The sequence below is a fragment of the Macrosteles quadrilineatus genome, unplaced genomic scaffold (genome assembly GCF_028750875.1).
Source record: "Macrosteles quadrilineatus isolate MER2022 unplaced genomic scaffold, UCM_ALF_1.0 Scaffold_1__1_contigs__length_201487025, whole genome shotgun sequence".
Taxonomy (NCBI): Eukaryota; Metazoa; Arthropoda; class Insecta; order Hemiptera; family Cicadellidae; genus Macrosteles; species Macrosteles quadrilineatus.
The window spans coordinates 149302503-149590032 of NW_026542594.1; the positions used below are offsets into that span (position 1 = coordinate 149302503).

At 34.9% G+C, this 287530-nt stretch overlaps 4 protein-coding genes and 1 long non-coding RNA gene across 11 annotated transcripts; 2 read left to right on the top strand and 3 right to left on the bottom strand.

Moving 5' to 3' along the window:
- Positions 1-14679: 14679 nt before the first annotated feature.
- LOC129001515 (uncharacterized) lies at positions 14680-15507 on the bottom strand. Its single transcript, XM_054428838.1, has one exon. The coding sequence runs from the start codon at positions 15505-15507 to the stop codon at positions 14680-14682; it is 828 nt and encodes a 275-aa protein (XP_054284813.1).
- Positions 15508-21005: 5498 nt separating this feature from the next.
- On the top strand, positions 21006-26968 carry LOC128983001 (transmembrane protein 230). The gene is made up of 3 exons (XM_054402119.1): positions 21006-21235; positions 24815-24931; positions 26762-26968. The coding sequence occupies exons 1-3, from the start codon at positions 21143-21145 to the stop codon at positions 26897-26899; spliced, it is 348 nt and encodes a 115-aa protein (XP_054258094.1). The 5' UTR covers positions 21006-21142; the 3' UTR covers positions 26900-26968.
- A 1043-nt stretch (positions 26969-28011) lies between these two features.
- On the bottom strand, positions 28012-196244 carry LOC128987315 (uncharacterized). 7 transcript variants are annotated; one of them, XM_054408111.1, is made up of 30 exons: positions 196225-196244; positions 190354-190663; positions 189382-189486; positions 179270-179386; positions 177716-177793; positions 164803-164889; positions 163202-163288; positions 160153-160215; positions 157627-157809; positions 154189-154248; positions 151335-151394; positions 151180-151239; positions 142480-142545; positions 137777-137926; positions 135569-135670; positions 130753-130932; positions 129951-130082; positions 108783-108977; positions 99215-100034; positions 89025-89340; positions 87340-87409; positions 79988-80091; positions 64538-64900; positions 54965-55640; positions 54513-54640; positions 48067-48169; positions 40973-41155; positions 32504-32766; positions 31006-31134; positions 28012-28573 (listed from the first exon to the last, which is right to left on the bottom strand). In XM_054408111.1, the coding sequence occupies exons 2-30, from the start codon at positions 190613-190615 to the stop codon at positions 28364-28366; spliced, it is 5352 nt and encodes a 1783-aa protein (XP_054264086.1). In that variant the 5' UTR covers positions 190616-190663; positions 196225-196244; the 3' UTR covers positions 28012-28363. The 7 variants fall into 7 exon arrangements, with proteins under 7 accessions (XP_054264086.1, XP_054264095.1, XP_054264068.1 ...); XM_054408120.1 differs by lacking the exon at positions 196225-196244 and adding an exon at positions 195891-196155 and having other exon boundaries at positions 157627-157800; XM_054408093.1 differs by lacking the exon at positions 196225-196244 and adding an exon at positions 195891-196155.
- Positions 196245-206134: 9890 nt separating this feature from the next.
- On the bottom strand, positions 206135-211339 carry LOC128982991 (uncharacterized). Its single transcript, XR_008489771.1, has 3 exons — positions 210227-211339; positions 209394-209657; positions 206135-206327 (listed from the first exon to the last, which is right to left on the bottom strand). It is a non-coding gene; the product is annotated as an uncharacterized LOC128982991 (long non-coding RNA).
- Positions 211340-213774: 2435 nt separating this feature from the next.
- LOC128987352 (telomerase reverse transcriptase-like) lies at positions 213775-273694 on the top strand. The gene is made up of 13 exons (XM_054408156.1): positions 213775-213894; positions 221061-221136; positions 226922-227079; positions 230849-231087; positions 232983-233273; positions 239994-240183; positions 243925-243981; positions 245054-245159; positions 258945-259092; positions 262030-262236; positions 267258-267505; positions 271437-271472; positions 273455-273694. Exons 2-13 carry the CDS (start codon positions 221061-221063, stop codon positions 273673-273675), a joined length of 1977 nt encoding a protein of 658 aa, XP_054264131.1. The 5' UTR covers positions 213775-213894; the 3' UTR covers positions 273676-273694.
- Positions 273695-287530: the final 13836 nt, after the last annotated feature.

The following is a 287530-nucleotide window of genomic DNA, read 5'->3' on the forward strand; positions in this document are numbered from 1 at the left end:
TCCGATATAATTTAGGTATGCATTATTAAAATGTATTTACTTATACTCAAATATACAAGTGTACCTGTTGCTCGAATTCGAGTAATTGCGAAGTATTACAGGCGTTATTTTAAAACTAATAACAGTTACTCCACTCAAAGATTATGAGAATACTTATAATATGGACGTACTCATGGATGTACATAACAGTCGATATAATCATTATTTCTTGTAAATATCTTATCATTTTTCAAAAGCAGTTCTTGTTTTTTAGCGTTTTGTACAAATGTTTCACTCTCATAGCCGCTTATGTTGCCCGAAACGTTGTGTATTGTTTTTTACATTCATGATGGAAAACGTCCGCAATAAACCTTTGCACAACATAAACTCACCATCACCAACAATGAACTTCAAACAAAGAATTGATGATAGTTATTTTGTTATTGCTATGTTTTTGTTTCAACAAGTTCACCTCTATTAACATTTTGTTCTTAAATAAAATGAATATTATTTAATCTATCCATCTATCTTCTATATTATTAATACGCTACATGAAACTTTGTGAACAATAAGGTTTTTTTTTAGTTTTAACCCCACACATTATATACCAAAATGTTCGTCTAGGTGTATAGATTTGCAAACTGACCTTACATTTTTGTAAAAAGTCTCTTGGGCTCTGCCCCAGTGGCCTTTAAAGTTCCCACGTTATCCTTATGAAGAACATATTTGTTTACATTATGATCAGCTGGATAATTTAATTGCTGTTAATATTTTAGTTACAATTTAAGGAAACGTGTGCTATAAACATTTTGAGATTTTGGTTGAAATTGAATTTTTACTTTCTCCCACCATAGTATATGGAGAAAGTATTGTTTTCGTCAAAATTTTCGAGTTTGAGTTTTGAGTGGATATATTCGTTTTGGGTCCCCCTGGACCCAAAAAAGTGGTTTTCGAAGTGATGTCTGTGTGTGTGTGTGTGTGTGTCTGTGTGTCTGGATGTGTACAGATCTAGAGACTACATCCATGGTATCTCGAGGCGTTTTTTCATTTTTTTTTAAATTTTAGCGAATTTCCCTATAGGGAAGTAGCTATTACCGTAGGTGGCACGGTAAGACCTAGACCCGGGACCGATTTACTTTTTCATTTTGATGTCCCCAGAGGCCAAAAACACTATTCGTTCAAATTTTTATATATGTATATACATATATATAGACATATATATATATATATATATATATATATATATATATACGTCCGTGAACGCGATAACTTGAGTAATTTTTTTCCGATTTTGATGAAATTTGGTTTAAAGGTGTAAAGCGGGATAAACTTGAATGAGTTCGCGAACCAGCACGATCGGACCATGGGAACGGGGCTTTACGGGGGGTTTTATGGGGTAAAAATTGGTTTTTCTCACTTTTGACCCTCAAAACACAAAATTTCCCAATTTCTCTTTAGACCTTTTTAAAGAGCTTAAAAAAACAAATAATTTAGTATATAAAAGTATTTTTGTTCGAATATTAGTAACGGAGAAAATTAAAAAAATTGTAAATTTAAAATTCCCATGTTATTCTTATGGACAAAATTGTCAAATGTTGTAGTTTGCTTGTTTATGAATATATTTTGATCAAACTTGGCAAATTTATTTATTTTGTACTAAGCTATCAATATTTTACTCAAAAACACACTTTATTAGTTTCCTTGTAGCAGCAAACCTAGGTACTCGTTAAACCTAATGTTATTAAAATATATTTAACTGAAAATCAATTCAGACAAATGGAAATTCGCTTAGTCGGCAGGTTTGCTGCGGCGGGGGTATTGATTTTTAATGGGGATTTTCCCATAAAAACCCATAAAAAACCGGAAAAATCGGATCTTCTCAAAAATGGCCCGAACGATTTTGATAAAAATTTAGTATGTTGTAGCCCTTTAAATTCTGAACAAAATGGTACAAACCCCATTTCTGTAAAAATTACGGTTCAAAAGTTATGGTAAGTTATGTTATTTTCCCATAAAAACCCCATAAAATAACAAAAAATAGGGTTTTTGACAAAAATCCGGTTTTAATTTAACATAGTATGTTATGGTCCTTACAATTTTGATAGTTTTTTTCATTTTTTAGAAATTTTTTATTTTTAATGGGGATTTGCCCATAAAACCCCATAAAATAACGGAAAAACAGGATTTTCCCAAAAATGGCACGAACGATTTTGATAAAAATTGTGTATGTTATAGTCCTTTATATTCTGAACAAAATGGTACCAATCCCATTTCTGTAAAAATTACGGTTCAAAAGTTACTGTAAATTATGTTATTTTTCCCATAAAAACCCCAAAAAATAACGGAAAAATCGGATTTTCCCAAAATTGGCTCGAACAATTTTGATAGAAATTAAGTATGTTAGTCCTTGAAATTCTGAACAAAATTTTTCAAATCCCATTTCCGTATATTTACTCTCACCTTACACATGATGAAGGTTGTTGACAAACTTATGGGAGAAAGTATGTGTCAGAATGCTGATACCGTTTATTACTATTTATTACAGTGGAAAAAAGCGAGAAAGCCTGGACAATTTGATATACTAAAAAGAAAACTGAATTAACACTTTGCTGCGTTTCTTGAGTACCGTAATCATTGGAAGAGTTGATTTTCAAACCATGGAAACATAGAAAATCCATAGAACACCACTAAGTAACAAGTAGAAGAAATATAAATAATAGTGCACCTGTTGCTCGAATTCGAGCAATTGCTAAGTATTATAGGCGTTATTTCAAAACTAATAACAGCCATAATTTCGGATGACTTAAAAAAAGTCTACTCAAAGATTATCAATCACTCCACTCTAGTTATCGAAACTGCAAACTAACGCACTCTGAATACAAATGCTCACTCCTCTACAGTTATTGAAACTAAAAATTAACTCACTCTGAAAACGAACTCTCTTGTGTGTATTATAAACAGCTGCAATAATTAATATAAATTATTCGTCTGTTTAAGCAAACAAAATCTATTTGATGGCCTGTGGGGCAAAGCCCGAGGACTTTTATTGCAGGAATTGTTGAAAGGGGGGGTCTACTGGGTATACACAACAAATACTTAATTGTGACACCTCGTTTGGAAAAATCCGTCCATTATTAACGGAGGAGTAGTTTTTAGTAGAAATCGCCTTCACGTATTGTATATAAGGATGTTTTGTTTTTTTAGAATTTATAATCGTTAGTTTGGGCAACATAATGACTCCACCAAGCAGGTTTCATTGCAGTATCCACTGCGAACGGTGCTATTAGTGTTCCATTGTGTGAGCTTTTTACGTTTCACCTTTTATAGATTATAGTGTTTTGTGATATGTTATTATTTGCATGTTGTATCATGACTTGACTGCCATACAGTGCATATTTTTTACTGCTACCCTCTGTTGTAGTATATTCCAACTTAGGTTGGGCGTTTGTGTATTATTAGTTGTAATGTGTTAGTTAAGTTTTTTCACCTGAGGACGGGATCAGATTCCAGGTCCCGAAACGTTGTGTATTGTTTTTTTACATCCGTGATGGAAAATGTCCGCAATAAACCTTTGAACAACATAAACTATTATCATATGGGTAAATTAAAACAGTAACATAATGACAGTCTTCCTTCCTTATAAATTCAACTTCACTGGGTTTCTCCTTGGTCTCCTTACAAACGTTTGTGACCTTACTGGCGTCCAACTCTTGGTGTTTTCAAGCACTGTTGAGGGAAAGGGACAGTAGGTGTTTGGGGAAACTGATTAAAACGAACTGGCGTATCAACTCTTGGCGTTTACTAATTAAAACTAACAGTTTGTTTTTGCAACGTTGCTGGGGTTTCTTTCTGTACGGGTTCACTGTCATCATGGCTTCCATTTAACCATCCTTCCATATTGATACAGTCATCCCTAAATGTTTTTATTGGGGAGTTTTCTCGATCGGATTGTTCTTGCGTGGAAGATAATAGTATAGTTTATTCATCACATCTTTGTGATATCGAGCAGCTTCTTATTTGATCTATGTGTCTTCTCCTTCTCTGACCTTCAATCACAATCCAATAATGAAGTAATCCATCCAATTCAACAATCTTACTCAAACTCCACTGTTCCCCCCTGGATGAGAAGAACGAACATGGACAGAATCATTAACCTTAAATTCTCTGATTGGTTTTTGAAATATTGATGTGCTTTCAAACTGTCTATAATATCCTCTGTTCTGTTTTAAAATCTCTCTTGATCAAATCTATTTTTGTTCGTAGTGATCCTTTTAACATTAATTTGGCAGGGCTCTTGTTAGTGGAAGAATTTTTGACCTTCCGTCACAAAAATCCTGCTTGCGTATTAAATAAGTATAGACAGAGATGTGATAAACTTGACAAAATTGCACAACATTGGGTTTTTAAACGTCCGTATCATTATTCACAAAGTAGTGAGACCATATTTAAATAGCTAAAGACATGCTCGCCAATCCAGTGAATGCATTAAAACGATTTGGATCTTGATAAGTACTCTCGTTTTTCAGGAGAAGGCCACGTAAAATGGCTCTTGGGCCACGATAGACGGACAGACAGACAGACAGAAATTGAGATGAGACTTGTTTCCGCTTCTTTAATGTATAAAACGTAAAAATAACCCAACAATTTATGATTCTGAGCAATGTACAGACAAAGCTCTAATTGTATTTATATAAATTAATTTTAATGAGTACCTAGGTTTGCTGCTACAGGGAAGGTATTGAGGTGTGGTTTTTATTGAAATGTTGATAGCAAAATTTGATTAAAATATATCTATAAACAAACAAACTACAACCACAGACAATATAATACTCCATTGTCTGTGCTACAACAGTTTATTTATTCTCCATAAGAATAACATGGGGATTTTAAATTTATAAAGTAATTTTGTATATTGAAGCGTTGTTGTATGCCTAATGGTTACCGGTACGGAGATAATTAAAAAAAATCTATACTATTATAAAAAAGAGGTGATTGCTGTATGTGTGTATGGGAAAAGTAAACTCGAAAAATACTGGTCGGATTGGGCTGAAATTTGGCATGATGATAGCTCACATTCCCGATTAACATATAGGCATATTCTTATTTCAAAAATCCTTTCGGGCTCCGCCCCAGTGGCTCTTCCGATCATGCTGGTTCGTGAACTCGTTTGAATAAATGTAGGTTTACACGTTTCTACAAAATTTCATCAAAATCGGATCATTGATCTGTCTAAACCATATTGTTTCCTAAATTTCACAAACAAATTAATAGGTTATGTTTCTCTAGAACCAATAAACAATCCAATTGCCTCCGTTTTTGAAATTTTGCTTGAAATGTTCAAATGTATAGATTCATATTTTTTTATTTTCCTCATTTACTTCATTAGATTGATTTATGTTAATTTAAAATCGAATTGTTAGATCGAGAATTATCCCTTTGTTTGTTTCTCTTTTGATCAATAAAATATATATATTACTTTTCTGGTGCTTCTGTTAGAAGAAAGACAGTGTACTTCTTCATGCACTTCCCATGTATTATACCTTTTTCGGAAGGCATTTGATATAATACTTCTTATTTTGTGATGCCTTGTGTTTCTTAGAAGTTCGCCAAACTGACAGAAGCCAAGAACATGTGCAAGGGTTTAAATCTCACCACGCAGGCATGCCTGCAGCGGTTATTACCCTGACTTCTGCCGTGTGGAGGACACAAACTGGCATCACATTTGCAATCATTTTTATACTGTCTTTACACTCAGATTCTGACAAGCCTTCTTTATTAATAATACTTTTATTTACAGGAGTATAATCATTGAAAAGTTCAACACCTTTACCCTTCTGTTTTAGGCTTTTCCAGTTTTCAAATTCTTTTTCTCTCAAGTTATTTCTTAATTTGTGGGTATATTAATTGTTTGATTACAATCAATTTCTTCTAGGCGTATTTTTTTTTATTGGGCTAGGCTTAAAACCCAAGCTTATAACAAGCTGAAAAGTGTAAACGTCGCAGCTTAAAACAAGCCTAGTGTAAGCTTATAAGCTATGGTTTACCCAAGCTTGGGTTAGGCTTAAAAACCAAGCTTATAACAATTTGATAAAGTGTGAATCCAAGCTTATAACAAGCCTAGTTTAAGCTTATAAGCAGGTTTTCCCAAGCTTGTTATTAACTTGGTATTGCTAGTCAGCTTTAAGCTTGTAACCCTAAGCTTGGGTTAGGCTTAAAACCCAAGCTTATAACTAGTTTGAAAAGTGTAAACTTCGAGGCTTAAAACAAGCCTATTTTAAGCTTAAAAGCTGGTTTACCCAAGCTAAAAATAAGCTTGTAAGTTTGGTGCTAGGGTAAGAGCTACATAAATGCCTCGTACACCTAAATGCAAAAGTCGGTGGAAGAGGGGAGTTAGTTGCTGAGATGCCCACATGAGCTCTCTGTACTTCAGTGTGTGTTTGGTTATTTCAGAGGCCTGCACAAAAAAATTGTGTTCAAAAGCATAGCCGATTTTTATTTATTCTTCACATTCCCTTAAAAATCTAACAAACACTTAAATACCTGTTTATTATTTCCTATTAAAACTGAACGTTAAAAATTAATTTCATTATTTCATTAGTATTAGGAAGAACTGATTTGTCCATTCCCACCACCTATTTACCCATATACTTAAAATTTACTATAATATGAGGGTGCCAACAACTTTGTCTAAAATATGTAGTGATTTAGTTATTGGCACTTCCTTGGCACTGCCAATAACTACACTAATGCCGATTGGCACTGTTAATTATTGTGGTTGGCATGCCAATTACTGTAGTCATTATACTGGTAACAGGTGACACTGCCAGTAACAGCATTTGCTGTCATGGAAGTCTCTAAGTTATCGTAATATGTTTACACGAGTATATGCTGTATAAAAAAAATATTTAGGCCAATATACTTGTAATATACCGTATATATATGTCTAAAGATACAAAGCTTCACATAACTATTTTTACCATATAAAAAAGGGTACCTAAACCAAAAACCGATCCATCATATTATGTTAAAATCATTGAAATTCCTTCGAAAAGCCCTCAGGATCAAATACGTAACAAAGAGAATAAAAAATAGCCCTACAAAAGGTGGAATGCGATCGTTGTAATAAAACATTTCACAGGAAATATTTTGATGGGATTGATTATGACGAACCAATACCAATTTATGTGTATAAAGACGGAATTAAGTTGGGAAAAGGTGTTGCCAAAGAACTGAAACTAGGCCTGGCCTACCATGAGCAATTTGAAGGATTTTAATTTAATTTAGTGAATAATTTTTCTTTTTGGCGAATTTCCCATATAGGGAATAAGCTATTACCGTAGTACTCATGGTAAGACCTGGACCCGGGACCGATTTACTTTTTCGTTTTGAGGTCCCTAGAGGCCAAAAACACCATCCGTTCAAATTCATATATATTCATGTGTCTGTTAGCGCGATAACTCGAGCAAAACTCATCCGATTTTGATGAAATTTTGTACAAACGTGTAAACCTACGTTTATTCTAACGAGTATGCGAACCAGCATGATCGGACTATGGGAACAGGTGTTTATAGGGGGTTTTATGGGGTAAAATTGGGTTTACCCATTTTTAACCCCAAAAAACTTAAAATTTAAAATTTTTTCCAAACCATTTTGTAGAGCTTAAAAAACAAATAATTTTATAAAAACAAATAATATAACAAATAATATAAAAACAAATAATAATATTGAAGCGTTGTTATGCGCCTAATGGTTACGGAGAAAATTCCAAAAAAACTGTAAATTAAAAATTCCCATGTTATTCTTATGGAGAATAAGTAAACTGTTGTAGTTTGCTTGTTTATGAACTTATTTTGATCAAATTTGGAAAATGCATTCATTTCATTCTAAACTATTAACATTTTACAAAAAAAAAAACACATTTTTACCCTCCCTGTTGCAGCAAACCTAAGTACTCGTTAAATTAATGTTATTTAAATAGGGAATAAATGTGATATTTTTAAGGAGATTAAAAATATCTTATATTGTAAAAATATCTTTAAAATATCTTTCTAGATAATAAAATGAAGTTGTCAGCCAGCCAGGCAAAAGTTGTTTACAAATATAAGAACTTGAAATTAAAAGTTTTGAAGACCATACAGAACATTAAGTTTAACACTAAATGTGTACAAAACAACGTCACTCCTAAGTACATCTCTGTGAAAAAAAAACAATTCATTAGCAGCGAAAAAGGCAAAATTAATCGCAGAACAGTCTTGGTTAAAACATGAAATAAAACAGCAGTACTACAAAAAGTCTATGTTAAATAAACTGCTGCTTAACTCTCATGTCGAGATGCTTAACATTATCCATCCCGTACAACTCAACAAAATCTTGTTTACAATAGAATCACAAATTAGTAGAGACATCCTAAGAAAAAAGAAAATTTTTAACAAAAAACTAGAAGCCCTTTTAAATAAAAAAACATGACTTTGATCTTAATAAGGTTAGCCATAAGTTTTACCCAAGGACAATCATTCAGCTTTTGTGTCAGAAATTCAGCATTTGGATAAAAATGTAAAGACATACTTAGGGTTGACTTATTTATACTATGTGTAATGCTAATCATTGATAAGTTCAATTCTTCTGTAAGAGGATGACAGATTAATTAAATATACATAGTAAAATACTAGTATGTTCAAATTATTTTTAAAGCAATCTTTGTAATCTTCGATTCGTTTTAGAGTAATATAATTTGTTTTAACTAGCAGCTGGTTAAATATAAACTATGGAACTATGAGGTTATTTTATTTATGCCTACTCTTATTTTGTCATTGATTATAGGAAATAAGTAAGATTAGTAGAGATAATTAGACCACAGTTTAAACCACAGTTTTAACCAAAATTAATTAAACCACAGTACAAATTGAGGCTCTGTACACGAGTCTTAATAAAAAAGGATAAATGCAAATTATTTTACTGCTCCACTTTTCAAGGAAAGATTAGAAAAATAACAATGTTTACATGTTTTAATTCTTAATGGTAGCTTTTTGTTTACAATTAACGTTTGTCTGCTTTAACTTTGTTTGGATTAGGCCCGAAAATATTGATGTCATAAAAAGAAGATCAAGAATAGTCAGGAATCACGATTTTAAATTACCACCACAACCTCAGCCGGGTTTTATACAAAGATAAACAGATGGATGACATAGATTGAACACAACGTCAACATTGACCTAGGATACTGCAATTAGACAAACCATCCTTTTATGAAATCGTGTTCAGTTGTGGTTACGTTTAGGGGCGCCTATATCAGCGCCCCCGAACGTGAAAATATAACTTTTATTTCAACTATGAATATATTGTAGTTTAAATTAACTAATATGGGAGATGTACGATGTATTTATTCAATGAGGCGAGGATGAGTAATTATCAAGGATAGAACTGATAACGGTATGGATAATAAACATTGACAATTACGTCATTAGCTTTACTAGCGTGTTTACTTTTTATATTCCTGCTACATGTGACCAGTTCTTTTTTTTCAAATGAATGTTATTTGAACCAAAAAGCTGTTTCAAAACAAACTGTTATTGTTTTTACTTTTCTTTGTTTACATTTATTTATTAAGCAATTAATGCAATGAAATTGATATAAAGTGTCGATTAGTTTTGATGTTAGGACACCAAAGTTAAATTATATATGTACTGTGAATTTTATTGGATACTGTCGTTTTATTTAAGGTCTTTTCTATTCAGACCTACTGGAAATTGTGTATAGTAGTTGTATTTTGGTGATCCTACTAATATTATAAATGAGAAAGTTTGGATGTATGGATGTATGGATGTATGTTTGTGACAAGTGAACGCGAAAAATACTGGTCGGATTGGGCTGAAATTTGGCATGATGATAGCTCACATTCCCGATTAACATATAGGCATATTCTTATTTCAAAAATCCTTTTGGGCTCCGCCCCAGTGGCTCTGGAGTTTCCCATGTTAACCTTATGAGAAATGGAATTATTGAATCCTAACAGCTGTTTCAATTAAACAAGTTGGTTCTGTTCTATGATGTTCAATAGCATTAAAGTTACAAGGATTACCAACAGGGTGCAGCACTATTATTTCTTTTACATTTATGACAACAGCTAATTTGCAACCAAAAGGTGAGTAAGCGTAGCGAACGAACTTCAACCTGGAGGCGAGTTAGCGTAGCGAACGAGCTAACCTGAAGGCAAGTGAGCGCAGCGAACGAGCTCCAACCTAAAGGTGAGTGAGCATATCGAATGAGCTCCAACCTAAAGGTGAGTGAGCGTAGCGAACAAACTTCAACCAGGACGTGATTGAGCCATGCGAACGAGATAATCTTGAAAATTAAGAAGTTAAACGGGGCAAAGCCCGCGGGTTACAGCTAGTAATAATTATGGAAGAGGCAGGTATGCTAAGGTGGCACGACCGTAGGCTACTTATAATCAATGTGCGTCTGTGCGAATCGGCTGCAAATCTCACTTCAACACTTTTCACGTCGTAAAAATTGCAGAATCGCTGTTTTATTGTAAAATTATCGGATTTAAAATGCATATCGTATAGGCCTATCATGATAGAATAAAAACAGATTTGGTCACACAACATTTGTTTACAAGATGATTTTTCACAATAAAACTGCAAGAAACTTTGTCTTTATATGTGTAAACTAGCTGATCTGAATTGTACACGGTTTTAACTGACTTCTGAATTCCCGTACGTAGGACGGGCTAACACCTCAAAGATAATATTGCTTAATGTTTTGAAATTTCTGCATGAGAAAGAGTTTCGATAAAGGCCTAAGCAAGCATGCCAGCTGTTTTGTTCGAAAACCATTCAAAATTTCACAACTTAAAACATTATTATCTTTGAAACGGTTAGGTTTATGAAAAAAATCACAAGAATAAAATCGTCTTAAAATTACTTTTTCTATCAGAATACATCATAAAATACAGGGTGCTCCATAAGAAAAATCAAAGTTGGTGGCCATATTGGAAAAATGGTGGCTAAAATAATTTTTTTGACTTGACTACAATTTTTTAAATAAAAAATCCAAGGCACTTACCTTTTAACTTTTTTTGATATCTCTTATAGTTTTTGAATAAAACGGCTGGCACACTTATATCAATCACCCTGTATATAGATTTTTCAAAAATTTCGAAATTTTTTAAATTTTATAAATTTAAATTAGAAATTAAGAATTATTTCAACAGGAGCTTTCCCACCTAGGACTAGACCATTAGAGACGAGAAGCCCAAACATGAGTCGGGAGCAAGAAGCAGGAGCTTGCCCATGACCACGGCAGAGCCTATAGGCTGGGAGCACGCCGTGAGCCGGGAGCGCGCCCAATTTCGCGTACAAACCTCGCACTGTCAAGTTGATGATTTTGAGAATATACATGTGAATGGATGTGGATTTGAAATAGTAATAAAGTTGTACAATAGTATTGAACATTTATATAGGAGTATAGGCCGTGGGCAGGATTTTTATGATTGGTGGCCAAAAAACGCCCACCATGTTATTCTTATGGGGGAAACGTGCCTAAAGTGAGGTCATATTCTGGGTTCGCCACTACTTTACATTTACACTTGTAAGGGTCAATAAATATAAGAAATAGCTTTTTTAGCTTAATATCGAATATATTTATGGGGAATAAGTAAGAAATAAGGTTTGACAGTTATATAGGGATTGAAGTTGTGAACTCACAAATGCTAGACAAGAGTAAAAATACGTGTATTTAGTAAAAAGTTAAAGTGAACAAAAACAATTGAATGAATTAGTAAACAAATAAATATCATCTGTTAAAATAAAGATTTATATACAGGTAAGTAGTCGTCAGGCAAGGGGGGATCGAGTGCACCCTTAGAAATGTCGGTACGTACGAAGACATGAGTGCATGTGTTGAGATCCTTGAACACGAATGGCGTCCTACCTCCATGTCTTGTTCCATCAACTGGTCTTAAGTTGTTGAAATGTTGACGCAGATTTTTGGCAAAACTTTGTGGTTCAAGTTCATGGTTTGAATCGCTAAGTGTAAGGAACTCTCCAGGTAGGCGAAGTGGTTGACCATACAGGAGTTCAGCTGAAGAAGCGTGTAGATCATCACGCCATGCTGTCCGTATTCCCAAAAGTATGACGGGCAATACCTCAGTCCATCGTGCTGTTGCGTGGCATCTGATGGCTGCCTTCAGTTGACGGTGAAAACGTTCAACTAGTCCATTTGACGATGGGTGATAGGAAGTTGTTCTGAGACGAGTCGAACCTAACAAATCTCCTAGGTGTTTAAACAGGCTTGACTCAAATTGCCGACCTTGATCTGTTGTAATTCGTAGTGGTGTTCCGTATCTAGAAATCCAAGTGGTAAAAAGTGCTCGTGCTACAGTTTCTGCTTCTATGTTTTCGATTGGTACTGCTTCTGGCCACCTTGAGAAACGATCAACACAGGTCAAACAGTACCTGTAACCTTCGGAGACAGGTAGTGGACCAACAAGGTCAATGTGTATGTGCTCAAACCTGGAAGATGGAGGAGCAAACATACCTACAGGAGTCCAGTTGTGACGTGATATCTTGGACTTTTGGCATGTCATACAAGAACGGGCCCATCGACGGCAGTCAGAGTTCATTGAAGGCCAGACAAAACGTTGACTGACAAGTTTCAATGAAGCTTTAATACCTGGGTGGGAGAGATTATGTAAACTGTTAAAAACGGTTTGTCGAAATGGCCTTGTGATGAAGGGACGAGGGATGGGAGTAGATATGTCACAGTAAAGCAAAACCTGTGTTCGTGGTATTGGGATCTGTCGAAGTTTCAGGCTGGAATCAGACTGCATGTGACGTATTAACTCTTCATCTTTGCTCTGTGAGTCTGCTAATGCCTGATAGTCCAATGGAACGGCAATCGTCTCAATTCTGGAGAGGGTGTCAGCTACCACATTACCTTGTCCAGAGATGTGACGGATGTCCGTTGAATACTGCCCAATGTATTCCAAGTGACGAAATTGGCGGGGAGAGCATTTGTCAGCTTTTTGCTTAAATGCAAAAGTGAGTGGCTTGTGATCTGTGAAAATGGTAAACTGCCTACCTTCTAACATATGTTTGAAGTACTTTACTGATAAATATATTGCTGTCAACTCTCTGTCGTAGGCACTGTAATTTTGTTCAGCAGAGGTTAATTTTTTTGAGAAAAAGGCCAACGGCTGCCAGCTATCACCTATCTTTTGCTGCAACGCACACCCCACAGTATGGGCGGAAGAATCGCAGAAAATGGCCAATTGAGCATCTGGTACAGGGTGAGATAGCATCACAGCTTTACTAAGGCGTTGCTTGCAAGCCTCAAATGCTTCATTACTTGCCGTGGTCCAGTTGACAGGTGAATTTCCCTTCACATTAGCCTTCAGGAGTTCGTTTAGTAAGCTTTGATGCTCCGCCGTGTTAGGCAAAAACCTTCGATAAAAATTTATCATGCCAATAAACCTCCTTAGTTCCTTAACTGTTTTAGGTTTAGGATATGAGTTGATGACTCTAACCTTTTCTGGCAAAGGTTTGATACCTTCTCCAGATACTTCATACCCTAGAAAGTTAACGACTGATGTTCCTAGAACACACTTACTTGGGTTAATGAGGATCCCATAAGTAGAAAAACGGTCAAAGAGCTGTTTTAAGTGTAATACGTGTTGTTCTTCTGACTCTGAAGCTACTAGGATATCGTCGATGTAAGCGTAGCAGAAGTCTAAGCCCCTAAGTACGCCATCTATAAAGCGTTGAAACGTTTGAGCAGCATTGCATAGTCCAAATGACATGTAAGGGAATTCGAACAGGCCAAAAGGTGTGGTAATTGCTGTCTTGTGGACATCCTCAGCAGCAACCGGAATCTGGTGATAAGCCTTAACAAGATCTAAGGTGGTGAATATTGTCTTACCATGAAGTTGGTGAGAGAAATCTTGAATATGGGGAACAGGGTACCGATCAGGGATAGTTCTAGCATTCAAAGCCCTGTAATCTCCACATGGCCTCCACTCATCGCCTTTTTTGGGAACCATGTGAAGGGGAGAAGACCAGCAACTAGAAGAGGGTCTAGCTATACCTAGTTGAACCATGGATTCAAATTCTTTTTTGGCGAGTTTAAATTTATCCGGTGCCAGGCGGCGGGGTTTACTGAACACCGGAGGCCCTGGTGTTGTCTCAATATGATGTTCTGTGTCATGTTTGGAAGTACAATCAGGTTTACCTGAAGGTCTGGTGAGGTTTGGGTATTCATGAAGTAATTGAGAGAAAACTGTCTGTTGACAAGACTTAATAGTTTTAACACTACTCACTAAATGAACTGAAGGAGGTTGACCTTTGGAAAAAAACGAAGTTGACTGGTCAACTAAACATTGACGTCGTACATCAACAAGCAGATCATAATAGTGTAGAAAGTCTACCCCTATTATTGGTTTGGATACATCGGCTACGATGAAACGCCAAACAAATGAGCGGCGTAGACCAAAGTCCAAAGGCAAAGATACAAGACCATACGTCGTAATCTCAGTATTATTAGCTGCATATAGAGTATAGTCAGTCTTAGGTCTTTTTTTATCTAACATATTACGAGGGTAGACGCATACATCAGCTCCCGTGTCAACTAGAAATTGTTGTTTGGTTACCTTATCGGTGACAAATAGGCGACGGGAACATGTGAGGTCGGAGTCACTTGTCGCCATTAGAGACTCCCTGGGTCGTTTCCCGATCTGCTTCCTTTGAATCTGCAAGGGTCGGTGCACTTTGTTGCTGCGTCGCCGAACCGCCAGTGATACCAACAGACGTCATGGCGATCAAATCGATTCTTGGAGCATTGCCATGATCGTCTACGAGGATATGTGTCTGATGTCTTGTGGAATTTTGGACGTCTCATGTCTTCTTTGATTCCTGCTATTTCTTGTTGAAATTTTTCTGTTACTTCTCTAATATTTGATGTCAACGTGGTTGTAAAGCGTTCCATCATTTCTTCCACCGAGGGAGCTGATAAGGACGCCTCCGATACTTGATGGTGAGGACTGACTTCATGGACAGCATCCGCAAGCTCCGCCAGTGTATCGAGGTCCGCAGCCTTTTGTGTTACCAAGATGGCTTGTGTTGCTGAAGGAAGACGGCTAAGCCATTGAAACTTCAGTAGTGGATCAGGTATCATGGTTCCGGCTAGAGTACGCATGTGCCTCAGGAACTGTGATGGTTTCCGATCACCTAACTCTTCTCGTTTCAAAAGTTGTTTCGTCTTCTGTTCCTGGGTCAAGGTAAACCGTTTTATAAGTTCTTTTTTTAATTTGTTGTACTTTTCTTCTGCTGGAGGGTTGGTGAGGATATCCCTCACTTCCGCTGCGTATTTCGCATCTAGGTTACCGCAGACGTAATAGAACTTAGTTTCGTCGACCGTGATCCCCGCTAGAGAAAACTGGGTTTCGATTTGTGCAAACCACAATTCTGGATCTGAGTGCCAGAAAGGAGGGATCTTGACTTGAATTCTGTGTACTGATTGTTCTCCGTTTGACATTTCGGATCACGTCGGGGTCACCAATTGAAGTTGTGAACTCACAAATGCTAGACAAGAGTAAAAATACGTGTATTTAGTAAAAAGTTAAAGTGAACAAAAACAATTGAATGAATTAGTAAACAAATAAATATCATCTGTTAAAATAAAGATTTATATAAGTTACAGGTAAGTAGTCGTCAGGCACTACAGGGATATTTAGGCAAAGATCGGGATTTTTGGTTTTGGTGGCCAAAAAATGATCCCCATGTTATTCTTATGGGAAAAAACGCCCCAAGTGCCGTTAAACCGGTAGTTCGCCACTACTTACATGAACAGCTTTCATCCTAAACTAAGTTTCACCACTGAGTTTAGAAGCTGGCAGAAAACTTAATTTCTTAGATTTAACTTTAATAAAGAACGATATATTTCATTTAACATATACAGGAAGCCCACAGCAACAGACACAACCATCCACGAAACCTCCCACCACCCTATAGCTCATAAATTGGCAGCTTACAATAGCTTTGTTTATAGATTGCTATCAGTACCACTTAGCCCCATAAACTTTGAGAACGAGAGAAATATCAATAAATATATAGCTATCAAAAATGGGTTTAATCCTAACATAATCGACACATTAATTAGCAAATATCGAAAGAAAATTAGTACAGATACTGCAGATCCAAGGCCTAAAATAAAAACAGAATTTGTCTCAGTTGAATATGGAGAAAAGATCCCCCACACCCTAAAAAGTGAAATCAAAAAACATGGCAAAACTGTAGCATTTAGAACATCCAATAACGTCCAAAATCTCCTCAAACCTAGAGCCCAACAAAGTGATAAAAACCTGAGTGAAAAGTCGGGAGTGTACAAGATAACATGCAATGGCTGTAATAAGTTCTATATTGGACAGACTGGCAGACCATTTATTAAGAGATTTAAAGAACACCTTCCCAAAAATAGTCTAACACAACAATCCAATTTTGCCGAGCACCTAGTCAATAGTAATCACAGTTATTCCAGCTTGAAAGAAAATTTAAAATCTTTACACGTTTGTAGAAAAAGTCGAGTAGGCCTAATGACATCATTAGAGCAATACGAAATTTACAAAGCCTCAAAAACTACCCCCACAATCTTCTGAATGATAAAAGTACACTACAATCCAACATATCCTATTCGAAGTATTGTTAAAGTTGAATTAAACACCACCGGTAGCTACAAAGGACAGAGACACGACAAAGGTCAACTCTGCAAAGTGCAAGTAAAGTCTGACTCCAGTCGAGACTCGACACACGACCGACGCGCGTCTATATGTCCACAGTAAAAGTAAATACCCCCGCCGCAGCAAACATGCCGTCTAAGCGAATTTCCATTTGGCTGAGTTTATTTTCAATTGATCTATTTAAGTAACACTAGGTTTCGAGTACCTAGGTTTGCTGCTACAAGGAAACAAATAAAGTGTGTGTTTTAAGTAAAATAATTATTGCTTAGTATAAAATTAATATATTTGCCAAGTTTGACCAAAAGATATCCATAAACAAGCAAACTACCACATTTTTCAATATTCTCCATAAGAATAACATGGGAATTTTAAATTAACCATTTTTTTAGTTTTCTCCGTAACCAATAACCGTACAAAAACGCTTTGATATACTGAATTGTTTGTTTTTCAAAGCTCTTAAAGAAGGTTTAGAGAAAAATTGGGAAATTTTGTGTTTTAAGGGTCAAAAGTGAGAAAACCCAATTTTTACCCCATAAAACCCTGTTCCCATGGTCCGATCATGCTGGATCGCGAACTCATTCAAGTTTATCCCGCCTTACACCTTCAAACCAAATTTCATCAAAATCGGATAAAAATTACTCAAGTTATCGTGTTCACGGACACACACACACACACACATATATAAATCTATATATATACATATATAAAAATTTGAACGAATGGTGTTCTTGGCCTCTGGGGACACTAAAATGAAAAAGTAAATCGGTCCCGGGCCTAAGTCTTACCATGAGACCTACGGTAATAGCTACTTCCCTAAAGGGAAATTCGCTAAAAGTAGGCCTACCATGTATTTATGTGTTTCGTCATATGTAAAATTCGTGTACGTGTTTTCAAAACTTTAAGACGCACCTAATAGGGAAGTTCAAGCTCTTATATTAAGGACTGATGATGGCGATTTAACGTCGCCGAAATGCATATCCTGCAATAGGATTCTACAGGATCGACCGGCGGACACAGGTAATTTAACCTTTTATTGATTGTCAACCGACCCGGAACAACAACAAACAACATAATACCCCCGCCGCAGCATACCTGCAGACTAAGCGAATTTCCATTTGACTGATTGGATTTACACTGAAATGTCTACTTAAAAATATAACATTTATTCTTGATTTAAATAGAATAAGTTTAACAAGTACTTAGGTTTGCTGCATCAGGGAGGGTAAAACTGTTTTTTTTGTAAAACGTTAATAGTTAGTAAAAAATAAAAACATTTTCCAAATTTGATAAAAATATGTTCATAAACAAGCAAACTACAACAGTTTACTTATTCTCCATAAGAATAACATGGGAATTTTAAATTTACAATTTTTTGGTATTTTCTCCGTAATCATTAGGCGCATAATAACGCTTCAATATACTAAATTATTTGTTTTTTTAAATGGTTTGGAAAGAAATTGCTAAATTTTATGTTTTTTGGGTCAAAAATGGGAAAAACCCATTTTTACCCCATAAAACCCCTCGTAAACCCCCGTTGCCATGGTCCGATCATGCTGGATCGCGAACTCGTTCGAATAAACGTACGTTTACACGTTTGTACCAAATTTCATCAAAATCGGATCATTTTTGCTCGAGTTATCGTGCTGACGGACACACACACATATATATATATATATATATATATATATATATGAATTTGAACGGATGGTGTTTTTGGCCTCTAGGGACCTCAAAACGAAAAAAAAAAATTGGTCCCGCGTCCAGGTCTTACCATGAGTACTACGGTAATAGCTTATTCCCTATATGGGAAATTCGCTAAAATGAAGTTTTAAAGAGACATTTGTGTGTAAATCCAATCAAGCAAATGGAAATTCACTTAGTCTGCAGGTTTGCTGCGGCGGGGGTATTTCTTTTATATACTATAATATGATTAGGCATACATCACGTAAGACAACAAAGTGCATCACTTGGGACGCTAAAATTGTAATATTTGTAGACTTCTTTATAGGTGGCAATAACCGTGCCAAGATGTGACAATAGCTATGGTTGATGGTGCCAATAACTATGGGTTTTGTATTTTTAACATTTTCATTTTTTAATAACTTAAGAAATGATATTTATATTTTCTAAATACATCCCTGTATTCTCAGTACATTCTGCTACATGTTTAAAAAAAGTAGATATTAAAAAAGTATTGCAAAGGAGCTGTGGTAGATTACTCCGAAGCTTACCGTTAAGGTGCCAATAACTGTAGAATTTACCGCATAAGCTTGGAACAAGGTTGGAATAGGTTTGTTGTGCTGTGTGGGACCTGCACCTCCACCACTCCTGTTGCGCTCGCTGGCAACAAGATGCCACGTCAACAATGTGCCGCCACAACAAAGAGAATACTGGCAAGTTGATGTTCATGCACACTCCCAAAAAGGTGCCACCACGACAACCCGCCACAAAAAAAACCGTAGAAGTGGGTTGTCGTGCACGTTAACGGCTCAACACTAGTTGAGGTGGCTTGTTGACCGCGGTCACCTCAACTTCTCCTTCTTGTGGTGCTTTTGACGCACCCCGTATTGCCAAAGTATCATTTTTTTGTATGCTCAGGAATTATGATGGAAGTTGATGCTCTGGAAATTTGACTCTACGAGACAGCGACTCTCTCGCCCCAGGATGGAGATAGTTTCACAATAATTAATATAATCTGCAAATTTATCTGCTATCTATCTATATACATTAAAGAAGCAATTTTCTCCATGAAAACGAGATTGCCTATCAAGATCCAAGTCATTTTAATGTATTTACTGGATTGGCGAGAGTGTCTTTAGCCATTAAAATATGGCCTCACTACTTTGTAAATAAAATTACGGACGTTCAAAAATGCAGTTTTGTGCGATTTTTGTCAAATTTTCGTTCAATTTTTATTACATAATCATCTATGAAATAACGAACAGCTGTTCGAATCAAGATTATTTGTTCTAGCTGTCACACTGATATGTTTACACATGTTGTTTACAAATACCGCAACAATCGCTGGACCATACAGCCAATAAGCCCATAGCCCATGTCTTGGGTACGTACGCCTAGCTATTTATTATTCATAATAACAACATTTTTGACGACGATCCTTGATACAGGTACTTTTCCAAATACATGGCCTACCTACTTAAGAAATAAAATTACAAATGTCCAAAAACCCAACATTGTGTGATTTTTGTCACATTCAACTGACTACTATAAGATCCCCGTGCGTAGAACGGGCACACAGCTAGTTATAAATAATAATGACGGGACCTATTTTTATAACACTAAGTATGTAGTCAAAATTGAAAAGTCAATAATTTAAGTCTTCAAATTTCACATTACCAGCCTTTATTACTGTCACGATGATTCATGTTATTTTGTAGTCCTAAGTAGGCTACAGGTTTTAACAACCAATTAGTGTCTCCTAGTCTTCATCAGGCCAAAAGTATTTCTTTATGAACCTGGACCCAAAACAGTGGTTTTCGAAGTGATGTCTGTGTGTGTGTGCGTGCGTGTGTGTGTGTGTCTGTGTCTGGATGTATACAGAGCTAGGGACTACACCTGTGTTCCGATTTCGATGAAATTTGGTATGTAGGTTCTAATCCATGGTATCTCCAGGTGTTTTTTTTTAATTTTTTTTTAAAATTTTGATTTTTAATGGGGATTTTCCCATAAAAACCCCTAAAACCGGAAAAATCGAATTTTCTCAAAAATGGTCCATTTCTGTAAAAATTACGGTTCAAAAGTTATTGTAAATTATGTTATTTTTCCATAAAACCCCATTATATAACGGAAAAATCGGATTTTCCCAAAAATGGCCCGAAAGATTTTGATAAAAATTTAGAATGTTATAGTCCTTTAATTTCTGAACAAAATTGTACAAATCCCATCTCCATATATTTACTCTCACCGCTTACACTTGATAAAGGCTGTTGACAAACTTATGGGAGAAAGTATGTGTCAGAATGCTGATACCGTTTATTAGTTTTAGTACGATTCTCATGTGGTGAGTGCTTGTCAATATTACCAAATATTACTCTTTAATCTTAAATTCCAATTAAATTGTTTCAGTCAGTATTCCTCCGGTTAGCTTAAGCATTGACAGTAGATACTGTACTACATAATCAAAGGTTTAGGTCTGGTTAGCGATCGAACCATGGATCGAACCGATACTTTTTTCTTGATAATCCAATGGAGTCATTGGGATTGGATTGGAGTCGGTTGTCAAAGTTTTGCAGACGACATTTTCTTAACTAACTTTACTGTTTAGTGTTTGCAGTTTAGTTTGTTTTGTTTACATTTACAAAATACAGTCGGTCGAAAGTCATGCGATGAAGCTGAAGACTTTTTGTGATTCTGCGCTAAGAGTAGCATTTTATCAATATAAATAACGAGCTAAGTTGCCAATTAATAATTGGGATGTTTCAAAGAAAATCAAAGGATTACGTTGGTGTACAGTATCACAGTTTAAAAAAGAGTAAATTCAGTGATTCGAGTTATGTAGAAACGCAGGTTTGTTTCTGTATCCTCTACCTATAAATTTATTTACCTAAGGCCCGATTAATAAAAATGTTAATCGGCTGACAGAAAATTCCTTTCCAAAGACTGATTGTAAATAAAACTGAAAATAGTAAATTAATTGTCTTGGTAGCTAAGGCTGCTACCGGTATGCAACATGTGTTGTAGGTACAAGTTGTAACTTATGCACCAACAAGAATTAGGCCTATCACACATGTTTAAAAAGAGCTTGCTCAAAAACCTTCTGTCACCATGAATGCTTCAAGTGACTAGGATCTGTTGTTGGTGGGGGTACACTTCCATATCTGTTGGCACTAACAACTGAATGGAAATATCGATCGATATATTGATTATTCGATACGTTTGGTTAGTTAGGTAAGGTTAACCTAACCTAACTAACCAAACAATATATCAAATTAAACAATCGAATAATCAATATTACTCATTCGGTTGTTTGTGCCAACAGATATGGAAGTGTACCCGTTGGTGGCTGCTGTTTGTGATTGCCTGCGGTAAAAGGAAAAGAGCAAAGCGTCGCTTTTGGTTTTACGTCCTTGACCGCAGGCTGTGATTAAGTACAGTGGCAGTGAAATGTTAAAAGATTTTGAAAGAGATGATGATGAAGATCTGTTGGCTTGGGATTAAAGGACTGATGGTAGTCATAAACTTTTTACAAATGACAAGTGCAGACTTAAAGCAAGTTGGTCCTACTTGATTTTGCTGATATAAGTTAGGAGAAAGAATTGAGAAGAAAACACCTCGTTCAGGGATGCAATTCTAGTCAAAGAAAGACTTGCTGAAACCCTACTTCATTAGCTACTGGCGACGCCTATAAAAGTTTGCTGTATTTTTTATTTTGTTGCTGCTAACATAACCTTTGTCACATGTTGTCTTGGCTACTCTAGGCCTATGAAGCGGACTGATCTAGACTAAGAGCCCATATAGTGGGACCGATGTTAGGTAAAGAAGTTGGACGTTTCTTGTGGACAACATGTATTTCTCTTATTTGTACAACTAATGTTTATAAAACATAAATTTCATTTGATCTTTCCGACACGGGCCAGGAACGCTACTACTTGTTTTAAACACGATTTTTTGTTGTACAATTTGTTGCATAGCGTAAACGGCTTAAAGGTTACCCATACAACTCCCCCTAATGCTCTTATTTACCCTCTAGTGCTCGCCTAAAAATTTTAAGGTTAGGCTCTGGTATAGTTCTAAATGAGATTGTTTCTGTACTCAGATACTGTAAACAGTTATCCTTTGGTTATCAATTAATTGTGCTAGCACCCTTGAGACAGAGCTTTGCTCAGTTAAAATGTTAAAATGATTAGTACGGTATACCTAAGTTAGCCTACTCTGAGGGCAGTCTTTGGTATTATATTTTTAACCTAACATAACCGCCGCATCATGCTGTATAAGGGGGGACTGTGTGTAATACCAAAGTACCCACAACTTTTTCCCAGTTTTGCGATAGACTACAACAATGCTTTGCTGTTGACGAAGCTACCTCCCCCTACTCTTGCCCGTTTAGGTGTTCACTGCAACAATGAAAATATTGCGTTAAGTCGTTAAGTGTAAATCACATTGATTGAGGAGCGCCAGTGTGATGAGTGTTGTGATCATTTATTGCCTAACCTATATTAGATCAGAAGATGCATTAGCCTACAATTAATTATTGAATGTTGTGAAATTCCACATGAAATAATAGTTTATTAAAAATAAATTAGCTCAAATCTGCTGTTTGTTAAATCTAAACCGGTATGAGTTAGGTTAGAGCATAGATTAAACATACTCCCTTAGGGAGTATGTTTAATCTATGGTTAGAGTTAGAGTATTCTGTTTTATTGTCTCACTATAGTTTCATTACTTGACACTGGTAGCCTAGGCCTAATCTAATTGTTCTTTTCTTGCTCTGCGTAAACATATGTTACAAATATTTTATTTACAATCAAGAAATAACCGTAATGGCATTCCATAAGGCCCATGTAAAATTTTCCAAAGTTAGTATGCATATTTATGGCAATAATAAGTAGATTTTCTTGGATATATCACTGGGTCTAGAATTTATTTTTGAAGCAGAACTTAGTTACACCGTCAGTATTAGTATTAGGTGTTCCACGATGCCGATTCCGAGATCAAAGTGACAAGTATTCAAACTTAACTCATATAGAGGATTTAACAAAAGATCGACATCAGATAGGCTAGGTCCATTAGTAACAGGACATCCAGGTCTTTGACAGTCCCGTTTACAAAAAAATGCCAATGGTGTAGAGAAAAATATAAAAGCCTATATCAGCAGTTCCAAAACTACTAATCGACCCACTGGTGGGTTGCAGGAGCAGTTTTGTTGTGTCACAAGAACCGATCTAACATTTAGGCTAAAGGGTTTTTAAAAGCCAGACTTGTAATTTTCCACTATTGTTCACTGTTTATCCGTAAAATTTGTACATAATACATAATAAATGTATAATTATTAGTCTAATATTATTCAGTAGCCTACACACAGTGCCGGATTTACCATTTAACAAAAGGAGGCTGCAGAGGATTGACAAACATATTTTTTCAGTACAAACAAATTTTAATTTTTTGGCCATCAGTTTGCTGCGACCCGATGATTTCGGCCGGAGGGATATGTTCCTGATTTTCCATGGGCAGCGGGTATCGATAATGATGTCCTTGTGATTGCGGACCGTGGAAGATGTTTATGACTTTGCCGCAGCCGCAGGTGTCAATGTTCCCGTGATTACGGTCCGCGGGAGATGTTCACGATTTTGCTGTGGCTGGGGTTGTTGATAATGGTGTCCCAGAGCTTAAAAAAACCAATAATTTAGTTTATCAAAGTGTTTTTGTAAGGTTATTGGTAAGGGAGAAAATTAAAAAAATTTTAAATTTTAAATCCCCATGTTATTCTTATGTAGAATATTGAAAATGTTGTATTTTGCTTGTTTATGGATATATTTTGATCAAACTTGGCAAATTTATTTATTTAATCCTAAGCTATTAACATTTTACTAAAAGACACTTTTACTATTTTCAGTTGTTTTGTGGCAGCAAATCTAAGTAGCCTACTCGTTAAACCTAATGTTATTTAAATAGATTTAATTGAAAATCATTCAGACAAAAGGAAATTCGCTTAGTCAGCAGGTTTACTGCGGCCGGGGGTATTTTTATATTATGGCCATACAAAAAATATTTTACGGTTATGTTTGATATCATGTTTTACTTGTGTACAATTTTATTCTGAATAAGAATCAAGCCCTAAAGTACAACAAGTAATTTAGTTTACTCAGTATGAACACAAAACAAAAAAACACGTTTTTTTGCATGACAATAAATGCAAGGGTTAAAGGCAGCCTCAGCTGCTAAATTTATGGCATACCATAAATTTAAAGAACTAAATTTTACCAAACTGTGTCCTCTCCCATTGCAAACCCGAAGCTTTAGTATAACTGCAGTAAGCTTTTTATACTCACATGCCAACCCCGTAGGAAGGACAGGTACTCTGCTAGTAAGGCTCTAAAGTGAAATTTAATTAAAGGATTTGTTTAATTTTGTTGTTTCATGTTCCAGTATTCATTCAAACCAATACCATGGAAAGCTCTATTCCTGGCATTCCTCCTGTGTGTAGTTGGCACTTGTTTGCTTATTACTGGCTCTTTAATTGTTTCTGGTCATATAGATGAAAAGGTAAGCTTCTAATTTATTTACACAAAGCCTATCGTATACACTTAATAATATATACGAATTTGACACTTCTTATCCTATTTAACATGACCTTACATCTGCAAACAAAACCAATAGAAGAATAATGCCTCTGAGAAAAAATTAATAAACACATGGCCTATATGTAACACACTTTTATCAAACGTGTAAAGTGTGCTAAACTTTTAGCAAGTTGATTTTAAAACTAGGCCTACTGATGTAATTGCAAAGAAAGTTTTGATCAAAATATGAGTAAAACCTCTCATATTCAGCCACTATGGGATCGAGCCCCTGGCCAGATAACGATTTGGCCGAATAAACCCCCCTATTATAAAAACAATTATTTATACATAAAAGTACGATGTAGGCATGGCATAATGATAATTTTTTTCCAAAAGAAGTATTAAATTCTTCATACTGAGACAACATTCTGCACGATTTGATAATCAATTCCTTCCTACTTGTTTTCTGAACCATCATCACCTGGTAAGTTAGTTTATGCATTCCATATAGTCCTTACTCATAGTTTTAATAGTTTTCATTGTAATTGCAACCATAGGTATTTTAAGCCAAGTATGAATGGAGATGAGTGTAGGATGAGTGGCGCGATGAGTGGTAGTCTTGTTAGTGACTAAGGCCGATATATTCCTTAGACACAGCTGTTAATTTTAATAGCCCATACAGCTAATGGTAACTAAGGTACCTACAGTTTATAGTGGAAACGGAACCACATTTTTGCCTTGGTATTTAACGAATTGGTCTTGGTCTAATTATCAGGATAGTACTGCGGACAGTCGGAAGTACTCATAGTAAGGACGTTAATCCACACCAGGGAGTATGACATCCACAGTGCATGCCTATTAATATCCACAATTCGTGACCTCCTAGTACTGTAGCTGGATTACAGGACGAAGCCACCGTCCCAGTCATTATATTCTTAACTGAATTTTCTACAGTTTAATTTTAAATCTTGATTGTTAAAATAAATGAATTCAGAGTAAAAATGTTGAGTGTTAAGAGTATTAACTATTTGTATCTGTATGTGTATGTGTATGTGTATTGTAACTATGTTGTATTTGGTTGCATTCTTGCCTTATAAGGACGAATGGAACCATCTTAAACTCTTCATTATTTAAACTATGAATAATTTCTAGCAATTTCTTATTTGAAACAAAGCTAAGCGCATTTGAAAAATTAAGAACAAATCCTACAGTAGACTCCCTCTTATCCGGACATCGGTTTAACCAGACTACACTCGGCAGAAATAAAATCTCTTTAACCGGACAATTTTTATTAGCACATCGGTTTAACCGGACTAGATCGCAGGAAGTGGGCGGTACTGAAATGACTGTTCTCGAGGGAAAGGAGACCAGTGATCACATGTCTAAATTCAATGCTCTCCTAAATATAAGTCAAATACTGTACACAGTATGCATTTAAACTGTCCGTTTTTATGAGTTTTTGGGGACGTCAGTCATCGGTTTAACCGGAAAACCCGTTATCCAGACTGGCCTTGGTCCCGAGGAGTCTGGATAACAGGGAGTCTACTGTATTACCTTTTCATTCCTGTCAATTATTTATTAATAAAAAAAAAACAGTATCAGCAGTAATTGTAGATTTTCTCCGTCAGAAGCCATGTTGGTCTGGAGCCAACAATAGGTTTGATTGAAGGAAAATTAAAAGCTGGTTGTAGGCTACTTTCTCATAAATTATTGAATCTGTAGAGTTAAGGACTTGTTTGTTTTTCTCAGTCTCTGATTTTGTGTGGCAGGGGTGTTGAATGTATTGGTAATTCAGAATTATTTATTGTTTCAGTATGCAGACAGAATGTGGCCTCTTTTCATCATAGGATTATTGATGTTTCCTCCAGGAGCTTATCATATGCATATTGCTTTTTGTGCCTATAAGAAATATCCTGGTTATTCCTTCAGTGATATTCCAGAGTTTGATTGATTATTGTTAGGCCTAATAGAATATTAATTATACCTGATTAAAATAAATAAATACAGCAACTGGACCAAATGTATACAAACCTACCATTTTATATCCTTACCCAGACCCAAAGACATGTTTATACCGGAACAAAAACTGTTTGACACAAGTCTTAAGGTCGATTCACACACATCAGTTACGGCACGTCACAGTAAAGTCACTTCAGGCACGTCACAGTTAACAAAAATATTCTTTGATGGATTTTCTATTGCGCTATCTACACTCATCCGTTGCAGTCCCGTCAGTCACTCTGCTGGCATCCGTCAGTCAATTTCAGATTTCTTTCCAACGATACTTTTTGATTGTTCGGACGCCTGACGGAACTGTTTGAGGTTAGAAAATAGTGTTATTGTTATTTAAATGGTTGCGTTTGTACTTTGAGTACTGTTTGTAACAATCAACAAGATGGACAATGATAATTTGATAGAATATAGGTTTATAACTTTAAAATTTTGACTATAAATTACTGTGAATTTTAGAGACGGAAGACTGACTGAAACCAACTGACAGACAATTGACTGAGAAATTGCGGATGCAACTGTGACTGGACTGTAACTGGACTGCAACTGGACTGTAACGGAACTGTGACTGGACTGATGTGTGTGAATCGACCTTTAATCATTTTTGTGTGGACGAGCACATGGAAGTAAAAAAAAAAACAGAAGATACATTCAATGGTACACTTAAGTGGTACCTACAGCAAATTCTATTCATCGTCCTCTTGCTCTTCATTCCCCACACGCCGTCACATACTACAGCTCTCTCACTTTAGGATGACCCTGTGCGCTACAACAATGTTATGTGGCTATCTCTGTTCGGAATCTTCCCTACTTCGTACAAGTAGGTCCCAAAATACCAGAGGTGCATGGTTGTCCCATAAGCTTCTATCCCATGTATCTTACATCTCTGTGGGACGTGCTTAAAAAATTCTACAAAACATATGTTTACAAATTCTTGTGGAAATGAAGTTTCACTGGAAAACATTTTGGCAAATATAATATCCTTATAAATAATTCAACAGCTTCTAAATAAATATTTGGTTGGAATCAATAATGCACTAAAGACATGTGCTTTATTAATTTATTTTATGTCATAAAATAAACAAAACAATTACCTTGCTTACATACTATAATTACAGCAATAGTAGCTTTACAAATGTACAATTCATAGTGTATACAATTCACACATAAAAATACTTATCATCAAAATATGACAACAATTTACATGTAAACATAAGTAACTTGTGATGTTAACAAGTGATGGCTCAAACTGAAACAATTACAGAAAAGATTACAGAGCAAGGAACTTTATTTGAAAGTTATAAGTTGTTAAGAGTAATAATATGAGAACGGTAAACCTTAACATATACTTGTATACTCTTTAAAAGGCATGATTTGGACATTTGGTTTCTTAACAATTAATCAGTCAATTATTACCACTAGGGGCTGTCTTGAGCAGTTCATTCCCGACCACCTTGTCCATTATTATCAAACTGTCCTTGATAATCAAGCACGAAGGCTTAAATCCCTCATCAATGGTTTGACAAGCCTTCTTAAATCTCTGTATCGCAGCCCTGACAGAGCATTCAACGTTTTGGAGGTAAGGGTGCTTAAATTCTTCCTTTACCTCGGGTTCCTAAAAATTATAAGAGAAAGTTAAAGGCAAAATAGACAACAAATACATAAACATGGCATGATTATGTTAGCACCACACTACACAGTAAGAAGCTGGTATTTGGTCTATTTGTAGGCCTAGAGAAAAAAATCTTTGAAAGGAAGGGTTCAAATTCAGCTGGAGCTCAATAAATTGAATAAGGTGAGCTCTTTTTTGAGGCCAGGACCTATCTGTGGACTGAGCAGTGTCAGTAAGTGTGACAACCTCATAGTTGTCGTCAACCAACCCTTGTACTGATTTAATTTGTGCGTTTGTGGGCATAAGCCCTACACCAGCTAACCGTACAATAGCCATATTATTAAATTCTGTGCAAGTCGAAGTGGTGTCAAACAGTTTCAGTTGTTAGTTTCTAGGTTCAAGGGCATGTCGCATCCTCAACCTGAAGTTGAGATACTTGGATGGGTAGCCTACCTAGTAGTTGAATAATAGGTTTTTTACATACCTCCGTCAAATAGTCAAAACGAATGATATTGCTCATCAGCTTATATGTTTCTTTGCAAAGACAACATTTTCAAAGCTTGCAACTCGTCAAAAACACATTTAAGTGTTTTAAATGTGTTTTTGACGAGTTGCAAGCTTTGAAAATGTTGTCTTCGCAATGAAACATGTAAGCTGATGAGCAATATAATTCATTTTGACTATTTGACAGAGGTATGTAAAATACCCCCGCCGCAGCAAACCTGCAGACTAAGCGAATTTCCATTAGCCTGATAGGATTTCACATTAAAATGCCTCCTTAAAAATATCATATTTATTCCCTATTTAAATAGAATTAGTTTAACGAGTACTTAGGTTTGCTGCAACAGGGAGGGTAAAAAGGTGGTTTTGTATGTTAATAGTTTAGTAAGAAACTAATGTATTTTCCAAATTCGATCAAAATATGTTCATAAACAAGTAAACTACAACAGTTGACTTATTCTCCATAAGAATAACATAGGGATTTTAAATTTACAATTTTTTGGAATTTTCTCTGTAACCATTAGGCACACAATAACGCTTCAATATAGTAAATTATTTGTTTTTTTAAGCTCTACAAAATGGTTTGGAAATAAATTGTAAAATTTTGTGTTTTTAGGGTCAAAAATGGGAAAAACCTATTTTTACCCCATAAAACCCCCCATAAACCCCCGTTCCCATAGTCCGATCATGCTGGTTCGCGAACTCGTTCGAATAAATGTAGGTTTACACGTTTGTACCAAATTTCATCAAAATCAGACTATTTTTGCTCGAGTTATATCGTGCTGACGGACACATATATATAAATATATATACATATATATTTATATACATATTTATATGTATATATATATACATATATATATGAATTTGAACGGATGGTGTTTTTGGCCTCTAGGGACCTCAAAACGAAAAAATAAATAGGTCCCGGGTCCAGGTCTTACCATGAGTACTACGGTAATAGCTTATTCCCTATATGGGAAATTCGCTAAAACCTATTATTGTCATAACAATATAGTCCAGGGGCCGAAAACATGAATTTTGACAGTGTAGTTATTGCCTTTGTTAAAAACTATTCCTTTTTTTACTGAATTTATTTAGAACATTTGAATGGAAATAACTTAGTTGATTATACTGTATTTCTTCTTTTCAGACAAAATTTATCAATGGAACTGTATAATATAAATATTAAATAGATAATATATTCCACAATAAAGTTATGAAATACCATAGTCATTTAACCCTTAACCAGTGGCGCAGGGTGTTCTTAAACCCCCGAAGTGGTAAATTTTGTTCTGGTAGCTGAAATGAGTTAGCAGCAGTGCTGTGCACCCTAGTACGTTCAAGCTCCATACATCCCACTCCTGCCAAACAATTTTTTGTCATATTATCGCGTTTCCATGTGGGTGGAACTACCCAAGGGTGCGGATTGGCCCCCGCGCCAGTAATTTTTACATTGATTTAATTATCATTGGAAAGTAAAGTTTAGTTTTTTTTTAATTTGTATTGGTGTTTTAATAGTAGTAAATCCTATAAATAACTTCTTGATCATTCTTGATAGCTTTTATTCATTCGCCTATTGGGTCTGATGATGATTGGAGTGTCCAATCGAAATCGATCACCACTTACCATCTTTTTTGTATATTTACCGTCTTGTGAGTAACAGTATAAGCGTAAATATATGTTTTAAGTGTTATATGACGTTTCTTTTATTTACTTTCGTAAATCCTATACTCAAATATGAGCTATGTCTGTTTGTCGGTCTGTCTGTCTGTAATATATATCTTGAATTCCAGTAAGTCAAAGTTAAGTTCTTTAAAGTCATATGACAAAGTAAAATAGTTTTATACACATTTTATTACAAGAACAAGTAAGAATATCTACATGAAAATTGAAAGCTTAACCCCTTATATATATGTTATATATATAAATATTACCTCAATTGAAAAGTATAGGGATTTCGTCTCAAAAGTTTTCTTGAATGTTAGAAGCTTAAAAAGAATGTATGCTTGAAGTTCCTCAACTGTAAAACAACAGTTTACAGTAACCTTGTCACAATCTTTATTCTGAAACAAAAAGCATAACATTTATTTACCAAGTTACACGGTAACATATTATGACAATATTCAAAGAATTATAAATTTATAAAAATAATCAAATCAAGTGTTACCAAAGGAAAACAACACATATCAATATATACAATAATAAATCCAATTGGCAATATTATCAATGACTTCTACAACGATCCTACAACTATAAGTGACGTGATGCACGGTAACCTCATTAGTACCTCGTTACTTAGATCTCTCTTTCTTGAGTACAGTGGAGCCCTGACTAACCGAGCTACTGTTGCGAGTCACAAACAATTTTAAGTTGTGTTTTTGGTATACAAAATACATATTGTTTTTCTAAACAGTAAAAACCAATCTTTAATTATAAATAAATAAAGTATAATTTACAGATTTTTTCAAACACAACTCAGCAAGATAAAATGTGCACAGCATATTAGAAGCTGAAAAATGATAACGATGCTTGTGTGTGATGTATCGACTGATGGGCACAACTGTGGGGCGTGCTGGGCGGCAACATAGCTAAACAAAACAGTGTAGCATCCCATACGAAAAAGTGTTGGAGAATGCAGAAAGAGAGAAGAAGAGGAAATATTTAACAATAACAGAAACCAGAAATGCATCATTTACCCCACTAGTCACGTCTGTGGACGGAATGCCGGGCAAAGAGTTTCAGACCTTGCTCAGAGCAATGGCAGAACGCCTAACAGAAAAATGGAATAAACCTTACAGTTTAGTGATGAACTGGATAAGGGTAAAAACCATCTGTGCGATGTTAAGGGCCAGCAGCATGTGTCTAAGGAGGACAAGGAAGAAGTGGAGGACCTTTAGAGAGTTTGAAGATGGGGCTGGAGTACCAGTTATTTATTAATTTAAATAACAAATGTTTTATTATTTTTCCATGTCAAAATTGATTATATTAAAGTGTTTTGCTTTGGTTCTCTTTCAAAAAAAGTGTAGCTAGTGTGAAAGGTGTTGTGTGCAGTATTGGGTATTACAACATGTCCCTCAAAATCAACATTAATCTTGTTGAAAAGTGATACAATAACCTTGATGCAGAATTTTATAAACAATTATATAAAACAATAAAACCTAAACTAACTTAATGAAGAGGGCGAGGCCATTTCGGATAACCTATTTCTTTGGCTAATCGATTCCAAGTTAAAGCTTTTTGCCAAAGCTGCAGTTGGGGTTTGGCTCTCAAGCATGATCAGCAATGCCAATATATAAAATCTTGTTTTCAATTGTGAAAGATTTAGACAAGTGTGTATGTTATCTGATGCTAAACATCCAGCTAATCACCTCAACAAGATTTTTTTATGTGACTGAAATTTAAGAGTAACAATAATTGCATGGAAATACTTACCCAATTCTGAGGATAAAAACGGGATAGAGTTTGAGACCTCTTCATGATCCTAGCACATATTGGACCAACTTCCAATAGAGGCACATTTGATCTACACATAGCTACGACGAGAATTCTATAATAATCTATTCCAAGTTGTAGTTCCTTCACTAGATTAGCTTGTGAAATGGCCATAACTACTTTAGTTATAAGATTGCAAATAATCGTACAATCCAATTCAATTGCTGCATTTTCAAAGAATTTCTCCAGTACATCTAGAATCCCTAAAAAGAAAAAAAATACAACCGTAATAAGATATCATTTTAATGTATATTACTAAAAAAAGTATATAATATTAATAGTAATTTGGCAAATAGTTTTTTATGTCCAGCTTAGTTCCAGGAATTGTTGTGTTATCTTTATTAATATTAAAAATATTCATCTGTCCTGGAAAGTTTTTCCACTCTATTATTACAATCAATAATGGGGTACAGTAGACTCTCTCTTATCTGACTCCTCTGGACCAAGGCCAGTCCGGATTACGTTTTTTTCGGTTAAACCGACGTCCCCAAAAACTAGTTAAAACAGACCGTTTTAATGCATACTGTACAGTATTTGATTTAAATTTAGGAGAGCGTTGTATTTAGACACGTGATCACTGATCTCAAATCTTTCCCTTGAGAACAGTCGTTTCAGTGCCGCCCACTTCCTGCCGATCTAGTCCGGTTAAACCTATATGCTGATAAAAATCGTCCGGATGAGAGGGAGTCTACTGTACTAAGTTTTCCAGTGTGGAATATTCACCATCGTCTAAGAATTGACCTAATACCAGAAAATGTCAATGATTTGGTCAAAATCGGGGATAATGATGATGATTCATGCGTGAACGTGGAAGATGTACACGATTTCGTCACAATGGCAGAAGGAATTTTGTCCCAATCGTAGGGGAGTAATAACTGAATTGTAAGAACACATACAGCAATTATTTGTTGAGTTACAATTTATAAGGTCACAGATGCTTTTAGCAAATTTCCCATATAGGGAATAAGCTATTACCGTAATACTCATGGTAAGACCTGGACGCGGGACCGATTTTTTTTTTCGTTTTGAGGTCCCTAGAGGTCAAAAACACCATCCGTTCAAATTCATATATATATATATTTATATATTTATCTAATATATAAAATTCTCGTGTCACAGTGTTTGTCTGCAAACTCCTCCGGAACGACTTCACCGATCGTTATGAAATTTGGTGTGTAAATTCTGTAGGTATGCGAATCGGACGTAAACTATTTCCCGTTTCGAAATTCTTAAAAGGGCTCCGCCCCAGTGGCTCTGGAGTTTCCCATGTTAACCTTATGAGAAATGGAATTAATGAATCTTAACAGCTGTTTCAATTAAACAAGTTGGTTCTGTTCTATGATGTTCAATAGCATTAAAGTTACAAGCATTACCAACAGGGTGCAGCACTATTATTTTTTTTACATTTATGACAACAGCTAATTTGCAACCAAAAGGTGAGTGAGCGTAGCGAACGAGCTCCAACCCAAAGGTGAGTGAGCGTAGCGAACGAGATCATCTTGAAAATTAAACGTAACGGTACTTTCTTTCCATCGGTCCGTCTTAGGGGAAACCTATAACTTAGGCGATACGAAGTTCGCCGGGTCAGCTAGTATATTTATATATTTATATATATATGTGTCCGTCAGCACGATAACTCGAGCAAAAATGATCCGATTTTGATGAAATTTGGTACAAACGTGTAAACGTACGTTTATTCGAAGGAGTTCGCGATCCAGCATGATCGGACCATGGGAACGGGGGTTTACGGGGGGTTTTATGGGGTAAAAATAGGTTTTTCCCATTTTTGACCCAAAAAACATAAAATTTAGCAATTTCTTTCCAAACCATTTTGTAGAGCTTAAAAAAAAACAAATAACTTAGTATATTGAAGCGTTATTATGCGCCTAATTGTTACGGAGAAAATTCCAAAAAATTGTAAATTTAAAATTCCCATGTTATTCTTATGGAGAATAAGTAAACTGTTATAGTTTGCTTGTTTGTGAACATATTTTGATCAAATTTGGAAAATGTTTTTATTTCTTACGAAACTATTCACATTTAAAAAAAAACAGTTTTACCCTCCCTGATGCAGCAAACCTAAGTACTTGTTAAACTAATTCTATTTAAATAAAGAATAAATGTTATATTTTTAAGTAGACATTTCAGTGTAAATCCAATCAGTCAAATGGAAATTCGCTTAGTCTGCAGGTTTGCTGCGGCGGGGGTATTTAATTTACTTACAAGATTCTTGGGAAAGCAGAAGACAAGCTCTTCTACGAATTCCCAACCTGTGTAGGACTAAAAAACTCTACTTTTCCTGACAGAATATTCAATATCTATCTACCTATATCTTTAAAAGAGGAAGTATGTATGTATGTACCCTATGGACTCTGAAATCACTTGACAGATTGTAATGCAACTTTCAGGCATTATTAAGCATTACTCAAAAATGGTTTGTGTGAACAGGGTGTCTACTACATTCTGGATAAAAAATTCATGGACAATTCCCGTACATTTAAGGACACTTTGCCGTAACCTTTGTCGGTGTCATTAGGCCTACCGAATAATTTTCCTGATTTGTCAAACTGTATTAATCTTGTTATTCACTGTAGTTGTACCAGAGAGAAAAGTAAATAATAATAGAAGAGTAAAAAATTACAAAATAGAAATTTATTGAAAGTAAACAAACATAGGCCTACCTATACTTTAGGTAAAGCTTTTATAGTGTAACAGAGAAACGCAATCATTGTCTCCTGCGATAGCGACAAATATCTCCATCAGTCACGTAAACTTCATAACATAGCTTATCCGATCCAGGCCGATAAATTTGGCATGATTCGCCCTGGCACAACGTTAGGTTCTCGACTACTTTTGAAAAAAAAATCTTTAATGCATATTGTTACTCAATTCTTAGTACAAAATCAAGGTATGGTAAGCGGCTATTAATAAGCAATAAGCACAGAGTAAGATTATTGTATTTTCATTTGCAAAGTTAATATCGACACATAACAATCATTAGGTAGTTGTTTATCTTAGGCTCAATTACATTTTCTTAATATATTTTACAGCTCTTTCAAGAATCAAAATACCCAGGCCTAGACCTAATTATTTAGGAGGGCCTATATAAACTGAGTAACAAACAATCAGGTTATAATAGCAGCAAAGTCACTATCATCATTCTAGTTCATAAGATTTTGATTGCTTAAAGCATACAACTCATTAAATAAATATATGGGAAACAAAAAACATTGAAACCTGAATAGCCAACAATTAAGACAAAGATACAGAAAATGCAATGACATAATTTGAAACCAAGCAGGCCTACATAGTGATAAAACATTAATGCAAACAACAATGCTTGTGGTTTTGTCAATTGAAAGATAAAATGTCCATAAAAAAGGGGTTAACTTACAAAATAAGACTGTAGATTATTTACATGTTTAATATGAAACCATAAACAGTTTTATGGCACTAGGCACTGCCCGCGGCAAATTGAATCTTCAAGCCGAAAGTACAAGTAAGAAGTGAAATTTAACAGCCATTATAAAGCTATTATTTTCACGATAAAATAGGTTTGAGATCTAATAATAATTACCCTAGTAATAAAAAAAGAAGTTGTAAAGGAATAAAAGTGATACAACTTTTATGAGCTAGCTGCTAAATCAACAGTTCTTGGAAGTACTCGACTTGACACTTGATTGTTGTGATAAAATATTAATGGGTTTGAGATTGTTAATGGGATTTTTATTGCATAATTACTCTAGTAATAAATTATGAAAATGTAAACAAACATCTGATAAACCTTTTTATGTGCACCTAACCAACTAGCGATCAATAAAATTATGGCCCATTAAAAATTTAAGGACATAGTCTGGCATTTAAGGACAATTCCCGTACATTTCATGGCCAGTAAAAATTTAAGTACGATTCCCGGATTTCCCGGTTGGTAGACACCCTGTGTGAAGTTTGCTACAGATCCCTCAAAATGGCTGCGCCCCAGAGGGTTTTAAGGAGTCAAATGACAGACTTTTGGAACTACAATGACAATGTTTACAAATAAATATAATTTAAAAGCAGATGTTTACTTTCACCTACTGTTTTGTAGGTTCGAATAATCACAACATTGTGTATCAGTCATGATTTGAAATAGTGCCACACTGTTTCCACAGAATGCAACACCGACACAGAAAACTATTTTACTTATGGATGAGTCCAAATCAGAGAGCACAGAATAGAAATAGAGAGGGCATCGGGCGAGTGTAGTGAAGCCACCTGGAAATCAGCGTTGCCCGTATAAGTGGTGGGGAGAGCGATGAGTCATCCTAGTTCCGCGTGTCTCTGCGAATTGCTACTATGCAACATTATAGACTGATGCATGTAACTGGAGTCAGGAACGGTACAAAACAACATTTTTATAATATTAACAAGTGTTGGAAACCAAGCATGTAGTTAATTTTCCAAATTATTTATGTGAACGTGTTTATGTTGTAAAAATACTTGTAAAATATCCAATTTACCGTGGTTAATGGGTTTTCTTAATGTGTAATTGTTTCATTGGCATCTTAACAAGATTTTTAATAGATATAGATTGAGTATTGTACAGAAAAAAAAACATTCAAAAGCTTGCAGTTTATTTATATTCGTACATGTGTTATATTTGAAATATAACAAAATAATGTAAAAAAAACCATTATCGTAGTTGTTTATTTTATAAACTAATACTATATGGGACCAAGCTTTAGGGGAATTGCGATATCATAGAAAGTTTATTAATGGTTATATCTTATCTTACTAATATTATAAATGTGAAAGTTTGTGTGTTTGTTTGTTTGTTTGAAGTTCAATCACGCATAAACCACTGGACGGATTAGGCTGAAATTTGGCATGATGATAGCTCACATTCCCGATTAACATATAGGCATATTCTTATCTCAAAAATCCTTTCGGGCTCCGCCCCAGTGGCTCTGTAGTTCCCCATGTTAACCTTATGAGTATTCATATTTAAAGGGAATTAAAGAATTTAGTCAGCTGTTTCAACTAAAAAAGTTGGTTCTATGATATACAAAAGCATTAAAAAGTTATAAGATTTACCAACAGGGTGCGGCACTATAATTTTTTTTTTCATTTATGTTAACAGCTAATTTGAACTAAGCAGCAACAAAAAACTGTGATACGCAATGAGATCTGTAAAAGTAGGATTATTTACAGTTATGTTTATGTCTTTAATGTCATGAATAATTTGTGTTTTTTTGTGAATTCGTGATGATTTATTTTTCTTTATTGTTTGGGTGAAGTGGTAAAACATTATGGCTATGGTAGATGTGTAATGCTATTAGTATACCGTCAATTTAAAGAAGCAAATGTTATCAAACTTTGTCCTCCCCCATTGCAAACGCAAAGCTTGAGTATAACTGCAATAAGCATTTTAAACTTATATGACAACCCCGTACGAAGGACACGTACTCTGCTAGTTTTAAAATATATAGAACTAAGCTCATACAGTTACGCAACAATGATGATTTAGTCAACTTTCTGGTTTGGATTTTGTGGTTGATAGTCATTAAGTACGCGAAACAATAGTAACACGGATAAAATAGCTATTTTATGAAATAAATATATTATTTAAAATTATGTATTATTGTTATGTGTAATTGGTTTATTGCCATTTATACATGATTTGTAGTTGTTTGAGCAAAGTTAAACTTACCAAAAAAAATAAATTTGTTTTAATATCCTTATTCAGTTTGTAAACAGGCTTCAATGTATTGTTCAATATAGGACTGATTTAGTCATAATTTATTTAGTTATTAATTACATAAAATAATAATTAAATTATTGTGAATAGCAATTGTATGTATACAAATGTTACCGTGCTTATATGATAAATGTATAAATTAGAATGAATATTGAATGCATCAATCGCTGTGTGCGTAGTAGGGTAGTAGTGAGAGACGTGTAGTTGCAAGGCAGCGCCCGAGCGTCGGAGGGTCCCAAATTTTGCTTTCTCTTCTACCTGATTTATTTCCAAAACTATTCATCATTAATTTTTCCAAAAAATGAAAAAATATATGTTATGATTCAACTCAAGCTCTCAAACTTTGCCGCTGACGAACGTTCCTGACCAAAAAATAAAAAAAATCCTAGATCACTTACTTTTTCATGTTCTAATTCATAATTTAATAATTTCTTTGGGTTTTAACGGCAGTTAAAATTACAATAAAATTATTTTTTATATTCCAACCTTACTGTCAGTGGGAAGCCTGACCTCGGTTCTCGGTACAAAATCGGAACGGTACGCGGCCCGTATTTTTGCAGTTTTCTTCTCAGAACTGTATTTAAACCATTATTTTTAATTTTAATATTTTAATACATTGACATTACTATGACAATGGATAGTATCCTACATTCATGGTTTAACTAACAACAATTACTGTACCACATATTATTAAAACCTTTTACTCCTACGAGGATTGTGTCAAGAAAAATCACAGTTAAGATAAAGGTTTAACGTGTAGATATAAAGTCAATGGTTTAACCTATTTTACTCAGAGATACTTTGAATAGCCATGATAAAGTGGTTTTAAAATCAGGATAAGAATGTTGAGGAATAAACATGTTCGAAGCATTAACTGACAAGATAATTTCACACAGCTGGTAAATTATTTCCAACCAACACAATGTCTAGTTGTTTTTAAAACTTTTAAAACACATAAAAGCATTCAGTACGAATACAGTGTAGTTGCCAGCTGTTCACATTCAATAGATGACAATGAAAAACAGGATGTTATGATGAAGTAATGGCAAAGAGCATCTTTTTTATCAGCTTGAAAACTAAAATTATAAGATGGATACATCTCTTGCAAAGTTTTTTTCTGAAACTAAAATTTGGATTACCATAGAGTAATATTATTGTCTTTTCATTTACAAAGTTAACATCCACACATATCAATCATTAGTTTATTCAATTTTCTTAGTATATTTTAAAGCTCTTCCAAAGAGTCAGAAGACCCAGGCCTAGACCTAATTATTTAGGATGGCCTATATAAATTGAGCAGGCTTCAATGAGGGTAGCAAAATCACTATCATAATTCTAGTTCATAAGATTTAGATTGCATAAAGTACCTTCAACACAATAAAAAAATATAGGAAACAAAAAACATTCAAACCTTAACGGCCACATCCAACAATATAAGACAAGATACAGAACATGCAATGACATAATTTAAGACCGAGTAGGCTTGCATAAAGGGAAAAACATTATGCAAACAACAACTACTACCTTGTGGTTTCATGAATAGAAAGATAAAATATCCATACCAAATATCTTAACTTATAAAATAATATTGTAGATTAGTTACAAGTTTAATATAAAGCCATAAACAGTTTTATGGCAGTAGGCAATGGCCAGCGGCAAATTGAATATTCACGAAAATACTGACTGAATTAAAGATAAAACTTACAGTCATCATAAAACTATTATTTTTATGATAAAATAGATTTGGGGAAAGTCGTAAAGGAATTAAAAGTGATAAAACTCAACAGTTCTTTGAAGTACTTGAATACAACAATTATTGTCGTGATAAAATGTTAATGGATTTGGGACTGCTAATGGGTTTTTTATTGCATCATCACCCTAGTAATAAATTATGAAGATCGTAAACAAACCATTTATAAGACTTTTATGTGCTCAGAACCAACTAAGATAGTAAATGATAAGTAATTTATTATTATAATAGGCTGTACCGCATGAAATGCTGTACCGATGACGGTAATTAAGCTTGTACCGTACCGACTCTTTCGGTGCACCGCAGACCTCTAGATATATATATATATATATACATATATAAAAATGTGAATGAATGGCGTTTTTAGCCTCTGGGGACATGACAAAGAAAAAATAAATCGGTCTCGGGCCTAGGTCTTACCGTACGTTGTGCCACCTACAGTAATAACTACTTCCCTACAGGGAAATTCAGTAAAACCAAAATTAGTTGTAAAAGACGCAAGTTTCCTTTACATTGCTTTTTACAATCAAAATAAACTATAAACCGAGCCATAGCCGAGCCGGTTTCCCGGTACTTATTTCTAATATTATTGAATCCGGATGAGAAGAGTGTTTGAGGCTAATCTACGAGGCAAAAACTCTACTGAGATTTGTGACGCCCCATCAGTAAGTAAGTAAGTAAGTAAGTTAGTAATATTGAATGGACGTATTACATTTATTTGTAGCTTGGATACTGTATTCATTGTAATCAATATTTCCTTTAACTCTTAAAATTGTAATACAGTAATAACATAGATTTAATTTTGAGTTTTTATTCTGTCTAAAAACGATTACTTTATAGGTTTTTAATTGTGTGGGGGTTGTTAGTATGCAATAAAACATAGAGATGAAAAAACAGCAGAAGGAAAAACTAAGCAACTTACGAATTGGCACACACAAGGATTCTTGTTGTTTCATAATGTTTATATACAAATCAGCGACATGTTCATTTATTTCTGAGAGCTCATCAAGGGCATTTAGAATACTTTGACATAGGTGTTTCCATTTTTCTTTGTCTTTGTTGTTTTGTAGCCACTGTGAATGACGCTCTCTAAACAAACCATATTCTGTAAACAAAAAGGTTCAAATGAAACACGTGTAAATGTTGAATTCAAGATGCACTTTGTTAATCAACGTTACTGAAAAAATCTGACTATAAAAAAACATCATTTCCAGCAAAAGAAAATTCAGAGATATTGCACAATAGACAATTCAAGGTAAGGCGATCGGCAAGTGTCTTACCGGGAAAAAAATATAGTATTTAAACCACTTAGAATTGCATTGATTCAGTTTTACAATTACACTTCATATATTCAACTACACAACAACTACATACAGGGTGTTTTGAAACTCTCTCCCGGCAGGTTCTTTAGGTCAAAACAAACAAATAATTTCATAGAAATGAAAACACGCTTCGTTTTCCGTCTGTCAGTGTGTAATGATTTTTTAAATAGCTTCACATAACTTTGGAACTACTTGAGGTACCAACTTTAAACTTGGTACGTGTATGATGACTAATAGGAACAATTTTTTTTCAACAAATCAAGTTTCTACTTTGTATTATTTCAAAATAGCTGCCATTTTTATTTTTCAATGCTTAACTAAAAACCCACGGGATTTGTAAAAAAGTTACAGGTTGCAAATATGATAAGAAATTTAATTTAATTTGCAAAAATATAAAATTGTAGGTAATTTGGTATTATACGGACCACACTGATAAATCGACTTACACAAGAATTTAATTAGTTTAAATAACAAAATCTTCCTAAACCTAAAACATAGTCCAGCCTTAGGTTAGGTTATAATTATTAGGTGGGGTCGGTAAAATACCAAAGTACCCAATTTTAACGGGTAATAACACAAATAATGGAGAAAAATAATTGTTTCTGAAGTTAAAATTACCTACAGCTTCAACAACCGTGAATTTGGGCAAATTCAAAAAATTAGTAGGTAGTACCTTTATATAAATAACACTTTGTCTGTAATTTACGATTTGTTACAATCCTATAAAAATTGTACATTTCTGTAAAGTAAATTTCATTTTCCACCCTTTTTGTTTCTTCTTTCTTGTACATTTTTTATAAATCATCAATTATATCAATTATTTTAAGATGGGGACGCCACAGTGTGTGTTTTTTAACCCAAATATGAGTGAAGGATGAGTGACGCGATCTTGTAGTCTTTTAAGTGACTAAGGCCGACATATTCCTTAGACACAGCTGTTAATTAATAGCCCAAACAGCTAATGGCAACTAAGGGACCTACAGTTTATAGTGGAATCCAAACCACATTCTTGCCTTGGTATTAATGAATTGGTCTAATTATCAGGATAGTACTGCGGATAGTCGTAGTACTCACTAGTGCGGACGTTAATCTACACCAGGGAGTATAGCATCCACAGTGCATCTCCATAAACATAGACAATTTGTGACCTCCTAGTAGCTGGATTACAGGACGACACCACCTATTGTTCCTATTGGTCCTATTGTTTTGAGTTATTAAGGTAAGAAAAAAAAACATGACCGCCATTTTGAAATGGTACATAGTAATTTTTTAATACTATGCCATAAAATGGATCTTATTATTCATCATACAATTGCCAACTTTGGAGTTGGTACCTCAAGTGGTTCTAAAGTTATTGGAAGTTATATAAAAATACATACACTGATACACGGAAAACAAAGCGAGATAGGACATATGTTTATATGGTATTTTTGTTTGTTTTGGCCTTAGGAACATGCCCACATAGTTTTGGGAGAGATTTTAGCAACACCCTGTATATTTGAAAAATAAAGTCAAGTCAATCCACCATCTAAAAAAGACAACTAAGACACAGAGGTCATCAAACAAGAGGTTGCCAGTTTATGTTTTAATTGTTACAGTTTAATGTGTGGAACCAATGCCAGCCAACTGTTCTGTCATAGGACAGATTTACAAGGAGCTATGCCTACCAGAGCTTGCCAAGACACAGAGATGTTTGAGTGGGTCTTTACTTTCTTACTGCCCCTCTAATACATACTCTCTCAAGGATGGTGTTATATAGTCCAAAAATCTATCTTTTACTTTAATATTGATCATATGACTGGAATAATTTCATATTGTAAATAATTCAATGTTTACATTTATTATTAAGAAATAAACATGTATCAAGAGTTGTGTTCATATATTTTGTATTAATTTATATTTAACTAGCTGTAACCCGCGGGCTTTGCCCCGTTTGACTTCTTAATTTTCAAGATTATCTCGTTCGCATGGCTCAATCACGTCCTGGTTGAAGTTTGTTCGCTACGCTCACTCACCTTTAGGTTGGAGCTCGTTCGCTACGCTCACTCACCTTTAGGTTGGAGCTCGTTCGCTGCGCTCACTTGCCTTCAGGTTAGCTCGTTCGCTACGCTAACTCGCCTCCAGGTTGAAGTTCGTTCACTACGCTCACTCACCTTTTGGTTGCAAATTAGCTGTTGTCATAAATGTAAAAGAAATAATAGTGCTGCACCCTGTTGGTAATTTTTGTAACTTTAATGCTATTGAACATCACAGAACAGAACCAACTTGTTTAATTGAAACAGCTGTTAAGATTCAAATAATTTCATTTCTCATAAGGTTAACATGGGAAACTCCAGAGCCACTGGGGCGGAGCCCGAAAGGATTTTTGAAATAAGAATATGCCTATATGTTAATCGGGAATGTGAGCTATCATCATGCCAAATTTCAGCCCAATCCGACCAGTATTTTTCGCGTTCACTTGTCACAAACATACATCCATACATCCATCCATCCAAACTTTCTCATTTATAATATTAGTAGGATAGATGGGTTGAGAGAAGCCCGAACCTTGACCATGGAAGTGTGCATGTTTGTACTAAGACCTGGAACATTGGGGAATAGTGTAGTCATTTTAAATCAAAATTTCCCCATTACCTAAAAAAACTCTAATAAGTGTAAAACTTTGGTACGTATATTGACATTTACTTCCGGAATAACATACCAAAAGTCCTCGAAAAAAAAATTTTGTGCTATGGCCGCCATCTTGGAAAATGGCATCCAAAAACCAGTCTTTCCCCGATAACTCAAAAACTATTCATCCTATAAAAAAAACATTAAATGTACAAAATGTTCGCCAAAGAAAGAGCTACAACTTTTGTATTTAAAATATTTTGATATAATTAACCCTTTAGCCATAAAATGCAATATTTAGAAAATAAATTTGAAAATTCGTAAAAAACATAAATTGCGATTAAAAAAAGTTTTAAATAAACTAATATTAAATTTATTTTATTATTTGCATTTAAAAATTGGAATTTTATGAACAGTTTCATACCATTAACAATACTTTTCCTTTACATTTATATTTGCTGTGACATTTTAAATTGTATACTGCTGGTGCTTTCGTTGATAGACTACCATAATAATCCCATACTGAGTTCATTGGTACAAGGATGGGATATGGTATGTATATTTATTTACCTAGTGGAATAACATAACAAAAGCCCTAGCAAAAACACCTATGCATTGGCAATTATCTTAGAAATGTATATTGAAATTTACAAAAGGATTAAGACATTAAGGTGTTTTTCAAAGAATGCCGGGATTTCAAACGGTCGTTGCTCGGGGACTATTCAAGATAATTAAATTATTTAAACGTCAAATTGGAGGGAAAAGAATAAGTTTTTTTCTCATTATTTGATACTATTCGGAATGATTTAATCTAATCTTTTATTGGCATATAACTGGCAAAGTCTGTACGCTTTAAGGCGATCGGCGGGTTTATCTGATGCCTTAACTCAATATTTTTTGGCACAACGACTCCATCTTTTATAGATAACATCATAAAGTTCAACTGAAGACTTCGTCGAGCAATCGATTTTTTCGAGCTTCAGATGCAGAATTGTCGGATTTCTTCGACTATATCATCGCTTGTTTTTAGCCAGGTGTATGTCTTTTCAAAACACTTCGGTGCCACGAAACTCATTAAACCAACTTCAAGTTTCTTTATCATCAAGTAGATTTAAATTTAGTTTAATTTAGCAATATATATAAACTATGCGAACCACAGATTGCAATCTGTGTCTTCTGTTGTGCCGTAAAAGCTATGGTTCCACAGACTGCGGAATCTCCGCCAAGCGGTGCGATTTTTTCCACTGCGGAATTACAACGACACTGGTTTAATGGAGTTCCCTTGTGTGCGGTTCCACTGACGTGCGTTTCCGCATCCCGAATTTTCGGTTCCGCATTGCGGACAAATCATACTGGTCTGGTTTGCTTGAGAGCAGTGGCAGTGCGGATTCCGCCAGCGGAGAAGAGCCATCAATTATTGTAAGGTTACAATAACGGTTCCGTTCAATTTAGTTTCCTAACATCATTTCAATAACCTTATTCTTTTCGAGGCTTGTATTTTTTTATTCCTGTATCAATAAAACTACTATTTAAGTTCATATTGATATTTTATTAATGTTTACTATCACCATCGTCATAAAAAACTAATAACGTGATTTTTAAGAACTAGGTCTAACATCATTTTACAATAAAAGCAACCACAGTTAAAAATAATTAATTTGCAGCTCTCGATCGTTTTAAGTTCTCGACTTCGTCTCGAACTTAAAAACTCTCTCGAGCAGGCTAAACCTCATTTTCGGTCCTAGGTATGAAATATACTATTTTGGTATTTATGGTATTATATTTGTGTTCCATGCTCGCCGCTAGTTTGGACAGAACCGAATCTCCGCAACGTTATTTCCGCTGTCAGTGGAACCACCCATCCAGACTTACGCTGGAATAATAATATATTTATTTCCGCACGGCGGAAGTTCCGCAGTCTGTGGAACTATAGCTTAACTGTCGTACTGGAGACTGGCGTCAAGCGCATGAGTCACAATAAAGGCCTACCACCGCGCACCTGTTTTGCGCATGCCAAGTCCAAAGTTTCCTCCCTTGCTACAAGGGAAATAAAACTTAGTTATTTTAGCTTCAATTTGACTTATAAAACACTTAGTTACCTTAAAAAGAACACAAACAATTATAATTTAAAATCCCGACATCCTTTTAAAAACACCCTTTAAATCAGTGTACGACGTTACCAAAGTTAACTGCCGTAATAATAATATAATAGGCCTACTCAATTAACCAAACTTAGATTACTATCAAGCTTTCTAATAGGCTCGAACAATAACCAATGAAAGACTTAATTTCAAATAGCCTAGGTTGTTGTACAGTTGCAATGAACACCGATCCTCTTGATGCTTTGCAATTTCAAAGTAATAATAATTAAAATTCCAATAAATACCTCTCTAATTAATAGCAGAGTTAGTTAAATTTCATTAATGAATAAGTTGAGATAACCTACAATACGTACACTTACCGTTTCGATATTTTAACGTCTGCCGATACTTTCATCAAAGGCCGTAATTAAATTATCATTTACTAGACCATTCTTTTATTTAAATTATCCTATAGCTATGATTTGTTTTAATTACTGTAAGATTACTTAAATTCATATTAAGAATAACTTTATACCGTACGGATGTCTATTATTTACAATCATCACTAACATAACCTCCAGGACATGACATTTGACAGACATCGGTACCCGGCCCGGTTTGAGAATTGAGTGGGAGGAAGTAAAACAATCACATTACGTCATATAGTTTTTTCTGCGTGGTACGTACTCCGGTATCATGGCAGGGCGGTATTTTTGAAAAAGGAGACTTCTCTCTTGCTAACTCGGCTTTTTAGCTGGAAGAGTAGAGTCCTCAAAGCTACATTCGGTAAACACTACACTCGGCTTTGTGCTGGAGTTGGTAAGAGCTGAAAGTTGGCAAATTAAACTACGTATTAGGTTTTTCTTTATTAGCAATATTTAAATTCTTTCTCAGGGATTACATTATTGCGAGTTAGGGAATTGTTGAGTCATTAATATTTTTGTGATATAATTTAAAGTAGATTTTTTTCAATTTCAAGTTAAATATTTATGAATTGTTAATATTTGTGAATTGTTAGTGAGAAGGATCACTGTGATAATTACTGAATAAGACTGAATGTTATATTTAATAAAATTGTTGAATAAATATTTAATTGTTGCATCATAAACTCTTGACTTATTATTGTAGGGACACACCCTCATCTCTCTAGATATAAATAAAGGGAATACAATATCATAATAAGCTTTGTTAAGAAACAACCCCACTCATTAAATCGGCTGGCAAAGAACCTCTCCCTGAAGATAGCTCATTGCTCTACAAAAAATAGCTAGGGTAACAAAAATAACAAAAATTTTGAGTTGGAGTGTTGTAAGTGGAAATAGTTTAATTTTGTATGTAGTAAAAAACAAACCCCTTTAATACAATTAATTATGTTTTTATTCAAACAATTATCATTGTATCCTGTTATGTAATTGTCTCAATCTTATTCATCATCAGACCGAAGTTCTACTGCTTGCCAAGAGTTTCCGCGTTATTATTATTATGCTAGTTTATTATGGTAGTCTGGCAACGGCATTTAAAATTTCACAGAAAATATAAATTGAAAGAAGTTATGTTACTGGTATGAAAATGTTCAGAACAGTCTAATTTTTAAATTAAAATAATAAAATAGTTTTTTTAAATAATTTATTTAAAACTTTTTTAAAGGCAATTAATGTTTTTTTAAGAATTTTCAAATGTATTTTCTGAATATTGCATTTTATGGCTAAGGGGTTAATTATATCGAAATATTCTAAATACAAAAGTTGTAGCTCTTTATGTGGCGAACATTTTTTACATTTAATGTTTTTTTATAGGATGAATAGTTTTTGAGTAATAGGGGAAAAACTGGTTTTTGGACGCCATTTTCCAAGATGGCGGCCGTAGCACAAGAATTTTTTTGAGGACTTTTAGTATGTTATTCCGGAAGTAAAACTCAATATACGTACCAAGTTTTACACTTTAGGTAATTTCTCTAATATGACTAGACTAGAATAATAAACTTAAGAACCTAACAAACTTACTTGTACACATTTGTATTGCTTCCTCTAAATGATGTGATTCCAAACAGCATTGTACTATTGTCAATAATCTCTTCAATGGGTTGTTTTCCTCATTTACAAAATCCTGAAATAAAGTATTTAGTTGTAAACATTTAAATTGGCCAATAGAACTATTAATGTTTGCTTATATTTTCTACAGTTACCACAAAACGTTGATTTACGTGTAATAATTGTTGGTACTTAACTTATGCACCAACAAATATGTCGCTACCATAGCAAACCTGTAGACTAAGCGAATTTCCATTTGCTTGATTTGGTTTTTATTTGTAATATTTAAGGCAAATGTCAAAGTGTACCATAAACTGAGTGATTTCCAAACTAAAATACTTTTAAAATAATGAAGACACCTAAAGTTGAAGGAAATAGCAAAGAAACAAATTTCATAAAAGATTCCTTGAACTTACTAACTAGTAGATTACAGGGGCCAAACATAAATCATATATCAAATGTATCTTTAGATTTCCATTTTCCATTTGTATCTTATGATACTTATATTATTATAATATGTATCTTATAAGTCAATATTGCAGTTTTTTAGTCAGAATCTTGATAAACATTAACAACAAGTATAAACTTTAGAGATAGATGGGTCTCGAAATTTAGAGAAATTTTAATGTTTTTTAATAAAAGATTTTAAATATTCTTGTCTATTATTATTATTTTTGTATTTAACCAATCATCTGTCATAAATCAGTAGGTATTTAAAAATTTTACAAAATCAGGTTAAAATGTCAGGTTAAAATGCATAAGTGCATTTCCCGTTATGTATGAGAAGGGAAATCCTGTCTCAAAATTTTATGAGAAATAAAAAATCCCCTCTCGTCTCGTCTCGAACTAAAAATCCAATATTGTCCATCCCTAATAAACTTTTTTTCTTATTTGTGTATCCTATACTTAGGGATGGTCAAGTCTCGAAATTTCGGGAAATTTTCGGGAAATTTTAAATCTCGTTACACGAGACGAGATTTCTTTTTGGCCGAGATTTTTATCGAGACGAGAATAAAAAAAAATTTAAATTTAAAAACGCCTGCAGAAAGTCAATGCAATACCCGCAATACAGGAGCGTGTTGTAGTTGCGTTTCCTTTGCGAAGGCGTTCTTATTTAATTAATTCTTTAAATGTAAATATTACTTTAATTATTTAAATAATATTACTTTAATAACATTTGAGAAGTTTTGTTAAGTGTAAGCAGTGTGAGGAATGTTTTATTACTATAAAAAGTCAAATCAAGTAACTATTTTATAAAAATTAATATTGCTTTTATTTTATGATTTATTTTATTTTAGGATAAGTTGAAATCTATCCTAACTGATATCACTATGTTTTCTAATCGTAGGCATTTTTAATAAGTTAGGCGTGATTAATAAAAAAATGTTATGCTGATGTTTTTTAACAAAATATTGTAAATATTCTTGCCTATTATCATTATTTTTGTATTTAAACAGTCATCTAACAATGTTACAAAATCAGGTAAAAATTTTTAACGTGTATTTCCCGTTGTGTATGAGAAGGGAAATCCCGTCTCGATCTCGTCTCGAAGTTTTATGAGAAATAAAAATTCTCGTCTCGTCTCGTCTCAAACTAAAAATCCAATCTCGTCCATCCCTACCTATACTATAATACCAGCTATGTTTTAGATCGAAACAATAACTACCTTCAGGCAACAAACAACAACAAAAACAAAAACACATGGCAGTTTGGTTGAGTATAGAAGAAGCTTTAGAAAAGGCACTATCTTGTAGTTCTCGACTTATCTGATAGAATTCTGAAGAGGCATATAAATCAACTACACCCAACGCTGGTACCAAGGCCAAACTTGAAAACTGTTACATTCGGACCAACGCAGTTGTTTGAACCAATGCAACCATAAGTACAGGGTTATTACAAATAATGTTCCTGATTTTGATTATAAATATTACTGGGTTAATTTGTTTCAAGACTATTTTAGTTGGTGCCATTGGAAAGAAAAACTCATAAAGTTTCATTTCTATTGGTTTGGGTGCATATCAGCTGTTTGTCAAGTCAATTGTTGTAAGTGTTGTGTAATGGCTGAATTTGAAGGCAGGAAAGCTTTTTGCCAGTTGGAATATTACATTAACCAATCTGTTATTAGTGTGCAACGACACATTAGAACCAGGTTTAACGATTATCCTCCAAGTAACCACTATATTGGCAAGTGACACTTGAAATTTAAGAGAAATGGATGCATTTGAATGTTACTTGTAGGAGGGCTGAACTTAACAATGTGCTGCCTGAGATATGGAACAAGCTCGGTGGTCCGAATAATGACACCCCCTGAACTGGCCTACAAGATCTCCGGACATCAGCCCCTGATTTTTTTCTTGTGGGGATACATCAAAGATAAGGCGTACACACCACCATTATCAGATAGCAAACTTGATATCCAGCAACGGATTACCAATGCTATCGAAACAATAGACCTAGACACACTTTTCAAAGTCTAGCAAGAGCTTGAATACATTATTGACATCTGTCGTACCATAAGGGGTTCCCGTATCGAGCATTTACAGTTCTGTGTATCTGTGTCAAAACTTTTTGAGTTTTTCAAAAGTTGTAACCATTTTATTTCTTTGTATAACAAATAAAACTATATTTTATGTATGTATGAAATCATGAACATCATTTGTAATAACCCCGTACAATCTTCAGAAAGAGCTCAAGCTGAGAATACCAACGCCAGACCACTGTGTGAGCATCACATGCCCTCAAGATTAATAGACAACTTTTGAGAGAAGCGTGTATTGTGTGAATGAGTAGTTTTTTCAAAAATATTATTAAAATTGTTGTACATGTGTACTAAAATAAATTTAAAAAACAACTGCCTAACTGTCAAAACTCCTAATTCTGCAGGTCGTCAGTTGAATATCTAAAGTGTTTTTTAAAAGCAACTTTTAAAATTGTTTTCTGCATTACAAAAAGAGGCTGCAAGATAGTTTTGTAAGCACCACCAAAAGCAATCCAAATGATAACAATAATTGAACGTATGCGTAGTAAGCTATTTTAATTTCTCGCTCTTCGAGAACATCACTAAGTTGTCTGAATGCATAAATGTATTTACGTAGTTTATTTTTTAGATATTCAACATGTTCCGACCACTTCATCCTCGAGTTGAAAACAATACCAAGGTATTTATATGAATCAACTCTTTCAATTTCGCTACAAAAACACAAGTTGTTGAAATGACTTCCACAGACATGAATTGTTAGGTTTTCAAGTTTGTATTCGGTAGTCTTACGTAATGAAATCGGCATGAATTTAGTTTTTGATATGTTGAGAGATAATATATTTTGGTCAAGCCATTTTTTAAGTAAAAATAGGTCTGATTCTGCCTTGCTTTTCACCTCCTCCCAGGATGTTCCAGTTACGAATAATAAAGTATCATCAGAAAAAAAAATTAATTTTCCATTTGTCTGAATTTTAGAAATATTATTGATGTAAATGAGGAATAGAACAGGGCCAAGATTCGATCCCTGGACGACACCATACTCCACTGGTAGCACATCACTTGACACTTCACCAAGTGAGACAGTCTGTAGCCTATCAGAGAGGTAGCTGCTGAACCAAGCGAGCGAGGTGCCGCGCACCCCGACAAGCTCAAGTTTTTGCAACAAACGCTTTCTGTCCACTGAGTCAAATGCTTTTTTTAAGTCTAAGAATATTAACATACTTCGTTTATTGCTGAATACTGCTTAGTTTATGCTTTTATTGATAAAAAATAAAGCGTCAGAGATATTTTTGTCACTCCTAAACCCATATTGATTTTCACTTAAAATGTTGCACTGGTGGAGGTAAGAAATAAGTTGGTCTTTAACAATTTTCTCTAAAATCTTAGCGATTACACTTAATAAAGATATCGGACGATAATTATTCATGTCTGTGAAATCATTAGATTTATGTAATGGAATAATTTTTGCTTACTTTAGCATGTTTGGGAATATACCAGATGTCAGGTTAAGATTGACAGTGTGCAGGAGAGGAGCACATAGAGCTTGGATGTTTTCCTTAAGAACAAAGGCCGAGATGCCATCATGGCCAGGCGCAGACCCTGGACGTAATGTAATATGTCGGTGTGTGTAATAGTGTTGAACGCAAAGTGTGTGTCGTGTGAGTAGTCAACGTCGTTTACGACTGGAGCCCCCCCTGAATCGATTGCGTTTGCCAATTTTGAACCCACAGAAGTAAAGAAATGATTAAACTCGTTTGCTATATTTATCTTTAAATCCCTATTAGTCGACGAACCAGGTACAAATTTTTCAAAAGGGAAAGGTTCTTTCAGGCTGTCTACTACATTCTGGATAAAAAATTCATGGACAATTCCCGTACATTTAAGGACCTTTGTCGGTGTGATTACAGAATAATATTCCTGATTTCTCAAACTGTATTAATCTTGTTCTTCATTGTAGTTGTTCCAGAGAGAAAAGTAAATAATAATAGACAAGAATTAAATTTCAAAATAGAAACTTATTGAAAGTAAACAAACATATACTTTAGGTACAGCTTTTATAGTGTAACAGAAAAACGCAATCATTGTCTCCTGCTATAGCGACAAAATCCTAAATATCCCCATCGGTCACGGAAACATCATAACATAGCTTATCCGATCCAGGCGGATTAATTTGGCATTATTCGCCCTGGCACAACGTTAGGTTCTCGACTACTTTTGAGAAAAAAATCTTTAATGCATAATGAATATATTGTAACTCGGTTCTAGGTACAAAATCGGTATGGTAAGCGGCTACCAGTAAGCACAGAGTAAGATTATTGTCTTTTCATCTGCAAAGTTAATATCGACACATAGCAATCATTAGTTTATCTTAGGCTCAATTACATTTTCTTAGTATATTTTACAGCAATTTCAAAGAATCAAAATACCCAGGCCTATGCCTAATTATTTAGGAGGGCCTATATAAACTGAGTAACAAACAATGAGGTTATAATATCAGCAATGTCACTACAATATCATCATTCTAGTTCATAAGATTTTGATTGCTTAAAGCATACAACGCAATAAATAAATATGGGAAATAAAAAAAATTTAAACCTGACCGCCAACAATGTACAAAGATACAGAAAATGCAATGACATCATTTGAAACCAAGTAGGCCTACGTAGTGATAAAAATTTAATGCAAACAACAATGCTTTTGGTTTTGTCAATTGAAAGATAAAATATCCATAAAAAAGGTTTAACTTACAAAATAAGACTGTAGATTAGTTACATGTTTTATATAAAACCATAAACGGTTTTATGGCACTAGGCAATGGCCAGCGGCAAATTGAAGTACAAGTAAGAAGTGAAATTTAACAGCCATAATGGCTGTTATGGCTTATAAAACTATTATTTCCATGATAAAATATGTTTGGGATCTAATAATGATTACCCTAGTAATAAATAAATACGTTGTAAAGGAATAAAAGTGATTCAACTTTTATGAGCTAAACTACTACTGAGTCAACAATTCTTGGAAGTACTTGACTTGACACTTGATTGTCGTGATAAAATATTAATGGGTTTGAGACTGCTAATCGGGTTTTTATTGCATAATTACTCTAGTAATAAATTATGAAAATGTAAAGAAACATCTGATAAACCTTTTATGTGCTCCTAACCAACTAGCGATCGATAAAATTATGACCCATTAAAAATTTAAGGACATAGTCTGGCATTTAAGGACAATTCCCGTACATTTCATGGCCAGTAAAAGATTAAGTACAATTCCTGGTTTTCCCGGTTGGTAGACACCCTGTTCTTTGGAGCTAATTCTGCCCGAAAGATCATCAACGATTCCCCAAAATAGTTCCGGACCCCTGTCTGATTCAGAAATTTTCCCCCTATAATAATTTTTATTGCAGTTTTTATGTTTTCATTTAAAGAAAGTCGCAAGGCTCTAAATATGTTTAGCAATAATAAATTAAAAGGTTGAGTTTTAAGCTTTTTACTTAATTTTATATGTATTCCTATGCAGTAATAGTTTTGCCAGCATATCTGGAAAAATGCACACTAAATATGCAAACCAACTCCTGTTCTGAATATAAGGTTTCAACTTTCTACATTACATTAGTTTTAGAGTTTTAGATATTTTAGTTGCCAGAGCCATCTTGATTGTTTTGTTTTTATTTTGACGATTGTCATGAACTTTGTACATAGTTTTAACGACAATAATAAATCATTTCATTTCATCATTTCATTTCATTTTACAAGATTCCCGTACGTAGAAGGGGCAAACAACTAGTATATAATACAGATGGATATTATACGTATTTGCATTATATTACGGAGTGTTTCAGACCCAATATTTGAGAACTTAATGAACAAATTTAAATGCAACCAACTAAACAATGAGCAACAACAGTACAATAGTTGCACAACAAATCCAAAACCTTTACCTGAACATCATCAGGGTTAAATTCAATCATCTGTTGATATAACCTGTAGCAATTATCCCAATAGCCTCGCTCACTTTCCAGGAGAATAAAGCTCATTGTAATGTTGTTGCATTTCTTTTTGATAGTACCTGAAAAGGGTTTAAGAAAGTTTAGTGATAGTTTTAAAAATTATATAAAAACATTATCAATGTACTATTTTTATGCAGAATAAGCTGAAAGTGAGGTCTGTTCCTCTAAAGGGTGTATTAACTAAAATAGTTTTTTTTTTATTAAGTTTAATAGTTTAGTGATACGAAAATAATTCAAATTAAAACCTGTTTAACTTGATACACAAGAGCTGAGTTACCAAATTTAAAAGCACAACCTATACCTACAAATTTGCATGCATCTAATGAATAGGCTTGTTTTCGTTTGTAATATACAATTAAAATTCAGAGATTATAAACACTTACCTCCAAAACTCTGCAGCTCGTTTAGATAATGTAAACTTCCCATAGGCCTGATAATGTGGAATATATTTCTTGGATTACTTGTTTGTAGTAATTCAGTTAGCCCAGGAGTACGATTTACTATCATAGTATTGGCTAATTGCTGTTCTAAAGCTAATTTTTGGTCATTTGAAGTCGGTTGTCGTGTGGAGATCTCTCTAAGCCTTAAGTCGACATTATTCATATTGGTAGATTGCTGATCTAAAGCACATTTGTTGTCATTTGAAGTCGGTTGTCGTGTTAAGATGTCTCTACGACTTAAGTCGCCATTATTCATTTTCTGCCTATAGCTACTATGATTCTGATCCTCTCTGCGGTTTATAAGACAATCCAATTTATCTAATACAACGTTCTTGTAGTTTGTGATTAGTGGGGCCGCCAATTTCAAAAATTCTTCAGTCAATGCCTCGGTTTTGTTGTGCAAATTTATACAGTCTTCATAAGTGTCAAAAAATGTTTTGTAAACTTTGAACACAAAGTTTTTTGTAGGAAATCTTTTAACTTGGTGTATCACTGCTTCTATAAAACTTGTTGGATACAAGTCTAACTTACACCTTCTTTTATTTAAAAATTCAACACAACTTAACAGTTTCAATGACGAGCTCAAACTTGTTATTAAATCGAGAGCAGAAGTCAGTATCTAAAACAAACCAATTAGGTAAAATGTTAGTATCTAAAAAGTATATTTAAAAAATTGTCTTATTTAGGACTACAGTAGAAGCCCTGATATCCAGCCGCTTCTGGGAAGCCGATATCAAAATGTGCTGCCCATGTCTTACAGATGAGTAAATGCAAGCACTAGTCTCCCTGAAACGAGCACTATCATGGTTTAACTACTCAGTTAAACTAGTGAGCTACCTGTAAATCATTTATCTCCAATGTGGTTAGTGCGGTACATACATTTTTTGAACAAAAAAAAAGGTATTGGACAAGGGAGTTCAAATGGAAATTATGGACTATTTTAGGGCCTAATAATCTTTATGGCAAATTTATTGTTAGTGATGTTTACCTACATCTTTATTCAAGGCAATTTAACATCATGTTATCTGAATTCATCATAATACTTTATCTAAATTCTCATAATACTTATGTTAATTACCTAACCACTTTTTCCACACAAATAGGTAAAATGATAGTATCTAAAAAGTATATTTAAATAATTGTCTTATTTAGGACTACAGTAGAAGCCCTGATATCCAGCCGCTTCTGGGAAGCCGATATCAAAATGTGCTGCCCATGTCTTACAGATGAGTAAATGCAAGCACTAGTCTCCCTGAAACGAGCACTATCATGGTTTAACTACTCAGTTAAACTAGTGAGCTACCTGTAAATCATTTATCTCCAATGTGGTTAGTGCGGTACATACATTTTTTGAACAAAAAAAAAAAAAAAGATATTGGACAAGGGAGTTCAAATAGAAATTATGGACTATTTTAAGGCCTAATAATCTTGATGGCAAATTTATTGTTAGTGATGTTTACCTACATCTTTATTCAAGGCAATTTAACATCATGTTATCTGAATTCATCATAATACTTTATCTAAATTCTCATAATACTTATGTTAATTACCTAACCACTTTTTCCACACTTTTTTCATTTAACCACATTATCTTTAAGGCTTAGTGTTAAAATGGATGTGTATTGTCTTTGTATTCAATTCAATTAAAAACATCCTTACGCCACACTACACTATTTTGACTTCCCACGCAAGGATTTAGTCCAGAAAACAGCTGTTTGCTGCCAGCATAATCAAATGAGGTTTCATTGCGTACTACTGTACTGTAATGAGTTTTACCGGACACTAATCAGCTGATTATACTGTATTTGGGTGGCAATTAGTAGTAAGAAACAAAAACATAACCTCTCTTAGACCTTAACATCTCGTTTTTTTTTTGTCTAATGTGTTGAAATTTGTTGTACATTTAACCATGTCTGCCCATTATTAATTTTAAGTAGGCTCCCACATTATTGTTTTTGGCATTTGACAAAAATAAAATGGAAGCAAACAAAGAAATGCCTATCAAAGCTTCAAGGTCAAGCTATCAGTTTAATCCTTCTAGGTCTACACTGACAATCGTCTGCTCCTTAGGCCTACACATGACACATCTGTCTGCTGTGCGCTTGCTATGTCACAACATTTTGTTATTGGGTATTTTATAATCATGACAACCAGGGGTGCCCAGAGGGGGGGTACTGTGGCGCGTTTGCGCCACAGGAATTTTTGGGGGGGACTTATTTTGAGATTTTTGGGGGGGGGATATTTTTTTGCTAGCTGTCATAATGAATGTATAATTTTGTATAAGCAGCCCGAAAAAGTGTTTCTAAGTAGCTCACTATCACCACCAACAACATTTTGCCGTTCGTAATTAAGATAGCTTCTAAGAATGGTAAAAACGGACCTTGCCAGACAATCCTTAATATACCAGTGTCGAATTTTACTTGCTATATATGTTTTGGTGGTTCTTTAACTCCACCATCGTCAGGATTTAAAAAAGATCCACTTCTGGAGGTGTCGTCAGAATACGACAAACATCTAATACAAAACACGAAACTATTACAGATAAGCCTGTCAATTCGTACATTGCCGTCGGCAGGACTGGAAGTAAGTAAAGTAAACTGAATCAGGTTCAGGCATAGATAAAAGGTTCAGGTTATGGCGGACCGACGTGGTCTCTGGATTGTCGTCTGCGTTTTCAACAGCTGATATTGGACTATTGTAGTGAGTGACTGAGAAGAGTATTGAAAATATAATGGGATTCAGTGTTTTCACTAAAAAGTTTTGTGCTGTCAATAGTTTTTATGTATATTTCAAACTACTCAAAGTATTTAATAAATTTCCTTTTTTGCAGTAATGTAGAATGTCGAGACCATCCAGCATATAAATTGGTTATTATTGTCAATAATTTTGAATGGAAAAATCAATTATGAATCCCATTATATTTTCAACACTCTCCTCCGTCACTAGAATTAGTCCAATTTCAGCTTTTGATAACATAAACACCATGTCTTTCTGTCATTACCTGATTCAGTTTACTTCCAGTCCTGCCCGCGGAAATATATACACGCGTGAATTGATAGGCCTATCTGCTATCGTTTCGTGTTTTGTGTACAAACGGATTGTCTGACAAGATGCGTTTCTACCATTATTAGTCATAAAAGGCAATCCTGGGGCTATCAAAATGAATTATAAGATTACTTCGCCACAAAAACCTTTTGTACTGGTGGTAATTATTGAGAGATACTGTGGGTATTTTGCCCGACGATTTTTGTAGAAGGCAGCCTGGGAGTGGCGAGCAATAAGTCTGTCTTATTTCGTGACTCTGCCTATAATTTTGAAACAATATACTTTTTGCCAAAGTATTATTAAGGCACTTAAAGCTGTTTGAATTCTTAAGCCCTGTAAAAATTAACGCCACCTAATATATTGTAAGTTACAGTACTGTGTTGGAGTAGATTAATTCACCGAGTAGGCCTATATTGTTGTACGTTTTGAAGACGTTGTCTTATCTTATCTTATCTAACAGGGGCAGGTCGAGACCTTAAAGCACTTCATCCGAAATCGAATTATTGCGCACCCCAGATACTTAAATGCTTTCTTGTTGACCTACAAGTTGAGGCGCCCAATGAATGCCTGTAGCTTCCCAATTAGTTCATCCTCAGGAAGAAATCTACCTCTAGCCATATTTCCAAGAGTTATCGATCTAGCGTCAGAGAGCTCATTACAATCAAAGAGTAAGTGATCAGCTGTCTCTTCTGACCTATCACAGTACCTACAGATCGGTTCACCATCATATAAGCCCATCCGTTGTAGATGTTTCCTGAATCTTCCATGACCAGTTATCAGTTCAACAATTAATTTAATTCTTCGTCTGTCTAGTCTCAAGAGGTCACAGGCAACCTTTTTGGAAGGCCTAAACAGAGTAAGCTTGCTGACCCTAAGAAGGGGAACATCGACCCAGCGTTTGCGATGCTTTTCCTTGGCCCATGACGCAATCGCAGAACATACACTGTTTCGTGAGATGCCACAGAAGGGTTGCGGGCCTAACAATGATGTCGCAGAGGCAGTATTTGCCAATCTGTCTGCAGCTTCATTTCCTTTAATGCCTGAGTGTCCTGGTACCCAGCAAAGCGTAAGGTCATTTCTCCTACCCAACTCAGACACAGAAGCAAGACAATCCCACACGAGCCTGGAGTTGAATTCGTAAGAGTTTAATGCTTTTAAGGTCGCTTGACTATCAGTAAAGATATTGATTGTTTTGTCTCTGATATCTTTGTTAAGATGTTCTTGAGCACAAACTAGAATGGCAGTGACCTCCGCTTGAAAGACAGTTGGGTACACCCCCATTGGAAGACAAATACCAGTGCCTCCATTCATCCAATGCACACCTGCTCCAGTGCCCCCATTTTTGATCTTAGAACCATCAGTATAGCATTCTAAGTCACCTGTGGGTATGGGTCCTTTTCCCCCAGACCAATCCTTCCTATCTGGTATTAGTACTTTGAAAGGCTTTCCAAAGGAGTATTTTTTGGACATGTGATCTGAAGGTAAGTCCAATTCATCATTATGTACCACCTGAACAATTTTAGAGTGCCCTTTATTGTTCCCTGAGGCTATCCATAAGTTTCCGCATCTAAGGCGTTGGGCTGTTTTACTTGCTACCACCTTAATATAAATGTCAATAGGTAGCATGTCAAGCAGACAGTCAAGTGCCGCTCCAGGACAGCTACTTACTGCCCCAGTTATCATAATAAGAGCAAGCCTCTGAACTCCTGCTAAAGCTTTAACAGCTATAGTTGATTCCATCTTTGGCCACCACACAAGCGAACCATATGTAAGGGCGGGTCGAACAACAGATACATACAGCCAGTGCATAAGTTTAGGCTGTAACCCCCATGTGCCACTTACCATCCGCCTGCATGCCATAAGGGACCATTTGCCACGCTTAATGACTTTTTGAAGGTGTGGTCCCCAGTGAAGTGATCTGTCCAAAATTACACCAAGATACTTCACCTGATTCTGCAGCTCTATTACAGTACCCTGCAGTCTTAGTGGGCCGATCCCATCCAGTTTCCTCCTTCTTGTGAAGGGTACCATTACAACTTTCCTGGGATTTATAGAGAGCCCAACTTCCTGGTGTTCCTAGACGTTGTCTATTGCAATACTGACTGAGCACACATATTGGCTGACAATACAGATTCTGAATTGTAAATGGAAAAACATCTAATTCGTCCATTAGTTAGATTTATATTGATGTATTGTTAAATGACGTTTCATATTAAACATTTAATTTTGATTATCAGCAAGTTTGTTTTTCGTACCTCAAGTTTACTAAATACTTTAAATGCTTGTTTTATGAGGTAAAGGGATTAGGGAAAATTGTCAGGTAAATTGGTGAGGGGAGGGTAGGTTTAAATAGACGGCAGCATAAATTGGGGGGGACTACTCCTTTGGCTTGGGGGGGGATTGCGCCTCTGGGTTTGGGGGGGGATGGGCACCTCTGATGACAACTTTAGTAGCCTGTGATTGGGTGTTTAGTAACCATGGCAACTTGTTGAATGATAGGATTGAAGAGAAATTTAAGAAAGAATAGAAGAACAAAGAGAAAGAATAAGCGATGTTTTTATGACATTGTTATCTTTATCGGTGTATTTTACGACTGTTGTTATGCTATAAGAAGCCTACTATTATTCTATACTTTTTTATGCGTTATCTAATGTTTTTATCAACATTCTTCTGTCCTGAAACAGCGTATCAGTAGCATATGACTAGCAGTAGCTTACTAGACTTTCTGTTGTTCTGTTCTTTATTTTGCTGTACAATGTTTGGCAATTTGTTTGTTTGAGTAAAAGTTTGAAAAAGCTTTTATTTTAAACGTTACACTTTTTATTACTGAACCAAGGGTAATGACATAACATAATTATCATGATTGCGCAATAGCCTACTAATTGTATTTTTATGATGTAATATGCAAATTATTACATTATTTATTTTATGAGTTGGAATTAACTGTTTTATGCCATGTTGGATTAAACATGGTTATCAGTTATCCATGGTCTGTCCAAATACAGTTTTACTATGTTTTTATGTCAATAGACGCGTTCCTCTGATAATCCGACCTTTTTGCTGTTCTGACCATGCTCCCGGTCCCGTAGGTGACGGATTAGCGAGGTTCTACTGTATGGCGTAAACTATAGTACGTCACTCGTCCAAAATGTGTTAACCGGACTCATATGGTAATCCCGTACTCGACTTTGTCTCGCACGGGAACGACCACACTCGTCTGGCAAACACTTATTTTCAGGACAAGTAATGTAATATACTATTGTTTGTTTCATGTACAGCAATACAATAAATAACGTCACAGTTCCTTAATCTAACTCAGTACATTGCATTGAATTGTTCAGTTATGAAGTTGACAGATACGTAGCATTAGAATTTACATTAGTCAAATCGTACAACTCTTCAAGAGAGTAAAATGCATTTCTGATAAAAAAAACTATTTTCAATATTTCTTTTGGAATATGTTTTAAAAATACAGAACCGGCATATGATGGTTTCTTTTTATATAGCTCAGAATTGTGAAAAGACTATGTTTTTTTTTCTGGTGTTGTGGTTATGTATATTTTCATGTGTTGTAAAATTGGCTTTATTTTTCCTGACATGCATAATACACTCAAGGATATACAAACTATAGACAGTTAATATATTTTGGTTAGCCTAATAAAATGCTCCCTTACGGATTCATCAAACTCGAGCTATTTAACATGGCTCTTATAGCTCTTTTTTGACTAATTAAAATTTCACAAAGGTTTTGTTTGGTTGTACCTCCATACACACAAACTCCATAAGATATATGGGATTGCACATGGGCATGGAAAACATTTTTTAGAACTTTCGAATTACAAAGATAATATAATCTTTTTAAGGCATAAATTCCTGACTTTATTTTTGCTAAAAGATTGTCTATATGCTGGTCCCAACTAAGATGGTTATCGATATAAACTCCCAAAAATTTTGATTTATCTACCCTTTCTATTATATTATTATCAATAAAACCACTAATCCTGAATGTACCTGAATGTTAAAATCATTCTTGTTTTGGTTTTGTTTTGTAGTGAAATGAATGTAATTAGTCTTCTGCGAGTTTAATATTAGATTATTGGAAGGAAAAAAATCCTGAAGTTTACCTAATTCTATGAATAAATTTATTTCCATTTCCAAGCCAGTAATTGCAGACATAATAAGATTAGAGTAAAATCTGCATATAGTATAAGTTGATTTTTTTATGTCCTTAAGTTTACTTAGATAGTTTGGCATATACCTGATGTAAATAATAAATGATAAAGGTCCAAGTATTGGCCCTTGTGGTACCCCGTGTTTGATTGGTTGCAAAATTGATTGATATTTTTAACCGACTTCCCCACTACCAACAAAAGGAGGAGGTTCTCAATTTGTCTGTGGCGATGTTTTTTTTTTTTTTTTTCTATGTATGTCCACCAATTTTTCTATGATTCTTTTACCGATTAGCGTGGTTCCACCACCAAAATAACCAGGAGAGTTTCTATTTGGTACCATATATAGCATTATGTTTAAGAAAAATACTTGTTTGGTGAAAAATGCTGAAAACCTCAAATATTCACAATAAATAATAATAACATTCCTACAGCTGTTAGTTAAAACCATTTAAATGAAGCTACAGACAGTTTCTTCATGAAACAGTTGCTTCATATTGATTAATAAACTATTTCTTGCCACGGAGCCTAAATAAGTAACATTGAAAAAAAGCATTTTGTTTTGGTTACTATAAAAAAGGTATTTCAACGTTTGACCTGATATGTGTATGATTCTGTTTTGAGTATTGAATGTTCTGACTTATAAAACATAGTGAATAGCTGTATGATATTGACAATTTAAGGTGTATTGTGAAAACCAAAGCATTCGTAAAAGAGGTCCAAATATAAATTAGATGCAATTATTCCTTAAACGACATAAGAGGTGTAAGATTGCATAATCGTCAATCGTCTTAAAAGTGTTACATATTTTAATTACTAAACATGCATTTGAAGATGTCAAGATGTGGAATGAATGTTTATTAATATTCTTCACTGTCAATCATATTATGCCTGCTTCGGAAATGGGAAGCTGATTTGCAATTTCTGTGACACTTTTGATTGTTTCAAACAGTTTTGCTTATCAAAAAACTTCAAGTAATTAATATATAACAAATTATACAGTCACTAAAAATCATGAAATAATTTATTTTTGTAAAAAAATACAACCGACTTCCAGAGCTCAAAAAAGAATGAAATAATTTCAATAAACTTTTGTATTAGTCAAGCTCAGGTATTTCAAGTCGGCCGGCTTATAACCGGCTCTAACTGCAAAAATATGAATAAAATAAAAGATATTGAGAGTGTATTTTGAAAATCAATAAATTGTAGCTGGATAACATAAATATATAAAAAAAACATACTGAACTGTTTTGTTTATATATATCAAAGGAAGTATTTTCTTGTATTTTATGTTTACTTCAGAATGATTGCATTATGAAAATAACACACACAAATGTTCTATATGAATAGGAAAATAATTTATTTTGATATTATGATAGGGAAAAGAAGCTAGTTTGAAATTAAAACGTTACTTTTCCAAGTTAGAAATATGTAAATACATTATAATCTTTTTGAAGATACTCGTTAATACCACTATAAGATTATAATCACCTTTAGTTATAGATAGTCACTTGCAATGTGGACATCCTCTTTAAATTTTGTATCAAAAATCATCATAGAGCCGCGCCGACTTAAAATACGTGAGTTTGACTAATACAAAAGTTTACTTTATTGAAATTATTTCATTCTTTTTAGAGCATTTGAAGTCGGTTGTATTTTTTTACAAAAATAAATTATTTTATCACTTGATTTCCTTCTGTTTTTGATACTTCTACATATTGACTCCTATTTTGAAAGTAACTTTCAAACCAATTTAAATATGAGTTTTAAAGCCTGTACTACTAAATTTTTCAACAATTTTGCTATGGAATAGTATGCTGTCAAAGTCTTTAGATAAATCCATAAAAATTCCAGCTTCTATGTTTTTCTCATCCATTGATTCAATTTCTGACTCAATGAAAGTGATTAGAGCGGTATTGACAGATTTGTTGACTCCACAGTATACTCGATATTTAAATTATAATCACTTTGGTGTAGCAGCTGTTTGAAATCATCCAAGATGGCCACTAGCCTCCACTGACTAAGTTAAATGTTTTTTTTTAACACTAATAAAAAATATAAAAAAAACAAGAAATGACATAACCCCAAAAGTTATCTAATAATTAAAATTTTACCTTTGCACTTATGTAACAATTACAATATTATCAAATGATGAGTCCTACTTTTACTCATAACAAATTACACTTTCTCTCTGAAAACTCTTGAAATATACACATATGCCTAAAAATCAAGTATGTAATCATAAGAAAAGTAAGACAATAAACTTCTGTTATTTTTTTAAAAAGGTAGGATTTTTACTTACTTTCTGATCCAAGTCTGTCATCTGGTTATGGTTTGGTATTGCAGTGGAGAGTAAATCATTGATGACATCGGCTGGGTCTTTTACAAATTTCACTACATTTCCAAACAGCGATTTCATAAATTCATTCCAAATGTCAAGATACCTCTCATTAGTTATGTCATCAGATGACATACAGTTTTTCATTCCAATAAGAACTTGTTTTACTAAATTAATGTCTTGTTCTTTTTGTGTAATGGAAAATGAAACAATCCCTTTTAAAAATCCCAACGGAGGGTTATTGAAGTTTCGACAGCTGACTTGCAGGATTCCTCTTGAAATTTCTTTTGTACTCCATTTTGAGGGCCGGAAAAGAAATTTTGGAACCTGGGACATAAAAATACCTGTGTTAATTTTCACACATACAGTGCCCCTCATCCCCGCAGTACATGTGGATGATTCAATTCAATTCAATTCAATTCAATTATTTAAGATGGGGACGCCACTATGTGCGTATTTTAACCCAAATATGAGTGAAGGATGAGTGTAGGATGAGTGGCGCGATCTTGTAGTCTTGTTAGTGACTAAGGCCGACATGTTCCTTAGACACAGCTGTTAATTAATAGCCCATACAGCTAATGGCAACTAAGGGACCTACAGTTTATAGTGGAATCCGAACCACATTTTTCCTTGTAATTTACGAATTGGTCTAATTATCAGGATAATACTGCGGATAGTCGTAGTACTCACTAGTGCGGACGTTAATCCACACCAGGGAGCATCGCATCCACAGTGCATCCCTATAAATATCCACAATTCGTGACCTCCCAGTAGCTGGATTACAGGACGACGCCACCCGTCCCAGTCATCCCCTCATCCCCACAGTACATGCAGAAGATGCCCTCCCCCTAACAAAACAACATCACTTATGTTTTATTCCTTTAATAGCAACAGAGCCTATTGTGGTTAAATACAACGGTCTCTAGTTGTGAAATCCATACACCACTTTACTCATTAATATTAATGGTACAGATTAAGCACCTAACATTGGAATTGCATACTTAACATAAGGAACACACTTTAAACCCAAATTCAAATTGTGAACAACAACATTTAATCAAAGAAAAATCAATTATACTAGAAGACCCATGCTGCTCCGCAGCTTTAAAATAAATATGATATCCGAGGAAAACCAAATTTATGATTTTTGATTGAGTAATAAGTATCTGAATCGCTTAAATAAAAACCGATATTTCATTGAAAGTTCTTAGACCAAAATATATAGGATTACAGTCTAACCTTGATATAATGAACCTCAATATAACGAATTCCTTGATATAACGAATTTTTTTTAATCCCCTAGAACTCTCCATAAGACATAATGTATATTTTACCTCTACATAACGAACAAACCATAACAACGACCTTGATTTAACGAATTTTTCGTGATTTCGGCTAAAATAAGACACCTCAATATAACGAATTTATCATTGTCAGAACCTCTACATTGCGAATTTAACCTCTGCATAACGAATTGTCTACGTCTTTCCCTCGATATAACAAATCCCCCACCCAATTATTGTTTTGGGAAAATCTGTTTCTTTATCAAATGAAATGGAAAGGTCACGTCATCGCTTGCGCTAACATTCGTCTGCTCCGTTTTACGTCTTTGTCTGCTGTCGCTGCGCGCGCTATGTTGCAACACTGAAAACTGAACTGATTTCATTCACTGAGGACTGATGACGACGTAATGTTTAGTAAGCTGTGATTGGGCGATATGGGATAACTATGGTGAATTGTACTATTTTTGGATAAAAAGAAAACTAAGAAAGAATATAAAAACAAAACCAAAGAGAAAGAATAGCAACATCGTTATCTTAACATTCCTTTTACGAGTGTTTTTATTATTCTAAAGTTGGCTATGATTATACACTTTTATAATGACTTATCTAATAATTTATTGTTTTCAATACGATTTGTTTCAACTAGCAACACCAATGCTATAGTTAATCATTATTATTGACATTCCTCTGTTGTGATAAATCAGTACTGTACTGTAAGTAGCCTACCGGCCTATCACGAGCAGTAGCTTACAAAACTTTCTACTGTTTTGTTTTGTTCTTTACATGGTTTATGACTACGCAATACAGTGTTTGGGTAGGTTTTAGGAGGGTTAGAACAAGCTGTGATTTTAAACTTACAGTTTTTAACCTGTACCAAGGTCAATGCCATTGTCATGATTGCGCAATATTCAAGATCCCTCCCCTTTATTTTTCCGGATAATTTAGGTTCTACTGTACAATGTAAACACTGTACTGTAAAGTATTGTAATGTAGTCTATGCTACTTTAATTGTATTTTAATGAGGTCAAATCCCGACCTATATTGACCGACGCTGGTTCTGAACCTTGACTTAGCGAAATTCTTGCAAACCTAACCTCTATATAACGAACCTCGTTTTAACAAAATCCTTGATATAACGAATATTCAGTTCGGTCCCTTCAGATTCGTTATACTGAGGTTGGACTGTATATAATTATAACTGGTAAAATACATCTTAAATTGATGTATGAATTCGAAAATTATTTTTTTAGTCAATAAAATATGGTAAACCAATCCAAAACCAAAACATGGTTTCATCATTACTGTTGTAATAATGTAATAGGCAACAGTAGGTAAGTAAGTATATGCCGATGCTTGATGTGAAATTTTTGCGTGCATGACTTCAATTTGCTACCTCAATCATGAAAATCGATCAGGTAGAAGGGATGGTCTTCAAATGGTCCAAAATCGTTTGGTCCAATCTTTATATTGCCGTTCGTTTGGTCCAACAGTTAAAAACTCGTTCGTTTGGTCCAAAAGTACAGGCCAAACTAGAAGTAAAATTTTGCATTGTAGAGTAAACTTGTGAAATATACTGTACGTTTATATTGCCGTTCATTTGGTCCAACAGTTGTAAAACAGTTCGTTTGGTCCAACACATTAATACGAGTTCATTTGGTCCAACACATTAATACGAGTTCATATGGTCCAACACATTAAAACGAGTTCATTTGGTCCAACAGTATAAACTATTGCGTCCCTCACGTTGAAGGCGTTCAAATATCCGCCGTCGTATACAATAATATTAATACAATCTTTGATTAAACATGTCGACTTTCTATGTTTTTAACGTTAAAGTCACCACATTTTGTAGTATTCAAACTAGGGCCTACTAAAGGGTACATAAGCAAACTTAAAGCTCAATTTAAGCTCTATTTAAATTCATTAATATCCGTAAAGTGGTTCAAAATATCAAAATAAAAAACGTGTTCATATATATATATATACAGTATCAGACTAGTATCTATCCGGCACGCGTTGCAGTACTAAAAACTATTAAATGTATACAACAAAATTATAATTTTTATAAAGGCACAACAAATACAAACTCTTTTCTTTTCAATAATTTATTCACGGTTCTCATGGGGAGTAAACATAACATTTTGGGAAGTTTTACAAATAGGATATATCTTCAATGAGAAATTCACTTTATATATTTGTATTATTAACTACATGGTTGCTACAAATACCATGACAAACACACAACAAACACAGATTGAATTTAATATATAGATAAATTAAATAAACCATCTGTTTAACATTAAATGCAAACTCAAAGCAAAGTCAACGTTTATCCACAAATCTAGGGAATTAAAACGCGTTGTTTTAAGATTGACTGGGGATGAAAAGTAAACAGGACACAAACACATTATATAAAAATAAATATATGTATGTGTACATGTATATCAATGCAAACATATCAATTATTTAGAAACATAACAACAACAAATAGGCCACGGAAGGCAGGCGGTTGGGTTGACGACGTGAAGGCGATTATTTGAACGCATTCAATGTGAGGGACGCAATGGTTTATACTTTTGGACCAAACGAACTCGTATTAGAGTGTTGGATAAAACGACCCGATCGAATGGTCCAATGTGAAACGTACAGTATATTTCATAAGTTTACTCCACAATGCAAAATTGTAATTCTGGTTTTGCCTGTACTTTTGGACCAAACGATTTTGGACCAAACGAACTGTTTTACAACTGTTGGACCAAACGATTTTGGACCAAATGAAATACTCCCGGTAGAAGAGCCAAACGAACTCGGGAAAGCGAAACCAAATTTCACTCCCATAAGAAATACATGAGGATCAAATTTTGTTTACGTAAAAGCCGAATGGGATTATAGATAAATAGATGCTGATGCTTGATGGCAAATTTGTGCTTGCATACCTTCAATTTGAGACCTCAATCATGGAAATCGGTCGGGTAGAAGAGCCAAACGAACTCGACAAAGAAAATCCAAATTTAACTCCCATAAGGAATACATGGGGAGCAAATTTAATTTACCTTTAAGCAGAGTGGGATTATCAATAAATATATGCCCATGCTTGCTGGCAAATCTGTGCGTGCATACTTTTAATTTAAGACCTCAATCATGAAAATCGGTCGGGTAGAAGAGCCAAACAAACTCGGAAAAGAGAAACAAAATTTAACTTCCATAAGAAATACCTTGAGAGCAAATTTTGTTTACGTGTAACCTGAGTGGGATTTTAGATAAATACATGCCGATGCTTGATGGAAAATCTGTGCATGCATACTTTCAATTTGAGACCTCAATCATGTTAATCGGTCGGGTAGAAGAGCCAAACGAACTCGGCAAAGAGAAATCAAATTTAACTCCAATAAGAAATACGTGGGGAGCAAATTTCGTTTACATATAAGCCGATTGGGATTATAGATAAATATATGCCGATGCTTGATGGCTAATCTGTGTGTGCATACCATCAATTTGAGACCTCAATCTTAAAAAATCGGTCCGGTAGAAGAGCCAAACGAACTTGGCAAATAGAAACAAAATTTAACTCACATAAGAAATACATGGGGAGCAAATTTCGTTTATATATAAACCGGGTGATACTATAGATAATTATATGCCGATGCTTCATGGCAAATCTGTGCGTGCATACCTTCAATTTGAGACTTCAATTATGAAAATCGGTCGGGTAGAAGAGCCAAACCAACTTGGAATAGAAAAACCAAATTTTTTAAATATATAACACTAGCTTGCCCGACAGACGTCGTCCTGTCCTAATGTGGTTTTATCTCAAATTCTCGTTCATTTTCAAGATGAGCACGTTCGCATGGCTCAATCACGTCCTGGTTAAATTTTGTTCGCTACGCTCACTCACAGGGCCGGTTTAACCCATACGCGAACTACGCGGCCGCATATGGCGCCACGAAAAAGTGGCGCCAAGGTGGCCAACGGAACAATTTTTTTTTTTTACGGGAACAACGTAATTTTGTTTATTTTCGCTCAGAGTCCAAGTATACCACAATAAAGGCATTTATTCTGTTTGTACCAACAGCACTTGAAAAATGTGTATATTTGTACAGCACTACAACTCAAGGACTCAATGCCATTTGCAGTTTCGATTTGTAGTGAGCTGACGCTTGGCAGCGCACGGCACGGCGCCGGTGGGTTTCATTTCACGACTCACTCATACTAACTAGAGATAAGCAAGCGCGCAGCGCCACTTGTCACAACAAGAAACATTCCCCTCCCTTCCTAAGTGGCGCTGATTCGGGTGTTCGCTTAACTCTGAAAAATTCCTAGAACCGGCCCTGCTCACTCACCTTATGGTTGAAGCTCATTCGCTGCGCTCACTTGCCTTCAGGTTAGCTCGTTCGCTACGCTCACTTGCCTTCAGGTTAGATCGTTCGCTACGCTCACTCACCTTCTGGTTGCAAATTAGCTGTTGTCATACATTTGAGCAAATAATAATGCTGCACCCTGTTGGTAAACCTATAAAATTTTTAATGCTACTGAACATCACAGAATCAAATTCTTTAGTTGAACCAGCTGTTAAGATTCTTTAATAACATTTAAATATGAATACTCATGAGGTTAACATGGGAAACTCCAGAGCCACTGGGACGGAGCTCTTTTGACAGATCTGCACCAAACTTCACACAAACCATCCTTGAATAATCTTCTACTAGTGTACACGTTGCTCGAATTCGAGCAATTGCAAAGTATTACAGGAGTTATTTTGAAACGAATAACAGTCATATTTACAATGAGTTCAAAAGAGTCAACTCAAACATTTCCGGTTGGTGTGTAACACAGACCATGTTTATCTTCGTTATTGATAAACCTAAAGCATTCCGGCCGGTTTTCTCCTTCTCAAAATGCCTCGCTGTACAGGCAACACAGGTCATTGATAGAGGGCCAATTGAGAACAAAAAGTCGTTTTGGGGTAGTGTTAGTGTGCATTTATAACTTAATAGTTGAGATTGTCCAGGGTCAGGTGCTGACTTGATGAGTTAAGCCTATTACGCGCCACTGTTCTGTAGCTACGGTCGTTATCACGATTACGCCTCCTGTCTATGTTTCGTTGTCTTCACGTCGTAGGCATTTAAAAGAAAAAAACAACAATTAAACACATTATAGCTACACAAAACAACGATAAATGCACAAATTTGAGATACAACCATACTAACACGATCCGTCTTGGGGGTTATGTTTACACAAACTCAAATACTGTAGTAAATAAATGTACTCAATGCGTTTCATTGGATTGAAAAATAAAATAAATAACAGCAATTAAATTATACAGCTGATCAAAATGTAAACAATTGTGTTCTCCATAAGGATAACATGGGAACTTTCAGAGCCAATGGGGCAGAGGCCAAGGGACCTTTTCAAAAATGTAAGGCCAGTTTGCAAATCTACGCGACACGCTCTTTCCAATGAGACGTCAATGGATAAAATCGGTTGAGAAATGGCGGAGGAGTTCAACCGACAAAGTTTCATGTAGCATATTAATTATATAGATATATATAAATTATAAAATCCAATGTATGTTTGTTTGTATGTTTGTCCTTTATGGACTCCGAAACCGCTCGACAGAATGTAATGAAACTTTCAGGTATTATTAAGCATTATTCAAGGATGGTTTGTGTGAAGTTTGGTGCAGATCCGTCAAAAGGGCTCCGCCCCAGTGGCTATGGAGTTTCCCATGTTAACCTTATGAGTATTCATATTTAAATGGAATTAAAGAATCATAACAGCTGGTTCAACAAAAGAATTTGATCCTGTGATGTAGCATTAAAAATTTAATAGGTTTACCAACAGGGTGCAGCACTATTATTTTTTTAAATTTATGACAACAGCTAATTTGCAACCAAAAGGTGAGTGAGCGTAGCGGACGAGCCAACCTGAAGGCAAGTGAGCGCAGCGAACGAGCTCCAACCTAAAGGTGAGTGAGCTTAGCGAACGAACTTCAACCAGGACATGATTGAGCCATGGGAACGAGCTCATCTTGAAAATGAACGAGCATGTGACATAAAACCACAATAGGACAGGACGACGTCTGTCGGGCCAGCTAGTGCTTAATACAAGATACAAGATACAAGAACTTTATTGTTAGTAAAATACATATGGTACATTAGTATCTCCTAACTCGTCAATTAATCCTAAACATAAACATAATTTAACACAATTTAACTTCTTCACCTTATAACTAGGGGTGTGCGAGTACTCGAATCTTCAAGCTTTTTGGTCGAGCTTTTCATAATTTGGCTCGGCTCGAGGCATTTTGAAAAAGCTCGAAGTTTGAGCCGAGCTTTTAATACTAAGTCAAAACTAAAAAACACTTAATTTGGGTCGTAATTGAAAACAATGTTATCACAATTCTACGTTGTTCATGCATTCGAGGTTTGATAAGCACGAACCTCAGCTCAGTCAAGACGCAATGATTATCGATCGTAATTTTGAGGAGATAGGAAAGAGACAAACTACCACCTATTGCGTTGTCTTTCTAATACAGCTATTCGTATCGTAATATACAACGCAGTGTGAGTGCGTGATTGGCTAGTCGCTATGACAACACATGGTTGCCGTGACAACCTACAGTGCGCACTGAGCACTGCGCCTTGTGTGGGAGGGGAGATTATACCAACAAACTATTTCAGGAATTCTATTTTGGGACGGATGAAAGATAAGGAAAAAACAAAAAGTGGTCACGTGTGCAAATGTAGTGGGCGACACAATAAGGCTGTAAACGAGTATCGTCATGCCGTTGTTCCTTGCCTTGTTTGTTTACTTTTTCAGATTCCTTATCAAACGCCGCTATCTGCTATCTCTCTTTCTCTCTCTCTCTCTCTCTCTCTAACAATGTACTGATTAAACATAGTGTGGTTGACGACTTTTCTACTTTTAAGTTTCCCTGCGGTTATTTTAGTTCAATCAAACCCATAACTAGGGATGGACGAGATTGGATTTTTAGTTCGAGACGAGACGAGACGAGATTTTTTATTTCTCATAAAATTTCGAGACGAGATCGAGACGGGATTTCCCTTTTCATACATAACGGGAAATGCACGTTCAAAATTTTTACCTGATTTTGTAACATTGTTAGATGACTGTTTAAATACAAAAATAATGATAATAGGCAAGAATATTTACAATATTTTATTAAAAAACATCAGCATAATATTTTTTTATTAATCACGCCTAACTTATTAAAAATGCCTACGATTAGGAAACATAGTGATATCAGTTAGGATAGAGTTCAACTTATCCTAAAATAAAATAAATCATAAAATAAAAGCAATATTAATTTTTATAAAATAGTTACTTGTTTTGACTTTTTATAGTAATAAAACATTCCTCACACTGCTTACACTTAACAAAACTTCTCAAATGTTATTAAAGTAATATTATTAAAATAATTAAAGTAATATTTACATTTAAAGAATTAATTAAATAAGAACGCCTTCGCAAAAGAAACGCAACTACAACACGCTCCTGTATTGCGGGTATTGCATTGACTTTCTGCAGGCGTTTTTAATTTTTTTTTTTTTTTTTTTCTCGTCTCAATAAAAATCTCGGCTAAAAAGAAATCTTGTCTCGGGTAACAAGATTTAAAATTTCCCGAAAATTTCCCGAAATTTCGAGACTTGACCATCCCTACCCATAACCTTTCTAATGTTTATCAAAATAATGAATTAATCTGTTTTGTATTTTATTCCCTTTAAACCAACCCCTATTTACCATCTATATTTTATAGAATAAAATGTTTGTTTATAAAGTTTGACTGGCCACACAATTTTGTACCTATTTTATTTTGTTTAAAAGTAACAGTCACTTTGATGGTTATATATATATATATCAATAGGTGGTGCGGGCTGTAATGAATGCTTTTTATTTTCAAAATAAGTAATGAATTATTAATTTTTGATAATACATGGATCATTGAATACCATAATGTGATGTAGTTTCCTATTTGTAACTTGCAAATAATAATAATTGATAGTTAATTCTGGAAAATGAATAATAGTGGTCGCATTCATAAACCTGTTGTCAAAACAGCAACGCAGGTGTAAGGGTTTATTGTTTCAGATGCAAGGGTGTTTCAAGGACAAAGTGTAGGGCCTCCCGGCTTAGGGGGGGAGGGGGGCGGTGAGACTGTGTGAAGGGGAGGAAACTGGTTTTGGCTATTTATTGATTAGTTCCCCGACCCTTCTAGATAACAAAATTGAGTGGCAGTATTAAATCATCGTGTTCTTTATTTCATTGCTTGTTTACTTTGTGTGTTATTCTATTAATTTTAGTGTTTTGGTCTATTTCCTCTATATGTCAATTATATCTTTTTTAATATATAAGTTTACTTTTTACTTGTCTCTCCACCTTTTTGGATCCAAACCAACCATGTTCTTTTTTTGATTAATACGATTCATAAAAATTAAAATATTTTGTGCATGGAAAACAAAAAGAATAATCACGTGTTTTAAAATTTATTTTGTATTTATTTATACAAAAATAGAATTAAATATTCATAGTAGTTACAATATACATCTTGTAATCGACTTGCTAGTTGTTTTGTCGTCATTCAATGTCGCGTTGCTGTTCTGTTATGAAAGACAATCTGATTGTCTCAGTCTGCACTGCATATCTCGTCAGGCCTTCAATCGATATCCTTTTATTTCTTGCATCTTAATTTAGTTCAGTTCAGTTCTTATCGTGATTATCTACTATTTGATGTCTTGACAATTCTCAATGTTTTTAAACATATTAAAATAACATTGTGTTTATTTAAAAATTGACTGAACATTATTATTATTATGCACTTTTTTAAGAAAAAAAGTTTAATAACTTAGATAAGGTGACGCTAGGAAAAGCTCGGCTCGAAAAAGCTCGAGCTCGAAAATTTTTTAAAAAGCTCGGCTCGGCTCGAGGTTGAAAATCACTATTCGCACACCCCTACTTATAACATATTTTAACATTCTATAATTAGTAAATTAAATTCATCTTCAGTCACTAGCCAAAATTCATCTATTGTGAACAAACAGAGCTTGATTAAAACTTTAAGTCATATTAGTTAAGTCATATAAGGCTCTTATTAGACGAGGCAGCCAAGTTGCGCAACCAGCCGGGCAGCCAGTCACCTGTCTGGCTGCCTAGCGTAGCAACCAGTAGAGCAACCACAGGGCAGCCACAAAATTACCAACTAGGCCAGTCTCTTGTTGACAGTGGAACAGTGTTGGTGGAACAGTTCTGTTGGGTAGAGAGGCTGTCAGAATGCGAGATGAATATTTGCTTCTTCTGCTACTCATGAAAAAGAGAAGACGAAGGAAGAGGAGAATGCATATACATCCTATTCTTTCATCAAGAACAAAAAAAGGATTATATTACACCCTTTTTGACGAACTTTGCGCAGATGATAAAAGTTTTTCAATTATTTCCGCATGTCCCAATCAAGTTTTTTGAGTTGTTAGGCCTAATAATAGGCGACTGGCTGCCCAGTGTAATAAGATCCGTAAGCTACACAGGAGCGCGACCAGAACGAGCAGCCAGTGGTTGCCTGTGCGGTCGCCGGGCTCGGCAACCAGCCGGCAGCCAAACAGTGGCTGCGCAACTGGCTGCCCTCTTGTAATAAGCTCCATAAGAACCAATGCCCAGTGACTGGCTGGCTGTGCAACTTGGCTGCCTCGTCTAATAAGGCCCTAAGTTATTAGTCTTGATCAGTTAATACCTGAAAGTTTCGTTACAATCTGTCGAGCGGTTTCTTAGTCCATAAAGGACAAACAAACAAACATACATACATTGGATTATATATATATATATATATACAGGGTGAGTTTTAATTGTCCCCCCCCCCCAACCTTTTTCTACATTTTTTCAAATATCAATCCCAGACCACTTCCAAACATTGTTTGGTAGTAAGTACTTCATTTTGACAAGGTGGTCATTTCCGGCCGCCATCTTGGATGCAAAATATTTTTTTCAAATGTAAAGGTGGGGTTGTGACCCATTATTTCAAACTAGATTTTTACCTTAATTACAATGCCGCAAACGGTTTTTAAAAATCTTGATTCATTCTGAAGTTATGAGGCCTTTTTAAAACTTTATTTTTAGCCCATTTTAACATTGTGCATTTACAAACTAAGACTATAATCTCAAAATAGTGCTAGATAAAGATAAGTATACACTACCAGTTATTGTAAACCTATTTTCACCTGGTTATGACTGAAATATTTTTTTCGGCCGCCATCTTGGATCCGCCATTTTGAAATGGAATAAATTATTTTAAATATGAAGGGTGTGTTGTGACCCATCATTTTGAACTACTTTTTTAAGCTGAACTCAATGCCGCAATCCATTTTTTGTTATCAAGTTTTATTTATGAAACATTGCAATATTTTAGTTAAACATGTTAATATTTCAAAATCAAAATATGAAAATAAAAAATGGACCATGGAATTGAGTTCAGCTTAAAAAAGTAATCCGAAATGATGGGTCACAACACCCCTTTTATATTTAAAATGATTTATCACATTTCAAAATGGCGGATCCAAGATGACGGCCGAAAAAAATACATCATTCATAACCAAGTGGAAATAGGTTGGCAATGACTGGTAGTGTATACTTATCTTTATCTAGCACTATTTTGAGATTATGGTCTTAGTTTGTACAAGCACAATGTTAAAATGGGCTAAAAATAAAGTTTTAAAAAGGCCTCATAACTTCAGAATGAATCAAGATTTTTAAAAACGGTTTGCGGCATTGTAATCAAGGTAAAAATCTAGTTCGAAATAATGGGTCACAACCCCACCTTTACATTTGAAAAAAATATTTTGCATCCAATATGGCAGATCCAAGATGGCGGCCGGAAATGACCACCTTGTCAAAATGAAGTACTTACTACCCAACAATGTTTGGAAGTGGTCTGGGATTGATATTTGAAAAAATGTAGAAAAAAGTTGGGGGGGGGGGACAATTAAAACTCACCCTGTATATAGATATCAATAAAACAATAAGCTGTTTAATTATTAACACATGTTTCGTATGTTTAGATTATGCTTACTGGTAAACCAATTATTGCCATCTATAAAAGTTATTGGTTTTTCTTTTCCGAGTCGGATTATAGGTCTTCTACCCGACCAATTTTCATAATTTTGGCCTTAAACTAAAGGTATGCAAGCACATATTTGTCATCAACCATCATTGTTAATTTATCTGATGTATTACTCAACAAAAAAATATAAATTGGATTTTTTTGATTTTTTTATTTCAATTAAAGATGTAGGCCTATTCCAACAGTTATTACATTACCCTATATGTTTTGGTCTAAAAGCCTTTAGTGAAATACCAGCTTTCATTGATAGCTTCATTGATACCATACACTTCTTGGAAACAATCAAAAAAGGTCACAAAAAGACTCACCCAAGTAAAAACGGCGAAAAACACCGTTTTCAATGTATTTCTTATGGAAAACATGATTTTTTTTTCACCATAAATCATAACAAACACAAACTTTCATAATTATTTGCAAATCTACACAAATTAAGCTTTCCAATGACCCATTAATTAATAAAATCGGTCCAGTAGAACTCTAAATTTAGTTGTACAAAGATTTTTAAAAATGAATTATATATAGAAGTAGATTTCAGCAAAAGCCGTGATTGCGGTAAAGTCCAAAAACTCTCGCTGTAGTTTTTTATCACTTCCATTTGTCATTGAAACTCGTCATCATAAGTGCCTTGACTAATAATAAATACTACTAAGAAAATCGGCGAATTACCTGTATAGGGATAAAAAATAAAAAATATATATATAATGTACAACTTGAGTGGAAAGTGCAATTGCCTCAATCGAGAAACCATTCCAGTCGAGTAAGTATTTCTCTCGAGTGCGTCAATCACTCACTTTGCTCACTAGTTGCACAAATAACTATTGTCAGCTGCTTCAACTGCACAAGTTAGTTCTATGATATTAAATAGCATTAACATGTTTTAAGGTTTACCTACAGGGTGCAGCACTTTTATTTTTTTGCAATTATGACAACAGCTAAATTGAACAAACTAGCAACAAAAAGCTGTGGTACACAATGAGACCTTTACTTTTTTCTATGGTTCAGTGGTGGGTTCTATGGCAGTGGTAGAACAAAAGAACCAAACTATCTTAAACCATGTCCTCACCCATAACTGCAATAAGCATTTTATACTTGTATGCCAACCCCGTACGAAGGACGGGTACTCTGCTAGTAAACAATAAAACGGATGACAATGCCTTAACATTTTTATCTTTCCACACAATATAAAAGGCAAAGCCCTCACTGTTCACTCACTCACTCATCACTAATTCTCCCACTTTCCATTTAGCTAGGAGGCTGAAATTCGGAGACCAATTCTTTGGGCATTAATTAGGAAGTTTTTTTTAACTAAGAAGTTTTTATTCTGATCGGGCTTTCGGGCTCCGCCCCAGTGGCTCTGGAGTTTCACATGTTAACTTCATGATTTTCCATATTTAAAAGGAATGAATGAATCTTAACAGCTGTTTCAATTAAACAAGTTGGTTCTGTTCTATGATGTTAAAAAACATTAAAGTTAAAAGGATTGCCAACAGGGTGCATCACTTTTATTTTTATTTTTTTATTAATGACAACAGCTAATTTGCAACTAAAAGGTGAGTGGGCGTAGCGAACGAATATCAACCTGGAGGTGAGTTAGCATAGCGAACGAGCTAACCTAAAGGCAAGTGAGCGCAGCGAAAGAGCTCCAACCTAAAGGTGAGTGAGCGTAGCGAACGAACTTCAACCAGGACGTGATTGAGCCATGCGAATACTTATGAAGTTAAACGGGGCAAAGCCTGCGGGTACAGCTCGTTAAATAATAAATATAAAATCTTGACCCCTCTATAATTTTGACCCATTACATATTATTCGTAATTACGTTTATTTATAATGGAAAAAAGCTAGGCTCGGTAAAAGCTCGAGGCTCAAGGTCTTTTTCAAAAGCTCGGCTTGATTGAAAATCTGAGGCTCGCACACCTCTATTAAAAATATAAAAAGAAGATAGAGATGAAAATGACAAAAACATTGTTTTTCTTTTTCTTAGTCCTTCGTTTCTTGTTTTTCTTCTTCTATATATTCAACCAATTGGCATGGTTACTTATCACCTAATCATAAGCTACTAGTTCTGTTTTCATGAGTTTTGAGCTAATGAAATCTATTGTGACAGCGCACAGCAGACAGATGTGTAGGAGTAGACGATTGTCAGCGGAAGCGTTGATCGAGCTATCAATCGATGTTTCTCTGTTCTGCTTCCACTGTGATGTCTCAAAAATAATAAAATACAAGCCTACTGTGTATCAATATTTGGTGGAAACATTTGAATATACAACGAACTTAAACATACTAGGATAAAGGCCTTTTCACACCGGCATACTAGACGTCCCAAGCTTTTCGGACGTCCAGTATGTGGTCCTTCCACTCCGCACAGAAACTTCCAAAGCATCCACTTGTTCATTAGTAGTCAGAACAGTAACACCCTCACTACTACTACTAGTGTATTAATATTAGTGTTAATAGTGCATATTGTTAACTGTGCAAAAATGTCTCATCCTCAAGTTCCTTGGAGTGTTTTCCGTCCCATGGATTAACATGGATGGAACTGAGTGATAGTGATAGTGATGACGACCTAGTATCGTTATACTCAAAAAGGAGTAGGTGGATTCATCCCATTAATAAAAAATTCAGAGTTTTGGAAAGAACCATCAGTTGATACATGACTGCAAATGATGCCGCGGGAGTGGAGCACGTGGTTTTGAAGTGTTCACTGCGCATGCGCTAGGCCATTTACACAATGGTCATTTCAGAAAAATCGCTCTCCGAGCAATTCACAGGGGACAGTCGCTGACGTAATGGAGGTGCAGTGTGAACGGTCTCATATGATAGCATGGGCCGCAATTTGTTGAAACAAAAACTTACCGGACGTCCAGGACGCTGGTGTGAAAAGGGCTTTTCTTACTTGGATTTAAGTCTGTTTTCTTTTATCTTTTTTTTTGTTGACCTGTATTGAAAAAGAAATGAATAATAGGAAACCTTTTATTCTAAAATTATGTTTAAGCTAAATCACTTTACCTCATGTTTCAAGTTACATTTATGATTGTCACTTTTTGGGACGGAACTCCTCAGGAAATTGAGACAGAAACCATGAAATGGTTCACCAAGCTTCACAATTTCATCTAAAACAACACATTGAAATAAACATAGAAGCAGAAGCCATAACTAACAAACATAAATTAAATTACCTTACATTTTTTTAAGTCCCTTGGGCTCTGCCCTAGTGGCTTTTAAAGTTCCCATGTTATCCTTATGGAGAACATATTTGTTTACATTATGATCAGCTGGATAATTTAATTGCTGTTAATATTTTAGTTTCAATTTAAGGAGAAACATGTCCTACAAACATTTACTGACTTGGTTGAAATTAAATATTTACCATTTGAATTTGGGTTGGCGTAAATATTACAATGGAATACTAAAAAGAAAACTGAATCAACACTGTGCTGCATAATCATTTAAAGAACCGATTTGCAAACTATGGAAACATGGGAAAGTCATAAAACACTACAAAGTAGAAGAAATAGAAATAATGTTTTTTTTTTATTAATAATCATTAATATGGACAACCTTATGTGGCTATGAGTGGGAAACATTTGTAAAAGACACTAAAAAACAAGATCAGCTTTAGAAAAATTATAAGATATTTACAAGAAATTTTGATTGTATCGAACTGTTATGTACATCATGAGTATTTCCATAATCTTTGAGTCGATTTTTTTAACGTCATCGGAAATTATGACTTTTTAAAATAACGCCTGTAATACTTTGCAATTGCTCTAATTCGAGCAAAAGGTACATTAGTTATATTTAAAAAGGGAATAAATGTGATATTTTAAAGAAGACATTTTAGTGTAAATTCAATCAGGGAAATGGAAATTCGCTTAGTCTGCAGGTTTGCTGCAGTGGGGGTATTTTACTATAAATTTTTTTGCTTGCTGTCTTGTCCGTTAAAAATTTTTCAATCGATATTAAACCAACTTCCCAATGAGCTAGAGACTTGAAACTTGAAACATAGCTCAAAAATGGATGACAATGCAATATTAAATTACTAGCAGAGTACCCTTCCTTCGTACGGGGTTGGCATATAAGTTTAAATTGCTTATTGCAGTTATACTCAAGCTTTGCGTTTGCAATGGGGGAGGACAAAGTTTGATAAAATTTGCTTCTTTAAATTGACGGTATAGGTACTATGGTATTACACATCTACCATAGCCATAATGTTCCTCTTGACCTTAACAATAAAGAAAAATAAAGTATTACAAACATAAAAAATCACAAATTATTCATGACATTAAACATATAAACATAACTGTAAACAATCCTACTTTGACAGTTCTCATTGCATATCACAGTTGTTTGTTGCTGCTTAGTTCAAATTAGCTGTTTACATAAATGCAAAAAAAATATAGTGCTGCACCCTGTTGGTAAATCTTATAACTTTTTAATGCTTTTGTATATCATAGAACCAACTTTTTTAGTTGAAACAGCTGACTAAATTCTTTAATTCTCTTTAAATATGAACGAGCTGTTGGCCCGTCCTACGTACGGGAATCGAGTAGTCAATTAAAACGGAATAGTTCAGAACATCTAGTTTACACGCACAGTGACAAATTCTGGCAGTTTTAATGGAGGCCAACTGCCCCCAAAACAACCTAATTAACAATTAATTGTTATTTTTAATTGTTGACCTTATTAACAAATGTCACGTGACTACCTATTTCTTCCATCCGATTATATACCTAAAATATAGCGATATGCATTTTAAATTCGATAATTTTACTTTAAAATAGCAGTTGCGTCGATTTGAAAAGACTTGAAGTGAGATTGGAGACCGATTCACACACACTGGTATTGAGTAGAGTTGCTACAATTGCATATACCACTTATATATATACTTACCGCACCTTTACCTCCGTGACCACAGACTGACACCTTATGAGGATTCTGGCCACCCATTTCTCTTCCATCCCCTGTCTCTTCTAATTTAGATCCCGGTCTGAGGATTTATTTCATAACTTGGTCTTTCCACTTAATTCTTGGTCTTCCAAGTGGTCTTTTATCTTGTGGTACTATGGAATATACTTTTAAAAGTTGATTTATCTCCTATCCACCACGCATAGCCTGCCCATCCGCGCCTTTTACTTCTGGAAAGCACCCCTATATCTGGGTGTTTACACATTTCTCTTAGCTCTCTGTTTGTTTTTATCTCGACCTCCGTTATCTTGAACTGGTTAGTATATTTTGTTTGCACTTTTCAATACTACGGGGAGAGTTATGGTATGGTATGAGTCGACTTTGGTTTCTACTGCACCTTGCAGCTCATTAGACAGTTTTATAGAGACCTACACCACATGACGCTCTCATTACTAACCAAAATTATAGTATGACTCACATACATTCGGACATACAGAAAAAGAAGTATCAACACGTAAACCACTTAACTATATCTTAAACGATTAAGCAATAAATTAAAAAAAAAAGATTTCCCAAATACGAGATGAAATTTCCATGGCATAAACTAAGTAACTTACTTACACAGTTTGCATTTACGACAAAACTTGATTAAACTGTTTGAAATGTATAGATCAAAATAACACATTTCCTGATAAAGCAGATCCTTCACGGTAGAAAAAAAACTAAATTTTAAAGTGAAATAGTATGCAGGCCAACACCGAAGAACAATATTTTTGTATACAAACAACTTGTAACATAAACATTTCAATGACAGTTTATAACCAGCTGTTAGTTTAACCAGCACTGAAAATACTTTGAATTGCTAGCGTCGGCTGCTAGACTTTTTAAAAATTGAAACTTAATTTCTAAAAAACTGAAACCCTAAATTAAAATTATGGCTTCGACATTCCCTAGTTCTCAAAATTATCTTTCTTTCAACACAAAAATCATGAAAATCGGTCAAGTGGTTGATTCAGAATCTTGAAATAAAAAAACCCTGTTTCGTTTTAATATTATAGATACTCATAAGGTTAACATGGGGAACTACAGAGCCACTGGGGCGGAGCCCGAAGGGATTTTTGAGATAAGAATATGCCTTATGTTAATCGGGAATGTGAGCTATCATCATGCCAAATTTCAGCCCAATCCATCCAGTGGTTTATGCGTGATTGACCTTCAAACACACAAACAAACAAACAAACAAACAAACAAACAAACTTTCACATTTATAATATTAGTAAGATTTTATTTTCATATTTCTATTGGGATACGCCCCATGGGCTTATTTTTGTTAGCTTGCTTTCTTGTCCAATACAAATTTTGCAATTGATTTTACACTAACTTCCTGATGAGCTAGAGACTTATAACTTACTTCCTGATGAGCTGGGGACTTTAAACTTGAAACATAGCTCAAAAATGGATGACAATGCAATATTAAATCATTTTATTTCCATATTTCCCTTGGGATACACCCCATGAGCCTTCCATAGTTTCAATGTTTGTTTACATTTTAGAAGCATGTAAATAGTCAAGTATATCACTTTATTGATAGTCCTGGACCTGACTAGGGTTCTGTGTGCATGTCGTGATAGAGAATTTTGCTTTTGCATTTCAATATAGGTGTATTAGGAAGTGTTTTCCACTCGGGTGTCAAGTTCGCACCTGGTACGTTTTCGGGCTATGACATCATCAAGATGGTGGCTCGGCAATTTTTAAATGTGTATATTTCGCAAACCGTTTAACGGATCGAGATGATTCTAAGATATTTTTACAAGCTATCTTTTTTGTATTTACACATTTGTTGTAAACTTAATATTTACCGCACAATATTGAAAAACGTTGTTTTTATTGTTATTATATTTATTGTTTTGCTTATAACTTCTTAACCGCTGATAAAATCAAATACCACCCGTTGCAAAAGTTGCAGATAATTCTATACCCTTTCCAATGATACCAAACAATATGTGATTAGACCTAAAAATAAAGCAAAGAGATTGAATAAACCGTAAAAAACACTGAAAGTGGTGTACGGTCCGGGAAAGATTTAGTCCTGGACATGACTAGGGTTCTGTGTGCATGTCGTGTATAGAGAATTTTGCTTTTGCATTTCAATATAGGTGTCTTAGGAAGTGTTTTCCACTCGGGCGTCAAGTCCGCGCCTGTTACGTTTTCCAGCTATGACGTCATCAAAATGGCGGCTAGGGCAATTTTTAAATGCGTATATTTCGCATACCGTTTAACGGATCGGGATGATTCTTTTTTGGTTTGAAAGATAATTTTACAGGAAATGTTTTTTGTATTTACACTTTTGTTGTCAACTTAATATTTATCTCACTATATTAAAAAACGTGGTTTTTAATATCATTGTTTTTGAATTTTTCCTCATAACTTGTTAAACGCTTATAGAATAATATAACTACCCATTACAAAAGTTGTAGATAATTTTATGCCCTTACCAACGATACCATACGATTAATGTTTGAAACTAAAATAAAAGCCAAGAGATTAAATAAACCGTTAACTAACACTTGACATGGTAGAATGTCCGGAAAATATTGCGGCTGGAACAATTCTTCAAATGCGTATATTCCGCATACTGGTTAACGGACCGGGACGATTCTATTTTTGTTTGTAAGATATTTTTTAAGTCTATCTTTTTTCTATTTACACTTTTGTTGTTAACCTACTATTTATCCCACAATATTAATAAATGTACATTTAATTGTTGTTTTTATTTTACTTTTGCTTATAACTTTTTGACAAATAGTAGGTTAACAACAAAGGTGTAAATACAAAAAAGATAGGCTTAAAAAATATCTTACAAACAAAAAAAGAATCATCCCGGTTCGTTAACCAGTATGCAAAATATACGCATTTGAAGAATTGTTCCAGCCTCAATATTTTCTGGACTTTCTACCATGTTAAGTGTTAGTTAACGGTTTATTTAATCTCTTGGCTTTTATTTTAGTTTCAAACATTAATTGTTTGGTATCGTTGGAAAGGGCATAAAATTATCTACAACTTTTGTAATGGGTAGTTATTTCATTCTATAAGCGTTTAACAAGTTATGAGGAAAAATTCAAAAACAATGATTTTAAAAACCACGTTTTATAATATAGTAAGATAAATATTAAGTTGACAACAAAAGTGTAAATACAAAAACATTTCCTGTAAAATTATCTTTCAAACAAAAAAAGAATCATCCCTATCCGTTAAACGGTATGCGAAATATACGCATTTAAAAATTGCCCTAGCCGCCATTTTGATGAAGTCATAGCTGGAAAACGTAACAGGCGCGGACTTGACGCCCGAGTGGAAAACACTTCCTAAGACACCTATATTGAAATGCAAAAGCAAAATTCTCTATACACGACATGCACACAGAACCCTAGTCATGACCAGGACTAAATCTTTCCCGGAACGTACACCACTTTCAGTGTTTTTTACGGTTTATTCAATCTCTTTGCTTTATTTTTAGGTCTAATCACATATTGTTTGGTATCATTGGAAAGGGTATAGAATTATCTGCAACTTTTGCAACGGGTGGTATTTGATTTTATCAGCGGTTAAGAAGTTATAAGCAAAACAATAAATATAATAACAATAAAAACGTTTTTCAATATTGTGCGGTAAATATTAAGTTTACAACAAATGTGTAAATACAAAAAAGATAGCTTGTAAAAATATCTTTTAAACAAAAAAAGAATCATCCCGATCTGTTATACGGTTTGAGAAATATACGCATTTAAAAATTGCCGAGCCGCCATCTTGATGACGTCATAGCTCGAAAACGTACCAGGTGCGAACTTGACACCCGAGTGGAAAACACTTCCTAATACACTGTTATTGAAATGCAAAAGCAAAATTCTCTATACACGACAAGCACACAGAACCCTAGTCAGGTCCTTGACTATGAAGTCAGCTGTAAATACTTCAATTTGACAGTTCTAAGAGCAGAGGTTAAGAGGTACAGGTTTTGCTACAAATTTTCTAAATGAGACAGTCGAACCCCAACGGTTAAAGACGAAATTTCAAGGTTAAGTGCCAAATACTTAAAGAAATTAGAGTACCATACCAACTACCTTGCTTTGAATTTGTTGGACAACAGCAACTGCATATATAGATTGAAAAGATGCCATGTTTTGGACCTGAGTAGTCGTTTTTAGAAATTTATGGACTTTAAACTTTGTACCAATATGCAAAGTTTGTGTGTTAGCTTTATTGTTGGATAAAGACTAACTACTGACAGTGTTTAAATTTTATCATATTTGCTTATTGTTCTATTTTTGTTGAACAGATTGTAAATTAAATAACACTAGTGTCCCTGTTGCTCGAATTCGAGCAATTGCTAAGTATTACAGGCGTCATTTTAAAAGGAATAGCATTCATAATTTCTGATGACTTTAAAAGATTCGACTCAAAGATAATAAAATACTCAAGATGTACATAACAGATCGATAGGCTATAATCAAAATATCTTATCGTTTTTCAAAAGTTGATCTTGTTTTTTAGTTTATTCTACAAATAGCCTTACACACAGCGGCATTAGGTTGTCCATAATAACGATTACAAATAAAAGAAAATAAAAAAAACATTATTTCTATTTTTTCTCCTTGTTCTATGACTTTCTATGTTTCCATAGTTTTCAAATCGGCTCTTTCAATGATTACTAAGAAATGCAGTAGTGTTAATTCAGTTTTCTTTTTAGTATATCAATTTATCTAGGCTCTCTTGCTTTTTCAGAGTAATATTTTCGCCAACCAAAATTCAAATATTTCATTTCAACCAAGTCAGTACATGTTTGTAAACGGTGTAGCAAACTGATTAGCAAACTTATTTCCTGTTTAAAATTAACATATGTTCTTCTTCTCACTTTTAATTTCTGACAACAGCTGGAGTTTCATAACAATTTTGGTTATAACCTAGAAAATAATTAAAAATAAAAATACTTTTTTTAAATACCACGTTTAAACGCACTAGAAAATGGAAAATAATTTATAAATATGTCAACAGAATAAATACTTGTAAGATTTAAAACAAATAACTTGGGGTGCATGCAATGGATAATAATAGTTCAATAGGTGAAGGTTGTAAATTGGTGTTTTTTCGTATTAAATCTTAAAAGTAGGCTGTTTATTCTCTCGACATATTTATAAATTATTTTGTACTTGTTGGTGCGTTTAAAAATGTAGTATTTTTATTTTAAAATTATATAACTTTAACCCATAGTGCAAGCTGAAGATTTTTAAAATTGTGTTTTGGGTATCATTATTGGAAACAACTTTTGACGATCGATTCTCGATACTGATAACTATGTATAGGTGGTATCGAGAATCAACGCATCCACAGTTTTATGCTGTAAACAAACCAATAAGTTATGTTAGGAATATAAAGATTAACTTAGGAATACTTACTTGGGTTTAAGCTCTCGTGGGCACTATTTTTATAAGATCTTGATTTTGTCTCTGCTTCATTGATTAAAATCTAAAACAAAATTAATACAAATTGGCCTGTTTCTTAAATTTAAGAATTTGTCTAGATGTTTGTGGTAATTTGTTGTGTTTGTGGTAATTCAGCTGTGTGACATTGAGAAATATAGTCTGGCTGGGGTGCTTTGGACACAAAAACAATATTTCCTCCATATACTATGTATACAGTAGTAGGAGAAAGTAAAATGTCGGAATAAACATCATCACCTGAGTAGTCAGATCAAAATTTTAGAATGGTAGAACTAGTCAGCAATAATTGATGGAAGGTAATTATTTTATTTGAAACAAGGGGAGTAATCTGAGATGAACTAAGGGAAGGGAATAGGCCTATGACATTCCTATATATGTGTGGACCATCTTTGTGCTTAATTTTGGCTGTATCAGTTTAGAATTTAGTCGTGACAGCTGCCCAGACAGACACACAGAGAGTATTTCGGCCATTATTTATGCCACATACTTGGTGTTGGGCTTAAACTGTCACAAATGTATCGTCCTTTAATTTATTTAAGTAAGATTTTCAGTAAAACTAAAATAGGGATAGATATAAGGATAGAGTGAAAAGCTATTGGAATAGCCTAAATTATTGATATTTTGTTGGCACGCCATGGCACCTTGAGTTGAAAAACTTCGATTTTAAGTTATGGGCCCAACAAAAAGACTACGGCCACACTTGGCAACTTTTTTTCGCACGACTTTGTTGCAGTGACAAAGTTGCTTAGGGAGAGTTTTATTGTGACAATTAAAGGAGGATCCTGTTTATTCGATCTATCAGCAGATTATTCCAAAAGAGGGATGAAGAAAGAAGCTTAGGAGGAGATCACACTGATGTTTAGTGGACGTAAGAACGTTACTCATTTAGCCACTTCTTCAACATCCATCTTGACACTGAAGTTTACAGATTACTGTTTAACATTCGTTGCCTTGGTCGGGTCATGCTCTGTTCGCAAGGTGAACGACAACGACCGGTCAGGAGTTTAGTTGTGGTCATGGTCGGGATAGTGCGCGCCGGCCTGTAGGCCTAGTAACGCAAGGTAGCAAGGTCTGAGCAGTAGGCAAGGTGGTAATATGATGCCTACCACTCAATAACATTCCTATAATCTTTACCCATGTTTATTTATAACCAATGTTAAACAAAGTTGATGTGTAATGTTGAAAAGAGTTTTATCTAACCAACAATTATTTCTTCTAATGAACTTTAAAATTAGAATGACTTATAAGCCAGATAAAAAAGTCAATTCGTTAAATATATTTAAAGCTTTATTTATTTTTATTTCTGGATATTATAAAAGAATATCTCCCCCTCAGGCGTGAGCCCCCTGGAAGCTTGCGCCCCTTATGGGCCTCAGGTCTATTGGGAAATCAGGCCCTGGAAATGACCGATTGGAAGTTCTTTGGTTAACTTAAACCAACCACTTATTGTAAAAGCACTGCATCATGCAGGGCTCAATACATAGACAACACTCATATTTCATGCAACTAATCACAATTCCAAGAAAAATAATTATATAGTTCTTTTTGTCCAAAATTTACTTAAGTTAAAATAATTTATTTACATTTGATAAGTCTCAATATTAAGTACCTACATTAGATTATTGGGAAAATCCACTTACCGATACTTTCTTTTGTTCTTTCACAGTTTTTCTTCTTTTAAATGCAAGTGCATCATCATCATCATCTTCCTCTTCTTCATCATCATCTTCTTTATTCTCCCAGAAGCTACTAGTATTAAAAACACTGGATGACGGCTCCTCTCTGGTTGTAGTTATAATAGGTGGATATGATGTTGAATCTATCTTGGAACAAGTTGGCTCATTGGATCTTAAGGAATAAAATTGATTTTTAGAGGGATTAGACTGGGTCACATTTCCTTTCTTCATACGAAATCTAGTATTTTCTGGCTCTTCTTCTACTTCTCTATCAAAAAAGCTGAAATAATTATAAACTATAAGTTACTGGGATAAAAATAGTAATATTAATAATAATAAATCTTCATTCGCCATAAGTAATATAAGCCTACATTAAATATCTTAAATAACTTTTATGTCCCAGAAAATTTTGAATTAGGCACAAATTATTGTGGTCAATTTCCACTGATTCATGGAGGTACTGCAATTTATGTTAAACGTTGTGTAAATTATGAAAAAATAGATTTGTCTGATTTTAGCTTTAACTTTTTACTTGAGGTATGTGCTGTTAGATTGTTAGATTATGACTTATTAGTTTTATCTATTTATCGTACCCCTGATTCAAGCTTTACAGAGTTCTGTACAAAATTGGAAGATCTTCTATTGTTTGTTTCATCTAAACCTAAACTTTTCAAGTACATCGCCCTGGCTGGTGATTTCAATATAAACATCTTAAACGTTAATGATAAAGAGGGAAAGTATTTTTTGAATTTACTTAGGTCATTTGATTTGTTCCCAACCAATGTCAAACCAACCAGACAAACTGCTTGTTTAGACAATATTTTCACTAATGTCAACAATCAAGCCTTGCTTCACTGTTTTATTACTGGGGAGGGAATAATATCGGATCATGCTGGAGTGGTTTCAAAATTCTTGATTGGTAAAAATAAGAATAACAGTTGCTTAGTTAACAAAGAGGATTCTTACTATAGGAAACGCCTTGTATCATCAACAAGACTTGAACATTTTGTCAATAGGATAAGTAATATCGATTGGTCTACCTTGTATTCTAAACCTTGACATAAACTTAGCTTTTACATATTTTCTTAGGGTTTTAATTTCAGATTTTAATTTATGCTGTCCTGTTGTAAATGTGAAAAGTAATATTAAGATGAATAATAGATGTAATAGTTGGTTTACTACAGAATTGGAGTCAATGCGTAAATATTTATTGTTATAGTATGACAAATGGAAATATAGCAAGAATGTAAATGATAGGAACAATTTTAAAAGGTACAAAAGCATGTATACAAACAAGATAAGAGAAGCCAAAATCACAGCTAATGACAAACTAATTGCCCAATCCAAAAATACATGTAAAAAAGCTTGGGAAAAAATCAGAAAAGAATCAGGACAGATTAAAACATTTTCCAAAACAACTTTAACACCTAACACTCTAAAGAATTTCTTTACTTCTGTTTCAAACAACACACAAAATAAACTCTATAATGATGATAATGTAATTACTCATCTTGAATTGTTGAGTAACTGCCCTAAGCCATATTCTAATACTCCTGACATCCAGATATTTAAATGGACCCTTGTTGATAAACATAAAGTGCATTCTTTGGTCTGTAAACTCAGTGGTTCCCGTAGTGAAGATTTGTTTGGACTCTCCAATTTTACTCTTAAATACATAGTTAATTTTATCCTGGAACCTTTAACACATCTTATAAATTTTGCTTTAATTGAAGGAAAGTTTCCTGATTGTTTAAAAACCTCCAGAGTAACGCCAATTCACAAGAAAGGCGACAAGAATGTCCCATCAAACTATCGTCCAATAGCTTTGGTTCCAATTTTAGGAAAAATAATTGAATCATGTATGCTTGAGCAGCTTCAACACTTTTTTACTGTTAATAACCTTTTATATAAAGGTCAATACGGCTTTAGAGCCAACTGTTCAACCACAATGGCTGTAGAAGAATTAATTAACCAAGTTTTGCAAGGGTTTGAAGACAAGTTGGTGACAGGTACATGCCTTATTGATTTGACTAAGGCCTTCGACACAATCTCCCATCCCATTCTTCTTGATAAACTATATTACTATGGCGTTAGGAACCGTGAACTCAACATCATTCAATCCTACCTGGAAAACCGTAAACAGCAGGTCGTGATAGGAGATGATTATTCTGATATTTTGGAATTGAATGCTGGTGTTCCGCAGGGGTCCATTTTAGGACCTTTCCTGTTTTTGATTTTTATTAACGACTTTAGTTTTAATATCCCTACTCAATCAATACTTTATGCTGATGATACTACCCTGTTCTGTAAAGATGATAATGTTTTAACAGTTGAGTACGATCTTAATCATGCCCTAAACTGTGCTAAATTCTGGTATAAAATCAATAATTTGGCTATCAATGAGGAAAAAACAGAATACATTTACTTTTCACTAAAAAAAGATCAACCCACTGATGCTTATAAAACAGTCAAACTCTTAGGCATCCATCTTGACAACAGACTAAGCTGGGATAACCACATTACACAACTTTGTAAAAGATTGGCTAGAATAACCTGTCTCTTGAGAAAACTTAGATCATGTGTGAGTTTTAACACTCTAAAAATGACTTACTACGGTTTGTTTCACTCACAGCTGCTTTATGGTTTGCGTCTCTGGGGTGGTTCACACTTAGCTCAGAAAGCATTTGTTTGGCAAAAGAAAGCTCTTAGAGCCATGCTAGGATTGCAAGATCATGAATCCTGTAGGGATCACTTTTCCAATTTAAATTTGCTTACACTGCCATCCATGTACATTCTTTGTAATTTAATCCATATAAAAAACAACCCCTTAAAATTTTCTAGTTATTCTCATCCATACAACACGAGGCACAAAAACAACCTGGTCACACCTCAAATCAGACTTTCAAAAACTTTAAATAGCCATTTTTACATACAACATATTTTCTTCAACAAGCTACCCACTTGTTTTCGTGAACTACCTTTAAACCAATTTGAAAGAAAAATTACAGAGTTTTTAAAATCAAAAGCATTCTACACGCTGGAAGAATTTTTAAATAGTGACATATCATGTTTAGATTCTATAGGATATTGTATGTATTGAAATTTATAATTGATGTATGATCTATTTTTAAGTACTATTGTAACAATGCCTATTACAAAATTAATGGCTGCAATAAATCTTATTGAATCTTATTATCATTGACAAAGTCAAATTACAAAACATATAACTAAATAAATCACTTTATACATTACAAATAATCGGTATCAGCTATCTGACACATAATTTCTCCCATTCGCTTATCAATAACCATTATCATGGGTTCATGGTGGGAATACCTAAGATATTTTTATAGGGGAATCACATAAGCTGCAATAACTTTTGAACCGTAGTTTTTACAGCAATGGGGGGGGGGTTCCACTATTTTTTTTAGAATTATAAAGATTAAAGAAAGATCATAACATACTAATCTACTTATATACAATTCAGTTTTAAAAATATTAGTACAACTAAATCTAGAGTTCTACTGGGCCGATTTTATTAATTAATGGGTCGTTGGAAAGCTTAATTTGTGTAGATTTGTAAATAATTATGAAAGTTTGTTGTTGTTATAATTTTTGGTGAAAAATTTTTAAAAAAGCATGTTTTCCATAAGAAATACATTGAACACGGTGTTTTTCACTCTTTTTATTTGGGTGCGACTTTTGGCTGCCTTTTTTGAGTATTTCCGAGAAGTGCATTGTATCAATTTATAGGAAATTGTATTCTATTTCAGAATATCACCTTCCACTTTGGTCGATTTCCTCACCATTTAAGTGTTATTTGCAAAAAAGATAAACGACCTCCAAATTTATAGTAATGAGAAAATACTGAGTTAGGGATGATTCTGTTTAACTTTGTACATCTAAATCTTGACTTTACTGGACCGATTTCAGGGTTGCCACCATATTTTGGATCGACTTTGTTAATTAATGGGTCATTGGAAAGCCCATTAGAATTATAAAGAAGAAATTATAGAAATTATAATTCATGTAGATTTGCGAATAATGATGAAAGTGTGATTTTATTAAATATTTGTGGTGAAAAAGTAAAAATAACAAAAATACATTAAAAACTACTTTTATCAAGTTACTGTTTTCAAGTTTCTATTTGTAGCAAGCTTTTGGCTGCCTCTCTATTAAGTATTTTCAAGAAATGCATACTAGTTATTTGTAGTAAATTTTATTTTCTTTCAGAATATCACATCCACTTTGGTCGATTTCCCCTCCATTTAAAAGTTATTAGCAATAAGCTAAGTGATCTCCAGATTTATAGTGTTGAGAAAATACTGAATTAGATATCTATCTATAATATTAAAATGAAACAGTGTTTTTTTATTTCACGATTCTGAATCAACTACTCGACGGATTTTCATGATTTTTGTGTTGAAAGAAAGATAATTTTGAGAACTAGGGAATGTCGAAGCCATAAGTTTAGGGTCCCAGTTTTTTAGAAATTAAGTTTTAATTTTTTTAAAGCCTAGCAGGCGTCGCTAAGATTCTAAACTAGCTTTTGGCATAAAATAATTTGCTTAACATAACAGCTGTAAACATTCAGCTTTTGTGTCACAAATTCAGCATTTGGATAAAAATGTAAAGACATACTTAGGGTTGACTTATTTATACTACGTGTAATGCTAATCATTGATATGTTCATATACATAGTAAAATACTAGGATGTTCAAATTATTTTTTAAATCAATCTTTGTATTCTTCGATTTGTTTTAGAGCAATATAATTTGTTTTAACTAAGCTGGTTAAATATAAACTATAGAACTATGAGGTTATTTTATTTACTCTAATTTTGTCATTGGTTATAGGAAATAAGTAAGATTAGTAGAGATAATTAGACCACAGTTTAAACCACAGTTTTAACCAAAATTAATTAAACCACAGTACGAATCGAGGCTCTGTACACGAGTCTTAATAAAAAGGATAAATGCAAATTATTTTACTGCTACACTTTTCAAGAAAAATTAGGAAAATAACAATGTTTACATTTTTTAATTCTTCATGGTAGATTTTTGTTTACAATTAATGTTTGTCTGATTTAACTTTGTTTGGATTAGTCCCGGAAATATTGATGTCATAAAAAGAAGATCAAGAATAATCAGGAATCTTGATTTTAAATTACCACCACAACCTCAGCCGGGTTTTATACAAAGATAAACAGATGGATGACATAGATTTAACAAAGCATCAACATTGACCTAGGATACTGCAATTAGACAAACCATCCTTTTATGAAATCGTGTTCAGTTGTGGTTACGTTAAACGTGAAAATATCACTTTTATTTTAACTATGAATATGTTGTAGTTTAAATTAACTAATATGGAAATTACGATGTACATTTATTCAATGAGGGTGGGTAATTATCAAGGATAGAACTGATAACGATATGGATAATAAACATTGACAATCACGTCATTAGCTTTACTAGCGTGTTTACTTTTTATATTCCTGCTACATGTGACCAGTTCTTTTTTTCAAATGAATGTTATTTAAACCAAACAGCTGTTTCAAAACAAACTGTTATTGTTCTTACTTTTCTTTGTTTACACTTATTTTTATTTAGTAATTAATTCAGTGAAATTTATATAAAGGATAGGCGTGACGATTAGTTTTGATGTTAGGACACCAAAGTTAAATTATGTGTACTGTACTGTGAATTTTATTGGATATTATCGTTTTATTTTAGGTCGTTTCTATTCAGACCTACTGGAAATTGTGTATATTAGTTGTATTGTGGTGATAATAATTATGGAAGAGGCAGGTATGCTATGGAAGGTAGTATCGTTGACTAGGTCTATACACTTCTCAATTGACTATTACTCTCTCTACTGGAGGCTACTTTATAATCAGTGTGTGTCTGTGCGAATCGGCTGCAAATCTCACTTCAACGCTTTTCACATCGTAAAAATTGCAGAAATGCTGTTGCAGAAATTATCGGATTTAAAATGCATAGGCCTATGATGGAATAAAAACATATTTGGTAACACAACATTAGTTTACAAGATGATTTTTCACATTAAAACTGCAAGAAACTTTGTCTTTATCTGTGTAAACTAGCTGATCTGAATTGTACACGGTTTTAACTGACTACTGAATCCCCGTACGTAGGACGGGCTAACACCTCGTACTGTATTATTGTTAAACTTTGTACAACTAAATCTAGACTTATACCAGACCGAATTTCAGTGTTGCCACCATAGTGGGATCAAAAAATTCATGCAGAATTCATGGTTTTCAATGTTTTCATTGGTAGTTTAAAAAAGTTCATGGCCAATGCCCTCATATGATTCCAACACAATTTAGTTTTGCTGGTTTCATAATTTAACGTTAAGGAGACAGTTTCTTTGTGTGTCACTATTAAATAACATTTCATACAAAAAGTACAACTTATTTACAGTGATTTAAAAATTCCACTCCAAACAAAGTTGAAACAAAACAGGTCCAGCTATTCCAAATAAAAAATATTAGAGGATAAATTTAAAATATATTAAGACTAGGTCTAAATCAGTATTTCCAAAGGAATAAAACAAATATCCCGCTCACCTGGCCCAAACAATTCCTGTATAATCCACCCACACGAATGCCATGGAATATCCTGTATTCTGGTTTATCTTAATAGTCAACATACTAACATATGATTGGTTTAAACTACAAAGCTAAAAAGAAATCATGCACAGAATCGGAAATTGCGTTTTATTTTTATTTTGCATCTTGTTTCAATTCCATGCATGGTCTAAGTCTAAAACTTTTGTTTTTACGACTTAAGTCCCCACATCACCTTTATCCACACACAGGTAGGACTACTACTGTAATGATTTTTTAAACCATACTGTCCTCTGGAAGACTCAGCTGACATCAGTTAGCTAACCTCCTTGAAACGAAAAAGTAAATCGGTCCCAGGTCTAGGTCTTACCATGAGACCTGTAGTAATAGCTTATTCCTTATATGGGAAATTCACTAAAAAATGGAACTGATAATGTAGCACGTAAGCAGCATGGTATATTGATTCAGTACCTGAAATGTATCGTACCAGAAGGGTTGTCTTGTATCCAATTGTAAAACAGGGACTTAACACTAATACCGAAACCCCACCTAGGCTGACGTTAACCAAAACCCCCAGTCTGTGAGACCCCATTTGAAAAATAATGGACCCCGCTTAGAAACACACAAACCGAAACCCTCGGTCTGTGAGACCCCGCTTTAAAATACACTAACGCTGGGCTTCTGAGACGGACATGTTATGAACAGACGACCTGTCAAGGTCACGGCACCCATGCAAAATGAACAAATAATATATCAATAGGTAGGGGAGGAAAAGGGGGGAAGGTATTGGGGGAATGGAATCTACCAAGTAAACAGTGTTGCCAACATGTGTTTTTGAAAATTCCCGTGGGCCTGTCAGACCGGGGTTTCGGTATTAGTGTTTATGTTCAGTTCACGGTATGCACTGATCGCGGGAGATAATTGTGTTATTGAAGTGATTGCAGAAGATATTCACGGTTTTGCCATGATCACAGTAAACATAGCTTTCACAATTTAGCTGTGACCACAGAAGATGGTCTCTGTTTTGCCATGACTGCAGAAGACATTAACAATTTTGCCGCGATATGGTGGAGATCATGTGTACAATATATGTATAAACCAATAGTAGTATTATAATTAGTTCTTTAAAAAACCAATACCAATAATTAATTTTTGCCCAACCCCATTTCAAAATTTGTAGCCTGGCCTGATCTTAGGTAAAAAAGTCGGTCATACTTATCCGGCCTTAAGAGGCGGTACATAAGTGTCACAAGACGATACAAGATAAATTAACCTCTTACTTAGGTCTTACTTAGACAATGTGATTATAACAATTTATTCTAGTGATCAATATTCATTCACGAACAATTTGGTTAACACAAATACGCAGTCTGCTGGACTGGTATCAGCTGGTCGGCTGGTTAGTATCTAAGATCACATTGCATTTTAATACAGCAGCGTGTTTCCCAAAATTTGGTTCAAGTTAACCGGATGTTTTGATTAGCGGGATTTGAGATGTCTTAAGTCTGTATATATATATATAGGTAGTCCAAAAAGGATGCTTTTAAAATTAATATAACGCAAATGATTTTACACATAAATTTTACTGACACGTTTCTGGACACTTTCAAATTCCCCATTACAAAAAAATAACCTTTTAAGTTACAAAGTTGCTAGTAGGCTATATCAAATCAAACCATAAAAATGTAAAAATAAAAATAAACACATAAAAACTAAGAATGTAGCAGACTTTGAAGCACTGATGCTCTTACGGTCTCTATGTTTTTGGAGTAACTGCCGTTCGTGGAAGTCCAGTTTATTTACCGTTCATGACGGACCCTGCTGTCTGAAATGCAGTCGCCCAACGTGATATTGATCTTCTACAGTAGAGTCCCACAAACTCTGCGTAATGTGGACTGGAAGGTTGCCGAGTCTGTGATATGCAGGGTTATCGGAAACTAGGGTTAAAAATAATAACAATACAATTTTTAAGCTTTTTATCCGCCTTTTTTATTTATCTATCTATATATTAATAGGCAAGCATGTTTCTTTAAAACCTTTTTTCTCAGCTTGTGTGCATCGTGGGGTAAATCTGCGCATACCGTTAGAAAGCAATTCTCCTGTAGGTGTGCAGAATCCCTTTATAAATTTAAATAGGCTCAAAGATAAGCACAAAAAATGAGATTGAAAATTTGAAAAAATTAACATGGATTTTATGCGTTGCCATGCTGGTGACGAAATAACAACGAAATATAAACAGAAAATCAAAACAAATGGAAGAAACTCCAATCACATGTTTTATTTACAGTGTGGGGTGAAAATAGAGAAGTGAGTACATTACATATTTTTGGTCGAGTTTCGACCACTGGACGACCTCTCGTATTTATATTACTAGTCAGTATTAAGTCATCAGAAATAGTACAACAAATCCTTGGTATGAGTTGCGATTGATTTGACTTGAGCTGGCTTCAGTCCATATTTAACTTGGACTCAAAAATCACAAATTTTCTGAGCCAGGTGATGGCCGAGTTATCCAGACTGCCGGGTTATCGAGTGCCGAGTTTGCGGGACTCTACTGTAATTAGAAACCAGTCCATTAGTTGTCGAAACATGTACCGTTGCACTGTTTCTGAAAAAGAAACTGTTCCGCAGCAAAAACGTGGTGCTCGACCGTCCACTGAGCCATCTTGTGACAAATTGGATACTATGGTCGACTTACCAACAGGTAGGTGGTTTTATGGGCGGCAGTGGACCCGACCCTCTCCCCCTATTAGTACTACGCTGTTCAAATCCGACCATCCTTTTGCGTCACCATGTAGATTACAAATTGAAATAAATGAAATAATGAATTTATTTCCTCCAAGCATTCAATTTAACCTTGACACGCAAATATATCTTTCAAACAATATACAAAGTTATTCAAATACTTAAATGTTTACAAAACTACTCAACTAGGAATAAATTACAAGTAAATATGGATCCTATTTTTTTTTTCAGTGCAAGATAAGTAAGGAATTTTAATCAATCCAAAAATCTAAAATTATAGATGGTTTGACCTACTTTAGATATGGCTTGACAGTGTGGGGAGGAACTTCAACAAAAAATATGAATCGCCAACCTTGTCCCACCACAGACTTGCAGACTAGCATTCACAAACCTAGGAATCCTCACAGTGGTGTCTCTCTACATACTTGAAGCCATAAAGTATGTGGATGAAATAAACCCCCCAAGAAACCAAGACCTGCACCACTACAACACCCGTCATGGCTCCAAATTTGCCCTACCAGTTCACCGAACAACTCTTTGGGAAAAAAACCTTCCTACACCGGCTGCAAACTGAGGAACCATCTACCTGACTACCTGAGAGACCTGACTGGCAACAAGCTACACCAGGAGTTGAAGAAGTGGCTAATCGCAAGACCCTTCTACACAATAAAGGAATTTTACAAAAATTATTGAAATTAAAACATACAATTAGTGAATTGTATTGACACTATTGTAATTCTTAACGAATGAACAATAAATAATATTGTATTGTAATGTATTGTATTTAAAAAATAAAAATCGATAAGTATTGACTTACTTTATCAGATGTGTGGCGGCTGCTAACGAAATGCAAGACTGATTATCATCATTGTCATCTTCCTGGTTGTTTGACTGACACAATGGGTCTGGATCACTAACTGCTGCGGTTTCCCCAAAATCCCTTGTAACATCAATAAGAGTTTTGCTTGTCCTGCTAAATGGCTTTCTGAAGATCTCAGGCTTATCAACAGGGGGTTTTCTTTTTTCAGGACAGGCCGGGGGTAATTTGAAAGTTGGATTAATTGGTAATTTTGGTTCCACAATGTTGACAACTTTGACATCAAAGTTGTAAAGCAGCGCATTTGCCCTTTTAGAACTTTGGTTATTCTTAGCATTGTCATCATTTCTTGATTGAATGACAGGTTGAAGAAACAAACTGCTTTCAGTGATATGTGATTCGTTACTACATGGTTCTTTTATCAGTGTAGTTTTCTTCTTGTCGGAATCGGAATACAAATTTAAGACCTTTGGTTTTTTTCCTGGGGATATGCTTTTTGGTCCATCTTTTTTTATTGTAATGTTTTTTGACATCTTTTGTGGGCTATATTTTATAGCAATGTCATCTGACATTTTTTTGGAGCTGCTTAAAGATGAATTTGAAGTAGAATCTTTTTTTATGGTAATGTGTTCTGACTTCCTTGGTGAACTGCTTGATGAATTTGAAGTAGGATCTTTTTTTATGGGAATGAATTCTGGCATCTTTGGTGAGCTGCTTAAAGATAAATTTAAAGTCGGCTGCTTTTTTTCTTTTGATGGAGATAAAGATGCATCAAATTTTTGGAGTTCTTGTTCTAATTTTTGAACTTTTATTGAGCAGTCTGAAAAACACCATCAATTTATGTCCACAAACAATTTATACTTAACAAATTATAATATGGGCAATGATAATCATATGAACCAATCTGAATACCAAATATATTTAAGACAATTTTTAACATTAAAAACTTTATGTATTTTGTATTTGAAACTTGAACAAATAAATGATGTTTTGTTGTTTATATTAAGTTGATGAGAAATATATAATTTTTTGTTGTTGTATCATAGATGAAGTAATATAATGAGATAGGCAAACATATGGAGTTTAGCGTAGGCGTTTTTTAGCCTAGTAGTGTGCTTCTCCTAGCGGCAATATCGAGCCCTGAAAATCTGCGTTACCAACGGAAGCGCAAACAATGGCATTGTTTCCCATTGTACATGCCCAACACAACTTCGAGAGCCCGGTTGCCGGTTCATGGATAATGTTTACTGTGTCTGTTGCTTGATTTTTATAACCTCGCAGAGGCGCAGTGTGTGTGTTAGAGTTAATTGTATTACTTCATTTATTTTATTAAATAAACATTTAATACCTATACTAGTGGATATTATGTAAAAGAAGTATTATTTTCATATTAGGCCTAATTTAAACTGATTTAGCATGCTATATTTGTAGTACACACAAATATAGCAAATATAGCCTTTATGTACATTTATTTAGCTGATATAAAATGTTAACAGTATATACAATTTATTTGATTTACTGTTATAATTATTTTAACCTTTAATTATTTACTTGGTTGAGAAGCAACAGAACTCTCTTTACCTTTGTTTGTTTACTTTTCTAGTTAAAAATTCAGAGTTTCCATCTGTTTTATTTTTATTTCCACCTCACCAAGTTGTTTTAGCGAATTTCCCTATAAGAAGTAGTCCCTAATATGGAAGTAGCTATTAACCAGTGTTGGGGAAGCTACTTTTAAAATGTAGCTAGCTACAACTACTGCTAAATTTCCAAAAAAGTAGCTTAGCTACAGCTACAGCTACAGTTCCGAAAAAGTAGCTAGCTACAACTACAGCTACAATGAAATGTAGCTATAGCTACAATTTTAGCTACTTTTCCAAAGACGTTACTTTTTATTCCACGCACATTAGGTAAATGTAAAATTAATTGCAACTATATAAACCTAACATTACAACAACAGAACCAAAATAAGTTTGTTGGGTGTTCCATCATATTATTACTTATTTTGAAATATTGCATTATTTGTAAGCATCTTATATGTAAATTTCATTAAGTTCAAAGGACATACAACCAAACTATATTTTAAAAGCTCATTTTATTTCTTTAATATATAGATTCATTTATAGATGTCTTATATCAACAATTAAGACCAATAAAACTGTAAAACGATTATTTAAAAATACTTTTTTGTGTTACAGAGCCTAGCCTACTGAAATTGGAGTTTATTGCCTTTTTTACTTTTAATGTTAAACACGACATTGCTATAACTTTTAACCATAATGATAAGTAACTTTTGTTCTATGAATAACACTTTTCAATGTCAAGAAATCATCCTTTATTGTAATTATGCATAGGGCCAATTGTGCTTCAACCTAGTTGGTACAGAAAACAGTATTCAGCAACCTATTCTGAAATCGGCTTTTGATTTAAACATGTTGAAATTTGTAAATTAAAAATAACATGTATGTCTACTTGGCTATGTAACAAGTTGGCTATAGTAGGCTTGTTCTTTCAAGGACTAAACAGATATATTCCTAATAATTGAACTTGGAACTTGGTATTCGTCTTAAATCATAGCATAGCCTAGGAATAGTCCTATACAAGAGCTGTTAGCAGGAGTAAACTATGCTATTTTTTCAATCTAAGTTTCATGTTATATGGGGATTTTTTCGTTACAATTATCATGTAGTCTAGGCATATCTTAAATCTCATCAGGTAATTTCCTCTTTGTTAATTTAGTAAGCCTTTGAAAAATCTTCGTAATCTAACCAAGGAAGGGCTTGTGATGATGAACCACAAATCAACAGCTGAAGCTAGACCAGCTTTCTCATTATTTTAAGGTTTAGTGTTGGTTTCCATTAAAACCCAAGTTGAAACACTATCAATATAACAAAGAAACTAAATTGATAACTAATTTCCCTGTTAATCACTTGCAAGCATTCAATAGCTTCTCTTGTCACCGGTAACGTTTGAACGTCGTCTGCAACTAGCGATTTTATTTTATCTGACAGTAATCATAGAGTAGTAAATTAAGGAAATGAGAGCCAAAAATGTGGATAACACTAATTTAATAGCCTCCATGTCCACACAACGTTGTACTTGTAATAGGGAATGAAACGGCTGCAACCAGCTGTGATTATAAATTAAAAGTCATAGTTTGGTATTAACTATCTTTATAAAACCAAAAGTAAATATTTACAAACACAACATAAACAAATGAATATTAAACATATGTTATTTGTCATCTTCCCCTTGAGCTTGGAGTCCTAATCTTTTTTTTATAAATCTATTATTTCTTCTCTTTATACCCTTGTCTTTAATAGAAACTAAATAAGATCTGGGTTGTTGAAGTTTCTTCTCTATTACTCCTTCATCCCATGTTTTATTGAATACATCTTGAACCCATACTTCCTGCCCTTCAGTAAAGCTATCTTCACGGTTTAAAGACTTTCTATCATAATGTGACTTTTGTGCTTTCTGAGTTTCTATCATTTTTTTCTTTAGATCTGCTTGCTATGCAAAGATCGTCGAAATAAACTGACACTCCTGGTATATCACCAAAGTATTTACTTACAAGCCTTTGAAACATTTCAGGCATACAAGACAGACCAAAAGGAGCTCTCAGAAATTTATATGTTCCAAATACAGTTGCAAAAGAACAAAGGTTACTTGATTCCTCGTCTAAGCGTACATGATAAAACCCATCCTTTAAATCTAAGATGGAGAAATGAGTTTTGTTGTTTAGCATAGGAGAAATTTCATTCAAAGTTGGAATTGTGAACTTCTCTTGCACAATATTTTTATTTAACTCTATTGGATCAATACAAATTCTTAAGGACCCATTGGGCTTTTCCACCACAACAACATTACTTACCCAATTTACTGGTTCTTCAACAGGTTGTATGATGCCTCTTTTCACAAGAGAGTCCAAGGTCTCTTTAAACTTATCTTTAATTTTTAGAGGTAGCCTCCTTGCAGTACTAATTGTGGGTTGTGCGCCCTCTTTTATTTTGATTTTACATTTATCCGGGAAACAGCCTAATCCTTCAAAAACATCTTTATTTTCCTCAAAGATTTTTAACTTCTCTTTCTCTAGGTCGGTATTACAACCATTTTCATTTCTGACACTGTCAATTCGTTTTAGTAGGTTAAATTTAATACATGTTTCAAGTCCTAAAATAGGTACTGTGTTTTCATTTTTTACAATTAAAAAAACTAACTACATCAATCTTTTGATCGGTTTCAATTTGAACATCGATTATACCACAAGGCTTAATGGAAAACCCCCCAAATGACTGCAATGTGGTGTTACAAGGCTTCAATTTACTAGGCAAGTTTAGATTTCTTAAATAGCGAAATGGCAATACATTGACATCTGCCCCACTGTCAAGTTTGAATTTTATTTCTTTGCCTTCTACCAGAAGAGTCTTATACCAAGCGTTTTTATTTTTTATGCTATCAACCACACAAAGGCTATTAATGTCTGATTCATGATTGTCTTCAACTGACATGCTGTTATCACAAACATTTTGCAAATTATTACATTGTTTTGAACCAAGGAATTTATTATTATTTCGGCAAACACTAGCAAAGTGGTTTGGCTTACCACATTTTTTACAGATTCTTCCTATTGCAGGACACATTCCATGATGGATACCACCACATCTATAACAATTATTAGTTTCGCATACCTGTCTGTTGTAACCTCCTTGTGACGTGTTATACCCCTGCTGCTGCTGCTGATTAAAACGTCGTATTGCACTCATGCCCTGTCCATCTGTAAATTTAGAATTCACGACCGTGTCAACTTCAAAATTGTTTTGATCTGTTTTACCTTTATTATTGACAAGTCGCACATTTTTTTCTGCAAGTTCAGATGCTTTACAGAAGTTGATTACTCTATCAAAACTTGTATCTTCTCTTAGTAGTTTTTCCTGCAACTCTTTATTATTCACTCCTAGAATTATAAGTGCTCTCAATATTTTTTCTTCCTGTTCTTCAAACTTGCAACATCTTATTAGATTTCTGAGGTCTGCGTAAAACGAGTCAAAATTTTCATGAGGTAGTTGTTTCCTTGAAAATAAAAGATGAATGCTCATGGTCATATTTTGTTTTGGTACACAGTGTTTTTCCAATGTCTTCATCACGTTTTCAACAGTTTCAACCACAGACTCATCTTTTATTGAGTTGTACAATTTCAAACCATCTGTCCCCAGTAGATTTTTCAGTCTGGCTAATTGAATTTCCTTACTTTCTTTCGTTGTTTTTGTAGCAATAAAGTAAATGTAGATTTCTTCCTTAAACTGTTTAAATTTGTCTGAAATGTTTCCCTCCGATAGGTTCAGTGGATCTGGTTTATTGAACTCCATAATATTTAAACTTTACTTTCTCTTCTTCTATTTAAACTTTACGACTGCGCCATGATTATAAATTAAAAGTCATAGTTTGGCATTAACTATCTTTATAAAACCAAAAGTAAATATTTACAAACACAACATAAACAAATGAATATTAAACATATGTTATTTGTCAAGCTGTATGAAGCCAAGAAAGTAGGCCTAATTTTTTTGAAAATCTCAGTTTGAAAGAGGTTGTTTCACGTAAGGTTGAGGTTATGATAATAATCACTATCTCAAACAATGTTAATGTAGCGAGAAAAGTAGCTTAAATTCCGCTACAGCTACTTTAAAAATGTAGCTAGCTATAGCTAAAGCTACAAAATCTTAAAAGTAGCGTAGCTACAGCTAACGCTACAAAAAAAGTAGCGCGCTACTGTAGCGTCGCTACTTGTAGCGCGCTACTTCCCAACACTGCTATTAACATAGGTGGTATGGAAAGACCCAGGCCCGGGACCGATTTACTTTTTCATTTTGATGTGCACAGTGGCTAAAAACACTATTGGTTCAGATTGTTATACAGGGTGATTGATATAAGTGTGCCAGCTGTTTTATTCGAAAACCATAAGAGATATCAAAAAAAGTTAAATGGTAAAAGCCTTGGACTTTTTATTTAAAAAATTGTAGTAAAGTTGAAAAAATTATTTTAGCCGCCATTTTTCCAATATGGCCGCCAACTTTGATTTTTCTTATGGAACATCCTGTATTTTATGATGCTGGTAGAAAATGTAATTTTAAGACGATTTTATTCTTGTAATTTTTTTCATAAACCTATCCGTTTCAAAGATAATAATGGTTAAAGTTTTGAAATTTTTGCATGAGAAAGAGTTTCGATACAGGCCTAAGCAAGCATGCCAGCTGTTTTATTCGAAAACCATTCAAAATTTCACAACTTAAACCATTATTATCTTTGAAACGGTTAGGTTTATGAAAAAAATTACAAGAATAAAATCGTCTTAAAATTACATTTTCTACCAGAATACATCATAAAATACAGGATGTTCCATAAGAAAAATCAAAGTTGGCGGCCATATTGGAAAAATGGCGGCTAAAATAATTTTTTCGACTTTACTACAATTTTTTAAATAAAAAGTCCAAGGCACTTACCATTTAACTTTTTTTATATCTCTTATGGTTTTCGAATAAAACAGCTGGCACACTTATATCAATCACCCTGTATACATATAACAATAGTACGTGGACGCGATTAATTTTTGTCTGATTTTCATGAGATTTTGGTAGAAGGTTTAGGGTGTGAGAAACTTAATGTAATGAGATTGAGTTTTAATTCTTAATATTGTAAATTTAAAATTCCTATGCCATTCTTATAAACATTAAGATAACTGTTGTAGTTTGCTTGTTTATGGATATATCTTGTCCAAAATTTCGCGAATTTTATTTATTTTACCCTATACTAAACATTTTGTAGAGAAACACTTTTTACTCATCCCAAAGCAGCAAACCTAATTACTTGTTAAATCATAAAAATCTAATGTTGTTCAAGCTGGGAAATAAATTTGTTTTGTGTATGGAAATATTTTAGTAGGAATCCAGATAAGGAAATTGAAAGTTTCCTTCATCAGCAGGTTTTCTGCGGTGGGGGTAAAACGAAGTGTCACTAAGGCCTCGTTCACACGTATCGACTTTCTGCCGTGCGCCGTGTACGGCACGACGTCGTGTTTATTCAATAGCATTGCTGTAAATGCAACTGTTCACACGTATCGACCACGGCGCCGCGCCGTCCACGGTGGCCGTGGACATCACGACATCCATCAAGCGACGACGCGGCGTCGGGCCGTACTCAACCTCTTGAACACCATGGTCTCTTATGGACACGTTCACACAGGTCGACACGGGGCCGTCCCGACTCGGTCTAGCGCATGCGCAGACGTTGTTTATTTCAGTGTCTTCGTGGATTCGAGAGGTGTAGTACATCCATCAAAAAAGGCGGAATCTTCCACTTTTGTAAAAATTTTTTAAAAATAACTTATGTGAACAGTTCACAAGTTCATAGTAATATTTGCTATAAAACATTAGTTTTCAAACAGTGAAGTCATGCCTTAAGATGGACCACAAAGCTCGTTTGTAAAGATAAACCAGATTTATTTGGAAATGAAGTCAGCTTACATAATTTGTATGATACATAACATACACCTTTTAGCGCAAAACCTGAGAGTAAGGCATCGGGTACGATACAAGCGGCGAGTAGTGAGCGGCACGTAAGCGGCGGTGGTGGCTACGATACGAGCGGCACTTTTATAACGCTCATGAAATTTCCCCAGTTTTGAGTCAGTTTAGTCGAAAATGGTAAACTATGCTTACCTGCAAGACGTATTGCAACTATTGTTACTATCTGACAATTGTTTGTCTTTAATGAAAAACTTAGTTTTTAGAAAAACCTTAACCCTAACTTTGTTCCATACTTTTATGGTGACTGAAGTGTTTTAAAACTTCCGTGCTGGTCATTCCACAAAAATTCCCTGGACTGCACCTCACGTATCGACCCGTATCGCATGTTTGCTGCTGTTTCCCTGTCATTTTAGGCCTAGCTGAAGCATGACTCACCTGAGCGGCGAGCGGCGTTTTCGTGAAAATCGTTTTTGACTTGGAACTATGACCGGCGCTGAGCGAATAAATGAATAAATGATGTAGCAACTTATTTCTGGACTGATGCAACAACAGTTTAAGCATGGATTAAACGGGAAGATAATTGGAATGTATTCGTCAACAACCGAGTGTCAGAAATCACAAGATTAATTTCAAAGCATGAATGGAGAGTTGTTCCCGGAAACAATAATCCAGCTGATCTTCCCTCAAGAGGATGCTCTGTTCAGAGACTACTTGAGTCAAGATGGTGGGAGGGCCCAACTTGGATTACAGCATCTCCAGAAAAATGGCCTCGTCAAGATGAAACTCTATACGATGAGGATGATATTAACAGCAAAAAGAAAAGAACTGTTATTTCTGCTGTTAACAATACTACAGACAATGAGTGGTTGTACATGAATTGTTCAACATATAAGAAAGCTGTTAGAACTATTGGATGGATTTATCGGTTCAAAAACAATACTCTAATGAAGAACAAGACTATCAAAAACTGTGACTTTAATTAAGAAAATGTGTCAAATGTAGAACATGTATCAATCACAAAAGAAACCAGACGAGGAAGACCTATGTGTGTTCCGAAGAGATATAAAAACTAAACTTGAGAACATTACTTAAAAATGGTAGAAACAATTCAACGTAATAACTTCTCTTTAAAATACAAATTGGTTATGAATAGTTTATTAAAGTTCATTTCACGTGTAAAATGTTCCATGAACTTGGTGGGAGGATGTTAGAAGTTGTCAGATAATTATATACAGCTAGTGTAATAATTTGAATCAGCTGTTATATATTTTATTCTCTTTGTACTTGATGTTTCATTGCTAAGATTCAGTTATGATTTAAAAGCTTATTGTTGTGAGTTCAAATTGTAAATAAAAGAGTGTTGAAAGTAGTAATAGCTATCCGATTTAAAGTTTTTTAAAGCTTTTACCAACTTAAATATAATTTAATTCAATATTGATGTGAATTCCAACAAAATCAGAGTTTGCTATCTCTTCTCTATCCAAAATGATAGCCAATATTACAATTACGAACCAATATTGCAACTGATTTTCCACAACATTTGACGGGCTACAAATTTGGATAGAGAAGAGATAGCGACCTCTAGTTTTCACCATCCTTTAAATTTTTGTAAACACTTCAAAATGAGGTGTCACTTGAAGGGGGTTTACATTTAAAATATTTGAGTTGCCTCCCAAATCCCCCTTTTCCCCAAAAGGGGGACACTTAAAAATTTCAAAATCATAAAAAAACTTCCTGCTAAGATTGCACGACCACCCAAAGGATCTCTGTATATTTACTTGGGAAAATATTAGAGCGGGGGGGGGGGGGGGTTGGGGTCTTGACTTTTTATTCACCCTGTATATATATATACAGGAACTAAGTGAACTTAAGTCAGTGACTCTAGTATAACTGTCATTTAGGATGTCAAAAACATAGCTTATTCTAAAGAAATTTGAAATGTATTTTCTCGTAGATAACATTATGGCAAAGCATTTAAAACTAATTGGACTTTTCTAGATGGAATGGTTTTGGAATAATATATCCCAAAGTTATGCTTAGCATACCTTTCATTGATATGGAGTAAGGGAGCTGTTTTGTTTGCTCCTCATTCAAATCAACATAATTTTTTTCTGATTTTGAGTGAGTTGAATTGTCTTGTTTCATCAAACTGCCAGTTGAAGTCTGTTTCTTGGCAAGTTTGTCATCCATACGGACAAGTGTAACACTACACTCTCTTGTGCAACTCCCGCTTTCAGATCCTGTAATTAAAGCAGGATAACAAGTAGCAAAATACTCCCAATACATTTTGTGTTAAGGAAGGGAAACAACACTATTAGCCGGAATGCTCTAGAGTGGAACTCGCAAGGAAGTAAAAATAAGGGAAAAGCCAAAAAGCACGTGGGGAATATCAGTCAAGAGAAAGCAAGTAGTCAAGTGAATCTGTATTTTTAGTGGGGGAAAAAATTGTATAATGTTTTTTCCATCGATTACTACAATTTATACAAGTGTCCAGCCAAAAGGCGGGGCCCCTACACATAAAAAGTGTAAGGGTTTTGTAAATTATGTTTTCCTAGCTTATAAAACAACATATCAAATTACAGTTTGTTTTATTCTGTTTGCTATAACATTGTCTACAATAATGTCCGGTACACTTTTGTTGTAACTGTCACTTTTTGTTCGTTATTTGTATGAAAATGTAAAGATCTGTATATTTTTGGACACGTATGATAAAAGTAAAGCAGATGGCCCTAAATTGTGTATGGTGCAGAAAATTTGTGACATTACCTCAGCCAAAGGCATGGATTTAGTAAGGCTAATAATAAATAGCAGCTGAATGAATTTGATTTTTGTTATTGTTTTGAACTTAATTGTTACGATTATAAAAATAAGACTGTGTATAAAAATACAATTCTTAGAAACAGTCAACTTATTTTAGTTTTATCAAACTTTAAAACTTGAACTCACTAACTTAACAAACTTTACTAATGTCTTTGACTATTAATATAACTAGACATTCCATCCCCATATTAAATTTGTAGCCAGATTCTTTATGAAAATTGTTGTAATTAATTGATGTTAGCCCCGACAGGTTGTGCCGATCTAAATTACTAAATTCTGTTGAATACACAAACTTTTTTACCAATGGAATGACTTATGGTGAGCTATAGCAACTGTTATGACCCGTCAACCTGGTCAGCAACAAAATAATGTATAAACAGAGGCGGCTAAAGGAGGGGGCTTGGGGGCTTGGGATTAGGATTCACATTCTTATTGGTTAAGTTAGAAAAATGAAGTTTAAAAAAATAGTAGGAACCTCAAAGTTTGATATTTGTAAACAAAATTTATTATTTTTATATGGTGTCTAGTTGGGAAAAAACGGGTGAGTCGGGAATGGGAGTGTTTCTAATTAGACCTTCGACACACATTTTGCAGTTTGTACTTGTTGTTGAGGGTCTAATCTGGCAGTATGTCGAAGGTCTAAGTCCCGGAAGGTCTAAGAGTACAGTAAATGCAAAAAACTCATCCACTGATATTGTTTTAGACCTTGCGGGATTAGACCTTGGGCACACAATGTATATCTTCAAAATAAATGTTTATAAAACGAGAGTTACTGAAGGTCTAAGATTCGAGTCCCAGAAGGTCTAAGATTCGAGTGCCGGAAGGTCTAAGATTCGAGTCCCGGAAGGTCTAAGATGCGGGCGGGCATTGCGTCGCCAGAGATGAAGGCTAGGCAGGCAATAACGCAACAGCTTTTAGAGTTGTAATATTCTTAGTGATAGTTTTAATAACTCTCACGTCAATTTTTTTGCTAGCTCGTTATTACAAGTACGATGGAGATATAAAAAATCTTCATTTATATTATATCATTAACTATTGGATACTTTAATTTTTGTTACTTGCATAGTTGCTGGGCCATAACAGTTGCTATAGCTCAGAATAAATCATTACATCAGTTTAAATTGGTAACAAAAAACCATCGTGCAATCGGCAGAAATAAGTTAAATAAGTTCGGCAGAAATAAGTTAAATAAGTTCAGCAGAAATAAGTTAATGTTGGTGTTAAAATAACATCGTTAGTTTCCTTGGTGTTCAGGATTCTGTTTTGTTTATTTCAGCTTAACTTAGCCCATAAACAGTTTCATCCTGACTTTATACCACATATATAGTCAATGTTTCATCTTACTAATATTATAAATCTAAAAGTTTGTGAATTTTTGCGTGCGTGCGTATAAGGCCGGTTCCGAGGCGATCGGTGTGATTTTCCGAGGTCCCCGCTGGTTTCAAGGTCCTGGTGCAGGACCTGAGCGATGCCAGAGAATAATTTTAATATCAATATTAAGTGATTTTGAGCGAGACCTTGGAACCTTAATGGAAAGTTTAAAACTTCTTCACGGAATTTCCGATAGGAACGTAGCGATAGTTTTTACTTGTACACAGTGTGACATGTGACATAAAATGACATTCTCCGCGAAAACCGATTAAAGAACAAGTATCTTGGTTCTATACCTCATAACCGTAATTATTTGTACTCACGTGGGCCTATGAATGTTTATGCATTTTTGGAACGTACTCTACATTAACATAACATGTAAACATGAGTTGTTTATTAGATAAACAGTTTTATTCATGCCATTGTTACTTAAGCAAACTATTCCGATACCCAAATATAAAAAAATAATTACAGTATTAAACACTAGTGGCTTGTAGGGACATAAGTCCCTAAAAAGTTCCAATGTAAAACAATTATTGTATTGTTTAAATAACCTCAGAATCAAATTTTCTTCAGATATCTCAGTACATCACTTTTTTTACAGTTTATTGTTTTTTTTCCTTTATGATAAAAATAATGAAAATAAAAAGGCTTCCCTGATTGAAATATTTGAACTTGTCATCGTCAAATATGAAAAGGTGAATAAAGGTTTGTTGAGATAAGCTTAGTTCTTAGTGAAAACCGCTAAATTAGCACACCGACCAAGTTATTATTTCTATGTTTAGGACTACGCTCATTTTGTAAAGGTTTGACAAAATTAGTGTAAAGTAAAGGCATCCCACTGACATAACTTAACCCTAAATTTGATTCTGTTCGACATTACAAAAACTACTATTAGTCTAGTGTAAATATATTTGGTGGTAATCCTCCTAAGGTGCAATTGACTTTACATATTCTATAAGGAAAATGCCTGATCAAATTCTGATTACTAACTATTTTGCGACTGGTTAGGGTTTCATTAGACCCTAATATAAGACTCTATAGTTGATGATTTATTTAGAATGTATATGCCATTGAAAAAGTTTGTATTATTTGAATTTCTTCTCTAAAGCTACTCATTTAGGAGTTACAGTGTGTTAAAACTAAGAAAAAATTATGTGCCGTGTAAAGACCTACATTCGACGCCATGTATCTCTTAAATGAGTAAGTTTAGAGATAAAATGCTAAGGGTAACAAAGTCTTAAAATTTCATCTAGGTACAGTCTAAAAAGACCTTACAGGGTGTCCACAGAAAATTTTTCATTGATTTCCATGACTTTCCATGACTATCCATGACCATTTACTATCGATTTCCATGACTCACGAACTTTACTCAAAAATTATAATGTAACATACACACACAAAATACTGCCTAGACAAGTTATTTCACAGAAAATACTTAAATATGTATTTAACAGATAACAATAGAGTAATAAATTTTGTAAAAATAATATGGTATTCAAAATATGGAAGGAAAAAAGAAAACGCAGTCTACTCCGTCCCCATAGCTGGTTAGTTCTCTCTACTCTTTCTTTTTTCCTTACTGTATACTTTTTATTATTAATTTTTTATTGAGTTTACAGTGTTTCAAAAAATTAGGTTATCAAAATAGACATAACTTAAGACAAATCAAAACATTATAACAATATTTGTATTGAAGTTTGAGTTGTAATAGTATTTGTGTTGTAAGCTGTAATAAATTTAATTGTTGTGAATTTATGAAAAATTCAGAAAAATGCTACAATAGTCGGCGTTGTGGCCGACTAGAGCATTAAGTCCTGTCAAATCCATCCATTATTGGGGATTTCCATGACTTTCCATGACTTTTTGCCTATTTCCATGACTTTCAATGACCAGAATTTTTTTCCATGACTTTCCCTGACTATCCCTGACTTTCCAGAATGTGGACACCCTGCTTAAGTTAAAAAACATAAAAGATAATGATCCCATGGCACAAAGTTTTAAAATATTTGATGGCCTTTTTAGAATGTGGAAGCAATTTTAAGACTTATTTACTCTTAGCATAAAATATAGGGTCTTCCATAATATAAATCAAAGTTGGGGGCCATATTGGAAAAATGGCTGCTAAATTGTTTTTTTTTTTACTTTTTCTAAAACTGTTTAAATAAAAAATCTAAGACCTCTTTCACACGGTCATGCGGCGATGGGCTATGGGAGTTTTTATAGAAGTTTTTTTTTACACGATGTCCGTCGCGCGCCTGCGCCCTGACTGACAGCGAATTCGCCGAACCGCACGCGAGTTGCCGCCGGATGCACCTACGCCGTCAAGAAGTCTACGCCGGACGACCCGTTGAAGGGCTAGTTCGGCTGCGTCCCGAAAGCCACGAATGTTTATGGCTATAAGCTGGGGGACGAAAACCACAACAATTAGTAAAGGGTCGAAAAGGTTTTAATCCTGGGGACGTAAGCCACGACTGCGAGCCAGGTAGTCAGCTGTCAGGGTGGCAGCTCACAAGGAGAACAAGAAATTTTAGCTCCCTGTTTTGTTTATGCGTCTCAAGCAAATTCGTAAGTCCAATCTGAATCCGCCGTGATATAAAGGTTATAAATATACTTTTGAGCTCTACTACTGTTTGTTATTTTATTCTACTGTTTGGTTATCGTTAGTGTACTGTAGTTGTTCACCGCAATAATTAATTTCAAGCAAATAATAACTCTAGATAAGCTATTACCGTAGATACCACGGTGAAACATAAACCCTGTCCTCACAGGCCAATGATGTATTAAATATATTAATATTTATTCAACAAAATTGGTTGTTAATGTGTGACGGACGATTACTGAAGTACTGAAGTTCAAGTTAGGGAGAATTAACCAGCAAGAGCTTCGGACTGCTCACTCTAAAAATATCTTTTTGGAGTGGACCATCTTGGAGTGAATGAAACATCACGATAATTACAACTCTAAAAGTTGTTGCGTTATTGCCTGCTTGTATAGCCTTCATCTATGGCGACGCAATGCCCGCCCGCATCTTAGATCTTCCGGGACTCGAATCTTAGACCTTCCGGGACTCGAATTTTAGACCTTCCGGGAATCGAATCTTAGACCTTCCAGGACTCGAATCTTAGACCTTCCGGGAATCGAATCTTAGACCTTCCGGGATTCGAATCTTAGACCTTCCGGGACTCGAATCTTAGACCTTACGGGACTCGAATCTTAGACCTTCAGCAACTCTCATTTTATAAACATTTATTTAAAAAATATTCATTGTGTGCCCAAGGTCTAATCCCGCAAGGTCTAAAACAGTATCAGTGGACCTTCGACATACTACCAGATTAGACCCTCAGCAACAAGTACAAACTGCAAAATGTGTGTTGAAGGTCTAATTAGACCTTCTGGGAATTAGACCTTCAGTAACTGATCCGTCGGGAATAAGTATAGAATTTTAAATCGGTCTTGAAAAGTCAGGATTTAGTCTTTATTTTGATATGAAAGTCGGGTATTTTAATGATTTTGCCGCGATCATCGCAGTGTGACGCCAATGACGTTTCCGTGGCAGCGGGAGTAAATGATGATGCCTACACGGCCGCGGGAAATGATCATAATTTTGCCGCAATCGCGAACGGCGACGATGACGTCCGAGGCAGTTAATGGTGATGTCTACTTGGTCGTAGAAGATTTTCATCTTCCAAAAAATCCAAATTGGCTAGTTAGAATTTTTTATTGCTTCATTTTTTCTTATTTTGGTCAAGCCCTGCTACAAGTCCAAAATTAATTAATTCAAGCCCTCTTACACTTCAATCAAAATTTAGCCCAAACTAAATCCATATACTCAAACTCAACATGTGGCCCAAGTCAAAAAAAAAAAAAAAAAAAAAAAATACAAGAACTAAACTATGATTACTGTTGCAATTCAAATACAAACAAGAAAAATTCTAAACTTTCTGAATGTTTGAGTTTTTTCAAGAAATCTAAACAATTTGAGACATTGAATTCGCAAATAAACAATTTAAAAAACAACTAAAGCAAACGCAATGTAGCCTCAAACTCAAAAAGTAACCGGCTAAATAGGTTTTTGAGAAACAAAGCTAAAAATATTGTCAATGTGAAAAATAAAAAGAAGCATAAACATTTGGATGGTGAAATTAGAACTGTTTACGATTTGGGCAACAATTCCCAATAAGTGTTTCTGCCGTCGGCGAACACCAATCTACTAATAGTTGGATATCAACAATATCTTATGGAGGTAAGTTGAACTATAGACGAAAATATATAATAACCTCTCCCATTACAGCCTGTTGTAGTAGCTTTCGTGTACGGTCACAAAGTTAAGATTAAAGGAGGAAGTGTTTTATATTTTTACAACTTTAACTGATTAAAATCCTAGCCAATTCATTCCTTTCTACATAACATCACCTTTGTCAGGGAAATGTTGACTTTTTATTGAGTTGTAAATCTAGTCTACAACATGTATACGAGATGTTTATTAAAATGATGAAGAAATAAAATAAACATTATTGTTTCTGGTGTTTATTGAAAAAATCCTGTAAACGATAGGTCTAAATGAAAATGTGTATAATAAAATGTTATTTGTGTTTTGTGTCAACTGTATGTGTGTTTTATTTACTTATTTCATCAAAAGAAACTGAGGTTTGTGTAAGCATAGAACTTGAATCACTCTAATGTAAGTTAAGCTAAACAGATTATTCAGTTTAGGCTAGAAATCTATAGTTTTTGCATTTTATTTGCATATCACAATTTCCTGTTAAAATGTTAGGGCAGATAAATTATTTACTAATGGCTTCTTAGTTAATTATTTTACAACACTTCCACTAGTTCTATGAATATCACCTATTTGACAGTATGCTATTATTATTTTCTGTATAAAATAAAAAAAAAATATTATCATACAGTAGAGTCCCGCAAACTTGGCACTCGATTACCCGGCAGTCTGGATAACTCGGCCATCACCTAGCTCAGAAAATTAGTGATTTTTTGAGTCTGAGTTCAACATGGACTCAAGTCAAATCATTCGTAACTCCTAAAAAGGATTTGTTGTACTATATCTGATGACTTAATACTGACTTGTATTAAAAATATAAATAAAGAAGGCAGGTAAAAGGCTTAAAAATGTTATTGTTTTTATTTTTAACCCTAGTTCCTGATAACCCGGCATTTCACAAACTCGGCACCCTTCCAGTCAACACTACGCTGAGTTTGCGGGACTCTACTGTATTATCGTATAGGTTACTGTCAATAAATACGTTATGAAAAACCGATACAGTCATAAATCTGGATTATTAGAACAAAATTTACGACAGAGCGAGTGCAAACACAGGTATGAGATACTGTACTGCTGCACCCGCCCGCAAGGGGAGGGAGACTGGTATCACTTTTCAAGTGCTAGTGGGTTAGCCCTTCTATGTTTGTAGTCCTGGTTTTGTCTATGTGTCTGGATGTGTACAGAGCTAGGGACTACACCTGTGGTCCGATTTTCATGAAATTTGATGTGTAGGTTCTAATCTTATCCAAGGTATCTCCAGGGTTTTTTTTCATTTTTTTGAAATTTTGATTTTTAACACGTTGACTGCGGCCTACTGCTATAGCAGTAGCGTTGCACTGGCACTGCTCGCGGCCTACTGCTATAACAGTAGTGTAATCGCCCGCCAAATATTGCGTCTGTCTAAACCCAGCACTCGGCCAACGACAATGTGATTGTTGCCAGGCTGTAGCTTAGAATACGAGCTTTATTTTAGTGTAGGGTGGTACTAAACATTCCCGTAAAATCCCGTCTGGCAATAATTTTGTCCTGTTTTTAGAGAATTTCCCTATTCGAGCCATATTACAAAGACTCTGGTTATCGATCCAGGCAGTGCTGCTACCTATGGGTGTTTCAGTGAACTACGTCCACTTTCGGGGTAACACAGAACAATCTCCACTGCTCTTTTGTGATTCCGATTCGTCTTACTGAGATATTTCAATGCCAATAGCGATCACTGATTCAGTAGCGTGCCGGGGCTCTGCCCGCAGTTTAGGGAGCGCCATAGTGAAGGTTTTCAGCAGTCAACGTGCTAATGTTGATTTCCCCATAACAACCCATAAAAGAACGGGAAAATTGGATTCTCTCAAAAATGGCCCGAACGATTTTGATAAGAATTTAGTATGTTGTAGCCCTTTAAATGTTGAACAAAATGGTATGACCCACATTTCTTTAAAAATTACGGTTCAAAAAAAGTTATTGTAAATTATGTAATTTTCCCATAAAAACCCCATAAAATAACAAAAAATATGGTTTTAGAAAAAAAGCCGGTTTCGATTTAACTTAGTATGTAATAACCCTTATTTAACCCTCAAAACACAAAATTTCCCAATTTCTCTTAAGACCCTTTTAAAGAGCTTAAAAAAAACAAATAATTTAGTATATAAAAGTATTTTTGTTCGGTTACTAGTAACGGAGAAAATTTAATAAAAAATTGTTAATTTAAAATTCCCATGTTATTCTTATGGAGAATATTGTCAAATGTGTAGTTTGCTTGTTTTTATGGATATATTTTGATCAAATTTGGCAAATGTATTTATTTTGTACTAAACTATCAATATTTTACTCAAAAACACACTTTATTAGTTTCCTTGTAGCAGCAAACCTAGGTACTCGTTAAACCTAAATGTTATTAAAATAGATTTAACTGAAAATCAATTCAATTTTTTGTAATTTTGATTTTTAAATAACAAAAAAAAATAAGATTTTCTCAAAAATAGCTCAAACGATTTTTTTAAATATTTAGTATGTTTTAGTCCTTTCCATACAAATTCCAAACAAAATTGTACAAATCCCATTTCCGTAAAAATTACGGTTAAAAAGTTATTGTAATTTATGTTATTTTCCCAATAAAAACATTAAAATAACAAAAGAAATTGATTTTTGGAGAAAAGCTGGTTTTGATCAAAACTAATATGTTATGGTCCTAATAATTCTAAAAAAATAGTAGAACACCCCATTGCTGTAACAATTACGGTTCAAAAGTTGTTACAACTTTATTGATTTTTATCTATAAAATATATTTACTCTCACCGCTTACCCATGATAAAGGTTGTTGACAAGCTTATAGGAGAAAGTATGTGTCAGAACGCTGATACCATTTATTATCAGCTTGTGTGCATCGTAGGGGAAATCTACGCATACTGTGCAAAATCCCATAATAAATTAAAATAGGCCAAAAAAATGAGCACAAAAAATGAATATTTAAAAATAAAAATAAAATAACATTGGCCTTATAGGTTGCCATGAAGGGACGGTTAGTGACGAAATAAGAACAAATTATAAACAGAAAATTAAAACAGATGGAAGAAATTCCAATCACATGTTTTAATTTACACCTTGGGTGAAAATAGAAAAGTCTATATGGTAGGCCTACAATAGATATTTTTGGTTGATTTTTCACGCTAGGCACGAGCCTGGGATTGTTTTTCACATTACTTCAGGCTAGACCTAGGGGTTGCGGCATTATCACTTAGATAAAATCCATTGGTGACTTGGCGGGGATTGAACCCGGGACCTCAGGGACAGAAGTCCCGCGCTCTAACCACTACGCCAGCTCGCTCCCTCCAATTTTTTTTAGATTTTTCCACCACTGGACGACCTCAAGTTATAATTATTCTGTTTTCGCTCGTCACAGCCCACCGAATAATAAAAATGTACAATAATTTTAATTTGTTTATTGAAGATCCATATCATAAAGAATGACTTGCCTACCTCAAGCAGGTTACAATTATTACAAAAAAAATAGCTAAGGCTATTTCAAATTCATTCTGACAAAACTGTTTTGACTCTTGTTTGCTATCTGACTGTAAGGATACACATTCCACTTTTGTATTATATTATAATATATATATATGATATTTGTATTACAAGTAATTAGAGATACAACAAATTTTGACACACAAATTGCAGTATATCATGCTTATTTTGCTTCAATTATGAATTACGGACTTATTTTATGGGGATCGTATAGTGAAAGCGCTCAAAAAAGTGTTTATTCTTCGAAAAAGGGCAATTAATTAGACATATAGCCAAGGTTCCTCCAGATACACATTGCCAAGAATATTTCAGTTGATTCAAAATTCTCACTTTATACAGCTCTTATATTTATTATATTTCAATGATGGTCAAGAGTAACTTGGATATACTTATGGAGAGTCAGCCCTCTCACAACCATGATACAACATAAAAAAAATTAATAAAGCCAATGCAACATAGACTAAAATTATTTCATTTATCCCCACAATATATGGGACCCAAAATTTATAATAAGCTGCCTTCAACAATAAAAGAAATCGATTGCATATTGAAATAAAAAAAAAACACTTAAGATATGGCTTCTGGAGAAGGAGTTATTTTCACTGGAAGATTTCCTAACAAATGTATAATTATTATTAAGTATTCAATATTATGATTGTTGTTTTGTTACAATAGATTTTAGTTTGATGACAAATCACCTGTCAATCATTCATGTAATGTGATGATAATAAATAAATAAAAATAAAATAAATAAACTGAAGGATCAGCTGTTATTAAATTACAATTCATAATTTTAACTCCTAATAAAGTACAAAAAAATAAAATAAATAATAATAAGAAAGTTCGTCTGCATCACTGGATTGCTGAAAGTGAACAAAAACCAATCAAACGCTAGGGGGCAAGGCTCAAAACAAAATTACCTTTTTTAGTTACCATCTTGTTCCTTCGGTAGATCATAATCAATGAAACTAAATCATAAAAATCGGTAAAGTAGAATGTTTGAAAAAAGGATATTACAGAGAAAACCATATAGAGAAAGTATACAGGGTGTCACAAAAAAGTGTGATGGGCTATACAGGACCTAATTCTACATGCAAAATTAAGTCATAAATGAAGAATAATATTTTTTGGATTTCGGCTTGTAATCCGTCATTTTGTTTTTTTGGGAAAATATTTATTATTTCAGAAACCCGTTGAGATATTTTTACGAAACTTGGCAAAAGTGTTTCCACAAAAGAAAGTAGCATTTAAAAAAAAATTTTAACTTTCCAAATATCAATACCCCCGCCACAGCAAATCTGCAGACTAAGCGAATTTCCATTTACCCGGCTGGATTTCTACTAAAATACTCCCTAAAAATTGTCAGATTTATTTCCTATTTATAGCAATAATTTTAGTGAGTAGTAGCATTTGAAAAAAAAAATTAACTTTCCGAATATCAATACCCCCGCCGCAGCAAATCTGCAGAATAAGCGAATTTCCATTTACCCGGCAGAATTTCTACTAAAATATTCCCTTAAAATTGTCAGATTTATTTCCTATTTAAATAGCAATAATTTTAGTGAGTACTTAGGTTTGCTGCTACAGGCAAGATATTGAGTTGTGTTTTATTTTATTGAAATGTTGATAGCTTAGTATGAAATTAACAAAATTGCCAAATTTGATTAAAATTAGGGGTGTGCGAATATTTGAATCGAATCAAATAGTAAAACTACTATTCGATTCGATTCGTTCTATCTGCGAGTATTCGATTTTTTGAATAGTTCGACGGTGGTCGAATAGTTCGGACCTTTTCGAATACTTCGCATCTGGTCAAATAATTAGTTGGAGCTTTGGAAAACATAAAACAAATCAAGTTGGCCAAAAAAGTGTTTCAAGTAATTAATAAAAATTACCATCGGGCTAAAATACGAATAGTAATCAGTTTCTATCGACTATCGAGTGACAACGTTTCATTTTCAACTAATTGTGTAATCGTGTTGTGAGTTTCCGATGAAATAATGTCCTCCGCCATTAGTCAAATAAACAATTTTGGTAAAATAGTTCCATTCTAACTTGGTTTGAAAATAAATAAAAACTGTAAGCTGCTTCAGATTAAATAAAAATGCAATACAATATTTAATCAAAACTCACTTAGATAGTTTATTTTATTATTTTTCAACATTATTAAACTCATTATGTGCTGCAAAACACTACGTTAGCATTCATCCGCCTTCATTGTTCTTGGCGATGGCGATCGGGTTCAAGTTACGTTTTGTTCTGGGATCACGGTAGACCTACATAAATCTAGCATACGACATTGATGTGTCTATTTCGAGTGAAGTAAAACAAAACTGAAAAAGTGATGGCGAATAAGATACCAGAACAAATTATACTGAGTTCTCTTATACATGGTACCAAAACGCACACCACCACCTTTATAAACTTGAAATATGATATATATAAATGTTGTCTGCTAGATAGATTTGCTGTGATCCCAGTGTAAAACGTAATTCGCACTTGCTATGGAAGTCTGCTTCTATTCTTCTGCTTCTCTAGCAGACAACAATAATTTCTGTTCTTTCTTTTTTCTATTGCATTAGCGCAAGCTGTGTTACAAGACAGGAAGTTTTGAGGTTGGAGTTTAGAGACAGTTTGTTTAGCACGTCTGCGCTAAGTATTTCAGCTAAACTTAGTAAAAATGTGTGTATATTTTTACAACAGTTGCTTTTATATAGTTGGATATTGCCTAAAAGTTGTAGGCCTAGGCTTCATTTAAGTTTGGTTGAATGTTAAATGACACAAGATGGATTCAGATGAAGGTGCCGATTTAGGCCTAAATGTGCCTTCAACATCATCACAAGAATTCAAAAATAAGTAAAGGAGTTTAATTTGTGATTTTTTGTCAAAAAGGGCTCTGTTGCAGAATGCAACACGTGTAAAAAGTCCTTAAAAGTAGGTTAAAAGTTAATAATTATTATACATTTCCTATGTAACTTAATAAACTCATTCTAAAAATGCATAAGTTTAAGTTAGCCTACATTTAGGCTAAAAGGGGCTTTATTATTTCAATCGAAGATTTAAGCTAGGTACTGTAAATGGTTAAAAATATGGCCTAGGTTCTTGTACCTTCAAACTTGGTTGTCCAGTAGCCTAAGCCCAAGTCTTGAGATTTGGCTATGTTAAGTTATGACAACAAGTTTTATTTTAGGCATAGGCCTACCTTTTTAAAGTTTATGTTCTAAAACATAAACTTAGGGCTGACAGTAAGTTGTAGGCCTAAATCCCTACTTAGTAAAAGAAAACAATGTGCGTTTTTATGTGGTTATAATGATTATCACTACCCAATTGGTTGAATGTGTTTTACAAAATTTGTTATTGGTAATGCTTTATAATTTTGACTAATAAAACTTGGTTTAGGTTTGTACCTTTACTTCTATAAGTATAAAAGAGGATGTTTGTATATATATATATATATATATATATATTTTTTTTTTTTTTTTTTTTTTGTTTGTTTGGCAGTGATAAACTCAGACACCGCTGAACCGATTGCCACGAAACTTGGTACATACGTGTAGAATTTCATGGAATAGGTTTATACACCATCAATTTCGTGATCCGTCCAATCGGCTCCGCCCCAGTGGCTTTGGAGTTTCCCATGTTAACCTTATGAGAAATGGAATTAATGAATCTTAACAGCTGTTTCAATTAAACAAGTTGGTTCTGTTCTATGATGTTCAATAGCATTAAAGTTACATGGATTACCAACAGGGTGCAGCACTATTATTTCTTTTACATTTATGACAACAGCTAATTTGCAACCAAAAGGTGAGTGAGCGTAGCGAACGAACTTCAACCTGGAGGCAAGTTAGCGTAGCGAACGAGCTAACCTGAAGGCAAGTGAGCGCAGCGAACGAGCTCCAATCTAAAGGTGAGTGAGCGTAGCGAACGAACTTCAACCAGGACATGATTGAGCCATGCGAACGAGATCATCTTGAAAATTAAGAAGTTAAACGGGGCAAAGCCCGCGGGTTACAGCTAGTATTATCTAAGTTCAGTTACCTATTGAATTAAACTAGGCCTAAATTAAATAAATAAAAGATACATTTACAATCTACACTCATTCTGAAAAAAAATATACCAACAGTTTTAGTAATTAAGTTATCGAGAGTTGACTTGATATTGCTTTCAAGTTTCCATTATTTGCGGGTTAGTATTCGGTTAAAAAATGTTCACTATTCGAATACTATTCGAGGGAAAGTATTTGATTCGAAAAAATTTGAATTTGATTCAAAATTCTCTCTATTCGATTCGTATTTGATTCGAAAAGAAAAAGTAGTATTCGCACACCCCTAATTAAAATATATCCATAAACAAGCAAACTACAACAGTTTATTTATTCTCCATAAGAATAACATGGGAATTTTTAAAGTGTTTACAACAAAGTATGTAACATTTGCAAAAAAAAATTTCACCAAATTTCTAAATTTGATTTTTTAATGCCAAATTTCATGAAAACCGGTACCTAAATAAAAGTTTTGCAAGGCACAATTTTTTTCATTTATAAACAAAAATGAATAAAATTGGTTCATAAATAAAGAAGCTGTGTTCATTTTAGTAATTTAGACTGCAATTGCTTAATTACATTGGTAGGAAGGATTGGATATTAGATGTGTTAGAGTTGTTTGAGGCAATCAAAATTGTTGAAGTTGAAGAAAAGCCAACTCATTCTACGTCATTGTCAACGGCAAAGAAAGAAACCCTTGAACGTTTAAAAAATCCTTCAATCAAGCAAAATTTGTTACCGTTGTGTCTTTTTTCGTGTTACTTTGGTGAAGTAGGATGGCTAAAATTTTTAAGGTATGCCTGATTTATCCTATCCTTTGTCTCCTTAATATCTTAATGTGCAAGTGATGCACTAGATCAACACATTTTGGGAAGGACGAATTATCAGCCAAGGACGAATGGGAGGTCTTGATCAAAATGTTTGATAATAAGGCAATCAGTAACTCCGTCAAAGTCTTTAGAGTTCTTTCACTTAGAATGGGATGAAACAGACGACCCCCCAATCAAGCTTCAACTAATTAAAAATAACCATCGTGAGTTTGGTCTGAAAACTTGAGTCATACAAAGAGTTCCTTGAGCTGCTGTTTGTTTTGAAAATACTATACATCATATTAAAGTGTTTTAAGACATTAAAGTTCGGCTATCTGTTCATAAAAGTGAACAAAAGCAAGAAGATTGAAGATGTTTCATCGGCATTGATTCTTCACAAACAATATATTCTGCTGTTACATCAAAACAAGGTGGTGTCAGGGCCGATTTACCGACTAGGCACGATAGGCCCGTGCCTAGGGCGCGAGGCAATTGGCTTGTTTGGAGGGCGCAAAAATTGGAAAATTAAAAAATTTGGTGGTTGTATTTGCATGCGATTGCGGTAAACTTCTGATAATCCTTCGCGGCTGCGTGGACATTGTAATTGTCTACCGCGGCTGTGTCAAAATTCTTATCTTTCCCCACGGTCAAGTGGACATTATCATCGTCTTCGCGTCATAACCCCATGTTTCTTCATGTCGTCGATCGCGGCATAATTCTGATCATCCCTAGCGGCCTTGTAGAAATCATTATTGTATCTCCCGCGGTCCGGTAGACATCGTAATCTACTCCTGCGGTCGTGAAGACATCGAAATCGAAAATTGCTTCATAATCCTTGCTATTTCCCACGGTCTTGTGGACATTATCATCGTCTTCTGCGATCGCGGAAAAATATGATCATCCCTCACGGCCGTGTGTGTCTCCCGCGGACACGGAAACGTCACTTTTGTCATGCACAATCACGGCAAATTGAAAATTCCAAGTAGAAATACAAAATTCACTCACAAATATCACTTTTTGGTTATAAAAAGTCACGCATGATTCCCGGATTTCCCGGTTGGTGGACACCCTGTTATATATATTGCAAAGGGGCGCTACTATAAGTTGTGCCTAGGGCGCTGACAGGGTCAAAAATGGGCCTGGGTGGTGTTTTTAAAGGCACATACAAGACTGACCAAAAGAAGAAATTCATCAAAGGTGAAATGTGCTGTAAATACTCTAAAGCCAAAGTTCACTTGCTTCGTCAATGAGCCCGTAATCTCTTGAAAGTTTGTACTATTCTAGGTTTGGTTAAACAGATATTACAAACTAACTAAAAAGAACATTTTAAAAATAAATGTCTTTTAACCCTCCAGCGGTTGCGACAGTACCCGCCAGCCGCTGACGGTCTACCGTCGCATGCGACAGTTAACAATCATTTTTTTAATTATTATTATTATTATTATCAATTATTTAAGATGGGGACGCCACTATGTGCGTATTTTAACCCAAATATGAGTGAAGGATGAGTGTTTGATGAGTGTAGGATGAGTGGCGCGATCTTGTAGTCTTGTTAGTGACTAAGGCCGACATGTTCCTTAGACACAGCTGTTAATTAATAGCCCATACAGCTAATGGCAACTAAGGGACCTACAGTTTATAGTGGAATCCGAACCAATTAATGCGCTCTAAAGCCCCTTAATATAACACAAACTGTATTGTATATAGTATCGTTGTAATCGGCAAACTACAAGCTTTCTCCCGATGCCTGCCTGCAGACGCTAGCTGTATGTTCTGTTGTACTGTGATCAACAAAAGTTGTAACAGCTGTCTGCTATCTTCTGCTAGTAAGTTGCTGTGTTTACTGCGTTGTTTATTCGCGTTTGCTTAGTGTTTTAGTTTAATTTTTCGTTCTAAAATGGATAGTAGTGATATTAGAAATGCCCTAGAAGATGATATTAGTGATTTAGATGATTCAAACGTGATAGATGATCCTGATGAACCTGTAAGTGATTTTGAGATTGACATTCCTGAGTATGAGTCAGATCAGAACACTCGCTTACAGACTTCTCCAGTGGTAGTGAAGACAATTACAGCCCCCATCTAAGCGAATTAGATACCTCTGAACATGATGAATTAGTTGTAAATGAAGAAATAAATGAACCAGGTAGGCCTACTCAACCACCACCTCTTGTCCGTCTTCCTTTAGCAGAACCTTGGGTTAGGGTTTATACCCCAGAGGAACCAAAAGACATTAGTCCTGAGTTTAGAGTTAGGGAAACGGGGCCTAAAGACCTTCCCCCTAGAAATAGTCCACCTCTGGACTATTTGTCATTGTTTTTGACTGTGCCATTTTGGCAATTACTTACACAGGAAACAAATGCCTACGCTGACCGTGTAATTGCAGAAAAGCGGGACACATTGAGCCCTAAATCTAGGTTTCGGAAATGGACAAAGGTAACTGTCAATGAGATAAAAAATTTTTTGCATTGCTCATAAATATGGGCCTGTGAAAAAAAATGTGAGACACTATTGGGACACAAGAGAATCTCAGCTAAATCCTTTTTATGGCAAACACATGACTGTCAACAGATTCAATTTGATTAACACATTTTTGCATATGACATCTGCACGTGATGTTCCAAGAGACCACCCCAATTATGACCCTTGGTTGAAGATCAGGTGGTTTTTTGATCATGCCAATTCAGCTTTCAAGAAGCATTTTGTAGCAAACCAACATTTCTGTATTGACGAAAGTTTGATTGGCATGAAGAACAGGTGCGCGTTCATCCAGTACTTGCCAAATAAAAAACATAAACAATACGGTATCAAGAAATTCCAATCGTGTGACAGTGAAACAAATTATGTAATTCGTGTAGAATTATATAGTGGGAGGGACTATCTGGCTGCAGGTGCAAACTCTGAAGAATTGTTTACGGAGCGTGTCGTCATGGAAGTTATGTCAAAAAGCAGTTTGCTCGATAAAGGTAACCATTTATTTACCGACAATTTTTATACCAAGATTCCTCTTGCCGAACGTTTACTGAATAGACACACCTTCATCACAGGAACAATAAACAAGAAATCCAGATTCCTCTCTAAAACAGTAAAAAAGCTAAGCTGGGTGAAAGGGAGAGCATTTATTTTAGAAAAGGACAAGTTTATTGGCCGGCTTTCGACAAAAAGTAACACGGAAGGGCGTTTTGGTCATAACCACTGCTTATCATGCTGAGGACCAGGTTGTGAGGAGCAAGAAGGGATTAGAAGGTAGATAGCCCCTACTTATCCACCACTATAACCAAAGTATGGGGGGTGTTGATGTAAGTGACAAGTCTGTCTATCACCTGTCAATCAATCGTTCAACAACCAAGTACTGGAAAAAGATATTTTTCAATCTGGTTGATCTTTGTCTCTTCAATGCCTACACACTGTACAAACTCAATACTGATAGGCCTAAGAGCAGAAGAGAGTTCCACATTGCTGTTTTGGAAGCATTGGTGGCCCCAGGAAATGTTCGCCAGCAACAACCTCAACCTGGACCTGCTGGAGATGGCGGCGGTCACCGTCTTGAACATCTACCCCGGAGACAAGAAAGGACCTGTGCTGTATGTGGAAAAGGGAAAATTAGAGGAAGGTCACATTGGTGGTGTCCAGGATGCAATTGTGGAGTCCACAGAGAATGTTTTCACTTGTTGGAACACTATTGGAGGCCTATGAGAGGTGTCAAGAGAGTACTGGCACCCGATAACTCTGATTCGGACTATTTGCAGTGTGTACATAGTCGGTTTTTTGTCATGTTTTTATTTATCAAAAGTGCATAAAACTATATATTTTTATTCCTTTATAAATTTAGAAACTAATGGATATTTTGACATTGTCATGAAGTGTTGTATAGTTTAATTTGTGGGGGAGCAAACTTTGGAAAGTTTTTTTTAGTGTCAATTTTTTTTTCTTTACAAGATGATATACTGAAAAAAAAATACAGGTTGGTAAAGTTTTATGTTATTTATTTGTATTTTATTTTATTCTGAATACAATGATATTTTTTTATTATTATTATTCTTTGTCATGAGAGCCGAAGCCCCCTGACTACATACCCGGTACCTATCGTGAGACATACCCGGGCCCCATGATGTAGGCCGAAGCTTACGCATCAACCTTTAGCACATCATGGGCGGATGACTTAAGGTCATCAGGCTCGCCGGCTGCCGAAGCAGACCCTTCGGAAAGAGGGTTGCCCCTCAATCCTAACCAGGGATTCCGGCTACTTGTTTAAGCGTCACTCCACCTGGGTTCCACCAGGTACAAAGCCCTAGAGGACCATAATGGAGCGCCCCGACGCATTTAGTGCAAGCAACACTCGGGACCTATCTAATCCCTGACAGGCAGAACCCGCCATCATAGCCAGAAGGAAGGGGACCGTCAGCACAACCTCCCATTTACACCACTACCCGATCGAGGCCTTACCCAGTTGCTGGGAAACCAGAGATAACCAGAGCGATAGATCCCCAGATACCCCTGGCGGGCTCGGACCCAGCACCCGATCTACTTCGTTTGCCCGTCAGACCCAACATCACTGCCAGGCCATCAGGGTTTCCCAAAAGGAGGCAGGTATAGAAGTGGGACCCACCCGGATGAACCTATCCACCAGAGGTGGCGACACCCTTGACTCAATTGAGGTTCCGGGAAGAACCCCCCACACTCAAGATAACCATACCGTCCGTGATCAGAGACAGGGATTGGTTTGCATAAGTGCCTACAAACCGTTACCCTCACACTGCGGAAAGTTACGTTTCCCTTGAGATATACAATGATATACAACATGTTATGATTTTCTTGGTAATTATATTTTTTATGAATTTTTATTTAAAAATATGCAAAATGGTCAAAAATTGCTCAACCGCCAAGGGTATAACAGTGAACTGCTGGAGGGTTAACAAACTTGGCAAGAAAGAAAACTAAACTGGGTCCATAACCTCTTGAATTTTAATGTAGTATAGAGCAGTCAAGTTTATATAAATCTAAGTTTTGGTAAATCAAGTGTAGATAACAACCTACATAAACTAAGCTTATGTGTGAAATAAATCTCAACTGTGTTTTAATGAACTTTACTGCTTACTAATAGTAAAGTAGAACCTCGATAACAAGACTCTCATGTGGGTGATTAAATAAGACTTTTTATCAAGGTTGACTTCTTATTGAGGTTTGCAATAACATGTGATTAGGGGTAAAATAAATTCAAGGTGACTTGAAAATGACACTTGTTAACAAGGGTTACTTGTTATAGGGGGGTTTAGTTATCAATGTTCTACTGTAGACTATGAAAAATAATATTATCAAAATAACAATCAGTTGTTAAATCAAACATGGTAGAAATAACTAGCTTTAACAACTATAAGTTACTCTTTCAGTTTTTAACGGTTAAAAAGATGTTTTAAAGAAAGAGTGGATATTTGACAATATATTAGGGATGGTCAAGTCTCGAAATTTCGGGAAATTTTTGGGAAATTTTAAATCTCGTTACACGAGACGAGATTTCTTTTTGGCCGAGATTTTTATCGAGACGAGAATTAAAAAAAAAAAAAAAAAAAAAAAAAAATTAAAAACGCCTGCAGAAAGTCAATGCAATACCCGCAATACAGGAGCGTGTTGTAGTTGCGTTTCCTTTGCGAAGGCGTTCTTATTTAATTAATTCTATAAATGTAAATATTACTTTAATTATTTTAATAATATTACTTTGATAACATTTAAGAAGTTTTGTTAAGTGTAAGCAGTGTGAGGAATGTTTTATTACTATAAAAAGTCAAAACAAGTAACTATTTTATAAAAATTAATATTGCTTTTATTTTATGATTTATTTTATTTTAGGATAAGTTGAACTCTATCCTAACTGATATCACTATGTTTCCTAATCGTAGGCATTTTTAATAAGTTAGGCGTGATTAATAAAAAAATGTTATGCTGATGTTTTTTAATAAAAGATTGTAAATATTCTTGCCTATTATCATTGATTATTTTTGTATTTAAACAGTCATCTAACAATGTTACAAAATCAGGTAAAAATTTTGAACCTTCATTTCCCGTTGTGTATGAGAAGGGAAATCCAGTCTCGATCTCGTCTCGAAATTTTATGAGAAATAAAAAATCTCGTCTCGTCTCGTCTCGAACTAAAAATTTAATCTCGTCCATCCCTACAATATATGAATATAACACTGCTGTTAGTTAAAAAAAATGAACAAAAACAAAATCCTATTCTAATATGCAAACTGGTTACTTCTTTAATGTGGGAATGGAATGTCAACTTCACAGTAGTCTGCCTCGTTAAGTTAACCTGGTTAAAGGTTTTAGATAACTACCGATATCAATCTAAGAATGTGAATATTAATTTTACCTGTTGTACTTGAAGGAGATGCTTGAGTAACATTTTTATAGTTTAAAACCTGATCTTCAAGTTCAAGAGATGAGTTTGATGGAAAGGTGGAATCAATGCGTTCAGGACACTTTCTTTTATACTGCCTTTCAACTGTGAACAAAAACCACCTATTGTAATTAACAAATTCATCCTGCTAGAGCATATCTGTCAAGCTCCTGTTACTATTACAAAAAATACATAATCTATACAGTAGAACCTCGATTTACCGGGGGCAGATCAACTGGGGGGCAGATTGACTGCAGTCAATAAATACCTCTAAAATAACATATACATTACATTATCCCAACAAAATAATAAAAATGACTATTTCCACCCATAATTGATGTGCAGTAGGCTTCCAAATTGTTTTTGCAATCAGTGCAATCGTTGCAAATGTTTCCAAGCAGCAACATTTCACTCACAATCTGACTTATCAACGTTCCTTTAAATGAGGACAATTAAAAAAAAGAATTCAACATCATAAAATATTTAGCCGAGAAAAATGTGTATAGAAGCAACTATTAATCTAAGGTAGGTGTGTTTGCAGCAAAACTATTTTTAAACGATTTTATTGGTAGCTGTGGCTAGTGCTAGTTACATTTCAAATGTAGCTCCCTCAACACTGTTCATATACCACTGCAATCACTACAAAATCGTGATCATTTCAAGTGAAAGCTGCAACAACAATCATGCAAACTTTGCTAACGCCTCATTGATCCATGAAATCACTATTCCTCTAGGCCCTAACATTTCTCATGCAACAATGCAGCATTAGTCTCACCAGAACTGGGCCTATCTGTTTTCCTCTTGAGTGTGACTTTTGAACACGGGCTAACTGTTTTCACCTCATATTTTTTACTTTTATTTAGTTCACTCCCTCCTTTTGTACTGCTTGATGATAAACTGCTAATTGAAAACATGCTTTGTAAACTACTCGGACTAGAAGATAACAACAAATCATCTGAAACAAATAACAGAAATAGGATGTGTAAAACAAAGTAATTTACTCAGGTATTTAATTAAAATAAAATTGTCTACAGGGAGAAATCGTTCACTGACTCCCAGCATAATTATCGAGTAAGTTCAAGTTGCTTAGCTTACTTTACTTATGGACAGTATCCTGACCACCACTTTAAGGAGGTGTGGGAATAACTGTGGTAAGGACGGACGGGTCCTGAAATAATGCAAAGTTTTCAGGAGAACAATACTTGGGAGAAAAATATTCCTGATTGTCGGGACGAGATTACATTTGAATCAGGATTTTCTCGGGACGGGATTTGATCTAATCGTTGGCGTTCTTGCTGCTTAAGTGATGATGATGCCTCCGCGAGACATGTTGACGATGGCATCAGAATCAGAAATCAGAAATCCTTTATTATCCTTAAGCAAAACAATCTTGCAATAGACATGGTCACATATTATGGTAAAATAGGGTTACACAGTAACCCAGTCAGACTAGATTAATAAGCTAATATTACAGACAATAACAGGTAAAAATTTTAAAGTAAAAAGAAGGCTATAGGCTGGGTGGAGAATATACCAGTACTTATTCCGTTACCCCGGACCGTCCTACGTAAATTTGATTTAAGAAACCCCGTATTGACTCTGGTGATCAACCAAGTCTAATTTTCCGACACGTTTACTTTGGTGATTACCAAGTATAACGACCGAATCACGTTTTAGTTAAGTTTCCAATTAATTAGGCTTATTCACATTCACGATAGGTTATTCAAAATTATAATTTAACTTCACATATTTTTCGAGTGGCTCATCCACTTGATAAAGGTAAGCTAAACATTGTTAGCAGTATTGTAATTAAAATTCTGAGCCAATGAACTCGAAACGATAATTAAATAACGAACACGTTAGAGCCCTGGTCTATCTCATGTTGGCTAAGCTATCTGGACAAATTTAAGGTATGACAGAATTTCAGGTGGGACAAAAATTACGTACTTACTCAAAAATATAATTTTGTCTCACCCCAAAATTTCGTCATATGTTCCAAAATTATCCTCTTTGTTTGATTTTCAATTTGTATATAATTTGTTTATAAACCATGTGTTATCTATCTGATCACCTAGGCCTACTACTAGTTAAATTAATATCTCTTAATTATCATATGTTTTCCATACAGTAAAAGAGCAAAAGATTCCACCCTTTGTAAATTTTCCATATTTCATATGCACCTCAAACATTGTCCATTATTATTTAATAAGCTAAAATGTGTATAATAACTGGAAGTTATTTCTACACTTTGAATTTTTTTGCAGATTATTCTTCTATTTCATTTTCTAAAATATATTTAAAATATTCTTGCTATAATATTAAAGAAATTTAAATTTGTGATTCAACTCAAAAGTATTGCTGCAGCTGTGTGCAGTATTTCAACACCAAGATTTGCCTCAATTACTTATTATCATCCCTACATCAAGAAATATATTCATTTGTGCTGAAGACAACTATAAACTTTTGGGTGAGATCCAACTGAACTTTACCTAGGCCTACCTTGTTTAAAATACATTCCAAGGACCTCCATTGACTTTTGCCAATTTGAACTTGAACTAACCTTAATTACCATTTTAATATTTTACTAAACTCAAAATTTGAACTTTCATCTTTCCAAAAGGGTTTCATTGAACTTTAATTTGTGATTAAAATTAGGCCTATGCCTATCAAAAATCACATAAGTCTGCTTTGAGCTGGCATGATACCCCTAATACCCTGAGATATAGAGAGTTTCATGATACAATTTATAATAACCCTATTTGTAAATTTTGATCAATAAAAGGTTTATGTGTTTATTATTGTAAACCCTGAACATTTATTTATTTATTTACCACACATACTTAATGAACTTTGAATCCTCATCTTGTGAAACATATTGAGGATTTAATATTGAAGTAACCAAATATAGTATAGTTCTGGTAAACATTTTTCAGATGCTGATTGAAGGGCCCCTGACTGTCGACTCACTCTTGCGGTAGTAGCTGAGCGACAGTAGCTAAGCGATAGTAGCTAACCATGTCATTGTCCCTGAAGCGATTGTTCAAGAGCAATTTTGTTCATTAGTTTGCTGACTATCGAGTGAATTGGTGCCATGAGTGCCATGACACCAGCTAATTTTAAAACGTTTTTATTAGCTCACTTTCTTGTCCGGTAAAAACTTTGCAATCAATAACCAGCTTCCCGACGAGCTAGAGAATTGAAACTTGAAACAAACATAGTTCACAAATGGATGACAATGAAATATTATGTCATTACATTTTCATATTTCCCTTGGGCTAAGGCCCATGGGCTTCCAAATTTTTCATGTTTACATTTTGGAAGAATGTAGGCCTAAATATATCAATTGAAGTCAGCTGTAAATACTAAAATTGACAGTTCGAAATGCAGAGGTTAAGAGGTACAGGTTCTGCTCCCGAGAGATTCTAATAAAATAAGCAGTTCAAAGGAAAGATAAAACATATGATTATAGATAATAAGGGTTTGGTTATGTATTAACAGGCCATATAAAATAGATTTAACATATTTACACATTAAAGACTAAAAAGTAGAAAATAATTATAAATAAAATAATTTTTAAAAATACCACGTTTTTAAACGCACTAAAAAGTAAAAATAATTTATAAATATGTGGAGAGAATAAATACTTGTACGATTTAAAACGAAAAATGTGGGGCGCATGCAATAGATAACAATAGGTGAAGATAATTGTAACTTAGCATGCGTCCCACGTTTTTTTAAAATCTTCAAGTATTTATTCAATACTTATTCTGTACTTTATAGTGTGTTTAAAATCGTTGCAGTTTTAAAAAGTGTTTTATTTATAATTTATAATAGTAGTGATTTAATATTATGTACATATCTGATCTTCCCATGTCTGATGCTATCACGACTCATATATTATCTTTAGCATGCTGATATTTATACAGACTGTTCTGGCTGTTATTGCTTCTAACAGCTTTTCATCTTCTTCAGGGGTAAAACGCAGTTTTGTATTCTTTGAAGACATTAGGACCAAACAAGTCTACAGACAACACAAATCGCTCAGCGACTGCGACTCTGACTCCCCTCAGAGCAGAGCCGCTACAGTCGCTGTGTTCAGCCGCTAGCCGCTCCAGTCGCAGTCTCGTCAAGGACAATGGTCCCATTTGAAACATCGCTAACCAGTGCTCAGCTACTACAGTAGAACCCCTCATATCCGGCCACCACGGGACCAAGCCCCTGGCCGGATAACAATTTGGCCGGATAAACCAACCTACTATGAAAATGACAATTCATACCTAATAATAATAGGTAATCAATATATGCAATCAAAAGTATCATTTAATTCTGTTCTGGGATCATTTTTAGAAAAATAAACATGTTTGTAAAAAGGAAAAAAAATATTTGTAGGTTAAAGTCATTACTGTAAGTAATGAATGTAGGCTACAAATATTATGATTCCAGGTAACAATAGTTATTTGTGCAACTGGTGAGAAAAGTGAGCAATTGACTCACTCGAGAGAAATCCTTACTCACGAGCCGTAGGCGAGTGAGGAATGGTTTCTCGAGTGAGGCAATTGTACTTTGAACTCGAGTTGCACATTATACTTTTCCTACAGTTACCATAAAACAAAAACATTTGTGAAGAAACATGAAGAAACATAACCTATTTTTACGCAGAAGTGAACTTTTGATATAACATTTAATGTGAAGTGACAAATACAACAGTACAACAGCTGACCAGCTGATTTACAGCCAGTGCTGCCAACGTATTTCGCGCGCATACGACATTGCCTGCATGTTACGCGCTCACTATTTCGTGCCTTCACGTTGCAAATCTGGAGTGAGACAAAGTAATTAGAGTGAGACAATGTTAACATTGTCTCACTGGTGAGCGAATTGGCCACTTTGCTTTCTCAAATCAGTGAGAGAACATGTACATTGTTAGGTAACTGTAGGAAAAACATATTAAATGGAGGTAAAAATGACAATAAATTGTACTTAAAGATCATTAGGACTTAAATACCACTTGCATTTCTACTCAACATTTTTAACCATTTTGTGAAATACAAAAATTAATGTACTCGTACTGTACTGTACTAAGCCCACTTTGGAAATAATCAGCCAACTGATCAGAGGTTAGGCCTACTAGCTCAACTGAGTATAGTGACTCAGCAAATAAATGTATAAACAAACAGATAAATAATTAGAACAATTTATTTTATGACTTAAGCAGTCACAAAGACTAGTGCTTGTACCTAAACGTCTGTAAAGTGTGAGAAAAAAAATTTTATATTGGCTCCCTGAAAGGGGCCGGATAAACAGAGGACCGGTAAAACCAAGGCCGGATATGAGGGGTTCTACTGTATCGCAAGAGTCGCTTCAGGGACAATGCACCTTAAGGGTTATTTTTCTGGAACATAATTTAATTTTTAAATTCATTTTAATTAGGGAATTTTTCCACTGTTATTTTTGTCTTCATTATTGTCGATAACAAACAATCCACAAACGCCCAACCTATGTTGGAATACACTACAGAGACTTCAAACAAACAACTTCAAACAAAGAATATTAGTTTTGGTTTTATTTTTTAAACTAGGCTAATTGATTACCTTCCAAAATTGATCTTTTAGGTGATGAAGATTTTCTCTGTGGAATCATGGAAGGACCACGACTTGCTGTTTCAGGCAGAGTCTCTTCATCTTCAAATAAACCTAAAAAAAAGGAAAAAGTTTTTTTTTGTTTATTTGTTCCAAAAGATTAATACATACACATAACTATTTTAAAAAAAAAAATACGTGTACATGCCTGGATTACTTAATTATTTTTGCTTGAATGACCCATTGAGTGAATTCAAGACATGTAAAGAAAAAAACTGTAATAAGAACATTTTTGATCAGGGTTTTTTTATCTAACCTAATAACATAAGTGAAATCTAAACAAAATAAAATTACAAGCCTTCACTGACTCGCTCACCCACTCACTCGCACACTGATTGATTCATCACTAATTCTCCAACTTCCAGACTAGCTAGAGCTAGAAGGCTGAAATTTGGTATACTCATTATTCAGGTCAAAAATATGTTAAGCAGTTTTCATAGTTATTTTACTATAGCCTACTAAACGCATGCACCCTACAAGCCCTCTTAAGGACATTCAATTTTAAACTTAAATTTGTTTATCATATACCACTTGTTGGTACCATAAAATTTGTATTCATAACGTCTGCCTTAAAATGTTTGTTTTGTTTATTTTTTATAACGTAATATTGTTAAATAGTGATTTCATATCTAATTTTTAATTTTAATTGTTATTATTTTGTAAAACTACATTAATATATTGACTTAACATTATTGAATTATAATTATTATAAAAAAAGGATTTGACTAGGCCTAAATAACTTATTATTTTTGTAATTAGTTTATTTATAATAAAAAAAACCTAGGCTCGGGCTAGGCTCAATTGAAAATCTCAGGCTCGCACACCTCTAGTTTAAACCCTTCTCAACACAGTAAATAACTACTATATCAAAGGTAAATGAAGATCTACTGAAAAAATACAATTGTATTAAAACTATAGGTGTGCCAGACTGACATTTTCAATCAAGCCAAACTAGAGGTAATAGTGTGATGGACCCAAAACTCCAATTGCCCATATAAAACCCATGTTAAACACACAGTATCGTGGGAATAGTGTATCTGCATCCACTATCTTCAGTACTGCACGTTTAACATGGGTTTTTATGGGCAATTGGAGTTTTTGGTTAATTACTAGAAAACGACCAAGGATAGACGGTAGGTTTAAATTTAAAAGTTGTTTGTATTTACAAGTCCTTAAAAATGATACACAATTTTACATATGTTGCCATTTAAAAATTTTCATTTACAAGGCTACCAACTTAAAAAAAAATTAAAATCATAGAAAAAATATTTAGTTTTTAAAATGTTGACTTGTCGTATATCAAATTAAAGCTGAACCTACGAGGATTAAGAATTTTCAAACAGAACGAAAATAAGTTTAGTGGTTGTCAAGATACAGGGTATTCTGTAAGTATCAATATTTTCTATAAAAATGGCTGCCATTTTGAAACGGACAAAGATAAATGAGTTCTGTTTTCACTAAATTGTTTGTCTAGTCTAGAGCTTTAAAATTATGGATAACATTACATATGTTTACATTTGAAAACTCTGAGATTCGAACCCATGACCCCCAGTTTCTTGAACACCCTGTATTTTAAAAATGGTAAAAATATTTTTACGTTGTTCCTTGGGTATGAATTAGTGGGGAAAAGTTTTGTTTCATCTCTGTATGTCAAGCCGTTCGTCTGTAATCTGTTTAGGACAGCTTAGAAGACTCACGCTGTATATATATAAATATATATATATATATATATATATATATATATATATATATATACATATATACAAATTTTAACGAATGGTGTTTTTGGCCTCTGGGGACATCAAAATGAAAAAGTAAATCGGTCCCGGGTCTAGGTCTTACCGTGCCACCTACGGTAATAGCTACTTCCCTATAGGGAAATTCACTAAAACTAAGTACAGAAGAATGTTGCAAAACAATGTTTACGATACTTACTAAACCATAATTAAAGCAAATTAAATAAAGAAAAAAATGCTTGGATTGAAGAATAAATTATTAAGTTTTTTGTTCTACAAATAGGTTTAGTAATAAGCAAATAAACCAACTTGAAGCACCATTTAACCTTAACTTTTGTACTAAAAAGCTACTTCAGTAAAATAGTTGGTTTTGGTCATTTATGAATAGCTACTTCAAGTTAGCAAACTTGATAAGCATACAAACCTGTAAAATCAATTTTTGAAACCTCCGAAGGGATCTCAGTTGTTTTTCTTTTGTTTGATTCCAAGATTTTATTCTTGATTGAATCCTCTGATGATGCACATGTAGTTTTATCACGGTTAACATGGTCAACGCTGTTTACTTTTGTTTCAGCTAGAATTAATTACAAAAATATTAAATTGAAAAATGTTAAATCAAAATTTTACTAAAAACAAGATTTTAACAGACTTTTATAGCTTAACAAACTTGATTACTTTTGATAGGAAATGCTAAATAAAAGTGTTTTTGAACATAAATTTCAATTGGTAATACCATAGATAAAACATACTCCCTTAGTAGATTTCTCATCCTTATGGAACAGCTGAAGACAATTTTATTGTTAGTTCTGTACGGTTTATGTAGAGGTCGTGTTTTGTTTACAATTTGTTTCCCGTTAATACTGTCATTTAAAACCTCGTTTAACCAAATAATACGATATAATCATAAACAATAAATTGTCCCCTAATTATTTAACCAAACAGTAAAGCACAAATCAAGAAATTAACCCTAAAATAATAGAAACAAAATTTCGTCGAAACTAGCGCCCAGTGTGGCCTACATGAACTAGACATGAAAAACGAGCTTCAAAATTTACAATGGGATGAGAAGTCTACTTTTGTTGGTTAGTCTATGGTAATACACTGTAATAAATCTCTGTTTTTAGCGAATTTCCCATATAGGGAGTAAGCTATTACCGTAGTACTCAACTCATGGTAAGACCTGGACCCGGAACGGATTTAATTTTTCATTTTGAGGTCCCTAGAGGCCAAAAACACCATCCGTTCAAATTAATATATATATATATATATGTAGGGGTGTGCGGATATCCGAAAAATCGGGTCGGATTCGGTTCGGTTCGGATATCCGTATCCGAACCGAAACTAAATTTGATATCCGACACTATCCGTTATACATCCAACTTTTTCGGATAGACAACATATTTTGACGTTTTGGACAGAAAACTAACTCTTGATAACCATCATTAGTTTCCCAGGACAAAATTACAGCAATACGTTTCCAACAACAACGTAACAGAAAAGGACAAAGAAGCCGTATGATGCAATACCGATGTCTAGTTTATAGTCGTTATCAACGTCGTTATCGGCTGTTTTGCTTTACGATTAGATTTGTCTGGAACGAACAGACATAAAGCAGAGAAGAACTACCATGGTCAACTCGTGCTTGTCTCCTAATACTAGGGGCAATATGCGTAATAATTTTTTTTTACAGTACTGTTTTAAAGTATAAATACCCCAGCCGCAGCAAACCTGCAGACTAAGCGAATTTCCATTTGACTGATTGGATTTACACTGAAATGTCTACTTAAAAATATAACATTTATTCCCAATTTAAATAGAATTAGTTTAACAAGTGCTTAGGTTTGCTGCATCAGGGAGGGTAAAACTGTGTTTTTTTTTATGTTAATAGTTAGAAAGAAATAAAAACATTTTCCAAATTTGATCAAAATATGTTCATAAACAAGCAGTCTACAACAGTTCACTTATTCTCCATAAGAATAACATAGAAATATTACATTTACAATTTTTTTTTATTTTCTCCGTAACCATTAGGCGCAAAAAAACGCTTCAATATACAAAATTATTTGTTTTTTTAAGCTCTACAAAATGGTTTGGAAAGAAATTGCAAAATTTTATGTTTTTTGGGTCAAAAATGGAAAAAACCTATTTTTACCCCATAAAACCCCCCATAGACATATGATTCGAAAAACATTCCCATGGTACGATCATGCTGGATCGCGAACTCGTTCGAATAAACGTAGGTTTAGACGTTTGTACCAAATTTCATCAAAATCGGATCATTTTTGCTTGAGTTATCGTGCTAACGGACACACACACACACACATATATATATATATATATATAATTAAATATTTAAGTAAATAAGTACAACTGAGCACCCTGAATATTATATTTTATAAAAAGAAGTGACATGTTTCGGACATAAGTCCATTTTCAAACTGCAAAATACATTAAAAGGTTTTAATGTATTTTGAAGTTTGAAAATGGACTAATGTCCGAAACATGTCACTTCTTTTTATAATATATAATATTCAGGGTGCTCAGTTGTACTTATTTACTTAAATATTTAATATATCAGCAGCCCTATTACGTGAAAACCTAAATTAAAACGTAAATATATAAATATATATATATATATGAATTTGAACGGATGGTGTTTTTGGCCTCTAGGGACCTCAAAACGAAAAAAAACGGTCCCGCGTCCAGGTCTTACCATGAGTACTACGGTAATAGCTTATTCCCTATATGAGAAATTCGCTAATAAAAATCTAGCCTACTCCTGTGCAGTTACGTAAACAATAGATTTAATGTTTCCCGATAAAAGTCAGAATAGAAACAATAGAAAGGCAACACAATAGAAGGGTGGGAGGGGTTGGGCAATGACCTCGAAAGGAGCCAGGGTAACGGGTAGCAACAGTGAGTCGAGTAGGCCTTGAGGGGGGAAGGGGTGAGTACGACCTTGAAGCTATATATAAACTTGCACTACTTCCCTAAATCTAAAGGACTGGCAAGTGGTATTCCAATCACAGGACAAGATACGTTGTTTTTTGGGTATTCATTGCGCGGTTTGACTTTGGATTGTCTTATTGTGTAGAAACTTTGAATAATCAAAAATAAAATTAGAACTAACCACGATTATTTAGCATTGATTGTGTATATTAAATGATTAAATGATAGAGACCAGGGGAAATATAAAATTTTTTGTCATGATTTGAATTTCAACATCAAAATACAATATTGCACAATCATGATATTTTAGGTCATTGACCTTTATTATGCATGTAAGATTTTATGATTTTGTTTTATAGGTTTATAAAATAATTCTTTTTAACCACGGGAATATCAATTTATAATTTATCAACGTGCTTCTCTTCTGAAAAAATTGCTAAGTACCAGGTCTTTTTTGGGAATGATTAAAATGGTATCTATTCAGCCATACACTGAAAATAAATAAGCCATGATGTGCATTGATAAAAAAAAACTATGAGTCAAATTTTGACTAACATGCAAAAACTACCATAGTCCAGGGTCTTGAAAACCATAACCATTCGCAAGTTAACCATAAATATATGTTCACTATCAAATTTATGGCGAAAGTGGCTCAAAATTGTTATAAATATGAAATTCCTAAAAAAAACTTACCTAATGATATCAATTAAAATTTATGGAAAACCCCTGAATAATACCATTATCACACATATTTTCCGGTTTTTAACCGGCCATTAAAATTCATGCATAATGCATTGTTCCTGAATTACCTGCAATTGCCGGTCGCCGGCAACCCTGTAAAAGTTGCTTGTAAAGTCTAGTACAGTCTAACCTTGATATAACGAACCTCGATATAACGAATTCCTTGATATAACGAATTTTTTTTAATCCCCTAGAACTCTCCATAAGACACAATGTATATTTTACCTCTACATAACGAACAAACCATAACAACGACCTTGATTTAACAAATTTTTTGTGATTTCGGTTAAAATAAGACACCTCAATATAACGAATTTATCATTGTCAGAACCTCTACATTGCGAATTTAACCTCTGCATAACGAATTGTCTACGTCTTTCCCTCGATATAACATATCCCCCACCCAATTATTGTTTTGGGAAAATCTGTTTCTTTATCGCTTGCGCTAACATTCGTCTGCTCCGTTTTACATCTTTGTCTGCTGTCGCTGCGCGCGCTATGTTGCAACTGAGAACTGATTTCATTCAATGAGGACTGATGACGACGTAATGTTTAGTAAGCTGTGATTGGGCGATATGGGATAACTATGGTGAATTTTACAATTTTTGGATAAAGAGAAAACTAAGAAAGAATATAAAAACAAAACCAAATAGAAAGAATAGCAACATCGTTATCTTAACATTCCTTTTACAAGTGTTTTTATTATCCTTAAGTTGGCTATGATTATACACTTTTATAATGACTTATCTAATAATTTATTGTTTTCAATACGATTTGTTTCAACTAGCAACACCAATGCTATAGTTAATGATTATTATTGACATTTCTCTGTTGTGATAAATCAGTACTGTACTGTAAGTAGCCTACCGGCCTATCACGAGCAGTAGCTTAGAAAACTTTCTACCGTTTTGTTTTGTTCTTTACATGGTTTATGACTACGCAATACAGTGTTTGGCTAGGTTTTAGGAGGGTTAGAACAAGGTGTGATTTTAAACTTACAGTTTTTAACTTGTACCAAGGTCAATGCCATTGTCATGATTGCGCAATATTCAAGATCCCTCCCCTTTATTTTGCCGGATAATTTAGGTTCTACTGTACAATGTAAACACTGTACTGTAAAGTATTGTAGCGTAGCCTATGCTACTTTAATTGTATTTTAATGAGGTCAAATCCCGACCTATATTGACCGACGCTGGTTCTGAACCTCGACTTAGCGAAATTCCTGCAAACCTAACCTCTATATAACGAACCTCGTTTTAACAAAATCCTTGATATAACGAATATTCAGTTCGGTCCCTTCAGATTCGTTATACTGAGGTTGGACTGTAACTATTGACTGTAGAGTTATCGGGTGTCGAGTTAGTGAGGTTTTACTGTATAAAATCATAAGGACATTGTACAGCTTTCAGTAAAACCTAGTATTAAATAATTGCTTACCTTGTTGAGGTATCGAGTCACGGTCATCTTCAGCTTTTTTCTTATTTGAAGTAAAGGCATCTTCATCTAAAACAAATTAAGAACAGTAAATATGTGTGCCAGACAAACTAACAACAAGCATCTGTTCAAACAAAAATATAGTACAGTAAAATAATGTCCATCCAAACACCGATTAACCAAATCGCCAATTATTCTAATCGGTTCTAAGCGTAAATATAAACAAAATAAATCCGAAAATTATCCGGACTCAGAGTGGATCTTTTCAGTACCCGACCCGAACGTGCCCGAACCTAATATTTCACTACCCGCAGCCCCCTACTTGAAACACACTTAACTTCGGCTGCTAGATATTTAAAAAATAATAACTTGGCATCTAAAAAACTGAAATTTAAACTAAAATTATGACTTTGACATTCCCTTACTTTCAAATTTATCTTTCTTTCAAGACCAAAATCAGGAAAATCCCCCAAGAAGTTGATTCAGAATCGTGAAATAAAATAATCCTGTCACGTTTTAATATGAGCTGCCTACAATTAAAGTGGTGTAAATAAGTCAAAATGTTTAAATCTGAGTTCTATGTAAAATTGGGCTCCTTTTAAGCTCCTCCTTCAGTATGGGTGTAAGTCAATAGTTCAAAAACTGGCCCCCAGGAGCAGCACCAAAAACATCAACTAACCAAAACAGCTGTTGGACTGAGAATGACAGTTAGTGGTGTAAGCTATATGATGTTTAGCTTAAATATAATGTTTAATAAATAAAATAAATAATAAAATATTCGGCCAAAACCGTTTCTACATATATAACCTGGATTGTCAAACTGTTTGTTTCAAATACAATACTCAAAACTTAAGTTTTAGTGACTTACAACAGTTTCATTATACAGGGTGATTTTTAAACGAGTTCCCCCCTTCCTTTTTTCTACAAGATATCAACTCCGGACCACGTCAGATCATTGTAGAGTAGCAAGTACTTCATTTTGACTGAGTATAAATTTTTGGCCGCCATCTTGGATATTAATTAAGTTTTTTTTTATGTAAAGGTAGGGTTGTCACCCATTGTTTCAAACTAGATTTTTACACTGAATAGAGAAAATGATGCTGCAATCTGTTTTACAAAATCTTGATCCATTCTAAAGTTATGAGAACTTTTTTAATTTTATTATTAGCCCATTTTAACATTGTGCATTTATAAACTATGAACATAATCTCAAAATAGTGCAAGACAAAGATAATTATACACCACCAGTCATTGTCAACCTATTTTCACTTGGTTATGACGGATGTATTTTTTTGGCCGCCATCTTGGATCCGCCATTTTGAAATGTGATAAATTATTTTAAATATGAAGGTGGTGTTGTGACCCATCATTTCGAATTACTTTTTTATGGGTGAATGTCACGAATCAGGCCAACTTGTGTCCCGGTAATAAAAAATAAAAAATACAAACTGTTTTAAAAATTGTTGTTGTTTTATTTATCACAACCCTTTATCATTTCACTTAATCTAAGATTTATAACTCATACTTCATTATTTATTTCATCAATTAAAAAAATTAATTTTTACCTCAAAATTCGGTTACTGTCCCCGACTGCCGAACTCAGAATTCATCAACAACAAACAAGCACACAAGCAGATGATCGGCAAACATATTTATCAGTTTGAGGTAGACCATCAGGACAGATGGGCTGAATCTACAGTTTATTTGCGGTTTTATGCTAGTCCCAGAACCAATGAGGTCAAAGACCACTAAAACTATGTTCGAGGGAATGATGGAAACGACGCTACATTTTGGTGCGAAATCACACCAAGAAGCAGAGAGTGAGGTGAATACTGTGTTTCACACGTTAAATTGTTTTGAATCTGATTGAAAACCCAGGAAAACCCATCTTTTACAGGTAATTAACAGTACCTTAATTAATCTACGAAACGGTAAAAAAAAGTGACAGGGAGATGTGTGCCTGCATAAAACACTCGAACATGAGTCTAATGATAAGTGCACTGAAGCAGGTAAAGGTGATTACACAAAATTCATCAAGGGAAGTATTATCTGCCACTGTGTGCTCGGCTCTGATAGTTAAGAATGTTTGATGGGCAGGTGCCCACAATGTATGTACAAAACCATCAATTTGGAATTGGAAGACAATTTTAAACTTAAGTACTTACTATCAATGGAAAAAAATAAAAGAAAGAAGAGTAATAAAAAATAAAACAAGGTTGGTACAAAAGATGATTAAAGAAAAGAAGACAGAGAATGTCCGTAAAGTGATGGCAGAGTTCATGAGCATGATGCCTGTGTTAAAAAAACACGTCTTCTTTATGAAGCATCAGACGAAACAATTGGACCGGAAGATAGAGTAAAGAAGAAGGAGAACTGGCTCTCAGGCTAGACTTTTCTGAAAACTACGTATGTAATAACTCGACAGGAGCACTGGAGTTGCGTACTACAAAAAGGGCAATGAAGTGAAGAGTCGGTGTTTTGCGACGGTGTCTGACAACCTTGATCACCAGGCCCATGCGGTTTGGGGCCACATGAAACCTATTTTAAAAGACTTTTCTCAGCGGTTTCCACTCAAATTCACTTTTTTTCAGATGGCCCCTCAAGCCAGTACCGCAACCGATTCAATCTAAAACCATTTCAAACAATTTTTCCGGAACATTTCAAAAAGGTTATTAAGATGACATGGAACTTTACCGAGACTGGTACAACTTATAATTAAAAATTATATTGTAAAAGCACTTATAAACTAACAAAAACAATTGTTGGAAAGTAAAAATCATGCTATTGGATCAAATTTTCCTCTAACATTGATTAAGCATCTTTTTATTTAATTAAAAATAAGTAGATTTTATTTTATTGTATCTACAAAATATTCATTTTATCTTAATAGGTAACTCAATTTGTAGTTTCATAAATATTTAAAACTTTGCATTCCATTTGTTAGAATAATTTTCATGAAATGGTCTCATTCATTCATTGTAGTTAGTTTTAGTTAAGTAAATCACTCATAGATAGGGTAAGCTGCCAGGTTGGGTACAATGGTCATGCTGGACGGTCTCAACGGTTGCTTCAGTGGTCAGAGAGTGGATAGAAACAGAGACAGAATGTGACATGTGTTTTGTGCTTGGACTGAAGAGAAGATTTTTCACCATGTAGTCGTAAGTCAGACATTTATAGACATTAATTTCAAGGGTCATCAGCATCCCTTTCTCATTATTAATTAATTTTCCAAGGGTCAGCAGTATCCCTTTATTTTTAACAAACTTTTATTCAGTACAGTAACTTACAGTGTATACCTGTGCAATCAATCCTGAACAAGCTCCAATACAGTATAATAGTCACTAGGGGTCTGCGGTGCACCGAAAAAGTCGGTACGGTACAAGCTTAATTACCGTCATCGGTTCGGTACAGCATTTTACACGGTACAAATTCGGTTGATAAATTACTTTCAGTTTACTATAGTCAACAGTTGGTTCCGAGCACATAAAAGTCTTATCAGATGTTTTTTTACGATCTTCATAATTTATTACTGGGGTGATGATGCAATAAAAAACCCATTAGCAGTCCCAAATCCATTAACATTTTATCACGACAATAACATTTTATCTCGACAATAATTGTTGTATTCAAGTACTTCCAAGAACTGTTGAGTTTTATCACTTTTATTTCTTTACGACTTTCCCCTATTCTATTTTATCATAAAAATAATAGTTTTATGATGACTGTTAAATGTTATCTCTAACTCAAGTCAGTATTTTCGTGAATATTCAATTTGCCGCTGGCATTGCCTACTGCCATAAAACTGTTAGGTGCTACATATTAAACTTGTAACCAATCTAATCTACAATCTTATTTATAAGTTAAAATATTTGTTATAAATATTTTATCTTTCTATTGAGAAATCACAAGCATATTTGTTGTTTGCATATTTTTTGTCCGTTATGCAAGCCTACTCGGTCTCAAATTATGTCATTGCATGTTCTGTATCTTGTCTTACATTGTTAGATGTGGCTGTTTAAGGCTTAAATGTTTTTTAGTTTCCTGTATTTTTTATTGTGTTGATAGTACTTTATGCAATCTAAATCTTATGAACTAGATAATGATTTTGCTACCCTCATTGTAACCTAATCAATTTATATATAGGCCCTCCTAAATAATTAGGTCTAGGCCTGGGTCTTTTGATTATTTGGAAGAGCTTTAAAATATACTAAGAAAATTGGACTGAGCCTGAGATAAACTAATGATTGATATTGTGGATGTTAACTTTGTAAATGGAAAACAATAATCTTACTCTGTGATAATCCAAATTTTAGTTTCAGAAAAAAACTTTGCAAGAGTTGTATCCATCTTATAACTAGTTTTGAAGCTGATAAAAAAAGAGATGCTCTTTGCCATTACTTCATCATATCCTCCAGTTGTTCATTGTTGTCTGCTGTGAACAGCTGGCAACTACACTGTCTTTGTACTGAATGCTTTTATATGTTTTTAAAAATCTAAAAAACAACTAGACATTGTGTTGGTTGGAAATAATTTACCAGTTGTGTGAAATTATCTTAACATTTAAAATCCACATCCATTCACATGTATATTCTCAAAATCGAGCGAGGTTTATACGCAAACTCGGGCATGCTCCCCCATATAAAATACGCGCTACCCATATAAAATAATGTTAAATTTTTTTTTTACTTTTTGATTTTTTAATGTTGTAATATTGTTTATAATCAAAAGTTGACACCCACAATGTGTGCCAGAATTTCAACTGTTTTGCCGTGTCTCAAGCCGTTTTCGAGATATAAGCGTTTTTAAACAGTTTTACGGACACCAGGGTGTTTACTACATTCTGGATAAAAAATTCATGGACAATTCCCGTACATTTAAGGACACTTTGACGTAACCTTTGTCGGTGTCATTAGGCCTACCGAATAATTTTCCTGATTTGTCAAACTGTATTAATCTTGTTATTCACTGTAGTTGTACCAGAGAGAAAAGTAAATAATAATAGATAAGAGTTAAAAATTACAAAATAGAAATTTATTGAAAGTAAACAAACATAGGCCTACCTATACTTTAGGTAAAGCTTTTATAGTGTAAAAGAGAAACGCAATCATTGTCTCCTGCGATAGCGACAAATATCTACATCCGTCACGTAAACTTCATAACATAGCTTATCCGATCCAGGCGGATTAATTTGGCATGATTCGCCCTGGCACAATGTTAGGTTCTCGACTACTTTTGAAAAAAAAAAAATCTTTAATGCATATTGTTAATTGTTACTCAATTCTTAGAACAAAATCAAGGTATGGTAAGCGGATATTAATAAGCAATAAGCACAGAGTAAGATTATTGTATTTTCATTTGTAAAGTTAATAACGACACATAGCAATCATTAGTTGTTTATCTTAGGCTCAATTACATTTTCTTAATATATTTTACAGCTCTTTCAATAATCAAAATACCCAGGCCTAAACCTAATTATTTAGGAGGGCCTATATAAACTGAGTAACAAACAGGTTACAATAGCAGCAAAGTTACTATCATCATTCTAGTTCATAAGATTTTGATTGCTTAAAGCATACAACTCAATAAATAAATATATGGGAAACAAAAAACATTGAAACCTGAATAGCCAACAATATAAGACAAAGATACAGAAAATGCAATGACATAATTTGAAACCAAGCAGGCCTACATAGTGATAAAACATTAATGCAAACAACAATGCTTGTGGTTTTGTCAATTGAAAGATAAAATGTCCATAAAAAAGGGGTTAACTTACAAAATAAGACTGTAGAGGCAAATTGAATCTTCAAGCCGAAAGTACAAGTAAGAAGTGAAATTTAACAGCCATTATAAAGCTATTATTTTCACGATAAAATAGGTTTGGGATCTAATAATAATTACCCTAGTAATAAAAAAAGAAGTTGTAAAGGAATAAAAGTGATACAACTTTTATGAGCTAGCTGCTGAGTCAACAGTTCTTGGAAGTACTTGACTTGACACTTGATTGTCTTGATAAAATATTAATGGGTTTGAGATTGTTAATGGGATTTTTATTGCATAATTACTCTAGTAATAAATTATGAAAATGTAAACAAACATCTGATAAACCTTTTATGTGCTCCTAACCAACTAGCGATCAATAAAATTATGGCCCATTAAAAATTTAAGGACATTGTCTGGCATTTAAGGACAATTCCCGAACATTTCATGGCCAGTAAAAATTTAAGTACAATTCCCGGTTTTCCCGGATTTCCCGGTTGGTAGACACCCTGGACACTGCCCCAAGAGCCAAGTTCGCGGTCACGAGACTGGGGAATCCCCAGGTGGTGACGTCACCGGGGACGAGTCTATATATAGAAGTGGCATAGTAATGTCAATGTATTATAGTTAAAAAAAAATAATGGTTTAAATACAGTTCTGAGAAGAAAACGCAAAAATACGGGTAACCGCGTACCGTACCGATTATGTACCGAGAACCAAGGTACAAAATATTGTACCGTACCGAACCGTACCGACCTTAAATTTTCTGTACCGCAGACCCCTAATAGTCACTAACTGAGGCTAATAGAGCCACTGCAGCTCAATTCTTCTAACCATCTGTGGTCTAGTGGTCAGAGCATTGGACTTGCAATCTCACTGTCTCGGGTTCCATCCTACCTGGCAGCAATATCTTTTTGCTCATTTAAAAATTGTTTAAATATTAATTGTAACATTTTATTTTCATTTAAGGGTTATTTCATTTTATTTGTAAGCATATAGTTATTTTCTTTAATACATTTCATCCTACTAATATTATAAATGAGAAAGTTTGGATGTATGGATGTATGGATGTATGGATGATGTTTGTGACAAGTGAACGCGAAAAATACTGGTCGGATTGGGCTGAAATTTGGCATGATGATAGCTCACATTCCCGATTAACATATAGGCATATTCTTATTTCAAAAATCCTTTCGGGCTCCGCCCCAGTGGCTCTGGAGTTTCCCATGTTAACCTTATGAGAAATGGAATTATTGAAGCTTAACAGCTGTTTCAATTAAACAAGTTGGTTCTGTTCTATGATGTTCAATATCATTAAAGTTACTAGGATTACCAACAGGGTGCAGCACTATTATTTCTTTTACATTTATGACAACAGCTAATTTGCAACCAAAAGGTGAGTGAGCGTAGCGAACGAACTTCAACCTGGAGGCGAGTTAGCGTAGCGAACGAGCTAACCTGAAGGCAAGTGAGCGCAGCGAATGAGCTCCAACCTAAAGGTGAGTGAGCGTAGCGAACGAGCTCCAACCTAAAGGTGAGTGAGCGTAGCGAACAAACTTCAACCAGGACGTGATTGAGCCATGCGAACGAGATAATCTTGAAAATTAAGAAGTTAAACGGGGCAAAGCCCGCGGGTTACAGCTAGTTTTGTCATAAATTGTGTTTTGTTATTTTTCACAGCAATCAAGTCTCAGGAATTAGCATAAAATTTCATAAGAGGTTAGAGTTAGGATTTTATTGTTTTAAAAGACCTTAAATTTCTTCTTTGGCTTCAACAAACATAAAAACAGTAATTAACACTTTAATTAGCATGACCGTTTTGTATTTCAAATTGGCTAGGAGTGGATAAAAGTTCAATAAAATCCTATAAATTCAGAAAATTTAGCTCTGCTATATATACGAGTAAAGTTAGGTTCTTATCAATACTACTTACCCATAACATAAACTAATTTCTTAAAATTCTTAAATTTAACTTTTCAGTTTTCGTTTTTCAAATTGGCCTGTTTTGTGACATTCACCCTTATGCTGAAATCAATGCCGCAATCAATTTTTCATTTTCATATTTTGCATTTGAAATATTGACATTTTAAATCAAATAATTGTAATATTTCATCAAGAAAACTTGGTGACAAAAAACGGATTGTGGTGTTAAGTTGAGCATAAAAAAGTAATGCAAAATGATGGGTCACAATACCACCTTCATATTTATAATAATTAATAATTTATCACATTTCAAAATGGTGGATCCAAGATGGCGGCCGAAAAAATACATTTGTTATAACCAAGTGAAAATAGGTCAACAATGATTGGTGGTGTATACTTATCTTTATCTAGCACTATTTTAAGATTATGGTCTTAGTTTGTAAATGCACAATGTTAAAATGGACTAATAATAAAGTTATAAAAAGTTCTCATAACTTTAAAATGGATCAAGAGTATTTAAAACAGATTGCAGCATCGTATTCAGCGTAAAAATCTAATTTGAAACAATGAATGGGTCACCACCCTACTTTTACATTTGAAAAAAAAACTTTGTATCCAATATGGCGGATCCAAGATGGTGGCCAAAAATATATACCCAGTCAAAATGAAGTACTTACTACTGTACAATGATCTGACGTGGTCTGGAGTTGATATCTTAAGAAATGTAGAAAACAGTAAGGGGGAAACTCATTTAAAACTCACCCTGTATAACCTGGTTTTTAAACTGTTTGTTTCATAAAACAATTATTCAAAACTTAGTTTCGTTTCAGTGACTTACACCACTTCCATTCTAGGCAGCTCAAAGAATATTATACCTTCTCCTATTTACTAGTGTGCTTGGTTTTTCAATCCTAAAACTGTTATTGAAACATGCAACATTATTACTCATAAATTCAACAAATTGTATGCTACTAGCTTTTACTCGTAAGTCTAGGTGTGTTATAATATAACAGGGCTTACTATGTTGAGGTAGCGAGTCAGAGAGATCTTCAGCATCTTTATTAGTAAGGGCACGTTCATCTAAAACAAATTAAGTACACAGTAAATATGTTGGCCAGACATACTAACAACAAGGATCAGTTCAAACAAAAAAATAGTGTTATGAAACGGCTTACCTTGTTGAGGTAGCGAGTCACAGTCATCTTGAGTGTCTTTATTAGTAAGGGCACCTTCATCTAAAACAAATTAAGAACACAGTAAATATGTTGGCCAGACATGCTAACAACAAGAATCTATTAAAACAAAACTAGGGATGGACGGGTGAGACGCATAGCGACACGCTATTTTATATAGTGTGTGCATTTCGCGAAGCCGGGCTGCATGACCAACTCGTAACCTGCCGCGATTGCATCAACGTCTCCCCCCACATTCCCACCTACGTCAACCCCCTTCCTGCTTCTTGCTCAAGGAACCTTCACACTGAAAGGAACCCGTAAAATTCCGACCGTCTCTCTCGTCATAAATGGATAAGTTATTGTAGTTAATATGTAGGAGTTAACTAGAATAATGTATGGCTAAGTCAGGAAACAAGCGGGGAGCCCTTCTGGCTCGCCCGACTATTGAAATGAAGGAAATTACAACTTAGCCGGTCGGCTGCCTTCTGCAGCCAACCATTTCAAACCTGTAAACTAAATTGAATTTTTAGTTCGGGACGGGATTGAATTTTTAGTTTGAGACAGGATTGAATTTTTAGTTCGGGACGGGATTTTTATTTCCTTCCCGATTTCCAGGACAGGAAACAGGATGGCATTTTTTCATTGAAAGAAAGTCTTGAGCAGTTACCAAAAAAGACAAACAAAATCAATTTTTACCATTTGTGACACTGACCTATAAAAACAAAAAAATGAGTGTAATGGGTCAACATTACGGAGGGGTTAAGATTTTATATTTATTATTTAATTATCATTAGGCCTATTCCTTACCTGGTTGGTGATAGTGGTTAACCTATCATGGTAAGGTAAATAGGCTGTTTAAATCAGCGACGATATTAAAGTTCCGCCGTATAATTTCACAGTCGGCGCAGGTAAATAACAACATAACCTGTACCACTAGTCGGCCGTCTTGGCGTTGTGTTGTGAATCGTGACAGCGCCAAGTTTGAACTCGTGACGTCATCGATCAGCTGGGAATTTAACCAGCTGATTCTCCACTAAATTCGTTGTATATTTAACCATGTCTGCCCATTATTAATATTAAGTAGGCTCCCACATTATTGTTTTTTTTTGGAAAATCATAGTTTATTTGACAAAAATAAAATGGAAGCAAAACAAAGGAATGCCGACCAAAGCTTCAAGGTCAAGCTATCCGTTTGCACTGACAATAGTCTGCTGCTCCTTAGGCCTACACATGACACATCTGTCTGCTGTGCGCTTGCTATGACACAACATTTTGTGTTTGGGTATTATTTGGTAATCATGACAACTTTACTAGCCTGTGATTGAGCGTTTAGTAACGATGGCAACTTGTTGAATGGGTGGATGAAGAGAAACTTAAGAAAGAATAGAAGAACAAAGAGAAAGAATAAGCGATGTTTTTGTGTCATTGTTATCTTTATCGGTGTATTTTACGACTGTTGTTATGCTATAAGTAGGCTGCTAATATATTATTTTATACTTTTTTATGCATTATCTAATGTTCTTATCAACATTCTTCTGTCCTGAAACAGCGTAGCCGTAGCATATGACTAGCAGTAGCTTACTAGAATTTCTAATGTTCTGTTTTTTATTTTGCTGTACAATGTTTGGCAATTTGTTTGTTTGAGTAAAAGTTTGAAAAAGCTGTGATTTTAAATGTCACAGTTTTTATTAATGAACCAAGGGTAATGACATAACAAAATTATCATGATTGCGCAATAGCCTACTAATTGTATTTTTATGATGTAACATGCAAATTATTACATTAACGTCCATTTAGTTTATGAGGTGGAAATAACTGTTTTATGTCATGTTGGATTAACCGTGGTTATAAGTTATACGTGATCTGTTCAAAATACAGTTTTACTACATTTTTATGTCAATAAACGCGTTCCTCTGATAATCCGACCTTTTTGCTGTTCCGACCATGCTCCCGGTCCGGTAGGTGACGGATTAGCGAGGTTCTACTGTACTAACAACAAGGATCTGTTCAAACAAAACTAGGGATGGAGCAATTGAATTTTTAGTTCAGGACGGGACGGGATTTTTATTTCCTTCCCAATTTTCGGGACAGGACGGGAGGGGATTTTTTCCTGTGCATTGAAAGAAAGTCTTGAGTATTGCAGCTACCAAAAAAGACAAACAAAACTAATTTTTACCATTTATGTCATTGACCTATAAAAACCAAAAAAAGGTAAAAATTTATAGGTATAGAAACTTGTGACGCACCGGTCACGGTGCAATCGTCGGTATGACACCGCGGTCACGGCGTGATCGTCGGTATGACTCGTGGTCAACACTTGATCGTCGGTATGACTCCGCCGTCACGGCGTGATCATCGGTATGACTTAGCGGTAACGGCACGATCATCGGTATGACTCCGCGGTCACAGCGTGATCGTCGGTATGACTTGCGGTCAACACTTGATCGTCGGTATGACTCCGCCGTCACGGCGGTATGACTCCGCGGTCACGGCGTGATCCTCGGTATGACTCCATGGCGCTATCGTCGCCATGATACCGCTGTCACGGCCTGATCGTCAGTATGATTCAGCGGTCACGGCGCGATCGTCGAAGTGACTTGCAGGTTGGCGTGATCGTCGGTATGACTCCGCGGTCACGGCGCGATTGTGGAAATGACTCGCGCTCACGGCGCGATCGTCGAAATGACTTCGCCTCCTGCGTTTGCAGAACTATCGTGAACATCTCTCGCGATAGCGGCGCCATCGTCACTCGCGTAGCGCCAAAATCGCCGACGATTGGATCAAACCCCGAAAAATTCCAGTATCAAATATAATTCTGTCCCAAACAAAGCTATAGTGTTATAAAAGGGCTTACCATGTAGAGGTAGTGAGTCAGAGGCATCTTCAGCGTCTTTATTAGTAAGGGCATTTTCATCTAAAACAAAATAAATACAGTAAATATGTGGACAAGACAAACTAACAACAAGGTTCTGTGCAAACAAAAATACGAGGGCCATCCAGAAAGTAGATTACGTTTTTGTCTGTATCTGCTAGGGGCGGGGCTAGCGCGACCATCTTGGTGTTAGTTTGTTATGCAGCTCAGTCGGTATCTACCTGTGCTAGTAAGAGGTTTCTCCTGTACTCCGGTGAGTTATTCATTTATTCATGTAAATTGTCACAAATTACACCATATACAGAGGAGTTTCCTCAATGGTAGATGACATGTCTAAAATATGATACAAAAATGTTAAAAACTAAATTAAAATGTAACTTAAACATAATGAGAAAACAAACTCTCCACATGAACCATTTTACAAACCACTATTACAATATAAAATGAAATCCTCTACTGAATAAAACATATGGCTCTTTAGATAGTTAACAAGTTTTCTTTTAAATGCTTTGGCAGAAGATTCATTGTGAATATGAGAAGGTAGTTTATTAAATAATCGGCTGCCTGTATAGAATGGTGTCTTTTCAAAAGCTGCTGTTCGATGTATCAGCAAAGAAAGATAACAATTACATGTAGGATAGTTATGTGTAGATTTTACAAGAGTGAATTTGTGAAAATTTTCTTTAACAAATAGAAGGGTATGTAGAATGAAAATGCAAGGTAAAGGCAGAATATCTAGTTTCCTGAAAATTGGTTTGGCTGATGCAGTATGGGGGGAATTTGTCATAGCACGGACAATGCTTTTCTGAATCTTAAATATTGCCGGAGAAGACTGTGAGTTGCCCCAAAATATCACTCCATATGTTAAGTTTGAATAGATATTTGCATAGTAAACCATTTTCAAAATGTTTATCTCCAGGATTTTTGATAAGTTTAGAATTAGAAAATGACCTTTATGGAGAATTTTTGTTAAGAAATTTACATGCTCATCCCACTTCAAGGAAGGATCAACGTGTAACCCTAAGAATTTATAACTATCTGTTGTCTGTAATAAGGGTTTGACATAAGAGTCATCAGAGTATTTTGTAATGGAGTAGTTGGAATGAAAATTAATAGCAAAAGTTTTATTTTTATTTAAAAGAAGGCCATTAGCTTTAAACCAAGAATTCATAGCAGATAAGTCATTTTCTAGCATCTTAAATAAACTAACCCGGATGGGGTGTTTACATAAAGAGTAGTATCATCTGCATATGTTATTAATTTGGAGTTATGAACTGCATTTGGTAGATCATTAGCAAAGACTAAGTAAAGGAATGGCCCCAGAATTGATCCTTGAAGGACACCAGCTTTAACAATGGAATAATTACTTTGAACAATATAATTTATTTTGACTGATTGTTTCCTATTATCCAGATAGGACTGAACCCAGAGAAGTGCATTACCACTCACCCCATAGTGATTCAATTGTTTCATGAGCAAGTCATGGTCAACACAGTCGAAGGCCTTCGAGAGATCACAGAACACTCCGACTGTGTACTGCGATCTATCAACAGCCTCCGAAATGCCCGAAACAAGCTCATAAATTGCCTTAGTTGTATTTCTACCCTTCCTAAAACCAAACTGGTTTTCAAAAAATATGTGATTGCTCTCAAAAAAATAAGATAATCGGTTTAAAGCTACCTTCTCAAATACTTTAGAGAAAGTAGGGAGGATGGAGATAGGCCGATAATTGTCAAAAACTGAAGAATCCCCTTTTTTTAAAACAGGGTTAATAACACTATATTTAAGTATATCTGGGAATTTATAATGGTCAAAAGATCTGTTAATAAGAATTGATAAAGGATAACAGAGTTTATCAGAACAAGCTTTGACTAAAAAAGATGGAATGCCATCCCAGCCAGCCGATTTTGAAGACTTAAGACTTTTTATGACATTAAAAATTTCAGATGAAGTGGTTTTCTTAAAATGAGACATATTTACTAATGGAGTATTCACATTCGCAAAGAGTTACTGTGACAGTTTAAAATTTTTGTGTTAATTGAAAATGCCGCGAACTGTGAAGTGCGTGCAAAATCAAAATGAATGGACTCTTTGGTTACAGTTTGGTAATCAAGCTGTTTGGTTATGATCTCGTGCAACAAACTTCGCGAAATTTGTGGAAAACCCATTTGTGGTACTATGAACTTTCAAGTTTTACGGACATCTGCATCGACTTTTTCGACAAGTTCGGCAGTCACAATGCTGGGTCCTCCACTTCGCTCTTCGTTGTGAACGTTAGTTCGGCCATTTTTAAATTTGATGACCCACTGACCAACTCCACCTTCAGTAATAATGTTTTCCCCATAAACTTCACAAAGTTGCTGATAGATTTCTATCGGTTTACAGTTTTTTGCAGTCAAAAACATTATATCTGCACGCACTTCACGGTTCGTAGCATTTTCAATTAACACAGAAATTTTAAACTGTCACAGTAACTCAACGGAGTACAGCAGAAACCTCTTACTAGCACGGATAGATGCCGACTGAGCTGCATAACGAACTAACTCCAAGATGTTTGGGCTAGCTCCGCCCCTAGCGGATACAGACAAAAACGTAATCTACTGGATAGCCCTCGTATGTTACAGGTGCAGTAAAACTAGTCTAAATGCAAACTTTAATCTGATTTAGAGCAAAATTTATGAAGACCGATGTTTCACCATCAAGAGCAAATAAAGTCAAATGTATTACAAACATTCATATAAGTTAGTTTCTCTTTCATCCTTTTATCTACTAAAAACATTAGGCTATATTTTACTCTACATCATAACTTTAAGTTATAGGTTTTAGTTCGCCATTTTGTGCAAATTCTATGCCTCTTAACCAAGTGCTGTTCCTGTTGAATGGAGAATATTTTTCTTTGTTTTATTTTGGCAATCCCCATCAGAAACAAGGGCCTCTCTGTTTATATTACTTATTGTACTTACATTTTAGCCCTGTATTAATTTATGGAACTGTTTCGGTTAACCCGATTTTGCTTAACTGGGGTTCTACTGTATTCCATTGTTGAAACTAGTGTTGTAGCTTCGTTCTTTTCATATGGTCAAATAGTATTACTCCTTCTTCTTTCCACTTCCATCCTCAATGTAAAAGTGTGTTTAAATTTTTATATATCAATGTGGATTGGGGTTGGATTATCATAGGTGATATTGAAATTGGTTATAGAATTGAAGGGGGGAATATTAATTGGGCCTTAACAATATGTGTGCATGTATTTATCTATTTATATTTGTAAACACAAATACTTAAGCATTTTTGATCTGACAGTTGGGATTACTAGAGGGTTGGACTGATTCCTGAAGTTTTTCAGGATATACCCAGTTGATATGAATTCCTGTACGATTATTGGTTTTCATGGATTCCGGGAGAGTAGTTATCATTTACCTGAATCGTCACTGATTAACTGTTCCCATTCATCATAGAGGGCTGCGAAGTCGGGTAAACTGCTGGACTCTGATTCAACATGACTGTCAGCATCATCCTTATCTTCAACAGCCCTTTCAGTGTCAGCACCATCCTTATCTTCAACAGCCCCTTCAGTGTTAGCACCATCCTCACCTACAACAACTTTCCTTCATCATTTGTCTCTATACTCACAAAAAAGTTTAAATATAATTTGAATAATAAAAGTACTATAAGCCTGAATAAAAAATGTATAACTTGTATTTTTATTACAGAATTAGTCAAGTAGCAAACATTATTGTTATGGGGTTTTAAGTTTAACACTATAAAAATGCCTTGAAATTTTACATATTTGAGACATCTGAATTTTTCACTTAACATGCTGTTCAGTACCAGCAGTCTCCTTGTATACAGCCACAGCCACCTCTAATGCAAGGCCGCGGCGAGCGAAAAGTGGCAACGTCGCATCCGTGTCTTGGTGCGTGGTCGACTTACCATTAACAGTGAATGGAGGAGTCGCGTACCGACGTACATAATCACGTTTCTAATACCCTTAATGATTAGTAATGGCATTGAACTTGTTACTACAGCATGCCAGATAGATGTGATATGGCTGGATGCCAGAATAATTATGAAAGCTCAATTTAAAATGAATAATACATACAGTGTTCTAAGATTCTATGTGATCCGCCGTGTAAGCAACAATAGCTTCCTGCTATTCATCGGTCAAATTAGACATCTTAAAACAATTCTCGTTTTTGTGTGAAACATTTTCACGAATATGAACTTAGATTTGTAAAAAAATGTAAGAATAAGACAATGATTCATGTAAATATAGACGCGAGAAGCGAGTTTTAGGTGGTAATGCCGTACCTACTATATTTCCTTATTTTATTTGTCTATCTTATTAATAAAAGCTGTTGTTAAGTGATTAAAATGACTTAAATAACTAGCACTTCAAAGAAATAAACCGGTGTTTCTGTTAAGTTTAATTAGGCCTACTAGTAAAAAAATATGTACTACACCATCTAACAATAAAAGCATCATAGTCTCCGACTCCAGTCTAGATGTTGATTTGATACAAAAATTCTATTAATATTGTGGAAAGCCATATGGAGGCCTAGCTTCTGAAATCGTTTACAAAATGGCAAACGTTTTGCTTATTAATTATTCAAAGAAAATAAATTATTTAGTCAGTATGCCTTCAAAATGAAAACTTAAAATTTTGTTGTCGCTAACTTATGGTTTCCTCAGGTAGACTGAAACATAATATTTCTATTTAAAATTTAAAATGATTTTATTTGAACAAATTGTTAGATATTAGTCTCTACAAATCCCAAAGTCTCTACAAATATTGAAGTGGCAATAAGTTAGTCCTACTGTATTACCATTCTTGGTATAGTACCTAGCTATAATTTGTAAAATTTAAGCCCAGTCTGTCTAGTAGTTTTTACTATGTTCCATGTTGAAAAACAATCATATAAGTGTTATAAGACGTTTCTTTTATTTACTTTCCGTAAATTTAATAACACCATAGACTAACCAACACAAGTAGACTTCTCATCCCATTGTAAATTTTGAAGCACGTTTTTCGTGTCTAGTTCATGTACGTGACACAAAGGCGCTAGTGTCAATGAAACTTTGTTTCCATTATTTTAGGGTTAATTTCTTGATTTGTGCTTTACTGTTTGGTTATATAACTAGGGGACAAGTTATTGTTTATGATTAGATCGTATTATTTGTTTAAACGAGGTTTTAAATGGCTGCAATAACGGGAAACAAATTGTAAACAAAACACGACCTCTACATAAACCGTACATGAACTAACAATAAAATTGTCTTCAGCTGTTCCATAAGGATGAGAAATCTACTAAGGGAGTATGTTTTATCTATGATAACACGTACAATGCTGATCAAGAAGTTATTTATATTTAAATTGAAATAGCACCTAAAATACAAAGAATGACGAGCATAGTTAATTAGGCAATCACAAATCAGACCGAAACAGAACAAAAGAAAAAAGCTGTTGAAACCAACATAATTGAGTACAAAAATATGCCCAAAAAAGGAAACAGAGAAAATGCTAATGTTGTCATGCGCTAGAAAAGACTCCTGTTTGCCGTTTTTTACTAAATAAAAATATCAATTCTATAATTGACTAGAAACTTTTTGTACAGTTCTGTTATGATTTTTGCATTTAGCTTGAACCCTATAAAAGGCTTGTAATTATTGGAAGACCGTTTTGAAACCTGTACGGACACAACTCTGTGCAATAGCAATCCTTTGGACCACTTTACCTGAAGGTTTATTATTCCTGAAAGTTACCTTAATTTCCTAGTTCCAACCCATTCCATTAATTGATATTTTTACAAAATTATTTGAGTTTGAGGTTGCAAGTTTTTATAAAGTTAAAAGTAAAATAAAAAAGAAAGGGGTTTCTTATATTGAATTAAAAATAAATAATTCTGATTCTAGCAATGACTAAGGGTTGAAATAGATCTTACTTACTTTGATCATTACGAGCTTCACTTATAACACCAACACTCCCATCACCGTCTTCTCGACCATACACTGTAGTTCAACAAAGTTTAAAGTTCATAGGATAAGGCAAAATTATTGTTAAATGTTATACAGGGTGACAATTAAGACTTAATAACTTTAAAAAAAAAAGAGATATCACAACCAAATTTGGCATATCATTACTGGTAATAGTAAGCTACTTTTTTGTGTACATGGTGATTGGCTGTCACTTATGAGGGATGGCCTATAGGGAGTAGGTTGAAAATCTTAAAGGTAAGCATAGGTTGATATATACATCAAAATAGTTTTGTTGAGCTAAAAACAATGTCAAAAACCTAACCTCAAATGGACAACCGATTCAAAAATGGTAGCCGTTCAAAGATTTCTTGAATCTGCAATTTTTAATTCTAAAAGTCTGCCATTTTTTACTTGGTTGTTCTTTTTAGCTCAAATTTGCAGCATTGTATTTTACTGATAAAAACCTTTAATTTGATGTGCATATCGACATGTGCTTATGGAGGAAGGTAGCATATAATAGCGTTGCAAAGACAATTAACCCTCCGAGTGAACATAGTTTAGGCCTTAATGTCCGCCTATTTTTGGCGCATTTGCAAGGTTTTATTAAAACGGATCTGAGAAGCTTAAAACAATGTTAATTCTACTGTTCTATATACCATTTGGTTTGGAAAATCATGGGCTTCAATATTATACATAAAACATAAGGAACATTTGTTTCAAAAAAATGTTTAGGTAAAAAAAAAATATTTGGGAAAATTTCCAAAAAAAAAAATAAGTTTGCGCTCAATGAAATTGTATAAATTATAGGCCTATAAATATTTGAAAATAGCCACTTTGTTCTAAATTTTATGAGGATTACAAATATATAATAATATAAGGAAGTAGATTTGCAAATAAATAAGTTATGGGCAAAAAACAGATTTCAGTACATAGCGTTTAGCTAAGAATGCATAGCCTAACCATAGCTAGGAATCTGGCTGATAATTTACATCAATATCACTACCTACTTCTTCAGGATCATCAACCAGCCCTTCAAAATAACTTAAATCTTCTTATAATGCACCACGTATATCACTACTTTTGATTTTTAACACTAAAACATTGATAAACGTAATAAAACACATCAGTCATCGGTCCGAGGGTAACCTAGCTGCTTACAAATACGCACGTCAGCTGTCTGCTACAATTACGATCGGCTCGGAGAACATAAAGCGCTTAGAGACAGACCTCTGGAGAAAGCGTAGAATATAACGAAAAGAACGATACCTAACTCAATCCAGTTCAATCCGATTCAGTCAGTCATAGAGCCTTCGCCGTAAACGATGTTCGTGCGTTGAAAAATCGACGCGTGACACTACACAAAGTGTGTCGCGCGTCGATTTTTCGACGAGTGACGCTCGGAGGGTTAATCTTTGAACAGTTGTCATTTTTGACTGGATTGTCCATTTGAGGTTCGATTTGTAGCACTGTTTTTAGTTCAAAAAGACCTTTAATTTGATGTACGTATCATCAACGTATCTCTAATATATGTCTCAAAGTTTATTTTTAGTTAATTTGGAGAACTTTTACCTACCCTATTTCACTCTTAAAATGGGGGGAAGCCCCTTTCTTGTGTCTTTGGACTTTGGGGATATGCCTACTAATCCACGTTTATTAGAGCTAAAATCTGATATTTAGTAGGGGTGTTGTCCATTGGTCCAAAAACCATAAAAAAAGATGTTCAAATCGTAAACTTATTTTATTTTAACCACCTCCATGGATTAATACCCTCGCCGCAGCAAACTTGCCGACTAAGCGAATTTCCATTTGTCTGAATTGATTTTCAATTAAATCTATTTAAATAGCATTAGGTTTAACGAGTACCTAGATTTGGTGCCACAAGGAAACTAATTTTGGTAAACAGCATCATTTGTCGAAGTCTCGTTTTTTTGTCTTTTTCGTAACCTCTGGCTAATCAGAGGTGAGTTTGATGTTGACTGCTCGGTCCTCAGCGGTAAAAGAAGAAGGAAGTCAACCATTCCGACTGTGATCTAAGCTGTGGATAGTCTCGAAATATTCGTTCGTGAGTTTCTCACCTCTGAAAGTTAATTTTTGGAAGAATCGTGTTCGTAGTTTGTAATGAAACATGTAATTTCATTGCTTTGTCTATTTTGTCGTTTGGCGAGTTGTGTAACACCATTTTAGTTGTATTCTAATATTTCTCTACCCGTTCTTGTTAGCGAAGCTGTGTCGTAATTCGAAGCCTGACTGCGGCCCTAACCCTATTATACGCTATCACAATTTAACCAACCAATTAAGTGGGGAAATTGAAGTTGGTGACTCCTGCTGTCAATAGACATTTTAAAATTCGTATTCGAACCTTCTTTGTAATTTTTTACTCCTTTTTGTGACGTTCACAAGATTGTCCCGGCGGCACAGGTTCCTGCTGCCTAGTTTGGCATAAGTTTGCTTTTTGTTGCAAAGTTAAAGTTTTAGTTTTGTTTTCACGTTCAAGAAGTAGTTTTATAATTTTCTCACTGACAACCAAAGCCAACTTTCTTTTGGTAAACTCAGACTCTGTGGGATCTAGGTTAGGCCTACTTTAACCATTTGTTTGTTGCATGTCCCCACGTGTAACCCTGTGGGTAAGCAGGGTGAAGCTACTTAGTTTATTTACCACTTAGTTAGTACCCACAGAGTCAAGTCAAAATAATTATCTGTCCCCCACAAACTCCTCTGACTCGACTATGGACATGCACATACACCTTTATACGCCTTGATCACCTTGCATTTGCCCGTCCATATAGTCTATGGACTTGTGTGAGGAACATATCCAGCAAGCAAGGGATGAGCTGGTACAGTACAATGGTAAACTGTACTGATAAAAAGTAGTGGCAGGTACCAGGATCCGAACCCATGACATTGCTGCCCTCGGCCCGAAGTCAGTGGCGCTACCAACAGAGCCACTAACTCACAATTCATTTTGTTCATTATTAAAAGTACTGTATTTTATTCAAAGTTATAGCAAAGAGATACTCACCTATTAGGTCTGGTAAATCATCTGAGCTTCCATGCATTTCAATCATGGCAAGACTGTCCGGACAAGACTGGTCTGTATACTCTGTGGCTGAAATTGAAACAATAGTTCTTTAGTTATTATTTAATATTGATAAACATACAAGAGCACAAATCAATCTATAAAACCTACAGTAACTGGGGTTGGATTTAAGACCCTATGGATCCTCAGGTCACTATGAAAGTCACATGTTTCTATGAATACAACTGCTTGCTTATTTCTTTAATACATTTATAATAACATATAAAGCGTGACAAATTGCTCTAACATGTAATTTTGCAATACAATTGTATAATTCAGATAGAGTTATTATAAGTTGTGTATTCCACACTCAGATCCTCAGATAGGTATATTGATGAAAATAATGTTGATCTTTAATTAGAGGATGAAGCAAACATGTTGCTAAGTTGTATGAACATAATCAATGTAGCTCAGACTAAGTTGCATTAGTGAATTTTAACACAGATTGTTGTAATAAAATAAATTACGAACCAACATTGAATAAACTAACGTTATGCTTACAATACTATATAGAAGTGGTATCACTTTTACAAGCTGTCAAGTTACACAAAATTGGAGCATGTAAACCTCAAATGCTGTGCCGCTTTTAGTGGAGATATGAAATGGCATGATGTTATAAAGTGAAGGATATTTTAGTTCTATCTATCATATTATCATGAAGACAGTTTTTAGTTCATTTCAATATAAGGTCAAAGTTCAAGTACAAAGTTTTTGAGTGTTTGGCAATGTTGTGTGAGTAGGCTGGGAGTGTTGTTAACAGTAACATGTTGTGCTGCCCTATTGAAGGCCGTTGCTTAAGTAGGCCAGTGCATTTTATCAGGGGGACAGTTTTGTGTGTAGTGGTAGGTGTGGTGCACCAGAGGACAGGGTCCTGCTGGGGGAGCTGGAGCCCAAGGCCCTTTGGCCTTAGGTCCAGGTAAGACAATGTTATCGGTTTTCAAAATTGGGGTTTCAGTTTCTAACTAAATGATTTACATCTCCAGTCTACTCTGCCTTTTTTTAATCTTTGTGTTCTTCGTATTGTTTTGGGTTTTATTAAAGTTGGGTTTTGTAAGCGAGTGCTGAGTTTCATTCCTGAGCTACATCACCCAAAGTAACAGTGAGTAGATACCTCAAGTGGAGAGGAACCGACCGTTACAGTAATGTGACACTTTATCAAATAAACTATGTTTTGACTTTGATTTTAATAGCCTACTTTTCCATGCCAGAAACAAGTGTTATCTTACGCTTGAACAGTCATTCACTGGACAGTGCCCTCTCCGTAGATGAAATTTAACACAGCGGCAGACCAAGGACATACATTATCATAGGCATATTAAGACTACTGTTTTTGGTATTTTGGCTTAGACTTTGTCCCAAAATATCAGAGCCCCATCCGTAACAGTTTCAATTGAGGTTTTAAAAAAAGGTCTTTGTTTGGTGTCAGAGAAAAAGATCAAGGACAAATTTTGCATTCTGTATACAAGCAAGAGAAAGTAGACTGGCGCCTCACAAAAACCACCCAATATATCTTATAAACTCCTAATAAATGTTCTTAACGCTACCTTTCTCTTCACTTTTGGTCTCCTCTACTTCTTCCGGTGCAGTATTAGTGCCATTTGACTCTCCTGATGATTTCTTTCTTTTTCTTCCTGTGTAAAAAAACCAAGGATATTAAACAAGCTGACACTATTCGATAAACAAATAAGAAAATATAGGACAGTGCTTTGGAAGACTGGCCCTCTATGCTTAAAAAACATCAATGCAAGATTTTTAAAAATTATCTCTTTCAGGGTAAATACTATATTTTTTACGTGAAATTCCAGGTTTTCTCGTGGTTTTTCAAAGTGTGCAGTATCCCGCATGAATGTTTCCCACGTGAACATTATATTATTTTCTTATTTATTTATTATTTCTAGATTAACTGGATGTCTGAAATTTGGCCCGATTGTAGGTCTTGCGCCCTGTCCCCCGTGGCTCATTTACCCCCAGCCAAAAAAGGGGGCCTGGGGGCGGAGCCCCCAGCGAGCCAAAGGCGAGTACATCAATATACATCACATTTGTATATTTCTAACTGTTCTAAAGTTCAGTGAGCTAGTGTTTGAATATAATAATCATTATTACTAGTGTGCCTGTTGCTCAAAATCTAGCAATTGTCAAGTACTGGTATTATAGAGGAGTTATAAAAAAATAACAGTCATCTCCTATGAGTGCTCAAAATCTAGCGATTGCCAAGTACCGTAATTATACAGGCAATAGGCATTATTTAAAACTGCAGCAACAGTCATAGTTTTTTATTTCAATAAGTTTAAAAGACTCAAAGCTTATGTAACTAATTGAAATACTCACTCTATTAATAACGGGTATAAATAATAAACATTTATTGTAAAAATATGTTATCATTTTTTAGAAGCCGGCCTTATTTTTTTAGTATTTACAAATGTTTCCCGACTTAGAGCTGTTACCAGTAAACATTTCTTGCATGTATTCATTTGATCCGACATTATGTAGGTTTTCTTCACCACTGTGACAACATGATTTGTATATTCTTCATGATTTTTCTACTTAAAATAAGTTGCATAGCAGAACTGGTAATAATTATTCATCTCTCCAAGTGATTGTGTATCTGGATTCCTTACTTTTAGACCAGGACTCTCTTCTACTCTTCTCATACATATAGGGTATAAGATTTCCTCTTAACCTCCTCATGTTTTCAATATTTCTTTTTTAAACTCAATAAATTTTCTGTTCTTTCAACAAAACTGATTAACTGTTTGGATTGGTCTATAACCTCCTGAATATTACAAACATTAATATTTACTCCGAAGAATCTGGTGAGTTTCTTTTTACATACAGCTGTTTTTGTTTTTAAATTCGTTCAATGTAATTCTTATGGTGAAAACCCGACCTTTGAAAGGGTCTCACACCCTTGTATAAACTTTTAAATTCTAAAACCTTAATGCAAAACTACGAATTGGGCCGAATCTTTTGATACCTTATACGTTGAAATTGGTCCACAAATAAGGGAGGAGTAGTGTTCACAAATAACAGCCCTCACATATTAATATAAAAGATGGTAAATCATTTTCATTATCATCATCACATAAGGTCACGAAAGAATCGTAACTCTCAATATCAGCAAAATCCTAAATATTATCTCATTGTTCATGAAAAAAGTATCATCAGCGGCAAAATCCTGATCTCCCAGGATCGTGTGGTCATTTCCCACAGTGCACAAACATCATCACAGTCTTCCACTGTTTGTAAACATTATTGTTGTCTCCCGTGGTCACGGAAACATCATTGTAGTTTACCATGATATAAGCAAAATCCTTAACAACTCAGCGGATTGAAGACATTGATTATCGTCGTCTCCCGCGGTAACAGAAACTTTATCATCGTCATCCATGATCACAGCTAAATCCAGGGGATCTCCCCTTGAATATAAAAATTATCGTCGTCTTCAGCGGTCACGGAAACGTCATTAGAGTCTACCATGACCGCAGGAAAATACTGGACATTTTCCGTGATCTGTAGACTTATCGTCGTCTCCCGCGGTCACAGAAACATCAGTCACAGTCTTCCACGATCGGGGCAAATGTGTTAATTCTTTTATCCTGTGAACTTTGCAGATGGGTTTTACGATTGCAATCTTCTACCAGGGCTAAAATTAAAATCCCAGAATCGCTCCAAAAGTCCCAGTCTTTCCAGGTCCATTCAAATGCAAGGTTTTTACCCGGTTCTCCCGGGTGGTATATGCCCTGTTTATCAATGTAAATTTAAGGTTATTTTATGTCAATTTTGACATATTATAGGCTATTAAGTATTTAGGCTAGTCCTAACTAAGCTAACAATTGTTCAGAAAAAACAACCTTCCCATAGTTTAGCTTCGGCCATTTTAAATTTCAGTTTTTAAATCACCCGCAAACTTATTTTTTGTTTAATTTATAAGCTTATGTAAGGCTTTACTTTGATTATGTTAGCCATAATTTGCGTTGTGTTTATACAGTTTTGTGTGTTATCTGTGCATTACTGATGATATTGTATAATTATCGTGGTTTGATTAACATTCCCCTATAAAAAAGTAATTTCTGGCCATATATGGCCATATCAAAATTCCATATATGGTTTTATAAAGCCATATATGGGTTTTGATGAGCATATATGGAAGCATATATGGCTAGATGTGGTTGTATCCATATATGGTGGTGTCCATATATGGCCATATATGTAGTATATATATGGAATTATTGTTCATATATGGCCATACATGTTTTCGATATATGAAATAATTGTTCTTATATGGCCATACATGTTTTCTATATATGAAATAATTGTTCATATATGGCCATACATGTTTTCTATATATGAAATAATTGTTCATATATGGCCATACATGTTTTCTATATATGAAATTATTGCCCATATATGGCCATACATGTTTTCTACATATGAAATTATTGTTCATATATGGCCATACATGTTTTTTATATATGAAAATATTGCCCATATATGGCCATAAATATCCTCCATATATGGAATTATGGTCTATATATGGTCATATATGACTCCCAGGTATGAAATTAAATTACTCATATATGGAATAATAATTTTCCATTTATGCTCATCTATAAATGAGTTTTTGACAATAACTGGAATTATTATAAGGGATTGTTGCCACTTTAGGATTATGTAACTCTCAAACTCCCAAACACTTCTTATAATATTAAAAATCTAAAGTTTATCAGTTTGTGTATTTTCTTGTTGCTCTCCAAGCACAAACTACTTAACTGATTGAGTTGATATGTGGTACAGTAAGGGGGCAGATAATATAGGCAATTCTCCTTTAAAGTAATTATTAGTAAAGAAATAAAATATCCAGATTTGAACCCTGATGACAAAATCCTGTACATACATCTATTGTACAATTTTATTATAACGCAACAAAATCTTAAAACTGACGTATAATTTTAAAATTGTAAGTGTAGTAGGCCTAAATAAGGAGAATATTATATTAATAATTAATTAATTGTACCTTTGCTATCAAACAGCCTCAAATATCAATGTCACGTAGTTAGGCTATATTAATAATAACATTCTTCAAATGACATAAAATGTCTAAGAAAAATCTTGTTTTACGAGACCAAATACAGCTTCTCTTATTCGTAATGGGTTTTGATCATCCACATGATATGAAGCTATCGTGGTGTAGTGGCTAAGGGGGCAGACTCTCACGCCGGAGTCCCGGGTTCAATTCCCAGTCAGATGCTTAAAAATTTTGTTTTGAAATTTTTGAATTTAAAATTTTTATTATAGTTTTAATTTATAGTTTATACCATTTAAGGTAAAAATATGTTTAATTGTTATTTTTTTATTTATTTATACATTTTTTATTAAAAAATTCCATATATGGAGGATTCCATATATGATCATATATGGAGGATTCCATATATGATCATATCTGGGGGATTCCATATATGATCATATCTGGTTGTATTTGGTCCAAAACCAAATATAACCGGATAAAAAAAATTTTATATGGCCATATATAAACTTTTTCATAAGGGTTAATGAGGCCTAATAATAAACAGCCACATTCCCCTGTGAGTAAGGGAACACTTATATATAAGATTTGTGCGAAAGTGGTGTGAATTATTAAACAATGAAAATAGTGATGTCGAGTCACTAGATGACATTGACTCTTCTTCTTGGACCGAGAGTAGTGAAGACATGGTCGACGACACGGACGAGGACCCAGATTATGATCCAATTTCTACTCCAAGGCCAAGATTTCAGTTAGCCTTGCCTCGCCCAAGAATACATTTTGACTTGGACTGCCCCCGGCCGGGACCTCCAGAGATTGAATTTATTCAACAACCCCTGACAATGTCACTGAACGGCCTGATCTGAACAATTCTGACGAGGAAGACGATGCAGATACTCCAGCACCTGTTAGGCCTCCTATAACCACTACAAGAGACCACAGTGTAAACCTACGAGGACGAGGTACAGGGTGTGGTAGGGGCCATGGTAGAGGAGGTAGTAATACAGAAAAGTTTAGAAATTAGTGATTGGGAAGAATTATTAGATGACGTTGAGTTGTTGACCCTAGATTTGAACATTCGTTTGTTTTCAATGAACTGACAGGGCCAAAACATTGTCCCCTCTCGAAATAAATAGTTCTCTGATATTATACTTTGGTCTGTTTTTCACGCCCAGTTTAATAAACACATTTGTTGTAGAAACAAAAAAATATGCTCAATGATTTATTCAGTAAGAGGACATAACTTATCCCCAAACAGTCCAACACAAGAAATGGGTGGATGTGACCCTTGCTGAAATCAAGGGGTTAATTTTAGTTGTTTTGAATATGGGAATTGACCAAAAGCCATGAATTTTAAGCTATTGGTTTGTTTCTTCGTTCCAAAACATCAAAAAACATCAAATGGTTTTCAAATATGTTCGCGAGGAACAGATTCCAGATTCTCCACATCCAAATTGTCCACATGACTTACTTGACTTATTTCCTGTCGCTCCTTAGCGGGAGCATAGGGCATCGAGAAGAGCTCGCCATCCATCCCTGTCTTGCGCCACGTCCCTCAGTTGACCCCAGGTCTTCCCGACACTCAAGGCTTCCTTCATTATTGTTCTCCTCCAGGTGTCACAGGGTCTTCCTCTCTTTCTGGTCCCTTGGGGATTCCATTCCAGGGCCTTCTTTTCAATTGCACCATCCGTCTTCCGAAGAGTGTGACCCAGCCACCTCCACTTCCGTCTTCTGATTTCTAGGCTGATCTTTTGTTGCCCTGTTGCCTCCCAAAGCTGTTCATTTGATATAGTGTTTGGCCAGAACACTCTCATTATACGCCTGAGACACCTGTTTACAAACACCTGGAGCTGAGAAGTACTACGCTGATCCATTTTCCAAGTTTCACTGGCATATAGAAGGACAGACTTGACGTTTGTGTTGAAGATGCGGATTTTGGTTTTCATTGAAATATTTCTATTTCTCCATATTGGGTAAAGCTGAATAAATGCTGCATTAGCTTTCCCAATGCGGCTCCTAACATCTTCCTTTGCTCCTCCCTCCGCTGTGACTTTACTTCCGAGGTATTGGAAAGAGTCGACCTCTTCGATCACCTTCTCATTTAGTTCTAAGGCTTGGGCTACTCTGGAATTCAACCTCATTTCCTTTGTCTTATTTACATTTATCTTAAGACCCACCTCTTCAGCCTCTCTTTGTAGAGAACTTAGTTTCGCCTGAATATCAGTGTACCTCTGGGCAATCAAGCAAAGGTCGTCAGCAAAGTCAAGGTCCTCCAGCCGCTCCCTCAGTCCCCGATTGACGTACCATGATTAATCATTGATAAAGAAAACCCCTCAATATATTTTATATAAGTTTGCCAAAAGACTGTTTAATAATTAATATATAAACAGTCATATGTTTTTCAATTGTTTTGTTAAAAAACAGTAAATAGTTTAGTGTGTTGTTGTGTGGAATAAAATAAAGAAGATGGATTTTGTTCACATTTATTTTTGTCATTTCTGATATTTTATATTAACTGATCGGCCGTGATATCGAGTTGATCGAATCACGCATATTGACGATATCAATTAGCGACCGTGACAGGACATTTTTAATTAAGAAATGACAAAATTAGGAGTAAAAGATTTGACAACTGAAATGCTAGAGAAAGGCCTGGAAGAAGGTGAGCAGAAGGAGGCAGGAAGCAAAGCCTACGACCTTCGATCACGGGTAGGACGGAATACCCAGTTGGCAGAACAAATACCACAACCTGACCCGGTGAGTACTCTACTGTCCAAAATTTCGGAGAAACTAGATATCCAATCTGAGAAACTTGACACACAGTCGGCAGATATTAATAGTAATATGTCATCTTTTATGGGACAAATTTCTCAAAACTATTCAAAATTAGACAATAGAATCGAATCATTGGAGTCGCACTCCCCGCCTTCTATTATTTGTTACTCTCCTCATAACTGAGACCTGCACAAAAAGGAACAGTATCGGTGATAAAATGCAGCCCTGGCGAACACAAATTGTCCACATGGTCGACTCTAATATCTTAGTACCTCAAGGGACTTCAGGTTATGATGCAATCCACGTGGACGGTTTAAACCATTGATCGATCACTGCAACAGACTGTTCCGTTTTTCCTACATCCCTAATTAGTTATCCATTGATGAGATGTTGGTTGGTAAAATAAAGTTACCCACACACAATACATTCCAAAGGAAAACACCATTGATGGGGCATCAAGTTGAGGGTGTTGTGCGACGCTGTTAACAACTATTGCTTCCAATTTGATTGCTACCGAGGAGCTACATTTGAAGATAGGAGTGTCTCTGACCACTTTGGTTTTGGCTATGCCATAGTAAAAACTCTTGGAAATGGGTAACAATAATTAATAATTATATATCCTACTATATATATATATATAATATTAAAAATGAGAAAGTTTGGATGTATGGATGTATGTATGTTTGTGACAAGTAAACACGAAACATACTGGTCAGATTGGGCTGGAATTTGGCATGATGATAGCTCACATTCCCGATACACATATATGCATATTCCTATCTCAAAAATCCTTCTGGGCTCTGCCCCAGTGGCTCTGCAGTTCCCCGTGTTAACCTTATGAGTATTCATATTTAACCCTCTGAGTGTCCATAGTTTAGGCCTTAATGTCCGCCTATTTTTGGCGCATTTGCAAGGTTTTATTAAAACGGATCTGAGAAGCTTAAAACAATGTTAATTCTACTGTTCTATATACCATTTTGTTTGGAAAATCATGGGCTTCAATATTATACATAAAACATAAGGAATATTTGTTTCCAAAAAATTTTTTAGGTAAAAAAAAATACTTTGGAAAATTTTCAAAAAAAAAATAAGTTTGCGCTCAATGAAATTGTATAAATTATAGGCCTATAAATATTTGAAAATAGCCACTTTGTTCTAAATTTTATGTGGATTACAAATATATGATAATATAAGGATGTAGATTTGCAAATAAATAAGTTATGGGCAAAAAACAGATTTCAGTACACAGCGTTTAGCTAAGAATGCATAGCCTAACCATAGCTAGGAATCTGGCTGATAATTTACATCAATATCACTACCTACTTCTTCAGGATCATCAACCAGCCCTTCAAAATCACTTAAATCTTCTTATAATGCACCACGTATATCACTACTTTTGATTTTTAACACTAAAACAATGATAAACGTAATAAAACACATCAGTCATCGGTCCGAGGTTAACCTAGCTGTTTACAACTACGCACGTCAGCTGTCTGCTAAAATATTTTCGGAACTAAAATGAATAGCGCTTAGAGACAGACCTCCGGAGAAAGCTCTGAATCTAACAAAAAGAACGATACCTAACTCGATCCAGTTCAATCCGATTCAGTCAGTCATAGAGCCTTCGCCGTAAACGATGTTCGTGTGTTGAAAAATCGACAAGTGACACTACACAAAGTGTGTCGTGAGTCGATTTTTCGACAAGTGACGCTCGGAGGGTTAAAGGCAATTAAAGAATTTAGCCAGCTGTTTCAACTAAAAGAGTGGGTTCTATAATATGCAAAAGCATTAAAAATGTATAAGATTTACCAACAGGGTGCAGCACTATTATTTTTTTCATTTTTTATGAAAACAGCTAATTTGAACTAAGCAGCAACAAAAAACTGTGATATACAATGAGAACTGTCAAAGTAGGATTGTTACAGTTATGTTTATGTTTTTAATTTCATGAATAATTTATGATATTTTGCGAATTTTTAATGATCTATCTTTCTCTATTGTGTAAGTGAAGTAACAGAACATTATGGCTATGGTAGATGTGTAATACTATCGCATACCCTAAATTTGAGGAAGCAAATTTTCTCAAACCGGGTTTTCTCACATCGCAAACGCAAAGATCGGGAATAACTGCAATAAGCATTTTATACTTATTTGCCAACCCTGTACGAAGGACGGGTACTCTGCTAGTATATATATGTTGACAATTTTTTCACAACTAAGCTGGCTAGGTTTTTATACAACAATGATACAAATTTGACTGGAACAGTGCCAGTTGACAGGAAAGAGATTCCCAGGCAACTTCGAGGAAAATATGATGTAAGAAAGAAGGTGCACGTCCAAAAAGGGCCAATCCTATAGATGGCATAAAGGGAAAAACTTACTAATAGGACACTGTTCATATTAATGTAAACTAATGCCAAAGCCAAAGTTGTAAGATATTCAAATAGGGGATCTGGAAAAGTTATTATTAAAACCAAACCCTAAATTATATGGATACTATCATGGGATGGGGGGCATCAATAACACCGACCAGATGCTGTACACGTATTTGGACAGGAGGACAATGAAGCATTGGAAATTTTCGGAAGAATGTACCTGAATAGCTACGTAATTTATAAGATGAAAACAGACAAACCAATGTCCAGGCTACAATTCCAGATAGCTGTCAATGCATCATTAACAGATGTTTGGTTTTCAGAAAAAAATCAAGTGCGAGGTGAGAATGGAGGAGGAGATGCGCCGCAAGGAATAAGAATGTGTGGAGTGGAAAATTGGAAAATAATTGTATTGGATGCAGAGGATCTAAAAATTAAGAGGGGAATAGGAGGCGCTCCAGGACTGTCTGCGTCAAGTGTAAGGGGGCCCGGAACTTGGACTGTGTCACACTGCAAAAAAAAGGTAAGGATGATTTATTTAATAATGTCAGAACTATGTCGACAACTAGATTTTTTGTTGCTAAAGCAAATGTCAATTGGTGTGGTAGGTCTCTAGAAAACTGTCCAATAAGCTGCAGGGTGTCAGTATAAACCAAATTCGATTCATACTAGGGGTGTGCGAATATTCTAAATTTTGAATCGAATCGAATAGTAAAACTACTATTCGATTCGATTTGTTCTATCTGCGAGTATTCGATTTTTTGAATAGTTCAACGGTGGTCGAATAGTTTGGACCTTTTCGAATACCTCGCATCTGGTCACATAATTAGTTGGAGCTTTGGAAAACATAAAACAAACCAAAAAAGTGTTTCAAGTAATAAATAAAAAATTACCATTGGGCTAAAATACGAATAGTAATCAGTTTCTATCGACTATCGAGTGACAACGTTTTATTTTCAACTATTGTGTAGTCGTGTCGTGAGTTTCCGATGAAATAATGTCCTCCGCCTTTAGCCAAATAAACAAGGTCGGTAAAATAGTTCCGTTCTAACTTGGTTTGAAAATAAATAAAAACTGTTAAGCTGCTTCAGATTAAATGAAAATGCCATACAATATTTAATTAAAACTCACTTAGATATTTTATTTTATTATTTTTCAACATTATTAAACTCATCATGTGCTGCAAAACACTACGTTAAGCATTCATCCGCCTTCATTGTTCTTGGCGATGGCAATCGGGTTCAAGTTACGTTTTGTTCTGGGATCACGGTAGACCTACATAAATCTAGCATACGACATTGATGTGTCTATTTCGAGTGAAGTAAAACTGAAAAAGTTATGGTGAATAAGATACCAGAACAAATTATACTGAGTTCTCTTATACATGGTACCATAACGCGCATCATCGCCTTTATAAACTTGAAATATGATATTCAAATGATGTCTGCTAGATAGATTTGCCGTGATCCCAGAGTAAAACGTAATTCGCACTTGCTATGGAAGTCTGCTTCTATTCTTCTGCTTCTCTAGCAGACAACAATTTCTGTTCTTTCTTTTTTCTATTGCATTAGCGCAAGCTGTGTTACAAGACAAGAAGTTTTGAGGTTGGAGTTTAGAGACAGTTTGTTTAACAAGTCTGCGCTAAGTATTTCAGCTAAACTTAGTAAAAATTGTTTATATTTTGACAACAGTTGCTTTTATACAATTGGATATTGCCTAAAAGTTGTAGGCCTAGGCTTCATTTAAGTTTGGTTGAATGTTAAATGACACAAGATGGATTCAGATGAAGAAGCCGATTTAGGCCTAAATGTGCCTTCAACATCATCACAAGAATTCAAAAATAAGTAAAGGAGTTTAGTTTGGAAATGTTTTGTCAAAAAGGGCTCTGTTGCAGAATGCAATACGTGTAAAAAGTCCTTAAAAGTAAGTTAAAAGTTAATAATTATACATTTCCTATGTAACTCATTCTAAAAATGCCTAAGTTTAAGTTAGCCTACGTTTAGGCTAAAAAGGGGCTTTATTATTTCAATCAAAGATTTAAACTAGGTACTGTAAATGGTTAAAAATAAGACCTAGGTTCTTGTACCTTCAAACCTAGTTGTCCAGTAGCCTAAGCCCAAGTCATGAGATTAGGCTATGTTAAGTTAAGACAAGTTTTATTATAGGCATACCTTTTTAAAGTTTATGTTCTAAAACATAAACTTAGGGCTGAGAGTAAGTTGTAGGCCTAAATCCCTACTTAGTAAAAGAAAACAATGTGCGTTTTATGTGGTTATAATGATTATCACTACCCAATTGGTTGAATGTGTTTTACAAAATTTGTTATTGGTAGTGCTTTATAATTTTGACTAATAAAACTTGGTTCAGGTTTGTACCTTAACTTATTATCTAAGTTCAGTTACCTATTGAATTAAACTAGGCCTAAATTAAATAAACAAAATATACATTTACAATCTACACTTATTCTGAAAAAAAATATACCAACAGTTTTAGTCATTAAGTTATTGAGAGTTGACTTGATATTGATTTCAAGTTTTCATTATTTGAGGGTTAGTATTCGGTTAAAAAATGTTCACTATTTGAGGGAAAGTATTCGATTCAAAAAAATTCGAATTCGATTCGAAATTCTCTTTATTCGATTCGTATTCGATTCGAAAAGAAAAAGTAGTATTCCCACACCCCTAATTCATACCATATCATATTATCCCAATAGTAATTTATGGTTCAGAAACTTGGGTCCTGAAACCGAAACACCTTATTGCTGGGTTTTAGAATAGAGTACAGAGACAATATACGGCCATGTCAAGATAACGGTGGTTGAGATATGAAAGAACAGAGAAGCTAAGACAAACACCCAGATGTATGGGTACTTTCCAGAAGTAAAAGGCTCGGATGGACAGGCTATGCGTGGAGGAGAGAAGATACATCAACTTTTAAAAATGTATTCCAAGGAGCACCACAAGTAAGAGGACCACTTGGAGGACCAAGCAGTGAAAGACTTCTCCAGACTGGAATCAAAATTAGAAGAGGCGAGGTATAGAGGAGAATGGGAGGTCAAAATCATCTTAAGGTTTCAGTGTCTACCGAGGTAAAATAAGGTACTCTTTAAGTAATAGTATGCAATGGACTGTAGACAATGAGTAGGGCTTGTAACAGAGATTGTACTTCTGGCCACAGGAGTAAGAGTAAGTAAGTATGCAATGGAAGGTGATATGTAGCTATTGTACTTTAAACCAGTGTGTGAATCGACCGCCAATCCTACTTCAAGGCTTTTCAAATCAACACAATCGATGTTGTATTATAAAATTATTGGATTGAAAATTCAAATCGTATTCTAATAGGCCTATAATTGGATGAAAAAAATAGGTGGTCATGTGATATTTGTTTAGATTATTTTCTCTATTTAAAGTGCCAGCACTTTTCTTTATGAGTGTAAACTAACTGTTCTGAATTAGATTCAGTTTTAATTGACTACTTGATTCTCGTACGTAGGACGGGTCAACAGCTTGTTGTGTGTAATTTTAATTTAGTGATGTGTTAAAAGTTTAATAAAACAAAATTTCAAAAAATGAAAAAAAATTAAAAATTAAAAATTTTAATTTTTTTTATAAAAAAAATATATTTTTGGTTTTGGATTAAGCGGACTTTTAGATTACCGAAGTTTGGATTATCGGGACTCCACCTTGTGGTTTTTAAAGAAAAACATTGTAAAATCATATGATTTGGCCTGTCAATTCTGTTTGTCATACTTTGATAACTTTGATTAGCCTACTTGGTTTACTTTACTTTGAAATGGCAACCATAAGAATGTAGGTATTTTAAGCCAAGTATGAATGGAGACGAGTGTAGAGTGAGTTGATCTAGTAGTCTTGTTAGTGACTAAGGCTGACATATTCCTTAGACACAGATGATAATTAATAGCCTATACAGCTAATGTTAACTAAGGGATCTACAGTTTATAGGGGAATCCGAACCACATTTTTGCCTAAAGATTACACACAGGTCAAATCAGCAGTCAGTTCTTGCATAGAAACAGCCAAAGGGTTAAACTCACTAATGCTGACAACTTTCACCCGAACCGGACAATGTTTATTTAAGGTGGACACTCCCATCAGCCAATCCGCACGTTAGTAAGATTGATGCAAAAAAATTTGTTTGGGCTAGGGAAAAAAGGAAGAACTAATTTTGCATTCTACAGTACATACAAGGAAGATAAAGTTGACAGACACCTCACATAACTCTCCCAATACTTCAAGGTTCCTAAATAAACATTCTTAACTCTACCTTTCTCTTCATTTTTTGTCTTCTCTAGTTCTTCTGGTGCAGCTTTTGACTCTCCAAATGATTTCTTTCTTTTTCTTCCTATGAAAAAATTAAGAAAATTAAACAAACAGACAGTATTCAATGAACAGAAAATATAGTACAGTGTTGTGCTGAAAATGAATCAAGATGATTCAGCCAGAGAACATTTCAAACAGTTAAAAATACTGACGGTTTATGGCCAATATGTTCTTGACGTCATTTTGTGTGCAAAGAACAAAATTCCTAATGATGTCCCTCACGAACCCACACATCATTATAACACTAGAAAAAAGAACTCTATAAGGCAAAATCAGCACAGACTGAAGCTCTATGAAAAAAAACCAACATATGTTGGTGAACAGTTTTTAAAATTAATCCCAGAAAACATTAATAAAGAAAAAAATTCAATTAATTTTAAAAGACAACTGAAAGCTTATTTAATTAACGAGGTAATTTACTCGCTGGATGAATTTCTAAACCTCCCTCTTAAATAAATAAACTAATATGAATGTATCAACAAAGCTTCCTTAGATGAGTTGTAGGAAATAATGTTAATTTATGCATTGATAATTTTAAGAAACCTTTGATTATACTTTCTCATACCTGTATTTTGACACTATTTATGTATGTTATATGCTACTTACAAATAAAGATTATTTGAATTTGAATTTAGGAAGAGACAGTTTTGTTTTCAAACTGGCAAGCACCAACTCCAAGAATAATCCTTACATACATGGGGTAAAAGACATTGTAAACAAAGAGATACAGGATCCATAATTGACACCTTAGGAATTAAATAATAATTAGGTACTTGAAAAATGTACAAAGCATGTTGCTTATGATATAACTCCTGTTAAATAAAACATTTGGAATTGAGATTAGACTTTTAAGAGATTAGAGGGCTCTTTCATAATTTCACAGCAATCCTGCAGACTAAGCGAATTTCCATTTTGCTGGCTGGATTTCTACTCAAATATTCCCTTAAAACTGTCGAGATTTTTTTCCTATTTAATAGCATTAATTTTAATGAGTACGGTACTTAGGTTTGGTTGCTACAGAGAAGGTATTGAGGTGTTTTTTTTTTTTATATATATGTCAATAGCTAAGTATGAAATAAACAAAATTGACGAATTTAATTAAAATATTTCCATAAACAAGCAAACAAAAACAGTTTGTTTAGTCTCCATAAGAATAACATGGGAATGAGGTTAAATATGTTACTCTTGTAAGTTAAATGGTCTAAAGGTCGAAACATGTAGAGTTTACAGTTTATAAAATAAAAAATCATTTCAGGGTAGGCCTACTGAGTTAGTATGCTTTCTTTTATATATATATTATATTTGAACGGAGGGTGTTTTTGGCCTCTGGGGATTTCAAAACAAAAAAGTAAATCGGTCCCGGGTCTAGGTTTTACCATGAGACCTACAAATTACCACCGCTAAATTGTACCGCTAAATTATATGCGAAATTTGCTCAAACATTGGCAAACTAACTACACTTAAGTTTTACTTTGAAGTCATAATCAAATAGGCTTACCTCGTTTTATATTCTTCGCACATTCTTCTGGCTCTTGTTTATTACTTTCGTTATTATTATTATTAACTATATTTTTTAATTTTTTCTTTTCTTTTTTTGGTACAGCAGACGATTTATCTAAAACACAAAATCTTTATGAGCTATTTTTAATTTATATAGGCCTATTTAACCTTTATCATGTCTAGTCCCCTTGTCAAGGCTTGTAATGGATGCAACTGTTCAAATATGGAGTCAAGTCAACCAAACCATCAATCATCAAGCAACCCATCATTAGTATATTATTTTTAACCCTTTAACCGCCACGGGCCGATCAGATAGGCTCCGCGATATGTTGTAAAGACCGCCAAGAGCCGATCTTATCGGCCTCCAGTTGTTATGTTAAGTCTGCCACGGGCCGATGTGATCGGCAGTTCAGATAAGGCCGAAAAACGCCACGCGCCGATCTGATCGGCTTTGAGTAATTTCTCGATTGTGCTGTTGTTATCGCGTATATAATTATATCGTGAAATTGATATAAATAAATTTATATAAATCGCGTGAAATTTATATCAATGTTGAGAACCATTGTAAATGGTTTTAACGAACAATGTTACCTAATATATTTATTATAGTACTTAAACTACAAAACAAACATTGATCAAGTAAGCCGTGGAAAGGGTCGCTACAACGCTGTCTGGACGCGCCAACAATTGGCGCCAAGCTGTCTGCGTTGCTACATTTGTTGTTTACATTCGTGATTCGTTGTGAATTCACTTAGAATTGTTAAAAAAGTGGTGAAAAGTGTAACTGTAGTTGTTTTTACTTTGTGCGATGGTTAAAAATGAGTAAGAGAAAGTGTCAATCACCTCTAAGCGAAAATGAAAATACTCTTTTAAATGAAATAATTATTGCAAGTGGTTATTAGTGATTCATAATAATGAATTCGATGCCGACGACGAAAATTCCCTTCAGGATGATTTGCCCTCTTCTTCGTCTTCTGAAGACTTTGTCGATGACACGGATGAAGATCCAACCTATGACCCCGATCCACATCAGCATAATCGATTTTGGTTTCTCTCAGGACTAAATCGAATGTTAATATTTCACAGAGATGTTCCTGGTCCCTCAAATACCATAGACGATCCAAATATGACAGTGCCAATGAGGACTATCCCGACAATCCCCCCACTTCCCCCAATGTACCCATTGATGAGGACAACCCTAATGGGCCAAAAACACAAAGGCTTACTGAAATGCCTGGTTCTGATGATTGTGTTGAAATGGAGCCTATTCGAGGAGGTCGTGGTTGCGGAAGAAGAGGACGAGGTCGTGGTCGTGGGAGAGGAGGTATGCAGGGTAGGAGACATAATACCAGAGAAGAGTCTGACAGCAGTGAATGGGAGGAAGTAGATGACAAAAATGACCCTGGATTCCCTGAACACTTTCAATTATCAGAGATGTCTGGTCCGAAACATTGTCCTCCTAGGAATTCCAGTCCTAGAGCCTATTTACGTCTATTTTTCACAACTTTGATGAATACATTTGTAACTGAAACAAATAAACATGCCAGAAAAAACTTAGGTTCTCTTGAAGGCAATTTGACTCCTAAAAGCCGTCCACGATCCTGGACGAATAGAAGCCTCAATGAGATGAAAGGTTTCTGATCGGTCATTTTAAATATGGGGGGGGGGGGAATAAACAAAAAGCCTAGCATTGAACTCTATTAGTCGTCTGCTTCATCACAAAATCAACCCTGGTTCAGCAAAATTTTCAGTCAAAACAGATTTGAACTATTGCTCAAATTCTTTCATATAGTAGATTTGGACACACTTCCTAAACAAAATCAGCCTAATTACGACCCATGTGATGGTTTTCAACCACTAATCGACCACTGTAATAGATTATTTTGACAGTATTTTACTCCATCAGAAAAACTCTCAGTGGATGAATCGTTAGTCGGTACAAAGAAAAGAGTTGCACTAACACAATATCTACCCAAAAAGAAACACCATTGTTGGGGAATTAAGTTGTGGGTATTGTGCGATGCAGAGACAAAGTACTGCTCTCAGTTTTATTGCTATAAAGGAGCAAAATATGAAACCGACCGTAACAGAATCGACAAATATGGTTTGGGCCCTACAGTGGTAGTGAAACTCCTGGAGATGGCAAACCTCTTGAAAAAGTGGTATCACATTTTTCTCAACAATTTCTTTGTCACTAAGAAATCGGTCAGGTATTTGCTCTATAAAGCAACTTACCTAACTGGAACAGTTAGATTGGGCCGGAAAGGTATTCCACGGCAGTTAAAAGGAAAGTATGAGGTCTGTAAAAAGGTGTATGTAAGGAAGGGGGCCATTCTACCAATGGCATTTAGAGATTAAGCCACTAACAGAACCCAATTTTTCATGATGTCAACCAAGGCAAAAACCGGCAAAACCGGAGAATACCCTGGATGTAATGTGACACACAGGTCCTATTGTCCTCACCGGATATGTCATCATCGGTATGACCCGTGTCCACTGACAGCAGTCCTTCTAACTATTGAGCCTCCAGGCGGGGCCTTTCCCACCGCTGGCTGTGGAATAAGGTATGTTCCACATCATCGGGAATGCCTGGGCAGTATATGCAATCGGGTGACACGGCTTTGCCCATCTTGAACAGGTACGACCGGAAAAAGCCGTGACCCGTCAGAAATTGGGTGAGGTAAAAGTCCACCTCTCCGCACCGCCGATTAACCCAAGGTTGGACTTGCTGTATCAGTCGCCTGGTCCAGGCGTCCCCGAGTCTCCTTTTCCCAGCTCTCCCACCACAGCTGGTAGGTGCGGGTGCGTTCCTCTGTTCGTGCCTGGTATGTATTGATTCTAGTTCAAATCTAATTTCAATACTGATTCAACAACGTATATAGATACTGACTCAATAACATATGAATACTGATTCAAAAAATTATTTGAATAAACGTACCTATATAGATACTGACTCAATACCGTACGGATACTGATTCAAAAACTTATTTTAATGTACTGATTCAATAACGTACCCATAGATAATGACTCAATAACGTATAAAATACTGATTCAAAAACATATTTGAATACTGATTTAATAACGTATAGATACTGACTAAATAACGTATGGAAACTGACTAAAAAACTTATTTGAATACTGATTGAATAACGTATGGATACTGATTTAAAAACATATATGGATACTGGTTCATTATTGTATGGATAATGATTCATTAACCTATGGATAGCCTACGGATTCATTAACGTATGGATACGGATTCAATAATGTATATGGATACTGATTCAATAACGTATATGGATACGGATTCAAGGATTCAATGACGTATATGGATACTGATTCACCCATGATTCAAATAGTTATTTTGATCATCACTGAATCAAATCGGAATTCCAATGCATTTTCAATTCATTGCACACCCCTCAAATGTAATCCCGCCCCTAATGATCGGGAATATAAGATCCAGAACATTTTTATTAAGTTTTGGGGCTTTTCATCCATAATTTTGAAAGGTTTGATTATTCCGACCTTCGGTCGAAATTCATTACTTTTTCACGACTTTTCCCTACCTTTCAAAATCCCCGACTTTTTCCCGAATTTCCCGACTGGTAGATACCCTGCTTTCCTTGAACAAAATTTTTAACATATGGCGTTACCGACGGCGCTGCAACCTAGTTCATCAATGCGTTACTAGGTAGCAGCACTTGAGTTACACACTATGATATTTTTCAGCTGAACCACAACAGTTCTCATATATGGTGTTACTGAGGCTTTACTGACAAACAGGTTTTTTTTGCTAAAAAGGCTATACGGTATTATAATAACCTAGTCACACTAATTCAACGTCTAATCCAATATCACATTGTAAACTAGATGTGTTTCGATTTTATGAGATTTTGGTTTCAAATAATGCTATCAGAACATTACAATTTCTAAGAAAACTTGAAAATTTACGACAAAAACAGTAACACAGTTTTATTTGTTAACTGCAAATACCATATTTGTTACTGTCTTGTTATTCAAAATTAGCCTGATAATGTTGATACAGTATTGTATAATTATATATTCTATGTTTCCATTCCTCTATGTATCTCCATTCCCCTTCCGTTCCACCCTCTAGTTTCATTCCAACTACACACTCTTCCGTCAACTCCTCAACATGTGTCCCTGTGTATCTGTTGTGATTACAATGTGGTTTTATTAATAAACTTGTGTTACTAATTACACATTTGTTTTAATTAATTAATATGACCCATAAACATGGTGTCAGGTTATGTTGTCAGTTTTCACTTGTGTGAACAGTAAATTCAGTGCTAGTCAGCAGATTAAAGTGGATTAGTTTTAGGTTAGGTTACGCGAGAATTGCCGTAAGTACCTAGCATAACCTATTACTCAGTGTGGATAATCTTCATTGAAGAATAAATTTCAGTAAGAACTGTCAAATTACCGTAGTAAAATGGCTTCATCATCATCTAGCCCAAATACAAATGCCAGTATCGATTCAAATATAGGCCCCATATAAGTTTAGAAGGAAACCTAGCCCAGAATTGGACGTTTTGGTATCAACGTTTCAAGATATTCCTAACTGCCTCAAACCTTGATAAAGAGGAAGTAGAACGGAAAATTGCAATCCTTTTGCATAATTTAGGTGCAAAGTGTTTCGAAATTTTCAATTCCTTTAATCTAGACTCTAATTTATTAACCAACTACAACACTGTGGTAGATAAGTTCCAGGCCTACTTTTCCCCAAAGAAGAACTTGACTGTAGAAAGACACAAATTCCTCACTAGAAAGCAAAATTCCGGTGAAAGTTTTGACTCGTTCTTCACAGATTTGGTTAATAAAAGCTTAAACTGTGAATTCAAAGAACTTCGCGAAGACCTAGTGCGTGATGTAATGATATGTGGCCTCGAAAATCAGCATATAAAGGAAAGACTTTTACGGGAATCGGACCTCACCCTAAACAAAGCTGTTGCCATATGCAAAGCCGCTGAACTGTCGTCAATTCAAATTAAAGAAATAGAAGGAGCCCAAATTGCCCAAGTTAGCGCCTCAAGCAAATTCGCCAAGCCTAAAGTGACACCCAGCACTCATCAGTCAAATAGCCAGTCTAAGTTTAGGCCTAATCATAAGAAATTCATTAATAGTTGTAGAAATTGTGGTAGAAATCATTTAGTGAATCAATGTCCCGCGTATGGTATTGAATGTTTTTCTTGTAAGCATAAGAACCATTTTGCAAATTACTGTCAATCTAAGTCAAAACCAACTACGGTAATAATCAAATCAAAAGCCAAAATAGGCCTACAAAGTCCTTCAAAAAAGTAAATGAAGTAAATTTTGATGAACTAAATGAGACTCAACCTAGTGAAAACCTAGATGAAAATAACCTACACCTTGAGAATTTCACTATTGAATATGTGAATCGTACTCAAACTTCTGCTGATTGGTTTGAAAACGTAGGAATTAACAGTAAAAGTTGTCAAATTTAAACTTGACAGTGGAGCTCAAACTAACCTAATTTCGTTTTCACTTTTCAAAGAGTTAGGTCTAGATCAGAACATAATCTACAAATGTAACGTTACTGTTTCATCTTTCACGGGTCAACAAGTAAATGTCATTGGTAAAGTTGATATAATTTGCAAGGTTAAGAACAAAACACACTTAATCTCTTTTGTAATAGTAGATATAAAATGTACACCATTGTTAGGCCTAGAAACCTGCTGTAGCTTAGGTCTCATAAGTAGAACAGTGAATTCTGTAACAGTTGAAAACGCTGATGACTTTGTTTTCAAAGATTATCAAACCATGTTTGATGGTAACTTAGGTACAATCCCTGGTGAGATTAAATTAGAATTGTGTAGTAATTATGAGGCTAAAGTTGAGCCTCCAAGAAGAGTCCCTTTTGCTTTGTTGGAGCCTTTAAAAAATGAGCTAAACAGAATGGAGAAATTGGGCATAATAGTTAAAATAGACGAACCTACTGAATGGGTACATGGTATGGTTTTAATTAAAAAAAAGGCTCTGGTCTTAGAGTTGTACTAGACCCCAGAAATCTAAATAAGTATTTAAAGCGTCCCCATTGTCAAATTCCCAATGCAGAAGAGATTAGTAGTAAGCTAACAAATTCTAAAATATATTCTGTTCTTGACGCTAGTTCTGCCTTTTGGATGTTTAAGCTTGATGAAAATTCAAGTAGGTTATGTACCTTTAATACACCATTTGCAAGATACAGATTTCTACTTATGCCCTATGGAATCAGTTGTGCCCCTGACTATTTTCAATCTAAAATGACAGAGTTATTTGGTAATATTGAGGGCGTAGTGTGCTATTTTGATGATATTTGTATTAGTGCGGCTGATCAAAAATCTCATGACGAGCGACTTCGTAAAGTCTTAGAAATCGCAAAGGCTAACGGCATCAAGTTTAACATGTCCAAATGCAAGTTCCGTGTGCCTAAAGTTAAATTTGTCGGGTTTGAGTACTCAGAGTGTGGCGTTTCTCCAGACTCCTCGAAGGTTCTTGCGATACAGCATATGCAGGTCCCAGCTGATCGCAAAGAGCTGGAAAGGTTTCTTGGTGTGACTAATTATCTATCTAAATTCATCCCTAACTATTCAACAATAACAACACCTTTAAGAGAGTTGTTACGAAAGGATGTTGTTTTTCGTTGGGATCAGCCACAAGATATCGCGTTCCGGAAATTAAAAGGGATTTTGGTCAGCCCCCCAGTCTTGTGTTATTTTGATCCTAAAAAAGCGGTGACATTGTCTGTTGATAGTAGCTCAACAGGTCTAGGAGCGGTGTTATTGTGTGATAGTAACCCAGTGGCCTATGCATCAAGGTCATTGACTCCGAGCCAGGTAAATTATAGTCAAATTGAGAAAGAAATGCTAGCCATAGCATTTGGTTGTACCAGATTTCATCAGTACATATTTTCTAAGAAAATAACTGTAGAGACAGACCATAAGCCCCTAGTTAGCTTATTCAAAAAGCCTTTGTCACAAGCTCCTTTGAGACTGCAAACTATGTTGTTAAAAGTGCAAAGATATGATCTTGACGTGATCTATAAGCCTGGTAAACTTCTGTATATTGCAGACACCTTATCAAGGTCATCCTTACCCTTTCAAACTAAAGAGGAAATTGATCATACAGATGATGATATAATATGCCAAGTCAATTTGTTCAAAAATAGTTTACCTATTTCTCAAGAAAAATTTAGCTTGTTTATTTCTAAGACAGATGAGGACAGTACTTTAGTTCAAGTAAGAGAATTTGTTAAATCTGGGTGGCCTGAAAACAAAAATAATCTTGACAATTCTGTAAAACCGTTTTGGAACTTAAGGGATAGTCTCCATGTAATTGACAAACTTGTGTTTAAAAATGATAGATTAACAGTTCCTCGCAGTTTGCAAAAAGATATGTTAACAAAACTGCACGAAGGTCATGTTGGTGTAAGTACATGTGAAAAGAGAGCAAAAAATATTTTGTATTGGCCTAGTATAAAGTCAGACATACAGGAGTTTGTAAATAATTGTATGACATGTGCTTTACATTCCCCCAATAACTGTAAAGAACCAATCCTGTTTCATGAAATACCATCCCTGCCATGGTCTAAAGTTTCAGCAGACCTCTTTGAATTAAAATCTGTGCACTACTTAGTTGTAATGGATTATTACTCTAAATACATTGAATTAGTGTCTCTAAATGATATTAGCTCAAAAGGTGTTATTAACAAATTAAAGTCAATGTTTGCAAGACATGGAATTCCCCAAATACTAGTAACTGATCCAGGTACTCAGTTCACTAGTCATGAGTTTCAAATATTTGTAAATAGCTATGAATTTAGTCATGTCTTATCGTCACCAAAGCACTCCTAGTCCAACGGACAGATTGAGTCAGGAGTAAAAATAGCCAAAGGTATACTGAAAAAATGTGAACATTCAAACACAGACCCCTACATCGGTTTACTCAATTACAGGAACACTCCTAAAGGTAATTTGCCTTTAAATTCATTATTACCATGTTCAGCAAAGTTCCTAGAGCCAAAGGTCACAAAACCAAACCCCAATCTTGTAAATAAAAGAAAACAGTCTGTACAAAAATATTATGACAAACATATTAAACCTTTATCAGAGTTGAATGTAAATGACAAAGTTCTTTTTAAAAATAACCTAGATGGTCCTTGGTCCCCTGGTAAGATAACAGCTTTGGGAAATGCACCCCGTTCTTATGTGGTAAAGGATGATAATGGTAGATTGTATAATCGCAACAGAAAGTTTTTTATTTTATCTCCAACTGACAATCCCGATGAAAATGTAAATCCATCTCTTCCTAGCACCAATTCTAAGGATCCTAATCATAAAAACCAGAGTCCCACTCCCAACCAACAAAAATGTCTAATTCAGCCCAGTCCTTTGATTCCTCCCACTCCCAGTGGTCATGACGAAAATAATGTTATCCAAAACATGGAGGGTTATGTGACTAAAAGAGGTAGAACAATCAGAAATCCTAGGAGACTTACATTTGATGCTAACTAGTACTTCATTGTAACCTAACTAGATATGAGTAGGCTGAAAATGTTTGTTTAGTTCTTTCACATATTCTTAACAGAAAAGTAAAAAATTTGTTATTTGTTGATAAGGGAGATGTTGATACAGTATTGTATAATTATATATTCTATGTTTCCATTCCTCTATGTATCTCCATTCCCCTTCCGTTCCACCCTCTAGTTTCATTTCAACTACACACTCTTCCGTCAACTCCTCAACATGTGTCCCTGTGTATCTGTTGTGATTACAATGTGGTTTTATTAATAAACTTGTGTTACTAATTACACACTTGTTTTAATTAATTAATATGACCCATAAACAGATAAACAAATGTAATAAACAAATTTAACTCAAAGTAAATTACAGTAGAACCCCTCATATCCGGCCATGGTTTTACCGGTCCTCTGTTTATCCGGCCCCTTCCAAGAAGCCAATATCAAAATGTTTTTCTCACAGCTTACAGACGTTTAGATGCAAGCACTAGTCTTTGTGACCGCTCAAGTCATAAAATAAATTGTTATCTTTACTTATCTGTTTGTATATACATTTATTTGCTGAGTCACTATACTCAGTTGAGCTAGAAGGCCTAACCTCTGATCAGTTGGTTGATTATTTCCAAAGTGGGGTTAGTACAGTACAATACATTAATTTTTGTATTTCACAAAATGGATAAGAATGTTGAGTAGAAATGCATGTAGGCCTACCATTTAAGTCCTAATGATCTTCAAGTACAATTTATTGTCATTTTTACCTCCATTTAATAGGGTTTGTTACCTGAAATCATAATATTTGTACATTTATTACTTAATGACTTTAACCTACAAATATTTTTTTTCTTTTTACAAACATGTTTATTTTTCTAAAAATGATCCCAGAACAGAATTAAATGATACTTTTGATTGCATATATTGATTACCTATTATTATTAGGTATGAATTGTCATTTTCATAGTAGGTTGGTTTATCCGGCCAAATCGTTATCCGGCCAAGGGCTTGGTCCCGTGGTGGCCGGATATGAGGGGTTCTACTGTAGTAGTCTTATTAACCTAAAGCCCCCACACACTACCAGACCAGACCGTCTGGCTGCAACCAGACCGTCTTGGACGGCTCTACATACTCCCAGACCAGACGGTCTAACATTCGTAATTGAGAGACGGTGGTGAGAACTCCAACAAATGGATGAAGACTGTCACGATGGTCGGCCGTCTGACAGACAGCGCTACACACTCACAGACCAGACAAAAATAGTGGTGGGGGAACCTCAGACCGTCTGTGGTCAAACCATCAGACACGCAGACAGTCTGGTCCGAGAAAATCGGTCTGCAGACAGCCCCACACACGATAAGACAAGTGCCAGACGCCAGACCAGACGGTCTGGTCTGGAGGTCTGGTCTGGTAGTGTGTGGGGGGCTTAATAACTGTGTGAAACAATAAATATTGCGTTCTATTCTTTATGCCTCGGAATCGAGTTTTGGACCCAATCACAATGCACAGTTTGCGCATCGCATGGGTCATTTTGTAGGTAGGCCTACTGTCTTACCAGGTTTAATAAAGTAGCTTACCTTTGGATTGTGATCTTTTACTGTTACCACTTGAAGTATCTGATTTACTAGGCCTAGTAGGTTTTTTTGTAGTTTCTTTTTTGACCATTTTAGAGGGTTTTTGTGCTGTAAAAACAAACATAATTATAATCTATAAAAAACAAAGTTATTAATTGGGAAAGATTTTAATTCCTCTGACTAGACTAAAATTATGAATTGTAATTAAATTTGTAATATTATAATAAAAAATAGTGCTAAGGGAATAAAATATTGTTTTGGGAATTTTCAGTCTGACCACCCAATGTACCTTCAAGCTTACCACGATTAGCTTATAATTCATACTAAATTAAATTATCTTATTAAGAATTGTTAGTACTGTATGTGAATATCTAGTACCGATAGGTCTACTTAATGTTCAAAAACTATATTCATAACTTTTAAGAGCATCAAACAAAGGATCCGTTCTGGCTTCACAAACCTTGGACAATTAGCTACCTGTTAGTAGGTATAGGTAGCCTACCTACTGTTATTTAAAGCCAGTAACCAAGCTGTACTTTTAGCCCATTAAGTAAGCTTAAAAACCAGGATAATATAGTCCATTGAATCATGCATCTTTATTGGAAGAGCTATTTAAACACCCCTTCTAGTCCCTCAAAGTGTACACAAGTGATAGACGGTTCTAGCCATGTCACACATCTTGAAAGTGACATATTTTCTGTAGGTAGGAGTTTTAATTCGGACATGCAATGATACTTAAACATAAGTACGGTATCTCAGCTCTGGCTATGGTACAGGCTGATTGGCTGACATAATTTTTCTCAAAAACATTTTCCACACAAGAGACAAAGCTTTTAGATTGAGAGGTTTTGAAAAAGGAGATTTAAGAAGTCGGGATTACAAACCTAAAAAAGTGGCACTAAAAATTGTGTAAAATTCTTGAAAAATTGTTTAACTAGGCCTAATTAAGTTATTACCCAAAATAATACACTGTACCTTTGGTCTTCGGTTTGTTTGTTTCTCTGTGAAGTGGACTATTCTTCTTTTTCCTATTTGCAATTGGATTTTCTTCCATTTGCAAATCTGGTTTTTTCGATCCATCACAAATCTTTTTTACTTTTGCTTTTTCAAGTGATGATGGTTTTTTGTCTTTAGTTTTTATTGTTTTGCTCACGACACCTTTAAATTTAATTTTTGGTGTTTTACCAGTTTTAGAGATAGGTGTAACTGGTGCGGAATTAGATCTTTTTCTAACCATGATTATGAGTTTTTCATTTTAAATCACATATGGAGAGCTGGGAATCCCCTGCAAAAAAGGTCACCTAGTTAAATACACTACATGAACTTAGCTCCCAACATTGTTAGGACAAAATGTTTATTGGAAATGGGGCTTTATAATGCCTTATCATTAACTTATTTAAAGTATGCCCTATCTTCTCTTGTCTTCTCAGTTTTCATATGTTCATTCCTGTTTAGTTTAAGTAGGCCTACTGTAAACGAGCAAGCAGACCAGATTGTACGTTAACAACAAAAATTACTTTGAATGCCCGTAAGTTAGCAATTTTAGCTTTTAAGTTAACTTAGACAGATTATTTGTGAGCGAGCGAAAGAATGTTTGCACCGTCGCAAACATTTTTGTCCCCGCACCGTTTGCAAGTTATTTGCAGGGAAAAATTTAACCTGTCCGTTGGTTCCACCCAATTTTTTAGATATATTTTCCTTAATTTTTTTTTAGTGGGCTACTTTAGAAATATAATTTTTCCTAATTTTTATTTACTTTATATATTTTATTAACTCTTGCACTAGGCCTATAGATTTCATACATAATTCCCATCGTCTAGAGGACCGTAAGCATTTCTCAATCATTAAAAAAAGTTGTCAGACCATACACAATCCTGTATCCAAAGAAGCCAAAGAAAACGTCTATGATAAATTGAACGCAACGTTTTCTTTGCTGGGTGAAAACAGTTAAATTAGGCCTATATTTATTTCTAAATTTTATGGAATTAAGTTACCTAAGTTAATTGATGTATGATAGGTATAGGGTCTAATAGAAATATATCACATAGAAACGAGACTGGTCCCGTTTTTATTTTGGGATGCATCAAAAAATAAAAACGGGACCGGTCGCACTGTATCCATCAGATACAACGGAACAAAACAAGGCGTGTGCACAGGACAACACGGGGGAATGGTGGGAATTTTCATGTTGCGGTATTATCTAATCGATTAGGTGCGACTGACAGAGGGTTAAGTTAGTGTCTACAGATATTTAAATCAATAGGGGTCACATTCTAAATAAATCCGATTTCCCATCCATAAAATTAACGGTATTTATTGCGACTAATGTGACCATGGGAACCTATATCCTATACTCTAATACGAGCAATGTTTGCTTGTATGTATGTATGTATGTATGCTTGCTTGCTTGTACCAAGATCACAAAAACGGCTCCGACGATTTTCTTCAAATGTTGCAAATAGATTATTTTTGGCCTAAAAACGAGTTTACTACAGTTACAACTGCCAACAAAAAACTGAAAGTCACATTTTTTTTTACATTAGTCTTATGGGTTGCTAAGTAAGTTAACCATGTTGGTTGAATTAAATAACAAGGAAAAAGTAAACAAAAGACTTGTTAGTTGTAACACGTGTTCATAAAGGCATCTACCCACAGTATACTAGAAATTACAAAATACAGTACAAAAGCAAAAACATCACTTATTACTATTGAGCAATGATTATACTGAAGCTTACTCGATACATTGTAGTAAAGGCTAACAATTAGCAGTGCGGAGTGTGGGATCTGTTATGGCGATTAGATTAAGGTAGATTTCCCATCCTTATGGAACAGCTGAAGCCAATTTTATTGTTAGTTCTGTCCGGTTTTCTGTAGATGTTGTGCTATGTTTACAATTTGTTTCTTGTTATTTCAGTAATTTAAAACCTCGTTTAACCAAATAATACTATTTAATCATAAACGATAACTCTTTCACTATATTACCGTACTATATTACCATAGTTGGCTATATAACCAAACAGTGAGACACAAACAATGAGAAACTAACCCTAAAATAATATAAACAAATTGTAAACAAAACACGACAAACAGAAAACCAGACAGAACTAACAATAAAAGTGGCTTCAGCTGTTCCATAAGGATGGTAAGGTATCTGCAATCCTAAAATGCTATGAGAAGGTAAGGAAACAGGTTCGCGACGTAGGAAGTGGTGAAGGAAGTAGTCAATGCGAGCTATCCTGAGTGCGGGAACTGTTTATGACGATTAGATTAAAGTATCTGCAATTTTAAAATGCTATGGGAAGGTAAGGAAACAGGTCCGTGACGTAGGAAGTGGTAAAGGAAATAGTAAATGTGAGCGGTCCGGAGTGTGGTTACTGTTTATGACGATTAGATTAAGGTATCTGCAATCCTAAAATGCTATGGGAAGGGAGGGAAACAGTTCCGCGACGTAGGAAGTGGTGAAGGAAGTAGTAAAGGTGAGCGGTCCAGAGTGTGAGAACTGTTTATGACAATTAGATTAAGGTATCTACAATCCTAAAATGCTATGGGAAGGGAGGGAAACAGGTCCGTGACATAGGAAGTGGTGAAGGAAGTAGTAAAGGCGAGCAGTCCGGAGTGTGGGAACTGTTTATGACGATTAGATTAAGGTATCTACAATCCTAAAATGCTATGGGAAGGGAGGGAAACAGGTCCGTGACGTAGGAAGTGGTGAAGAAGTAGTAAAGGCGAGCAGTCCGGAGTGTGGAACTGTTAATGACGATTAGATTAAGGTATCTACAATCTTAAAATGCTATGGGAAGGGAGGAAAACAGGTCCGAGACGTAGGAAGTGGTGAAGGAAGTAGTCAAGGCGAGCAGTCCGGGGTGTGGGAACTGTTTATGAGGATTAGATAAAGGTATCTGCAATCTTAAAATGCAATGGGAAGGGAGGGAAACAGGTCCGCGACGTAGGAAGAGGCGAAGGAAGTAGTAAAGGCGAGCAGTGTGGAGCCTGGGAACTGGAAACCAATTAATTAAAATTTTAACAGTTAGATTTATATATCTGAAATTGAGATATGAAATGCTATGAGAAGGGATGGAAACATGTCCAAGACATAGGAAATGGTGAAAGAAGTAGTAATGCTAGCAGTGCGGGGTGTGGGAAATGTTTGTGGCAATTAGATTAATGTATTTAAAATACTAAAATGCTATGAAAGAGATGAAAACTGGTACACAACGTATGAAGTAGTAAAGTTTTGCATCGCTGAGTGTGGGAACCGTTTGTGGCAGTTAGATTAATGTAGGCTATCTGTTCTGTAATACTTAAATGCTATGGAGAAGGGAAGGAAACAGGTCCATGACGTAGGAAACGGTGAAGGCAGTAGTTAAGGCTGGCATCGCAGAGTGGGGGAATGATTTTCCCCGAGCAAAGCTCGGTCCCCAGGTACTATATTTATATATCACCAGAAACTAGATTTTTAACTGAAAATGAAGGTGCAACTTTTTTTTGCGCTCATAAATATTAACGGAGGTACGGCTGTTTTAAGTTTTATATTTTTTGTTTTATTTACTTACCAATAGCTATACCAAGTTACCAATAACCTATTTGTTAGCCTACGAAATGTTTTCACCAGAAACTTGTATTTAATGCCTTTGAGATTTAGAGGAAATTTTGATCTTAAACGTTTGCTTTTGCTTCTCTTCTTTGGGCGGATGTAATAAGCATATGGTACATAAGCATATGGTTACATTAATTGTAATTAGCAATATTAATTAGGCCTATTGAATCATTTCTCGCTAAACAGCTGAAGTAAACGATACTTGTGTTGGTTAGTGAATGTTTAATAGTAGTTGTACTGTAATAGGCTTTAAAAGTACCGTATGCCTACATAGGTAATAATCCTTATTGTAAAAGGAAAGAAAATAAAAGTGTATAAAAGCTACGGTTAAAGTAACCATGTGAGCCTGTGTTGTGGAGTGGATTTAATACTGGAACTGGATTTTGTCAAAATCAATCATGCCGCCGCCACTAACCACTTTCGAACTTTAGTAAGTAAGTAGCTGCCTACAGCTTCGCTAACTTATCTTGTTTCCTAAACGATCATTATGCTGAAATTAACACGTTTGCTTTTAACTCAATTAAGTTAACTCAACCGAGCCTAATTTATTAATTGTTAGTATTAATCTAAGTTAATAGGCTATTTACTTAAAACCACTAACAACTTAAAAAAATTTTAAGTAGTTATATCAAGTTTCAGGTGAGGAAATACTGTCAAATAAGTTAGACTAAGTTAAGCTTAGTCAGTGGATTTACAAAGTTAAACCAGCCGTAACTCTCTTAATATTTGTGAGCGCAGAAAATTGTTTGCGCCGTTTTCTCAGCTAAAAATCTAACTTAGTTTTTCGTGATAGGCTACCATAAATCTAGGCTATTTAAGTAGGTTCCCATGGTCACGTTACTGTAGTCGCAATAATTAGGCCACCAAATTAACGGTACTTTCCTGTTAAAGGGAACATCCTCCCAAGTCTTAATTCTTGAATTGCACTCACGAAGACAAATTAATACCCAAATTAAAACAAACTAATAAGTTGAACAATTTTAGTTAGGAACCATAACGGTGCAAACTTAAGTTACCAGTAAGTTAATAAGGCCTTATAGGCCTAAGTAACTTAACCAAAATTAACAAGGCAACCAACCAGTTGCGATTAGGCTAGGTTTATGTACAGAGTTTGAAATGTGGTACCGGTAGGCCTACCAATACATTAACAAAAGACCAGGAACGTCTCATTATAACTTAAGCCTATCTAGGAATTACACAAAATGGATAGGTTAGGACTTTACTTAAAAGTTAGGCCTAGTTACTCAAACCGCTGAAAACTGGTTTGTACACAAGTTAGATCTAAGCCTATAGACTATGCAGTACCCTAGGCTGCACTTTACTTGACGTCCTACACTCATTCGATTGGTTTTTCGATTTGATATTTTCATTCCATATATCGTTTGGTTAGTTAGGTTAGGTTAACCTTACCTAACTAACCAAACGATATATCGAATGAAGTAATCGATTAATCGATATATCGATTGATATTTTCATTCGAATGAGTGTAGGACGTCAAGTGAAGTGCAGCCGTACCCTAACTTAATAGGCTACCTAGCCTACTTTGAATGGGCGCCATTTCAAAGAAAAAGTATTAAAAAAGTAATTACCGTACTTAAAATGTGATGCTTATTAAATGTCACTTGAATGGTTATCACTGGTCTATTAATTTAATTTGATCTGACATATCGTGTTTAGCTCTGGCCACTCTGTCAAACAACGTGAAACAATAACCATTGAATGGAAGACATTGGGGCTAGGCCTAGTCGCTAGTGTTAGGCTCCTACTTAACCTAGTCTGGGCTATGTTAACTTTCTTGTTGTTTTGGCAACTTAGGTCTAGGCCTTATAGGCCTAAATGTTAAAACATCGAGCAAAACGCCTCGTCGTCAAAAATATTTAATAAAAGCCTGGCCTCAACACGGTTATTTTCTTACCAAACTTGAAGTTAATCTTCGCAATTAACTGAAAATTTCTCAATTCTTGAAATTGAGAATAAGGAAGTGAAATAAGTTCAGAATTGACTTAATCCAATTAAATTGGAGGAATGAGGTGAGGTTTAACCTTAACCTAAAGCACTAATAACCAAAACTATCAAAATCAAAATCCAATCCAACAACAGCAACACTCAATCAACACGCAACTTGCGGCAACGGGCAAGTTGATAAGTTCAGTTAATGCGGTTGCGGTTGCGTGGTTGCGGTGCGCCGGTGCGGGTGCAGGTCTAATGTTTAATCCTCCTAGGTGCAGGCAGGCAAAGATAAAACATACGGTGCGGGTGCAGGTTCGGTTCGGGTCAGGCAGGTTGCGTTTTAGGATAGGACACAATTGACTGATTGACTCGAAGACTCGACTCCGAACTCCGACTCGGACTCAGTCACTCTCACTTCTTGTTTCTTCCAGTCCGACTGCGAGAGTGGCTGGTGGGAGGTCAAGATGAGCCAAGCCGAAAAAGTAAATACTTTCGTCGCAGCAAACCTGCAGACCAAGCGAATTTCCATTTACTAAAATATTCCCTGGAAATTGTCAGATTCATATCCTATTTAAATAACACTAGCTGTTACCCACAAGCTTCACCCCGTTTTACTTCATAAGTATTAATAAAACTATTGATTAATTGGCAAAATCAGGCAATGCATGGTCAGAAAAATTGAAATAAATGGGCAAGCTATCAATATATGCGAAAAAACGCTTGGACTGCCTATATTGATGAAGACCTGACCTTATCTGAGCATGTAACCCTCATGTGTCAGCGAGCCCTTGGCCGGCTGCGAGGTCTATATAGATTGAAAGGGATTTTACCTGAGAACGCAAAAATAAAACTAGGTTTTTTTGGAGAAAATGCTTTTACGCACACAGGTAGAGATCGTTTGGGTTTTATGCACACAGTTTTTTTTTTTTTTTTTTTTTTTTTTTTTTTTTAATAGAGGGCCAGGCTTACAAGTTACCATGGGATTGCATCGCAGCTAGAACAGCTTATTGTGCACCCTCGTTCACAGGTCCTCATTCTCCGTCAAATCCCAGGTCCTTGGTGAACCGTGAGAGCCTCTTGACTATGGTGACCTGTTCTTCCCTTTGGTCTCCCATCAATAGGCCAAGGGATCTCATACGCAGACCTTGTAGGGCTGGGCACCTAAATATACCTTCACAGCTTTCACAAGGTCTCTGGCTGGGGCAAGCCGTAGCGAGATTTCCCTGAAAGGACTCAGCTCCTGAACTTGCTTGACCAGCCAATCCTTTGTGGCTGCGTCAGCACAGCCTCCACCTTTCTTCCTGGAGGCCTCATTAGAGTCAGCTTTGGGGGTACCACCCTTGACCTGCTTTTTCCCAGCATCCTAGTTCCCGGAGGAACTGGCTTTACAGGCAGCAGAGTTAGGGTGCTTGGCAGCCCACACCAGCCTCCTCTCACTTCTGGATAGCACCTTTTCGCCTTTGGCTAAAGCATCCGCTATCCTCCGTCTTTGCAACTCACCCCTGGAAAGTCGATTTTCGTACGAGGGATCTCATACGCAGACCTTGTAGGGCTGGGCACATAAATATACCTTCACAGCTTTCACAAGGTCTCTGGCTGGGGCAAGCCGTAGCGAGATTTCCCTGAAAGGTCTCAGCTCCTGAACTTGCTTGACCAGCCAATCCTTTGTGGCTGCGTCAGCACAGCCTCCACCTTTCTTCCTGGAGGCTTCATTAGAGTCAGCTTTGGGGGTACCACCCTTGCTCTGCTTTTTCCCAGCATCCTAGTTCCCGGAGGAACTGGCTTTGCAGGCAGCAGAGTTAGGGTGCTTGGCAGCCCACACCAGCCTCCTCTCACTTCTGGATAGCACCTTTTCGCCTTTGGCTAAAGCATCCGCTATCCTCCATCTTCGCAACTCGCCCCTGGAAAGTCGTTTTTCGTTCCTTTCCGGTTTCTGCGAGCTTGTCGTCATCGTCAGATTTCAGTAGACCTTCCTCCTCCATTTGGGTCAGACTGTCTACATTGTTCTCACGAATACCAGGTATTTAAGTCCTTCTCCCCAGTGACCCGATTAGAGAGGTAAGGGGTGTGTACGACTGGGTTACCCCTGGTTCCCAGAAGGCTCCGTTAAGACACTGAATATTAGGCCCCCAGTGCCACAAGACTCTTGGCACGGATCGCATTACACCTTAGTCTAGGGCCCCCCTCACTTGGTTCTGTAGGTGGACCAACACCCAGTGGCAGAAGGTAGCTCTCCGCAGCTAACAAGTGAGAGTTGGGGTTTAGGTTGTGGCGAATCTGCCGAACCAACCCCGCATGCGAGGTTTGGCCGGAACGGCGCGAAATTTTCTCCCACTCACTAAACCCCTATACCTTCCATGCACACAGTTAGTGTAAGACTCCTGAAATTATCACAGACTACTCACTAAAAAAAAAAAAAACCCCTCTACTCTCATGGACACAGACCTGGAATTGTTTGTCACATTAAAGTCAGGCCGACATGTGACCATAGATAAAACATAGTCCCTCAGTAGATTTCCCATCCTTATGGGACAGCTGAAGCCAATTTTATTGTTAGTTCTGTCTGGTTTTCTGTAAATGTCGTGTTTTGTTTACAATTTGTTTCTATATTATTTTAGGGTTAGTTTCTCATTATTTGTGTCTCACCGTTTGGTTATAGCTAGTGGACGAGTTATTGTTTATGATTAGATAGTTTTATTTGGTTAAAATTACTGAAATAAAAAAAAACTAATTGTAAACAAAACACGACGTCTACACAAAACCGGACAGAACTAACAATAAAATTGGCTTCAGCTGTTCCATAAGGATGGGAAATCTACTAAGGGACTATGTTTTATCATAGATAAAACATACTCTTGGGCTTCAGCTGTTCCATAAGTATGAGAAATCTACTAAGGGAGTATGTTTTGAATGTTTTGATAATAGATAAAACATAAAGTACCTTAGTAGATTTGATTTGTCATCCTTGTTGTACAGCTGGAGCCAATTTTATTGCTAGTTCTGTACCAACTGTAGAGGTTGTGTTTTGTTCACAATATGTTTCTTGTTATTTCAGTTATTTAAAACCCCATCATAAACAATAACTGGTCTCCTAGTTATACAACTAGAAACAGTAAATCACAAATCAAGAAAATAACCCTGAAATAATAGAAACAAGATTTAGTCTACACTAGCGATCAGTGTCGACGTACATGAACTAGACACGAAAAACTAGCTTCAAAATCAACAATGGTATGAGAAGTCTACTTATGTTGCATAGTCTACGGTTTTATCTATTATGAAGTATTTTCATCCCGGCATTACACAATATTACAAAATAAATATAATACAATAATAACTAGTTATCATGCTTAGCATGAATAAGCAACACGAGCAATATCAAACTTATGATAATATGTTTCAGTTTACATAATTAAAGAAAAGCAATAGACACCAAAAATTATTCTATTATTCAACAAAAACACGTTTAATATATACATCTATTACATATGTCGTTCAGGAGTATGAAATACTTTTGGTTTTGCTACGTTGGCTGCACTTAACGCAACTACTTATTGCCAAGTAGCGGCTGCTAGGAGCGACGTGAAGCTGGCCCGCCCATTCCAGCACACTTTTTTAAATGTATACCAAAAAGTGTGCTAAAAGTGAGCTCTTTATATCGGCTATTAAAAAAAGTGTGCTCTTCTAATAATTATGATATAATGAATTGTATTTGTAAGGGTAATAAAATAATCCAGCCTGCCCAATTCAGCTGCAGATCTATAAACCATACCAAAAAACTGTTCTGAAAGTGTGCTCACAGGAATCATTAATAAAAAAAAGTGTGCCACCCCCGTTACTAAACAAATAACCCCTAATTGGTAAGGGAAATAAAGTGACCCAGCCCGTCCATTTCAGCTACAGATTAATAAATCATGCCAAAAAACTGTGCTGAAAGTGTGCTCACAGGAATCATTAATAAAAAAAGTGTGCCGCGCCCGTTACTAAACAAATATAGCCCCTAATTGGTAAGGGCAATAAAATGGGTCGCCGGAATTTTATCCCCCTGGAATTTTACCCCCTGGGCAAAGCTGACGTCACTATGACGTAGTAACCTGAGCGCTCAAAAGTTTGGTAGCTGGCGGAATTTTACCCCCGCGGATTTCGAAGTCTAGTGAAAATAGACAGAGCGTTATTAATTAGATTAGCAATAAAAACAGGAATTTTACCCCCTGTCCATATAACTAGCGTTTAGACAACTGAAGATGTACGGGCCGGATTTTTACCCCCGGAATTTTACCCCCAGATTTTTACGCCCGGATTTTCACCCCTGGATTCTTACCCCATGGAATTTTACCCCCATTATGTTATATTGTTTAATTGGGGCCGGTTTTACGTTATAGGAGGATTTGCCTTTATACAGCACCTTTATACCTTTATACTATTTTAGTTTAACACAAACGAACCATATACACGATTTAACACTAATTCTTACCTTAGACATCTTGAAAGTTTTTTAAGATGGAAATTGTCAGTGTAAAGACGAAGACAATTCATCAGAAATTCTTGAAGGTCTTCTACCTTGCCATCCTGAAACCTGAAACTGATGGGAGCACAGCACGAGCACAACCCCCAAGCAACGCTTGTATAGGCCACGGTCTTTAAAGCGTCAACCCAGTCTGTAGTACCTAGTACCTGTACGCGAGGTGGCGCCGTTGCGCTCGGTAACAGCTTTAATGTGACCGGCCCAAGCACTCCTTACACTTTTCAAATAAATTTATATTACTCAAAATAATAGAATATATAGATTATCACCGCAATCTTAATAAACCATAGATATTATACCATATTATTACTATATTATAATGGTGTAAACCATTATCTATTGAATTCTCTAAACAATTTTAAGTAGGTGTACCATAATCATGGCCGCCTTTAACTCCAGGCCGCGGCATTCGAAGTGGTAACGTCGTAAGTGGTGTTGTAACAGCTGTTTTCTTTGGAAGCTGCTAATGGTATTTGTGTATTTGAGTGAAAATTTAAAAACGTACGTTTTCATGTCCCTGGCCTTTTACTTCGTAGATACTGGATTTGTAGTTTATTATTATGTGCTTTAATATTTTTTGGGACGGGGGCAACATGTTACACACATTTTTTTTGTTTTAAATAGGTTCTAGGTATTTTTTTCGTATTTTTAAAGTCTCAAAATTCACGACCATGACGTGTCCCTAGGGTACATTTTCCAACTTTCATGCTGTTTTTAGACTAATTATTCATGCCGAAATATATAAAGCCATATTTTTATGTCATCAATGGTTATTAAACTTACAAAAAAGGAGCATATTATAATTTTATTGTCATTGCAGACTGACTACCATGACAAAATAAGTCTGTCCCTCGATTTAGCGTCACGACCATTTGGGAAAAATTTTCAACTTTGGAGCACGACAGTGGCAAGCCTGGCGTCGATGGAGTCAGTTGGTTTTAGAGACTAGTTCGGGGTGTACGTCAGGATTATAGTGCCGGTCGTTTCGAGTTGAAAGGAGGAATTACAAGATTAGTAAAGGAAAGATTGTGTTTTTTGTAATTTTGGTGTGTCCATGACCGTACGTAGTCATTCGATGAAGTAGACATGGTGTTAATTTTTGTTTATAAGATATTTCAATTGCTAGATTAAACTAGAAGTCCACTTTGTATCCTCGAACATGAGGTGCAGGGCTACCGCCAGAACAGAGCCAAATAACACATAATTTCACGACCAAAGTTTCACGACCATCGCGGGTTTTTTCACGACCAATCCAGCCTTATGGATTTATAGTGTGTTTGGTCGTGACAATAACTTTAATATAATTGTAAATTGAACAGTTTAGTTCAATTGAAACACATAGTTTTATTATAACTAACAGTATAATTGAAGGATTGTTTAAAAAGATTTAGATTATTCCAGACAATTCACGACCGTACCGCTTGTCCCTGACCATCACGTTTATGATTTCTATCATAAAAATTTCAAAAATTAAAATATCGTCATATTTCAATGTTTTATACACAAAAGAAGCACACCTCTATACAAACATAACGATTGTTCGGGTCTCAGGTAAGTTTTTTCGGAGTTATACAAACTTAAATAGATTTTATTGGCTTTTTTCTATTTTTTGAGTTTTTTATATTTTTTTCTAGAAAGACCAAATATACCAAAAGTTCAGTGACCTTTTTATTGTATAATGGTCATAAAAGTAAATTAGTTTATAGCAAAACATAGTTATAAAAATAATATTAACTATTTTTAATATTCATTTAAACGTCCGTTATGGTAGTGACAGGATTTTGTGTTTTTCTACTAAAGATGCTCTTTAAAAAGAAAACTACCAAAGATATTGCGTTACCATGGACATTTTATGAAACTTCAAATGTTAATAAAATAAAAAAAATAATAAAAGTTTAGAAAAAAGGGGAAAAAAATTTGCAAAGTGCTTTTCCTGAAAACGTACGTTTTTAAATTTTCACTCATTTATGAAAGATTGGTTACTGGACTATGGCAATATTGACTTCGCTTTTAAAATGTACAGATATAGATTTTTAATTCATATTGTTTTGGTTTTCAATTCTGTATGTTTTTCTTTCAATATCTTAATAAATTTATGTTCATAAATTTGAATTTAAATCAATATTGTGAGGATTAATGAGCTGATGTCACCCATGTTATCCTATAGTTCGTCTGTCACTAAACAACACCACTTGCGACGTTGCCAATTCTACCAGGCCGCGGCCTGTAGTTAGAGGGCACCGTGACCATAATAGAGTGTGTTATTTATATAAATTGTCTAAGATTAAAAACGACATTATATACATCACAAATCTAGCTTTTAAAAGTAGGGGAGTCCCATAATAAAGCTGTTAACTGTAATCATTAAATAGGTAAATAAAAACTATTTAAAAAGGTCTGTCAGGCTGGAAACCATCCAAAGTGTGTATGCAATTTTATTAAATATGTAAAAAAATCGTTTTATCTATTATATAATAATAATCGTATCTATTATTATTTTTACGTAAGTTTCACGATAAATTAAAATGTGTTAAACAAAATTCCTTTCGATTAAAAGCTAAAATAAAAAGTTGTATTTTCTTGAAATTTGAATTAAAAACAAAAATAATATGACATTTAAAGTTGCAGTTGTGCCATGGCTAATCATTCAATCTGAAGCAATTAAATAGTTTACAGGCTGCTGGGTGAGTGAGCAGGTTGACTATCAAGACTATGTGTAGCTAAATTATATACTATTGGTATCGGGCACACTTTTATCAATTGTTCCTGTGAGCACACTTTTAGCACATTTTTTTGGCATGGTTCATAGATCTGTAGCTGAACTGGGTGGGCTGGATCATTTTATTACCCTTAACAACTAGGCGTTATTTGTTTGGTAACGGGGTGGCACACTTTTTTGTTGTTTATAAATCCTGTGAGCATACTTTTAGCACAGTTTTTTGGCATGGTTTATAGAACTGTAGCTTAAAGCACGGGTCACACTAGGCTGGCATCAGCGGCGAATTGAAAGAAGCCGCTACTGTCAGTTTGATGTGACCACAAAATTCGCAGCTGGCACCGTCAGCCGGCGAGTATTTGTCAGCTGCTGGCGAAGTTGGACATGTTCAACTTTTGGTAGCGAGGCAGCGGCGACTAGAGGTCACGTGACCACTCGCACTCGCTGACGCCAGCGAGCAGCGTAGTCTGACCACTTCTAGAAGCGTGCCAGCGGCGACCAAAGATAATTTCCAACTTGTTTAACACAAAAGTACAAAAGCAACTAACTGTCTCAATTTTTTAATTAGAGGCTTAACTAATTCTAGTAATGCCTGGAATGTATGTGGTGACTGGCGACATTCGTAAAACATTTTGGTATGTTTCTGATTCTTTTTTTTAGTGTGTTTAAAAAGTGGTATTTTTAAAAAGTATTTTTATTTATAAGTTATTTGTAGGCCTATCCATGGCCTGATCCACTAACGTCTCTTTCTTGCGCGTTCTTGCGGTTAAGCATCTTTTAATAAAATTATTTCTCTTTCACATACATCCTCATTAATATTAAGTAGTGCTGGATGAGGACCCAAAAAAAGAACGAAATGGCGACAAGAACGGAGCTTTAAACTAGGTGATTAAAGTAGTGTAGCATAGAAATTACTGAGCTTAGGTGGTCGGGGAAGCAGGTTACTGATTTCTTTATTCCAAAACTAAACGTACAGTACTTGTGGGACGTTTCTTTAAAGAAGTAAAAACAACAAATAAGCAGCTTACAGTGATTTGTTACAAAACCTCAAAGCTGTTCTTTTCCTTCTCACACATCGTTAATATATCGCGATCACCAGCGGCTAACAAGCAGCCTAGTGTGACCCGTGGAAAAGCCGCTGCTTGGTGGTGCTGGTGCCAGCCGCTGATCACTAGCGGCTGGCGAGCAGCCTAGTGTGCCCCTTGCTTAACCGAACTAACCAAACTTGCTGATGATGAAATAATATAAAGAAAAGTTTATTAATAGAAAAAATAATTCTGTTCATTAAATAAAACTAGAATTTGCTCAATTAAAATTTTATAATGACTTAATAATAAAATTTAACTGTCATAACCGAACCAAACTTGCTGATAATGAAAAAATCTTAGTCAAAAAGTTAATGCCCCCAGCGGGATTTGAACTTCGAACCCGGGACTCTCAGGATATCAGCCCGGCACGCTAACCACTAGACCACCGAGGCCAATGGCTGAAAATCGTATTGTTACGGTAATGGTGTTCCCTCTGCTAATGAGAAGCCCACAGCTGTCATCGTAGCCTCATCTATACCTCCCCTGAGTAAATACCAATGAACGATGAACCACCTGAACCAACCACCAGCACAACGAACACTACACATTGCATTGGACATTCTGCTGATCCGGACTGGATAGTGCTGGGTTCACAACAGACCAACCGTATGATTCGGTTGTGTTTCGATTGTTATCAACTGAAAGTCGAAATCGTAATCGTACAGAATCGAACCGATGTTGTTATCGTAAGTTAAGTTACGAGCGAGAGTGAAGTGAAAACGCCCGCCATGTTCGCGTGAGGCCGGAGTTGGCGCGAAATTTAAAATTGCATGCTAATAAATGGGCTGATAGCGCATGTTCAACCTTCGAGTTCTTACTTGAAAAAAGTTAAATAAATGCGTTTTGTGGTGATAACATTTCTGTTAATACTAGTCTTTATTTACAATTACCTGACATAGCCGAAAATTCAGAGATACATGTAATATATCTACATGATAAATTGCATTTGAACATCTGAACTGTGAGTAGGTTTTCATTGCATATTCAGTTCTTGGGGCCCAAAATAAAATTCTAAACATATTTATAATCAAGCTTCTAGTACGGCAAGCATTCCTTTGTTTTATAACTAGAGAGTATATATCCTGGCTAAAAATCATACTTTAACGTTTCTAACTAATCATAAATGACCTGAAAGTAATAGGATATGTAGTTTTTTTTTTAATACAGTTAGAATAATTTTGATTATAACAATCTGTTAGCACTTCAGAACTGTATGTAAAAGCAAATAAAAGTAATATATAATTTTTATTAAGGCATAACCATGAACGCCTTTTAAGATGTAATGCAATTTATGGCCTATTACTGTAGGCTATGATTCTGATTCACTCACTAATAGGCTACATTTATAAAATTCTTGAATTTGTTATATCATACTTTTAAAGACACAATACCGGAAATTATTCCTTACTAGATTAGAATCACCATTTTAAGGGTAATTAAATAAATTTCAAAATAGCTTATATTATATTAAGTTTAGGCTATTAACAAGACGCATGAAAACAGTAAACCTCTGAAACTTAGATTCTTTCAAGTTAGGCTATGTAAAAATCCATGTTAGAGTCCTAAAAAATGTTATTTTTTTACCACTGTTACCGTTTGACTGTCTTCGCTATAAGTTGAGATCTTCATTAGGCAATTATAATTATTGTGAAACATTGACATTGCACAATTCCAATGCTGAAGGACAATTAAGTATTTTGAATAACTTAAAAGTTCCAAATTGCAAGAATAAAAATATTAAAAAACAATGACTGTGAAATAAAACAATATATATTTTGCAAGAGTAACTTAACTAATTTAGAAACCCCAATAGGCACAATAGAAATTTTATTGATGAGGAAGTTGAGGTTTAGTAAATAAAACAAATTAATTAGTCCAAATACAGTGTATTTCACAAAAACAAAGTGATTCTTCTTTTATCCAAGTCTTAGGTCATTACATTTGGAGTTTTTTTCATTAAAGAAACTGAACTATCAATTTGAGTGTGTTTGCTGTGGTGGATTTGGCTGATTTCCGTTTGATTTTCCCTGTGCTTTGTCTTGGCGTCTTAATCTCCATGGGTTCAATTGGAGTCTGAAACAAAAAAGACCTTAGTTTTTTTAAAACATTACTCGATTAAAAAAGTAAGAGGTGGTCCTTACTGATTCAAACAGTTACTGATTTTAAACAGTTTCAATCAAAAAACAAATCAAGATTAAACCAAACTAGACAAAACTGAGTGTGAGATAATAATTCGCTTCTACTGAAATGAGCTGTAAAAATTAAAAAATCAAGGCTACACTTGTGCTGACCCAGGTAAAAGTAATAAAAGTAAAAATAATAGAATACTAAATTAGGTATAGTTAGGTTTCAAAGTTCCGTTAGATAACAAAATTACTTTACACTAAATACTTGCATGTTGCTGTGCCACAGGCCTTATATGGAAGTGCAACCAAAATTAGCTAATACAATTTTTTTTTACAGGGATTTCATTAAAATTACAGCCACTATAAACTGCCACAGTGAGAGTAATAAGTTAGTGTCACTATTACTCTCACTGTGGCAGTTAGGCCTATGTTAAGTAAGGTTGTCGCCAGATTCATATGGCAGATATCGATCCGGAAGGAAAAATTTAGGATAATCTGAGGACTTTAAAACATTGCATGAATAACGATAAAGACACTTAGCACCTGAAAATGTTGACACTATAGGCTAAATTGTACCTATTCTTTAATAGGACAACAGCCTAATTATTTCTGAATATTATAGTAGGTAGTACAGTATTGTAGTTCTGATAGGGTTATATGTCTGCTTGAGTTTTAAGGCCAAAACATTATCATAAGTTACGAGGTGTAAGCCCGTCCTACGTACGGGAATTCAGTAGTCAGTTAAAACCGTGTACAATTCAGATCAGCTAGTTTACACATAGTTTTAAGTTTCTTGCAGTTTTAACTTAATGTAAAAAATAATCTTGTAAACAAATGTTGTATGACCAAATATGTTTTTTTTCCATCATAGGCCTATACGAAATGCATATTAAATCCGGTAATTTTACAATAAAACAGCAATTCTGCAATTTTTACGATGTGAAAAGCGTTGAAGTGAGATTTGCAGCCGATTCGCACAGACGCACACTGATTATAAGTAGCGTACAGTAGAGAGAGTAATAGTCAATTGAGAAGTGTATAGACCTAGTCAACGATACCACCTTCCATAGCATACCTGCCTCTTCCATAATTATTATCACCACAATACAACTACTATACACAATTCCCAGTAGGTCTGAATAGAAACGACCTAAAATAAAACGATAGTATCCAATAAAATTCACAGTACACATAATTTAACTTTGGTGTCCTAACATCAAAACTAATAGTCACACCTATCCTTCATATCAATTTCACTACATTAATTGCTAAATAAATAAGCGTAAACAAAGAAAAGTAAAAACAATAACAGTTTGTTTTGAAACAGCTGTTTGGTTCAAATAACATTCTTTGAAAAAAAGAACTGGTCACATGTAGCAGGAATATAAAAAGTAAACACGCTAGTAAAGCTAATGACATACCTAATTGTCAATGTTTATTATCCATACCGTTATCAGTCCTATCCTTGATAATTACCCGCCCTCATTGAATCACATCGTACATCGTAATTTCCAATATTAGTTAATTTAAACTACAATATATTCATAGTTGAAAGAAAAGTGATATTTTCACGTTTGGGGGCGCTGATATAGGCGCCCCCAAACGTAACCACAACTGAACACGATTTCATAAAAGGATGGTTTGTCTAATTGCAGTATCCTAGGTCAATGTTGACGTTGTGTTCAATCTATGTCATCCATCTGTATCTTTGTATAAAACCCGGCTGAGGTTGTGGTGGTAATTTAAAATCGTGATTCCTGATTATTCTTGATCTTCTTTTTATGACATCAATATTTCCGGGCCTAATCCAAACAAAGTTAAAGCAGACAAACATAATTGTAAACAAAAAGCTACCATGAAGAATTAAAACATGTAAACATTGGTATTTTTCTAATCTTTCCTTGAAAAGTTGAGCAGTAAAATAATTTGCATTTATCCTCTTTTTATTAAGACTCGTGTAGGCCCTAAGCCTCGATTTTTACTGTGGTTTAATTAATTTCGGTTAAAACTGTGGCTTAAACTGTGATCTAATTATCTCTACTAATCTTACTTATTTCCTATAATCAATGACAAAAATAAAATAACCTCATAGTTCCATAGTTTATATTTAACCAGCTGTTAGTTAAAACAAATTATATTGCTCTAAAACAAATCAAAGATTACAAAGATTGCTTTAAAAATAATTTGAACACCCTAGTATTTTACTATGTATATTTAATTAATCTGCCATCCTCTTACAGAAGAATTGAACGTATTAATGATTAGCATTACATATAGTATAAATAAGTCAACCCTAAGTATGTCTTTACATTTTTATCCAAATGCTGAATTTGTGATACAAAAGCTGAATGTTTACAGCTGTTATGTTAAGCAAATTATTTTATGCCAAAAGCTAGTTTAGAATCTTAGCGTCGGCTGCTAGACTTTTTAAAAATTAAAACTTAATTTCTAAAAAACTGGGACCCTAAACTAAAATTATGGCTTTGACATTCCCTAGTTATCAAAATTATCTTTCTTTCAACACAAAAATCATGAAAATCCGTCGAGTGGTTGATTCAGAATCGTGAAATAAAAAAACACTGTTTCGTTTTAATATTATAGATAAGTTAGCTGATAAGCACCGATTTCTATGACTGTGAAATTTTGCTATGCCAGCTTATTTTTTCCTAAAACTAAGTAGGCCTATTCCTACGATCTTATAATACATGAAAACAACCTTAACATTTTTCCAAGGCACAGAATACTTTCATTTTAAGGTACCGGTATTTTAAAGATGGACAGCTTCTCTGGTGGAGTAATACCAGACGGGGGCACGACCACTGGCAACGATTACATTTCAAATGGTCAGTCAGTCACTGTCAAACAACCTAGGCCTTAGTTTTTCTGTAACCCCCTGAAATGTCACTGTACAGCGCTTTGCAGAGTTAGGTTAGGTTTATTATGATCATTATGTTATTATGATAAAACCTTAACTTAATATGTAATTAAGATGTAAAAGCATAACTTATCTTACCTCAACAATACCAGGCTATCCATAGAAAAGTTGTCCACGGCGGTGTTTTTTTTTTTCTGAACTGCTGTACATAATCGGTGAGTACAGCGTCATCTTTAAGGAGCTTGACAAGTGCTCCAAGTCTTATATAACTTGAACTTCATCGTCGTGTCATCAGATAAATGTTTACTGCAAAGAATCAATACTAAACAGTTTCTTTCAGATTTTTTTCTTTTGACAGCCTTTTCCCAGGATTTCAACAGCTTTGGGCGAGTTAATAGAAATCTGAAATAGTTAAAAAATAGTTAAACTTAATTCACAGTAACCTTTAGGCCTAGTTTCCATAAATCCACATACATTGTAGTTCAACACCTATACCTGGAAATGTAAATAATAGCATAATAGCTATGAAGGGCCTATGATTGATAAATAGAGCTGACGCTACTACTTGTCAGTATAGGTGCGAGTATAGGCTACTGTAGTAGCATGCTAGTAGGTATGATCACCAAAATAAAAATACAAGAATTTATTTTATTCAGTTAATTAATAGTTCAAATTAAAATGCACTTCTGATTTTAAACAGTAAGAAGTTATCTGAAGCCCTAATCAGTCTAGGCATAAAGCTGGGTTTTCCTAGGCGCGGAAGCGGAGAACGGAGAGAGGAACGCGGAGAGCGGAAAAGAGATTAACATGGTGTTCCGTTCTGTTTCTAGGAAAACAGTAACATTAAATTACCTAAGACAAGTGGAGTCCGCTCTCCGCGTTCCTCTCTCCGCTCTCCACTTCCGCGCCTAGGAAAACCCAGCTTAAGTTAGCGACAACATTTCTTGATACAGTAAGTAATTATTTAAAACTTGTAAAAGTGGATCCCATTTCCTTTATTGTAGGCTACGTTTCTTTGCATCCAAATTCAATACAATATCTAACCAAATTTGCTTAATTGACTCACACTCACATAATTACAATAAGATATCTTGTCGTTCATTAAAGGTCAATTGTTTGGAGGACCCATATACAAATCATCTGGTCATCGGCAACGCAGTGGTAATTAAAACCTCACCCAGATAGTCTAAGTTAACCTTAATAGGTTAAGGCATCTTGGTGGGATTATAAGAATGAATGCCAACATTTCTAGTTAAAATTGTGGCTGTATTTTAGTCAATTTTACGTTACAGTAGCCTACAATCCATAAGTAGATTAAAACAAATAAAGCTGTAACATTTGTATACAGAAACAAAATAACTAACTTAACCAGACTTATTGAAATAATTATTTCTAGTAGGTAAGTATTGAATGAATTTGATTAGTAAAGATGCATGCAAAGAGTAAAGTGTTACTGTTTTTTCACCACTCACCAGAAGGCCTGTTAAAAAGATGTGTTCTATGAGTTAATTTGAAGGTAAAATTTGTTAAATTTTTAAATTTTACCTAACCAACACACTTAAAGTTTCAGACTGAAGCAAGCTTTTATTTAGGCCTTATTTTATTTTACATTCCAACACAGGGCATATAAAATAACATGTTAAATGGGTGACACAGTGCTGAGATTTTTTCGGCCAGTAACTATGGGTGGTGCCAGCATATTTTTTTTAATAATTCACATTTGAAATGTATCATGTATCCGAATAAAAAAAAAATATGTAAATATTTTAGAGTAGGCTATGTATTGAGCTATGATTTTGGCCCAAGAGGTTGTGAAGGGAGCCTTGGCCTGTTATGACATTCTAGGATACCAGTACATAACTAAGTGAGATTATATGGACTATTTACAAGCGAATAAGTATAATCGAAAAATTTATTAGAAGATGCGTAGAAATATGTGTTCTTTTCACTTTAATTTAAGTTATGCAAAAATTTCCGGGGGAACCCTCCGACCCCCGGTATCCCATACCACCCGCGGTAAGTCCGGCGCCTCTGTTGCCCAGTGGAAATCCCTTAAAATATGCTCTGTTTCCAAACAGGTACTATATGACTTACCTATCTTAACTTATTGTGTCAGTTTCATTCTTTTATATGACCAGCATACTTTTAATTTTATTTGTATTAACTTAAATAGGCTACATCCTAATATAATTATCAATGGGGGAATTGTATGTAGATAAATCCCCCTCCTCCCCAAACAATAATTGGAACCTAGAATAATAATTCTGGAGTAATAATATTTGGTTTTTCATATTTGAACTTCAGAAACCATAAGTAAAAGGCCTAAATTGGTTTTCTAAAAGACATCATAATTTGCGCAATTGATTTGATATTTTTTTGCTGATTCAGTTAAGCTATTAATAGTTTGACTCTAATAGGGCAAAGCGTTTTCAAACTCACTTAATTATAAAATTGGGAATAACTAAATAAACTAAGTTTATTGAAATTCCTCAACATAGATAAAAACATAACCTGAGTAACCTCAATCAATTATTTCATTTCACCATTTGAGCAGCAGACGACACGACGACAGCCACAGCACTCCAATCCAATCCCAATGTTAGCTTGTGCGAGTGCGATGCGATGCAATGCGATTACAGATACGACTTACAACATGTTCGATATTCTTCGACACACAACCGAATCATGCGGTTGGTCTGTTGTGAACCCAGCACTCACTATCCCGGAGACCCTGAGTGATGGGATGGGAGTGATGGGACCACTGAGCTATAATAATATAACTGGAGTAACCACTCTGTGTTTTAAAAACGTACCACTGTTTTTGCTGGTTTTGTTTCAGAGTTTCGTTTTGTTAGGTTGGCCGGGTGATCGGGTTGGTGGGACTCAGTGTGTCCACAGCTTGTACAATTGTACAAGATCTAGTACATTTTGATATTTTCTTGTACCCTAGTACATTGTTCACTGAATCTTGTACATTTTCCTTCAAAATCTGTTTTTATAAAAATTGAAAAATACACGCAGTTTGGGGGATTTTTAAGTTAATAAATAACAGTTGGCAACTCCGGATTTTCATATCTTGGTTGAATTGTAAAGACCACATGCCATAACTTACTCTATGTAATTTTATAACAATAAATTACCGGCTATAATAAAATACATAGATAAGCAAATGTACTGCCTTAGTGGATTTCTCATTCTTATGGAACAGCTGAAGCCAATTTTATTGTTATTTCTGCCGCGGTGAACTGTAGAGGTGATGTTTTGTTTATAATTTGTTTCTTGTTATTTCAGTTAGTTTCTTTTAAAACTTCGTTCAGCCATTAGCCAAATAAAACGATCTTATCATAAACAATAGCTTGTCCCGTAGTTATGTCAAACAGTATAGCGCAAATAATGAAATCAATCCTAAAATAATAGAAAAAAAATTTCGTCGATACTAGCGGTCAGTGTCACCGGACATGAACTAGATACGAAAAACGAGCCTCAAAATTTACAATGGGATGAGAAGTCTACTTGTGTTATGAAAAAAGTCAGAATTCTGCATTAAAGTTTAGTAGGCATTCACTTCTGAGATTAAAGTCAAATTTAACAAGAGGGCGTTCCTCTTTATCAAATAATTAGAACAATGAGTTTTATGTTATTAAGTGTGAAGGTGAGAGGAGACCTGATTAATTTAATGGTTTTATTTCTATGGGGGAGCGTCAAGGTGCCACCACAAGGATAAAAACGTCAAAGAACTTTGGTTAGTCTCTATGGTATAACACAGAGAGCCATATAAAGTAGTATTACTCTATCTTTTGTAAGATCTTGTACCTACATTAGGAAATCTTGTACATTTTTCAGGGAAATTTAGTACAAAAAAGTGGTACCCCTGTGGACACACTGTGGGACTTGTCAAATTAGAGAATAGAGAGGCAAAATCAAGATGGCGTCATCCTGTTTTGTTGATGATAGTAAACAAAAATCTGCCAACTCAACGTTATGATTGCAATATAAGTTTATTTGTTTATTTTACGAGCAAGAGCAACCCATTTTAACAAGATCATAAACCGATGGTCGTTATTTATTCAAATGCCATAAGGCTATTGGTCTAAACCAATATCTCCAAACCAGGAAACTTGACTAGCCTATTTTCACCACATAGCTTTAAAAGAGGTAAATGAGTTAGTATTTATTTACTATCAAACAAAAACAATTTATAATGTTTAAAAATAACTTTAAATACAGAGGTTTTAACGTGCAATAACTTAAATATGTTTTTGATACAAGTCCCTGAAATAACGGATAACATAACCCCAAATAAATAGTATATGGTTAGGTTAGAATGAATTGGAATATTATTTGACAGCATCCCACCAACCGATCACACGGCCAACCTAACAACACGAAACACCAAAAACAAACCAGCCAAAACAGTGGCACGTTTTTCTCTAACGTTTTACCAGAGAGTAGTGACTCCAGTTATAATCTATATCTCAATGGATGGGACTTGGTTGGACATTCCGATTCCGACATTCCCCCCGCGTGATCTTTCAAAGTGAATAGTTGACTCTTTAGGGGTTATCTTTTTCAATTAAATTTACCATTTACCCGGTTGCTTCCTGTCTAACTGTCTAATTTTGTGTGTTCTGGTAAACAGGTAACATAATTCTAATATGTAATCTCTAATTAATACACCTTTCCCCTTTCAAATTTTCTCTCAATCAAATCTCTTTATTTACTAGGCCTACCTAATTTTCACTCAAAACCAAATCACATCTGAGGTTAAATACTTAGGTATCCATTTAGATAGGAAGTTAATTTGGAAAACACACATTGGGAGAAAATGGCAACAACTAAATTTAAAATCTAATCAGTTAAGTTAAATTGGCCCATCGGAAGAAAATCAAAACTTAGTTTAGAAAATAAATGATTGCTATATAAAATTATATTGATACCAATATGGACATATGGAGTGCAACTATGGGGCTCTGTGAGTACTTCTAATATAGAAATTATTCAAAGAAACCAATCGACAATGACAATGCTGAGGAAAATACAAATGCACCTTGATATGTCACCAATAGAACACTACATCAAGACCTTAAGATGTCTTCAGTTAAGGACGAAATCATGAACTTAAGTGAACGATATATTACAAAATTAGAATCTCATCAAAATCATTTAGCATTGAATTTATTAAACAACACGGATACAATTTACAGACTTATAAGAGGCCATCAATTCTGGACCTGCCCTTCAGATTTTTTAAAAGTGTAATTGATTGAAAAATGTAATTGATGGGTTAGTATTGCGTGCCTAAAGTGCTGAAATATGATTATTGATAAATCGCCAAGTAAATGATGTAAATGCATCAAAAATGTAATTAGAAGATCCCCAGGCCTCCATTTTGATCATTATTGGTGACGTCACTTCCGGTACATCAATTGATGTAGTCCGCCGGTGGGGCCGTTTTGCTGAGTCATTGCGAAGAAGAAGTAGTCCGTTTACTGCCACATTTGTGTCTAACGGCCCACAAACTTGTTTCTTGACACAAAAGTTGGTAATTATTGGAATAATAACCACAGAAAATTATATACAATCCGTTCAAGTGTCATTTAGAACGATCGTCATGCAAAACATTGGTTCACACACAATGTCAAAGAAAGAGTTATTGTTATTTATAAACACTGTTCTTACAGAGAGAAGACAATTATAGGAAAATTTTAAAACTATTCAAAAACTATTTACAACCCGAACCACCCCATTTACTCACACTACACAAAAGTACGAGATTAGCACGGTCCCCTGCCCAAGTGAAAACCCGGGGCTGAAAACGATTCGCGCCAAAACAAACTCGAGAACTGGCACAACAGGCTGACACGCGGCACAACGTTCCCCGTCCATGTCTGAGCTCACACAGAACCAATATAGTTAGAGTAGTGCGACTACATCAATTGATGTAGTCCGGCACGGGTGCTCGTGACGTACTACATCAATTGCTGTAGTCAGCACTGAACGTGTTAACAGCTATTTTTAATGCTCAAAAGTTAATTTGTTGTATTACATGGCATTTACTTACTGTTCAACATATTATAGAACAGATTGTAAAGTAAACAAAAAAAACAAAATTTGTTACAAAACACCATTTTTTCACACACGGCTGTAGGCCTACCTTTTACAGGTGTAGCCATGGCACATAATCACATGGATACAAGTAATCTTCAATTAAATTTAAACAAAAATCAACTTGAAACAGACTCAGCAGTCAGCGTTACCAGTATCTTCCATCTTACCACAAAATTAAAATGTGTCAAATGAACTTAAAAGGCCCCACAGTGATTCAGGTTTATTATCACCCCAAAATATAAACAAATGCAATCAGAAGAAACCTGATAAAGGACCCATGTTTGAGTTCATCATTACGAAAGAGGACAAAACCAAAATCAGCCCTTTCACAATAGGAAAATTAAGTTACAGAAAACAAAGAACAAAATCAGTTCAGTAAGAAGATCAGGTCGTAATGTACCTAACTATTACATGCAAAGACTATAAATCTGCCAATGATCTCTATTGTTTTGTAATATTCTAAAAGGGTGTAATGTATTTATATCTAGACCAAGAATACACTCTGTTGGAGAACAAACTTAACTTACCGTACATAGATCCAGATATCTCTGGTGACAATTTCCTCGCTGATGCAGTTAGCGACTTTCCTTTTGTCGCTGCTGATAGAATCAAAAGAAAGGCAAATGAAGAATTTAAAGATACATACCTTCATGAAAATTACATTTAACTTAACTCAGATTTTCTGCCGAGAGAAGTTAAATTAAATCATGTAGGCCTAATAATGAAGATGGAACCATAGGCCTACATCATTCCAATCAATGCTTCAGATGTTTCAGGTTGAAGAACTTGAACTGAGTGTGTTGAGGTTGAGATTAACAATTTAACACTGTTATCAAATAGGCTACTAAACTTGTATTAATATTTATTTTATTTCCCATTATAGTCCAAGCAAATTAGATCAAATATAGGGTGTGCTCCCCAAAAAATCGTCTAAAGCTGGAAAGTGTTATAATACCTTTTGGGGGTCCCAAATAAGACTCCTGTGAGTTTGTGACGGATTCTGACGTCTGCTTAAGTTTTGGGAGTCGATAAACTATGAAAATTTTGCACTTTTTTCAGTTTTTCGCTTATAACTCCTAAATAACGAATCCTAAGGAAAATGTTTTTCGAAGGTGTCTTTTAGTGCATTAAATTCCGCGTCGATTGATGTTAAATACGTCAAAATCGGCCGAGCCGTTTAGCCGCTGTAGCTTTTCAAAGTTGGGAGATTTTCAATAACATGGCCAAAAGGTTGATCATTTGAACAGTTTTCGGCTTACAACTCTTAAACGACGCATGCTATACAAAAAATGCACCTGTAGTTAGTTTGGAAAACACAAAATTCGGCGTATGATGTTTTTTTTATTAATCAATTACGGCAATTGATTGTTACCTACTTTGTATGGTCGCCATTTCATTGAAAAAAGTATTAAAGTTAAAGTTGGGAAATTTTACTAATATTGGTAACAACATAGATCCTGTCCTTAAATGGATTATGAATTATTAGATAGTGGTTTATTCCATGATGGTCATCCAAAGGTTTATCTAATAAGGTGTGATGAGATTAAGACACCCTATGTAATTTTAAGTCTAATATTATTTTTGTCTGAGGTTCCGAAAATTCTAGGATTCATATCCCAACCACCCATTATATAGATCTATCCCTGTATTCATCTTTCAGTTTTTGGCTTACACATCTTATCTTCTAATGCATGCTTTAAAAAAATGTTCCTGTAGTTAGTTTGAAGAGCATAAACGTCTGCGTAGAATGTTTTCCAATTCATTAAGATCGGCTTCACCATTTAACCGCTATTGATTGTTAACACTAGATCAGATGCTTGTCAAGTTTCCGAAGTTTAAAATCTTACCATTGAAATCTGGCAAACAACCAGCCTAATTACCAAAAACATAGGGGATATGGCAGTGAATCTATCCACTAGTGTGACGTCATGGATCCTGCAGCATGACCTATGAACAAGTAAGTGCTCATGAGAGCAACATCTAAAAATAGTAAATTGTTTTGCAAGTTAAATACCTGACATTCCTTGTACTCGGCTAAAACAAAAGTTGATGGTTTGGCTTGCTGACCTCCCTTTTTACAGTTTGCAGAACATAATTGTTATGGTAAAATTGTTATCTAGTTGTTACTTAGTCCCTAGTCAACTGTTACCTAGTCTTTCAATCACTTTGTATAAGTACCTCACTTTTTGTGTCTATATATAGTTCTGTTTTTTTCAAATGATTTTTAACTATTTATTTTCTTGTTGTCTTTTTTATATTTAGTGAAGATTCCGTGTTATACTATCTAGAATCTATGGCCCTTTTTGACACCTTTGTTTATTAACGAGGTCTATTGTAACATCTGTTATTTAATGACCAATAAAGATTTATGATTTATAATTCATCTTACTGTGGAGAGCTTTTCCGAGATAGTGGAATCAATGATGGGGATCTAGCCCGATGGTTCGCTGGCAGGCCCATCGCAGTGAATGCTACCCATCAAATTAAGGGACATTGTGGGATCACCTCTTCAACATATTATCAGCAAGTTGATAATATAAACTCCACGGATATGGTGGGATCTAAAAGAAATTCATCAAATGGTTTCAGTGTCACGACCCATTTACTGAAAATAGTTCGCTTATGTCAATCAGTTCAGCAGTTATCCCATGTGATAGCATCAACGCCAGATATGTATAAAGCATAATGAATAGGCACAGCTTGCAAGAAAATCGTAAATAGGCAAGACTATAATGACCAAAACTGTGCAGAATAAAAGTAAGTGGTGACCTTAATTGTGAGCTGTGATGGCAACAGCAAATATTAAAGAAGAATATGCCCCCCTCAGTCAGCACATGATATTCCACATTAAATCCAAGCCTCATTTTTTAATCATACTTTGGATTAAAAATACCTAAGGGAGTATGTTTTATCTATGTCCGTACCCACTAGCGCAGATTGCTGAAGAAAGCGTGATGTAGAAGAGTCGAAAATCTAACTATTCATGTAGCCTAAAACTACTCATGCTGTTTACTCCAATCAATGTAGATTTCACTGTGTTCTGACGGGTTACAACGCTTGGCGAAGTTGCAGAAGCAGTTTGGCATTTGGCACATGGTAGGGAGCAGAAAATATCCAAATCAAGTGAGGGTTGGTCTCTTCTAGAAGACACTTTCAACTAATTTTGACTTTGATTCTAACAAAAGGGGCTGCTCATCCACCTATCCTTTAGAGCTCATTTAAAAGTGTACTTAATTCAGAGAGATAGGTATGGAAAATTAACGCCAATGGGTTAACTCCCATCACTACAGCTAATCCACCGTTTCGACAAGAACTTCTCAACTAAAAAGCTATATGGTAAAATCTAAGAAAACTCCCAATCGTTTTTTTTTTAATAGGCTAAATATATAGTAAAACTATGTACATCCGTCCCATTATCATATTTCGTTTATTAAGCTAAAAATAACATTTTTGCTATATTTAATCAAATCTTTCTCGTTGTAATATCTTATTATATTAGAATCGCTTAACACCATTTTGGAGTATCCAGAGATGGGATCGTATAAATGGGAGCTTAGGACGAATCCTAGAATTTTTGTAACACCAGATATTAATATTAGATTTAAAATTACATAGGGGATCTAGTAATTCATAATCATCATTCTACGCCGAATTTTGTGTTTTCCTAACTAACTAACTACAGGTGCATTTTTGTATAGCATGCGTCGTTTAGGAGTTGTAAGCCAAAAACTGGTCAAATAATCAACCTTTTGGCCATGTTATTGAAAATCTCCCAACTTTGAAAAGCTACAGCGGCTAAACGGCTCGGCCGATTTTGACGTATTTAACATCAATCGACGCGGAATTTAATGCACTAAAAGACACCTTCGAACAACAGTTTCCTTAGGATTCGTTATTTAGGAGTTATAAGCGAAAAACTGAAAAAAGTGCAAAATTTTCATAGTTTTTTGACTCCCAAAACTTAAGCAGACGTCAGAATCCGTCGCAAACTCACAGGAGTCTTATTTGGGACCCCCAAAAGGTATTAAAACACTTTCCAGCTTTAGACGATTTTTTGGGGAGCATATGTCTAATTTGCCTGGGCTATTAGGCCTACCACAGTCATCTGTCAGATATTAAATTAAACAAAACAACAGAAACAGTAACTGAGTAACAAAAGGTGAGATAGGCAGGGGCCTAATCAATTGTATTTTAAGTGTAGCGCTACTTTTAGTGATTATTGTAACATGATAGAGGTACTGTATGTAATAGGCCCCTAAATCACTTTAAATGGCATAGATCTACAATTTAACAAAATTTGTGTAAGTTAGAATTTGTATTCACCTTATAACTTAGAAAAATCATTCAAAGGTATAGGGATTTTGCATTAGACATTCCACCCCCATGTTAAAGTTGTCGCCAGGTTTTTAATCAAATTTGTCTTAGTTGATGTGAGCCACCTCCTACAGATAGCTTGCACTGATCTAAATTACTGATTTCTGACAATTACACAATGGTTTTTAACAAATTAAACTGATGGAATGACTTATTATGAGCTATAGCAACTGTTATATATAATATAACTGTTATATATAATATAACTGTTATATATATATATAACTGTAAAATAATTTGTCACACTAACTTTGGACTTGCCATTTTGGAGACTTAGTTTACACACATTTTTTGGGAGCTACTCCCGAACCCTCAGAACCCCTGGTTTGCTGTCCCCCCCCCCCTTGTAACTGTTCTAGATCTGCCACTGCAGAAGTGTCGCTAATAGGATTACGGTATCCACTTTTTTAGACGGGTCAGAAACAGAAAAGTCGAAAAGTTTGTTAAATTGATGTCAACCGTAGGCCTAAACTAGTAAATTAATACATGAGATTATAATGTTATTAATTTTAATATTGAACTGAGGCCTTCACAGAGGCGTCGTAGGATTTTTGTGGGACCAGCTGGTAATGTCCCGTCAGGTCAGTTTGGGCTGCCTCAAGTTAAGGTGGAGGACTTAGTCCTATGGTAATGAAATGGACCTAAGTACAAATGTTGTTCCAGTTTCATAATGGTCCTCCACTGACCTACTAGTAGCTAAGCTATGATACGATTTTATAATAACAGACAAGTGAATACAAGCTATGTGAGTTGAAATATGAAGTAATTAGGACGGATAACACAGTTAGGGAGATTTTGAGGTAAGGGGTTAAGGTACCACATTAGCAAGTCAAATAAGTTCTTTGGAAAGAAATTTAAAAAAAAATACATATTAGCCAATGATCAAAGGAATTTTCTTGCAATCATTATGTTTGTAATGAGGAAGTGTTCAAGAAAAAAAATAATACTTATAATAATAGCCTAATGCGTGTCTCTCGTTGGTTAAGGCACTTAAGGTTGAAATATTTGTTAGTTTGGAGACTCAGACTGTTTCAAACTTACTTTTATTTCCTACTCAGCTTTAGAGCATGATACAGAGCTCAAATTTGTCATTCCGTTCACAAATAATACCAGTAGTGATGAGCCTCATTGCGTCTGCGGCTTATAGCAAACTACAGATTTATACATGAAACCGACCCTTACTCATAAAACCGCCCTCGTAGTTGTCCTATTCTTCTAAAACATGTTTTTCATTGGTTATATTAATTGTGTTTGTTCCTATACAGTACTTGAATTTTTAACCTACTCAAATGTTAATTTGTCATTTTTATGAAAATGTTTCAGATGTATCCTTTGAGAGAAAACCTCCTATATCAGGGTGTAAGCTCTCCTTTCAGAGTCCCCTTGGCTTTAGAGAAAGGTTAGTACCTACCTTTTATCCGGTAAAATTAAAAGAGAAGGCATTCTGTAATTAACTGTTAGTGCTTCAATAGACAATTACGTCACTAATACCTAATGGCGAGTTTCATACTTGGGAATAACAAATAAAGATTCTAACAATTACCAATATTTGTTATTTTTTTCGGGTAACTTTCATCATATTTTGAAGTTTTTAAAGTTAGATTATAGCTAACAAATAGATAATATACTCGTTGGTAGTTTTGGAGTTTAAATAGTTTAAATAGGACACAGAAGTACCTCAAAAACTTTTTTTGTGCAATCGGTGAGGGTTGCGTGCTGCCGTGAGGGTCAGAGCCCTTTTTGACAAACAATGGTTGGGGGAGGAGAAAGTCCAGTTGCTTTGGAATTTGGTATGCATTTTGACCATGGTGGAGGGGGGGGAGACAGTGGCAGCCACTAACAACACCGAGGGATGGGAAGAGGGAATGTTTGTTTGGTGGTTTGTCATCTCGAAACATTGTCTTCAGTTGATGTTCATTCTCTGACAAGTGTGAAAAGTAATTTTTTGTGTGGTAACAACCTTAACCTTAATGTAAAATCGTGTTCAACCAACAAAATACTATTATTTTAATTTTTTAATTTTTTTAACCCTTCAACTGGCACAGCGACTATAATAGTTGCGGTAGTCAGTGTCTGTAGTGGCAGCGACTATAATAGTTGCATTTTGCAAGGTTATTTTAAATTGCATATAAACAGTTAAAAACGATCGCTAACTTACATAAATTGTATACCAATCGAAAGATGAGGTTCTAAACTTTCATTTTATTACATAAATAACCTTTATAACACTGATGGATCAATATAACTTAGTGATAAAGTGGAAGAAAATTTCGCGCGAAGTCAGTTTCTCTATATAAGCATCACAAAACTACCGAAAATGGATATTTTCAACAAATAATAGCAAGAGGTATTTTTAGTCTACGGAACAGCGGGTGGTACCACTGCATCCGGCAGTTCATTTTCTATATCGAGATATATAAATTATATCGATATCTTTATAAATAACTCAAATAGAAAAATAATACCTCAGCCACCTTTTTACGTGTATTTGAACTGGCAGCGCGACTATTATAGTCGCGGTAGTAATTCACATATGTTTCAACGAAATTTATAACTTTTGTTATAATGACATATACCATCTGATAGCCCATGACATTCTGTGCATAGTGGACTTTTGTTGCCGTATGTTGCACAACCTGTACCAACGTCATCACTTGTTGTTTACGTGCAATTTATCTTCTTCACCTGTTCACAAGGTTATGGGAATTTCACCGTTTTTTAGTTTTTTTGGCCATAACTCAGCCAAAAAAAGTTATAAATTGAATGTTTTTACTTTTTTATGAACAGAAATAAATTGCTAACATTTTGTATATCTTGGATTTCATATAAAAAATTTTCTGCATTTGCAGCACAGTTTTGCTTTCAAATTTTCAAATTTGAAAAAACAATTTTTTTTGTTTTTTTCTCTTTGTTTCAAAAATTATTCTTCCAACTACTTGCAGTTTTACCATTTTCAGATTCTTCACTATTTTACGAACAATTCAAGTATATGGTTCATATGGTTTACTTTATTAGTTCAATTTATATGAATTTTCAAAAATATGTCTGCAAAATCACTAAAATGGCCTTGCCACTACAGACTTTTCTATGTGCCAGTTGGAGGGTTAAGGGAGAGGAGGGAAAATGCTTTTACGCACACAGGTAGCGCGCCTGTAGTGTGAGACTTCTGAATCCATCACAGACTATAATCACTAAAAAACCCCCTCTACTCTGTTGGACACAGACCTGGAATTGTTTGTCACATTACGTCAAGTCAGGCCAACATGTGACCTAAGCCCTCAGGGCTCTCGCCGTTTCTGGCATTTAGATTCTTTATGACCTACACCGCATCCCGGTCAAGGTTGAGCTTCTTGGCGCGGAGAATACCCTGGATGTAATGTGACACACAGGTCCAATTGTCCTCACCCTCCGTCATAATCGGTATGACCGTGTCTACCGACAGCAGTCCTACTAACTGTTGAGCCTCCAGGCGGGGCCTTTCCCAGCGCTGGCAGTGGAAAAATGTATGTTTTACGTCATCGAGGATGCCTGGGCAAAACGAAACTGAAAGTCACATTTTTTTAACATTAGTCTTATGGGTTGCTAAGTAACCATGTTGGTTGAATTAAATAACAAGGAAAAAGTAAACAAAAGACTTGAAGTTGTAGCACGTGTTCATAATAAGCCAACTACCCACAGTATACTAGCAAATTACAAATACAGTACAAAAGGGAAAGCATCACTTGCTACTATTGAGCAAAGATTATACTGAAGATTGCTCGATACATTCTAGGCCTAGTAAAGGCAAGCAGTACGAAGTGTGGGATCTGTTTATGACGATTAGATTAAGGTTATCTGCAATCCTAAAATGCTATAGGAAGGGAAGGAAACAGGTCTGTGACGTAGGAAGTGGTGAAGGAAGTAGTAAAGGAAAGTTGTCCGGAGTGTTGGATCTGTGATGTTTCTGTGATGTTTAATAGCATTAAAAAGTTAATGGGCTTACCAACAGGGTGCAGCACTATTATTTTAAAAAAATTTTGACATCACATAATTTGCAACCAAAAGGTGAGTGAGCTTAGCGAACGAGCTAAACCCGAAGGCAAGTGAGCGCAGCGAACGAGCTCCAATCTAAAGGTGAGTAAGCGTAACAAACGAACTTCAACCAGGACGTGATTGAGCGATGCGAACGAGCTCATCTTGAAAATGAACGAGCATTTGACATAAAACCACATTAGGACAGGACGACGTCTGTCAGGCCAGCTAGTAATCTATATAATTAATACGCTACATGAATCGTTGTCGGTTGAACTCCTCCGCCATTTCTTAACCGATTTTTATCCATTGAAGTCTCATTGGAACCGTGTCGCATAGATTTGCAAACTGACCTTACATTTTTGAAAAAGTCCCTTGGGCTCTGCCCCAGTGGCTGTTAAAGTTCCCATGTTATCCTTATGAAGAACATAATTGTTTACATTTTGATCAGCTGTATAATTTAATTGCTGTTATTTATTTTTCAAATCAATGAAACACATTGGGTACATTTACCGATTTTGTTGAAATTAAATATTTACTATTTTAATTTACATCCGTACATATTACAATGTAAAAAATCGAGAAATCCTGGACAATTTGATATATTTTACCAGATAATAAAAAATGAATTGACATAGTACTGTATTTCTTGAAAAATCATTTAAAGAACCGAATTCTTGTTAACCATGGAAACATAGCAAGTCATAGAACGCCACCAAGTAGAACGAATAGAGATTTTAAAACAATTTACCATCGTTATCAACCTATATAATGAAGAAAACCTACAGCTACAATATGAAGAGTCCCACAAACAATGAACAAGGATGTTAGCCAAAGTGCTACTATTTTGTAGGAAACATGGACTTAACTTTATGATGATTGGCAAAGGGAACCCCTCTAAGTCTGAATTAAACTGGTACGGCAAGGACATTAATCATTAAATATATGTTTATTCATAAAAGTCAAGTGATTTTAAAATAATGTGACTACATTCAAGAAACCTTAAAACTTTTGTTGAAGGATTCACATTATTCACATTATTATTCACATTTAAAGGAAACAAAAAACCATCTGAACAACATTAGGCCTTTCAATTCTGGATTTTTTCAGGTAAATATAATCATAGACTAACCAACACAAGTAGACTGGTCATCCCATTGTACATTTTGAAGCATGTTTTTTGTGTCTAGTTCATGTACGGTGACACTTGGCGCTAGTGTCGACAAAATTTTGTTTCTATTGTTTTAGGGTTAATTTCTTGATTTGTGCTTTACTGTTTGGTTATATAACTAGGAAACAAAGTTATTGTTTATGATTAGATCGTATTATTTGGTTAAACGAGGTTTTAAATTACTGTAATAACTGGAAACAAATTGTAAACAAAACACGACCTCTACATAAGCCGTACAGAACTAACAATAAAATTGTCTTCAGCTGTTGCATAAGGATGAGAAATCTACTTAGGGGAGTATGTTTCATCTATGATATAATTTTTGATATAACAGTAACTAGCTTAATGAATGCCAATTGATGCAAATAAAATTGCGACAGAAAGGTTAAGCAGAAAATCAGGTAGTTCTTAGTCACGTGAACAATATGTTATCGCTATAAAAAATTGACTGAAATTTGTAAACATACTGGCGACAATAGGTGGTACCATGCAGACTACATTATTATTGACAAAGATCAACATGGACAACATAATACGGCTATAAGTGGGAAACATTTAAAAAACCAGATCAGCTTTTGAAAAATGATAAAATATTTTCAAAAAATGTTGATTATATGGAACTGTTAGGTACGTATCTATGAGTTGAGTCTTTTAAACTCATCGGAAATTATGATGACTATTATTTGTTTTTAAATAACTACTTTACTTCTTTGCAATTGCTCGATTTCGAGCAACGTGTACACTAGTCTATTAATAATATGTGAAGCACATATTTCCATTATTTAAATTTTAAACAGTTTCAAATGTTAGTGTAAATTTCAAAGTATTAACATAGATAAAACATACTCCCTCAGTAGATTTCTCATCCTTATGGAACAGCTGAAGACAATTTTATTGTTAGTTCTGTACGGTTTATGTAGAAGGTTGTGTTTTGTTTACAATTTGTTTCCCGTTATTACAGTATTTTAAAACCTCGTTTTAACCAAATAATACGATCTAATCATAAACAATAACTTGTCCCCTAGTTATATAACCAAACAGTAAAGCACAAATCAAGAAATTAACCCTAAAATAATAGAAACAAAATTACGACGACACTAGCGCCCAGTGTCACCGTACATGAACTAGACACGAAAAACATGCTTCAAAATTTACAATGGGATGAGAAGTCTACTTGTGTTGGTTAGTCTATGGTATTAATATGTTCAAATGTCAACATTTATTTTCTCTATTGGGATAACATGGGAACTTTGAAGGTCACTGGGGCAGAGCCGTGATGGAATTTCCAAAATGTTTTGTTTGATGGCAAATCTACGTGCCACAACCGATCCAACGACACATGAAACTTGGTGATCGGATGCATAGCAGCTGTACAAACAAGCTACTGTAACAACAAAAATAGGTACTGAATAGCCACAATACTGTACATAAAAAAAGTATGTAGAGAGTATTTAAAGGAACTACACTAGTGTGATTAAAATACTAAACAAAATGCAACGTAAAAACTATCTCAACAACTGGCAGACTACCGACTACAGTACCTAGCCAAACAGACACATCAGGAAGCAAACACAGGAAGTTGGATTTTCATGTCTCGACAGGAATCAAAACACAACTGACTTGCACTGTTAAGGCAAAACTTCGAATTATTGAGGCACATTCGTGCGAACTTCGACTTATAAAGGTAAACTTCGAGTTACTGAGGCTCGATGACGGGAAAATTCGAGTTACAGAGGTAGAATGTTACTGTTCAAAAGTTGTTAAAATTTGACTTATTGAGGTTAAATATTTAGAAACTTCGACTTATAAAGGTACTTTTAACATTATGATTAATGTGGATTTCAAGGGGATTTGTAAAAAATTGAGATATTGAGGAATTCGAGATATCAAGGTTCGAGTAATTGAGGTTCTACTGTATCACAAAATTTGTGTTGCCCCATTAAATATATACGTATATAGATATAGATCAACTATACTAAAATATAATTTTTACATGTTTTAGGAGGAAGTAAAAATAAGTTATACTCTCTAAATGAAGTGGTTGACAGCATCAAGGGTGAAATAGACTATCTCAGAGGATTTAAAACGAGTATACTAAAAAGAAATATCCAGCACCTGTTGAATAAATTAAATCAGGTCAGGACAGCCTTCAAAGAAACTGTAAGTAGCATTCTTTATTTTATAAATTGTATGTGAATTAAATGTTATACTGGGTGGTCGGATATAAATATACTCAAATATAGTCATGATGGTTGGCCACTGGATCGTTAATATTAGCACTAATACGGTTTGTTACCTGGCTTCTGTCAACGGTCCACGGTAGTTTCCTAAAACTACCGTGGATCATAGGCAGAAGTCAGGTAACATAAACCTTATAATGATTTTCAACATAACATTTATTTACATTTCTGAGTTTGTTAATCTGTCCAATATGAAAATAAGTTATAATTAACCAAAGGAGTATTGTCTCTCACACAAATTATTTACGGAAAATAAAATCCAAAAATTTGCATCCTTCATCGATGCACATCAGGATTCTTTCCTCCAAGTTCTCCATCACTTTTGTGATAGTTTCCCTTCAGTACTTAATATTTCTTCTCGATTTGTCTCTTTCAGTTCATTTAAGGTTCGGGGGTTGTTTCTTTTGGTCAAATGAGTAATATTAAAACACATACAATTTGATACAAAACACAAATAACATTTTATTATATCTATTTCTTTAGACCTACTGTTTGCAGGATTTTTCCACTTTTCAATATTCTAATTGATTTTTCCTGTTGTCATAAATTTGCTGTTTTCTGTTGAGGTGTCTAATTCTGATGCTTCTCGGCACACATTGAAATTTAAATTGCAACAATTATCAGAGTTTGGTTTTTGCAATTTTCATATTTTTTTACTTGGTTCACATGTTGATTTTGATTGTATGGATTTAGATTTGTTTGGGCTTAATTTTGCTTAAAGTTTTAAGAGGGCTCGAATTCATTGAATTTGCATATTATTCATATGTTATATTTTGTAGCAAGGCTTGATCGAATAAAGTTTAGAAAGTCATTTTGGTCTAAGAGATTTAAATATTTCAAGAGCAGATTTTCTAACTGCTCTTTTTTCTTGCCTTGTTTTTCTTTCATAAAAAGAAATGATTTTTTGAAAAAAAAACGTAATGCACTACATTTGAATTTTTCTTAGAGTGGTTCCAACAAATTGCGACACTGCAGCCCACCATGGTATTAAAAAACTCTTTAATAATATAAAACTTGTTGAATCCCTTTGAAATTGACGGTTACTCTTGAGTTTATAGGTAAATTCAGCTAACTGCGATGGATAGAGTGAAGTTATTAAAATCTTAGTAAAATGAAGGGAGGATGAACATAATTATGAGTAAGAGGATTGTGTACTTTAAAAAACGTGGTTAATGAATTCGTTGAAATCAATATTTTCCCTCCTTTCATCGGCTTTAGGTTACCCAAAAGACTTTTCAGGAGTCTTACAATTGTTTCTTGTTCATGACTTTTGTTCATGTTAAAACCTCTTTCACTATTATGGGGAAAGGAGTTCATATAATTGGTCTGTCATCTGACGGAAAGAGTCAATATTACTAAAATAACTGGTTCCATCTGCTTTAGGAAAATCATTCATATTGTATTTGGATTGTATAAGTGAATCACCATCTTTGGTCATAAAAATACAGAATTTTATCAGCGGGAGGCATATTAAATGTTTTTTTTTTAATTTGATAAAATATCTGATTGATAAATACTTCATTCGCTAATTGATTAACTTCTGGCGTAGTTTTGTGAAATTGTGCCATGAAGTCGCCGTCAAACTTGAACTTTATTGATATGCGAGGGTCAATTGCCTCGGCCATATGGATCTCATAAAGTTGTGCATTTTTTTGTGTGGATGGAATGGAACATAATTGTAGTGAATTTGGAAACAAATCTTGAACATTTGAGGAACCACATCCATAACTTAGTCTGGCTTTGTTGGCAACAAATTATGCAAAAGAGATGAGATGTGATGGCACTCTTTTATTTAATTAATACCTGAATTGCCTTCAATTCACCTACTTCACCAAAATCATAGATTAAACATACTCTTTGGTAAAAACTTTAACACAGCTCACATCCTCAACGTACACTTGCATGGCTTTTATTCTATGACACAATTTTCTACCTGATTATCAAAAACTTTTATGCTAATAATCTCACAAACCTCTGACGTTCTTTCTTGAATTTAATGATAAATGGTTATTGAAAGTAGACCAAAAAAGGTAAGCACCAATCCCTACAATAAATATAAGCTAACCCGATAAGGAATAACTATCTGTTCCTTTGAAATTGATTATTGTCCCAGTGTTTTTATAATACAACATTTTATAAGTGCATTAAAACATAGATAAAAAAAAATAAAATGTACCTATCGTAAATTTATCATTTTATTCAAACTATAAAAAACTTGCCATGCAGTGGAAAATCTATTTTAAAATCATAAATAATAATGTAAACATTTCATTTCGCCAGATTCAGTAAATGCTCATAACAGCTGGTTCATTAAAAGTACAGTAGTGTAAAATTATCCATATGGCCGTAATGTAAACAAATCTGCTGAGGGAACTTTAAAAGCCTCTGGGACGGAGCTCCAAAGGAATTTACCTAGTTTCTCTTTTGATGGCTCATCTACAGACCAAGACCATTCTTAGGACACCCCTACCAAGTTTCTACGCCCAGCCGTTCTCTCAAATTGAGCTGTGACAAAAACCCCGTTTTTTCTCCATAAGAATAACATGGGTGTTCAGTAAAAGGCCAGCTGACCATATGAGCATAATTCCCACATGTCAACAACAATACAATAATAAAAATTTGAAAATGTAAACATTCCAAGGTAAACATTCTGGTTCAAAAAAGTGCAATTTTTCTCTCTTGTAATATCGTTTCTTTGTGTAACATAATTCATTTCTCTCTCCTTTTATTTTGACTTATTTCATTTACCTTTTCCTTTTGTGTTCATTAAATAAACCTTTTTTAATTTGACTAAATTCTGTGTACCGTGAGAACATTTGGACATTCATGAAACATATCTTCTCAACTAGAGACAACATTCGACCAGATCTTCTTTCAAGACCTTAATAACGTCAAAGTGGTAACATAACTATAGTTCAGTGTTAAAAATTATACCAAAAGTCCATTATTTTCTGTTGTCAAAATTAAATTAATAACCCATATACAGTCCACTTTATTATTTCTACAATAACCTTTTGATTACGCTACAATGGGAATGTTAAGTAGTCTACAATACATTTTTAAGTTGATAAACCTCTTGTAGCAACGAATCCGCTGTAAAGAGGCATTAGTGAAAGAATACAAATAAATATTGTCTTTCCCTGTCATACTTCTCTTAGACCTCTCACTTGAAGTAAATTGACTTCAGCCCTAAAATTCCTGACATCAACCATTTTAAAAGTGCTCTGTCAAACCGGTTCCTTACATGTGAGTAGAAAAGACCCCTGTAAATTCAAGTTGGAACAGGTCCTGTGTTAGTCAAGCGGCGCGTGTATGTGTGAGAGACTCACTCAATGAGTCATATACCTAGCCCAATTAATTGGTGATTTCCCTGTCCTACATACATTATTTCAGGTAGAGCAGTTTAACACTACAATCAATAAAAAGCAGTGCTGACATTTAAACGAAAATGTTAGATTGGTATCGTAACAACATAAATGATGTTTCTAAATTTGTAATCGTTTGCTTTTTTACATAAGCCTGGATTTGTATTAACTGATACATGCCACAAGGCCATAAGCTATTTATTTTTTCATACATTATGGCTGGATATTTTTCATTTAATATTGTTCGAACTGTATGCTTTGTATAATTTGAAAGAATGATTTGTCGCGGGTATCAAATTTAAAATGCACTTTTTAACATTGTAGGTGGACCAAACAGCCCGCAACAGAGAGACAGGGAGGTCTGTTGCGTGGGCTCTGCAGTCTTCTTTGGAGAAACTGATCCCTAACGAACTAATTGGAGGGAGAGAAAATAAAAAACAGTTGATTAAGAACATAAAAAAAACTTTTCTTTTCGGAAAAGACGATTCCATTTCCAAGAGTCACCTGATTCATAAGATCAGGGTAGAAAGAATTGTCTACATAAGGCAAATGACTGCTACAAGGTTTGACATTGGAATTTTCTATTCTGTTTTTATTATCTTACTATTATTCTATTGTTTTATTCTTCTTCATTTATCCATAGTCATTAACTAGACTTGTAACTGGGGTTGGGGTTGATGTAAAAGTTTGTATCTGTAGTTTATTATTTATTTGTAACTTTACCAAAGAATTAGGAAGCTCTATAGGTGCAATTACCTTTTTTGTTGCCTGTGTTCTTGAGTTAGATTTTTTTATATTTCCCTATGTACATTTTGCCAACTGTTGGGAAACTAAAACTAACTTGCTCACTATCTGTTTACAATCACATGGGTTGTTTTAAATTTGTGTGTTTGTTTTATCTTGAAACATTTTCTGTAAACACAGTTCATAATAAAGATTAACAACTATTAATCTATTATATTTTCTTTCTTTATTTAAAATAAACACTAGGAAAACACTTATTATGCCATATCCTTATCACTAACACTATTGTTTAAATATATTTACAAATTTACACCTATCACTGATATTGCGGTGGGGTCTAGAAACTCTGCGAAGTCATGTTGGTGGGAGGTTTCTCAATCTCTTTCAGACAAAAATGTGGTTCAGATTCCACTATAAACTTAGGTCCCTTAGTTGCCTAGCTGAAGCAGAAGAAATTAGCTGCATGGGCTATTGACTTCATATATATTTACAATTTTAAAGTTTTATTTTTATGTTCATGGGCTATTGACTTCAGTCTCTTTTTTGATCCAGCCTCAGCAGGAACCGGCAATAACGTCTTTATGTCACTCAGTTTAATCATAGCTACGTCAGCAACATTTGGAGAAGTAGATGGCCCTTCAAATTTACACTTTAGGGCAATGGAACAGTTCCATTGTGGCCCAACATCAAGTGTTTCATTGTGGCCCATGTCTGTTTGATCAGAAAAACTAACCCTAATTCCACTTCAGAACTTAGTACAAGTATGCAAACTTGTCTAAAAGTTTGAGAAAGAGTTGTTCTTTATACTGGTGTGTGACACTTAGCTCTTATAACTGCAAATAGAAGTTAAAGTTGTGAAGAAATAACCTAGAAAAGTTACCACCTTAGAGGCAGCCATTTGCACCAATGAACTATGGGTAGACAAATAGTTTTGGAGTTCACTCACAGAGTGCAGCAGTTGGCAGACTAGCCAAATACAAAAAATTGTAGTTGCTCCTCTGTGGCCCATGTTCTATTGTGGGCCACCCTCCCCTACTTAACCCGAAAATTACAAATATCCCTGCCGCAGCAAACCTGCAGACTTAGCGAATTTCAACTTGTCTGATTACATTTTTACTAAAATATTTCCATAAGACATATTTATTCCCAATTTAAATATCATTAGATTTAACGAGTGCTTAGGGTTGCTGCAACAGGGAAGGTAAGAAATGTGTTTTTTGACCATACAACAATAGTATGAGTGAAATAAATAAATTTGCCAATTTTTATCAATATACATATATTCATAAACAAGTAAACTACAACAACTTTCATTTTCTCCATAAGAATAACATGGATAGCTGGATGTAGGAAGCTGAAGTTTAGGAACGGTCTAAGACTAAAGATGTTGGTGATATCACTGCTCCAAACAGCGTGATGGCGAAGTGTCTGTTACTTTCTGTTACTTTATGTATTAATAATTTACACTCCCACCTTATTTTAACGTGTCTCATAATCTATCCCTTTCCAAACAGTAAAAAAATCTTTTCTTTAACTAATTATAAGAAATCTAAATGAATAAATATTTACCACATCACAAAGCAATGGGTTGATAACATTTATATTTTGTACTTACGTAGGCTATTAAATTAAATTAAATTAAGCTGAAATGAAAAATTATTAATAGTACGAGTACGTGACATTGTCTAAATTAAATAATTGATTTCATGTACAGTGCCAAGGAGAAGGCGTGTGTGGTGATAGTTAAATGGCTGTGGACCCTCGTCAAGAGGCTGGTGGCTTGGTGCTTCTATGTTAGTGAAAAGCAAGAAGCATCAAACCAACTAGTCTTCATTCCCAAACGAGTGTGGCAGTCAGAAACACAGAAGTCATTTGATGCCTTGATGGAGAGTTCCCTTAAACTCCTATCCCCCACAGAGGCAGGGAAGCTTGTGGGATTCACAACTCCTGGAAGAATGCGGTGGGTACCGAAGAGAGAGGGGTTGAGACCCATCATGAGTTCTAGGTGAGTTTCTTTTGAGTAATCTATATGGGGAAGAAAAGGCATTGATAGCAGATTTACTGGATCCCCCAAGGAAAATCCAAAATTTGTTGGGTATTCCTGATCTTTGAAAAGGACTTGAGTTTTGCTTTCAGCCATGGAATTTAATTTTTTGCCAGAGAATGTTATTGCTAATAAGTATTCTGTAGTATACAGGGTGTGGCTGAAAAGTAACTTGCACCAGTTAAGTTTTCGACCATTTGAGATATATGACATCTGTTTGCGGCAACCTTCTTAGACTTGAAGGGCTACAATAATTTTGGTAAATTTTGAAAATTTTGCCCTTAGGGTAGTGGGGGTAGGGGGTAGCTCAAAATTTGCAAAAAGTAAGTATAGTCATTTTACAGGTCTTGACGAAACATAAAAATTAACATAAAGAAAATAGAAATCGGACCATTAATAACAAAATAATGGCAGCTAAAAATGATTAAGACAATGGTCATTAAACGTAATTTTCTATTTTCTTCTGGGTGTTTATAAAAGAATGCCTGGATTTTAATCGGTCGTTGCTCAGGGACTGTTTAAGAAAATTAAATGATTCGAACGTCAAATTGCAGTGAAAAGAACAAAGTTTTTTCTCATACTCTGATACAATTTGGAATCATTTAATAAAATTCAGATTTTCATCAATCATATATGAGGGTAAAACTGGCTAAGTCTGTATGCTTAGGGCCATCGGCGGGTTTATCTGATGTCTTAACTGAATATTTTTAGGCACAAAGACTCTATCTTTTACAGATAACATCATTTATATTATTAATACGCTACATGAAACTCTGTGAACAATAAGGTTTTTTTGTTTTAAGATTTAACCCCATATATTATATACCAAAAATGTTCGTCTAGGTGTGTAGATTTGCAAACTGACCTTACATTTTTGAAAAAGTCCCTTGGGCTCTGCCCCAGTGGCTGTGCCCATGTAATCCGTGTGAAGAACATAGTTGTTTAGGTTATGATCAGCTGTATCATTTAATTGCTGTTAATATTTTAGTTGCAATTTAAGGAAACAATGCTACAAACATTTGACTTAGTTCAAATGAAATATTTACTATTTGAATTTGGGTTGGCTTAAATAAATATTCCAATGGGAAAAGGGAAGAAGGATTGGCCAATTTGATATACTACAGAGAAAACTGAATTTACACTGCTGCATTTCTTGAGCAATCATTGAAAGAGCCAATTTACAAACTATAGGTCGGCCTCTTAGAAAGCGTCCTCCTCGTAGCATTGGTGCGAGAGAGATATACCGAGCTGTGGGAGTGAGACAGAAAATGGCTCTTCCCCCACTCCGCTGCCACCCCACCCCCCCCCTTTATTTTATTTTACCTTTTATTTTACCAAATCATATGTTTTCTTGTAATTTTCCAAAGACTTTTGAATGACAATCATTAGGAATCAGCATTGAATATATAACACTATTATTTAGTTTTATATATCCAAAATAGCGTTGTATTCAACATTAAATGAATATACTGTCCAGTTATATTGTACAGTTATATGGTACCATTTAACCGAAAAACAGTAAAGCAGTAAATACCGTACTTGATTGGCTGATTGGAGGGGTGGGGGATGTGCGTGCACACACCTTCTTTTATACTCCTTGCCATCCCAGGTCCAGAGGTATTACGGTACTACGGTACATGAGTACTACGGTAATAGCTTATACCCTATATAGGAAATTCACTAAAAGGCTTTCACTAAGATGTGTGATCGTTACTTGCGATGGTGGCAACGCCATTATAATTGCAGTCACGTTATTTGCGTCTTACACGGGGGAGCGAGCTGGCGTAGTGGTTAGAGCGCGAGACTTCAGTCCCTGAGGTCCCGGGTTCGATCCCCGCCAAGTCACCAATGGATTTGATCTAAGTGACAATGCCGCAACCCCTAGGTCTAGCCTAAAGTAATGTGTACAACAATCCCAGGCTCGTGCCTAGCGTCCTAGGACAAAAAAAAAACAAATTGCGTCTTACACAATCCTGGCAACATCCGCGATAATCTCCTGCGATTATCTCAGCTTCCATGACTCTTTGTGATTGCGGCCATATCTTAATCGCGGCGAGATTCGTGATGATTGTCCGTATCGCGGCAACAGCCGTTGCGGTGGGTCCTGTATTCGTGATTGTTTGCTGTGGTCATGATTTTCCACTTCGCAAAACGAGAGAGGCCATTCGGTAAGCGTCTAGTAAATTTTTGAAGTTATTAAGAAAAACCATAGTCCGAGGGGTTCTCCTACGGGTTTAGTAGTTTAGTGCTTGGGTTTAGTGTATGTCATTAAAGTGTAATAAAATCTCTACAACTTAAGCTATATGCCGTTTTGTGCTGTTTTTGTTAAATATATGTAAAAACAATCTTGTCAATTTATTTGTAACTATTTATTTTCTACTAAGGCTACTTAAATGAGAGATTTTCAATTATATAAAACATAAGTAGGAGTTGCAAAAAAGGTATTATATTAAAAACTATTTGTATATGGTCACCTAAAAATATATTGACTGTTAGGCAGCCACAGTTACAGTATTTACTGCTCACTGTTTTCCGATTAAAAGGTACTCACTATCAAAATGTTATATACTACCCCCATTGAATATACAGGGTGCGGCAAAAAACCGATCTATTTTCTTCAGTGCACTGTTCAGCGACAGGCCGTCTGAGGGTGGTGGGAGTAGGATAGCCTATACGATACAAATAGGCATCCGATCTGACTTTGGTCGGCATTTCAGCTTCCTTTTCAACGCAGAAGCCGTTGTTCTAAAGTTAGTAACCCACCACATTATTGTTATACGCAACGGAAATTCTCCATGTCACCTTAATTGAAATAATGTACGAAACTGCTAATGCTGCTGAGTTGCAATGAATGAATTTAATACTTTTTAAAAACAACTCCATAACAACCGCACGTAGCTCAGGCGACCACTGCTCTGTGACTAGAAAAAATGGCATCGTGTAGGCTTTCCAACGAGCTTACTCCCACCACTTTCAGACAACCTGTCGCTGAACAGTGCTCTGCAGAAAATGGATCGGTTTTTTGCCGCTCCCTGTACTGTATAACACAATGACTATATTCAATATTCAATACAACACTATATTGGATATAAAACGCTAAATAGTGTTATATATTCAATGCTAATTCGTAATGATTGTCATTCGAAAGTCTTTGGGAAATTACAAGAAAACATATGATTTGGTAAAATAAAACACGTTCAGTTCGCATGTGACGTCACTATGCACACATAGGGGTGTGCGATGCATCGAAAATGCATCGAAATTTCGATTCGATTCGATTCGATGCATCGAATCGCGATTCGATTCAGTGGTGGTCAAAAAACGATTCGATTCACGAGGGAGTCAGTATCCATATACGAAAAACGCCTGCAGAAAGTCAATGCAATACCCGCAATACAGGAGCGCGTTGCTGTTGCGTTTCCTTTACGAAGGCGTTCTTATTTAATACATTCTTTGCATTAAATATAGCTTTAATTGTTTTATATTTTTTTGTTTTGACATTGCAAATGATTAGAGGTTTGTTTTTTGTCTTGATGTAAGCAGTGTGTGAAATATTTTACTACTGTGAACCTAGCCAAAACAAGGTAGGTTACTCCAAAATCATTTTAAAAATAAGTCTGAAAAATTGTTACTTAATACTTAACTAGTAAGATTAATGTTATAGACTGATTCATTTTTTTTTTTTGTTAGGTGTCTGCCGGTCCCCGTCCCCGAATTTTTGTTGGGGCAAAAGAAAAAAAAAGAATAATTTATTTCCAAAGAAACACTCTTATATTATTATATCTATTATTACAGAGTAATTAAAATGTTCAAATGAGAATTAAAAATTAAGTTGGCTCACGACAGAGCAATTGCCGCACTGCCACTAGCCAGAGCCAGGTCTAGTCGTCTACTGATAAGAGTAACAAGACAAAAGCCGTGATGCAACACTAACAGTGCAAAGAAAACAAAGTCAAAAGAATAGAAAGACTATTTATCCAGACATACTAGTATAATCATTTATTGTTTATTCAATACCTAATTAAAAATATATTTTATTATTTTACATAATAAATTATAAACAAAAGAAATATCTGATATAGTGAACAGATCTGTATCTTGGTTAGATGGGGTTAAAAAAATATATTTCTAATATCCAATACAATATTTACAACTCACAAATTACATTGAATTAATTTCTTTGAAAATAATCTCTAACAGTTTTGTGTTTTTGAATAAAGAAATATATTTCTTTGTCTCTACTCCCTTGTTTCATCACTTGCATTTTGTCAGCAATTGAAGCAACTGGGTAGCAACCGGGTGGTGTAAGAGGGGAGGGGGAGGGTCTATGACCTTGAATTCACACATCGTTGCCCGGGCCTGGCTGGTGAGACTGATTCATTGTTTTTGTTGACATACTACTACCCTTCCTTAAGAGAAAAAGGCCCTGCTGTTCCAAAAACATTGAGGGTAGTTTAAAAACATTGACCTGTGTTGCCAAGGGCACTAGGCTAGAAGATAGCATTTAACTTTCTTGTCTCTTGATTTAATATTATTTTAATCTTCTATATATTATTTAAGAATTACTTTTCGGGTACCTAATTAGTTGTGATATTGTTTGGCTTTATTTTATGGATTTTTAATTCTTTTCATTCATTAGCTATCAAAATCAGTTGTTTTAGGATTTTAATCTCTTGCAGTAGGTCTATACTACTGTATGACATGATATGCATTTTTTAGTCCTTATTAATTATACCATAAACAATGTTTGTATGTTATTTACTGTTTTTGAGTTTTATAGGAAATTAGTTTACACAATATCTTTTCTTCAATGAGTTCTCCACTTGACATGTTGCTTCTAGCCTATTACTATTTTAGGCCCTATAAAAATAATGCCTAGGTAAAGCTGTAGGCCTACTGATGCCAATAATAATTCTTTATTTATGATGATGTAACAAATAATGTAAGTGTGAGGTTATTATACTAAGGAGGCAGGGAATGAATGATACATATTGCATGGTGGAAACATATTATTTTTATTTTCTTCTTGCTTGCAGTCCTGAAGCCGGTCCACAGGCCCTAAACTTGTGATATGTAAATTTATTTCTTAATGGTCTTTTTATATTAAGTTCCATTCAAATTTGTCGTAATTTAGCTACCGGCACCTATTTAGTTATTTAAACAGTTATTAAAATGAGAATGAATGTCTTGATAAAAAAAATATTTTCTTCTTTCTTGCAGTTGAGCCAATTCAAGTAAAAATTATGAAATAGGCAAGTAAAGCAGCTCACTGGTATTTCCAGCAGTTATTCTAATACATATGATTGAAAATAAATATTTTTTCACCTAAAATTCATATGTTAAGTATGAAATAGGCCTAATACCACATCAACAAAAATTTGTATTACACAAATGTGATACATTTTAATTATTGTTAATCCACTCAATTGACAATTATGAATAGAAAAATACCGTATTGCTTCGAATCGAGTTGCATCGAATCGAATCGAAAATCTTTTGAATCGAATCGTTGCTTCGAATCGAAAATTTTTTGCTGCTTCGCACACCCCTTGACACACCTTGTGAAAACGGCCATTGGTGGAGAGGAGGAAAGTACCCTCCCTCTCTGTTACCTCCCCAACATGCGCAAAAAATTTCGCGCGGGTCGTTTTCTAAACGGCCGACCTATAGGGAAACATAGGAAAGACATAGAACACCACCAAGTAGAAGAAAAAGAAATGATGTTTTTTTTTTTTAGAATTTATAATAGTTATTATGAAAAAACCTAATGTGGCTATGAGTGGGAAACATTTTTATAAAACACTAAAAAACAAGATCAGCTTTTTGATAAATGATAAGATATTTATAAGAAATATTGATTATAAGGTACTGTTATGTACATCAAGAGTATTTCCATAATCTTTGAGTCGACTGTTTTAAAGTCATCGGAAATTATGATTGTCATTCATTTTAAAATAACGCCTGTAATACTTCACATTCGCTCAAATTCGAGCAACAGGTACACTAGTGAAGTGTTGATTTAGGTATGTTCATTGTTCAACCTTTGTCGGGCAATCCATTTTTTGGAGCTTCTGATGCAGAATCGTCAGATTTCTTTGACTATGTCATACTTGTATTTAGCCGGCCAGGTGAATGTCTTTTCAAAACACTACAGTGCCACGAAACTCATTAGACCAGTGTCAAATTTCTTTATCATCAAGTAGATTTAAATTTAGTTTAATTTAGCAATCGATATAAACTCTCTGAACCACAGATTGCACTCTGTGCCTTCTATTGCACCGTAAACATTGCACTGGCGTCGAGTCGCAATAGCGCCCTACTACCCCGCACCTGTTTTGCACATTCCAAGGTCAAAGTTACCTCCCTTGCTACATAGGAAACAAAACTTAGTTTATCTTGGCTTCAACTTGACGTATAAAACGTTTAGTTACCTTGAATAGTATTCAAGCAACTACTGTTTTTTTTTTAGCTATTATGGCAAAAAGTTATTATGGTCTAGCACGAACGTTGCTATTTTGACCACAATATTAGCTTTTTACAAAAGGAATTCAAAATTCTAAAAGTACTTACAATTTTAATTGGTACTTTCACCAAAAATTGTAAGAAGCTCAAATTGCTATATCCTAGTTTGTGTCATATTATTTTCCTAAATTAAATAAATGTTTACCTTTTTTATTTCAGAAAAAAAGTTCCATTGGAAAATGATAGAAGAGCAAAAAATCTGTTAAATTCTCTACTAAAACATTGTCCTCCAGTTAACTCCAAAGCTATGCACAGCATCTGGGATCATTTGCTTCAATTGCAAAACCAAGGAAGAAAGCTCTACTTTATCGCTTGTGATGTTCTTGATGCCTACGGCTCCGTCAAACATGTTAGTACCATAAAAGCAGAAAATAAGCCAATAATTCAGTGAACTGTTAGTCATCCAATGCAAAAAAAGTTTAGGCCTATTATTTGTATCAAACTCATGGATATATACAATAATGTTAAAACGAGGTGTTAGCCCGTCCTACGTACGGGAATTCAGTCAATTAAAACCGTGTACAATTCAGATCAGCTAGTTTACACATATAAAGACAAAGTTTCTTGCAGTTTTAATGTGAAAAATCATCTTGTGAACAAATGTTGTGTTACCAAATATGTTTTTATTCCATCATAGGCCTATACGATATGCATTTTAAATCCGATAATTTTACAATAAAACAGCAATTCTGCAATCAGTTAAATTATGTGTACTGTGAATTTTATTGGATATTATCGTTTTATTTTAGGTTGTTTCTATCCAGACCTACTGGAAATTGTGTATAGTAGTTGTATTGTGGTGATAATATTTATGGAAGAGGCAGGTATGCTATGGAAGGTGGTATTGTTGACTAGGTCTATTTATACACTTCTCAATTGACTATTACTCTCTCTACTGTAGGCTACTTATAATCAGTGTGCGTCTGTGTGAATCGGCTGCAAATCTCACTTGAACTCTTTTCACATCGTAAAAATTGCAGAATTGCTGTTTTAATGTAAAATTATCGGATTTAAAATGCATATCGTATAGGCCTATGATGGAATAAAAACACATTTGGTCACACAACATTTGTTTACAAGATGATTTTTCACATTAAAACTGAAAGAAACTTTGTCTTTATATGTGTAAACTAGCCGATCTGAATTGTACACGGTTTTAACTGACTACTGAATTCCCGTACGTAGGACGGGCTAACACCTCGTAATGTTAAAAAGTAATTATTTATCTAGGTACTTGATTTTTTTTAGCAACATGTTATGGTTTTGTAAGGTCTCATGATACTGACCCCATTGTCAGTTTTTGTTGCGAGGATGAGTGATCAAACCCCTATCCTATCTCAAAACACAATTCATATGATTGTTTTTTATACTGATACGTTTGTTTTGAACTCTGGTGTCTACACTCCCATCCACCAATTATTTCAATAATACTCTTTTGAAAGACATATCAAGTAAGAAAATCATAATCACGGGAAATTATATTAATATTGCTTTGGTTGATTGTGAGATGATCACAGAACTTGCAGTTCACTCACAGTTGTACACTACATGTGTAAAAACTTGCCTATCAAATAAGTGATTTTCTCAAAAATAATTATAATATTAAAACTAAAACCACTTTTAAAGTAACACAAGCTTTTTATTTTCTTATTTAAATTCAACCATTGTCTATTAGTCAAAGATTCAACTAACTCATGTTTGTTTACAAGAGTAACAATATTAAAATAACCATATGAATTATAACATGTGACTTGATTAAATGTATTAAGCCAGTAGAAGCAAGGCCCCACTAGAAAAAAAAACAGGCCATGCTGCAACACAGGCAGCGCAACGCTACGTCATGAAATTTGGTATAAACGTGTAAACCTACATTTATTCAAACGAGTTCGCGAACCAGCATGATCGGACAATGGGAACTGGGGTTTACGGCTGGGTTTTATGGGGTAAAAATAGGTTTTTCCCATTTTTGATCTAAAAAACATCAAATTTAGCAATTTCTTTCCAAACCATTTTGTAGAGCTTAAAAAAACAAATCATTTAGTATATTGAAGCGTTATTATGCGCCTAATGGTTACAGAGAAAATTCTAAAAAGATGAAAATTTAAAATTCCCATGTTATTCTTATGGAGAACAAGTAAACTGTTGTAGTTTGCTTGTTTCTGAACATATTTTGATCAAATTTGGAAAATGTTTTTATTTCTTACTACCTAACATTAAAAAAAAAAAAAACAGTTTTACCCTCCCTGATGCAGCAAACCTAAGTACTTGTTAAACTAGGTAATTCTATTTAAATAGGAAATAATGCTATATTTTTAAGTAGGTAGACATTTTAGTGTAAATCCAATCAGGAAAATGTAAATTCGCTTAGCCTGCAGGCTTGCTGCGGCAGGGGTATTTCATCATTAGTCTGCACTTTCTTGCATAGGACAGTTAAATGGTTACCTTTGCAGAAAATAAACTTAACTTGTAACTTACATGTACTTGCTAAATTACATTTTTTTAAACATCTTAAACATGCTCCTTTTTTCTTTGCTATCTCAACCCGTTCATCTATGTTCAAGTCGATCAATGAAAAGCATTCATGTGACAAATGAGATCCTTTTGAACAAATACAGTTAGATTTAACAACTGACTCCGGTTTGATAGATGACACAAGAACAGCAGCAGAAGGTAAGCTTGTCGTTGGCTTAACAGATTTAGTCGTTTTATATTCTTTTTTACCAACAGTATCTTGATCAAACTTATTAACCTGCAACTAAGAAATTCAAAAGCTGAACGAGACAATTTTCTGGTTCTTTAGTTGATGTATTGTGTAGAGCACGGTGTCTTTCCCAGACACAGGTTCTTGGATAGCTGATTCTACTAAAGGGGAAAGTATTGCTGCAAATTTGACTTTGGTTACACCCAATGAATCTAAAGATCTAAGCTGTACCCCCAATTTATCATTAATATATGTCACAGAAAGATTTTCCTCTCTTTTAAGAATTAGGGTTAACAGTTCCCTTACATAATATTCAATGAGGAACTCGTCTTTCCCATATCAGGACTTCAAAAGCTCTACAGCTTTTGCATAGTTTTCTTTAGATGCTGGAAAACCTTCAATGAGTTTTTGAGCAGGAGAATCAGGTTTCATTGATTGTTAAAGATACTCAAATTTGTCTTCATCTTTCAAAATATTGTCCTCATGTATTTTAGCAAATTAAGACCAAAACCCTATCCAATTTTTGATTTCTCCATCAAATCTTTTAAGCTAAATTTTTGGGAGTCTTGCTTTAGTACAATTTGAAAGGGCCGGTATACTAATATTTGAATGTGAATCAACTGCAACAGCATCTGAGTATTTTGAACGATCATAGTTACCTCATGATTATTCTCATTATATTCAGAAGCTGTTGTCATCTCATTTTCAATGTCCTCTTCATTAGCATTCTCATTTTCTATCAACTTGTTTAAAACTTTTTAATTTACTTTCTGTAATTTTCCATGAAACTCTGAAGTGAATATTTAGTAAAATATTTTAGTAAAATAATCCTCAAATCAGCATTGTTGTCTACAAGTTCTTCAATAGCCTTGGCCTTGGTAAAAACTGACCTAATCAAATAAGTGATTATCTCTAAAATAATCATAATATTAAAACCACTTTAAAGTAACACAAGCTTTTTATTTTCTTATTTAAATTCAACTAACTCATGTTCGTTTACAAGAGTAACAATATTAAAATAACCATATGAATTATAACATGTGACTTGATTAAATATTCAAATATTGAGCCAGTAGGAGGAAACAACTTAAAAGAACATTTTCTAACAACATGGGTAAAACAAAATGGCCTCATTTAAGAGGCATAGTGAAAAGTGAAGACTAGCACACAACTGCAGCACTGAAGTGGTAGTATAAGTGAAGGTGGGACTTACTGTACTTTCCAAATACACCTTGTAAACCAACATGTTGGCCTACAAAGCTAGATTCTTATATTATTGTTGTGTATCTTGTATCCCATGTTATCCATTATTTTTTTATTACTACCTCCTATGATTTTTTATTAAACATGTGTATCATTACAGTAGATATAATAATGACATTTTTTTAGGAGAAAATGATTGAAATTCTTGATGAAGAGGTAATGTCTCGACTAGGTCCACTTAGGGTAAGTAATTTTCTTTAATTTTTAGACCTGCATCGTAATTACAACTACTAAACATATATTAAATACATTGAGGGAATTCCAAAACATAATCAGCCAGAACATAAAATTATTAGTTAAGATGTTTTTCTATCATTAATCAATACACAACGTCATTCCCTCCCCAATAACACTTCCCTATAAGGCTGTGATAACGTTCATAAGTATAGTAACAGTAACACCAACTTTTGAAAAAACCGTAAGCTTGACTCCTACCAACCGAATACTTGAATAAAAGGTCTCTTTTAAATTCTTACCAAAAGTGTTAATTGTCAATTATTGCTTTGCCTCAATAATTAATGGTGTGTGTGTAACTGCATTTTATAGTAGATTTAAAGAACCACACTATCCTCACCTCGTTTCAAGGCACGAAGCAGCTAGTTTTATTAATATGGTTATCCTTATATAATACGTGAAGGCGATTTCTACAAAACACTACTCCTCCGTTAATAATGGACGGATTTTTACAAACGAGGTGTCAAAATTAAGTATGTTGTGTGTAGACGCCCCCTTTCTCCGATTCCTGTAATAAAAGTCCTCGGGCTTTGCCCCACAGGCCATCAAAATCCCAATATATTTCTTATGAAGAAAAGATTTTGTTTACTTGAACGGACAAATAATTTGTGTTGATTACAGCTGTTCATAAACACATGATACACATACGGGCGTTTGTTTTCAGAGTGAGTTCGTTTCCAGTTTCGACAACTGGAGTGGAGTGAGTGATAACATTATCTTTGAGTTGACTCTTTTGAGTCATCGGAAATTGTGACTGTTATTCGTTTTGAAATAACGCCTGTAATACTTTGCAATTGCTCGAATTCGAGCAACAGGTGCAGCAGTCTTCAACCTCCTCTCCTTCTACCACTTATGATGAACTAACTTTTATTGCCTTTGAAACTAACTCTACACCCCCACTACCTTTATACTGTCCTCAATTTACTATGCGTGGATTTGTGTCTTCACTTTTATTCCCTCCCATAAAAGCTAAATGAAATACATTTATTTGGTTAAAGTTTGATTTTTACTTTATTTTTAGTACAAAGAAGAAGAAGATGTGATATGTTCTATTAAGAACAAAATAAAATTCCAAATCTTTTGTATTTCAAAGAAGACTTACCTGCTGACCAAGGGACTGCCCCAAGGTAAGATTAATTTTGCTGCAAAAAGCTTAATTGTTTTGTTACCTAATTAGTTCTAAGAGCCTTTTTGAAATTAACGTTTCATATTGACGTAGGTACAAAGGTAAACTTCGAGTTACTGAAGGTCAATGGTTTTGTCGCAATTGGGAAAAATATGACATTGTTTTTGTGACCGCAGGAGACGAATATTTTGTTTTCAACACCAAAGAATATATTCATGGTTTTGACGCAGCCACGGTAAAAGATTACGTTGGCTCCATGGCTGTGGGAGACGAAGATATTGTGTCAAAGATCAAAGAATACATAATGATTTCTTCGCAATTGCGGTAGAAAGATTATGTTTTTTCCGTGACTGCTGGAGACAATGATTATTTCCACAAGACCACCGATTATGTAGGCTTACATGATGTTGCCACGATCACGGAAAACCATGACGAGATTCAATGACCGCGGAAGACGATGTCTACATGAACGCAGGAGGTATTCAAGATTTGGCCGCGATCATGGAATGATTACGTTGTTTCCATGACCAATGGAGGCAATAAAAAACTTCTGTGAAAGTTTTTGGATTTTTCCGCGATCACAGCTTTTACTGGGATTAACAAATAAAACATAAATGTTGATGTTGATGTTGAGTGTTAATGGTATGGGGGGGGGGGGGTGCGCCATCCACATGTATTGTGGGGGTGCAACGTTAATTGTAGGTACTAATCTCACTGGGGCTACGCAATAATGTACAACATCTAAAAAAAATTGATTTTATATTCAAACTTTTATAGAAACGAGGTGTTAGCCCGTCCTACGTACGGGAATTCAGTAGTCAGTTAAAACCACAGCATTAAACATATGTTTTAGCAGTCCCATTTAACCAATGTCAAATAATGTTTATTTTTGGGTCAAAAACGTCATTTTGTTGATGTTTATGATCCATACCGGTATTTTTCTAGTAATCTTGGTTAAAACCGTGTACAATTCAGATCGGCTAGTTTACACATATAAAGACAAAGTTTCTTGCAGTTTTATTGTGAAAAATCATCTTGTAAACAAATGTTGTATGACCAAATATGTTTTTATTCCATCATAGGCCTATACGATATGCATTTTAAATCCGATAATTTTACAATAAAACAGCAAATAATTCTGCAATTTTTATGATGTGAAAAGCATTGAAGTGAGATTTGCAGCTGATTCGCACAGACGCACGCTGATTAAAGTAGCCTACAGTAGAGAGAGTAATAGTCAATTGAGAAGTGTATAGACCTAGTCAACGATACCACCTTCCATAGCATACCTGCCTCTTCCATAATTATCACCAAAATACAACTACTATACACAATTTCCAGTAGGTCTGAATGGAAACGACCTAAAATAAAACGATAATATCCAATAAAATTCACAGTACACATAATTTAACTTTGGTGTCCTAACATCAAAACTAATCGTCACACCTATCCTTTATATCAATTTCACTGCATTAATTGCTAAATAAATAAGCGTAAACAAAGAAAAGTAAGAACAATAACAGTTTGTTTTAAAACAGCTGTTTGGTTCAAATAACATTAATTTGAAAAAAAGAACTGGTCACATGTAGCAGGAATATAAAAAGTAAACACGCTAGTAAAGCTAATGACGTAATTGTCAATGTTTATTGTCCATTAAATTATATTATTATATCAAATTATATTATTATCCATACCGTTATCAGTTCTATCCTTGATAATTACCCACCCTCATTGAATAAATGTACATCGTAATTTCCCATATTAGTTAATTTAAACTACAATATATTCATAGTTGAAATAAAAGTGATATTTTCACGTAAGGTAAAACGTAACCACAACTGAACACGATTTCATAAAAGGATGGTTTGTCTAATTGCAGTATCCTAGGTCAATGTTGACGTTGTGTTCAATCTATCTATGTCATCCATCTTTGTATAAAACCTGGCTGAGGTTGTGGTGGTAATTTAAAATCGGGATTCCTGATTATTCTTGATCTTCTTATTTTTATGACATCAATATTTCCGGGCCTAATCCAAACAAAGTTAAAGCAGACAAACATTAGTTGTAAACAAAAAGCTACCATGAAGAATTAAAACATGTAAACATTGTTATTTTTCTAATCTTTCCTTGAAAAGTGTAGCAGTAAAATAATTGAAGAGCGAGCGCTCAGATAAGAAGGACCTAAGCGATAGTGTTCCGGTCTCTTGAGTTTGGCGGAGTTTTAATTTCGCGAAACACGTGCCAGTCACTCGTCTATGACGTGTTTCTTGTGAGATATTGGCGGAGTTTTATTTTCACGTGTTTTCTTTTTAGATTTTTTAACATGGTTAACTGTAATATATGCTTAAAAGTGATAAAAGCGAACATGATTAAGCTACAGTGTTGTGATTGTGAGAGAGAGTTCCACGGCAGCTGTCTGAAGATGAGCAAGGCCGATGTAGACTGTATCACGTCCGAAGGAATGGTTTGGAGGTGTCAACCGTGTGGAGATACAAGAAGGAAGAGTCTACGATTTGAATCTGACGTGCAAGAGGGTAAGCTTTCTCTTGAGGACGTTATGGAAAAAATCATAGAGATAGGTGAGAATCAAAAGTTGATTGAACAAAACGTAAATAAGTCTAATGAACTCTTGAGTGACAAAATTGATGAAAACACTAAATATGTTAAAGAACAGAAGATCTCATTGGATAGATGTTTGAAAACTATTGATACGCTGGTCGCAGAGAATCAACTACTAAATAAAAAAGTTATTGAACTTGAAAAGCGTGTTGATGAAATGGAACAATACTCTAGGCTTAATGCAGTTGAAATACACGGTGTCCCGCAACAGCCTAACGAGGATGTCATAGGAGTTGTGAAGGCAGTAGGCCGAGCCCTGGATATTGAGGTGAAGGAATCTATGATTGACGCTTGTCATCGTTTGGGCAACAAACCGGGGCCGAATAACACTCCACCTGGTATCATCGTCAAGTTTGTGCGGCGACTGGACAAAGAGGAGTTCCTAAGAAAACGACGTGTGAAGAGGAATCTCTCTACAAGACACATGAATATGCCAATGGACCAGGCAGTGTACGTCAACGAAGCTCTGACACCGGCGAGGCGGCGACTTCTAGGGGCGGCGAGGCAAGCGAGGAAAGATAAGAACTTTCGACACCTATGGGTTCGTGGCGGGAAAATATTTCTGCGCAGGGACGACGGATCGACTGTTATTCAGGTGACTTGCCAGGCTGACTTAGAAAAAATTGTTTAAAGTACTCCTTATCACTTCCATTCATAGATATTATTGTTAAATACTTTTGTAATTGACTAAATGCACTTTTTACAGTTCTTTTATGCAAAACTGGTCAATTTGTTATATACAAAATGTATGTAACAATGTCTTATGTCTATGCCTGTAGGATTTTATAAATTTATAATTAGTCTTAGTTTTATTGCTCTATTATTTAAATGTCATATACTTTTAAGAAATAATTTCAAATAGTACAATTTTAATTATTCATCAAAACATTAGGAGTCTCAGGAAAAATTTTGACTTTTTTATTGCGGAATTATCGAGCTACACACATTTCCCAGAGGTAATTGTTTTATCAGAAATTTGGATAAATTCAAATGAAATTAGTCTCTATGAAATATCAAATTATAAAATGTATGCAAAATGTAGTGATGATTATCGTGCTGGAGGAATTGTTGTATATTTAAAAGATTCATTAGTGGATATTAATAATCTTCAATTTGAATCACAAACATCTGATACTGTGCTTGTTTCTTTTAAAGCTTTTGAACAACAATTTTATATTTTAGCTGTTTGTAGATTCAGTTTTATTCCTATTGAATTGTTTAATAATGAATTTAGATTTATTTTAAGCAATAAAGAAACTTTGTTTAGGTCATTCAATAACTTTTTTTTGGTAGGGGATTTAAATATTAATTTACTCGATAATTGCATTAACACTGATACGTATAAAACAATTTTAGCAAGTAATGGTTTTGAGAGTCTAATAAATGAGCCAACACGAATCACAGAACAATCTGAAACATGTATAGATCATGTTTTTGTCAGAGTTAAGGAAAAGATCAAAGTATTGGTAGAAGCAACAGTCGTCCAAGCTGATATCAGCGATCATTGTCTGATAAGAGTCGTGGTCAGCGTTGCGGGGAAGGACAATGGAGGTCCCCCTCCCGCTCCCCCGCAACGGTGGCACACAGACTACTTGAGACTGAGACAGCTGTTAGCTGAAGCCGATTGGACTAGTGTTTATGAAGCAACAGATGCTTCAATTGCGTTTGACAATTTTTTTCATTTGTTACAAGGTTTTATAGAGCGAAGTAAAGAAATAGTAAATTGTAACAAACAAGTTTCCAGTAAAATAAAACCTTGGATGAACGATTTTATATGCTTAAAAATCAAGAAAAGAAATCATATTTTTAAGCTTATGAAGCGCCATCCAAACAATGAGAATCTAAAAAAATATTACAAGAAATATAGAAATACCCTTCATAATGAAATTAAAAAATTGAAAGACGATTTCTACAAAAAAAGTTTTGAAAGCTGTAGTGGTAATTCCAAGAAAACTTGGAAACTATTGAATGAGCTGACTGGTCAGTCCAAGAAAAAAGATGAAGTTCTTAGATTAGAAGTAAATAATATTTTGATTGATGATTCATTAGCAGTGGCAAATGAATTTAATAGGTATTTTTTAGATATTGTTAAAAATCTAAAAATGAATGATCTTAATTTTGTTGGAAATCTTCTTTCCCTTGAATACAAAAACAGTTTTTCCCAATCATTTCAAGTCAAAACAATTTTTATTGGCCCTGTTTTGCCAGCAGATCTTAATACCGTAATAAGAAGCTTAAAAAATAATACATCTCCTGGAATTGATGGCATAAATACAAGTTTAATTAAGGAAATTTTACCAGAAATTGAGAATGTTCTCTTATTTTTAATTAATTTAAGTTTAACAACTGGTGTTTTTCCTTCAAGACTAAAAAATGCAGTAGTAATACCAATTTTTAAGAGTGGGCTGAAGACAAAATCTAGTAATTATCGTCCGATATCTCTGTTGTCTTGTTTTTCTAAGATATTGAAAAGATCATGAAGAACAAATTACTATCATTTTTAGATCAAACAAAATTTTTTAGCAAGAATCAATTTGGATTCAGAACTGCCATGAACACTGAACATGCTTTGTTAAATTTTATGATGGGGGTTAATGAAGGTGTGAATGAGGGTAAAAAGGTTAGTGGGCTTTTTCTTGATATAAAAAAAGCGTTTGATACAGTCGACCACACACTGCTGTTGAATAAGCTGTTCAATATTGGAATTAGAGGTGCTGCCCATGAATGGTTTAAAAGCTATCTCTCAGACAGGAAACAGTGTGTCAAAATTTATTCAATCATAAGTGATATGGGAACTATTAAAAGTGGTGTACCCCAGGGATCTGTATTGAGTGCAATTTTATTCATCATATATATTAATGACCTGTGTGAGGGTAAATTTCATGGTAGTTTAACCTCATTTGCTGATGACACAGCATTGTGCTACTCTGAAAGTAACTGGCAGTCTGTTCAGAAGGCAATGGACAGAGATCTTGAGTTATTGAAATGGTGGTTCACTGTTAATCGTTTGGTGCTGAGTGCTGAGAAAACCAAATACATAAATTTCAGCCTCAAGAAACCAATTACATTTCCAGACCCTGTCAAATTTAAATGTACACTCTGCTTGAGTAAGCATTCAACCTGTATGTTTGAATGTGCCACTGTTCATCAAACCAGTTGTATTAAGTATTTGGGTCTTCATGTAGATGAAGAACTTGGTTGGAAAATTCATGTAAAAAAGCTAAAGGACAAAATTAACAATTCAATTAGATATTTTTACTTTTTAAGAAGTCTTAGTAACTGTCAAGTTTTGCGCATGATGTATTATGCTTTAATACAAAGTAGGCTTGAATATGGCATAGCTTTCTGGGGTAATACATATGAGTCATATACAAAACCATTATATTTTCAACAAAAACATGCGTTAAGATTAATCTCATATAAAACCAGATTTGACCCTTCAAGACCTCTTTTTATCCAACACAACATTTTTCCATTAAAGTACCTGTATGTTTATAAAACTTTATATCTTTTTTGTACAGTTTATAAGACCATTCCCAAAATTGAAAATGAATACATACTCAAACTTAGAAATCCTAACCAGTTTCTGGTTTCTAAACCCAACAATACATTTTATATTAAAACGTTCAGATTTATTGCACCAAAATTTTTCGATAAATTGCCTTTCAATATAAAGAAGATAGTAGAAAACAAAAAGATGTTTTTAAGTAAAGTTAAGAAATGGCTTTCACAGCAAGAAGAAATAGATGAATTATTTTCATTATTACAGTAAATAGTGTTGCTTTAGAATTGTTTTTCTTTTTTATTATATACATATATAGGATTAATTAATTATAAGGGCGCACTTTGGCGGGCTATGCCACTCAGGGTCTATACATTGTATGTAGTGAGCTATGACGGCCCTTGGGTTGGGGCTAGCAGCCGCCTGGTGGTGATAGTGCAGTGCATCGTTAGAGTTATCAGACCAACAAGATAACAAGATAACATTCATGACTATTTGGCAAGTGTTTCAAATTATAATTTTTCTTCTTACTTATTTTCTTTTAAATTGTTTAAGACCATTGTGTTTTTAATTTCAAATCTTATTTATATCTTTCTGAACGCTCTTTGTTTATGTAAAATTTACAATTAACGGAACCTCAACTACAGGCTTTGCCTATAGAGGCCCTATTTCAATTCAATTCAATTCAATTCAAAACCACTTTATTCATTTCCTGTACATAATACATTGAATAGTGTCAACAGTTGTTTAGGCCTAATAGTTATGAAATACATTTCTAACATAATAAAATAAAAACAAAATTTTACAAACTTAATTTTTTTTAAGTCTAAACAAAAAATACATAAATTGAATTTGTTTTTGACTTCAAAGACTATTCAACTCTTCAAAAGAAAAAATAGCCTTGCTGATGAGAAATCTCTTTAATTTATTTTTAAATATTGTTTTGGAAGTCTCTGACATAATTTCAATTGGGAGATTATTATAAAATTTTGATCCCGCATACATGGGTTTTTTCTCAAAAAGTTTTAGACTATGGTGGCCAATTGCAAGGTTTTCCCGATTTCTGGTGAAATAATTATGACTATCCCCAACTCGTTCCAAATCATGAAGTCTGTCCTTTACTGATAAAATTGTTTCATAAACGTACATTCCGTAAATTGTCATTATATTTTCCGATTTAAAATGTTCTTTATTAACAGAAGTTTCAAAATCTAAATTGGAGATAATTCTAATAGCTTTCATTTGCTTTTTTAGAATAGAATTCAAATTGTAATCACTAGTTGCACCATAAAGTGAAATCCCAAAAGATATACTTGAGTGGATATATGAAAAATATATAACTTTTAAAGTTTGTTTTTCACAAAAGGGTTTCAATCTAGATAAAGCAAATAATCCCGATGTGATTTTGGCAAGTAACTTTTCAACGTGACTGTTCCATTTCAGATTTTTATCAATTACCAATCCCAAGAATTTCATGTTGTCCATACTTAGAATTTCTGTGTTCTCGAGTCTGATGATTGGTTTATTTTGATCACCTAATTCTCGAGTTTGAAAACTAATGAAATTTGTCTTATCTGGATTAAGAAGCAAATTATTCGAATTAAAAAAATTATTTAAAACTGCTATATCGGAATTTGCCTTAAGTTCAATTTCATCATTTGATTTTGCAGTGATTTTCAAATTAGTATCATCGGCATATAGGCAAAGTTCACTCAAGTCACTGAGTTGGGGAAAGTCTCTAAAGTAACAAATGAATAATAAAGGGCCTAAGATGGACCCCTGAGGCACTCCAAATTTCACATCTCTAATAGAGGATCGGTAATGAATTTTATAGTTTTTGTTGTTTTGGTGAATTAATTCTACAAACTGTTTTCTGTTGGAAAGGTAAGACTTCAGTAACTTTAATGCATTGTTCTTTATCCCTAATTTGCTTAGCTTTGAAAGTAAAAGGTCATGTGATATTGAATCAAAGGCTTTACTTAAATCCATAAATAATCCTACCACTTTCAATTTACTGTCCAAACTATCAATAATAGATTCAACAAACTTTGTGGCAGCTGTTATTACAGATCTACCACTGCGGAAACCATGTTGACATTCTTCAAAAAGGCAATTCTTTTCAAAAAAATTTACTAGTTGATTATAGATTACTTTTTCATAAACTTTAGAAATAGCGGGAAGCAATGCTATTGGTCTGTAGTTTGAAACTAAGTACTTGTCCCCTTTTTTGAAAAGCGGTTTTAATTTTGCTAATTTAAGTTTATCAGGAAAAATACCAGAAATTAATGAAGAGTTAATGATGTGAGTGATTGGTTTAAGTAATACGAATCTTGCTTTTTTTTAGGAGTACCACAGGAATACCATCATATCCTGTACTAAAAGAATTTTTTAGGTGGTTTAAAATGTAATCAATTTCTTTCTCATCAACAAAGCTAAATTTAAAATTGTTAGTACTAATTAACAACAGATCATTTTCTGAACTATTTTCTGTCTCAACTTGAGTTGGCTCCATACTACATATTGAAGTGTCCTCAATTAAATCTGCAAAATAATTATTAAATTGGTTACAAACCAAAGAAGGCTCAGTACATACAATGTCATTTGATTTTAAAATTATGTTTTGTATATCCTTTGCTTTATTTCCTACTTCTGAGTTGATAATCTTCCAAGTGGTTTTATTTACATTATTTGAATTATTAATAACAGATTTAAAGTAATTTTTCTTTGCAGTGTACAATCGTTTTCTGAAATTTTTGTTCATTTCCCTAGTTTTTTTAAACATTTTTTTACAATTAACTTCTCTAGCCAATTTGCTGAAATTAGTTATATTTTGTTTTTCTAACTTCAATTCATTAGAGATCCATTTTTTGTTAGAATGTTGTCTTATCAAAGTCTCAGGAAAACAATTATCAAAATGATACATAAAAATGTGATGAAATGTATCATACTTTCTTTCAACCGGTGATGAGTAAAGGTTTGCCCATGATTCAAATTCCAGTGCCCTAATAAATTGATTAATATTTGCATCGCTAAATTTCCTCTTATACTCAAAATGGACCTTTGAACCAATATTTAATTTGGTGGCTTCACTATTATTGATAATTTCAAGAATTTGACCATCATGGTCTGAGAGTTGAGTGTTGATTCCTATGACTCTGTAATAATTGCTTTCTAAATTGGTAAAAATATTATCAATTGCGGTTTGAGTTGATTCAGTGATTCTGGTGGGAAAATCAATTAATGACTTAAATCCATTAGCTTTTACAATATGCAATAATCTATTTCTATTATTGTAACTTTTATCCAACATATCAATGTTTATATCACCAACAAAAATTATATGTTTAAATTTTGAACTTAGAATTTCAAGCATGGTATTTAATCTTTCAATAAATTCTGATTTGTTTTGTTTTATGGGATTTCTATAACAGCCAATTATAAGCCAATTATAAAATTTACAAACATATATTTTTATTGTTGGATATTTTTATTTACAGCCAATTTATTTTTGGCTGTAAATAAAATTTACAGCCAATTATATTTATTTTCTCTACGTTAAAATTTGTAGGTCACGCTTATTGTACATAGCAGATGTTCTTTTCATGTTTAAGATGATTTATTTTTTGTTTTCTGAATTTGTCATATGTCAGCCTGGTGAGATCAACGGACTGAAAATAGCATAATTATTCTTTATAGTCGTAATCAACTTCATTTGTTTTGTATCTTTTTATTAACCGACTTCCCCACTACCAACAAAAGGAGGAGGTTCTCAATTTGTTTGTGGCGATGTTTTTTTTTTTCTATGTATGTTCACCAATTTCTCTGTGATTCTTTTACCGATCAGTGTGGTTCCACCACCAAAATAACCAGGAGAGTTTCTATTTGGTACCTTATATAATATGTTTAAGTATAATATTTGTATAGGTGAAAAATTCTGAAAACCTTAAATATTCAACATTTATTTTGTTTACATTTGTGCAGATTGTTTACATTTGTGCAGAGAAGGCAATAAATAATAATAACATTCCTACAGCTGTTAGTTGAAACCATTTAAATGAAGCTACAGACAATTCTTCATGAAACAGTTGCTTCATATTGATCAATAAACTCTTGCCATGGAGCCTAAATTAATTACATTGAGAAAAATGCATTTTGTTTTGGTTACTATAAAAAATGTAAAAAATGTTTTGGTTAAAAAATGTATTTTAACGTTTGACCTGATTTGTGTATACAGTAATTCTGTTTTTAGTATTGAAAATTCTGACTTACAAAAACATATATGTTTCAGTGAATAGCTGTATGATATTGACAAATAAAGGTGTATTGTGAAAACCAAAGCATTCGTAAAACAGGTATAAATGTAAATTAAATGCAATTATTCCTTACACGACCTAAGAAGTGTGACAGTGCATAATCGTCAATTGTCTTAAAAGTGTTAAATATTTTAATTAGCCTACTAAACATGCATTTGCAGATGTGGAATGTTTATTGATATTCTCTACCCAGTTACTATATCATATCAATACTATTATGCCTGCTTCGGAAAGTCCTAGAGGAAGATGATTTGCAATTTCGACTAGGCTATATCTTGATCAAACAAAACCACCTACATGGCTTGCACCACTTTTAGCTGAACCAATCTTTCATATACATATTTCATTTGCAGATGTGGAATGTTTATTAATATTCTCTACCCAGTTACTATATCATATCAATACTATAATGCCTGCTTCGGAAAGTCCTAGAGGAAGATGATTTGCAATTTCGACTAGGCTATATCTTGAGCAAACAAAACCCCCTACACGACTTACACCACTTTTAGCTGAACCAATCTTTGATAAAATATTTTCCAAAGGTACCGGTACTATACGTGTTAACGACCAATTTTCCACTTTTGAGAGATTTTTTAGTGCTGGTAGCTGATGAATAACTTTCATATTGTTCCAAAAGGCTTGAGACGTTACTGTATTTCTTTTTATAATGTAGAAGTACACCGATTGCAGGAAACGATGATGTCTGACATTTCAATGTATCTAGAAAAGACAATTATTTTTAAAAAATGGTTTAAATACCTTAACTGTCAGGTGATCCTTGGAGTAGTTTACACTACTGCAGTTTCAGCCCTCAGGGGGCTTTCTTCAGGCGTCAAAGGAGGTCAAACGTTGTCATTCATACAAATTCGTAACATTTAAACTACGAGAACACAAATACGAATACGGACACGAACACGAACATAAAAAACGAAGACACACGTAAGAGTCACAAACATTTCCCATGGGTTAATCCATGCGAGGAGCTCCTCGCACGCGTCGTGCATCAATTAACCCATGGGAAATGTTTGTGACTCTTACGTGTGTCTTCGTTTTTTATGTTCGTGTCCGTATTCGTATTTGTGTTCTCGTAGTTTAAATGTTACGAATTCGTATGAATGACAACGGTTGACCTCCTTTGACGCCTGAAGAAAGCCCCCTGAGGGCTGAAACTGCAGTAGTGTAAACTACTCCAAGGATCACCTGACAGTTAAGGTATTTAAACCATTTTTAATTAACTAAAGTGATTCGGAGGCTAACATCATGAAATTAGTTTTTCATTAGGCCTAATGTAATGGACAACTCTTTCTTTCTTAAGGAATATCTAAAAATGTTTATTTTCATACCCATTGATTATGTAACCTGAACAGGCGACTCAAGCAGTTTTAAAATAAAGATTGTTCTGTGGAACTTTTGATTGTTTCAAACAGTTTTGCTTATCAAAAAACTTCAAGTAATTAATACATAAAAAATTATACGGTCACTAAAAATCATGAAATAATTTATTTTTCTAAAAAATACAACCGACTTCAAACGCTCTAAAAAGAATGAAATAATTTCAATAAAGTAATCTTTTGTATTAGGCAAGCTCACGTATTTCAAGTCGGCGCGGCTCAAACTGCAAATATGATTGAAATTAAATATTGTGTGTGTATTTTGAAAATCAATAAATTGTAGCTGGATAACATAAATATATAAAAATCATACTGAACTGTTTTGTTTATATATTAAAGGAAATATTTTCTTGTATTTTATGTTTACTTCAGAATAAATGCATTATGAAAATAACACACACAAATGTTCTATATGAATAGGAAAATAATTTAGTTTGATATTATGATAGGGAAAAGAAGCTAGTTTAGTATTAAAACGTTACTTTTCCAAGTTAGAAACATTTAAATGCGTTATAATCTTTTTAAAGATACTCGTTAATACCACTATAATGCCGATCTCTGATTACGGTAATAAAATAACACTTAACGCATAACTATGAAAAAGACATGCAGATTAACACCTTTAGTTATAGATAGTCACCTGCAATATGGACACCCTCTTTCAATTTTGTATCAAAAATCATCATAGAGCCGCGCCGACTTAAAATACGTGAGCTTGCCTAATACAAAAGATTACTTTATTGAAATTATTTCATTCTTTTTAGAGCGTTTGAAGTCGGTTGTATTTTTTAGAAAAATAAATTATTAATGTGAATTTGTTGTGCAATAATTGTGACCTGTGTATTATATGTATCCGATCTGAAAGAGAAAATAAACAAACATTCTATTCTATTCTATTCTATTCTAATTTGCATTTATCCTTTTTTATTAAGACTCGTGTACAGAACCTCGATTTTTACTGTGGTTTAATTAATTTTGGTTAAAACTGTGGTTTAAACTGTGGTCTAATTATCTCTACTAATCTTACTTATTTCCTATAATCAATGACAAAATAAGAGTAAATAAAATAACCTCATAGTTCTATAGTATATATTTAACCAGCTGTTAGTTAAAACAAATTATATTGCTCTAAAACAAATCGAAGATTACAAAGATTGCTTTAAAAAATAATTTGAACATCCTAGTATTTTACTATGTATTTAATTAATCTGTCACCCTCTTACAGAAGAATTGAACGTATCAATGATTAGCATTACACATAGTATAAATAAGTCAACCCTAAGTATGTCTTTACATTTTTATCCAAATGCTTAATTTGTGACACCAAAGCTGAATGTTTACAGCTGTTATGTTGAGCAAATTATTTTATGCCAAACGCTAGTTTAGAATCTTAGTGTCGGCTGCTAGACTTTTTAAAAATTAAAACTCAATTTCTAAAAAACTGGGACCCTAAACTAAAATTATGGCTTCGACATTCCCTAGTTCTCAAAATTATCTTTCTTTCAACACAAAAATCATGAAAATCCGTCGAGTGGTTGATTCAGAATCGTGAAATAAAAAAACACTGTTTCGTTTTAATATTATAGATACAGATACAGGTACTATACACAAATAAATTGAAAAAAAATTAGATTTTTTTAGTATAAAGTATATACAGTATAACCTCTCATATCCGACCTCGACATAACCGACTCCTCCGGATATCCGAGTTGGTGTGTCCGATCACAGTTGCTGCCATAACCATGGCAGACGACCACCGCTGTCGCTGACACAGCAAAGCTCCTTCTGATATTTCTGACCTTTTGGGATGTGAGGGAATATGCGTTTGTCAGCTTCTTTATGCATCCTCTACCTTTCAAACATGGACCAATGATCAAAACGGACGACAGACAGTTGCGAACAGTAGCTGATTACCTGTACATAACTCTGTCATTGTACCTCCACAATGTTCAATGTTCTAGGTATGCGTTTGTCGTCTACCTTGTGTAATGTCTACCTTTCAAACATGGACCGACACTGTCTGCGTAGTATGTACACAAGAGAAGACAGACTTTTGCGAACAGTAGACGACTACCTGTTCATAACCCCTGACAGAGCTAGAGCCCAATTGTGAGTAAACTTGCTAGTCAAGTATAGTTCATTACATATTACAGTATAGAAATTGGTTTATGAATTAAATTTTTAGTTATAGTTTTGCTTAACAAAAATTGTCTTACCTACTGTAGTGTTTTATTTTGTCATCAAGATTTTACTTTAATACCACCCAAACATGTTAAATATTTAAATTGTATATAAACTCCCAGTTTATCATATAGTTATTCAAATTGCACATTTATTTAATAATTAATTTCATTTATGTAACTTAGTAGATAAGGCCAAAACCAGAGATTATGTTTCTTGAATGAAACAAATTGTTCAATCTTGAATCTCCAAACAATAAATTCAATTTGCAAAATACTTTTTACTTGCTTGGTTCGTTAATAAATCCATCTACATCATATAACAATGGAAAAATAAAAAATTTTCAATAAACCCTCTTCCAAGGGCTCAGGACCCAATAAAATGGTTGTATATAATCAGGTTTGAAATATTTTAGTTTCATCAGCTGTTAGATTTATTTTAATTTATGGTCTATTTACTTCATTCCTGAGCTATTTGATTCAAATCTAAATATATAAAAGGCAAAGCCCTCACTGACACACTCACTCACTCACTCATCACTAATTCTCCCACTTCCCATTTACCTAGGAGGCTGAAATTTGGTACACTGTTTCTTTAGGCATTAAATAGGAAAACTAAGCTATTTTTATTCTGATCGGACTCTCGGGCTCCGCCCCAGTGGCTCTGGAGTTTCCCATGTTAACCTTATGAGTACTCATATTTAAATGGAATTAATGAATATTAACAGCTGTTTCAATTAAACAAGTTGGTTCTTTTCTATGATGTGCAATAGCATTTAAGTTACAAGGATTACCAACAGGGTGCAGCACTATTTTTTTAAATTTATGACTACACCTAATTTGCAACCAAAAGGTGAGTGAGCGTAGCGAACGAACTTCAACCTGGAGGCGAGTTAGCATAGCAAACGAGCTAACCTGAAGGCAAGTGAGCGCAGCGAACGAACTTCAACCAGGACGTAATTGAGCCATGCGAACGAGCTCACTTATGAAGTTAAACGGGGCAAAGCCCGCGGGTACAGCTAGTCAAATATATTATTAACTAGCTGGCCCGACAGATGTCGTCCTGTCCTAATGTGGTTTTAAGTCAAATGCTCGTTCATTTTCAAGACGAGCTCGTTCGCATGGCTCAATCAGGTCCTGGTTGAAGTTTGTTCGCTACACTCACTTACCTTTGGGTTGGAGCTTGTTCGCTGCGCTCACTTGCCTTCAGGTTAGCTCATTCGCTACGCTCACTTGGCTTTAGGTTAGCTCGTTCGCTATGCTAACTCGGCTCTAGATTGAAGTTCGTTTGCTACGCTCACTCACCTTTTGGTTGCAAATTAGCTGTTGTCATAAATAAAAAAAAAAATAATAGTGCTGCACCCTGTTGGTAATTCTATTAACTTTTTAATGCTATCGAACATCTTAGAATCAAATTGTTTAGTTGAACCAGCTGTTAAGATTCTTTAATTCCGTTTCAATATGAGTATTCATAAGGCTAACATGGGAAACTCCAGAGCCACTGGGGGTGGAGCCCTTTTGACGGATCTGCACCAAACTTCACACAAACCATACTTGAATAATGCTTAATAATGCCTGAAAGTTTCATTACAATCTGTCGAGCGGTTTCGGAGTCCATAAAGGACAAACAATCAAACAAGCATACATTGGATTTTATATAATAGACTAGGTGTAACCCGCGGGCTTTGCCCCGTTTAACTTCTTAATTTTCAAGATGATCTCGTTCGCATGGCTCAATCACGTCCTGGTTGAAGTTCGTTCGCTACGCTCACTCACACTTAGGTTGGAGCACGTTCGCTACGCTCACTACCTTTAGGTTGGAGCTCGTTCGCTGCGCTCACTTGCCTTCAGGTTAGCTCGTTCGTTACGCTCACTCACCTTTTGGTTGCAAATTAGCTGTTTTCATAAATGTAAAAGAAATAATAATGCTGCACCCTGTTGGCAATCCTTGTAACTTTAATGCTATTGAACATCATAGAACAGAACCAACTTGTTTAATTGAAACAGCTGTTAAAATTCATTAATTCCATTTCTCATAAGGTTAACATGGGAAACTGCAGAGCCACTGGGGCGGAGCCGATTGGACGGATCACGAAATTCAATTCAATTCAATTCAATTCAAATTGATGGTGTATAAACCTATTCCATGAAATTCTACACGTATGTACCAAGTTTCGTGGCAATCGGTTCAGCGGTGTCTGAGTTTATCACTGGCAAATATATATACAAACATCCTCTTTTATACTTATAGATTAAAACGCTACATGCAACTTTGTGAGCAATAAGGCTTTTTTGTTTTAAGATTTTACCCCACATGTTATACTAAAATTTTTGTCTAAGTATTAAGATTATTTTATTGAGTCTGGACATTCATCTGGGTGACTCCTTATTAGTTCAGATAAATCAGTATTTATGGATCACATTGGTAAAAATACATAGGAATGTAACGTTCTGAAATGAGTTATATAATGAACATTGAACACAAACAATGAAACACAGTGAATACATTGACATCTGAGTGTAGATAGTGCTCTCTTAGTAAACAGAGAGTTACAGGTTCGATCCTGTTCCTAATAGTTTGAAACTGGACCCAGCTGTCCTTGATTATTGGCTTTCAATAAATGATCCTGGCTAAAGTACCTGCTGATCTTGATCAGTAAATATTTAATCAGTCTCGTTCATTTATTGTTAAATCATCTTTCTTTAACATAAACACTCTGGTGTGTTGGTCTCTTAAAAATCTACCAATCAAAACAAAGCGATCTCAACAGTCTTGTATCAGCATTTTTTTGTCAATGCTACCCAGGTCTGATTTTTCCACTAGTATAAAAATTTTGTCATACTCTAAAACTTGTCTTGTTCTTAGGTTCTTGGACACAATGAGTAACGGTTTCAAAGAGTTTGGCATGAAGATCAAGCCCTCTAAGACCCAGACCAACCTCGACGAAGACCGAGAGATACTATATTGCGGCTTCCTCGTGAACACCTCGAACCTGGAGGTCTATGTCAGGCACAGAGCTGGCTTGACGTCATCCTTTCGAAACTGTTTTGTCATAAAATCAGACCCTATACTGTGAGTAATCTGTTAATAAATTTGGGTATTTCAATTTTTTCATTGGCCAAAAGTGTACCTTGTGTTTATCTAGTCTTATGACTCTTAATCACATGACCTGTTTTGTCAAGAATGTACTTACATTTTGCCTGTCCAACTGCGTCCACTTCCCCCTTTCAGGCGGGGACACACTTGTCATACACTCTTCCGATCCTACTACGATCCGATTTGCGGGATTCCAGAAGGATCGGTGCCGGATCGGAGGGGGTGAACACACATGTCATACAGGATTCCGACCCATCTCCGATTTCCTCCACCAGTCGATCAACACTTGCCAGTCTGATTTGTAAACTACGTGCAGAAGGTGGTAAACATGTTAAAAAACTTTGGACTTCGGGATTCAGCCATGATGGCGGTTTGTCTAGATGAAGAGGAAGAAAAGCAGACATATCTGGAGGGCAGTGGAAAACGAAGAATTTGGGTTCATTCTGCATGGAAAGAAAGTTAGGTGGTTTACTTAAGTTCCCATCTTATATATTAAGCACATTGGGTTTTCTCTCTCGAGTTCGTTTGGCTCTTTTACCCGTCCGATTTTCATGATCGAGGTCTCAAATTGAAGGTATGCACGCACGGATTTCACATCAAACATCGGCATATATTTATCTTGAACCATTATTCTTAAACCTTAAGAATAAAGGTGATTTTTAAGAAACAACCCGTCCTGCATCTGACAAACGAATAGACTGCAGTGTCGGTGCGTGATCGGAGTCAAAATCGGAGTAGGATCGGAGTATGACGTTACGCGTGTCGGAGAGGTGTAAACAACGGCGTTCAATGTTATGTACCATTCCCCTCTCCGACAGTCGTACCACAGTATGATCGGAGTCGGATCGGAAGGGATTATGACAAGTGTGTCCCCGCCTTTCCTGTGTGTTTCTTCATCAGCACTGTCCTTCATACTCATGTCTTTAGACAAAGAAGAGGTAGGTATATATAGTAGCCACTTTATCTCTCTATCTCTTCTTTGTGCGTCAAGGGGATTTTAAACCTGGGGTTTCCTCCCTATTTGTACTATCATACATAGCTTCATCTCTCCCCCATGGTGGAAGTAAAAAAAAAAACATAGGTGTGATATTCCTGTCATATGCTGACTTCACCCCAAATTGCAAACGCCATTTCACGATTTAGAAAAAAATAACCATAAAATCAAAACAAATATATACAGCAGAGTACCCGTCCTTCGTACGGGGTTGGAATATAGGTACAAAATGCTTATTGCAATTATACTCAAGCTTTGCGTTTGCAATAAGGGAGGACACAGTTTTATAAAATTTGTTTTTTTTAATTTACAGTATTCTATAGTATTAAACATCTACCATAGCCATAATGTTCTACCACTTCACCTAAACAATAGAGAAAAATAAATTATCAACAATTCGCAAAATATCACAAATTATTCATGAAATGAAAAACATAAACATAACTGTAAACAATCCTATTTTGACAGTTCTCATTGCGAATCACAGTTTTTTGTTGCTGCTTAGTTCAAATTAGCTGTTTTCATAAATGCAAAAAAAATATAGTGCTGCACCCTGTTGGTAAATCTTATAACTTTTTAATGCTTTTCCATATCATAGAACCAACTTTTTTAGTTAAAACAGCTGACTAAATTCTTTAATTCCCTTTAAATTTGAACACTCATAAGGTTAACATGGGGAATTACAGAGCCACTGGGGCGGAGCCCCAAAGGATTTTTGAGATAAGAGTATGCCAATATGTTAATCGGGAATGTAAGCTATCATCTTGCCAAATCTCAGCCCAATCCGTCCAGTGGTTTATGAGTGATTGAACTTCAAACACACAATAGTTATTTGTGCAACTAGTGAGCAAAGGGAGCAATTGACTCACTCAAGAGAAATACTTACTCACGAGCTGTAGGCGAGTGAGGACTGGTTTCTCGAGTGAGGCAATTGCACTTTGCACTCGAGTTGCACATTATATTTTTCCTACAGTTACCATAAAACAAATAAATTGGTAAAGAAACGTGACATATTTTTACATAGAAGTGAACTTTTAAAATGTCATTTAATGATACAACAGTACAACAGTTGACCAGCTGATTTACAGCCAGTGCTGCCAACGTATTTCGCGCGCATACGACCTTGTCTGCATGTTGCGCGCTCACTATTTCGTAGGGATGGACGGGATTGAATTTTTAGTTCGGGACGGGACGGGACGGGATTTTTATTTCCTTCCCGATTTTCGGGACGGGACGGGACGGGATTTTTTTCTGTGCATAAAAAGAAAGTACTGTTTTGCAGTTACCAAAAAACACATACGAAATCAATTTTTACCATTTGTGGCACTGATCTATAGAAACCAAAAAATGGGTAACAATTTACAGGTACCTATAGTAACTTGTGACTCGCGGGTCACGGGGTGATCGTCTGTATGACTCACAGTCACGGCGCGATCGTCGTCATGACTCGCGATCACGGCGCGATCGTCGGTATGACTCGCGGTCACGGCGCGATCGTAGGTAGGACTCCATGGTCACGGCGCGATCGTCGTCATGACTCGCGGTCACGGCGCGATCGTCGGTATGACTCCGCGGTAACGGCGCGAACGTCGGTAGGACTCCGCGGTCACGGCGCGATCGTCGATATGACTCGCGGTCACGGCGCGATCGTCGGTATGACTCGCGGTCACGGCGCGATCGTCGGTATGACTCGCGGTCACGGCGCAATCGTCGGTAGGACTCCACGGTCAAGGCGCGATCGTCGGTATGACTCGCGGTCACGGCGCGAGCGTCGGTAGGACTCCACGGTCACAGCGCGATCGTCGGTATGACTCCACGGTAACGGCGCGAACGTCGGTAGGACTCCGTGGTCACGGCGCGATCGTCGATATAACTCCGCGGTCACGGGGTTATCGTCGGTATGACTCGCGGTCACGGGGTTATCGTCGGTATGACTCGCGGTCACGGCATGACCGTCAGTATGACTCGCAGTCACGGCGCGATCGTCGGTATGACTCGCGGTCACGGCGCGATCGTCGGTATGACACGCGGTCACGGCGCGATCTTCGATATGACTCGCGGTCACGGCGCGATCGTCGGTATGACTCGCGGTCACGGCGCGATCGTCGGTAGGACTCGCGGTCACGGCGCAATCGTCGGTAGGACTCCACGGTCAAGGCGCGATCGTCGGTATGACTCGCGGTCACGGCGCGAGCGTCGGTAGGACTCCACGGTCACAGCGCGATCGTCGGTATGACTCCACGGTAACGGCGCGAACGTCGGTAGGACTCCGTGGTCACGGCGCGATCGTCGATATAACTCCGCGGTCACGGGGTTATCGTCGGTATGACTCGCGGTAACGGCGCGAACGTCGGTAGGACTCCGCGGTCACGGCGCGATCGTCGATATGACTCGCGGTCACGGCGCGATCGTCGGTATGACTCGCGGTCACGGCGCGATCGTCGGTATGACTCCACGGTCAAGGCGCGATCGTCGGTATGACTCGCGGTCACGGCGCGAGCGTCGGTAGGACTCCACGGTCACAGCGCGATCGTCGGTATGACTCCACGGTAACGGCGCGAACGTCGGTAGGACTCCGTGGTCACGGCGCGATCGTCGATATAACTCCGCGGTCACGGGGTTATCGTCGGTATGACTCGCGGTCACGGGGTTATCGTCGGTATGACTCGCGGTCACGGCATGACCGTCAGTATGACTCGCAGTCACGGCGCGATCGTCGGTATGACTCGCGGTCACGGCGCGATCGTCGGTATGACACGCGGTCACGGCGCGATCTTCGATATGACTCGCGGTCACGGCGCGATCGTCGGTATGACTCGCGGTCACGGCGCGATCGTCGGTAGGACTCCATTTTCACGGCGCGATCGTCGGTATGACTCCGCGGTCACGGCGTGATCGTCGGTATGACTCCGCGGTCACGGCGTGATCGTCGTTATGACTCCGCGGTCGCGGCGCGATCGTCGTTATGACTCCGCGGTCAGTCGGTATGACTCCGCGGTCACAGCCCGATCGTCGTTATGACTCGCGGTCACGGTGCAATCGTCGGTCCAATAATCGCGGCTACGGCGCGATCGTCGTTATGACTCCGCGGTCACGGCGTAATCGTCGAAATGACTTCGTCTCCTGCGTTCGCGGACCTATCGCTCGCAATAACGGCGTTATCGGCACTCGCGAAGCGGAAAAATCGCCGACGATCGGACCAAATCCCGTCCCGAAAAATTCCCGAGTCAAATGTAATCCCGTCCCGATAATCGGGAATATTTTTTTCCCGAAAAATTCCCGAAATTTCGGGACCCGTCCATCCCTACTATTTCGTGGCTTCACGTTGCAAGTCTGGAGCGAGTGAGACAAAGTAATTAGAGGGAGACAATGTTAACATTGTCTTACTGATGAGCGATTTGGCCACTTTGCTTTCTCAAATCAGTGAGAGAACATGTACATTGTTAGGTAACTGTAGGAAAACAAACAAACACACAAACTTTCACATTTATAATATTAGTAAGATATGGCTGTTACAATCAAGTGGTTTTATGTTTGCAATCTGGGTGACGGCAGCATATGACGGGAGTTTTACACCTTTGTCATTTCCTTCCACCATGCTCTCCCCCTTATTACATGTCCAGTTCACCTCATAGGTTTAGTTTGAATTTCAATAACCATGTCTAATGTTTGAAAATGTTTATTGTTGTTACTTTTTTAATAGATTATTCACTGTTCACTGTTCACTGTTCCAAATGTTTATTATTGTTACTTTTTTAATAGTTTTAAATCCGTTTATTACTGTTACTTTTTTCATTGTTTATTAATAATTGTTAAAATCTGACTACCTACTTTAAATTCTATGATTGGTTTGGTATATTATTGAATTCTTACAGAAAAACAAGGGAAACAAAAGACTGATTGAAAAAAAAGCACTTGTGAAACAAAATTAGAATACCAAATTGTGTTATAAAGAATTTCTTTTCACCTTTTGCTTACTTATACAATGATATACGATTTTCAGTCTTTTGGAAGAAAAGATTGTACATTGTCAGATAATCAAGATTGTGGGCCTAATACTTGACACCAAGTACATGTCAGTGGAGGGGATCACCCGCAACCTGTTTCACACAGGCTGTCTCCTGGCTCGCCTTCTCACTGCACTCCTGGCACTGGCTCGGCCCAGCGACATACCGGAGGGCGGAGTGGTGGCGAACTTGGTGGAACAGTCTGCCATCACTATCTCCAACAAAGTCTGCCGTGTGTGGAGAGGTATAGAAATATATGTCAAAGTATCTTAGGTTGATTATGGTTAGCATTACGGACTTTTCTCGTTATGATATCAGTTTTACAGTTCTACCTTTGTATACAGGTTAAAATTGTGAGTATTTTATTGATTGGTTACTTTAAAAATTAATGAAAAGAACTGTAATCTTTAAATTATTCTCATTAAAACTTTTATTTATGATTACTGAACTGGTATAAATTTGTGAATAAGAAATTTAAAATGGTCTTTTAACAAATGGGTGAATTTGAAGAAAACCTGTTTTTCATTATCTACAATTCGTTTATAGAGCGTACTATTCTAATTACCAAGAAGTGTACAGAGATACTTACTGTCAAATAATTTTATCTTGTGTTCTATTCCAATTTTTGTTAATTCATATAGTATAGTAGTCTCTAGACGATTCAATAAGCGGAACACTATCAAAGCATCACATAAAAGATTTCTTGTGCTTTTAACCGTTGGGCCTGCTCTACGGATGGGGATCTTGTTGTAAGTTTAAACCTTCTTATATTCAGAATTTTTTTTTTTTTTTTTTTTTTGGAGCAAGCTGGTTTAGTGGTTAGAGGGCGGGACTCAAGTTCCTGGGCTCCCGGGTTCAAATCCCGCCAAATCACCAATGCATTTTATATAAGTGATAATGCCGTAACCCCTAGGTCTAGCCTTAAGTAATGTGAAAAACAATTCCAGGCTCGTGCCTAGCGTTCTAGGATTTTAATAAAATACCCCGCTGCAGCAAACCTGCAGACTAAGCAAATCTCTATTTGCCTGACTGGATTTACACTAAAATGTCTCCTTAAACACATTTATTCCCTACTAGCTGGCCCGACAGACGTCGTCCTGTCCTAATGTGGTTTTATGTCAAATGCTCGTTCATTTTCAAGATGAGCTCGTTCGCATGGCTCAATCACGTCCTGGTTGAAGTTCGTTCGCTACGCTCATTCACCTTTAGGTTGGGGCTCGTTTGCTGCGCTCACTTGCCTTCAGTTACATTAGACAATATTCGTACAAATATTCGTAAAAAACAAATGGAATAGAAACCTATTTGATAGCTCTCATTTGTTATGCATAGATTTGTTTTTAAAAATTAGGTTATCAATACAACAGCTGTTTCCTTAATTTAATTTAATCAAGAAATGACGAACCTGGCATGGTAAAGAAAATAAAACATTCTTCCATAAGATTAACATGTAAACTGCAAAGGGCCATAGGACGCTTCCCTTAAGGGTTTTTGAAACGGAAACAGGCTATTATGTTATTCTAGTACCTAAGGAATATCCCTGTAAAATTTCATGCCAATTGGTTCAGTAGTTTTCTAGTTATAAACGCTGTAACTAACACAACTTTCTTTTATATATTATGATTTAAATAACATTAGTTCAACCAGTACTTAGGTTTGTTGCAACAGGGAGGGTAAAAAGGGTTTTTTTGTAAAATGTAATAGTTTGGTATTAAATGAATGCATTTTCCAAATTTGATCAAAATATGTTCATAAACAAGCAAACTACAACAGTTTACTTATCTATATATATAAAATCCAATGTATGTTTGTTTGTCCTTTATGGACTCCGAAACCAACTTTCAGGCATTATTAAGCATTATTCAAGGATGGATTGTGTGAAATTTGGTGCAGATCCGTCAAAAGGGCTCCGCCCCAGTGGTTCTGGAGTTTCCCATGTTAACCTTATGAGTACTCATATTTAAATGGAATTAAAGAATCTTAACAGCTGGTTCAACTAAACAATTTGATTCTGTGATGTTCAATAGCATTAAAAAGTTTATAGGCTTACCAACAGGGTGCAGCACAATTATTTTTTTCAAATTTATGAAAACAGCTAATTTGCAACCATAAGGTGAGTGAGCGTATCGAACGAACTTCAACTGGAGGCGAGTTAGCGTAGCAAATGAGCTAAACCTGAAGGCAAGTGAGCGCAGCAAACGAGCTACAACCTAAAGGTGAGAAAGCGTAGCAAAGCAACCTCAACCAGGACGTTATTGAGCGATGCGAACGAGCTCATCTTGAAAATGAACGAGCATAGGTAATAAATATGTTTTATTGACATTAACACAATGTACAATAGATTGAATATAATCTTAAGACAGCTTCCTCTAAAATCGCAGCAACGCACGACGGGTACGCTAGTTCTCCATAAGAATAACATGGGAATTTTAAATTTACAGATTTTTGGTATTTTCTCTGTAACCATTAGGCGCATAATAACGCTTCAATATACTAAATTATTTGTTTTTTTTAAGCTCTACAAAATGGTTTGTGGTCGGTTCTAACCAATGTTTACAGTTAGTTAACTAACCATAACCATATAGTTAGGTAACTATAGTACTTCCAACCAATTAAATGCGTTAATCAAGTCACAAGGTTATTAATTTTCCTTGGTTTAGGATTTTCTCACAAAATGTGATCGGAAACCAACATTATTTCTGATTACTTGCATTATTTGTAAACAAATTTTAATGTAAGTTTGAATAAACCACCTTTATCCGAACAACGGTTTGTTATTTATAGATTATGTATTCTCCAAACAACGATTGGTATATCTAGTAATCATTAGGAGTAAAAATGTGACAAAAATCGCACAACATTGGATTTTTGGACATTTTTAATTTTATTTCCTAAGTAGGTAGTTTAGGCCATGTATTCTAGGGTAAAGTAGCGGTATCAAGAATTGTTGTCAAAATGTGGTTAAAAGAATTATTGGGTAGGCCAACGTACCAAAGAGATGGGCTATGGGCCTATTGCCGGTATGGTACAGTGATTGCAGCACATAGCGGTGAGTAGAAACCGAAAGTGAAGCTTTGGAAAAGCAAGTTTAGCAGCATCCGTAAACCTCTGTTACGAACACCATGAAATCGAAAAGATATTCCCAGATTGCAGCAATATCCATCATCACCCACTGCAGTTGTGATTATTTTCTTTACAATTTGCACTACTGTCATTGCAGCACAGTCAATGAGTGGGAAACCTTGTTTGTAAGCTATTGGCGATGATTAAAAATGTAAGTTTCTCAGCCCTGCACAACACTGATTCACGGTATTTTTCCCCGTTATCAAAACTCAAGTACAATTTGATACACACAGAATATCCGGGTCCCGACCTGGATGATGCCTAGTTATTTAATTTCATTTACGGCTACACATTATTAAACTTGCGATTACAATACAATACAATACAATATTCTTTATTGTTAATTCGTCAAGAATTACAATAGTGTCAATACAATTGATTACAGAGAGTAGAATTACAGACAGACAGACAGACAGACAAACAGACAGACAGACAGAAGTTTAGATAAGAGTCGTTTTGGCTTTCTTAGGCTATGAGACGTAAAAAAAGACCAAAAACCACACGATTCTACGCAATGTACAGACAAAACTTAAATTTTTTTTAAATAGATTCTCACATAATGTGGAGCTGCTGTATTGGTGTTAATGTAGAAAATAACCTTCACCTATATCAGTTATGATTTTAGATTTGGAGATTTAAGAGCAATTTAAGAATTTGTAAATGGTACCGGTTTTTTGTTTGTTTTTTTTGCACTTATATATCTTGCATGAATAAAGACTTAATTTGATTGCTACCAATTCATTTTCCTGTAAAAAAACCAAATGGTGAATTAATGTATTCCTATAGTTGTGAGGATTTTTAATGTGAGTTCAGTTTCAATTAGTGTGACTTAGAGATTTTTGCAAGGCTTTTAATTGTTCATACATATCCAGTAAACATTGTTTGTAGATAAAGGGACCAGGACTATTCCAAGTATTATGTCACCCACCCCTATCCTCAGCTAGTCCTGGGCCAAATCCCTTGCCTTCAATACCTAGTCGTTTTCGTTTTCAATTTGTTACTTCAGCCTACAGACCAGTATTTATGACTAATTAATCATAAATATTTGTTTTTAGGTCAGCAGCGAGCACGTAATGAGCAGCCCTTCAAAAGTAAGTTATGCCTAAGTAAAAAATCTTTTTCCTTTACTCTTTAATGAAGCTATAACGATTTTATTATTTAAGAGAATTTGTGAATTGGCAGTTTTAACTTATACTTGAATCTTTTTTGAGGATAAAAAATAAGATTTTTATTTTATCCAATTATTTCTTAAGTGTGACTTAATTTACTAATGAGCAACCAAAGTTTACTCTTGGAGGGTAACGCTAAGGTAATATGCATTAGCCTAACTTGGCCACATTGCCTAAGGAAGCTTAAAAGGCGAGTTTTGACATATTTTCAGTGAAATCAGATCTCTTATAATTTTCTATTATAGTGTATAAATATCTATTAAGTGTATTAACTATTGGAATGAACTTTTTCCTGCAATTACCTTACAAAGCGGACTTTCTTGCACTGATAATAGCACGCAAAGTAGTTGATTCCTGCATTTACTTACTTTCCCACACTCATTTCATTTTGTAGCACTCATTTTACTTTCCTGCAATCCAGTATTCAAACCAAACAAAGAGACAAAATAGTGTGCCTGTATTAGGCACGTAATACGGGTGAAGTGCAAATAAAACTCATTATTAATTGACCTAAGGATAGGTTTTAATAAACTCTGAAGTCAAGTAAGATTTGTAACATTCAAATACAAAATGTAAATAGTAAACAAAGAACAACTGTGAGACAATAAAGAAATGCATGAATTAAATAAGGAATAATAACAGTTCATATGTATACAAATATCATCACAAGGGGAATCCTGAAAACAAGTTCCCAACACTCCTAAATCCATCAGCTGGTGCAGAGTTTATTTGTCATTACATTTGACCATTGATAATAATGCAGTGGCACTGCAAACCCCACAGTGTGGGCGGGTGCTGAGGTCCGACTGTCAGAACACAAGCTCTTGTCATTGTGGGAAAAGATGGCATTGTTTCTGTGACCACGGGAGACAATCATGATGTCTTTTAGACCGCGTTCACAGGAACATAATAATTTTCTTCCAGTGTTGAGGAAAAATCCTAGACCAATCCCACAGTCACCATAAAAATCAAAATCGTCTTTGATGATCACAGTCATGTGTATATCATTTGTATCTTCTGCAATCACAGCAAAATATCAAGTATCCCACGAACTCGTGACACATCATAACTTTTTCCACAATCATGACCAAAAACCACTTAAAAAACTTTTAGAAACTTTTTAGTTGTCAGGGGTCTATCTGGGATCGCGGCAAACTCCTGAATATCTTCTGCAGTAAAGAAAACCCCTATCATTCACATTGTGGTAAGATGAATGCCTCCCGTCATCACAGAAACATAATAATCATCTCTGGCGAACGTATCAAAATATTGAACATCTACCGCGGTCATGGAAACATTATCATAGTCTTCTGCGGTAATGGGAACATTACCGTCGTATTCTGCAATTGCATGCGATCAATGAATGTCAGTTAAGCGATTAATTTTGACATTCCGGACATACTTCTTGGACGTACCTCTTCACTGTTCCAACCATGGTCTCGGTCCTGTCGGTGACAGATTGTTCTTAGAATTTTATACTGTATTTGTATTTACTAACTAAGTATCAGTTCTTACCCCCGCTGCAGCTAGCCGGTAGACTAAGCAAATTTCCATTTGTATGATTGGATGTTTACTCAAATAGTTCTTAAAATATTTCACATTTATTCTATGTACGATTTTTGATCCAAATATATCCTTAAACAAGCAAAGTACAGCAGTTTACTTTTTGAACATTTTCACATTTTAAGGTTAAAAACTTAATAAACTAGTTTTTGAGAAAATTCAAAACCCCCAACAATTGCACATTCAAAAATTTGAATTTATCCCGCCATTCGTGCCAAATTAATATCAGACCAAAATTGCTCTATCAAAATGAACAAGTAAATCGGTCCCAGGTCTATTAAAAAGTATTATATTGAGGAGTTCTCACTATAAAAGCAATAAACATGGTTTACACTATTTAGTTATGACAAGAAAGGAGGTTCTTTGGGCAGTGCTACAAGCCTATCTACTGGTTCTGAGTGGTACTGCTGAGAGACAACATATCTTACCGGATGATCTTCTCTTGGTGGTTTCTCATCTCTCAGAGACTGCAAGGCAACATGTCCGGCCAACCATCTACAACCTGATGGCTCCAATAGTGAATAACGTTCCTGCACAGTATAGGAATTATGAAGATTACTGAGTTGGTAAGTGGTAAGGAATAAATCACTGACTTTAACCCAAGGTTGGACTTGTTGTATCAGTCGCCTACTCCAGCTTCCCTGTGTCTCCTGTTCCTAGCTCTCCTGCCACAGCTGGTAGGTGCGGGTGCGTTCCTCTGTTCGTGCCTGGTCCTCCCCTCTTTGCTGATAAATTGCCTTTCTCTCCGCCGCCAAAAGCTTGACGAGGATGACTCCAGCAACCACCAGGTCGGCGGGTTCGGACACTGTTCGGTAGGCAGATGCTACCTTTAGTGCTGCCTGACGCTGTGCTTGGGCGAGCCGCATCCTATATATCTTGTGCCAAAAGCATAGATTAAATTAATATATAAGATGTCAGCTAGGTGGATTTATTTGTTATTGTTTTCAACTTATAATTGTTACTATGGAAAAAAACTATGTATAAAAAACTCTTATCATAGCTAAAATTCTAGTGTGCTTGAAGAGTACGATAAAACAATCAAGGATCAACTCTGTAACGGAATTATTGAAAAGGCCTCTGTTATGTATCAAGAAATAAGTCCATATGTTTTATTTATAACATCTGTCAGATGACTGTTTATATTATTATGTTTTGTTTACTTTTTAGTTTAGTCTGATTTGTGAGTTCAATAAATTTGGTTTTGTTTATTATGTTTCAATATACTAAACTGGCAACGAGGATAATTGGATAATGGATCTCAATAAGCCTGATCGTTTTGACTACCATACGAATCCTGCAAGTGTCGCTCAGCGTTGGGGTATGTGGATTAAGCAATTTGAGAGGTATGCTTTAGCTGCAGACATTACCAATGATGTAAGGAAAACTGCACTACTACCATTGCCTATATACCTACAGCTAGCTGGTGAGGATGTGGCTTACATTTTTGACAGCTTAACACAACCTAATGAAATAACATACAAAAATGTGATAACATTATTAACTGACTATTTCGCTCCTACCAAAAATGTCCTTTTTGAAATATTTAATTTGAGGAAGTGTCGTCAAGCAGAAGCAGAATCGTTTAACTCTTTCTATTCTCGGCTAAGAACATTAGCTGTGAACTGTGAATTCAAAGACTTGGATAGGGAATTAATTATGTAAATTTTGATTGGATGTAGGAGTGAGCTAAGAAATAAAATCTTGAAAGAACCTACTATTTAACTTCAGGATGTTGTTATTGCAGCTAAGTCAAATGAATTATTTCAAACTCAAAGTAAGGAACTTTCTTTCCCAATGGGATGTGTCAGGGACTTGATTCCACCCTCCATTTTTATTGACAACATAAAAAAATTTCAAAGGTCTACCGGTGCTAGCGTAAATGTCATAGTCTATGAGGAAATGTCAACTAGAAAACTAAGAAATGGCCTTTCATATGTTGAATTTGTCAAGATGCTACAACAATCCTTCGGTGTCCCAAGACAGTCTCATATTTCCAACATTCAAGAAACCTTCTCAAATGGTACTGAAGCTGTTTGTGTTGATGATTCTGGCAACAGGGGAGACCATTCCTCAAGAGATCTTTCCCAACATGATACCATGTCTTCTGAATCTCTTGTAAATTCTACTGATCTAACCAACATCTACACTGCAAACTTTACATCACCAACTACTGAGCTGCACACTACTGTCTCCGGTCCTACACTGCTAGAGTCTGCACTCAGTGACAAAGTGAGAGTGTCTCCGGGTGTTCTCACTTACAGTGAAACACTAAAGCAGAGTAATGGTGTGTGTGCGGGGGTTGCTGTGATCAGCCCAAGTGTAAATATTAATGAAATCTGTAAATCTAAATGTCATATTAATGTAGAAAATACCACTGTAAATAGTACTATGTTAGGTGAACAAATCGATGAAGTTTTTTTAGAAATAACAAAATAAATAACATATTACCGGTAGCTGCAATTATGGATGATTTTGATTTTACTGTAAATAATAATGCTAAAACAAATAACAATGAAAATCAAGAATACTTAAAAATTTTACAGGTTAATATCCAGTCTATTAGGAACAAAATGTTAGAATTAGAACACTTTTGTGCCATAGAGCAAGTGCATGTAATTTGTATGTCTGAACATTGGTTAGAGGAGCGGGAAGTTGAATTCTTTGTTCCTAAAGATTTTATTGCTGCAGATATCATGTGTAGGAAAAGTATAAAAAATGGTGGGGTAGGAATATTTTTAAGAGAAGGGTTAACCTTCACCAAAATAGATGTTAGCTTATTCTGCATTGAGCTTCATTGTGAATTTAGCTGTATTAAAATAATTGATTATGATCTTATAGTTTTAAGTGTTTACAGATCCCCTAGTGGTGATATTGGTTTGTTTCTGGAAAATTTTGAGCTTGCTGTGAAAAAGCTGTTAAAGTCATTTAAATTTGTAGCCATTGCAGGTGATTTTAACATAGAAATGATAAAAATGGAAAAGAAGACATCTATTGAATTTGCCAATCTGTTACGAAGTCTAAATTTAGTTTGTACAAATAAAAAACCTACAAGAGGAAAATCATGCATAGATAATATAATTGTAAACTTTTCATCAGATTTATATAACATAAATACAGTAGGAGGTTGTTTTGCAGACCATGAACCTTTAATATTAGATTTTTTACAGAAAACTATAAAACAATGTAACAACTCAAAAGAAGGAACAAAACAAATAATACGAAGGCAAAATGAAAGTAATATTAAACACTTTGTTGATCAATTGGTACAAGAGAAATGGGAAATGATAATGGACTATAAAATGGGTAAAATTAATGAGCAATTACTATTTGATGAATTTTTTAAGAGATTAGTATCTTTGTGGCATTTTAGTTCCCCATTAGTTAAGTGCAAACAAAACAATAGACATAAGAAAGGAAAACTTAATTGGTATAATGAAAAGTTAAGGAAACTTAGGGAAAAAATGCTTCTTTGTTTTTCTGTTTATAAGAGCTTACTCAATCATAAATCAAATAATTTGGAAAATGCCTATAGAACCTATATTGATTGTAAAAAGGCCTACAATCGTGAAATAAAATTAGCCAAAAAGCAAGCTTTTGAAAGATATATTGATAAGGCCCCCAACAGGTGCAAGGCTGCTTGGGAAGTTATATCGCATGAATATTCTCCTACATCAACTAAGTCGGAGGTTTTGGATGCTGACAATCTCAATAACTATTTTATTGAATGTGTTAATGAGCTGGAAAATGAAATCCCTCTCACCAACACACCTGCGCATGAGTTGCTGGGGACTCCCCCTATAGGACAATTACATTTCCAATGGAGGGAGGTATCATGGCAAGAGGTTAACAATGTTGTAGCTAATTTCTCAAATTCAAAAGCTATGGATCATTACTGGTTTTCAAATTATAGCATCAAACAAATAATTCATTTTATAAGTGAGCCTCTGGCTTTTTGTATTAGTAAATGTTTGAAAATTGGTTATTTCTCTGACCTTCTCAAAATTTCTAAAATTATTCCAGTATATAAAAAAGGTGATAAAAATCTTCCTAGTAATTATCGCCCTATTTCAATAGTGCCAATCTTTTCCAAAATTTTTGAATGTCTTATGCATAAACAAATGAATGAATATTTTGAAAATAACAATTTGTTGACAAATTCACAGTTTGGATTTCGAGAGGGTAAATCAACAACTGCAGCTGTCTTAGAAGTAATTAATAAATCTTTAAATGCATTTGAAAATAAAGAAACTGTTTCATTAACTTTATTTGATCTTACAAAAGCTTTTGACTCTGTACCTTTTGATATTTTATTCAAAAAACTTGAATTTTATGGTATTACAGGTGAAACTTTAAAAATTTTAAAATCCTATTTAACTAATAGAAAGCAGTATGTATCTGTTGGAGGCAGTCAGTCTAACTTAAGATTGGTTGAAGTAGGTGTTCCACAGGGCTCGGTTTTGGGACCCTTCTTGTTTTTAATCTCGATAAATGACCTGCCGAGGAATGTTGATGTAGACACTGTTGTATATGCTGATGACACAACTTTGATTGCAACAAATAGAGATATCCATGAGCTTGATTTAATTACTAATGAATCAATAACATCAGCACTAAATTGGTTTTCTTCAAATAAATTGACATGTAATCAAGAAAAAACACAGACAATTCTTTTGAGTCTATCCCCACTTGACAATGAATTAAAATCTGTAAAATTATTAGGCTTCCAAATTGATTCAAAATTAAATTGGCAAGAGCACATAGAAATCACTTGTAAAAAAATTTCCAGAGTAAATTATCTAATTTGGAAACTCAGAGATTTTGTTAGTAATGAATACCTTCGGATTACTTATTTTGGTTTTTTTCAATCTCATATTTCTTACGGGATTATACTATGGGGACACTCCCCCCACACCCATGAAATTCTTTTATTACAAAAAAAAGTCATACGAACAATTTGTGGGGCTGGCCCTGTGGATAGCTGTCGACTTCTTTTTATAGACCTTAAAATTATGACCGTTGTAAATTTGTATATTTTTCACATACTCCTCTACACTAAAGCCAATCTTCATCAATTCACTTGTAGAGAGAGTATACACTCTTACAATACAAGAGGCAAATCCAATCTAGATATCCCTGCACATAGATTGGCCAAAACAGATAACTGCCATAAAATAAATTGCATACGGTTTTTTAATAAATTAGGTCTGACAGCAAAACAGGTTCCTTTTAATAGGTTTAAGTCTAAAATGTTTGAGTGGCTCATCCAAAATCCATTTTACTGTATAACAGAGTACTTAGTTTCTGATGTTAATATTAATTTTTAATTTAGAACCCACTGTATTTTATAGCTTTAGTTTTTATTTATTGTTGACTATGTCTATTCCTTGTAAAAGGTCAATGACAATAAAGACCTTGATTCTTGATTCTTGATTCTAGTAGCTCAAGTTTTGCTAATGCACAAAAAATTGACCATTCAAACAGAAAATTTGCATTTAACAACAATCCAGCTCACTCTGATACGCCTAATGTTTGTCTTGGTTGTGGACTAAGACATTTTAGAAGGGATTGTCCCCATCTTCAGACTACTTTTCTACTATTTGCAAGAAAATCGGGCATCTAGCACGAGTTTAAAAGGAGGGAGACAACGCCCCAAAGAATATTTCAACCAAAAACACGGATCAAAGGGACAACTGGCTCATGAAGTTTTGTCAGAGGAAACCAAATTGTGAACAAGAAGAAACGTTTCCACCTCAATCAAGTAACGAAACAACTCAGTACGTCCAGGAAGTTAATTGCTCTAAGGTTCAGGAACTGTGTACAACTGTCAACATTAATAATCACAAAGTTTCAATGGAAGTTGATACTGGTGCAGGTGTTTCTATCATAGGAGGAGAACTATGGAATAAAATTTCTCATAAAAACTGTAAACTGCAACCTTCTCCCTGGAAACTCAAGGATTACAGTGGTAAACGTAAGTGTTTTAGGTCAGACTAATGTTTATGTGAAATATGGTAAGTTCAATGGATTCCTTCCGTTAGTCATAACTGAAGGTAATAGAAATAGTTTATTGGGGTGTAACTGGCTAAAAAGTCTTAATATTGAAGTAAACGGGGTACTTTCACTCAAATGCCATAAATCTGATGTTCTAAGTAAAGTCCAGCTGGATGTTCAACATCTGAAAAGTGAATTTTCTGATGTATTTTCAAATTCTTTAGGGTGTTATTAAGGGCCTCCAACCGAACTGAAAATTGACCAGAATTATAACCCAATTCACTTAAGAGCGCACCCTTTACCTTACGCATTGCAGGCCCCAGTAGAAGAAGAGCTGAATAAGTTAGTTAATCAGGGAGTGTTAGAACCTGTTCAGGTATCGGATTGGGCCACGCCAATAGTTGTTTCAGTAAAAAGCAATGGTTAAATATGTATTTGCGGTGATTATAAGGCAACGTTAAACAAAGCTATCCAAGATCATCTGTACCCTATTCCACCAATCCCTCAGCTCTTAGCCAAATTAAACCAAGGGAAATATTTTGATAAGTTAGATTTAGCCCAAGCTTATCAACAATTGGTTGTTGACGAGAAGTCGGCGCTAGCTCAGACACTAATCACACACAAGGGTGCTTTTAAACCAAAAAGACTACAATTCCGTATTAGCTCAGCTCCATCTATATTTCAACATTTTATTGAGGGTTTGCTTTCGGGCTTAGACAATGTATCCCTTACTTTGATGATATTTTGGTTAAAGCAGGAACAATACATGGATTGATTACCACATTAAGACAAGTATTCACTCGTTTTAGAGATCGCAGGAATCAAACTCCAAAGCGAAAAGTGTTCTTGTTATCTACATCACTGGACTTCTTGGGATTTGTTGTGAGCTCTGACGGAATTCGTCCTTACCCGGACAAAGTCAAATCCATCCAAGATGCTCCTGAGCCGACTAACAAGGAACAACTGCAGGAATTTTTAGGATTACTCAATTTCTATCACTGTTTCTTACCCAACAAAGCCAATGTTGCAGAACCTTTACATCGCTTATTGGACAAGAATGTTAAATGGCGGTGGAAGGAAAAACATAAACTTGCTTTCTTAAATGCTTCAAAGAAGCTCCTTTCTTCCGATAGTATACTGGCTCATTACAATCCCTCCAGCCATCTTACTAACTTGTGATGCATCTCCTTATGGTATTGGTTGTGTGCTTAGTCAGGTTCGAGGGAAAAAGGAAGTTCCAATTGTGTTTTATTCCAGGACAATGAGTCAGTCAGAAAGAAGATATGCTCAAGTAGATAGGGAAGCACTGGAGGGATTAAGAAATTTCACAATTACTTATATAGGAGGCATTTTGAAATTAGAACAGATCATAAGCCACTTCTGGGTCTTTTCACTGTGGATAAACAAACACCAAACACACTGTCACCTCGAATGATTCGCTTGAGTATCCTTTTAAATGGATATGACTTTGATCTTGTATACAAACCGGGGATTTCTATTCCGAATGCTGATGGTTTGGGTCGTCTTCCATGTTCCTCCAATGCTGTTGATCAAGAGATAAATGAAGTCTTAAATGGTGTGTTATACATTGAATCCGATGAGGTTAAACCAATTACTGCTAATATAATAGCAAAAGAAACAGAAAAGGATCCACTTCTATCAAAAGTAATCTTATGGACTCAACCTGGCTGGCCAGCTCATAACTCAGATCTCAACCTTACTCCTTTCATTTCTCGTCATAACTCAATTTCTTAATACAAACAATGTTTACCGTACTTTGGGAACTAGGGTGATAATTCCATCTACTCTCAGGCAAAAAAGCTCTGAAGCTTCTACACATGGGACATGAGGGCATTGTTCAAACAAAGGCGTTGGCCCGAAGCTATTTCTGGTATCCAAAACTTGATCAAGACATAGAAAACATGGTGAATTCTTGTCAAGCCTGACAACAAAGTCACCACCAATCCTTGGTTTTGTTAATTATGTTTTAATATACTAAAGCCTCCTATCGATGACTTAACAGTTTGTCCCTATATCCCACACCACCCATAGTTATCAATGAGTGTAAAATCACAACTTAGCTAAGAATTGTGTATGATGCATAATCAAAGAGTAAAAAAACAAATAACAGTTTGAATTGATTGTACCGTGGACCAGTAATTTTAGAAGATTTGTGTAGTCTACTTCTTAAATTTCGCATGAATCCTGTTGATATTGTTGGGGACATTGAAAAGGCATTCCTACAATTAAATTTACAGGAATCTGACAGGGATGTTACTAGTTTTTGTGGCTTAAGGATACATCATCTCTTTCACTAGACAACAATGTTGAAGAGTATAGATTTTGCAGAGTGCCATTTGGAGTCATTTCTAGTCATTTTCTATTGAATGCAACATACAACATCACTTACTCCACTCCCACCTTCTGGGGTTTCTGAACTTGAGACATTCATTTTATGTCAACAACATGATTACTGGAACTCAAACCGTCCAGTCAGGATGTGGTTATTCTTTTCCAAACTAGTGAAACCATTTTTCCACAAGCTAGTCTGAATATAATTAAAGGGTTGGTGCTCAAATTCTAAGCATTTATGGCAAGTATTGAAGTAGGTATTACTGATAAAAGTTAGTAACTAAAACTGATAAACTGATAAAACTGAGTAACTGATAAAGTTAGTAACTACTGAAAATGAAGATAGTGTTTGCGTATTGGGAATAAAATGGGATACAAGTGTGACTAACGAAAAGGACTGCACTGAAACTAGTAGCTTTCATATTTCATCCATTGGGTTTATTTATACTCCTGTAGTTTTGAAGTTAAGTTATTCATTAAAAACTTGTGGCTTGAAGGCGTTGATTGGGATGAAGAAATGAACTCAGAACTTACAAATGTATGGATGCAGATACAATCAAACATACAAAATACCTGAGGTATGTATTCCAAGGTATGTTGGAATCATTGGTGATACCTTTGACTACCTATTAATACAACGTGATACTTTGGAATTGCATTGTTTCAATGATAGTGATGCATCTTAAGATTGTTACTACAGCTGTTTATTTGCGATTAAATTAAAATAGTAATAATACATCCACCGTTTTGTTGTTGTTGAGATTTTCGATAAGTAAGTCATAGAAAGCTTTGAAGAGTTGTAATTCCAATTTATATTATTATTTATTATTACAATTTATTTATTATTCGTTTACCCATTTATTTTCCCACAAGTGTGGTTCAAATATAGTTCTCCCACTCTAGTGTATTTTTGTTAGTGTTCCTGTAAGTTTGTGATTGATTGTGAAGATGAATGTGCCGGTTGAGTTCAAGTCTAAATTGAAAGGGAAAGTGCTAATAGGTCAGACACGTGAAGCTATTACGAATGTTATGAGTTTTATGGAACTGGAGGCTAGGGAATCAAGGTTTACGATTGATCCCAAAAAGGTTAGAGATAGGGTGTCGGCTGCTTGTGGAGTTTCAAAACGGACTTTAACACGGCTAAGTGCGGAGAAAAGAAAATTGGAAGAAACAAACTCCAGCTTTGAAACCCCTAATAAAAAAAAAGAAAATTAAAAAGAAGAATTACCGGCCTTGACGATTTTGATGTTGGTGTTGCACGTAGAATTGTAAACACATTTTATTTGACTGAAAAATGCCTTCCAACTCTAAAGAGAATAAAAATGAAATTAGAAAATGATCTAGGATTTGTAGGGTCTACATCCAGTGTAAGGAGAATATTGAAAAATATTGGATACAGACGGAAGAAAACTAAAACCAACAAACATATTCTTATGGAATCGCAAGATGTGGCCTATAAATGATTTGTTTACTTAAAAAAGATTAGAGAGTTTCGAGCAGAAACCCGTCCGATTGTGTTTACAGACGAGTCTTATATTGATTCAGCACATGTGTCAGGAAAGGGATGGAGCGACGACACACTCGTGTCAGCAGGTGTAGCAGCGCCTATATCCAAAGGTGAAAGACTAATCTTTTTACACGCTGGTGGGGAAATGGGGTTTATTCCCAACTGTTTGACAATGTGGAAAGCAAGTAAAAAAACGGGGGACTATCATGATAATGTAAATAGTGACACGTATGTTAAGTGGTTGAATGAAAAGTTACTACCCAATTTACCACCAAGGTCTGTTGTCATAATTGATAACGCGTCCTACCACAACAAGCAAATTGATAAATGCCCAACTTCTAACTCTACTAAAGCGGACATGCAACAGTTGTTAAATGACAAAAACATTCAATTTACGGATATGTTGACAGTGCAGTTGATAAAGCTACACAAGCCTGCTAATATTTGATACCTTATCGACGATATGTTCAAAGCTCGTGGTTTTGACGTTCTTATAGGCTCCCTCCCTACCATCCTGAGCTAAATGCGATAGAGCTAATCTGGGCAGATGTGAAAAATTGGGTAGCATCTCACAATGTGACATTCAAATTCAATGATGTCGAACGTTTGACAAAAGCCAAGTTTGATTCAATGATTGCTGTTGATTGGGAAAAGATATGTGAAAATGTGAAGAAATTCGAAGACAATTTTTTCGGAAAGGCTCAACTACAAAATACTGTCGAATCATTCGTTATAAATCTTGGAGTGGAATCAAGTGATGACGAGGACTTTGAAATGATAAATAGAAGCGATGACAGTGAAGATGATAACAGGGACATATTATGTGAGGTGTAGAAAAGCTAACATCTGCGCATCGACCTCCAAATAAAATGTATTATATGTACGTGTTAAGTAGTACTATCTGTGACTAAAGTGTGTGTAAAAGAATACTAAACATGTTTTTATTCCACCACATACGCTTATACCCCGAAAATAATATATGTTTCGACTGATGGCTTTAAGAGTTTTTTTATTTGTATTATAACCTCTGCGAGAAACATAGCACAAGTCTCATGTTTTAAATCAAAGCTTTTGAACGATTTTCTCAACTCCCTAGGTGCCCATAAAAAAATCAAAAATGTCATGCCATTTTAGGCAGTTTTGCAGACATTAAAAAACAGCCTAAAGCCGCGTTTTGGCGTTTACACCAAAGTCTTCCACTAAGTTTTCCACTAGTTGCGGAAACTTGTAGCTTTTCACAAAACTTGTCTCTCCACTAGTGGACGACTTTTTCTGTCGTCCACTAGTGGAGAGACAAGTTTTCCACTAAATATTGGTTTCCTGCGGAGAGTCGATAAAGATCAAAGAAGGTTTACAACAAAATGTGGCAAACTAGTTGCTACGCGCTTTTTGCAAACAACTTGTGGAAAACTATTAGAGAACTATTCTATCAAAGCCTCACAAACTTCAAACACAAACAGGGAAATGGTTGATTTTGAAATTTTACACAAATAACCGAGACTAGTGTTGAAATCACCAATAGCCAAAAAATGTAGGTCAAGGCTAGCTTTTCTTGGACAGTTAGTTATGGCTTTCCTGAAGTTATTGTCACTTTCCTTGTATTTGTCCGATCATAAAAAAATTTATATTCAAATCATTAGTTGTCATTCTCATGAAGTTTTTTACGCTCACCACTCAACGGATCGACGTCATCTCGGAGATCAGCCAGCATGTCACTACTGTACCTATCCCTAGTCATCAACGAGGGTCTCACCTAATATCTTCGCAGACCTCGTATAGTGGCTGGCTATAATTACACAAGCAGCCGCGGTATGGATTGCATCTTCTTCGTTCGTTTAGTTGTAAACTTTTGGTTGTCAACTTAAGCGTAAACGTGGCTTAAGAAATTTATAAATTTACCCAAGCCTATAAAACTATATATTCAATGAAGGTAGATAAAAAGGGCTATCTAAAAAAAATCAAAATCGCTACCTTTCCGTGAGATTTCATAGGTATGCCGATACCTAGCCGTATGTGTTCAAGTACAAACAATATCAAGTAAAACTTATTTTCAAGGTTACGAGACCTGTTGTTAACTTAACGGGCGATTAAGTATATTTAGGCACTAATAATAAAAAATAAGACATAAATTTACTAAGCATTTAATAAGGAACAAGAAAATACATATTAGTAACAGGTAATATGAATAAAATAAATATTTATGACGAGAAACCCAAAACATGGCATCATGGTTTAGTACAGAACAAGTGGCTGAAGGAGTGTAGAACGTGAACATGATCAACCTTTTTTACACACAAAGGGGGGGGGGGGGAAATATACCACCTGGGGCCCATTTCATAATAAACTACAAGTTACAAGTTACAACTTGTAACTTGTAATTTCCATTAGATTTTTATTGGGCGATCAGCTGATTTACTAATAATATTAGTTTGTACTTTATTATGAAATGGCCCCCAGGGGGTGCATCAATCCTACTAATATTATAAATGAGAAAGTTTGGATGTATGGATGTATGGATGTATGGATGTATGTTTGTGACAAGTGAACGCGAAAAATACTGGTCGGATTGGGCTGAAATTTGGCATGATGATAGCTCACATTCCCGATTAACATATAGGCATATTATTATTTCAAAAATCCTTTCGGGCTCCGCCCCAGTGGCTCTGGAGTTTCCCATATTAACCTTATGAGAAATGGAATTATTGAATCTTAACAGCTGTTTCAATTAAACAAGTTGGTTCTGTTCTATGCTGTTCAATAGCATTAAAGTTACAAGGATTTACCAACAGTGTGCAGCACTATTATTTCTTTTACATTTATGACAACAGCTAATTTGCAACCAAAAGGTGAGTGAGCGTAGCGAACGAGCTCCAACCTGAAGGTGAGTGAGCGTAGCGAACAAACTTCAACCAGGACGTGATTGAGCCATGCGAACGAGATAATCTTGAAAATTAAGAAGTTAAACGGGGCAAAGCCCGCGGGTTACAGCTAGTAATTAATATTTTGACTTTGCAAGCCAAAAGGTGGGAGGATATTTGATATAGTGTTCAAACATATAATTTAAATAATCTACGGTTTATATTTTGTTTTGTCATTTTCCAGCTGCTATAAAAATATGAACTTTAGAAATTTTAACACATGTTTTTTGGATGAATATGTGATTAAGGGGATACGCCACTATCTCCAACTTTTTTTTTATTATTTTATTTTTGTCAACCTAGTTAGTATATTTTGTTTATACTAGACTTAGTTAGAAGATTTAGGTACAAAAATATTAAATTTATAACTTATTTACTAAATTTATATGCGTTTTTAGTTTTTTTCACCAACATTTTTAAGAAGTCGTTATTGAGAATAACTTTTCAACTACTGATCGGAATGACATATTCTATTTATTTCCTGATTCAGGATGAAATAATGAGTATTTCTGTGTATAATCGTTATGGTAACTAAAAAAACAAAATTTTTAGGACACCTTTTATTCAAAATATAAAAAAGCTGAAAAAAATATTTAAAATTTTTGCGTAAACATAAATATTTTTAGTAAATGTAATGCTATAGGGCTTACTATACACACAATCCTTTATTACTATATAAAGAAGGTCTGGTGAAAATTTGAATACTATAAGTATAGTACTAACGGAGTTATTCAAACTTTTGTACAATAATAACCTAAAAAACACGGTATTGAGATAATCGCAGGTGATGTAACAGGTGGTTGACAGGAGAAAAATTCCCATAACTACACTAACTTATTATTTTATATTATATATAAAAATAGCAAAGTACTTATTTTGTTTTAAATAAATGTACCCTACTTTATAACTCCATAATACATAATTATGATACACAATTAAAAGTGTACATATCAGGAACAAAAAAAATAGTTCAAAATTTTGTTAAATTGCTGGTTGCGGCGTTTTATATTTTATTTTTTTTATACTAGAAGGAGTTGTCAGATTGGCAAACAATTTTAGCTAAATGTTCACATTTAAATGACCTATCTAAAAATGCAACTTTTGGAAAATGTAAAAAAAATATAAAATATGGCCTACAGATAGTGGCGTATCCCCTTAACCGCTACAGCAGTGTATGTATTCGTATTGGAGTGGACTGTACTTGATGGCTGGAGGGGAAGTGTGGTGGGGGAGATTTTCTGTCTCTCTCGCACTGCCTCCCCTACACGCCAAGGACGGTGAAACGGTCTGTACCTCCAGTTATAATCTGGCTGAAATATTTAGGCGGTTTAAGGGGAATTTTACATATATCCCCCTCTCCACTTATTTGTCTAATAGCCTCTCCAGCTGATAACGCTTTGTTAGCAAATGTCAAAACAAATGAGTAATCATTTGTTGATGTTTTTGTTTACTATGTGGTTTGGTTTCTGTATACTTAAGTAATACAGTGTGATTTGAAATAGCAACTAAAGCTCCAGATATTTTAGTACAGACTAAAAAAATAGTGTTTAGTGTTTATCAAAACCTAAAGGATATAGTTAAGACCCATCCAAATGTTACAGTATTGGAATTATTCTCAAACACACAACAAGCTACGGCAGATGCATGCT

Coding starts and splice junctions, on each gene's coding strand:
- LOC129001515 (XM_054428838.1), bottom strand. CDS start 15,507: ATGTCAAACGGAGAACAATCAGTACACAGAATTCAAGTCAAGATCCCT.
- LOC128983001 (XM_054402119.1), top strand. CDS start 21,143: ATGTTTCAAAGAAAATCAAAGGATTACGTTGGTGTACAGTATCACAGT. Junction 21,236..24,814: donor CGAGTTATGTAGAAACGCAG/GTTTGTTTCTGT, acceptor TTCATGTTCCAG/TATTCATTCAAACCAATACC. Junction 24,932..26,761: donor CTGGTCATATAGATGAAAAG/GTAAGCTTCTAA, acceptor TTATTGTTTCAG/TATGCAGACAGAATGTGGCC.
- LOC128987315 (XM_054408111.1), bottom strand. CDS start 190,615: ATGGTTAGAAAAAGATCTAATTCCGCACCAGTTACACCTATCTCTAAA. Junction 32,767..40,972: donor ATCCTTGTGTGTGCCAATTC/GTAAGTTGCTTA, acceptor TTTTCTTTTTAG/GGATTCTAGATGTACTGGAG. Junction 31,135..32,503: donor GTTTTTATCCTCAGAATTGG/GTAAGTATTTCC, acceptor TTTTTGTTTCAG/AATAAAGATTGTGACAAGGT.
- LOC128987352 (XM_054408156.1), top strand. CDS start 221,061: ATGTATCCTTTGAGAGAAAACCTCCTATATCAGGGTGTAAGCTCTCCT. Junction 233,274..239,993: donor AGACCCATCATGAGTTCTAG/GTGAGTTTCTTT, acceptor TTTTTATTTCAG/AAAAAAAGTTCCATTGGAAA. Junction 245,160..258,944: donor GACCAAGGGACTGCCCCAAG/GTAAGATTAATT, acceptor TCAATGTTCTAG/GTATGCGTTTGTCGTCTACC.